Here is a 288,358-nt window from a genome sequence, read left to right on the forward strand (position 1 = left end):
CTTGAAGAGAGCCAGCCGGAACCCCAAGGGAGTGAGTCTGAATCAGGCTTAAAGAAGGGATCCAGTAGTATCCAGGAGGGAGTCAACCTCTAAACGAACCATGCTGCCCATGGAGATTAGCTCTTTGGGAATCTGGCGCTTGTGATCCAGAGCCGAGGAGAGGGGAGACAACTAGTGGCACTGCGGTGTGTCACTCCCTACCCAGATAGGAAGACTGACTGTACTCATTTTATTGGTACATTGGCTCCTCTTTAGCCCCTCAGAGCCTGGGTTCTGTCCACTAAGCATTAGTACCCCCCACCCCATCTTCCCCGACTGAGCAAGCACCAGTGCTCCCTTGTCCCCTCATCTCTCCCACTGAGCACCAGGACACCTCCTCCCCCCCCCTCCCCATGTCCAACTGAGTGCAAGGAACCCCCCCCCCCCCCCATTCCTCAAGTTATCTATAGTAAAATATTCAAAGGGAAACAAAAAACACACACAAATGACCCAAAGTGCACTCCTTGAAGAGATTGTATAAAATGCGTCTTTTATTTTTATGGAAAAAAGCGACAGTAAGATTTGTAAAAGATTTGTGATTTGTTTTATACATATTGCCCATATGAAACTCAAAACTTTAAAAAAAAAAAAAAATTGCAGAGAATTTCCTTAGCAGTGCAATTCTTTCACATTGCAATGAACTGGTCAAGTATGCAAAAAATAAAAAAAAAATTATATTCTCCACTATTAGCAAGAATTACAGTGCAAAGATGATTTAAGTTTATTTGAAGGGGACTTTGCAGTTTACTTGGAAATTCATCATCTGCTTGGACCCCCTATATACAGTAAGACATAATGCTAGCATAGCCAATTTAGGATGAACAGACAATACCTCCACCCTCGGCTATTCGCAGGGCTTCTCAATCACAAGTCCAACCAGATACAATGCTGCTCACAGTGCCACTTTATTTAAGCTGTGCTGCAATACCAGATTTTACCAGCAGGTGACATCTGCCATTATAGGTCCCACTAAAGTTTTGAGGCTGCATAAAGAGGCCTGGAATCCTTCCCTACTACTACACAGATGGGTCCCAAGTAGAAAGGAAGTTTCCAGTTGAAACGGAAAACCTCTTTATTCACGTTCCGTTTAAATTAAAGTTTGGTGCTCTTGCAGTTTTACCTTGACAATACTAAGCATACAAGAGAAGAGGGAAAAAAAAAAAAAAATCTAACAATGAGTTTACTTACAAAGTTAAATAAAGTCTATACAGTAAAAAAAACAAAAATTAAATAGTGAGCTAACAGACCAAAATCTGAACACAGATTTACAAAAAAGTAAACTTACATATATGCAGTATTGGTCAAGTTAAAAAGATAATAATTAGCCAGTCTAAGTCCTTTTAATTTTGTATTACAAATGTTGCTGTAACATGCAGTGTCTTAAGAACAGCATCAAATGTCTTGATGTACACAAACTTAATTTTATCTTCATCTTGGCTCTTTTGGAATTTTATCTTGGAGAAGTATTTAAAGGTCTAAAAATCAAAGCATATAGGGGGTTTAATGGTCTCTGAACAGAAAGCTGTGCCCGGTTTCTCATAATCTTGAAAAAAACAAAAACAAACCTAGAATTTACAGTACACTGGATTATACGAAATTATAGTTTCACAAGTTTACATTGCATATTTCTGAGTCCATTCTCTGGCTATTCTGTTGTACCTGTAAAAAAAAAAAAAAAAAAAAAAGTTTCAAGTAAAGATCATGATATTTAATAAAACTTGCAGGATACAAACACATACATTAACCACTTTCAGACCGGACCATTTTGCTGGTCAATGACCAGAGGTCTTTTTACAATTTGGCACTGCGCTGCTTTAACTGGTAATTGCGCGGTCATGCAATGTTGTACCCAAACAAAATTTGCGTCCTTTTTTTCCCACAAATAGAGCTCTCTTTTAAAAAGGTATTTGACTCTGCGATTTTTATTTTTTGCGATATAAACGTAAAAAGACCGCAAATTTTGAAAAATGATATTTTCTATTTTTTGTTATTAGAAAAATCCAATAAACTCAATTTTAGTCATACATTTAGGCCAAAATGTATTCAGCCACATGTCTTTGGTAAAAAAAAAAGAGTCAATAACTGTATATTTATTGGTTTGCGCAAAAGTTGTCACATCTACAAACTAAGGTACGTTTTCTGGAATTTACGCAGCTTTTAGTTTACGACTGCCTATCTCATTTCTTGAGGTGCTAAAATGGCAGGGCAGTACAAAACCCCCCCAAATGACCCCATTTTGGAAAGTAGACCCCCTAAGGAAATTGATAAGAGGCATGTTGAGCCCATTGAATATTTTATTTTTTTGCCTCAAGCGATTGAATAATGACAAAAAAAAATTTTTTTTTTTTTTTTTACACAAAGTTGTCACTAAATGATATATTGCTCACACATGCTATGGGCATATGTGAAATGACACCCCAAAATAAATTCTGCTGCTTCTCCTGAGTACGGGGATACCACATATGTGGGACTTTTTGTGAGCCTAGCCGCATACAGGGCCCCAAAAACCAAGCACCGCCTTCAGGCTTTCTAAGGGCGTAAATTTTTGATTTCACTTCTCACTACCTATTACAGTTTTGAAGGCCATAAAATGCCAAGATGGCACAAAACCCCCACAAATGACCCCATTTTAGAAAGTAGACACCCCAAGCTATTTGCTGAGAGGCATGTTGAGTCCATGGAATATTTTATATTTGGCCACAAGTTGCGGGGAAATTACAAACTTTTTTTTTTTCACAAAGTTGTCACTAAATGATATATTGCTCACGCATGCCATGGGCATATGTGAAATGACACCCCAAAATAAATTCTGCTGCTTCTCCTGAGTACGGGGATACCACATATGTGGGACTTTTTGGGAGCCTAGCCGCGTACGGGGCCCCGAAAACCAAGCACCGCCTTCAGGCTTTCTAAGGGCGTTACAGTTTTGAAGGCCATAAAATGCCAAGATGGCACAAACCCATCCCCCCCCCCCCCCCAATGACCCCATTTTGGAAAGTAGACACCCCTAAATTTAGGGGTACACTAGTGAGACTAGGTAATAAATGGCGGGTGCCGTGAAACTATAAAAAAATAACTAATCAACCAGCGTCACCTGTAACAGTTATATGGTGATCACTGGTGAAAGGGTTAACTAGGGGGCAATCAGGGGGCTTTATGCGGTAGTATATGGGGGTCCCTGGCGCTATAAAAAGCTGCGGCGAACCTAAATACCTACCTGCCTAACCAACTAGCGTCACCTGTGACACTAATACAGCGATCAGAAAAACGATCGCTTATTAGGCTGGGTTCACACTGGAGCGATGCGGGAACGCTACGAATCCGCGGCGGGTTCCCGCATCGCATGCCTCCCGGCGGCAGTTCACACTGCCCTATGCGAACTGCTGGGAGTGTCAGTGAAATGTTAATGACACCCCCAGATCAGTGCGCATATCGCAGTGCGATCTGCAAACTCAGATCGCATGGTGTGAACACCCATGCGATCCGATTCTGCTGCGGACCAAAAAAAAGGGTCCCGTGCGAATTTGCGGCGGGTGCGGCGCGAATTCAGCCATACTATCTGTATGGCTGAACTCGAATCGCACAGAGATCGGATGTGATTTGCACTGCAGTGCGGTGCGAATCACATCCGTTCTCATAAACCGCTGCAATGTGAACCCAGCCTTAGTGACACTGGCGACGGGGGGTGATCACGGGGTAAAACCTTTATTGGGGGGGTTAGGGGGGTACATTAGAACTAAAGGGGGCTAACCCTAACTGCCCTAACAGTTATTACAGTCACAAATGACGCCAATGCAAAAAAAAAATGCAATTGGTGTCACTGTGACTGTGGGGGGCAGGGGGGTGTGAGTGTGCCTGGCATGTTCTACTGTGTAGTGTCGTGTTGGTGCAACTCACCGATCCTCTCTCCTCGGTGCCGGAACGAAAAATACCGACACGGAGGAGAGATTACATCACTTCCTCTGCCTGTGTTTACATTACAGGAGAGGAAGTGATGTCACGGAGCATTTCCATTCGTCGGGAGCGATCGCGAGGGGGTGGCCATGAATGAATGGCCGCCCCCTCATCCCGGATCGCTCCCGAACGAATACCGAGGGAAGGCAGGGACGTATATATATACGCCCATATGCCTGCCCGTGCCATTCTGTCGACGTATATCGTCGTGCGGCGGTCGGCAAGTGGTTAAACAATGACAATATCACATATAGCATTAACAAAAGCATTATAAAGAGTAGGACTGCGTAGTACCCATCAACTGCGATCAGATTTCACCAGTAATATAACTATTATGAAAGTCAAATTTAGCATGGCTGTCCCTGGTAACAGCTCAAAGAAGCTCTGGATTATATAAATTAAAATTACATTGGTCTACACCAGTGTTTTTCAAACTTTTTTCAGTCAAGGCCCACTTTAGAATGGCGGGCAATCTGGACACACTGGTCTGGGGGCTCGTTCACATCAGTGGTGCATCTTAGCATACTACACGTTTTTTGCACATTCCCACAAACCACATTTTGTAAATGAGCTGCTCTATGCGAGTGCAACACGCGGAAGGGTGCCAGCATGATTTTAAAATATCGCCGCACCAAAACACATGGCACTACAAGTACCATGCATTTTAGCAGGTGCAAACTTGCATGCATTTGCTAGATGCATTGGGGTGTCAATTATTAGCTGCACCCACGTGCCTCTGCAAAAGGCAGCACATTTTTGCACCCATTACCACACTGCAGCTGGTCTCAAACCCCAAAAGGGTACTCGGAGAAGGAGCATTGAGTGGTCTGTAGGTTGTAAGTCCGCCCCCCCCCCCCCCCCCCCCCAGCACAAATGATGTCCCCTAAAGTAGTGACAGCAGCAATGAGGTGGAGAAAGCCAGGAGGGAGGAGATGCAAGTTGGGCTCCCCCACCCCCTTCCCTCCAGCTCCTCTCATTTCTGTACATTCAGATCTCAGCGAACCTCCATTACCGACTGTGTACATAGGAGGCAGAGAGCTCAGCCTGCATCTCCTTCCCAGCCCCCACACATTACTGAAGACTCTGGTTGCCTGGCTGCCTACATTTTCAGGCCTGTCTCAATGACCTGAGCCGGCGTGCAACATGTGAAGTCAGAACACTCAATTTGGGTGGAAATAATGTGACATATTCGCTTTGCCCATTAAAAAGGAAAGTGAGACTGTGACCAGATCTGGAAGCTGAACAGTATGTGTAAAAATAATGTCTGTGTGGATAGGTCCATTAACCCAGATGTTTCAACTCCAGTCCTCAAGTACCCCCAACAGGTCACGTTTTCAGGATTTCTCTCAGATGAAACGGCTGTGGCAATTACCAAGGCATGGAAACCGATCAAATCATCTGTGCAATATAATAGAATGCAATAAAACAACCTGTTGGGGGTACTTGAGGACTGGAGTTGTGAAAAATTGCAAACCTACAGACACTTAACTACTGCTTCCACTCCAGTGTTTGCTTCCCCAGCCACTAAACTATTCAATGCTTCCATGTCTGAGGAGCATGTAACCACCTCCAATGTGACAGTGCTCAGGTCTACCAGCCAATCGCTGGGTGCAAGCACGGTCACACATTGAAGTGACATTACCACCCTCTCTAAAGCACTGCATTTACAACAGAGGAAGAAGTGGTGATGAAAAGCTGGTATTGCAATTATTACTGGGTCAGGTGGGCTTTTTAAAAAGATACCATTACTGTGCCCTGAATGGAAGAAATTACAGTGTCTCTTTAAGCAAGAAAATTAACTTTCATTAATCTAGCTAAATGCTGAAAGCCAACACGTGGATGATGGATATTACTGACCACCATTGTAATTCACTGTAAACTGCAGACAAAACTGTATAATCCTGCATCTTCAATTTCTAATCATTTGCCTGAACTTGATTGCACCCTGTTCCATGGAACCAACCCCAAAGTAATGAAGCAAATGCCATGACATCAGGACCTGGATGAATTTCATAACGCATAGAGCTAAGAAATTACAAACCCTGTAAAGTTAAAAAGAAAGAAGGGAGGGCTATGGATTTTAGGCACAATTACAAAAACTGTTATTTAAAAATATAATTTTATTTACAAAAACAATACATTTATAAACATCTTAAAAATTCATAAGCAATCATAGGTTCATCAATAGAAAATATTACCGCTATTAATACCGTAGCCATAATATAAATAGTAGGAGTAAGACATTTTCTTCAATTGGCTGGATTACATTTTCTATTGCGATATATATTCTAACAAACCATTTTGGAATAATATTTTTTATATAAATTTGGTATTAATAGTGGTAGCATCTTCTGTTGATGACCCTATGATTGCTTCTGAATTTTTAAGAGGTTTATAAATAAAATGATATCTTTTTAAATAACAGTTTTTGTAATTGTGCCTAAAAAGTCCATAGCCCTCCCTTCCATCTTTTGACTTTAATTCAGGACGTGGCACGCTCATTTACCATTTGTGTATCCACCACACCACATGGTGTATTGATACATTTATCCCCCTTTTTTTCATAACCCCGTAAAGTTACATTTTGCAAAAAGCATACATTTATGACGAGTAGACATTTGTGATTTTCCCAATTTTTAGAAGGATAAGAAAAACAAAAACATACTTATCCTTGTCTGTCTTGTAGGTCTGTGCAATGTCTGGTACTAAAGGATCATCTGGGTTTGGATCACAGAGTAAGGAGCATATGGACAACAAAACTGCAAATAAATAAATCAATAAGTATACACAAATGATATCCAGTGCTTGTGAATGCAGAAACCTTTAGCACCCAGGAAACCAGCACCTGGCACACAGTCATTTAACACTATCATCCAGGAAACAAATTAGGCTGACTTAGGCCTCGTTCACTGCATGTGTAGATATGTTTTTCTGTCCCTGCAAAGGCACAAAAGAAAACAATTGTATGCCATGTGCAAAGTTCACATCACAATAATGGTATGACATGTATTTTTTTTTTGCACAGAAATATGCAACACATGCCATTTTCTGCACAGAAAAAAAATAACTCACTTGACAACCAAAATTGTGGTGTTAACAGGGCTTTGCAAAAACAATTTTTTTCTTCATGTCCTTGCAGAGACCCAAGTTATGTCTCCACAAATGGCGTGAACAAGCCTAACACATTATATAAACAAATCTGTGCATTTTTCCTACATAAAGTGTAAACAAGGCCTTACAGTACTGGGAGAACTTTATAGCATACATCATCTCTTGGTCGGCAATCTGTCTACAACAATAAGAGCCACGTATGCAAGTAACAATATATATTATGCCTTCTATAAAGTCAATTATTTTATGTGTGCTTGCATAGATTAAACCTTTTCTCTTCTCTTATTGACTCCTGACAGTTTATCTTTTGACTGATTAAAAGCATTTTATCCTCTGTACATCAGATTTACTAAGGCCCCTTTCACATGGACGGACCGCTCAATGGAGAGCAATGAATGGTCCGATCGAGTCAGCCATACAAACTGACATGCGGTCCCGATGGTTCCATTCATTGCTCTCTACAGATGGATGACAGAGAAATAGTTATGAGTAGATGGCAAAAGGTATATGGATTTTTTTTATAAATGGTGTTGACATTGGTGAGGTATGTTGCATATATTTCAAGAACGCTATATGAATTTTAGCAGCAATAGGTTTGACAGGTACTCGCCCTCACCTCCTCCCCCTGCCACCGGGTCATTCAGAAAGCGCATCGTGATGCGTAGTAGGGTTTTAAATATTAAGTCAGCAGCTACAGAATGCGTAGCGGCTGACTTAAAGTGGAACTCCACTTTAATATGATCTGTTGCCCCACCAGATAAAATCAGAAGAAAAAAAAAAAAATGCAAGGTGAAAACTAAAAATGTTATTGTATTTTACAACAGGGACTGTGCAGCATTAGGATTGAAACATTGGTCTCCATAAAAGCTACACCATTTCTCCCCAAGTTTAGTTAAAAGTTGTACTTGTATCCCTTAGTCCTTAATATTGGCTTGTTTCTGGAAACACAAGGTCTGGGGCAGTTCTTGAGTGTGCAGTCACTGGAAAGCTCATCTACACATGCTGCTTATAGTCAGTGAATTATAAAGTGGAGGAAGAGACAGTTCTGAAAATTTGTATTCAAGAAAAGTTTACCTTGGAGGAACAAAATTGAAAAACATATGAATGTACACCATTTTGATGATAATCTACCTTTTGAAACAGTCAAAGCTGGGGACCATTGTGATCGCAGAATGTCAAGACAAATACTTCCGTTGCTGTTTATGTTTGGATGGTATATTTTTGTTGTAAACGCAACCTACAAGAAAAAAAAAAAATTATATTAAAAATTATATTATATACACACACACACACACACACACACACACACACACACAAAGCAATAAAAATAAAATAAAAAAAACTTGTCAAGTTCTCTCACACAAAAAAGGTTATACCCAACGTTTCAGGCTGTGGCTGACGTTACGTTACGCCACCTAACAGGGTTTTTATACATTATTATATTTCTGGCACTCTAGTGGTAAGTTTACCATGTCCGAGTGTCCCGGCTAACAGACCTCTTGTGGCCATATCAAGAGGGTTCACTTCCATGCTGAATTCGAAATGGACAATCCAGCAAAAACCCAAACAAGGACGACACAAACAGAACCGAGAACGACTATGGCTAAGTGGTCTACCTGCTTTAGTTGCCAAGTGATTTTCGAAGCCAAAGGGTGACTAAAGCCAGACTAAATTGGGGGTCTCCAAACTTGTGAAACAAAAAAGGGCCATTTTACTGTTCTTCAAACTTTAGTCAGACTGTGGACAGCGGGAGTATAAAATGGCCTGGCATCAACTGGAGTAAAGAAAAAAAAATTACATTGCAGGTGCCAGTGGGAGGAGTAGTGCCTCGAGGGCCAGATAAAGGCAAAGGGCAATATTTGGCCCACGGGCTGCTGTTTGGCAACCCCTGATCTAAATAAAACAAGAGGGGGGAGGGGCACACCCTAAAAGATGCATTAAAGATGGAGCAGCCATAAGACCATACAACAGAACACAATATTACAGCGCACACATGCAAAAAATACATTTACCTTCTGCAAGGATATTTAAAACACTTAGACCTTTTCAAAAAACATTATCAAAAAATATGGGGATTTGGTCACACCATATGCCTCTGTGCCCACCCGTTTAATAAGTGGCGACCTTTAGTTCTCCCATACAGAGCAGTGTATTGCTCCCATGGTTCAGAGAAGCAGGATCTCCCATTCTAGGGATAGCATAGGACCCACTAACCGGACTTAAGCACCACATAGCAATATGGTGTGACCAAATCCCCAAGTTTTTTCAAAATGTCTAGGCATTTTAAATATCCTTGCAGGAGGTAAATGTCTTTTTTGCATGTGTGCGCTGTAATATTTTGTTCCCTGATCTAAATAATCACTTAACAGTGAAGCTAGCCTTTAATTTGATGCAGCAGAGCAGAAAGTGTTATGCCAGACAAACAGTCTGATGTATGCAAGCAGTGCAGCCAAGGTTTGCATTACATGCATTACCTATGTGCATAGAGAGTTACAAGGGTGAAACGCTTGCTTTTATGTTACTTAGAAAGGTCTTCCAACACATCCCCCAGTGGTACAGATGTGTACCATGAGGCATATACCATAGATCAGTGTTTCTCTTCTCCAGTCCTCAAGCCGCCCCAACAGGTCATGTTTTCAGGATTTCCCTCAGATGAAACAGCTGTGGTAATTACTAAGGAAGTGAAACTGATCAAATCACCTGTGCAAAATAATGGGAAGGCTGAAAACATGACCTGTTGGGGCGCCTTGAGGACTGGAGAAGAGAAACACTGCCATAGATTCCTTCCATGGCCCTGCAAAGAAATCCCTGACACTTTTGGTGCCTATCCATTCTCTGGGAATGTCATCTTTGCATCATTACAAAGACCAAATCTTAATCTCTGTTGTTCGACTTTAACATGACAAAACACATTGGTGCCCACAGAACTTCTTACCTTTGGAGGTTTGAATGGATAATCTGTTGGAAACTGGATTGTGAGAAAGAAGACTCCACCTTGATATGGACTGTCAGGCTGCAGAAAAAACAAAACAAAAAAAAACACCGCTTTACTGGGAGTCTGGAAATGAAACTCATGTTATATCTGCAATGGAATTTAACCTTAATTTCTCAGCATATTAACAAAACAATCTGTTCAATTCCCAGAGGAGCCTATAGGAGATAAAGAGGAATTGCAACAATAGAACACCAATAAATAAAATAGAGGTTCTAACCTTCACTAAAAACTGCTTTAATCCCTGTTGTGTGTAGCCATTTGTGATTCACAAATTGCAGGTTCCTTGTAGTTTTTCCCAGAGATCACAACAGGACAGTGATGATACTAAAGCTGGTATTAATACTCTGCAGTGTCATACCATGCATGCATTTGTGCACTGTGGTGTCATTCATACTGAATGGCACCCTGATGCACCATGGCAATGCACATGCCTTGCAGCAAACCACCATGTAAGGTGACAGCTTTTCACATGTTGCGTTAGAAAAAGGGGTCAGGAGAGGCTTTGGTCATGCTGGAGTGCTTTAGCAGCCCATTGAAAATTAATAGGCTGTCATCTTTATTCCTTTTAGCATTAATGTTTGGTCTTTGTCCTGATGTTCTGTTGCTGAAGACAAGATAATAATGAGCAGGCAGAGGAGACTGTATGTTCACTAATGAAGATGTGCACGGCTTAAGTATCTGTGGAGCTGCTACAATACAACCACACTGTTCTACAGCAAATCGTATTTTAAGACTAAATTTAAAATTACGCTTTAAAATTTAAAATTTACCCTTTAAGTTTGATTTGATGGTCATGTGACTGCAGTCTTATTTTTTAGGTTAGTCTTACTCCTAACAGGCGGCATGTCTTACGTGGGCGGGCTGTGTGTTAAATCACAGTGGTAAAGCACATTCCTAGTTAGTGTATGATATAGGACAATTTTGTAGCCACGAGCCCCATCACCCCCCCCCCCCCCACCGTTATCAATCATTGCCATTTCCTTTGAGAGCAACTGCTGGTAAAAGCAGATATCAATAATGATTGTAAAGTTGCCAAGGTTGTTTGCCTCAGCCAGAATGATGGGTGCAAGGTTAGTGTGCACTGAATGTGTCAGGCTGAAGAGTCAGTTTTTACAGGTACGCCGTGTGCAGCTACAGCATTCTGTAACTTCTAACAGCTTGGATCTGCTCCTGTGGTTGGCATGGTCAGTTTAGAACAAGAATACAGTGTAACTAGCAGGATCACTAGGTATTAAGCTGTAACATACACATTTGGAAGATTAAAGGGTACAATTAATAAGCAGTTAGTGAACAACGAACATTGCATTGATTTCATGTAAGAACTCTCAAAAAGTGACACAAGTACCCCCCCCCCCAGTACAGTGGGACTTTACAGGCGAACAAAATTCTTATTTGCTCATGACAACATAATTTCTTTGTCCAAAAATGTCCTCAAGATCATTTCTATTTCTTTTGCCAGAATATATTTATAATCTCCCAAATATGCCTCTGAAGAAGGGATTATATCCTGAAACATGTCAGGCTGGTGGAGGATTGTTTGTATTCATTTGTGAATCATTTTTATAAATGGACTGCATATAAAAGGAATTTTCCTGTATGGAATATATTTTCTATATATTTAATATGTCTTCAATAAATGACATTTTAAATAAATAAGAATGTTGTCGCCTATAAAGTCCCACTGTACTGGGTACTTGTGTCTCTCTTTTTGAGAGTCCTTACAAAAAAAAAAAAAAAAAAAAAACTATTATGGGATGTTGGCAACAGCTTTGGAGAATTTAAAATTTCTCTATCTGGTTCATTACTTCTGTACTTTGCATTGATTTCAATTCCCATCTTCTCTGCTCTGAAGAAAATGTTTGACTTTTTCCATTCTTAAAGAGTAGCGTTGCACAGATACCAGCATCGTTATTAAGCATTTGCACCAATACTCCCAAACTAAAACAGATACCTTCAGACTCTGTTCACTTATGTGCTGGTTGGTTTGCAATGCAATTTCAAATCCTAGTCCAGAGTGATTTCACAGCGAACTGTAGTGTATGCAATAAGAAATCGCAAATGAACTGGATTGAAATCACGCAGGATCACACCCACACATGCATAGTTTACATGCATGGTGTGAACAAGCCCCAAAAAAAATAAAAATATAAATAAAATGCATGACACTGAAAATAGATAATCGGTAATTGGTATTGGCGTGCTTGAGAAAAAGTATAAATATATCGTACTTAAAAAGACAGACTGCAGTTGCAGCGCCTGCATAGCTTTATCAGTGATTAACCCTTTAGGACAGTAGTTCTCAACTTCTGTTAGTGGGTCCTGAGGACAGGAGTTGAGAACGACTGCTTTAGGAGCATCTCACCAAAACTATTTTTTTTGTTGCAGAGGATGCCTAAAATCTGACTTGATGCTGAATTCAGGGAAAAAAAATAAAAATAAAAAAAATTATATATATATATATATATATATATATATATATATATATATATATATATATATATATATATATATATATATATATATATATATATATATATATATATACACATACATATACACATATACACACATATATATATATATACACACACATACATATATACACACACAATAAAATTTCTGGGGTTGTTCTGTACACCAACTGTGTACAGAAAGCCCCCAGGTTTCCACACATTGAATTGTACAGAAAATGACAGCGTTGCAAATTGAAAAAGGTCATTTTTAACCACTTCAGCCCCAGACCAATTTGCTGGTCAAAGACCAGACCACTTTTTGCGATTCGGCACTGCGTCGCTTTAACTGACAATTGTGCGGTCGTGCGACGTGGCTCCCAAACAAAATTGACGTCCTTTTTTCCCCACAAATAGAGCTTTCTTTTGGTGGCATTTGATCACCCCTGCGGTTTTTATTTTTAGCACTATAAACAAAAATAGAGTGACAATTTTGAAAAAAAAAAAAAGCATTACTTTTTAACCTTTTGTTATAATAAATATCCCCCAAAAATATATAAAGAAATACATTTTTTTCCCTCAGTTTAGGACGATACGTAGTATTCTACATATTTTTCGAAAAAAAAAAAAAAAAAAACACACGCAATAAGCGATTATTGATTGGTTTGCGCAAAAGTTATAGCGTTTACAAAATAGGGGATAGTTTTATAGCATTTTTATCAAAATTTCTTTACTAGTAATGGTAGCGATCAGCGATTTTTATTGTGACTGCGACTTTATGGCGGACACGGACATTTTTGGGACCATTGTCATTTATACAGCAATCACTGCTATATAAATGCAGTGATTCATGTGTAAATGACACTGGCAGTGAAAGGGTTAACCAGTGGGTGGCAGTGTAGGGGTTAAGTGTTCCTAGGGGTGTGTTACTAAGTGTTGGGGGCTGGGCTTTCTTTTACTGAACACTGATCTCTGCTCCAATCACATGGAGCAGAGATCAGCATCACTAGTTGCTAGGCAGAACGAGGAAATGCTGTTTACAAGGGCATTTCCTCGTTCAGCCGCCCCGTGAAACAATCGCGGGTATGCCCGCGACGATCGAGTCCACGGGACCCGCGACTGGACTCATGGGGAACCCAACCAGCACGCCGCCAGCATTAGAGATTGGATGTACCTGTACGCCAATATGCCTGCCGGTGCCATTCTGCCGACGTACATCGGCATGCACTGGTCGGGAACCGGTTAATAACATTCAATTACAATATGGCTTGAGTCACACGTGTGTATGCATATGTATGTAAAAATAAACAGTTCCAAGGGTAGCAACAACACTATGTTGAAAATGCCCAGGTCACCCAAAGAGATCCATATAAATCCAAAACTTGTTTAGAGGCACTCACGGTTCTTGCAGAGGAAGATTAAAAAAACAGCAGTATTTTAATAGTGTGAGACAAATCTTTGTCTGACAATCTTCTTCTTCCTCTGCAAGGCCTGCGAGTGCCTATAAACAAGTTTTGGATTTATAATTTGCCATTTTTTCCCCCCATGAAAGTAGGGTTAGTCTTTAAGTGGTTGCAAATCTACATTCACGCTGAAAGGAGCGGGCGTCAAAGTGTCGCTAGTTTTAGCAGCGCTTTTCGGCTGCTAGCAGGGCCCTTTTACCCCCCGCTAGCGTCCAAAGGGTTAAAAGCACCATGTTGGGGCGTTGCCGAAGTGCCTCAACGCTGCCCATTCATTTCAATGGGCAGGGCGTTTTGGGAGAAGGAGGATCGGGCTTTTCTGTGTAAAATCACTGGACAGAGCAGACAAGTATGACATGTTTGCTATTTAAAAACAAAAACAAGAAAACAAACCTTTAGGCTGCATTCACACCCAAGCGTTTCAAATTTGCTTGTTTTTACCGCATTTTGTTCAGGTCACCAATGTAAAAGGAAGGAAAAATAACACCTGTAATCTGCCCCAATAAAAGCTCATGTTCTTTTCTGAGCTTAGGGCGTTTTTCAGGCCTTTTGCTTCAGGTAACAAAATGCTCAGATGGGAATAGGTGCCATTGAAATTAATGGGATTTTGCTTGGGCGTTGTACTTGCTGAAAACGCTCAGGTATGAATGCCGCCTTAATGTCACTTTAGCTAAATATATGGATCTTAAACTTTTGGGCTAAGATTTAATCAAAATCTAGTAAAGTGAGAGGGGAGGAAATCCAAGAGGGGGGGGGGGGGGGGGGCAAATCTGACAGCTCTTTAGAGCAGGAAGAAGCAAGTTCCCCAGTAAGAAGTAAACAAGAATGTAGAGAGATGGAAGTTTTTTTTAAAAATGTAGGAAGGGTGAGATCATTCCTTCCAAATACTCCAAAAACAAAGAGCAACGTCTACATTCTCTACTAATCTATTTTCACAGCATATCAGCTCCTAGAGACTATAACTCAGGCTAAAGGTGGCCATGCACAATGGGACTTCTGAAAAAGAAGAGATAGAGAAATTGTCCATAACATCCAAGACACAGGCTGTCATTTTCCAACTTTCTACAAGCTCCAATTTCTTTCCTTATGTTCCTACATTAAAATGATTGCGTTCTGTCCTCAGGACTAAAGAATTATATACATAAAACCCCATACTTACAGGTCCCATTATTGTGGCCTGCCAGTGAAACACTGCGGAGAAATAAAGCACATATCATAAGTATGTTCTGAAACAGACAAACAAAATATGAAACAAAACAAACATAATATTAGGTAAACCTACTATCATCTCCTACTGGTCCTGCTGAGCATTGGGCTGGAGGATCACGCTGCAAGTCTGTCAACTCCTTAAAATAAAAAGAAGAAGGAGACTTAATCCAAGCATTCAGAAAAATATTAAGTTTGAAAAAAACAACAGGTTAGCAGCAAAGACATTCAAAAGGTAGGTAGAGAGAGAGAGAGAGAGAGAGAGAGATTATATTTACACACACACAATACTAACATTGAATGCCATTAAAAACAGCTCTGTAATTTTCTGTAAAATGCAATGACAACCTGTAGGCGTTCTTTACACAGCTGTTATACAGAACACCCACCAAAAAAAAAAAAAAAAAAATTATATTAAAAATTATTTTTTGCTTGTGTGATTGGTTTACTGATAGATATTGTCAGATATTAGGCATCCCCTGAAAAAATAAATTTTTGGAAAGATACTCCTAAAGAGAAAATCACATGTAAAGGGATGCAGACCCTGTCACTTTCTTCATTAGAACCCTGCAAGTACAGCATCAAATTAAATCATTTTAAAAGCACTCCCATACAGATTCAATTAGCACATGGACACAGACAAACCGCTATATCAGAACAACAACAAAAAAATAAAAAAAAATAAAAGAATTGGGGGGGGGATGTAGGAATCTGCAAGGTTTGCTAAATTCCTGCAATGTACATAGATTTCCAAGAGGAGAATTTTTTCTGAATAAAAGTGGATCTACTTTTTAAGCACTTCGTATACAAATCCTGAGAGAGGATGTGAGGGGCATGATAGAGCTCCAACTAGAAGAATATAGAGTGCGAGTTTGGGTGCTACCCACCTAGGGAGATAATGGTTTGCTGACCACTTAGGTATATGTGTGCTCTATGCAATGTCAAGCATCTTATTTCTTTCCAGGTTTACTTTAAAGAATTATATTTACTACTCTGTGTCCTCCTGACCCACGAGCTCCAATATAGTGTCCTTGTGTCCCCAGAGTAAAGACATGCCCCCCCATATCATTACATACAGCAAAAACAAACCAATTTCTTTCTCTAACTCGCACTACTAAAATATAAATTTAGATAGATTTTTTTATTCACATTTAAGAAACTCAGCTCTCTATGCTGTCAATATAAACCCAACACATTCTGCACAATACCTCACAACAAAGTGGGAAAATGGCTATTAACAGCTTCACACTATTCATCCGACACAAGAAAATAATTACATGCAGTGTAGCAAAGACTGCAATAACTCCCTTGCCAGCCCCCTCTAAAAAGATATACCTATACAAAAAAAAATAAAAAAAAACACCCCGCAGATGGCTTCCATGGGAACGATGATATGCTAAAAGACTTTTGACAACATTATTGTACATTCACAGATTACAAACAAGATAAGTTCTGTAGGTTTGTTCTTAAGTTGAATCCGTTTGTAAGATGGAACAGGTACTTTTTTTAGCTCTAACCAAAATAAAAATTAAAAATAGCATTGTGTTATCACCCCTGTAACACTTGTTTTGCTGTCTGTACACCTCTTCAGAATATTTCACCTCACTTTCTGTCCCAATGACAAATGGATTTTGAAAAGTTTGGTTTGTAGTAAAAAACAGGTACTCAGATAGCACTATAACCCCAGTGCTGGGATGAATGGTATGTAGTCTTACAAAACTCATCGCTGATACGCGTGCGGAAGGAGCCTGGGACCTCACTGCAGCCACTTTATCCACCTATGTCTGTTTTGTAAGACTACATACCATTCATCCCAGCCCTGGGGTTATAGTGCTGAGTACCTGCATTTTAGAAAGAAGAGAAAAATAAAATAAAAGTGATTTTAGCCACAAGGTGTGCATTATATATTTCTTATTGCTTTTCATGGTACTGTGGTTGGAAAGAGTGACAACGTGCGGTTGTTTAAAGCAGTGGGACATTGTATTCCATTCATCTGCCTACTCAAGCCTCCATTTATGACCACTTTTAGTGGTGAATACCTGTTTGCCCCATCTGTCAGTTCAGGGGTCCAGTGACTGAGGTGAGCGGTTTGGCTAGCTGGTGGAGGAATCACGGATTAACCCTTTCATGACTAAGCCCATTTCTGACATTTAGTGTTTACAAGTTAAAATCCCTATTTTTTGCTAGAAAATTACTTAGAAACCACAAACATATTATATATATTTTTAGCAGAGGATCTAGAGAATAAAATGTCGATTGCTATATCACACGGTATTTGTGCAGCAGTGTTTTAAAACACAATTTTTGGGGAAAAGGGACACTTTAATGAATAAAAACAAAACACTAAAGTTATCCCAATTTTTATGTATAATGTGTAAGATATAACTAGAGTAGATAATAGAGAGGATATATGGACTTGAGGTAGGGGAATATCTTTGGTGTTTTGGGTAGCACCTGTTTTTTTCACATATGTATTTAATCATTTTTCATGTGCATAAGTATTTGCTTGTGTTAAAGTTGGTATTGGAGCACTGAATTAGCACAATTAGCAGGTGGTACTTTTAAGGTCTGCATGTGATATATATTGAGAAATAATTTTGGAGCACAGTACATATAAAAAAAAAAAAAAAAAAAAAAAACACTTTATTTTTGATTGGGTAGGTGGCGCAATCTATAATTTGTTACACATTTTTTCTCACTTCTAAGAAGGGATTCATTTGACTGCAGCACACCAGATAAACAGATTTGAGCGCCGGTATTTTTTTCATTACATGAGGAATATGTGCCTTAGTAACACTATGTTGTCATCAAGGGACAAATACGGAAGCTGAAGTGTTATAGCTGATGACAACTCTGCAATATTAAATCTTTCAAGTCACACCCATTACACTTATCTCCCTGGTAAGTTTTGCAGCTTCCTGTCACCCATTTGCCTCCAGTCTGCCTATCACATTAGTACACGGATGTCAAAATGGCAAAACATGTTGAGGGGAGACTACACCAGGTGACCACATTCCCTAGACGCCACTCATGTGATCTGAACAGGAAATGGAAAGTTCTTCTCTAGTTCGGGCAATTTGTTTCCAGCAGCAGGAATCAAAACTTTGCTATGTGAATGTGTTTTATTATAGGTTTTTAATAAACACATTGTGCCAAAACCCTCTTGTATCCTTCCCTTTCTTATAATAGCGTATAAAGAGTAGCAACTGGAATCTGACTCTCTGGGAATTCAAGGAATACCGACCAATTACAACATAACGTGCGGTTTGACCATATTTTTCAATTAGGAGAAGGTGAGAAATTTAAACTGAAAACTGATTGAGGGTGTCTGAGAAATTAACCAATGAACTGCACTGAGGAGGGAGTCTTCCATATTTTACTGTGGAGGGGAATCGGTCATATGGAAAGCGTCTTTATTTCAAACTGTGAAGTGGATAGTTTCATACTTAGGAGTGTGGTGGATTTTGACATTGCTTTTTGTTTTAGACAACGTGGACTTTTTTTGCACTATTATGGTTTACAGATAGACTGTTTTACATAGGGAAAGGTGTATTTATTGCTCTTTGGAGATTTTATGTACTCAATTGCGCGGAAGTTCTGTTTTAGCGCTGTCTTTTTTGTACATATTGGATAATGAACTCAGCATTATCACTTCTGCCTACTGAGCAGGGAGATAATCCACAAAAATGTAAAGGTGAACCCTGAAGTGGTAAAGTAGATGTCCTGGCTGTGCAGTGAGGTAAAATAAATTAAAGAAGAAATACGTTTGGTGTCCTTTGTTACTGAGCATCTTACCAATAAAGCACATATAAATATTACAAACCAGTTAACAAGGAAGCTTGTACAGGGGTTGCCCTTCACAGGTTTTAGGAGGACCTTGCCCAGTCTGACCAAAGTTTGTCACAGCACACTCTGGCCAACGTTTATAAGAGTACCATGTGGTAATTGTTTTTGTACAGCTTTTAAATTAAAGGTTTGTCACATTCAGTAAAATGGTCTTGTTGACTTTTGAATATAGTTAACACAAAAAAAAAAAAAAAAAAAAAAAAAAAAACACCACCTTCATCGCATTTCTCAATTCAGTGTCCGCAAGAATACCTAGGATGCATCTGTCAAAGCTGCCTACATTCAGTATAGTGAATATCAGCAATACAATTCTGTGACTTTCAATTAAAAAGGGTCTTTTTTTGTTTCAACCCCATACCATATGCATGAGGCCTCCTTCAGTTGCTTGACATTTAGGCTGGGTTCACACTGCTGCAGGGGGAGATCCGGATGTGATTCGCACCGCAAATCACATCCGATCTCCGTAGCGATGCGAGTACAGCCATACAGATAGTATGGCTGAATTCGCATCGCACCCGCAGCAAACTCACACGGGACCCTTTTTTTGGTCCGCAACAGAATCGGATCGCATGGGGGTTCACACCATGCGATCCGATTCCTGTGCGAGTCGGCAGATCGCACTGCGATGTGCGGACGGATCTGGGGGTGTCATTAACATATCATTGACATTCCCAGCCGTCCGCATAGGGCAGTGTGAACTGCCGGCGGGAGGTGTGCGATGCGGGAAAACGCCGCGGATTCGCGGCGTTCCCGCATCGCAGCGGTGTGAACCCGGCCTTATGGCAAGAAGGATTGCCTTGTCTACCAGTATTAAAAAGTCTGAATGGAGTAAAATATAACTACAGATTCGTAGCAGCATTAGAGTTGGCAGAGTGTCTTCTAGGCCAGTCTCGCCTAGGCTAAATCTTTGGACCAACATTCATTGGTTCACTCAATTTGGGGAGTATTTTTTTGCACGGGCATGGAAACCAAAATAAAAATTTATATACACACACACACACACACACACACACACACACACACACACACACACACACACACACACACACTCTTTAAACCAATTTGGGGTGGTTTGGCTGGAGGAGTATCTCTTTAATAGACGATTAAAAAGCAAACACCTTGCAAAGTCCAACTGCGTGTTAGCTACATCCTGCATGTGTAGCCAACTAAAAAGAACAAGTATCAGAAAACAAATTATCTTAAGCATTTCCATTAATTTAAACATGCCTTGGGTGTATAGTTGGATGTAGATATTGCAAGCCTAGCTGTAGTAGGTCAGATAGATATGGGAATGAGGGAAGGAAAATAGCAACATAAAGGCAAGGAAACCAGCAGCATTAAATGTACACATGGACTGCAGTTATGTATAACCAGTAATCAACACAGAGACATTGTGGGACATTTAGTTCCTTAATGATGTAGCCAACAGGCTGTCCAAACAACTGCTTTACAATAAAAAATGAAATGCTTATTTTAAATCAAATGAAACAAATTCTGCTACATACTTGTACCCGTTTATATGTAGTTTTCTCTTCTCTACAGCCTCTTAACACATTTTTCACAGCAAATCTGAGCTCCAGAAGGAAGGGGGTGGGAATCTGACATGACACACTGCATAGCTCAGAGAGGAGAGCCCAGTGTAATCTGAGACCTGAGTGGAGGAGATACATATCCCCCTCCACACAGCGAAACATGCACAGTTGGGGTTAATCAAAAATATGCACTGGAGCTCCTTTCTCACATCCCATTCATCTCTTAGAGAAAAAATTTCAGCAGCAAGTCATGCAGATAGAGGGACTAGACAGCAGAGAAAATTTCATTCAATGCTTTGGATTGAGGCAAGTACACACTAAGGATATGCTTTGTTAATTTTTTTTTTTTTTTTTTTTACTTGAACAAAATGACTGTACAGTTATTCAAGCTGTAGCCATTTACATGTTACTTTGTTTTGTGCAGTAGCATAGGCTACATGAACTTTTGTTCAGATGCAGTTATTATACGGCAATAAGTAAAATTTTAAAAGAAAATAAATTTAAGAAGGTACAAAATGCCCTGCTTCTGTACTACCACTAATTGTGTCAGGGCAAACGAATAGTTACTGGGAACTGAACACTTTGCGACGGCCCTCTGGATGATCCTCACATTACAAAGGCTCAGATCCACTTTAAAATGCTTGAAGCAACACTACGTCCTAGACTCCTGGGTAATGTAACCAGAACAGCAGTCTCAATAGCAATTATGCTTGGTGTTACCGTCTAAGCCTCCAGAATAACAAAACTGACCTAAATTAAGGAGTACAAGATTGAACGATGTAACCGTGACTGTCAGTTATAATTTATGGGGGGTTAAATTCTCTTCAACACACATGCCTGTACCAGACAGGTTTAATTTTCACACACACGCATTAGATACATAAGTGTTGAAAGCTTCCACCATCCTCAAAATTAGAATTGGGGATCCCTGCTGGAAAAAAAGAGGTTCAACCCAACACAAGCCTTTTACATTGAATTTAAAAGGAGGAGCTCCGGTCCCCCCCCCCCCCCAAAAAAAGAAAGTCAGCAGCTACAAATACTGTGGCTGCTGACTAATAGAAGGACCCTTTCCTGTTCATAGATCCAGTGATATCCTCGCCCAAGCCAATACTTCAAATTGGGAGTTGGGTCCAAGTGCCGTCATCCTAAAGCTATCGTAAATGTTATTTTATTTTTTTAAATAAAAAAACAAAAAAAAAAAAAAAAAAAAAAAACATACCTATACTTAAATGCTCTGTGCAATGGTTTTAAACAGAGCAGCCCTGATCCTCTTCTGGAGTTCCCCCGTCGGCCAATTCCATTTATCGGGTACCCCCATGCAGGCTCACTCCAGTCCCGCTGTTGCATCTATTGACACCGACAGCGGGACGCAGCCCCGCCCCCACTCCTGTGTCCCAGCTTTTGATTAACAGCAGGGTAAGATTGCTGTGGCGATCTGGCCAAAAGTGGGAGCAGGTGAGGAGAAGTGCAAACAAGCGGAACTTTGCCTTTTGGGTAAAATTCTGCTTTAAGCACATAGTTTCAAGTGTTTAATGACTCAAAATTGCTGATCTGAAAGAGTGCAAAGACCAATAATGATGTACAAAGTCCAGGAATTCATAACAACCGGTGATCTTTCAGATTACTACAGCTAGTAAAAAGATCCTTTTCAAGAAGATAGGGCAAGGATTGCAAAGGGGCTTGTGCATATCCAACTGAACTATAACTGATGTGCAAGTCTATTGGATGGTTGTTTAACTGTGCAGATCTCCAAATGCATGCTCTCTGAACAGTACTGTTAAATGGAATTGCTTCAAGTGAGGTCTGAATCACCTTATCAGTATGCTGTTCTTTAACTAACCAATCACAGGCCAAGTAAGCCCTTGACCATGCTGCAATACTTCATCTGAAGGGGAGAAAGTAAGATCACGGACCAGGCTATATAATCTGAATTATAAATCTTCTGATCAGGTAAAACAGTTCACATGTGTATTTAGCTAGATTCCCATGCTCTTGCTTTAATTCAATCCTTAGTTTTATATATAAACTGAAGGAAAATTTTTTTTTGGATAGAGTGGGATTAGAACACCAGGCAGCTATTCACCCGTTAGAGAGCACAGACAATAGCTACAAACACTTTAGAAAAAAGTAATTTGAGCAGCTATACAGCCACTTTAAATCACTAGTAAAAAAAAGATCCGCCCTATTGCCGGGAGTACATCTATTGACGTCCTCCTGTCCCTGAATGGCATGCACGCCCCCTGTAGGGCGCACTCTGATCAGCGAGTCTACGAGACGCGCTGGATCACAGATCCGAGTAAGGCATCAATCCCGACCCCTTACCATGTGATCAGCTGATCATTTGATGTCAACAGAGTCGGTAATCAGCTATTTTTTTCTCCTCGTGCTGACAGCGTGAGGATGAAGAAAAAAAAATAAAAAATAAAGCTGGTCACCAGGGGCTGTGAGACGGACAACAGTTCCAATCATGGCGAGCTGCCACCAGCCTCTGTGCCCACCTGTGCCTCCTGACAGTGCCATCCACCAGTGCTTATCAATGAAGGAGAAAAATAACCTGTTTGCAAAATTTTCAACTATGAAACAATTTTTTATGCAAAATTTCCCTTATTTTATTGTTTAGCAAGAAATAAAAATCCCTGCTGTGATTAAATACCACCAAAAGAAAGCTCTAATTGTGGGGAAAAAATATATATAAAAATGTAATTTGGGTACATTGTTGTATGACCGAGCAATTGTCATTCAAATTTCATCAGTGCTGAAAGCTGAAAATTGGTCTAGGCAGGAGGGGGGTTTAAGTGCCCAGTAAGGCTGCTTTCACACTGGGGCGGGAGCGGAGTCGGCGGTAAAGTGCCGCTATTTTTAGCGGCGCTTTACCATCGTTTTAGCGGCGGTCTGCGGGCGCCAGCGGGGTGGTTTTAACCCCCGCTAGTGGCCGAAAAAGGGTTAAACCTGCCCGCAAAGCGCCGCTGCAGCGGCGCTTTGCCGGCGGTATTGTCGCAGTGTCCCATTGATTTCAATGGGTAGGAGCGGTGAATACACCGCTCCAAAGATGCGGCTAGCAGGACTTTTTTCACCGTCCTGCCAGCGCATCGCTCCAGTGTGAAAGCCCTCCGGCTTTCACACTGGAGTGAAAGGGGCCGGTTTTTTTCAGGCGCTACTTTTAGCGCTGTAACGCCTGAATACCGCCCCAGTGTGAAAGCAGCCTAAGCAAGTGATTAAAGAGCAACTGCTCTGTCCTGCAGCAGATCCTCCTCTTACCTATTGACTCACCGACAGTCCCATTCACTTTAATGGGACGGCTGGTGATTCAGCAGTGACAAACAAAAATGGGATGGCAGCACTCCCATATTAGATGCAAAAATAGAAAAGTTTGAGGAGATAAAATCAGGAGACAAAAAATAAATAAATAATAAAAAAAATAAAATAAAAAAAAACAAACAAACAAACAAACAATGGCAGGGGCATTGCCTATTTAGGCTAGGCAATAGAATACCTAGGAGTGAATCCAGCCATAGCAAAGCAATCCAAACTTGCCAATATGCTTACAAACTAGTGGCAAACGCATCTGGCCACATGTATTATGATGGGGAGGGGGTTAAGGCGACCCATAGGGGATTCTTTTTTTCTTCATTCAACCAGCAGGTTGGGGAAAAAAAAAAAAAAAAAAAAAAAAAAAAAAAAAAAACTACTTTGATGTGGATGGGAGAATCGTCCCTGTTAAGCTATTGTATTCTGACAACAGAGAAACTTTCTCCACATACAAACTACACTAATCAGCGTTGAAGGCTATACCAACAGCACTCATCGATTGGGAAGGGCGTTTATAGGTTTGACTTCTGTACAACCATAGTGCCCATACAAAGATCAAACATTAATCTGTTCTCTGCTGAATCAGTTGAATTTCGATTCATGTATTCATGAGTACCTAGATTTTTTCAACCTGAACACTATCCCTGCCCCCCCCCCCAACACATCCTCCGAAACTCAACTGAAGAGAGTGCTTTCTAGGAGGTGCTTAACACAGATGGATTTTACTGCACCTTGCTTGACTGAATTTACCCAGTTGCGAAAACATTTAGAAGTCCATTTGTACAGTTTAGCTCATTCAAAAGCTAGGTACACAGATATTTATTTTTTGCTAGTGGACTGAACTCAGATTCCTGTATTCACATCGCTTGTGTTCCCACTGCCTTATTATATATGGATACTAGCTAAAATTCCAGACTTGCATACCCAAGATTAACTACGAAGAGCTAAACAACTTTTCTTGCTTGAGGATATCAATAGTAGAATATTCTGTAGTAGTTCTCCATATTCTATTCTGTACAGTCATGATAAAACCAGTTTTTCATGTCCTAAAAATAGTTGCACCAATACTAGTATCAGTGCCAATACCGAGAATTTGCAGGAGTACTCGTACTCTAGCAAATGCTCCTGGTGCCAAGTCCAATACCTGGACACTCAGGGATGCGGGGCAAGTTATAATCACTGATCTCCCTGTGTGGCTTTCAATAAAGCAGCTGCTTCTCCTCCTCTCCCCTCGGCAGCTGTCAGCCACAGGGAGATCATTGATTATAAAAACTTTCCCTACCGGTCGCTCTTAAGCGTCCCCTGTATCCTCCTCTGCCCCCCCCCCCCCCTTTCATCCATCCTAGATCTTTCAGGATGGAGGGCAGAGGAAGGAGCCAGTAAAAATGCCATTTACCGGCTCCTTCCTTTCCTGAATGCACAGAGGCAGTGATCGCTGTCCATTCATAACTGAGCACTGGAATATGTGTTTACGAAGTGTCCATTTATAAAATGGAGATGAGCCGCTGTCTGTCCATTCATCTTCAGTGCAGCGGAGGCTACAGAGAAAGGGACTGAGGAATCTCTAGCCTCAGTCCTTTTCCCTGTCTCAAAAGGGGAGACGTCAAGGGTCTAGTTTAGACCCCTGACATCCCACCAAAACTCCCCCCCCCCCCCCCCAGAGGGTTGAGAGAAAAAAAACACCACACACACACTGACAGTTCATGCCTCAGTGCCACGTCCACGCCACAATAATCCTCATGAGAAAAAATAAAAAAAAATTGTTGTTTCAAACCACAATGGTGGATATGGTATAAAAGGTTCTGCAGATCTGACAGGTAAGATAGTGAAAAAAGTATACAAATGGGAGTGCGTTATAATATATATATATATATATATATATATATATATATATATATATATATATATATATATATATATATATATATATATATATATATATATATATATATATATATATATATATATATAAATAATTTTATTTATTACACATACATACCACATTGCAGGCAAGATTTTCTTTTATGCCAGACCATGCTATTTGACTTGAGCCCCTTTCACACGTGGAGGGTCCGTATTCTGCCATCCGCTTGCTCAGCAGGGATCACTCTGGTGATCCCCGCTGAGCCGGTGGATGACTAGTCCGTCTCTGCACACTGTGCAGAGAAAGACCGATCAGATCTCCGCTTTCCTCTATGGGAAGGGGAAATTGGATGAAAAACGAACTGAACCATCTGTCTCTTTTCATCCGATGACGGATGGAAAAATAAGGTTTTCTTCTGTCATCAGTTTTGGATCATAGCGGAGACTGATGTCTATGTTCATTCGCTCTCCCACAGGTATACATGCATGTCCGTTTTTCATCTGAAACCAGGTGGATGAAAAAAATGGAAATACGGTCCGCCTGTGTGAAATGACAATAATAAAATAAATAATAAATGCCATAATATATGGCAATATGGGCATGTATGGCTTCCAGGGGCACTGGGTCATTGGTGTTTATTGATGTGACAGAAGCTGCCAGATAAATTCTGTAGTGTTTAGCCACTTAAGCCCCGGACCAATTGTCAGCCTAAGGACCAGAGGTCTTTTTATAATTTCGCACGGCACTGCTTTAACTGGTAATTGCGCGGTCATGCAATGTTGTACCCAAACGAAACTTGCGTCCTTTTCTTCCCACAAGTTGAGCTCGTTTGATAGCATCTGCGATTTTTATTTTTTTACGATATAAAAAAGGAAAAAAAAAAAAAAAAAAAAAGATATTTTCTACTTTGTTATAAGAAAAATCGAACTAAATTTTAGTCATACATTTAGGCCAAAATGTATTCGGTCACATTTTTTTTTTTTTTTTTTTTTTTAACTAAAGAAAGTCAATATGCGTATATTTATTGGTTTGCGCAAAAGTTATAGCGTCTACAAACTAGAGTACATTTTCTGGAGTTTACACACCTTTTAATGACTGCCCATCTCATTTCTTGAGGTGCTAAAATGGCAGGGCAGTAAACCCCCCCCCCCCCCCATGACCCCATTTTGGAAAGTAGACACCCCAAGGAAACTGCTGAGGGGCATGTTGAGCACATTGAATATTTTTTTTTGTCCCAAGTGATTGAATAATGACAAAAAAAAAAAAAAAAAAGTTTACTAACAGTTATCACTAAATGATATATTGCTCACACATGCCATAGTTATATGTGGAATTTCACCCCAAAATATATTCTGCTGCTTCTTTTGAGTACGGGGATACCACATGTGGGACTTTTTGGGAGCCTAGCCGTGTATGGCACCCCGAAAACCAAGCACTGCCTTCAGGATTTCACTCCTCACTACCTATCACAGTTTCGAAGGCCATAAAATGCCAAAATAGCACAAACCCCCCCCCCCCCCATGACCCCATTTTGGAAAGTAGACACCCCAACTTTTATTTTTGCACAAAGTTGTCACCAAATGATATATTGCTCACACATGCTATGGGCATAAGTGAAATTACACCCCAAAATAAATTCTGCTGCTTCTCCCGAGTACAGGGATACCACATGTGGGGGACTTTTTGGGAGCCTAGCCACGTACGGAAGCCCGAAAATCATGCACCGCCTTCAGGATTTCAATATAAAACGCTACCAAAAAAAAAAAAAAAAAAATAACTTAGCGATCGCAGGGATCAGGCCTGACTCTGCGAATGCTGCAGTTATGCGTTTAGTGTTTTGTAAGTGACAGTGATCAATCGATACTGCACTTGGGTGGGCTGGGCAGAGGGGCAAAACGCAGGTGCTAGTAGGTACCTGGGCTGATCCCTTTAATGCGTTTTTTTTGGAACCCTAAACTGCTGGGGACGCTAGTATAGATCTGATCAGATCTTGATGTGTTCAGATACTATACCACTACGGGAGGTGTATGCTTTGCGCGTGGGTGTTAGCGGTACTGGCACTAACCTAGCGCTACCTGGGGAGACGCAGACCCTGACCCTAAAACCTAATTGATATCACCCGCCGGGTGATCAGGTGGGTTAAACCTTTATTGGGTAATAAACGGTGGGTGACCTGATGCTATAAAAAGCAAACTAACCAGAGTCACCTGTAACACTTATACGGTGATCACTGGTGAAAGGATGAACTAGGGGCAATCAGGGGGGTTAAAATCTTTATTATTAGGTAGTATATGGGGGTACCCAACGCTATAAAAACCTGGCGGTGAACCTAAAAAATAACTAGCTACCTAGCGGCACCAGTGACACTAATGCAACGATCAGAAAAACGATCGCTTAGTGACACTGGCAAAAGGGGGTGAAAGGGTTAACTCTAGGGGCAATCAGGGGGTTAGAACCTTTATGGGGGGGGGGGGGGCTACCCTGGACCTAACACTAACTGCCCTGACACTTTTTACTGTCACTACTGACACTAAATGCAGTGATCAGTAAATAAATGATCACTGCAATCAGTGACACTGACTGGGGGGGGGGGGGGGGGGGGCGCGATCAGGGGGCGATTTGTGTGCCTATGTGTACCTACGTGTCAGTGTAGCGATTGGTGCGCTTACTATGTCCTCTCCTCGCAGTCCAGTCAAGAAAAAAACGCCCTGAGGAGAGTGACATCACTTCCTCCCTGCCTATGTTTACACTACACAGGCAGGGGGAAGCTTCTCATTCGCCAGGATCGATCGAGAGGGGATGGCCAGAAACCAACAGCCATCCCCTCATCCCGGATCGCTCCTGAAGCGAAACGGACCGCCGCAGCCTCTGGAAGGTAAGCACGTACGGGTACGTGCTTGTGCCCGTACATGCCATTCTGCCGACGTATATCTACATGCGGTGGTCCTTAAGTGGTTAGATATATACTGCCAGTCCAGATTCAGCCAAATGCAGCAAAGTTGATTGGACGGAGCTTCACAGTACAGATGGACAATGACCCAAAACACACTGCAAAAGCAACCTAGGAGCTTTTGAAGGAAAAGAAAATGGAATATTCTGCAATGCTCGAGTCAATCAACTGATCTCTACCCAATTGAAAATGCATTTCACTTGCTGAAGGCAGTAATGGACAGTAAAAGGTTCTCAAAATATTAAAAATGAACAATTATATTAATTTGTCTGTATAAAATTGGTTGCAGTTCCTAAAATGTGTACTTGAAAACTATGTTCAACCCCTTGAATTAGGGCACTTTTCACACTGCTGGGGCGTTCATGTATATGTGAAAAATATATAGAAAAATTGTAAAGCGCATTCAAACGTGCAAATACCATGCGACAGAAAATTGAAACAACCGCCATTTTTCTTCTCTAGGGTCTAAAATATAAAATTTTTGGGGGGGTTCCAAGTCATTTTCTAGCAAAAAACTATTTTTTTTTTACATGTAGGAGAGAAATGCCAGAATTGGCCTGGGCTGGAAGTGATCAAAGACATAAAATGGTGGTTTAGCAAGGAGATGGGTTTAAAATGACCCAAATCTAACCTAGCGGAAAAATCAGATCACTTTATAGAAAATTCTTGGAAAAAAAAAATTTCTATAATCTGTACTGAAGCAATTATTGTATTGAGAACTTTTGATTTCACAATCAACTGCAGTGTAGAGTGGTAGGGTTGGTCACTGGTGACTTCTTGGGACTGAAAGTACAACTCACAGTGGATAGAAAGTGATTACATTCAAGCAAAGGTATGACACAAAATTAATGCAGCTCTATGTTTATTAATACAGCAAATGTGCAGTGTGATTTTTACCCTATAGACTTCATTGAAAATGCACAAAAATCGTATATGTATGCATTTTTGGTGTGCTTTTGCAGGTTGTTAAGGCTCCTTAAAGAGGAACTGCAGTCTGCTCACATAATTTGTAATAAAAAAACACTTTGCATATTATTTTATATATACTTCGAGTCTGTACTTGCCAAATATGCTGCAGAAACCTCCCGCCACCGAGTCTGGCTGCAATATATTTAACTGTGGGCAGCTGAAGCTGCTGTCTGTTCACTTCCTGGATTTACACTGGCACATCTGCAGCTCTCATTGGCCCTCATAACTCACCCCCTCCTTTCCTGGCAAACACTCACAAGAGACAGCCGAGCATGATGTCATAAGCCTAGACTTTTTCCCAGACAAGAAACAGGAATTGGGCCGTATAAAGGTATTTACTATCAGGGGGGAAGAAGAGAGAAAAAAATATAAAATAAATTTTACTATTCAAAGTTAAAAACTAGGGCAGAAGATTTAATAGATGGAAAGATGAAAAAAATTACAGAAGTTCCACTTTAACCAGCATCCGGTCTCCTTTCACTACCAAAAATGCAACCAAGTCACACTGAAAATCGTATTAAATAGCAGCTGTACTGGTGTGAACCAGGCCTTACTGTGCAGTCACAGGGTGGTGATGGGGAGGAGACCTGTTCATGTTAAATACAGTAGAGAATCAGATCTCCTTGACAGGCAAGTGCTGTCTGGCAGACAGTGTAAATCTCAGGACTGGATAGAGAGAAATAAAACCAATTTATTGAGTAAAACAGTTCTTATCAGTATTTAATCTTTAAATTTAGTGGTTTTCCAGAATGTCAGCTTTAAAATTGACTGAAGACTGCCAAGGATATTGGCCATGAAGCTGGTCTCTGGGGCTCTCATCAAGAGCAATTTGTAATCCAAAAATTCAAATTTTTCCCCCACTTTTTAAATGCTCATACCATAAAATCTGCAGCAGAAGTCCATCTCAATGTTGGGTGAAAATAGGATTTTTTTTTACTCACCGTAAAATTATTTTCTCTTCTCTGTAATTCACCGACCGACACAGCTTATAGCGCAAGAAAAAAAAAAAAATAATAAAAAAAAAAAAAAAAAAAAACACCCGCAGGGGTGATCAAATACCACCAAAAGAAAGCTCTATTTGCGGGGGGACCTTAATTTTGTTTGGGAGCCATGTTGCGCGAATGCGCAATTGTCAGTTAATGCAACGCAGTACCGAATCGCAAAAAGTGCTCTGATCAGGAAGGGGGTAAATCCTTCCGGGGCTGAAGTGGTTAGCATCTGCCCCATTTGGAGGGCAGAAGAAACATGGGGGGGGGGGGGGTCGAATATAAAGAGCACCTGTCACCTGCCCAAAGCTACCACATAGGGGGCTGGGGTTAGCCCTACCACCACACACACGTATGTAAACAGCCATTGCACCACACATGAAGTGTCATGAAGGCTTCTAAATTGTCACGTATGAAAACACTGTACCATAGTTGGTCACCATTTCACAGGCACATGCAGTGTATTTTTTCTGAACATTTGTAACAACGCTTTACAAAATGTCACGAGACAAACACATTGCAACAGCCATTTTATTTGCCAGAGCGTTCAGGAAATATAAAATGTTTGGATGTTCTAGGCAATTTCCTAGCAAGAATACCAATTTTAACAATTGTGTGAAAGATATAGATAGATATAGAGATATAGAGATATAGAGATATATATATATATATATATATATATACTGCCCTGGGCAGCAAGTGGTTAAAGAAGATGTCAATGACAGTCTATAATTTTCTCAATACAAAAAAAAAAAAATCACTAAAAAGTTTAACTGTAGCCAGTACAGTATAGCCAGGTTATTGATCTATTCTTGTTCACACCTAAGCAGGTGGAATGGTGCATGTGCATTTTTATGTACATCAAGTTTATGGGAGCACATATGTTTCAATGTGTAAAAATGGCACAAAGAAGCGCATAACCCCATTTGTTTTTGTTTTTTTAAATAATGCCGCACCAAAATGTTATGTGCTCTCAGATGCCATTGGGAATCAAGGGCAGTGTCTTGTGCCAGAATAAAGGTATGCACATTTCTTCGTGCATCACAGGAATGTGTGTGATTTTGCAATTATGACATTATGCAGCTAAAATCTCATAAGAAAAACGGATTCAACAGCAGGCATATGAAATAAAAATGTTAGCAATAATATAACAATGAAAAATAACTGTTAACGATCCTTAGAGGCAAACGAAAAATCTCCTGGATCAGCAAGTTATGGCGAGTCTCTTAAATATTAGTATAGGTTTCCGTTTTTAATTTTGCTTTTTTGTTTTTACAGTGCATTCATTTTTATTTTATTTTTCCTCATTTGCTATAACCAGTTCTTCCGGAATGCTATTTGAGCCAATGGCTCGAATACCTTTAAAGAGGTTGTAAAGGTAAATGTTTTTTCACCTTAATGCATTCTATGCATTAAGGTGAAAAAACATCTGACAGTGGCAGCGCCCCCAGCCCCCCCCCCCCCCGTTTTACTAACCTCACCCCTCGAAAGTCCCGCGCTCATCCCCCGACATCCTTTGCACCGTTCAGCCTGGCCGCTGATTGGCTGGAGTAAATGGATAGCAGCGGAGCCATTGGCTCGCACTGCTGTCAATCACATCCACTGACGCGGAGTGCCGGGCCGTGTGATACAGCGAGCGGCTATAGCCGCCGGCTGTATCACGGGAGCGCGCCCGCAGATGCTTCTCACCATGCGAGGGAGCTTGCATGAACGTGAGAAGCACCTGCGGGAGAAAGCCGAGACAGCCGCCGAGGGACCCCAGAAGAGCAGGTTCGGGGCCACTCTGTGCAAAATGAGCTGCACAGTGGAGGTAAGTATAACATGTTTGTTATTTAAAAAAAAAAAAAAATAATAAATTCACTTTACAATCCCTTTAAGCACAACTACACAATTCAGGAGTTGCGACTTTGAAGTGACTAGCTCATCTGCTTGTTATAGGTCAGTAACAAAGTATCAGTATGATAACCAGACAGCTAGTATCTTACTTTGAATTATAGTTTTAAATCCTACCAAAATCTTGTAATCCAGGTGCTTCCAGCAGAGTGTACAGCCAGATCCTTGACCTCCACTGCTGCAGCACAACCTGGTAAACAAAACGAACAAACACCCCTCCCTCACCCCCAGCCTACTAATCGAACACTGAAAGCACAGCAAGGAGGTAATCCTTGTATTCCGCTTTACCCTTGTCAACATATTTTCTGTACTGCCGCCTAGCACTGTGCCTTCCCCTTCCAGTCTGAGTGGTGCAGTAAATTGAAAAATGGTGATTTATCAAGCCACGCATTTTTGACCTGAAAACCTGAAGAGGAACTGCAGTCTGCTCACGCAATTTTGTAATGAAAAACATCTATACCATTCTGAAGCTTCCCTCCAACCACAGCATATATTTTATATACTGTGATTCTGTACTTGCCAAATATACTGCAGAAATACCCCTCAGATAAGTATGGCTGCAGCCATTTTAACTGTGGGCAGCTGAAGATGAAGCCCGTTTACTTTCTGGATTTACAGACACAGACCTGCTCATTTCTCCTCTGTGGATGAATACACATGGATTTCTACAGTCTCCCGCTAACTTCGCCCTGATTGTTATTTTGAGGGGATGGCAAATTTACACCGTTATACAAGCTTTACACTCACTTCTTTACATTGTAAAAAAGTGTAAATTTCTTCAGTGTTATCACATGAAAAGATATAATAAAATATTTACAAAAAATGCGAGGGATTTAATCACTTTTGTGAGATATATATTCAGTTTCAGTTCTTTTGTTTTTTCAAAAGATATTTTGTTTATGCACTTCAGTTACTAAACATTGATGCTTACGCAATCACAAGAATATGTTATTGTTTTAAATAAAATAATTTGGAGTAGCTCTCCAACTGTGCGATTAACCCATTAACCTAAAATCAGTTCTGATATCGCTGTTTTACTAACATGAGACCTTATTCTATATAGGAAACCTTCATTTTGTTTGGAAATATTAAATATTCTACCAGCAAGAATGAGTCATCACATTTAATGAGAACATGTTATTTCAGATCCACCATGGCAGTGCCCGTTAGCGGGCATCCACTCACCTGCTGCCGCCACCTTGTTGCATCACCAGCCATCCCATTAAAGTGGAGAGGACTGTCAGCGAGTCAACAGCGGTTCAGAGGAGGAGCCGCTGCGAGATAGAGATTATAGTTTCTCTCTAAAAATTATTAGTGGGACTGCTTTAGCACTATTGTTATTCGTTTTATTTATAAATTTTATTCCGTATGTTTTTTGGCTCTGCGTAACTTCTGCATACTTTCAGCTATTAAAGCCATTCAACTTTTAAAATGTTCAGCTCTTTTAGCTGACATGGACTTTTTTTCTACTATTTATACTTTTTAAAATATTAAGCTTTTTAACACTGAAGTCAATGAGAGCATGCTTAAAATCCTTGAAATCTTCTTCCGCTACCAAAAGTTTCAGCTCCCTAATACTTTCACCTACAGATGCCAAACAAACTTTAAAATGTTCACAAAACTTTCAGCTATCTGGCTATATCTTTTACAGTTTTTGTGGAAAAGTTTAAGTTTAGTGATCATTTAAAAAAAATGAATTAAAATTAAGGCCATCCAGGCTTGTTGTCCATTTTGTTTCCATGGTTACCAAAGCCTCTTATACACAGTGATGGGCAGTGGGGGTGGGGGGCACACAGACACACCATGTACTGATTCAGAATAGAGGAATATGATGGGGCAGTTTTGATGCTATTCAGCATTCCCACGCATTTTCTCCAGGAAATGCATTTTCTAGTTTAAATCAAATCCATACCAGGTACAAATCAGCCTGAAAAATAACTCTCGAAAATAGCTGGCAGTGCTAATGAGTGTAATCCGATAGCGGGGAGAGTCTCCCTGTTGTCAAAATACAAAGGGTCAGTGGGAGGGAAATCAAGTCCAAAAAATGCCTACTTTTATGGCCAGATTTAGTAGGATCATTTACTGTACCTCTGGTGAGTACTGGAGCATAGCGTAAGGCACAGCTCAAGTTTTGGCGTAAATTCACAGAGGTGCTCTCTGAAGATAAACAAATACATTGTAATAAAACCGTGTTAATTTTGTTGACTAAAATCAAAATACATTTTAGTCAAAAGACTAAAAACTAAACTGAAATTTGATGTCAAAAGTAACATTGGTCTGTAGTGCATGTTCATACCTCAATGCCATAAACATTAGATTTTTTTACTCCAGCACTATATATTGAGTTTGGAAATTGTAGAGAAATGCTTAAATAATGCATTACAATTTAACTACACCCATTAGATTTTAGATGACTAAAATTAGTTTGTCGACTAAAATGTGCTAGAGATTTTAGTCGACTAATGTCCTGGAGATTTAGTCGAATAAATACGACAAACAATTGCAGAAGACTAAAATGGGACTAAAACTAAAAATGCCATTAGTCCCGTGACCAAGACTAAAACGAAATGAAAATTTGCTTCCAAAATTAACACTGGTAATAAATGATTTGAAGAGACTTTCACTGAATAGAGTGCATGTTTTCTGGTAATATGACAAATTATTCAGACACAGGCACCGTTCAGACTTGTGCGAGCGCGTTTGTCACTTGTAGGGCAGCCTATTCATTCCAATAGGCTGCCATACCCATGAGAAACAGGGGGAAAGAAGTCCAAGACCAGGTTTTTGAAATTGCACAGTGCTGCAGCACCATGTGGTTTAGCATGCATGAAATTGCCTGCCCCCCCCCCCCCCCCGAGGTGAAGATGCGTGGGGGTGCCAATTCAGAATTAAAAGCAACCCGTGCATCTACTAAAGTTCAGCACATTTCTCTGCAGGTAAATATTAGAATTATGTTAATAACCTGCACATGCAGAGTCTGTGTGCTGCTGCACATTACGGTTAATAAAATGCGGATTTTACTGTCAACCATGCATGTGTGGGTATATTATTGACAGCTATTGCCTCCAACATTGCCGACAGGTAAATGTCTCTGGACAAGTCCTGGTGATAACTTTAATTTTTTTCCCCCTTCCCAAGCAGAATTTTTTTTTTGTTGAAGTTAAAACACTTACCTATACCAACCTGAAGCAATATTCTCGGTTATAATCTTGCCCATAGAAACACTATTTTAAACTGAAATTTTTATTTTGTATAATAACCATAGGATGACCACCATTATTGGTATGGGTTTTATATCTGCCTGAAGCATAGCTTTAACGCAGGTCTTCTGGTAAGGAGGAACAGCAATCAAGTATTCATATATTCACTCATTTCCTTGTAAGCTAAAAATTCCTAAAAGCAGGAGTTAGAACATTCCAAGGTAAAAGTTTAGAGTCTTCAGGCCCCCTCCCCCAATTCTGCATACATGGTTTATGGTTAATTGATAGCTGGGCCACAAGCATAAAACTAGAAGACAGACAAAACATGAGGAGATCCACAGATAACCAATATTCTATTCATCAACAGAAATGCAAAGGGATTCTGTGGGCAATGCCTGGACTCTCCCTTCCTGCAGATTATATACTTTTGACTACCTGATCAGTAACAGATCTCCCTTCCATATAAAGCAGCAGTATATATATATATATATAACTTCAGCCCATATTTACAGGAGCTCCAGAGCATACTTGTGGCACATAAGGGGTTACTGGTTTGCTGAGTATTTCACAAGCAGAATGCATCTCATAAGCCACTAGAGAATAATGCGACTGGTTCCTGGCAAGATGAGTTTCGAGTGATAGCACAAGTCAGCAATAAGGCATGAGGAAGCTGTGAGAGCCAAGGCCTAACACAACCTAAAGGGTGAGTAACTGACATGACAAAGAATGAAAGACTACATATAAATACATAAAGACTATTATATAGATCTCATTTATAGCAAGTTAAAGTTTAGTAGCCAAGAAGTTTAATACCCAACTTCAGTACATCAAATATTAATTGAAAAGCAGAGATTCACCGATAATTCATTTTTTTCCTTTTAAACCAGACAGACACTTACATATGGACAACGTTACACTCACTTTTGTGAAATATCTCCCCCGATGTCCGGTTTTGTTGGAAAAACTTAGCTTAAAAGTGTGTGGATGGGAGCTTTCAGATTGCTTATGGGCATGTGAAGTCCACAAGCATAAACTTGCTGGATGCAGTGAATTCTGAGCTACCAGTATTCACCGCTAATTTCCACGCATGCTCAGTTTGTACGGCGCGGAGCGCCGTAAACTTCCACGATGCCATCACAACGAGTGGCGGCGTCAGAAGTTCCCGTCCCATTGTGATGGCAACAGAGAACACAAAACAAACACAGACGAAGGCGGAGACCATCCGCACTGACTCCTGGGAACACTGACACTGAGCTCTCAGGAGACAGTGCACCGCCGTGGATGACGACGCTCATACCCGTGGGGGTCAGACATAGGATGTAACATACAAGAGAAGGCAAGACAGGTACCCAGTAAGGAAAAAAAAAAAAGGATTTAATTTGAACATCTGCGACACGCGAGGATGGGATTAAGGTGAATGTAAAAATTTGTGTGGACCTCTGCTTTAAGGCTCATTAACAAACTGCAGCCCTTACCGTCCTAAGATGCAATCAATGGTAAGTTGCTTTTCCAGGGGGCAGTTGGGAAACAGCTTTAGCACCCATTTTAACTCTAAAAGTCCACACAACCACATGTATTGCATACAGTGGCAACACTACCCCATTCACGCAACAGGGGCCATCTTTTTTTTTTAATGCGATCACGATACCAAGTATCCCAGCTGTAGCATGCTTACAACCTTGTCCGGCTGCCTTTGTAGCTTAATGGGGTGATAAAACAGCAGATCACCTTTTTATACCATCCCCCACCCTGACCGCAAGTGTAAAAGAGGTCCTAAAACAATTGTAAAGAATTCATTTCTTCCTCTTCTAGGATCCCACACAAGGGCTTTTGGCTCCTCTTCTGTGTGCTCACATAGCAAGCTGTGTGCGCTCCCGAGGCCTGCTTTTTGTGTCTACAGAAACACACAACATAGCACAACCCTGCCTCCAGCTTTCTTATCACAGGTTTTGATTGACAAATCCTTTGAGAAGAACAGAGACCAGCACCTCTACAGATGGGCACGGTTCTGGATTGAGACAGGACTCAGGTAAGCATCTATGAAAAAGGGGGGGGGGGGCGCCCTTACATCTACCGAAACATTTTTTTACCTTAATGCAGAGAATGCATTAAAGTGATAGCAAATTTTTTGTTTTAAAAAAATAAAATAAAAATTATAAATACACATCACACACATACATAGGGCAGTTGAAAAATGTTTCTGAATGCTGAAAATTAGACAGCTGGAAACCAACAGTTAAAAACATCCGTTGTGGCGCATTTACATGCAGCGTTTGCGTTTTATAGGCATTTTTTCAATGGAGTTACCATGTAAAAAAAAAAAATTTCTTCCAAACGAAAGGCGTCTAAAACACGTTAACTCGCTGTTACAAGCATCTGGCGGTTCAAATGCCAATAAACTTCCGCCCTGAATGCATTTTTTTTTTTTAAATGCCACTAAACAACTAAACTAGCCAGTGTTCATGTACTGATAAGATAACAGGAGAGTTCAGGGGCTGCTGAAAAAAAAAAAAAAAAAAAAAAAAACACACCAAACAAAACAACAACGCCCAACTGCTCCTAAACGTCCGTTTATAAGCAGCAGTATACATGGAGGACTTGCATACCACGTTTAACTTTAAAAGATGCTGCTAAACTTGCATAATCTCAGGAGACCCTTCCAAAATGTCCACAATGCATGAAAAACTGAATTATGAAAGCGGGGTTCGAGCGACCATTCCTATATTTTTTTTTGCAGTCATTGAGATAAAATGTAAAATCATAGATACACTTACTGTTTAGTTTTTTGTTTTTTTGCTATTGCTGTCTGTTTTCGTTTTAAATAAATATTTAGGAAAAAAAAAAAAAAAAAAAAAGTAGTAGCCATCCCCATCTTGCTTGTGGGCATGTGAAGCCCACAAGCATGGATTTCCTGGATATGGTGAATGCTGAGCTCCCAGCATTCACCGCTATTTCCCGTGCATGCTCAGTGTTTACAGTGAGCAGCGCTGTAAACTTGAGGGGTTGCCATCACAACGGCAGCGGTGTCGTCGAAATCCCGCGAAAACTCACGGCAGGCATCCGCAATGACTCCTGGGAATAATGACAGGAGCTCCCAGGAGACATTTCTCAAAAAGAGGAAATGACGTGATACCCGCAGAGAGCCAAGACAGGAAGCAGAGAAGGACTTCTGCAAAAAAACACAGGTATAAAAGAAAAAATAAAATAAAAATATCCTTTTATTACTGAATAGATTTATGGCATGCGATTAAGCAAGACATGTTAAATGGGATGGAGCTCTGCTTTAACTATTTCAGACATCCTGTGAGAGAAAAGAGCCGCGTGCTTGTAGATAGTGGTCTTACGTTTTGTGTTTTCACTATGGATCCCATCAGGAGCATGTGTGAGGAAATGCTCCTGATGTTTCAGAGGCTCTGAAGACATAGAAAATTGCATGAGAGGACAAGACTTCATTGCTACTGGACCTTATCCACTGATGCAGGCAACAGCATGTGGTGAAAGGTGTATTCTTTCAAAATTTTTAGAGATTCACAAATTAACAGGAATTGTTCCCCTTTAAAAAACGCTTATAAGTGCAGTTTACCGTGCTTGCAAGCATTTGGCGTTTGAAATGAATGTGTTAACTCCAGTCATGATGCAATTTTTTTTGCTGTCAAAAATATAAATAAATGCCTGTAACCTCTACTGCCCCTAAACTACTATAAAAACGATCCGAGTGTACATGTACACATAAGATAACAGGAGAGTTCAGGGGCTGCTAACAAAGACACCCAACTGCTCCTAAACTTCAGTTTAGCAGCTGTGGTGTACATGAGGCCTAAATGCAGATAATGGATTTTCAATGGCATAATTAAAACTGAGCATTTATCTTTGCAGATGGTTTTGCTGCATTCGGAGAAGATAGATGACTGTGCATCCAAAATCTGATTGAAATCTAAGAGAAGGTTCATACAGAACGTGATCCGGGAAAGGTGCATTCTGTGTACGTTTAACTGCACCACTTTTGTCATCTGCTGCGAGTGCCAAAGTATTGTTAAAAGAACCCCAAAGGCAGTACGTTTCCAGGGACAAAAATCACATTGTTCGGCAGCCGCAGTACCATGCAATTTGTTGTGGCATATTTTTGGACAAGTAGTATATATGTATGGCTTTTTCTGCAATTTACTGCTCAAACGAATAAACTGCAAAATCACAATACATGGGAACACACATGAATCCCAAAAAGAAACACAGACAGCACTTCTGTGCGATTCTGAAGTGAATCGGCCCTATATGCGGCTAAGAGTATGTAGAGGTTTGTGATTGTGCCCTATACCACTTTTAGAGACATTCACACGCTACCCTGTTTCCCCTAAAATAAGACCTAGCGTGATTGTCGGTGTTGGCTGCAATATAAGCCCTACCCCCCAAATAAGCCCTACTCTGAAAAGAAGACCTACAAGGACTTTAACTAGGGCTTATTTGGGGGGGGTAGGGCTTTTATTGCAGCTATCACCGACAATCACACTAGGTCTTATTTTAGGGGAAACAGGGTAGCTCAGTCTTCACACTGCTGTCGTTAGACCAATTAGATGAACTGCTGTAGTTTGTTCTGACTTGTAGTCATGGTTTAGTAGTAAACATAGCAAACTCATCTTTGCACCAGCAAATAAGCACATCCATCAATCATCTTTCTAGAAAACACTCATGAGCCAGCACTACTTAGAAACCGCAACTGATACAGAAAGGTTTTCTTCTATAAAGCTAAAACAAATGCATACATACTGTTTTTACTAGTTGCTGGGCGTTTACACAAAAATTTTTGCAAACAAAAAAGGAACAAATTTGATCTAGAACCACCTTAAGCTTCATGTACACCGGACGTTTTTACAACCTCTCATTGAACGAGATAACTTGGCAGATAGTAACCCAGGTTTAAAACATCCGTTTTGCCACGTTCCATACAGTGTTTTGTGTTTAGACGCATTAAAAAAATAAAAAAAAAAATTCTCTCTTTTTTCAAAATAGCAAAAAATGAAAAACACCTGTAACCGAAACGTGGGTAAACGCAAGCTACTGCGTTTGGTGCTTGAAATGCCTCTAAACGACGCTTCTTAACCCATTTTTTTGCATTCCAAAAAAGGCTCTAAACTCAACTGCCAAGAAACGACTGTAAGAAACCCTGTGTACATGTACTGGTAAGTTAACATGGAGGAGGGCTCAGGGGCAGTTGAAAGATGCCCAACTGCTCCTAAACTTCAGTTTAGGCTGGATTCACACCTATGCATTTTTTGTGCTTTTTGCATTTTGCAGATTCGCTCTACAGTCCATTTATTATGGTTGCCTATGGAACACGTTCTGTAGAGCAAATCTGAAAAATGCAAAAAGCACTATAAATGCATAGATGTGAATCCAGCCTTAGGCTTATTGTACACGGGGCGCTGAGGCAACCTCCTCTGAATGATTTGACAGTTTGAAACCGGCATTTAAAAAATGCCCGTTTAGCCGAGTTTGCATGCTGTGTTTAGCAGCACTCACATCTAGGAGCATTTAAGATATCATAAGACCCTCCCAAAGCTCCAAAAACACTATTAGTTAACTATTTCAGCCATTCTGTGTAACCAGAGTGATTAGCAGCAGTGTACTTGTAGCTACCTACATTTCGGTGCTTTTAATATGGATCCCATAATGAGCATATGTTAGGAAATGCTCCTGATGTTGCCGTCGATGAGGCTGGAAAGATGTCGGAAATTGCATACGAGGACCACAGTTCGTTGCTACTGGACTCCATTGATTGCGCACCTCTGTAGGATATATATTTTTTCCCCCCCAACATGTATGTACAGCTGCTTATATATACTCTTTGGCGGAGGTGGGTCAGCCATGCCTCTTTACCACTGACCTCTGGTGAACCATCAGATGACCTTTAACCTTTGGAGGGGGTCCCTATTTCAATTCCCAAGTCCTAACCTTGTTCTTCGGGGGAAACCCAAACCCTAACCTGAGACTCATGTTGTGGGTGGGCTGAGTAAAGATTGGTATGAAATACCTGCTGAAGTTGGAACATTGAAAATATCAGACTGGGTAAAGACACTGATTCGCTAGCAGTGTATTGGATTTTTTTTTTAAAACGCCGCGCTTAGCGTTTGAACTCATTTTTTTTGCCTTCAAAGAAAAGCCTATAAAACTACATTAAAACAAACCTGTGTATATGTACACATAAGATAACAGTGGACGAGTGTGCCTCTCAGATCCCACAACATCTCCCGCCAGAACAATAAAACATGTGAATTTAGAGAAAAGCGATAAGCCTAGAATATGTCACGCAGCTCCTTGCATTTTAAGTGGTTGTAAAGGCTCAAGGAAAAAAAAAAAAAAAAAAAAACAAACAACCTGTGTACAGTAGTACCGTCAGCCCATCCTAATACTTATCTGAGCCCGATCCTGCGTTACGCACAAAAGCCTCGGCTCTCCCTCCTCATTGGCTGAGATGGCAGTGGTAGCCATTGGCTCCCTCTATGGTTAATCACAGCTAATGAGGAGAGAGTCGGGGAGGAGCCAATCCCCGCGTGTGAATACACACGGAGCAGTGGCTCGGGAACGAGCCTGTTCAGGTGCCCCCATAGCAAGATGCTTACTATGGTGGCATCAACAGGAGAGAGGGGCCTGGAGTGCTAGCAGGGGACCCAAAAAGGAGAATACAGGCTGCTCTGTGCAAAACCACTGCACAAAACAGTTAACTATAAAAGAAAACAAGCCTATGTCACTAAGTCATAAGGGTTGATTTACTAAAACTGGTGTGCAAAATCTGGTACAGCTCTAAAATAGAAACCAATCAGCTTCCAGCTTAAACAAGATAATGTTAGAAGCCGATTGTGAAATTTGGTGCCGCTCGGCTTCTAACCTTAGCTTCCTCAATTAACTTTTGACAAAAAAAAAAAAAAAAAAAAAAACTGGGAACCCGATTGGTTTCTCTGCAGAGCTGCACAAGATTTTGCACTCTCCAGTTTTAGTAAATCCACTCCATAGCGTGGCTTCACTTTTTTACAAAGTGGACAAGTTCCTTCCTGGAATTCATCTTTAAAGATCCTGACCTAAAAAACAAATCAACTATTACACAGTTCTTTAGCAGAACAAGATATATGGGTGTTGACAAACGACTAGATGTGTAAAAATAGCCTAAATAAAGTCTACGCAGGCACTACACAACTTTGGAAAACACATTCTGCTGCTGTTTAGCGGATATACTCACACAGGTCTGCCACTGGGGGCTTAAAATCAATAACATAATAAAAATTGAGTCACCGTCTGCAATCTAAATGAGGTTATTCCATGCAATAAACATTTACTTTAAGTAGTTGTGTACGTTGACCCTTGAGTATGGTAACAGGCCAACCTAACAGTATAAATCGTATAGCTCTCTTTACAATTTTTTTGAAATGCCCATTACATAGCTTTTGTTTTTTGGTGCGTTGTCTCCACAAATTGGCCTTCTCAGTGTGGGGTGGGCGTGACAGTAAGTACACCACTGCTGTATGTGACGTTTCTGGTCCGTGACTCCAGTTCCCAAAGAAACAGAGTAAACAAAGCTGCTGGCACTAGCACATGTACAGTGAGGGGAAACCCGCCGGTGGGATAATGACTGGACACGTCACTGCCTCTTTCCAGCAGTGTCGGAGGCAATGAGGGGAATCCCGCTGGTGGGGAGGATGACCTCATAAGTAACTTTCTCTTCCCAGCAATGTCCTAAAATGGCAGTGAGATGAATCCTGCTATTGGAGATGAGATTGGCACTCCTTCCCAGCAGCGTTGTTGGAGGCAATGGGGAGAAATGATGTCACTCTCTTCCCAGCAGCGTTGTTGGAGGCAGGAAATTACTTCACAAATCACCCCCCCTTCCCAGCGAATGAGACGTGGCCCATACTGCTGAACACATTTCAACATACTGTATACGTCTGATTCTACCACATCATAATACAGCTCTCGTGATGTGGCCAACTTACATAGTAAAGAGAATAGCTCATATGGACCAGCTCAGCCCAGTTCAACTATTTTTAAGTGACAAGGAAACCTGGACTTAGACTTTCAATTAGAAAGATCTGAATGCAGGAAAAAAGTACTCTAGACATTCATAAAAGTGCATTATTCCTCCCAGATAACCGCTCCTGCCTTTAGATGTTCTAACCTAAAGTGTCAGTAAGCTTTAAGTGCTGGGGGCAGCCGTACGGGCCTACACAGGGAGAGGGGGCTCGCCTGTACAGGCCTACACCGGGGAGGCGCTCCACCATATGGGCCTACACGGGAAAGGTGGGGGGCGCTCCACGGTACGGGCCGACACGGGAAAGGTGGGGGGCGCTCCACGGTACGGGCCGACACGGGAAAGGTGGGGGGCGCTCCACGGTACGGGCCGACACGGGAAAGGTGGGGGGCGCTCCACGGTACGGGCCGACACGGGAAAGGTGGGGGGCGCTCCACGGTACGGGCCGACACGGGAAAGGTGGGGGGCGCTCCACGGTACGGGCCGACACGGGAAAGGTGGGGGTGCGCTCCACGGTACGGGCCGACACGGGAAAGGTGGGGGTGCGCTCCACGGTACGGGCCGACACGGGAAAGGTGGGGGTGCGCTCCACGGTACGGGCCGACACGGGAAAGGTGGGGGGGCGCTCCACGGTACGGGTCGACACGGGAAAGGTGGGGGTGCGCTCCACGGTACGGGTCGACACGGGAAAGGTGGGGGTGCGCTCCACGGTACGGGCCGACACGGGAAAGGTGGGGGTGCGCTCCACGGTACGGGCCGACACGGGAAAGGTGGGGGTGCGCTCCACGGTATGGGCCGACACGGGAAAGGTGGGGGTGCGCTCCACGGTACGGGCCGACACGGGAAAGGTGGGGGTGCGCTCCACGGTACGGGCCGACACGGGAAAGGGGGCACTCCCTGGTACGGGCCGACACGGGAAAGGGGGCACTCCCTGGTACGGGCCGACACGGGAAAGGGGGCACTCCCTGGTACGGGCCGACACGGGAAAGGGGGCACTCCCTGGTACGGGCCGACACGGGAAAGGGGGCACTCCCTGGTACGGGCCGACACGGGAAAGGGGGCACTCCCTGGTACGGGCCGACACGGGAAAGGGGGCACTCCCTGGTACGGGCCGACACGGGAAAGGGGGCACTCCCTGGTACGGGCCGACACAGGAAAGGGGGCACTCCCTGGTACGGGCCGACACGGGAAAGGGGGCACTCCCTGGTACGGGCCGACACGGGAAAGGGGGCACGCTCCACCGTACAGGCCTACGAGGGGGCGGGTGCATGCAATGACCATCCTGCTGTCAACGTGGTCACCCCAGGACAGGAAGTCAAGGGACTGGAAGGATCACGGGACAAGAAGAGGGGAGAAATGTCTGTGCTGGGACCAACAGAGAGGGAGGCCCTCAATGATTGTGTTTAGTCAGACTTCACTATGTCCAGAGAACAGGATTATAGAGGGATGTGTTGGGCACACAGGTAAGGGCATGTCCAGGGGAAGGGTGATGAAAGGCAAAGAACTGGTAGGTCATACAGGAAATGGGGTGTGAGAGAAGTGTGTCTTCCTGAAAACACAGACATTGAGTTCACACTGTGAGGTGACCCCAATCCTTGAGGTGGGGTGAGGAGAGCTCACCTGTGCCGGCCTGTAGGGGGCGCTGTTACAGAGCCTGCATTGGGGATGACAGGGCACCGACTGAGGCGGCCTCCATTGTTTCCCGGGATTGCCTCATATCACACTTACTTTCTGTATTCTTTTCAGCGCCATGGGGGTGGAAGCAGAATGGCGGACGGGGACGGAGGGCAGCGGCGGCGGCGGCTTTCGATGTCTCGGCTTCGGCGGGGTGGCTCCGGGGGAAGCAGAGAAGAGGCTCAGGCCTGTCACTGCGGCTCTTGTGTTGTGAAGAGGAAACGAGTCACTTGCGCTTACTGCCGGCCCGGGCCTGACTCACTGAGGGCGGGGCTGAGAGCTGCAGGGCGGGGCGTACATAGATCACTCGCTTTTCTCTCGGCTTTCATGGATGTCGTCATGACAAGGCTCCGGGAAGACAGGGGGCCGAGTTTTTTTATTTTAACCAATATTGCACAACTTTATTTAAACGGCCAACTATAGTGACAATGTCTTCATAGAACTCTGTGGTGAAAGCAACTGAGAGTGATAAAGCAAAAGGTATATCACACCACACCTCCAGAGAAAGATTTATAATCCCTCAATTCTATAGTATTTGTACACAGAAACTATTGTTACATGTATGTAGTGCTGACGTAGGCCACACGGCACTGTACACAGAATATTGACAGACATATTCTGCACCACAGGAGCTTACACTTTAATGTCCCCTTCACCGTCACACACAAACGTTATATATTATTGATATCCAACATATAGCATAGTGTTGTACAGAAAGCACCACAGAAGCTTACACTCTAATGTCTACACAGCAGTCACTCATTAGAATCATGTTTAACCACCTCAATACCAATCACTTTCACCCTCGCCCAGCCCAGGGTTATTTTCTGATTCCAGCGCTGTCACATTTGAGTGACAATTACTCAGTCATGCAACCCTGTACCCATAGGAATTTATCATTTTTTGAGACAGATAGAGCTTTCTTTTGGTGGTATTTAAAGCGGAGCTCCACTGAAGAGGGGAAGCACCGCTTGTTCGCACCCCTCAATTCCACATTTGGCACTTCTTGGGGTTTCAACATGTTCCCACGGCGATCTCCAAGTATTTCTGGCCCCATCTCCTTCCCCTTCTGGGACACACACGCAGGTCCCAGAAGATGGCGGGACCATTCAGAAAGAGCAGCGTGACTGGCGCATGCGCAACAGCAAACCAGCAGTAAAGCCTGAAGGCTTCACTGCTGGTTTCCTTTAGTGAACATGTCGGTCAGTGCCTGCACCCAAAGCCGATCGTCTCAGGGAGCCAACATTGCTGGATCCCTGTACAAGGGATTTATATTAAAGGATATGTAAAGGTTTGTTTACAAAAAAAACATGTCATCCTTACCTCTTCAGAAGAGTTTTGGTTGGTTTTGCACAGAGTGGCCCCGATCCTACTCTTCTGGGGTCCCTCAGCGACGCTCCAGGCTCCTCCTCTTCTCGAGTGCCCCGTTGAAGAGCCGCTCTCCCTTAGGCACTTGTGCGGATGCGCTCCTGTGTCCTGCTGTTGCGTCCATTATTGACAAAGACAGCAGGATTCCGACCCCCCCCCCAATGGCTGTGGTGCTATCAATCTATCCAATCGGGAGCCAAGACATCGGCTGGAGCTGGTGTGCTCATCCCCATCACTGTACAGACCGGGTGCAGGTAAGTAAAAGGGGGGCTGCTGCATCACAGAAGGTGTTTCACCTTAATGCATAGGTTTACAACCCCTTTAAAAGTCAGCAGAAAAAGTATTTGTAGCTTCTGACTTTTAATCAGTATTTGTAGCTGCTCCTACGGTTCCTGCCACACGAAAATATGTGGCCTCTCGGCGCCTGGTCTTTGGAACTGAGGGGTAGCATATTTGCGTGACTTGCTGTCCATACAGCAAGTGCGCGCTCCTAACGCAGTTACTGGCACCTAACCAAAAGCTCTCGATCACTGCTTGCGATTGAGAGTTTTCAGATCACTTGACAGCCAATCACAGTGGTAATGTGCTATTAAGCCCTGCCTCCTGGCATCATAAACCTCTTAAAGGGCCGGGAGGCACCAGCGTTAGGATTAATCACTATTGGGCTTTGTATTTTTTGCAATATAAATGAAAAAGTGCCAACAATTTAGAAAGGGGGAGACCTTACTTTCACCCCCTTCTGGTCCATGCCAATTTTCAGATTTCAGCACTGTCACATTTTGAATGCCAATTGCTCAGTCATGCAACACTGTACCCAAATTACTTTTGTATCATTTTTTTAGACAAATAGAGCTTTCTTTTGGTGGTATTTAATCACCACTGGGTAAATGAAAAAAATCTGAAATATGTGACATTTTTGTTGTAAAATTTTGCAAATAAATAATTTTTCTTTGTAAATTTTGCCCAAAATGTATTGTTACTTTTGGTAAAAAAACAAAACCCCAAATAAGTATATTTTATTTATTCTGTATATACTATATATGCACTGTCCTATATACTATATCCCCGTATATACCCAGCTATAGAGGTGTGTATGGGTGTAATATTCCTGTTGGGGGGGGGGGAGTATGGGTGTAATATTCTTGCTGGGGGGTATGGGTGTAATATTCCTGCTGGGGGGTATGGGTGTAATATTCCTGCTGGGGGGAATATCGGTGTAATATTCCTACTGAGGGGACGCCTGTGCAGGAAGTTCTGTGCGTACGATGGGCAATGCGAGGACTTAAGCTCTGTTCACACCTAAGTGTTCCTGGATTCCCGAATCACTGCAAAACATGGGACATATTGGGATCCCCTTACTTTCAATATCACCCCAATCAAGGCTTGATTTAGTCACAATTGTCGCCTGATAAATCGCGACAAAATTGCAGGACTACTTTTGGGAAACAGACATCCCACGATTTTGTTTGTGTGATTTGTCAGGTGACAATAATGTCCCGTGATTGGGGTGCCATTGAAACTAAGGGGATCACAAATGTGTCCTGTGTTTTGCAGCAAATCAAGAATTGCAGTAATTCCACCTGCCATCTGGAACGCCTAGGTGTGATCGCAGCCTAATGCCTCTACACACAATCAAACAATCCGGTGGAAAAATCCGGCGGACAATCCCCCCGCGTGTAGGCTCCGGCGGACTTTTTTTACCCAAAAGTCCGGCGGACTTAGAAAGTAGTTTTGCACTCCAATCTGTCCATCGGACTCGCATTTCGGCGGACAATACGGCCGTGTGTGTGCCAGTCCGCCGTACTTTTGAAATGAACAGACTTTTCCCGCCCGGAGAAAAGTGCTCTCATTTTGAGTGCATCTCCAGGTAGCCGGGGCCAGCGAAAGAGGCGTAGCTGGCCCCGTCACCTGGTATGGACTTAAAGGGGAACCCCTATGCCGAAAAATCGGCATGGGGGTCCCCCCTAGGTCCACATTAGACCCTTATCCGAGCACGCTACCCGGCTGGCCAGGAAAGGGGGTGGGGACGAGCGAGCGCCCCCCCCCCCCCCTCCTGAGCCGTACCAGGCCGCGTGCCCTCAACATGGGGGGTGCCTTGGGGAAGGGGGAGCTGCGCGGCCCCTCCACCCCAAAGCACCTTGTCCCCATGTTGAAGAGGACAAGGGCCTCTTCCCGACAACCCTGGCCATTGGTTGTCGGGGTCTGCGGGCGGAGGGCTTTAAGTCCATACCAGGTGGCGGGGCCAGCGACGTCTCCTTTGCGGGCCCCGCCTACCTGGAGATGCGCTGCGTGCGTGGGCGAGTCCGTTCAGTAGGGCGGATAGTACGGCGGACTTAGTACGCCGTATTAGTCCGCTGAAAAAGTACCGTGTGTGGGCAAGTAGCCCGTTCGGAAAGTACGGCGGACAGTCTGGCGGGAAGTCCGCCAGCAGTCTGGCGGGAAGTACGCCAGACTAAGTCCGTCGGATAGACAGCTACGTGTGTACGCGGCATTAGAGAGACGGCATAAGGGATTTCACTCTTGGATCGGAATAGGTATTATACTTAAAATTAACATTTTACCAAAGTTTCTATATCTATTCCAGGCATTACCTATTGCTATACCTAGGCAATATTTCAAACGGATAGATACACTCTTTACTGGATTTGTCTGGGCACAGAAACACCCAAGGATTAGAAGATCCCTGTTGACCCTCCCCAAGCAATACGGCGGGCTTGCCATACCTGACGTATATAAATACTATCAAGCAGCCATACTGAGTCGAATAATTGACTGGTGCCGGCATGGAGATCTAAAGATATGGCCGAATTTGGAACAAGCACAGTGTAGGGCTTTATTATATAGAGCACCTTGGTGCTACAGGGAACTCCTACTTATGATTAGGACACACCCATTGATAGGCCATACGATCAGAATGTGCTATGGATTGATCTCTAATGGGAAGTTATCATCATTTGAGTCCCCATTATTCCCCATTTTGGGGAATCCACAGTTTGCTCCAGGATTGCGGAAAGGGCCCTTTGGGGGATTAATATAGAGGGGGCTAGATCGGGCTTCTCATTTTCTAGAAGCAGGCTCGTGGTCCACTTTGCAAACATGATGTCTAGTTCTAATCCATACCAATTTGATTTCTGGAGTGTGGCGCAATTGAGACACTTCGTACAGACTTTACCTCTGCCAGGTAATTTTACGCGGAAACTAACAAGATTTAAAGAATATTGCAATAAGAAAGGTGTGCTCTCACGTGTTCTTTCAAAGATGTATGACCTGTTGGTTATACCTTCCGAGGATTTCCAGTTGCCATTTTTAGCTAAATGTGAATCAGAACAACGTACGGCTCAGGAGGGGGGGGGGGGGGGCGCTCGCTCGTCCCCACCCCCTTTCCTGGCCGGCCGGGTAGCGTGCTCGGATAAGGGTCTGTTATGGACCTGGGGGGGACCCCCACGCAGATTTTTCGGCGTAGGGGTTCCCCTTTAAGTCCATACCAGGTGATGGGGCCAGTAACGCCTCCTTCACTGGCCCCGGCTACCTGGAGATGCGCTCAAAATGAGCGGACTTTCCTCCACGTGTGTGGGCGAGTCCGTACATTTCAAAAGTACGGCGGATAGTCCGGCGGACTTAGTACGCCATATTAGTCCGCTGAAAAATAGCCGTGTGTGGGCAAGTAGCCCGTTCGGAAAGTCCGGCGGACAGTCCGGCGGGAAGTCCGCTGGATAGTCGGCTACGTGTGTACGCGGCATTAGCGTCGCCTATCAGTTGCTGAGATCACCTTCTATAGATTATGAGGGAACATTTTCTTCCTCACACATTTCACACATTGGCTTCATTCTTTATTCCACCACTAATATATACTCAGCATTGACCATGTATAGCTCTTTTCTCTTTGAGGACTCCCAGTATTGGAGATGGCGTTGGCCGGGAATCGAACCCGGGCCAGCTGCTTAGAAGGCAGCTATGCATGTCTGTGTAGGGTGGGAGGAAACTGGAGTACCGGGAGGAAACCCACACAAGCACAGGGAGAACATGCAAACTCCATGCAGATAATGTCCTGGTCAGAATCTGAAAAAAGGACCCCAGTGCTGCAAGGCTAACCCCTAAGCCTGTGTGCTGCCCATATGCGGCCTCTGTTCTCTAAGGCCCACTGAGAGGGGTATATCAGTTATGTCCAGATAAAATCCAAGCTTATCCTAAACTACAATATACATATATAGCAACACACCCAAAGAATAATGCAAACCTCCACAACAAATACAAACTTATCCTAATCTAAAATATATAACACTCCTATAATAAAACACGCCCAAATAACAATAAAGAGGGGTACAGTGGTCCCCAAATTAGCAACACAATAGAGATAAATATTCCATTTACACTTAGGTCCCATTCACAAGGAGGGATGAATCTGTACCACATGGGAGGGCCATGCTTACTGGAATGCGGATGCACAGGTGTTTCCAGCATCTTGTGTAGGCAGTCCCATTGCCGTCAACTGGGGTGCAGCAGCTGTACCCAATGTGACATCTGTGTGGGTGCCAGTGCATTGGTGTATCAAAGGGGTAGTCAACGGCGCACACCTGCTACTAATATGTGCAAATTGCAAATCAAGTGATGAAAATCACATAATAGAATATCTTAAAACTAAATACGTGATGACCCGTAGATTGGGTGAAAATTATTTCATACCTAATATAATATTGAAAAAATCCCTAGGAGTGCATATTGTTAATAAAAGGTGCTTGATGAAAAACGCATAGTGCTCTTGAAAATTATAAATACCCAAAAATACAAAAATACAAAAAACAAAGAACACAAAAAACAAAAAATATATATAAAAAATAAAAAATAAAATACCAAATCACAATCCTGTACTTTATGCGATTCCAAAAATCGCTAAGTGGAGATATATCGCAAATGTATATTGCAAGTCCAGCAGCAAGATGTTATAAGCAAAAAGAAAATCTCATTGAATTGCAATCGTGTACTTTATGCGATTCCGAAATCGCTAAGTGGAAGTATATCACAAGTGTATATTGCAAGTCCAACAGCAGGATGTTATAAGTAAAGAGAAAATTTCGTTAAACCAGTAAAAATCAGAAAAAACTATTCTTTTTGATTCCAAATATCTTTTCATATATAATATAAAATACCTTTATTCACTTTAATCACTTTTTTACTCCACCATATTTTATATTTTAATAGATTTAGGGTCCATAGCGCACCTTTACCCCCTTTTTGACTTTTTCCATGTGGGTGCCAGTGCATTGCCCCGAACGCACCCGCATTGATATCCTTTTTGTGGTTACCGCAGCCCCCACAAAGGGTACAGATTTATACAGCCGTGTGAGTGAGGCCTTGGACTAAAGGGTCTCACTGGCGGGAAGAGTTCTAATTTTTCCAGCAAAGAAAGTCTCAAGAAAGCCAGAAAGACTCCTCTCGACTATGAAGACAAAAAGAGTTCCAACCTCCCCTCATAGCTGGTCCACCACATGCCTCAAAAACATACAGGCCTTCAACCTCCCCTCATAGCCGGTCCAACACACGCCTCAAAAACATACCGACCTCAACCTCCTCTTATAGCCAGTCCAACACATGCCTATCAGCCTCCAAACTTTACAACATAATCAATTACTTAATGTAGATCGAAAATACATCAATCAAACATAATCACCTGTAAAAAAGTGCCTGACATGTTGGTGCGAAACAGACCGCTAGGCCTGGGGGGAACCGAACCAAGTCTTCATAAAACTGCCTCATATCCAAGAGTTGCCCAAATGTACACATTTGGCTTTAAGGTTAATCAAAAATATCACATTCTAAAGGGAAAGGTAGAACAGGGGGGGGGAGTATGGAAGAGGGAGAGATGGACGAAAGAAGTGGGGGAGGTTGGAGGAAAGAAGGGGCTGAGGGGAACCCCCCTGCACTCCTTCCTTTCCCCCAACCTCCCCTCCCCCCTCTCCTTTCCTCCCTATCTCCCTCTTCCATCCTCCCCTCCCCTTTGTTCTACTTTTCCCTTTAGAATGTGATATTTTTGATGACCCTTAAAGCTTCTGCTGAAGCTGCAGAAAGGGAAATAGAAGGCTCATGGGAAGACCCTCCGGTTACTGAAGTGGCAGCCGCCACCAGTGTAGGAACCTGTGTTGGTACAGCCGTACCTTGTCCCTGGGAACGTTTCTCAGACTTTTTGTTGCGTCTTCTTCTATGGTCAGCCAATTGTCTTGTTTGTCCAACTATTTTGATAGCCGGTGAATCAGAAGCTGCAGAAAGGGAAATAAAGGGCTGATGAGAAGACCCTCCGGTTACTTGAGTTGCAGCAGCCACCAGTGCAGGAACCTGTGTTGGTACAGCCGTACCTGTTTCCTGGGAGGCTTCCTCAGACTTTTTGTTGAGTCTTCTTCTAGGAACAGCCAATTGTCTTGCTTGTCCAAATGTAGATATTAACCTTTAAGGTTAATCAAAAATATAACATTCTAAAGGGAAAGGTAGAATGGGGGGGGGGGTATGGAAGAGGGAGAGAGGGAGGAAAGGAGGGGGGAAAGGGAGGTTGGAGGAAAGAAGGGGCTGAGAGTTGGGGGGAACCCCACACACCTTCCTTTCCCCCACCCCCCTCCTTTCCTCCCTCTCTCCCTCTTCCATACTCCCCCTCCCCTTTGTTATATTTTCCCTTTGGAATGTGATATTTTTGATTAATCTTAAAGCTTAACCTTAAAGCTTCTGCTGAAGCTGCAGAAAGGGAAATAGAAGGCTCATGGGAAGACCCTCCGGTTACTGAAGTGGCAGCCGCCACCAGTGTAGGAACCTGTGTTGGTACAGCCGTACCTTGTCCCTGGGAACGTTTCTCAGACTTTTTGTTGCGTCTTCTTCTATGGTCAGCCAATTGTCTTGTTTGTCCAACTATTTTGATAGCCGGTGAATCAGAAGCTGCAGAAAGGGAAATAAAGGGCTGATGAGAAGACCCTCCGGTTACTTGAGTTGCAGCAGCCACCAGTGCAGGAACCTGTGTTGGTACAGCCGTACCTGTTTCCTGGGAGGCTTCCTCAGACTTTTTGTTGAGTCTTCTTCTAGGAACAGCCAATTGTCTTGCTTGTCCAAATGTAGATATTAACCTTTAAGGTTAATCAAAAATATAACATTCTAAAGGGAAAGGTAGAATGGGGGGGGGGGTATGGAAGAGGGAGAGAGGGAGGAAAGGAGGGGGGAAAGGGAGGTTGGAGGAAAGAAGGGGCTGAGAGTTGGGGGGAACCCCACACACCTTCCTTTCCCCCACCCCCCTCCTTTCCTCCCTCTCTCCCTCTTCCATACTCCCCCTCCCCTTTGTTATATTTTCCCTTTGGAATGTGATATTTTTGATTAATCTTAAAGCTTAACCTTAAAGCTTCTGCTGAAGCTGCAGAAAGGGAAATAGAAGGCTCATGGGAAGACCCTCCGGTTACTGAAGTGGCAGCCGCCACCAGTGTAGGAACCTGTGTTGGTACAGCCGTACCTTGTCCCTGGGAACGTTTCTCAGACTTTTTGTTGCGTCTTCTTCTATGGTCAGCCAATTGTCTTGTTTGTCCAACTATTTTGATAGCCGGTGAATCAGAAGCTGCAGAAAGGGAAATAAAGGGCTGATGAGAAGACCCTCCGGTTACTTGAGTTGCAGCAGCCACCAGTGCAGGAACCTGTGTTGGTACAGCCGTACCTGTTTCCTGGGAGGCTTCCTCAGACTTTTTGTTGAGTCTTCTTCTAGGAACAGCCAATTGTCTTGCTTGTCCAAATGTAGATATTAACCTTTAAGGTTAATCAAAAATATAACATTCTAAAGGGAAAGGTAGAATGGGGGGGGGGGGGTATGGGAGAGAGGGAGGAAAGGAGGGGGGAAAGGGAGGTTGGAGGAAAGAAGGGGCTGAGAGTTGGGGGGAACCCCACACACCTTCCTTTCCCCCACCCCCCTCCTTTCCTCCCTCTCTCCCTCTTCCATACTCCCCCTCCCCTTTGTTATATTTTCCCTTTGGAATGTGATATTTTTGATTAATCTTAAAGCTTAACCTTAAAGCTTCTGCTGAAGCTGCAGAAAGGGAAATCGAAGGCTGATGGGAAGACCCTCCAGTTACTATTCTTCTATGAACAGACAATTGTCTTGTTTGTCCAACTATATTGATAGCTGGTTATTAAGAAACTGCAGTAAGGGAAATAAAGGGCTGATTGGAGGACCCTTCGGTTACTGGAGTGGCAGTCGCCACCAGTGTAGGAATCTGTGTTGGTACAGCCGTACCTGGTCCCTGGGAAGGCTCCTCAAACTTTTTGTTGAGCCTTCTTCTAGGAACAACCAATTGTCTTGCTTGTCCAGCTACATTGATAGTTTGTGATTCAGAAGTTGATGATGTTTCAAGAGATTGATGACGTAGTGGATTCCAGTGATGGCTTGAATTGAAGATTCTCTCCCTTATATTCACTAGCAAATCATCCTCTAATCCCTCCTCCTCATCACCTAGTTTAAATTTTCTTCCAACATTTTGCCCATCTTCAATCCCAAAAAAGCTGCACCCCTCCCATTTAAGTGCAATCCATCACTACTATAAAAATGGTAACTGCCTAAAAAGTCAGCCCAGTTTGCCATGAAGCCAAACCCCTCCCCCCTGCACCAGATCATCAGCCACTTGTTAAGTACCCTAAGCTTCTGTTGTCTTTCTGATGTGGCTCGAGGTACCGGCAGTATTTCTGAAAATATTGCCTTGGTGGAACTTGTCTTTAATATAGCCCCTTTGACGGATCCTATCCCACACTCCGCTTGATTGCTTCCGTCAGTATATCCCGCTTCCTCCAGTCTGACCATCAGAGAGATATATTATTATAGCTACACTGAATACAAGTCTAGCCGAAAATAGCAGCAACTTAAAAGACAATTACATAATTAACATGTTAATTAACACAGCACTTAAGGCGCTTAGATGACCAGACAGTCCGTCTCCAAAAGGTCAATGTGACCAGCTCTTTCAAGGATCATGTATTGTTCAGAATTAACAACCAATAATAGTCTTTTGGCATATACAGGGTTCCCAAAGACTGTGTGTCTTGGGGGACATGGACCTGAATCTAAAGTAACACCGCCTCCAGGGTACCAAGGCATACAGCTCACAAAGAGCACGGTTCCCCCAAATGCCAGGGCCCAAAATCGCAAAGCCAAGAGGCTAGCATTCAGTCCTCTCCAAAAGCCTCTGTCACATTTCTCCCCCATCAATGGTGGACTAATGCCCCGTACACACGAGCGGACTTTTCGACATCCAAACTCCGACGGACTGAGTCCGGCGGACTATCCGATCGTGTGTGGGCTGCAACGGACTTTAGCGAAGCTAAAGTCTGACGGACTTTAGAAATGAAGCATGCTTTAAATTTTCCCGACGGAACTCCGCCGGACCCGGTCCCCTTTGAAAAATCCGCTCGTGTGTGTGCTACTCCGACGGACTAAAACCGACGCTAGGGCAGCTATTGGCTACTGTCTAGGAACTTCCTACGTCGAATCCAGTCGTACGTCATCACGTTCGACTCCGTCGGAGTTTGGTGTGATGGTGTGTGGTCAAGTCCGTTCGGTCGAAAAGTCCGCCAGAACTCCGTCGGAACTCCGGCGGAACTCCGGCGGAACTCCTTTGGAGGTCTGTCAGACTTAATCCCTCTCGTGTGTACGGGGCATAACAAGGTTCCAGACTTCCAACTGGTCTGGACATGCGTTAGTCGGGCAAAGTGAACTCACATAGTCTGTCCGCATGATCTCCATTCTTGGCTGCCAGGAATAGTTGACACCAGTAGGTGTGGGGCAGAGGTCATTTACTCTCTGTCCAGCTGTCAGCGCTTCAGCTGGGTGATTTTTAACATTCTGGGGCTCATCTGCCCCGACTGCCCAGAATCCCTGGGGTATACAGGTGGAGACTGAAGTCCCATCCACCTTTACAGGAAATCCATCCTCTGTTAGTTGAGGGCAGAGGCCATCAGCACTCTGCCCTGTTGCCAGCCCTTCTGCTGGAAACCCCACACCATCTGCTCCAGCTAACTGTTGGGGAGGGAGGCCAACTACCCCGACTCCCTGGAACTCTGTAGTTGTTGTCTGCAATGGGCAGAGGTTGGTAGCACTCTGCCCTGTTGCCAGTACTTCTGCTGGGGACTCCACATCATCAGTTTCGACTAAATTTTGGGCCAGGAGGCTGGATTCCTTCACTCCCAAAATGTGTAGCTGCCATTGGGTAGGTGAGCTGGCTGCTTCCCTTTCTGTTCCCTCATCTGGCTGCTGGGACAACATGTCTGTGGTACTGTCTCCCAGGTGCACGGATCTTTTCTGGGGAGGAAAGACCGCTTTCTCCACCCTGGCTGACTGTTGAGGAGGGACAATGAACACCTCCTCTCCCTTCTCCCCTTGTATCTGCTGCTGGGAAGTGATCGCCACCTTCTCACCCTGAGCCTCCAGAACTGCCACAGGTGTGGGGCAGAGGTCTTGGACCCTCTGTCCGGTTGCCAGCACTTCTGCTGGGGGTTTGTTAGGTGGTTCCTCCTCTACAGAAACGTCTATTAAATCCCCAGTCTCTGGAATTGCTAAAAGTGTGGGACAGAGGTCTTGGACCCTCTGTCCAGTAACCAGCACTTCAGCTGGGGAAGTTTCTTGCAACTCCACAGATGCTGCTGGCAGAAAATCACATGTCCCTGTCAGTGTTGTGGGAGAAAGGCCGACTGCCTCTTCTCTCAAGAAGGCCAAAGCCACTGTTGGTGCTGAGCAGAAGTTAGCAGAGCTCTGCCCTGTTGTCAGCACTTCAGCTTTGGGGACGGCAATATCCGGAGTTTCCACTGCCGATTCTCTGGCATGCTGCTGAACGTGTTCTAGCAGTTTCCTGTACACCCTTTCTTAGCAAATGGTCCAGATCAGGTTTAAGCTCTGAGACCCCTGCAAGACCGAGCATAGCCTCTCTATATTCTTGCAGGTCCTTAAGGGTAGGTTCCCCTTCATCGCCAAACACAAAATGATCTGTAAGGCTCTCCCACAGCAATCCAGGGCCTCCAAAGTCATATCCCTCTGGAGAGCATTCTGTTGTCTCCCCTAAATATCCCTGCTCTCTGTGCCATTGTAGAGCCAGATAATGTTTGTTCGGCTCTATCTCCTGCTGGACCAGCCTGTCCAACTCATCACCCATTGCTCCTGGGGCCACTCTCCCAGGAATGCCATCCACAATGCCCGTTGGTCACTGGCCCATTGCTCTTGGGTTGGAAAGCACTTGCCCTGTTTTATACCAGCAAGCTGGAGGGCTCCAATCCAGAGCTCTACCCAAATTTGCTGCCTGAGCTCCAGGTATTCATCCTCAGACACACTACTAGTGTATGCTGAAAGGATGATCAGCAGCCCCAGGAACTGTGATGCAAGGTCCATATCTCTGCTGGGGTAACTGAAGTCTGCTATTCTGATCTTGGATCCAGGCGGAGGTTTGGATGTCCCAGACTGCAGGAAGCGTCCCACCGCTGCCACCAATGTGACAGATCCTATCCCACACACCGCTTGAGTGCTTCCGTCCAGTATATCCCACTTCCTCCAGTCTGACCATCAGAGAGATATATTATTATAGCTGCACTGAATACAAGTCTAGCCGAAAATAGCTTGTAGGATCTTGAATGCTTTATTGGACAGAATACAGCCTTTTTATACACTTTTAACACAAGGGGTTAAATAATGAGGTAGGGCTGCTCATGGATACTCCCTCCTCCCCTATAGCAGCAACTTAAAAGACAATTACATAATTAACATGTTAATTAACACAGCACTTAAGGAGCCTAGGTGACCAGACAGTCCGTCTCCAAAAGGTCAATGTGACCAGCTCTTTCAAGGATCATGTATTGTTCAGAATTAACAACCAATAATAGTCTTTGGGCATATACAGGGTTCCCAGAGCTAGCATTCAGTCCTCTCCAAAAGCCTCTGATCTCGGCTAGGTCTGTCACAGCCCCTAAGTCCCTGAAATCATTTTGTAGGGGCCCCATCTTTCTCTAACTTTGCCATTGGTACCGATATATACCATAACAGCTAGGTCCTCTCCAGCGCCATACAACAATCTGTCCATGCAGTCTGCAATGTTCCGAACCTGAGCGCCCGGTAAACAACATACTGTTTGGCGATAACGGTCTTTGTGACAGTTTGCCCTCTGTATCTTTCCAATAACTGAATCTCCTGCCACTAGTATGTGCCTATCCTTTTTTGTAACCTTGCCTCCATCTACGTCACATGCAGTCTCGGTGTGAACAGCACATGCTGGTGGAGTCTCAGTGTGAACATCACATGCTGGTGAATTCTTTAGGTGAACGTCACATTCTGGAGTAGTCTCATTGTGAACATCACATTCTGGAGTAGTCTCATTGTGAACATCACAATTCTGAAGTAGTCTCATTGTGAACGTCACATTCTGGAGAAGACTCATTGTAAATGTCACATTCGGGACGAGTCTCATTATGAACGTCACATTCTGACAGAGTCTCAGTGGTAATGCCATAATCTGCTAGAGTCTTAGTGGGAAAGTTACATTCTGCCCAAGTCTCAACAGAATCATTGCATGCTGGAGGAGTCTCGATGTGAATGACACGTGGGTTGATTTAAACTTTTTTCCAACTTTTTGGTTATTTTCTTTCCCAACAGATCTGCACCCTGCTCCTTTAAGTGCAATCCATCCCTGCTGTAGAGCAAGTAACCAATTGAAAAGTCAGTCCAGGTCTCCATGAAGCCAAACCCCTCCTTCCTGCACCAGTTATTCAGCCACTTGCTAAGCTCCCTTAGCTCCTGCTGCTTCCTTGGTGTGGCTCGAGGTGCAGATAGTATTTCTGAAAATGCTGCCTTGGAGGTCCGTTTCTTTAATATAGCCCCTAAGTCCCTGAAATCATTTTGTAGGGCACTCCATTTTCCTCTAATGTTGTTGTTGGTTCCAATATGTACCATGACAGCTGGGTCCTTCCCAGCCCCATCCAACAATCTGCATCCAAGCTGCAATGTCCTAAACTCATGCTACCAGGAAACAATATACTGTTCGTCGATCGCAGTCATTCTGCTGGATTGCCCTCTCTGTCCCTCTAATAACAGAATCTTCTACTATCAGGATCTTCCTATCCTTTTCTTTAAGCTTACCCTCTTCTACATGGGAGGAGATATTTAAATGGCTGCCCTCATATTTTGGTGGATTCTCAACATGAACGTCACATTGTGCTGGAGTCTCAACATGAATGTGAGATTCAGGTGGTGTCTAAATGTGAATGTCGCATGCTAGTGGAGTTTTCATGTGAACATCACATGTTGGTGGAATCTCCATGTGAACGTCACATGTTGGTGGAATCTCTGTGTGAACGATACATGCTGGTGGTGTCTCCGTGTGAACGTCACATGTTGGTGGTGTCTCCGTGTGAAGATCACATGCTGGTGAAATCTCCATGTGAGCATTACATGCTGATGGTATCTCTGTGTGAACGTCACATGCTGGTGGAGTCTCAATGTAGCTTTCATATTCTGTCTCGCTCACTGGGGTAGTCCTGCCTTGTGAGCTGTGTCTGCAGTAAATACCGCGTACATCTGCAATAAAAAAGAATTCAGATTTAGCACCTTCACCTACATTTTATATATATATATATATATATATATATATATATATATATATATATATATATATATATAGAACATTAAATTATGGAGAGAAAAGTTAAAAATTCCAGTGCAAGAGACAATAAATAATTCCAACATGACAGGGACACAGGAATGACTAATGTTGGCCTTCATTTAAAAAATTTTGGTTGCCTGGCAGTTATGCCGACCCACTAAAAGGAATTGAGTAGAAAAGGGGACTGATTCTTCCTTGAATTGTTGTGGTGTGATAGGGAAGAAGCGGGCCTGGGAACCGATGCATTGCAGATTACTGATCAATGGGAAAGAAGGATCCAATGAAAGGGTTTCAGTTATCTTGTATCTATCAATAGTTTTCAAATAATTTTAGAAGAGAAGGGGATTTTAATGGTGCCAAAACACACAAAAAACATTTGTTATAAAAATATCTTTATAGGAGTCCAAAGTTTTAAAAGAAACAGGGGACAATGAATTTTGTCCAAACTTCACAAAAACAATTCAGTGCACATGTACAATATACACATAAAGTAGCTACTATAACCAGCATGATGCTTGTTGCTCGACATGTTTCACTTTTCAGCTTCTTCAGGAACTATAAAGCAATATGTAGCTACAAAGAGACAAATACAATTAAAATAAAAAATAAATAATAATTCCAAATATTTTCATAAAAAATTATTAGCATGACCGTAAATAAACATTTCTGTTATCAAAGTAAATGTGTATCCAAAAGATATAACAACATAAATAATATGTTCATTGAATATACATGAGGGTCTGAGCACTATACAGAGGGGCACACAACATGAATTTAAAACTCACCATGTATATAGAATGTAATCAAGCTAATGCACACTACTAAAGGGTCCAAAACTGATGTAAGAAGAGGTGCCAACACCAGCGGTGACAATTGATGGCAGGGGGAGCACAATGAGGCCAGTGGAAAAACTAGAAATGTCAAAATAAAAGTGGATATATATGTGTGTGTAAAATATATATGCACTGAGGAAAGAAATATATCAAGGATACATAAAGACCTCAATCAATTAGATATACAGATTATCTCTGTGGAATACCTTTCCAACTCAGCCCTCTTACATTGTATGTAATAAACTTAACGTTAGATATTGTTTATTTTTTCTTCCCTTATTCTCCTTTCTTTGTTCAATAGGCAAATGAGGACAAACAGATCTTCCCCCTCTCCCTCCCTCCCCTCTCAGGTCTCCCCCCTCCCTGTTGTTGTTGGTTTCTTGACTCCATGGTCTAGAGCCCCCCTTAGGGACTTCCTTGTCCCTCCTGCTCCCTCAAGCCTAAGTTTGAGTTCTGTATGGCGCTATCAAACTCCCCTCCCTTACTTCCAGAGAGGTGCTATCAGAACACGCCTAGAGTCCAGATCTCTAAACCCCCATTATGTGTCTTTAGTCTTTTCCGTCACCCCCGATCCCTCCCCTTAAGGTCTCCCCCTCCCCTCCCCTGCCCTTATCCTGTTATGAAGAAGGAAAAAAAAAAGTCTTCAAAAAGTTAAAGTCCTCGGAAAGTTTTTTCTGCTTTTTGATTCTTGTGATCTACAATCAACAGCCGGGCTGGGTGACAGGCTGGATAATATAGATCCTGGTAGTCTCCCCAGCCTGGCCATCGAGAGTGAGCAGACCTTAGCTACACGCTGGGTCAGCCACAGCATGTCCCGTCTGATCTAGGGGCAGCCAGTGAGCTATATGTTCCGGGGCACACATATGACCCGGCTACTGCTGTCCGTGTCACGGTGTGCCGTGGACGACAGCCACCCCGTACTGCTTGGGTGAAGGGTCTTCCGTGGAATGCGTCCAGCAATCCCTGCAGGAGGGGTAAGCTTGGTTCCATCTGTCTCGGCGGGATGGAGCAGCTAGACATTCCCTGGGGGTCTCTCCCTCTTTCTTTCTTCTCTCCCTGTCACTTTCCCTCCTCCCCATGCTGTGGGCCACTGTGTGACTCTTTATCTTGGGTCTATTTTGTTTGATCCCTATTGGGTTCTCCCTATACTATGTAATATCGATACCCTTAAAAGTCCCATGAGGTTGGTTACCTCTTTCCCTATTCTACATTTATATGTTTCTCTACCTAACTTATTTTGATAAGTTTATTTGCAAGGAGTGGGGTAGCCCGCAGCAGGTCTTTTCAGTCCCGAGATGGATGGCGGTGCATTACCCCTTTGAGGAGAGTTTCCTGAAGAAATGGACATCTCTGGTTGTTGACCCCCCGGTATCCAGCTTAAATAAGGTAACCACAGTGGAGGGGACCCCTGCTTTCAAGGATCCTGCCAACAGAAGGGCTACGAGGCGGTTGTCCGGTCCATGTTTACGGTGGTGGGGTCAATATTGCGGCCGGTGTTAGCCACAGCCCTGGCGTCACAGACGTTTACTGAATGGGCTAAGTTGTTGCACCGTGAGTTGGAGAAGCAACAGGCTTCCCCGGTCTGCGTGGAACTGGTAGACCAGTTGGTGCAGGGCCTGATGTATGTCTGTGATGCTGTCTTAGATACGGCCCCCTTGCTATCTGGAGCCTTAGTATCAGATGTGGTGCTACATCGCCTGATTTGGCTAAAATGCTGGTCTGCGGACCAGGCATCTAAGAAAGCACTGGCGGATTTACCCTTTCCGGGGAGAGGCTATTTGGAGCCTCGCTGCATGACATTATTAAGAATGTTACTGGGGGGAAGAGTACTTTGCTCCCACAGTCCAGGAAGGGTAGGGAGTCACGCCGTAGGCAGGGGCCCTCCTTTTCCCCTCAGAAGCAGATTTTTTGTCCGCCCGGGTCGGCAGGTAAGCGTTTCCAGTCTGACAAGGTGCCCGCTGAGGCACAAAAGCATTCCTGGTTTCGCAAGCCAAACAAACTGGCAGGAAAATCTGTCACCGCCCAAAGGTTTGCCTTCGGGAGTTTGCAGCCCAGTGGACATCCCTCCTTTCCGAACAGTGGGTCCGCGAACTGGTTTCATCAGGCTACAAGATAGAGTTTTTTTCTTGTCCGGCAAACAGATTTTTTCCCTCCAACCTTTATCTTCTTCCAGCTGTGTGGGGTGATAGTACCTGTGCGATGCCGTAAAGGTTTCAGGGATTCTACTCCAATGTGGTGGGCTATTGCCCACTATATCCTGACAGCGCAGAGCTGCAATGCAGCCGGGACAGATCCCAACAATACTGTCAAGATGCATCTTGCCGCCTGATTGACAGCTGGCTGTGCCTCACTAGAGCCAGAGCCAGCTGTGCCCACCCCCTTCACAGATTTCCTCCTCCGTCTGTTCTTCCAGTCAGCGCTAGAGAATCAGAAGGAGGGATCCCTGTGGGGATGGCAAAACTATGCATGTGAAGTAAAACATCCACCAAATCTGCACAAACCACGAACAAAAAAGTCTAGTTGTATGTAAGATTTAATAACGAGGTATAAAGTCAGTGTGGCACAAACGTTTATTTTTGCATCACAAACGTGGCACAAACAATTGGCGCGTTTGTTTTTAAAATTCAGCAATATGGGGTGCAAAGTGGACGAGGTTGCAGCAACTATAATGCACAATATCTCCGCAACCAAATCAGCACAAACGTTTATTGTTGCAGCACAAACAAATGGCGTGTTTGTTTTTAAATTTCAGCAATATGGGGTGCAAAGTGGGCGGGGTTTCAGCAACTATAACGCACAATATCTCCACAACCAAATCAGCACAAACGTTTATTTTTGCAGCACATTCGTTGAATGGCGCGTTTGTTTTTAAAATTCAGCAATATGGGGTGCAAAGTGGGTGGGGTTGCAGAAACTATAACTATAATTTACAATATCTTCAAAACCAAAGCGGCACAAACGTTTATTTTTGCGGCACAAACTAGCACAAATGAGGCACAAACAAATGGCACGTTTGTTTTTAAAATTCAGCAACATGGGATGCAAAGTGGGCGGGGCTTTCATTACATTGAATGTTTAATATCTCAGTAACCGAACTGGCACAAATGCTCATTTTTGCAGCACAAATCAGCACAAACGAATGGTATATTTTTATTCAGGTTTTGCAAACATGGGGTGCCAACTTCACACAGCTCAATAGTATACCCTTGCTTAGAAATAGAGATTTCTCAGTGGTATATCATGCCAATTCTGTTGCTAAGGCAAAGGGTTATCTATACTTATTTCAAGAAAGATTCCCTGGGTATATATGGACTACTTAGTGCATACTGAGGGTCAATATCTATTTCTTAAAGGCAAGATCAGGGAGATGAAGGTAACGTTGGCATCCTTCTATACTCCAAATGTGACAAGATTGCTTTATTAGGAAAATATTAGACAAACTTGAAGAGTTTAAAGAGGGCCATTTGATCCTGGTAGGAGACCTGAATATGCCTTTGATACCTAGGGAAGATACTTCCTTAGGAACTTCATCGGTTCTGCGAGTCTAAGGAAACGGATGGCGCCGACACTTCAAGGAGCAAGATTGGTAGATGTTTGGTGCCTATTACATGTGGGTGAAAGAGATTACTCATTCTACTCTCCATCACATAAGTTATATTCACGTATTGATCTGTTCCTTATTCCTCATAATCAATTGCATTTGGTGATGGAAGCCACTATCGGGGCAATTACTTAGTCAGATCACGCACCAAATACAATATGAAATACAATATGTTGGGGAGTCGAGGCATTGGACCGGCGACATGGAGGCTTAATGAAAGCTTCTTACAAGATGCCATGGTGATGGAAAAGGTTCTGAAAGAGGTGACATGCCCGGGGCCGGGATTAAGCGAGAAAGGGAGGCAAAATGAACACTCTTAAAGAAAGATATATCAATTAGAATCATTACATAAGCATGCTCCCTCCTCGGTCGTTGAACGAGACCTCCAGATTGCTCATAGACAGGTTACGGAATTATTGATGTATAAAGCAAAAAGGGCAATACAAATTGGACGTAAACAGGTCTACGAGTCTGGTAACAAATGTGGCAAATTACTGGCTAGAATGCTGAAGGAACAACAGGCGATGTCCTACGTACCATGTGACGATGTCACCAGGGGAGGAAGGAGAAAAGTTTGTATTGACTAAACAAATTGCCCAAAGATTTGGAGAATACTATTCCTCCCTTTATAACCTACAATCGGACCCACCAACACAGTCAGGAATAGTTACTTGGCATCGTCCGGAATGCCCAGTTTAACGTTTGCAATACAACAGGAATAGAAGTACCAATTACATTAGAGGAGGTACAGGAAGCAGTGAATGGGACAAAGATGGGTAAGGCACCTGGGCCAGATGGCTTTACAGTTCAATATTATAGACCAGGGGTGCTCAACCTGTGGCTCTCCAGCTGTTGCAAAACTACAAGTCCCATCATGCCTCTGCCTCTGGGTGTCATGCTTGTGGCTGTCGGAGTCTTGCTATGCCTCATGGGACTTGTAGTTCCGCAACAGCTGGAAAACCACAGGTTGAGCACCCCTGTTATAGACACTTCCTGCCCATACTAGGACCATACCTTGTGAAGATGTATAATGGTATGGGTGACGGAGTCCATTCCTGCCGGAGTCCCTTAAGGCCCTTATTACGGTGATCCCTAAGGAGGGAAAAGATCCCACGTTATGTGGAAGTTATAGACCAATATCCCTCTTAAACGCAGATCTGAAATTTTTCGCAAAAATCCTAGCGACCAGGTTGCAGCGCCAACTGCCTTCTCTGATTCATCTGGACCAAGTGGGGTTTGTCCCCACACGGGAAGCACGGGACAACACCATCAGGGTTATGAATTTAATACATATAGCTAATTTTTCTAAGCTCCCGTGTGTATTCCTGGGGACAGATGCAGAGAAGGCATTTGACCGGGTTAACTGGTGGTTTATTTTTGTGGTCTTGTAATATATAGGGTTGGGAGAAAATATGCTCTGATGGATCTCAAGTATTTATACTCTGCCTAGTGCTCAGGTAAAAGGTAAACAGAGTATTATCTCCCTCTTTTGGGATCACCAATGGGACCAGGCAGGGTTGCCCATTGTCGCCCCTTCTTTTTGCAATATCGTTGGAACCCTTTCTTTGTTGGGTTCGCTTAAATCAGGACATCCAGGGACTGACAGTGGAGAAAACCCAATATAAAATTTCAGCATATGCTGATGATATGCTTTTTTCATTGACCAATCCAATGATATCCCTTCCTAATCTATACTCTGAAATAGAGAGATACGGTACTTTATCATATTTTAAGATCAATTCAATTAAGTCAGGGGCTATGGGAATTGCAATATCTAAAGATACGTTGAGATTACTGAAATCCAACTATAAATTTAAATGGATGGAACATGCCTTGAATTATCTGGGCACGCGTATCCCAGCAGACCTCTCACATACGTTCAAATTTAATTTTATACCACTTCCACAAAGAATTCGGGGTCTCTTATGCCGCGTACACACGATCAAACAAGCGGGTGGAAAAGTCCGGCAAACTCAAGTCCGCCGGACAATCCCCCCGTGTGTAGGCTCCGGCATACTTTTTTGACCCGAAAGTACGGCGGACTTAGAAAGTAGTTTTGCACTCCAATCTTCCCGCTGGACTCGTATTTCGGCGGACAATCCGGCCGTGTGTTTGCCAGTCCGCCGTACTTTTGAAATGAACGGACTTTTCCCGCCCGGAGAAAAGTCCGCTCATTTCGAGCGGGTCTCCAGGTAGGCGGGGCCCGCGAAGGAGACGCCGCTGGCCCCGCCACCTGGTATGGACTTAAAGGTGAACCCCAACGCCGAAAAAAATCGGCGTGGGGGTCCCCCCAAGTCCACAACAGACCCTACCCGGCCAGCCAGGAAAGGAGGGGCGAGCGAGCGCCCCCCCCCGAGCCGTACCAGGCCGCGTGCCCTCAACATGGGGGGTGCCTTGGGGAAGTGGGGGCCGCGCGGCCCCCCCACCCCAAAGCACCTTGTCCCCATGTTGATGAGGACAAGGGCCTCTTCCCAACAACCCTGGCCGTTGGTTGTCGGGGTCTGCGGGCGAGGGGCTTATCGGAATCCGGGAGCCCCCTTTAATAAGGGGGCCCCCAGATACCGGCCCCCCACCCTATGTGAATGAGTATGGGGTACAATGTACCCCTACCCATTCACCTGTAAAATAAAGTACAAAAAAAAACACAACACACAAGATAAAATAATTTATTGCACAGCTCCGGGAGTCTTCCGTCTTCGGGGGTCTTCTCGCCGGACTCCCCCGGCATTCTTCTTCGTCGCCGCGGCCTCTTCTTCCGACTTCGGGGGTCTTGTCCCCCTCTTCGGTTCTTCTGCCGGGCCACCGCGCCTTCTTATAGCTCTTTTACAGGCGGTGGCCCGGTCTTCTGTCGCCGCCGCCTTCCATTCTTCTTCTCCTTCTTCTCCTGGAGATGTTAACTCAAAGCTCTCTCCGGCCGCAATGCCAGGGATGCACTGCGTGGGGACTTATATAGGGACAAGGGGCGGGGTCATCGGTTGATGTCACATGGGTTGATGTCACATGGCGACAGTCCCAGCATCCCCCGGGACTGTGACATCGTAAGGGGGCGGGGGGTCACCATGTGACATCAACCCATGTGACATCAACCGATGACCCTGCCCCTTGTCCCTATATAAGTTCCCGCGCAGCGCGTCCCTGGCATTGCGGCCGGAGAGAGCTTTGAGTCAACATCTCCAGGAGAAGAAGAAGAAGAACGGAAGGCGGCGGTAGCCCGGCAGAAGAACCGAAGAGGGGGACAAGACCCCCGAAGTCGGAAGAAGAGGCCGCGGCGACGAGGAAGAATATCGGGCTCCTCCTCTAGCAAAAGAGCTACAAGCAGATAGCGGAGGAGTTTGGCGAGAAGACCCCCGAAGACAGAAGACCCCCGGAGCTGTGCAATAAACTATTTTATCTTGTGTGTTGTGTTTTTTTTTGTACTTTATTTTACAGGTGAATGGGTAGGGGTACATTGTACCCCATACTCATTCACATAGGGTGGGGGGCCGGTTATCCGGGGGCCCCCTTATTAAAGGGGGCTCCCAGATTCCGATAAGCCCCCCGCCCGCAGACCCCGACAACCAACGGCCAGGGTTGTCGGGAAGAGGCCCTTGTCCTCATCAACATGGGGACAAGGTGCTTTGGGGTGGGGGGGGCGTGCGGCCCCCCTTTCCCCAAGGCACCCCCCATGTTGAGGGCACGCGGCCTGGTAAGGCTCAGGAGGGGGGGCGCTCGCTCGCCCCTCCTTTCCTGGCCGGCCGGGTAGCGTGCTCGGACAAGGGTCTGTTGTGGACTTGGGGGGGACCCCACGCCGATTTTTTTCAGCGTTGGGGTTCCCCTTTAAGTCCATACCAGGTGGCGGGGCCAGCGACGTCTCCTTTGCGGGCCCCGCCTACCTGGAGACGCGCTCGAAATGAGCGGACTTTCCTCCGCGTGCGTGGGTGAGTCCGTTCAGTAGGGCGGATAGTACGGCGGACTTAGTACGCCGTATTAGTCCGCTAAAAAAGTGCCGTGTGTGGGCAAGTAGCCCGTTCAGAAAGTACGGCGGACAGTCTGGCGGGAAGTCTGCCAGCAGTCTGGCGGGAAGTACGCCAGACTAAGTCCGTCGGATAGACGGCTACATGTGTACGCGGCATTAGAGAGACGGCATAAGGGATTTCACTCTTGGATCAGAATAGGTATTATACTTAAAATTAACATTTTACCAAAGTTTCTATATCTATTCCAGGCATTACCTATTGCTATGCAGAGGAGGGTATTATGGCGCTCGCTGGGGATCCCAAAAAATATATTGTAATATGATCACAAAATGTTAATATAAAGATTGTATGTATTGGTCGTCTTTATATAGCCAAAGTATATCGATTTTTGTGTGAGTTTTGGGTATATCCACACACCAGTATCCTCGAAGAGAAGTTCAGGGTCTTTGTAGATCATCAAAGTGGTCCATAAGGAGGATCAGCAGTACAGGCTGTACCTTAAAGGGCTGCCAGTCTTAAAGCAAGAAGTAGCTCTAGGAAACAATGGAATAGAGAAAGAGACGGCGCCCTCTAAGTGCAGCAATAAAGTTGCTAAAATTTATTAAAAATGGTTAAAAAACACTCACATTAAATTAGTGGTGTACAGGCACATCAGGGATGTAATGTTTCATCCGTATGTCCATGGGGGCGACTCGCAGGGCTGTAAGGCAGGGTTTCAGGCATCTGACTTTATGACCGATGGTTGGTGTTTTGGTCTATTCCTTGTGTTCCTCGGAATGGTCAGAGCAGACAGGGTAGTGACCTAAAGCCTGATGAAGGAGCATGCATGCTCCGAAGCGCCGCTTTGCCCAGCCCGTCTCCTGAGGACACCGACTCCTTGAACATCGGACTAAAGGCACTACAGCTACCAGCACTACCCTGTCTGCTCTGACCATTCCGAGGAACACAAGGAATAGACCAAAACACCAACCATCGGTCATAAAGTCAGATGCCTGAAACCCTGCCTTACAGCCCTGCGAGTCGCCCCCATGGACATACGGATGAAACATTACATCCCTGATGTGCCTGTACACAACTAATTTAATGTGAGTGTTTTTTAACCATTTTTAATAAATTTTAGCAACTTTATTGCTGCACTTAGAGGGCGCCGTCTCTTTCTCTATTACCTATTGCTATACCTAGGCAATATTTCAAACGGATAGATACACTCTTTACTGGATTTGTCTGGGCACAGAAACACCCAAGGTTTAGAAGATCCCTGTTGACCCTCCCCAAGCAATACGGCGGGCTTGCCATACCTGACGTATATAAATACTATCAAGCAGCCATACTGAGTCGAATAATTGACTGGTGCCGGCATGGAGATCTAAAGATATGGCCGAATTTGGAACAAGCACAGTGTAGGGCTTTATTATATAGAGCACCTTGGTGCTACAGGGAACTCCTACTTATGATCAGGACACACCCATTGATAGGCCATACGATCAGAATGTGCTATGGATTGATCTCTAATGGGAAGTTATCATTTGAGTCCCCATTATTCCCCATTTTGGGGAATACACAGTTTGCTCCAGGATTGCGGAAAGGGCCCTTTGGGGGATTAATATAGAGGGGGCTATATCGGGCTTCTCATTTTCTAGAAGCAGGCTCGTGGTCCACTTTGCAAACATGATGTCTAGTTCTAATCCATACCAATTCGATTTCTGGAGTGTGGCGCAATTGAGACACTTTGTACAGACTTTACCTCCGCCGAGCAATTTTACACGGAAACTAACAAGATTTAAAGAATATTGCAATAAGAAAGGTGTGCTCTCGCATGTTCTTTCAAAGATGCATGACCTGTTGGTTATACCTTCCGAGGATTTCCAGTTGCCATTTTTAGCTAAATGTGAATCAGAACAACGTACTAGTATAATATATAATATATTCGAATCTTCAATGTGTACAAGGACGCAGGAAACAAACTATAAAATTGTCTCTCAGTACCGAACCCCAGAACTTCTTCACAGCTATTACCAAGACGTCTCTGACATATGTTGGAGATGCTGTGAGGAACCTTAGACGCTATTGCATATCTTTTGGTCCTGCCCTAGAATTGAAGGTTTCTGGAAAGAGGTGTGGAGAATTAGTCAATGGTTCTGGGAAGGAGAGATCCCTGAGGGCCCGGCTTTTTTTTATATTACAAGATTCCAAAATGCCAGTCAAGATTTATAAGGAATCTATAGTCTGACACCTTCTGAATGCAGCTAGAGCATGTATACCTTGTTCTTGGAAGCAAAGGCAACCTTCATCTGTTGGACTCTGGCTTAAGAGAGTAGAACAAATGAATCAAATGGAGGAACTAGTATGGACAGCTCGACAGAAAAGAGAGATTTACCAGAAAACATGGATGCATGGAATCTCTTTATTAATTCAAAAGAGGGGGAGACTCTCAGGTAATCAGTATAGAGGAATGGAGGAATGCTATACCTTGGATGATGGAGGTGGGAGGGAGAGAGATGTGGGGACGTGGAGTGGAGAAGGGGGTTCCCTCGACCCCTCCTTTTTTTTGTTCCGTTTTGTTTTGTGGTGTTTTTGTTTTGTTATGTGTGGGAGAGTTAGGATAAGTGAAGGGGAAGAACAGAGATATATACTGTAGTATGAAGATTTGGTTAGACTGGGCCACTAAACGCATGACCAAGGGGAGATAAATACTTGGAGCTTCCTCATTTCTTTAGTTTAGGAGTGACCTGAGTTATACTAATGTAACTATTTAAGTGATTATTTGACATATGTATAACAAATATTGATATTGTTGTCCTATTTTTATGTATTGAATTTTTGTGAAAAAACTTAATAAAGACTATTAAATAATTATAATTTGCCAGGTATAACTTCTCGACAGTAGATGTCAATTTTATTCCTAGGTATGGCAGTTCTCTTCCCACTCACGTGAATGCGGGTTCTTCTTTTTTTTCCAACTCCGATACTTAATATTTCTGTTTTTAAGAGATTGATTTTAAAATTTGAGAGTTTACCATATTTTTTTATTTCTCTAATTATGTTTGGCAATGTCACCCTTGGGTTGGTTACACACTTCAAGATGTCGTCCGCGTATGCCGTGATCTTATGTTCCTCTTCCCCCACTCTCGCCCCTCCTATGTCTCCATTGTTCCGCAAGGTCGCGAGAAATGGTTCCATCAACAATACGTATAGGAGTGCCAAGAGTGGGAACTCCTATCTTGTTCCGTTATAAATTTAAAATAAAGACAGCAACAGTTTCCTGTTAACTTTAACCATTGCCGTAGGCCGATTAAACTAATTTTTAATCCATCGCATAATTTTGGGTCCCAATCCTAGGTGTTGAAGCGTATCCATCATGAATCCCCAGTCTACCCTGCTGAATGCTTTTTCTGCATCAATTGACAGGAGTAGTACTGGGGATCTCCTATTTTCCCCTTTCACAACATTAACACCGTTTTTATGCTATTAACTCTACCCTCTCTACCAGGTGTAAACCCTGTTTGAGCTCGGTCCATCCACTCTGGCATCAGGTTTTTTAATCTCGAGGCCAGAATTTTTGCATAGATCTTCGTATCTGCGTTCAATAAGGCTATGGGCTTGTAGTTAGAGCAGATGGTTTTATCTTTTCCCACTTTCGGTATTATTGTAATATGGGCTAATAAAGACTCGTCTTATTTCTTTAGCTTCCCCTATCTTGTTCAGATAATTGCACAGTTTTGGAATCAGTTGATTTTGATTTTTTTTTGTAGTAGTATTTAATCGTGAACCCATCTGGTCCTGGGCTTTTCCCTATAGGAGTTTCTTTCAATACCATTTTTTTTTACTTTACTTTTTTTTTAAATACAACAATATTTATACAATATTTATACAATCATCAGCACATATACGCTTTTTTACAAAATACCTATTTTACCCCTCCCCCATCCCTCCCTTCCCTCCCCACGCCACTAATTTAAACAGCCACCAATTTCTTTTACTTTACATATCACTTACATCTTTCTTATATGTTCCCAAGGGAGAATTGTTATTTCTTATTTGTTTGTTTACTCTTTCACCTGCTCTTTCCCACACAGTATCCCATAGGGCCCATTTCCCTTATTGTACTTCTCTATACTTCCTTTATGGTGGGCAGCCCATCCTTCTCAACCATGGTTCCCACGTTTTTTTTAAATGTATTAAAATTCCCTCTTTTAATAAATAATGCTCTTTCTTTCCATACTGTCGTATTTATTACATTAACCCATTCTGCCAGTTTCGGAGCCTTCGGTGATTGCCACTTTTGTGCAATCAATTTTTTTAGCCTGGAACAAGCACCTCAATGCCGCTACCATGATATTTGTTTGCCCACATCTCTCTTCCATACATCCTAGTAGACATGTTTTTGCCTCCCATTCTATTCTAGTCCCAAAAGTTACAATAATAATGTCCAATACCTATGTAGCTTCGGGCATTTCCACATGATGTGTATAAGGTTGCCTGTATCCTGGCATCTGGGGCACTTATCATCTAGTTTCCTCCCATACATATATAGCCTCTTTGGAGTATAATAAACTCTGTGAACTAAAAATAAATGAGATATTCTCTGTGATGGGGAAAGTGACACCACTCCAGTACCTGTTCCAACTGTTCAGTTGTTATAGTTCCTATGTCTTTCTCCCATTTCCCTTTATTTTTCTCCACACTTTCTCTAGATCTGGATCTGCTACTAATCTGTATATAAAGCTCTGAAATAATACCTTTAGAGGTGCCTTCCTTGGTTAACCTATAAAGATGTGATATTTTTTTCCATATCACTAGTTGTGTTTTGAACTCCACACTTTCTCTAGATCTGGATCTGCTACTAATCTGTATATAAAGCTCTGAAATAATACCTTTAGAGGTGCCTTCCTTGGTTAACCTATAAAGATGTGATATTTTTTCCATATCACTGGTTGTGTTTTGAATTGTACTTGAAGAGTGTGTTTTATTTGAAGGTACCTATAGAATGAGGTGTGCGGTACTCCATGTTCTCTGCTAAGTTCTGAGAAAGATTTCAATATACCTTCCTCATAAATTTGTATCCCCTTAGTGACACCCAGATTTTCCCATTCTCTTATCTTCCCCATGGCCTGAATTTCCTGCAGATGTTTATTATCCCACAAAGGGGAGTATTCAGTTAGTCCCTCATACCCCAACACTATCTTACCTGCTCTTACCACACTCTCATAATCATTTTCAGCGTTGGATATTTAACCGGGAAGGAGTCTGCCTCCAAAGTTTCTATTATGGTATTATGTGGGGCACCTAATAAGATCATTTTCTTTTACAAAAGTTTTATTATACTTGTATACCAACACAACAGGCTTACATTTAGATAGCAGTACAGGTGTTTCATAATACAGTGCAAAGTTGGACAGGCTATTGTCAATGTAGTAAACACAAATCCTGAACCCGGGTAACTTCGGGTTCTTTACAGAACTGCAATACAGAAGTACCGTTCAACATATAGTAAGCCCATAGTTATCATCTTCAGAAAACAGGTAGGGGAAAAAGAAAGAGGGAAGAAGGAGGTGGATTGAAGCTTAAGGGGGGAGTAGGAAAGCTTTAGCCCTTGTACACGCGGTTGGACATTCCGATGGACAATGTCTGATAGGACCGTGTTGTCGGATAATCCGACAGTGTGTGGGCTCCATCGGACTGTTTCCGTTGGAGTATCCGACAGACCAAGTTTTCCAGCTGGGCTATAAAATTTTCTGACAACATGATCCGATCGGACTTTGTCCGATCATGTGTAGAGTAGAGCTGCCACGACGCGTCAACGTAATCGACTACGAAAATACGTCGACGTGCATGAATGCTGTCGACGCGTCACGCACGTGTCATCTCGCGGGTAATGGCGGCGGTGGCAGCTGCTGCTCCTCGTCCCCCTGCTCCTGGGAATGGGAAAAGTTCCGGTGCAGCACGAAAAGCCAGACCACGACTTTCAAAGGTATGGGAATTCTTTAAACAGAGGCCAGATAAAATGGTCTTTTGTTCCCTCTGCAAAACCGAAATGGCGTACCACGGCAGCACTACTGCGATGCGCGAGCACCTCAGAAGAAAACATCCTGGCGCACTAAGGCCTCAAACGGACGAGCCATCTTTGTAAGTACTACTTACTAGTATTTTGTTCGTTTTGGGAGACAATGGGAGTAATTTGTGGTCAATATTTATTAATATATTAATTTTATATGCTCATGCTGCTACTGCTATTAAGTAAGATACATCATTATTAGTGCATGCTCAGGGGGTACATATTTGTTGCTATGCTGCTTTGCTAATTTCTTTTTTTAGTGGCTATCTCATGTTTTTTTTTAATGTTTCGCATTCACAAGGCAGTTTTGCACTGCAGCCCTCTTGCTGATCTAGGGATCCCTCAGGGCATGGTTTGACAACTTCCTGCAATGTATGAGCTGAGAGAAGAGCTTTTCTTCCAATACACAGAGCAGCAACAATATAATATTTATTTAATCGCAGACAGACATTTACAACCCTACCCGTACCCTCTTTTAAATACGCAGTACAAGTACACTATTAGCATTGAGCATTCATGTTGGTTAAACTTGGTTCAGGTTCCTAAATGTTAATTATTATTGCGTCTTTTTTTGTTTTTTTTCTCAGGAAGAGGCAAAGCTGTGTACAGGAGTTCTTCTTCCAAAAAAAGGATGTCACTGTTTGCACACCCCAAATGGCCATTGCATATACCAATAGCATACTCAACATGATTGTAAAATATATGAGACCTCTTTTCATTGTAGACGGTCAAAGATTTCGTGAGATGATCAACACGTTTTACCCAGGATACACACTTCCCTCCAGGTCCCATTTCACTAAGCTGATGGAGAAGAAATATGAGGAGAATTTTGAAAGATTGAAAGCATCACTCAAAGACATGAAATCAAAAATAGCTCTCACCACAGATGCATGGACCAGCATTGCCACAGAGGCATACTTGGGTGTCACATGCCACTTCATCAATGAAGACTGGAATCTTACATCGTACAATCTGACCACTATGCCACTTGAAGATCGGCACACAGCTGAAAACATTGCTAACTGGGTGGAAAAAAGCAGCTGAAAAGTTTGAGATATCCATGGCCAATGTAAATGTAGTTGTCCATGATAACGCTGCAAATGTTGTCGCTGCTCTGCGTATTTTGGAAGTAAAGCATGGCATCTCTTCTCTCAGGTGTGCTGGTTATACATTGCAGTTAGTTGTCAACCATGCCCTGAGGGATCCCCAGATCAGCAAGACCCTGAGGACTGCAAAGTGTCTTGTGGAACATTTAAAAAAAAGTGAGCTGGCCACTACAAAGCTTAAAGCAAAGCAGCAACAAATGGGTACCCCTGAACCTACACTAATAAATGATGCATCCGTAAGATGGAACAGCACTTTACACATGATCAGCCGCCTGCTTGAACAGAGGTGGCCTGTGACTGCAACTCTTTCCGATCCTGATGTCACACCAAGAGGGAAGTGCTTCCTGGATTTAAAACATGATCAGTGGAGCTTACTTGAGGAAGTGGAACAAGTCCTGAAGCCATTTGAGTGTGCTACTGTTTTCTTGAGTGGAGAGTCCTATGTGACTGCTTCCGCTCTACCTCCTCTGGTAAAGGGCCTCCAGAAATCCATACAGAGCACAATTTGCGAGACAGCAGCAGTCAAAGCTTTCCAAAGTGTTGCTGCACAGGAGATGACATCAAGATGGGAGCGGGAAACTAAATTCAGAGATGATGGTGGAGAAAATATATGTCTTATTGCAGCAGCCCTGGACCCCAGATTCCGCAAACTAAAATTCCTGCCAGCAGAGGACAGTTTAAAAGTTCGCCTCAAGGTCCAAGCTCTTGCTCTTGAAGTGAAAAGAAGATATGAGGAAGAGCAAACGCAACATCGATGTGAGGAACAACAGTCAACCAGTGCAGAAATGAAATTTTCTAAGAGGCAAGTGTCTCTGTTAGACACTTTGCTCAGTTCTTCAGATTCAGATGACCACCACAGTAATGTCGAGGATGACACTGGTCACATCCAAGATCAAGAAACCCACAGTGAAGTTGTGCGGAATGAGATACACATGTATTTCAGTGAGCAGGCTATTCTAAAGGAAGAAAATCCGCTGAAATGGTGGAAGGAAAATGAAAAGAGGTTTCCCATCTTGGCCATGCTGGCAAAGAGTTACTTGTCTGTGCCTGCAACATCAACACCATCTGAAAGGCTTTTCCAAGTTGCTGGCAACATTGTGACTAAAAAAAGAGCAAGCCTAACATCAGAGCATGTTGATATGCTAACCTTCCTCCATTGCAATGCTAAAATATAGCATTAGCATTGCAATGGAGGAAGTAACACAGTCCCCCAACCTTTTTCACTCATGATTGTGTGTTGTGTTCTTGTTGGGCTGTATTAGTGTATTTATGTGAGATGGCTCATGGCTGTCTTCAGTGTTGTATTGGCCATATTTTTGCACAGCCACAGTGTTGAGCAGTGCTTTTGGTGGGCTTGGTTCCTACTTGCTTCCTTCCTTGAAAACTGTTACCTCCTCAGGTATGTTTTACATTACAATTACATACCACAAAAATACTGCTCAATCGACTCTACAATAACACTATGTAAGTAATAATAATTACAATTACATAGTGTTATTGTATGTTGACCAGCATTTTTGTGGTGTTAAACAACACTTTAGGTCAAGTGGCATAATGCCATATAAATTCTGCCTAACACTTTGCAAAAGATGCATTCTGAAGGCATTATGTGTGGTTGAGTAGTAAGGTTACCACACAGCACAATGCCTTCTGAATGCAGTTAGGCAAGTGTTAAGCAGAATTTATATGGCATTTTCATGCCTCATGCCCTAAAGCGTTACGTTTTCTTTTTGGGAACTTGTGTTTTTGCACACAAAGTGTTGAGCAGCAGTTCAGACTTCAGCCTCAGAGCAGCAATGCTTTTGTTGGATATGGCTCCTTCTTGAAAACTATGTTACCTCCTTAGGTATGTTTTACATTACAATTAAAGTAACACACCACAAAAATACTGCTCAATCAGCACTCTGACTCTACAATAACACTATGCATTCAATCAATGATTATACAATTACATAGTGTTATTGTATGTTGACCAGCATTTTTGTGGTGTTAAACAACAACTCTTTAGGTCAAGAGGCATAATGCCATATAAATTCTGCCTAACACTTTGCAAAAGATGCATTCTGAAGGCATTATGTGTGGTTGAGTAGTGAGGTAAGGTTACCAGTACCACACATTGTTGCACATGCACAATGCCTTCTGAATGCATCTTTTGCAAAGTGTTAGGCAGAATTTATATGGCATTTTCATGCCTCATGCCCTAAAGCGTTACCTTGTATTTTTTGGCACTTGTGTTTTTGCACACACAGTATTGAGCAGCAGTTCAGACTCAGAGCAGCAGTGCTTTTGTGGATATGGCTCCGCCTCCTTCTTGAAAACTATGTTACCTCCTCAGGTATGTTTTACATTACAATTAAAGTAACAAACTCACAAACCACATAAATACCGCTCAATCAGCACTCTCTACAATAACACTATGTATTCAATCAATGATAATTACAATTACATAGTGTTATTGTATGTTGACCAGCATTTTTGTGGTGTTAAACAACAACACTTTAGGTCAAGAGTAGGGATGAGCCGAACACCCCCCGGTTCGGTTCGCACCAGAACTTTCGAACGGACCCCAAATTCGAACGAACTTTAGAACCCCATTGAAGTCTATGGGACTCGAACGTTCGAAATGAAAAGTGCTAATTTTAACGGCTAATATGCAAGATACTGTCCTAAAAAGGGTTTGGGGACCTGGCTCCTGCCCCAGGGGACATGGGTCAATGCCTAAAATGTTTTTAAAAATGGCCGTTTTGGCGGGAGTACTGATTTTAATGACGATTAAAGTGAAAAAAAAGTGAAATATTCCTTTAAATATGGTGCCTGGGGGGTGTCTGTAGTATGCCTGTGAAGTGCCACGTGTTTCCCGTGTTTAGAACAGTCCCTGCACAAAATGACATTAAATGGAAATAACACCATTTAAAACTGCTTGCGGTTTTAATGTTATATCTGGTTCCTTCAATATGGTTGAAAATCATTGAGAAAAATGGCATGGGTAGCCCTCCCTGCCCATTACCAGCCCCTTTAGGTCTTGTACGCATATTAAGGGGAACCCCGTACCCATATTAAAAAAAGGAAATGCGTGTGGCCCCCAGGCCCTATATACTCAGAACAGCAGTATACAGGCGGTGCAAACAAGACAGGGACTGTGTAGGTTTGTTGTGTTAAGTTGAATATGTTTGTAATTTTCAACTGGTACATTTTTAAAGTGTAGCTCCAGTCAAAAAAACTATTTTTAAGCTTTTTGGAAAACATAGGGAAGGGTTATCACCCCTGTATAATTTGTTTTGTCGTCCATCTTTTTTCATCTCACTTGCTGTTGTCTCCTTCCGTTTGCAAGTAGGAGATGTTTGTAAATTGGATGTTTGAAAGTAGGGGCCTGCCCTATATGCTCTGCAGAAATGGCGGAACAAGGTGTTGGTTTTGCCACAACATTGTAAGCCCTCAAAGTGACTCTTGGTGGGCGCTGGAGCGCCCTGCTGTGAACGATTATATCAAGAATTGTAATTACATGCCATTGTTGAACAGTGGTAGAAAAATTGACCTTTGGTGGTTGTGGTGCTGGTGCCACAACACTATAAGTCCTCACCGTTACTCTGGGTGGGCACAGGAAGGGGCCCTCCTGTGAAATATTATATCAAGAATTGTAATTACATGTCCCTGTTAAACAGGGGCAGAAAAATTTGGCCTTAGGCACTGCTGCTGGTGCCACCACACTGCAACCTCTGCCATATACTCTAGTTTTATTGCAGGAATTAGCCCTGCTGCAAAGCATTGCATCAAAAATTGTAATTAAACGCCCCTGTTAAACAGGGGCAGAAAAATTGGGCCTTAGGCACTGGTGCTGGTGCCACCACACTGCAACCTCTGCCATATACTCTAGTTTTATTGCAGGAATTAGCCCTGCTGCAAAGCATTGCATCAAAAATTGTAATTAAACACCCCTGTTAAACAGGGGCAGAAAAATTGGGCCTTAGGCACTGGTGCTGGTGCCACCACACTGCAACCTCTGCCATATACTCTAGTTTTATTGCAGGAATTAGCCCTGCTGCAAAGCATTGCATCAAAAATTGTAATTTAAACGCCCCTGTTAAACAGGGGCAGAAAAATTGGGCCTTAGGCACTGGTGCTGGTGCCACCACACTGCAACCTCTGCCATATACTCTAGTTTTATTGCAGGCATTAGCCCTGCTGCAAAGCATTGCATCAAAAATTGTAATTAAACGCCCCTGTTAAACAGGGGCAGAAAAATTGGGCCTTAGGCACTGGTGCTGGTGCCACCACACTGCAACCTCTGCCATATACTCTAGTTTTATTGCAGGAATTAGCCCTGCTGCAAAGCATTGCATCAAAAATTGTAATTAAACGCCCCCGTTAAACAGGGGCAGAAAAATTGGGCCTTAGGCACTGGTGCTGGTGCCACCACACTGCAACCTCTGCCATATACTCTAGTTTTATTGCAGGAATTAGCCCTGCTGCAAAGCATTGCATTAAAAATTGTAATTAAACGCCCCCGTTAAACAGGGGCAGAAAAATTGGGCCTTAGGCACTGGTGCTGGTGCCACCAAACTGCAACCTCTGCCATATACTCTAGTTTTATTGCAGGAATTAGCCCTGCTGCAAAGCATTGCATCAAAAATTGTAATTAAACGCCCCTGTTAAACAGGGGCAGAAAAATTGGGCCTTAGGCACTGGTGCTGGTGCCACCACACTGCAACCTCTCCCATATACTCTTGTTTGATTGCAGGAATTAGCCCTGCTGCAAAGCATTGCATCAAAAATTGTACTTAAACGCCCCTGTTAAACATTGGGCTGATGGCATCAACCAGAACCAGAAATGTTCTTCAAACATATCAGCGGAGGAGGAAGAGGATAGATAATCAACATAACAGGACAGTCACTCAGCATCAGCATAGGCAGTCTTGAAGGGATGTGATATTTCAAAAAAAATTATTCTGTTACATCAGCTTCAGGTGCTTGGTAGCTGTGGGTGATCCAAGACTGATTCATCTTGATGAAGGGCAGTCGATCAACTGATTCGGTGGACAGGCGCACCCTGTGATCGGTAACAAAGCCACCAGCAGCACTGAAGGTGCGTTCCGAAAGAACACTGGATGCAGGACAGGCCAGTAGCTCAATTGCATACTGTGCAAGCTCTGGCCAGTGATCCATCCTCAAGACCCAGTAAGCCAGAGGATTTTCGGTGGGAAAGGTGTCCAAGTCTGACCTTGCCCCTAGGTATTCCTTCACCATGTAAATCAGACGCTGGCGATGGGTGCTGGAACTGATCATACCTTGGGGCTGCGGACTAAAAAATTGTCTGAAAGCATCAGTCAGACGGCCACCTTCTCCACCGCTCCTTCTGACCGATGCCTCAGCAACACGTTGTCCAGGACCAGGAGTTTGTAACCTCCCAGTCTCTGGGAACGCGTTGCACAGACCTTTCTGCAAGGCCTCCCGGAGATGTCTCATCCTCTGCTCCCTCTGCGATGGCAAGATAAGGTCGGCCACCTTACCCTTGTACCGTGGATCAAGGAGAGTGGCCAGCCAGTAATGGTCCCTCTCCTTGATCCGAAGAATACGAGGATCCTTCCGCAGGCTTTGCAGGATCAGGGAGGCCATGCAGCGTAGGTTAGCTGAGGCATTCGGTCCGGAGTCCTCTGGGTCACTAAGGACAACATGATCCGCAGCTACCTCCTCCCAGCCACGTACAAGTCCACGTGTTTCTTGGGACTGTAAATCATCCCTACAAGACTGCTGCTGAGTGCCAGCCTCCACCTCCATGCTGACACAATCATCCTCCTCCTCCTCTTCCTCCTCCTCATCCTCTTCCTGTGTGATGGGTGGCACAGCAGGAACACTGTCTGGATAAAGGGGGCCTTGAGAGGCAAGGAAGTCTTCCTCTTCCTGCCTCTGTTCTGCCTCAAGTGCCCTGTCCATTATTCCACGCAGCGTATGCTCCAAGAGGTGGACAAGAGGTACAGTGTCACTGATGCATGCACTGTCACTGCTCACCATCCTTGTGGCCTCCTCAAACGGTGACAGGACAGTGCATGCATCCCTGATCATGCCCCACTGGCGTAGTGAGAAAAAACCAAGCTCCCCTGACCCTGTCCTGGTGCCGTAGTCGCACAGGTACTCATTGATGGCCCTCTGCTGCGTGTGCAGCCGCTGCAGCATGGCCAATGTTGAGTTCCATCTGGTGGGCATGTCACATATAAGGCGGTTCTTGGGCAGGTTCAACTCCTTTTGGAGCTCAGCCAGCCGAGCACAGGCATTAAATGATCGGCGGAAATGCACACAGACTTTCCTGGCCTGCTTCAGGACATCCTGTAAGCCGGGGTACCTGCCCAAGAACCGCTGCACCACCAGGTTAAGGATGTGAGCTACACAGGGCACATGGGTCAGTTGTTCCTGTCGGAGGGCGGAGAGGAGGTTGGTGCCATTGTCACAAACCACCATTCCTGGCTTAAGCTGGCGTGGCGTCAACCACCTCTCGGCCTGCCCCTGCAGAGCTGACAAAACATCCGCCCCAGTGTGGCTCCTGTCCCCCAAACAAACCAGCGCAAGCACGGCATGGCATCGTTTTGCCTGCGTACTTGCGTAGCCCCTGGAACGCCTACGAAGCACCGCTGGTTCTGAGGACAGAGCACTGGAAGAGGCCATGGAGGAAGAAGAAGAGGAGGGGGTGGAGGAGAGAGGTGTGTCACAACCAATAGTAGCATTTTGGAGGCGTGGTGGCGGAACAACCTCCAACACTACTGCACCTTGTCCTGCATCCTTCCCAGCTGCCAGAAGAGTGACCCAATGGGCCGTGAAAGACAGGTAACGTCCCTGTCCATGCCTGCTGGACCATGAGTCAGCGGTAATATGCACCTGACCGCCCTGTCCAGCGAGGCAAGGACATTGCCTTCCACATGCCGGTAGAGAGCCGGAATCGCCTTCCGTGAGAAAAAGTGGCGTTTGGGGACCTGCCACTGAGGAACCGCACGTTGTACAAACTCACGGAAGGGGGCCGAGTCTACCAACTGAAAAGGCAGCAGTTGAAGTGCTAGCAATTTAGCCAAGCTAGCATTCAACCGCTGGGCATGTGGATGGCTGGGAGTGAACTTCTTTCGCCGGTCCAGCAGCTGGGGCAGGGACATTTGCCTGCTATAATCGGACGTGGGTGTACCGCTAGCAGAGTTCCCGGAAGCACTTGGCTGTGACACACCTAATTCTACACCTTCATTCCTCTCAGAGCAGGTTTCAGAGAGGACTGAAGGTCTAGTGGGGTTGGAGATGCCAGCTGATGAGGAGCAAGGAGAGGTCCGCTTTGTTCTTTGGTGTGGGTCTTTGAGGTACGCTTGCCAACGAGCTGCATGGCAGGTCAACATATGTCTGGTCAAGCATGTGGTGCCCAAGCGGCTGATGTTTTGGCCACGTGAGATACGCTTGAGACATATGTTGCAAATAGCAGCGGTGCGATCTGATGCACTCGTCTCAAAAAAGGCCCACACCAAAGAACTTTTAGAATAACGCGCAGAGGCAGCGCTCTGCACAGGCGGAGCTCTGCGGTGTGATTCAGTCGGTGTGCTGCCCCTAAGCTGGCCCCCGGAGGGCATCCTGCCTCGTTGGACATGTGCCTCCTCCTCCTCCTCCTCTCTCCTTCCAGGCACCCACGTGGAGTCAGTGCCCTCATCATCCCCTCCCTCTTCATCGCTGTAGCAAACCTGGCAGTATGCTGTAGCTTGTGGAACATGACTGCCAGATTGCTGTCCTTCTTGAGCATCCCCTCTCTCTGCGCTCACGCTACTGCCTTCCTCTAGCTGAGTGTCATCATCAGAGCCCACAAAACACTGGGCATCCTCCTGGAGCATGTACCCAACACTGTGCTCAAAGAGTTCAGGAGACTCCTCAGGAGGACGTGGTGGGTCTAGGGAAGGGGTCACTGATGATGACATTGAGAGGAGGGAAGACGATGCGTTGGCAGCTGCTTTGCTAGTACCCTGAGACTGGGTGAGAGAGGATGAGGAGGATGAAGAGGGCTTGGTCATCCACTCTACCAAGTCGTTGGCATGTTGCGGTTCAACATGTCCAGCTGCCGAAAAGAAGGACAAGCGTGTCCCATGGCCACGTGCTGATGACAATGCACCGCGTCCACGACCAGCACTGTTGTCTCTAGACACAGAGCCTGCTTGCCCTCTTTTATCGGCTCGCGCCTGTCTGCCTCTCCTTGCTGGCCTTCCAGACATGGTAATGGCCTGAAGGGAGTTGGGTAAAAAAGCAGTTGGGTAGTGTATATTGTGCTAGAGGCACACAACACCCACTAACTCCTGCAGATGCCTTTATTATAGAACACCAGAGATAAAGGGGTATATACAGATGTATACTGTGCTGTGCTGGAGGCACACACAACTTCCAATAACTCCTGCAGATGGCAAGTGGGCTCAAATAGAGAAGAGCTATGTAGGTGGATATAGCGGTATGTACTGGGTACAGAGCACGCAGACAGCACGCACTATCTCCTAACACTACTGACTGCAAGCTCTATTATAAAAGATAGATCACTAGCTATATAGGTGAGGTGAATATAGCGGTGTATACTGCGGTCAGGACACGCAGACAATAACCACTACACAACAGCAAGATCGAAAATCGTCCGAAAACGATCAGTGTGTACTGTGTTGAAGGTACACAGAACACCCACTGTTTCAGACGCCAACACACTACACAAGGCCGCCGCGCTGGCGGCCTTATATAGTGTGGGGCGTGCACTACACAGCCTGAGCTATGATTGGCCACAGGCATCCTGCCTGTGGCCAATCATGGCTCTCCTCGCTGCTGGCGCTGCGATTGGCCAAGCATGCGGGGTCACAGTGCATGCTTGGCCAATCATGAGCCAGCAATGCACTGCGCCATCGCAGTGCATTGTGGGCCGTGAGCGCCACACGAATTTGGCGCGAACGGACCAAAATGTTCGGACTTCGCCGAACGGACGAACAGCCAATGTTCGTGTCGAACGTATGTTCGACTCGAACACGAAGCTCATCCCTAGTCAAGAGGCATAATGCCATATAAATTCTGCCTAACACTTTGCAAAAGATGCATTCTGAAGGCATTATGTGTGGTTGAGTAGTACAGCCCCATGCACACGAGAGGACTTATGTCCGACAGACTTCCGAAGGAGTTCCGTCGGAGTTCTGCCGGAGTTCCGACGGAGTTCTGACGGACTTTTCGGCGGAGCGGACTTGGCCACACACAATCACACTAAACTCCGACGGATTCGAACGTGATGACGTACGACTGGATTCGAATACGGAAGTTCATAGCCAGTAGCCAATAGCTGCCCTAGCGTCGGTTTTAGTCCGTCGGAATAGCATACACACGAGCGGAGTTTTCGAAGGGACCGGGTCCGGCGGAGTTCCGTCGGGAAAATTTGAAGCATGTTCCATATTCTAAAGTCCTTCGGACTTTGGCGAGTCAAAAGTCCGTTGCAGCCCACACACGATCGAATAGTCTGACGGACTCAGTCCGTCGGACTTTGAATGTTGAAAAGTTCGCTCGTGTGTACGCGGCATAAGGATAACACACAATGCCTTCAGAATGCATCTTTTGCAAAGTGTTAGGCAGAATTTATATGGCATTTTCATGCCACATGCCCTAAAGCATTACCTGTTTATTTTTGGGCACTTTATTTTTGTATATGATGTCTTTCATGTGTTTTGTACACAGTGTTGAGCAGCAGTGCAGAGCAGCAGTGCTTTTGTAGCATTTTTATATGGCATTTTTTAATGCTTCTGGCTCTGAATTAATGGCAATGCCATTATTAGTGCCTGATGCTAAAGTGCTGTTTACATTTTATTTTTGGCACTTTTTTTATACTGTAAAAACTTTACCACATTGAAGTACTTTTTGGAAAAAATGTAATAAAAGTTGAAATATTATATTTAGAAGTTGTACGTATCATTTTTGTAAAGTTATCCAAAGGATTATTATCTAATCACAAAAGGAACACACTAGATTCATTAAAAAAAATAATAATAATAATCGGATAGTCGATGACTAATCGAAAAAATAATCGATAGATTAGTCGACAGACAAATTAATTGTTAGTTGCAGCTCTAGTGTAGAGCATTCCGATCGGACAAAGTGCCACGCATGCTCAGATTAAATTCCTAGACCAAAGCTATTGGCTACTAGCCTGAACGTAGTCCCGTCCTAACGAAATAACGTCATCACGTTAAGTACAATCGGATTTTCTGACAACTTTGTCCGACTGTGTGTATGCAACAGTTTCGGACAAAATCAGTCGGACAAAATCCGACGGATTTGGTTGTCGGAATGTCCGACCGTGTGTACAAGGGCTTAGAGAGGAAAATGGAGGGGGGGCAGTGTGACTCAAGAAAGGAGAGGGGAAAGCCATGGAAGAGAGGGGAAAGTAAAGGGGGAAAACAAGGGGTTCACAGGTAAGCCCAGCCAAGGTCCTATAGAGATAATAAGGTGACATCGAATCTAGGAGAGTGATGATATACAATCCAGGGTTGCCAAACCCTGAGAAATTTGTTATGGGTATCAGAAAGATATGTCATTAACCATAACATCATTCAGGCGATTTTTGACTGCCTCAAAGCTCAGGGCTGGAGTTTTCCATGCTCTCGCTATTGTCAATTTAGTCGCAGTAAAGAGATATTGTGCCAGTTGGCGTTCCGGGCGTAATAATTCAGTGATCGATTTGCCAAGGAGAGCCTCAAACGGGTCCCTTTTAAGATCGAATAACATAATTTTACCGCTGGCATTCTCTCCTCCTCTTTTGCTGTACCCACACAGTTTCTGTAATTGGGTCACTAAAAAATAGCTACGGCGCGAGGGACAGTATTCTATTCCCCCCCCCAAGAAATCATTCATTGCCTTTACTGCCCCTGTTGTTACTGCCCTCTTTGATTTATATAAATTGTCATAATAAGCCTCAAATGTATCTAGGATTGTGGAAGTCTGGAAAGAAATCCCTCCATCCATCATTCTAATTGTGGTAATATTAGGAGTTGAGTTAGTTTTAGTCAAAAGAGCGAGCATATGCCCTACACTCTCTCCCTCTGCAAAGGCATTCTGTCTCTGAAAGAGGAGCTTATTCTCCACTTTCTTTGTAATCAACATTTTGTATTCCTGCTGTTTCTCAAGCAATCTCCTGTGTTTCGTTAACGATGGATCCTCTACATAAGATTTTTCTGCTTCTAACACCTCTTTCCTGATCTTCTCTTCCCAATCCCTAGAACTTCTCTTAATCTTAGCCACTTGTTGGATCAATAATCCCATCAAGAAAGCCTTCAAGGCGTTCCGTATCACTCCCACTGGCGCTGTCCCTACGTTAAAGGATACAAACTCCTTCAACTTTAAATTTACCTCTGGCTTTTCCATCAGTTACAACCAGAATGGACTTATTTTCCAATTACTCAAGGAATGCTTTTTTCCTGTATTCATTGTAATCACCAGTGGAGAGTGATCTGACACCCCTCTTGGATGGTATACAATTTTCATAATTAATTTCAATATTTCCCTATTACCCAGAGCCATATCTATTCTAGATAATGTAGAGTGAGTACCCGAGGAGTATTGCCGCACATCTGGGTTCCCTATTTTCCACATATCGCACCACCCAACTTCTTCCAAAAATTGGGATAGACGTCCCTCCCTCATTCCCTCAGTCCCCATTTCTATAGGAAATCTATCTAATATTCTGTCAAGTACCACATTAAAATCTCCTACCACCATTACCGGAATATCCTCCTTATATAACACAAACTCCATTAATCCATATAAAACCTTCATTTTAAAGGGTGGAGGGATGTAGACGTTTGCCAATACAAATGGTACACTTTCTATGAGACAATACAAAAAGATATAACGGCTCAATTTATCTATGCTAATTTTTCTGCACACAAAAGATAACCACTAGTATTCTCACCCCCCTTGAATAGGAGGAGTGAACTGAGTGGTACTGATATTGATATTTCCTATTGGATAATTTTACCAATGTTTCCTTCGTTAAATAGGTCTCTTGAATGCAGATTAGATCCACTCCATATAAGTCAAGTGTGGAAAAAATTACAGCCCTTTTCATCGGGTCACCCATCCCATGGACATTCCAAGAGCCTATAGTAAATGTTTTATACCGCATAACTGGGTGAGAGAAAAAATGAATACAAGGAAGACACCATGAGAGGGAACAAGAGAAGAAAACAAAAGGAGCCCACAACAGACAAGAGAAGGAGAACTAGAGGAGAAATAGTACTGTATATATATGGAGCAAACAGAAAGAAAAACAATAGCAAAAAAATACAACCTAAAAAATAAAAAGAAACATTTTAACCCTGAACTATCAGTGTGTTGCCTTTTTTTAGGTGCATTCTTCAAACCGTGTGGGTGTCCCCCAAATATCTTAATGTTATTTTTTACTTCCCTTCTCCCTTGTGCTTGAAATGTGCGATTTGTGATTACATACCATATTCTTCCCTCCCATCTACTTTTAACCCCCCTCCCCTTCTTTGCCTATCTAGGCTACCCTTAGGGGCTATACTTGTGACCCGATCCTGCCTTACACACCACACACTGTACATATATTCCTATACCTTATGTACTTCTTCCCACTCTTATCCCACTGTCACCCCCCTCCAAAAAGAGCAAAAACAAAAATATGCTACAAAACATATTAATACTTTCCTTCCAAACATTGTGATTCGCACCCTTACCCAATGTGTTTAAAAAAAAAAAAAGGAAAAAAGCCCGAACATCTTTCCCACCCCTCCCTAAATATATGAATTTGTAAACATATCCTACAGCACTTACTCCCCCTGCTATCTACTCGCCCCCCCCCCCCAGCTTTCAATCCATTCAGTCTATAGTTCCATTTTATTATCTACCAACTATTTGGCTGCTTTTCCCGGTATCAAAAAATATAGGACCCTCCATTATCCGGAGGTGTGCTGGGTACAGTGATGCATACGTGATTTTGTTCTTTAACCAGTTCCCGACTGGCACACGCCGATGTACGTCGGCAGAATGGCACGGGCAGGCATATTGGCGTACAGGTATGTCCAATCTTCAATGCCGTCCTGCCATCGTGAGCATGCCGGTCAGGACCCCCGTGAGTCCGTTTGCGGGTCCTGCAGACTCGATCGCCGCGTAAACAGCATTTCCCCATGCAGCCTAGCAACTAGTGACGGTGATCTCTGCTCCATGTGATTGGAGCAGAGATCAGTGTTCACTAAATGAAAGCCCAGCCCCCACACAGTTAGTAACACACCCCTAGGAACACTTAACCCCTACACTGCCACCCACTGGTTAACCCCTTCACTGCCAGTGTCATTTACACAGGAATCACTGCATTTATATAGCAGTGATTGCTGTATAACTGACAATGGTCCCAAAAATGTGTCAAAAATGTCCGATGTGTCCGCCGCAATGTCGGGGTCACAATAAAAATCACTGATCGCCGCCATTACTAGTAAAAAAAAAAAAATAATAAAAAATTATTAATAAAAATGCCATAAAACTATCCCTATTTTGTAATCGCTATAACCTTTGCGCAAACCAATCCATAATCGCGTATTGCGATTTTTTTTACCAAAAATATGTAGACGAATATGTATCAGCCTAAACTGAGGGAAAAAAAAAGTTTTTTTATATATTTTTGGGGGATATTTATTATGATAAAAAGTAAAAAATTATGCGTTTTTTCAAAATTGTCGCTCTATTTTTGTTTATAGCGCAAAAAATAAAAACCGCAGGGGTGATCAAATACCACCAAAAGAAAGCTCTATTTATGGGGGAAAAAAGTACGTCAATTTTGTTTGGGAGCCACGTCGCATGACCGCGCAATTGTCAGTTAAAGCGACGCAGTGCCGAATCGCAATAAGTGGTCTGGTCTTTGACCAGCAAAATGGTCCGGTCTGTAAGTGGTTAAGAAGCTGCGTTTAACTGCTTTAAAATCTATTCTGCTTTTACTTAATTCTGGAGAGAAATCTGGATAGAATGAAATCCTTGCCCCATTGTAGAAGATATCCCCCATCTCTCTTACTTTTTGCAGTGCAGTTTCCTTATTATAATTAATCAGCTTCAAGAGCAGGGGCCTAGGGTACCTGTCTTTTAGCAGACCTCTAAGTGGGACTCTGTGAGCTTTTTCTATCAGGAAGAGCGGAGAAAAAAGCCTTTTCTCCAAATGTGTCTTTAAACCATTTCTCAAGAAAGCTTATGGGGTGAGAGCCCTCACTGCGTTCTGGCAAACCCACTATCCGTATGTTGTTTCTGCGTAATCTATTTTCTATTTAATCGAGTTTTGATGCCTGCCTCCCCATTTGTTCTTTCATTGCTTTTGTTTCTTGTTTTAATGGACTAACGTCATCCTCCACCGAACTTAACTTTTATTCAACTGCTACTGTCCTTGCCACAGTTCTCTGTAATTCCTGGCTTATTGAAACCAACTCTTCCTTAATTCCTGTTAGCTGATCACTTAGCCCGCTCACTGACCCTCTGCATGCTTTTACAGCAAGTAACACTTCTTTCAGCGTTGGTTCTTCCTCCCCTAGCAAAGCTGTTCCTGGAACCACCGCAGGTGTTGCAGCGGGGATCGTACTGGATACAGATGCTGATACCTCCCCCAAATTTTCCCCCACATGGCCCATTCTAGTTGTTAACTTTGGGGCTGGTAAGTCCCGGCCATGGCTTCTCCTATCTGCTGGTACTTCCATTGGGGTTTTTGCCTGCGCTTGTTGGTGTTAATTACCTTTGCCTGGTGAATTTGCTGAGGTTGCTGATGCGTGAGCAAACCATCCTAATTTAGCAGCTGTAGCTGAGCATGTTGTTTGCGAACCCCCACACTCCATGTTACAGTGTTCCTCTTTTTTTGAGGACATTTTTTTGCAACCAGTGAGCTGACCCACAAGCAGCAGGGAGTGGTGGATTCCGGGTTTAATTTAAATACCAAAAAAAAAAAAAAGTTTTTTCACACAGTAATAATTTCACGATCCACTGCACAGAAATGCTTAATGCAGGTTTAAACTCGGCCTTCACTGTAGGGAGAGGTACAGACCTAATACCCCCACTAATCTGCACACTGTGCTCTTACACAGGAAACCCACGGGGATAGTAAAGTCTGTGTTAAATTTAAATACCAAAAGGAAAAAGTTTTTTTTACACAGTAACAGCTTCATAGTCCACTTTTCAACAATACTTAATGCAGGTTTAAACTCAGCCTGACCTGCAAGCAGCAGGGGTGGTGGAGTCCATGTTAAGTTTTTCACACAGTAATAGTTTCACAAGCGCACTGTGCTCTTACACAGAGGACCCTCAGAGGTGGTAAAATCCGTATTGAATTTAAATACCAAAGGGAAAATGTTTTTTTACAAAGTGACAGCTTCACAGTCCACTTCTCAACAATATTTAATGCAGGTTTAAACTCAGTCTTCACTGGGGGAAAAAAAGCACTGGGCTAATTTCACCAACTGTTGGATTCAGTATAAACTCATTGGTGTCAGTCTCAATGATGCGATATCATGGAGAACAGGGCACCATCCCCCGGTTGGAATGCAACCAGTTAAAACCTCTATTGTGATCCATTCAGATTAGAGGCTCCCATCTCTATATGTGGGCTACTCTATATGACAATGATGGCTCCGATCCGTCTGTGAGGACAAAAGATGGGCCTAATGAGCGGGAAGGGCACCGGAGATCGAATCACAAGATGTGACCCCAGTCGGAGCAGTTGCAATTCATGGACAAACACTGCCCCCCAGAGGCCAATTATGGCAGGACGGTCAGAGATATTTAGCCTGGGGGAGGAGACGCCCCAGAGACACTGATTCGTCCACAGGCAAAGGGGGGTGGGCAATGGGATGTAGTGTGAGTGAGGTGCGTTTATCAAAAAGGGAATGATTGAAGAGAGCTTCCTCTCACTCCATCACGAGGTTCAGCCATGAAGACCTGCTTGTATTGCATTCTGATTGTATGCTATTTTCTAACAATACCTTATAGAAGCGTTCTTATTTCCTTGGGAAATAAATGAGATTTGATTGATCTTAGACTGTGTATTTGGTTTCATAGCTAACTTTGTGGTATTGTGATATTAACGATAGCATGTGCTCAGAGTATAGATAGACTAACTAATCTATAGGGACTAGACAAATTAATACATAACTGATAATAATAATAGGTTGTATTTATCAGTTACTTCACCAACTCTTACACACTGTGCATTTACACAGCCCCCACAGCCTTTCCACTCAATAGGCTTTATCTCAACACCCCTCTAGTTTATACAGTTCAGTTTGATTATACAATTCAGTCATTGTCCCTGGGCTCTTACTTGCTTACTTTACCGTGTTTCTTAGCTCCAGTTGATGCCGACAACCAAAAGGGAGGCCTCCGGATAATCTCAGGGACTTCCGACAGCATTCGGGCTCCTCTCTCCCCCTGTGGCTCTCGAAGCCGCCGTTCAAGATCTCGCAAGACTTCTGGCCAACTCACCAGGAGGGGGGGGGGGGGGAGATGCCAATCCTGCGCCGTATGTTGTCATTCCTCCTGCTGTGATATCCAGTGCCTCACAGCCCAGGTAGGATCCAACTAGGCGGACACATCAGCGGCAGAAGCGCGCATCATAACAGGGCAACAGCAAACATTGCGGTAAGGGCATCTTAATCCTCAAGTGCTTCACTCCCCATACTGCACACTATATCTCCGGAGGGGTAGTGGGAATGGAGCAGGAAGAAGCCACATGCAGTCTCTCACATCGCACTCCACACAGACATCTCTGCTTGGTCACGCCCCCTTTCAATACCATTTTAATTTCGTCTTGCGTGAATCGTTTTTACAACTCTCTCAATTATTTCACTTGTTTTTTTGGTAGTTTGGCCTTCGTTAATTAATCTTGTGCATTCCTTTTTTTTTTTCTTTTCTTCTTGTGTCTCTTCATTTCTTATTGCGTAGAGTGCACTGTAATACGATTGGAAGGCCATTGCAATATCTGTTGTCTTAATTTACCATTTCTCCTCTCTCATTTTTTATCTTTTCAATATAATTTAAGGTCTTCTTTTTTCTTACAATTTTTACCCCATTTGCATATCATCTCCTGTGTCACTCCATTAAACTCCTTCCTCGTTTCCTGTTCCATCAGGTTTTTTAATTGATCTCTTTTTATAAATATGGGTTTACACTTCCACTTGCTTTTTATGCCTTTGTTTCAGATAATATATTTCTTTTACAATGTTACCCATATTTTCTCTCTCCTTTTTTCTTGCCCCAATGAAAATCTATTTTCCCCTTATGACAGTTTTGTGTGCTTCCCATATAGTTGCTTTTATTAATTCTGGAATCTCAATCCTCAAGAAATATTGATCTCTATTATGAGCATTTTTCTTTTCATATCTTCTATTAGACCGTTGTTTAATCTCCATGGGCCTTTAGCCAGGGCTTCCCCACGTCATTTCATCTTCATTATTACAGGAGCATGGTCCGACATTGTTGTTATTCCTAGTGTTGTTTAGATTACTGCCTCCAAGGCTCTATGCTCAACCAAAATATAGTCCAGCCTGGAGTACTTATTGTGCACAGCCGAATGATATGCATAATCTTTTGTGCTTGGGTGTTGAATTCTCAAGATGTCAACTAATTGATGTTCATGTATTTTTTTTTTTTCTTGATCATTCTTAGTTGTCTATATTTGTCCAGTGCAGCAGACATACTGTCTAATTTATGGTCCATGGAGAAATTAAAGTCACCAGCTAATAATAGAGTGCCTTGTTTGAATTTCATCAAGACATTTAAAATTCGTACCATCTGGGTGGTATTCTTAAATTAATCCTTCTATCTCAATTTTCTTGGTCTTGTAATCTATACGCCTGTTCCTGTTTTTTTATTTTTTTTTACTTCTACTTTTAGCTCTTTTATTATGCTTGTGCGGGAGTCCATTTTTATTTCTACTTCCTCTACTCTTGTAAGCATGTGGCCCAGATCTTTATGGATTACTGCCATATCTGTTTTTAAAGAAAACGCTCCTACAGTAAAGAACCCTCTACTTAGTTTAAGGTTAAACCTCTTTTCTTCAAATTTTAATGAGTGGCCACAAGTCTTGTTAAACTCCCTTCTGTGAAACCGTTTTTATCCCTATTGTGGGGTCACCAGTATGGTATTTGTATATTGAAACCATATCCCCTCTCAAGTGTCTCTTCTCCAGAGAGAATAAGTTCAGTGCTTGCAACCTTTCCTCATAACTAATATCCTCCAGATACTTTATCAGCTTTCTTGCCCTTCTTTGTACTCGCTCCATTTCCAGTAAATCCCTCCCGAGGACTGGTACCCAGAACTGGACAACATATTCCAGGTGCGGCCGGACCAGAGTCTTGTAGAGCGGGAGAATTATCGTTTTATCTCTGTAGTTGATCCCTTTTTTTAATGCATGCCAATATTCTGTTTGATTTGTTAGCAGCAGCTTGGCATTGCATGACATTGCTGAGCCGATCTACTAGGACCCCCAGGTCCTTTTCCATCCTAGATTGCCCCAGAGGTTCTCCCCCAGTGTATAGATTGCATTCCTATTTTTGCCACCCAAATGCATTATTTTACATTTTTCTACATTGAACCTCATTTGCCATGTAATTGCCCACCCCATTAATTTGTTCAGATCTTTTTGCAAGGTTTCCACATCCTGCAGAGAAGTTATTGCCCTGCTTAGCTTAGTATTGTCCACAAATACAGAGATTGAACCGTTTACCCCATCCTCCTGGTTGTTTAGGAACAAACTAAATAGGATTGGTCCCAGCACAGAACACCGGGGGACTCCACTACCCACCCCTGACCATTCAGAGTACTCCCCATTAATCACCCTCTGAACTCGCCCTTTTAGCCAGTTTTAAATCCATGTACTCACCCTATGGTCCATGCCAAGAGACCTTATTTTGTACAGTAAAATTTTTATGGAGAACTGTGTCTGATGCTTTTGCAAAATCTAGATACACCACTACACTACAGGCCTTCCTTTATCTAGCTGGCAACTCACCTCCTCATAGAAGGTTAGTAGATTGGTTTGACAAGAACGATTCTTCATGAATCCATGCCGATTACTGCTAATTAGACCGTTCTTATTACTAAAATCTTGTATATAGTCCCTTATGCCCTCCAAGAGTTTACATACTATTGATGTTAGGTTAACTGGTCTAATTCCCAGGGATGCATTTTGGGCCCTTTTTAAATATTGGTGCTACATTGACTATTCTCCAATGAGCTGGTACCATTCCAGTCAGTAAAAATGAGGAACAATTTTCTGGCAATTACTTGACAGAGCTCCCCAAGTACCCTCGGGTGAAAGCCATCTGGTCCCAGTGATTTATGAATGTTAAGTTTCCCAAGTCGAATTTTAATTCTGTCCTCCGCTAACCATGGAGGTGCTTCCTGTGATGTGAGGATAAAACAATGCAGTTTTGGTTACTGAAGGGCCCCCCCCCCCCCCCGATTCCCTCGGGAAGACTGAGAAGAATAAATTCAATACCCTTACCATCTCCCCATCCTTTATAACCAGATGTCCTTCCTCATTCTTTATGGGGCCAATATGGTCTGTCCTCCCTTTTTTACTATTCACATACTTAAAGAATTTCTTGGGATTTTTTTTTTGCTCTCCTCTGCTATGTGTCTTTCATGTTCTCTTAGCCATCCTTACTGCACCCTTACATTTCTTGTTGCATTCTTTATAACGTCTAAATGCTGATGAGGATGATCCCTCAACCTTGTATTTTTTGAAGGCCTTTTCCTTTGCTTTTATATGCATTTTTACATTGGAGCCAAGCCATCCAGGACTTTTGTTCACTCTTTTAAATTTATTACCCAATGGGATGCATTGGCTAATGCCCTTATTTAATATGCTCTTACAGGCGAACCCATCTCTCCTCCACGTTCTTTGTTCCTACGATTATGGCAATGTTCTATTCAGAAGATACAAAATTGCTTAGAATGCTTTTTGGAAAAAGTTATTTAAGGTGAACTTGCACTTTATATATAGAGGCCAACACAAAAGAAAGACGTCGATACAGGTCTCCAAAAAAAAAAAAAAAAAAAAAAAAATTTCCAGTATGCGAGTTGGACCACAATACCATAATATCTGTATTTATTTGTAAGCCAACTTTTGAGATTTATTTAGTTTTTTTACTGAAAGTGTTTCTGATGACAATTTGCTTTCATACTATCGGCAGTCTCTGAAAAACATACTTCTAATGATTCATGCTGTGTGTTAGAGTACATTTATGCATAGATCCAAAAGAAGCAATTAAAATCATCAAGCCCGTTTTAGTTACAACCCCATCACAGGGCTTTTATTGCACATAATTTAGTCCAATATTTTACCCATATGGTTGCTGTGGATTGCCTCAGCAACCTTATAAAAATAGGTCTTTCACAGGAACTTATGCACAAAACCTAATGAAACTTAGGTTTGGGGGTATCTCTCTCTCTCTGCAATTTGGTGACTCATAGCTCTTTTACTGGTATTTAAGACAACATACAAAAATGGAACAATATTTGATATTATGTCCGGAATTTCTTCTTTTTACGGTTCTTCTTGCCTTCGGCACGGGCAGCCTTTTCTGCTATGATCTCCTGGTACTTCTTTTTATTATATCTAGAATGGACAAAAGTTCTTGTTTAAAAGGCTAAACAGTAGCAGTACAGTGTAAAAGTTACAGAGCAATTATGACAAAAACCTGGTGCTTTAGTTTTGCCTGGCTACTGGCTTATATCTATTTTCCACACTTCAGTTTAATTTTTTTCATGCAAAAGGAGGTCATCGATGGCTAGATGCCCAGGCCATAATTAGCAGAATCAGCATGTTAACAACAATACAACAATAACTGACTAGTTTGCACACCTAAATCTTTTTTTTTAATAAAAATATATAATTTTAAATACATATAAAGACTTTGTTTCGTACCCTGTTTAAATAAAACCATGTTTTTAATTTTAGTCTTAGAATGTTTTTTTACTTTTTTCCCCTTCTGTGTTTTAATTAAAACTGCAATACTATAATCTGATAATTACAACAGTAAATCTATAGAACTGCAAACAATGCAGCCTGAAGGTGGCAGTGTTCATCTGCAAGTTAAAGGCTTTCATTTCCTTAAAGTGGTAGTAAAGTTACAATGTTGATTTTTACCTATAGGTACAATAAGGAGATATTTACTTTATCAGCAGCCAGTGGTGTCACCGGCGCATGCGCACTTGACTCTGAATGGACTGTGTCATCTATTCAGAAGTCTGTGCTGTGGCCATGACATTATTGCCAGGGCTGTCTTTACTGCTATCGCTTGAGCCCACGCTGCCCGCAAATTGGGGTTCCATGATAACACCGCCAAGTGCAGATATAAATCACTGTGTTCCCAGCCAGCAGGGCGGGGGCGAGGCCAGGAACACCACTGCCAATCTGACCCCACCCCATGCAGCCTGTATGCTCGGAGCTGAGATTGCAGTAAGAGTTCTGAGAGCCCCGCCTCTGGAACTCTGCAAGTTCGGCCCCCAGACCTTGGCAAGCCCTGCCGTTGGACACCTGAAGGCCCCGCAACAATCAATGAGAGCACATGGTGAGCCTGACTGGCTAGGTAGGTCCTTCTCCCCATAGACTGCTTGTTGGCTGTCATCCTAGCCCTGACCTGTTTATGAACAGTATAGCTATACACTGCTGATAGGTAAAATTTTAAAACTGTTACTTAGTTGATCACCTTCTGTACTCTGGTCATCTTCTACATTAGATCCGCAGTCACTGGTCAGCTCCTGTACTAGATTTGCAGTCTCTGGTTATATTCTGTAGTACGTCTACCAGGGAGCAGTAATGGATGTGCAGTAACCTCTAGCAACGAATGAGGAAGCAGGCAACCAATTGCAACTGCTGCCTGATCTGCTGCAGTAAACCGATTTCTCTTATATTCACCGACCGACACAGCTCCATCCAAGAAAGCCCTAACGGATCTTCCCTTCCTTGGCGACCAGCTCTTTGGAGCCTCGTTAAAATGACATTATTAAAAATGCCACTGGTGGTAAGAGTACTCTACTCCCACAGGCCAGGAAGGCTAAAGAGCCACGCCGCAGGCAAGGGCCCTCTTTTTCCACTTACAATCGGCTTTTTCGTCCGCCCAGTGCTTTGACAAAACATCCCCAGCCCGACAGGACGTCCATGGGATGGTCAAAAACGTCCCTGTAACCACAAGCCTACGAACAAAAGTGCTACCGCATTAAGGTTTGCCCCCACCCATGTCTCAGGGGGGTACTCCCGGCTATCTGGGCAATGGGTCTGCAATCTGATTTACAAGATAGAGTTTCTCTCTTGGCCGCCAAACAGATTCTTCCCCTCCAGCATACCCGTGTCCCCGGTTTGCCGGGAGGCCCTGTTGGGGGCGGGAAGGGACTTGCTGAATCGAGGGGTGATTATACCAGTTCCGGAATCGGAACGCTTCCAGGGATTCTACTCAAATCTGTTGGTGGTTCCCAAGAAGGAAGGGGTACGTCCGATCGTGGACTTAAAAGCACTCAATCACTTTGTAAAAGTGCAGAGGTTCAGAATGGAATCAGTTCGCTCAGTAGTTACTGCACTCCATCAAGGTGACTCCCTGGAATCCTTGGACATCCAGGATGCGTACCTGCACATACCCATATTCCTTCGGCATCAAAAGTTTCTGCGTTTTTCAGTCTGGGAAGCCCATTACTAATTTGTGGCTCTTACCTCTGGTTTGGCATCAGCCCCCAGAATCTTTACCAAGGTACTGGCTCCAGTATTAGCGTTGCCGAGACAACATGGGATCGCGATCGTGGGCTACCTGGACGATCTCCTCCTGAGAGCATCTTCCGCCTCAGAATTAGAGGAGGATGTGGCGATCACCATGCAGACCCTACAAGAATTTGGGTGGCTGTTGAACCTAAAGAAGTCGTTAATTGTGCCAACCCAGCATCTGGAGTACCTAGCTTTACAGTTGGACTCCAGGGAAACAAGAGTTTTTCTCCCTTCAGACAAATTGCAGACTCTCAGGTCCGCGTTAAAATTGCTGATGCACAGCAAGTGCTCGTCACTCCTGTTTTGCATGAGAGTACTGGGACTCATGGTAGCCTCCTTCGAGGCAGTACCCTTCGCCCAGTTCCACACCAGAGTAGTGCAGAAGGAGATTTTTGAAATGGGACAAATCTCAGTAGTCCCTGGATCGATAGATCCAAGTGAGCCAACCAGTCAGGGACTCTCCGATCTGGTGGTTGAGGTCCCCGATTCAGTCCGGAAAATCGTTCCTTCCTCTAAAATGGACGGTGATCACTACAGACGCCAGTCTATCCGGCTGGGGTGGAGTGATAGGGATTCAGTCGGCTCAGGGCCTCTGGTCGGCAAAAGAATCCGAGTTGCCGATCAACCTGCTCGAATTGAGAGTGCCTCCACATATGGTCGATGTGTCTTCAAGGGAGTCCAATCAGGATACAGTCGGACAACGCCATGGCTGTGGCATACATAAATCAACAAGGAGGAACAAGAAGCTCAGCTGCTGCTTGGGAGGTTGCTCACATACTTCGGTGGGCAGAGCGACACGTACCAGCCCTGTCAGCCATTTACATCCCGGGGGTGGAAAATTGGCAGGCGGACTATGAGCCGCCAGATGCGGGACCCAGGAGAATGGGCATTGTATCCGGAGATATTCAGGCTGCTGTGCCAATCGGAAGGTGCCAAGATTTGTGTCCAGAACAAAAGATCCGTGGGCAGACGCGCTGGTGGCTCCGTGGGATCAGTACCAGCTGATCTACAACTTTCCTCCACTGAAACTGTTGCTACGTCTGCTTCGCACAGTGGAAGCCGAGGGGATTCCAGTAATCCTGGTTGCCCCCAGATTGGCCTCAGCGGCCCTGGTGCGTCTGGTGGCGGATGCTCCCTGGCGGCTGCCGTTGCGAGAGGACCTCCTATCTCAAGGTCCAATCTTTCATCCTGCTTTACCATTGCTGGCTTTAACGGCATGGCTATTGAGAGCCAGGTACTGAGGAACCGGGGTCTGTCGGACTCTGTGATGCCAACTATGTTGAGGGCACAGAATTTTTCTCGGAAGATATACCATCGTACCTGGAAGGCCTACATCTCCATCTGTGAGGAGAAAGGGTGGCATCCGCGTTCCTTTTCCATAGCAAGAATCCTGCTGTTTCTCCAGCAAGGAGCAGACCAGAGATCGGCATTGAGCACCATCAAGGGGCAAATCTCAGCCTTGGCTGTCTTTTTTTCTACAACCCCTGGCATCGCACTCCTTAGTGGGTACGACATGTTCCTCCCGTGAGCCCACCATTGCCCCCATGGGATTTGAATCTGGTGTTTTCGGCACTTCAAAAAACGCTGTTTGAAAACATCAGGGAGATTCCCGTTGACTCTTTCCCAGAAAGTGGTCTTTCTAGTGGCCATCACATCAGCCAGGAGGGTTTCGGAATTGGCAGCCTTGTCTTGCAAGTCGCCTTATCTGGTCATCCACAGGGATAAGGTGGTGTTGCGTCCACAACCATCTTTTCTACCGAAGGTGGTCTCGGCTTTTCATATCAATGAGGACATTGTATTACCTTCGTTGTGTCCTAAACGGAAGCAACCCACAGAGGTGGCCCTCCACATGGTTAGGGCTCTGAAAGTGTATTTGTCTGCCACGGCTCCATTTCGGAAGTCAGATTCACTGTTTGTTTCAGTGGCTGGTGCAAAGAAGGGTATGGCGGTCTCGTCGGCCACCATTTCCAGGTGGATCAGACAGATTGTAGTACAAGCCTACACCTTGAAGGGGCAGGTGCCCCCCTTTACAGTCACGGCCCACTGTACAAGGGCAAATCGGAGCGTCTTGGCCCTTCCAAAACCAAGCGTCGGTCGCTCAGGTGTGTAAGGCAGCGACTTGGTCATCTGTCCATACGTTTACCAAGTTCTACAAGATAGCCGTCAGTGCATCGGCTGATGCCTGTTTTGGCCACAAAGTTTTGCAGGTGGCCGTGTAGTTGCTATTCCATATGCAATCGATATTTTTTCTTGGTTTTTCGATAAAATACGCAGTACTGTTATGTTAATGCATTGTTGCATTACTTCCGCAACTGGTTGCGGTCTTGGCGATCACTCCTGTCGAGGATACCAGTTTATGTGGTGGTGTTTTTCCCCCACACGGTTGTTTTTTGTGGGTTTAGTTTCACTAGTTCCCACTTGCCATGGTGGATGAAGTTTTTATGCAGTTTTTTCCCCACCCCTCGTTTGGCACTGCTTGGGGACGTCCCATTTTGTTACAGAGAGGAGCTGTGGCAGTCGGTGAATATAAGAGAAAAATTTTATTTTTGTACTCGCCGTAAAATCCTTTTCTTTGTAATTCACCGACCGACAGCACCCGCCCCTCCTTTCTCTTTACGTTATACTGCTTGTTGACGTACTGAAAGACTGCATGTCAGGCTGCAGGGTTGTTCCCCGAGGGACCGCCTGGGCGGAACTGGAAAGTTTGAGTGTTACATAAAAAGTACTGCCTAGTATTCTCCTAGCGGTGGGCATAACAACCCAATTGCTAAGAGAGGAGCTGTGTCGGTCGGTGAATTGCAGAGAAAAGGACTTTACGGTGAGTACAAAAAATAAATAATATTTTTCCCACAACTAGAGCTTTCTTTTGGTGGTATTTGATCACCTCTGCGGTTTTTATTTTTTGCTCTATAAACAGAAAAAGCTCCTCTAGGCAGCTCTTTGAGCTGTAGGCAGTTGCTAGTTTTCTGTTTTCTTGGTCCTGTTAGCATTTTTTGCTGTTTCCCAGCTGGACTGCTTTAGGACACCCTGAGAGGTAAAGGCTTCCTGTGTCCCTCAATGGACTCCCAAGAAAATGATTTTTTTACAGAGTGCAAAAATCCAGGTTTTTTTGGGTCAGTGGAAGCATGACAAAAAAAAAAAAAAAAAAAATTTGATTTTCTCTGATATTCCCCGACCGACACAGCTCCTCTCTTAGCCATTGGGATGTCCCCAAGCAGTGCCAAACGATGGGTGGGAAAACCAGCATAAAACTAGTGAAAAGTTACCCACAAAAACAACAGTGCGTGGAGAGAAAAAAAAAAAAAAAAAAAAAAAATTAACTCCCGCTTCCCCGGTGTCCAGCAGCAAGCCTAGGTACTCCAGCTGCAGGGTCGGTACAATCACCGACTTCTTTAGGTTCAACAGCCACCCAAATTCTTGCAGGGTCTGCATGGTGATCGCCACATACTCCTCTAATTCTGAGGTGGAAGATGCCTTTAGGAGATCCCTTACTGCCCCCAAGGGGGCCTCCCGGCAAGCCGGGGATACGGGAATGCTGGAGGGGGAAGAATCTGTTTGGCGGCCAATAGAGAAACTATCTTGTAGCCTGAGGAAATCAGATCGCAGACCCATTGGTCGGATAGTTGAGAGGACCACCAGGCCACAAACTCCCAAAGGCGACCCCACACCCGAGATATGGGTGGGGGGGGGGGGCTAACCTTCATGCGGTAGCCCTTTCGTTCGCAGGCTTGTGGTTCCAGGGACATTTCTGTCCTTCCGTGGTCGTCCTGTTGGGCTGGGGATGTTTGGCCCGAAGCTCCGGGCAGACGAAAAAGCCGTTTGAGTGGAAAATGAGGGCCCTTGCCTATGGCGTGGCTCCTTAGCCTTCCTGGCCTGTGGGAGTAGGATACTCTTACCACTGGTGGCATTTTTAACCACTTCCCGACCGCCGCACGACGATGTACGTCGACAGAATGGCACGGGCAGGCATATGGGCGTACATGTACGTCCCTGCCTTCCCGCGGGTCGGGGGCCAGATCGGGCCCCCGCCCGGTGCCCGCGGCGGTCGGTATTCGTTCGGGAGCGATCCCGGACGAGGGGACGGCCATTCATTCATGGCCACCCCCTCGCGATCGCTCCCGACGAATAGAAAGTCTTCGTGACATCACTTCCTCTCCTGTAATGTAAACACAGGAGAGGAAGTGATGTAATCTCTCCTCCGTGTCGGTATTTTTCGTTCCGACACAGAGGAGAGAGGATCGGTGAGTTGCACCAACACGACACTACACAGTAGAACATGTCAGGCACACTCACACCCCCCCGATCACCCCCCCCCCCCCCCCCCCAATTACCCCTGCCCCCCAGTCACAGTGACACCAATGTCATTTTTTTTTTTGCATTGGTGTCATTTGTGACTGTAATAACTGTTAGGGCAGTTTATGAGAACGAATGTGATTCGCACCGCACTGCAGTGCAAATCACATCCGATCTCTGTGCGATTCGAGTTCAGCCATACAGATAGTATGGCTGAATTCGTGTCGCACCCGCCGCAAACTCGCACAGGACCCTTTTTTTGGTCCGCAGCAGAATCGGATCGCATGGGTGTTCACACCATGCGATCCGAGTTTGCAGATCGCACTGCGATATGCGAACTGATCTGGGGGTGTCATTAACATTTCACTGACACTCCCAGCAGTTCGCATAGGGCAGTGTGAACTGCCGCCGGGAGGCATGCGATGCGGGAACCTGCCGCGGATTCGTGGCGTTCCCGCATAACTCCAGTGTGAACCCAGCCTAATAAGCGATTGTTTTTATGATCGCTGTATTAGTGTCACAGGTGATGCTAGTTAGGCAGGTAGGTATTTAGGTTCGCCGCAGCTTTTTATAGCGCCAGGGACCCCCATATACTACCGCATAAAGCCCCCTGATCGCCCCCTAGTTAACCCTTTCACCAGTGATCACCATATAACTGTTACAGGCGACGCTGGTTGGTTAGTTATTTTTTTTTATAGTTTTAGGGCACCTGCCATTTATTACCTAGTCTCACTAGTGTACCCCTAAATTTAGGGGTGTCTACTTTCCAAAATGGGGTCATTTGGGGGGGGGGGGGGGGGGGGGTTTGTGCCATCTTGGCATTTTATGGCCTTCAAAACTGTAACGCCCTTAGAAAGCCTGAAGGCGGTGCTTGGTTTTCGGGGCCCCGTACGCGGCTAGGCTCCCAAAAAATCCCACATATGTGGTATCCCCGTACTCAGGAGAAGCAGCAGAATTTATTTTGGGGTGTCATTTCACATATGCCCATGGCATGCGTGAGCAATATATCATTTAGTGACAACTTTGTGTAAAAAAAAAAAAAAAAAAAAAAAAAAACATTTTTGTCATTATTCAATCGCTTGAGGCAAAAAAATAAAATATTCAATGGGCTCAACATGCCACTTATCAATTTCCTTAGGGGGTCTACTTTCCAAAATGGGGTCATTTGGGGGGGGTTTTGTACTGCCCTGCCATTTTAGCACCTCAAGAAATGAGATAGGCAGTCGTAAACTAAAAGCTGCGTAAATTCCAGAAAACGTACCTTAGTTTGTAGATGTGACAACTTTTGCGCAAACCAATAAATATACAATTATTGACTTTTTTTTTACCAAAGACATGTGGCTGAATACATTTTGGCCTAAATGTATGACTAAAATTGAGTGTATTGGATTTTTCTAATAACAAAGTAGAAAATATTTTTTTTTCAAAATTTGCGGTCTTTTTACGTTTATATCGCAAAAAATAAAAAAATAAAAAATCGCAAAGGCAATCAAATACCATCAAAAGAAAGCTCCATTTGTGGGAAGAAAAGGACGCAAATTTTGTTTGGGTACAACATTCCATGACTGCGCAATTACCAGTTAACGCAGCACAGTGCCAAATTGTAAAAAGACCTCTGGTCATTTACCAGCAAAATGGTCCGGTCTGAAAGTGGTTAATAAGGTCATCCAACGAGGCTCCGAAAAGCCGGTCGCCGAGGAAGGGAAGATCTGTCAGGGTTTTCTTAGGTGCCTGGTCAGCAAACCAGCATTTTAACCAAATCAAGAGCCTCAGCACCACTGCTGACGCTGAAGCCCTGGTTAACAGAGGAAGAGTATCCAGGGCCGCGTCACAAAAACATACTTGAGGCCTAGTTGGTCTGCTAGTTTCATGCAGACAGGAGAAGCCTGCTGCTCTCCCAATTTGCGGTGCAACAGTTACAGACACAAGTGCAGATGCCAGTACTGGTCGCACGACGAGCCCCACCACCATAAACAAGGAACGAGCCACTGCCTCGGCCTTCCTGTCTGTGGGATCCTTGAACGCAGTAGTCCCCTCAACTGGAATCGTAGTTACTTTATTTAACCTGGATACTGGGGGGTCCACGACCGGAGGAGCCGACCACTTCTTGAGAAGGCTCTCCTCAAAGGGGTAATGCACCGCCATGGATTTGGGGACCGAAGCGGTCCGTTGTGGATGACCCCATTCCTTGTAAAAATAAGTGAGATACAGGAACACCTTAGGTGAACGCGCTGGCTTACGAGACCCAAAAGGGGCCGCTACATCAGCAGAGGGATCTGCTGGCTCCTGAATCTCCAGGGTATCACGCACAGCTGTGATAAGTGCTGCAACAAGCGCTTTGTCGTGCACGGACCCGGACGGGGACTCATCCCCACTGTCCCAACAGTCCTGGTCAGCGTAGTCTGAAAAGACAGAACAGGGGTCACCAGCCTCAGTCGGGCCAGAGCCTGCATCAGAGCTCTCCCCAGAAGACGGGGGGGGTCACTTTTTTGCACCTTTTTGCCCACGCACCACCATCAGGGTGTCCAGGGGCACTGCGCAGTCCGCAGGCGAGACATTCCATTACAGACCCATTCACTGATCAGTACAGGGTGGCCGCTGGCCCGGCACACTGTGACACAGACATCAGTAGCCTGGTCATGTGTGCCCCGGAGCATAAAAGCTCGCCGACCACCTCTGGAGCCGAGATTTCATTGTGGCCGGCCTAGCGCAGAGCTGCGACCTGCACACGCTCGGTGGCCGGACTAGGAAGACTACAAGGATAAGGGTATCCAGCCTGCCACCCAGCCGGCTGTTGACAGCAGATCACAGGTTCTCTCATCTTGCGCAAAAAAAAAAAAAAACACAAGCTTCTGCAGAAAAAATAAAAAACACTTGAACAGATGGGCCCGTCAGGGTTCCTAGATCCTTCTTCACTAGGCAAAAAACACAACAATGACAGCATGGCAGGCTGGAGGGTTGTTAGCCAAGGGACTGCCCCCTGGGCGGAACTGGAAAGTTCTAAGTGTTACATAATAAGTAATGCCTAGTATTCTCCTAGTGGTGGGCATAACAACCCAATGGCTAAGAGAGGAGCTGTGTCGGTCGGTGAATATAAGAGGATAAAAAAAGGATATCAATTTTGTTTTGGTACAACATCGCACAATTGTCAGTTAAAGCAACACAGTGCCGTATCGCAAAAAAGGGCCCGTTCAGGAAGGGGGTAAATTCTCCTGGGGCTGAAGTGATTAAAACTTTTCTATTTTTTATTAAAATAACAGACTTGCTCGGTTTATGCAATGGTTATGAACAAAACAGCCCCGATCCTCCTCTCATATTCCCCACTGGCGCTCCCAGCTCCTCCTCCCCTCTGAGTGCCCCCCCCATAGGCACTCTCATCTGGTGGTCACTCATGCAGGTTGACTTCCAAGCTGGGCTGTTTGCCTCTATTTAGAAACACAGCCCAGCCTGACCCTATCCTACATTCTCTGCTCACAGGTTTTGACTGACAGCAGCAGGAGCCAATGTCTCCCGCTGCTCTCATTCAAGCCTGTGAGAGCCAGGAGGAGCTGCTGCAGACAGGCACAGCGCTAGACCCAGATCAGGCTGAGTTGAAATTTTTTTTGGGGGGGCTGCATGTAAACTTGTTTTTTTCACCTTAATGTAGGTGGAAAAACATTTTACATTTACAAGCACTTTAGTCTTGTCCAACTACCTTGGCCAAGAAGGAAGTCCTGGGCCTCAACACCACTTATTGCCTATGCAAAACCAGAAATGGTTTCTTGCAGAATGAAGCCACAGGTGTAAACTAAGCCACAGGGAGGAGTCTTAAGAAATGGGGCAAGCACTGGAGCAATGTTTGTGGTCATTGTGTCCAACAAGCTGTGTCAATTGCACACAAGATATTGCTCAGCAAGACATTTTTATTTAGACACAACAAAAACAACTCAGTATACTTAGGGCCAAACAGGGCCCCCCGTGCAATTCTAAAACATTAGTTGTGACTAAATAAAACCGTATCTTGCATTTGTGAGTGGTCTTATTACTGAATGAACACAACGAGTGATTTCTGTCATTAACTCTGATGCTCATCTACATTTGGGCGGCACAGTGGTGTAGTGGGTAGCACCTTCGCCTAGCAGTAAAAAGGGTCACTGGTTTGAATCCCAACCACTACCTGCCTGGAGTGCCTGCATAGGTTTACTCCGGGTACTCCGGTTTCCTCCCACACTCCAAAGACATGCTGGTAGGTTAATTGGATCCTGTCTAAATTGTCCCTAATATGTATGAATGTGAGTTAGGGACCTTAGGATTGTAAACGCCTTGAGGGTAGGGACTGATGTGAATGTACAATGTATATGTAAAGCGCTGCGTAAATTGATGGTGCTATACAAGTAACATAAATAAATAATAAATTTACCAACAACAATTTATGGAGTATTACCTTCTGAACTCAGAATCCACAAGAAGTTCCTCCACAATTGTTCTCTTTCGCTGGCTTTTAGGAATTCGAGAATGGTAATAGTCTAAGGGATTGTCCACCACAGTTGCAACCTAGAACAGAAACCAAAAATGATTACTCTACACAGCCTAAATAACATACAAACCCACATGCCGTCACAACCTGGCTCATATCACCAAGCACCATCTACATTTTTTTCCCTCTTTTAAATGCCGAATGAGACTGTCCTGTGTATTAAGTCTTGCATCAATACCTGGAAATATTTGGGGAAGCCTTCTCGGTCATCCTTTTTGTAGAAACGTTTGGGGTCCATGGCTGATCTCATTTTCAAAGCCTTTAGATCATTCTTCAATTCTTCTGTCATTTCTGGAGCCTTCATGTCAAACCAGCCCTTCCCAGTTGTTTTATCACGTTCCGCCTATAAAGCAAACGTGCATCAATTTAAGACCATAGTACTGTTGTCTCAATTAGGATACTGTAAAAATTATAGATAGGTTAACTAAATAAACCTTAGCTGTATATAACCCTTACTTTTCTCTGTTTTTTCAGCTTTTTCAAAGACTCTCTATAAGGTGGGACAGATTCTCTCTTCTCAAAGTCAGGAGTTATTACACTTTTCTTTAGGAGCTGAAATTGAGAAAAATTAGGTTTAAAGTAAAATAGCACATAGGGATCCTCGGTGCATCTAAAAATAGATAAATTGCTACATTAAACAGGTTTATAGAACTGTATGCAACTGTGAAATACAGCAGCCTTCCTGAACCAATTACATAGATGAAAGAAATGCAGGTTATTTGTTTCAGTTAATGGCAATATACAATGGATTTGTGGCACTTTCAACTACTTTTCATGTTTTCCTGGGTCGCTCTGACCCCTTCATTTGAGGGGAAAAATAAAAAATAAAAAAAAATAAAAGCGCAGCGTCTCATCTCCCTCCTTCCGATAGCTGTTAAACCAAAAGTTAGTGCTTGGAAATAGCTTGTGCTATGTTCTCCCACTTTACCAAACTCATAATGCTCTTCGAGGTCGATGTCACAAGAACACTGCTTATTAAATATTTGTTAAAAAAAATTAAATATCTAGAAGAATAAAAACGTAGTTAGACTTACCGTTGACGGTATTGCTAAGAGCCTTTCAGGACAACTCTGGAGAGAGTGTAGCTCCACCTTCTCAGGAAAAACATGCCCACTTTAAAAACACCTCCTCTTCCCCTATGGCTTCAGTTATTGTGGCCTTCCGACACTGGAAAACAAAGCACAGAAGAACCACACCACCATGATAGAAACTTAATGCAATTACTAAAGAGTAACCTAGGGAGGGAAGTAACGGTTGTCCTGAAAGGCTCTTAGAAATACCATCATCGGTAAGTCTAAGCTTTTCTCAAATCGCCTTTCAGGACAACCCCGGAGAGGATAACCGAGAAACTTACCCTAGGGTGGGACTACTGCCTGCAGTACCTTTCTGCCGAAGGCCTGATCTGCCGCAGACAGTAGATCTAGTCGGTAGTGCTGGAGAAATGTCGAAAAACCTGGACCAAGTGGCAGCCTTGCAAAACTGTTCTGGCGTCACACCGGCCCTTTCAGCCCAGAAAACTGCTGTGGATCTAGTAGAGTGAGCAGCAATACCTGAGGGAGGTATTTCTCCTTTCGCTTTATAGGCTTCTGCTATGGCCAGCTTAAGCCACCTACCCAGCATACTTTTTGAAGCTTTCTCTCCCTTGCGTGATCCCGAGAAGACCACGAAAAGGGCGTTTGATCTTCTAAACTTCTTGATCAATTTTAGAAATTGCAGCAAGCATCTTCTCACGTCCAATGTGTGAAAAGCCTCTTCCCCTGTATTAGCTGGAGTTGCAGAAAAGGTAGGCAACACCATTTCCTGCGTCCGATGAAAGGCTGAGGATACTTTAGGTAGAAATGCTGGGTCTGTTTGAAGAACCACTCTGTCTGGAAATACCTTTAGGAAAGGTTCCATAACCGCCAAGGCTTGCAGCTTGCTGATCCTCCTAGCCGAGGTGATGGCCACTAGAAAGATTGTTTTAAGAACCACCTTCTGTAATGAAGCTTCTCGTAAGGGTTCAAACGGAGCTCCCGAGAGACCCTGCAAAACCGTAGACAAATCCCAACTGGCAAAGTCTTTAAGGGCTACCGGTCTACTTCAAGCGAGAGCCCAAAAAAAATAAAATAAAAATAAAATAAAAAAAAATCTAGAAATTAAAGTTTCTTTTGACAAAGTCTTCTCAAAGAAAACTGATAAGGCCGCCACCTGGATCTTCAAGGTACTAGCTGCTGGCCCCTTCTCCATTTCTTAATGGAGAAACTCCAGAACGGATACCGTGCTCTTGACTTTGAGGTCTCTGGACCTCAACCAGGAGTTACATTTCTTCCAGACCTTCATGTAAATCGCCTGTGTGACCGCTTTCCTGCTGGATAGCAGAGTTTTTATCACCTTGTCTGACAATCCCTTTGCTTTCAAGAGGTCCTACTCAGAAACCAGGTCGTTAGCTGCAGAAGCTCCACCTCTGGATGGTTTACTGCCCCTTGGGATAACAGGTCTTTTCTGACCGGTAACTTCCATGGGAGGTTTCGCAGCTAGATTGTGAAGTACCGCGAACCAAGGTCTTTTTGGCCAAAATGGAGTGACTAGAATTAGATCCATCTTTTCTTCTCTGAATTTCCTCAGAACCAGTGGAATTAGAGAGAAGGGGGGGAAAAGCATAGCACAGCTGGTAGTGCCAAGGGTGGGCGAACGCATCCAGCCCTACCGATTTGTCCCCTCGGTGAAGAGAAAAGAATCAGCTCACTTTCGAATTTTGCTGGCAAAAAAGGTCCATCTGGGGAACCCCCCCCCTCCCCCCAAGCCTCAGAAATCAGCAGGAATACCTCCTGATTCAGACTCCACTCTGCCTCTATCAATTTCCCCCTGCTTAGGAGATCTGCCAGCAAGTTCTGAGAACCTTTCAGATGCATTGCCGACAGTGAAGCCGTATTCTGCTCTGCCCAGGCCAACAACAGATTGGCTAACTCCATCAAGCCTCTGCTCCTGGTCCCCCCCCCCCCCCCCACCGTTTCATTATATAGGTTACCGCGGTTTGTTGTCTGACAACACCTGGACGTGATGACCCCTCAACACCTGCTGAAAGGCCAACAAACCCAGAAAGATTGCTTTCAGCTCCCTCCAGTTGGAAGATCTTCGAGCTTCCCCCTTGGACCAGACCCCCTGAGATGTTGGACCATCCAGGTGAGCCCCCCAGGCGCTTGCGTCTGTCGTCAGCCGTTTGTCCATGGGAAAAGCCCACACCAGACCCCTTGAGAGGTTTGCTTGGTCTCTCCACCACCAGAGAGCCCTTTTAGTCTTTGTAGAGATCGTTATCTGTTTCTCCAGAGGATCCTGATGGGACCAGTTCAACAAAATGTTCCTCTGAAGGGGTCTGGAAAGTAACCTGGCCCACTGAACAGCCGGGATTTCTGCTGTAAGCAGACCCAGAACTGCCATGGCCGGCCTGACCGACACCGTCTGCTTGCTCTGTACCTGCTTTACTGCTAACTATCTTTTTTTATTTTTTTTTTTTTTTTTTATTTTTTTTATTTTTTTTAGAGGCAAGAACACTTTCTGGAGAACCGAATCTATAGAATGACCCAGAAACCATCTCCTGTGAGGGAACCAGATTTGACTTCTCCAGGTTCAGAATCCACCCCAAACTTTTGAGGTGGGACTAGGACTTTCTCCCTGGAGTCCCCAAAAAATAAAAGGTCGTCCAAATAAGGGACGACTGAAATCCCCTTTAGCTTCAGGGGCTCCAGAGCCTCTGCCATAATCTATGTAAAGACTCTGGCGGAGGACGAGAGTCCGAATGGCAGAGTCCTGAATTGGAGGTGCCATACCGAACTCCCTAGATCCACTGCCAGGCGCAAAAACTGCTGAGATGCCTGGTGAATGGGTACATGGGAGGTAGGCATCCCTTAAATCCAGGGATGCCATGAAACAATCCAGGGTCAACAACTTTGTGATTGTACTTCCCTGGGGGTTTCCTCACCAAAAAAATATGGGAGTAGAAACCCCTGCCTTGCTGGAACTTGGATCAAGACCCTTTGCTGTATCAGTTCCTGCAATAGGAACATGATTGCAGAGGTCTTCTCCTGTTCCCTCGGTAAGGCCGTGACATAGAACCTGCTCGGGGGGTGGTTCTGAAAACTCCAGCCTGTACCCATGAGCGGTAACGCTTTTCACAAACAGACTTGAAGACAATGCATCCCACTGTTCGTGAAAAGCTGACAGTCTCCCCCTCCACTGGGGCCTGATCTGGGGAGATCTAAAAAGAACTCCGCCCCTACCTCTCTGTGAACCCCACCGGCTCTTACAGTCCTGGACTTTCTTATGGAACTGTTGAAGAGCACGAAAATTTTTCTTAACAGTTTGCTTTTTATTAGCTGGGAAGGCCTTTTACTTGTCAGCCGTCCTGTCCAACACTGACTCTAGGTCAGGACCGAAGAGAAAATCACCTGAAAAGGGCAAGATACAAAGCTTGACCTTAGAGGATGTATCCCCCGCCCACGTTTTCAGCCAGATTGCCCTCCTGGCCGAATTTATGAGAGCCGAGGACCTGGCAGCTAACTTAACAGACTCTGCTGATGCGTCCGCCATATACTTGACTGCATTCAAGATTAGCGGAAAAGACTCCAAGAGATCCTTGCGGGACGTACCCGCTTCCACATGGCTTTTTAATTTCTCCACCCAGCATTCCAGGTTCCTGGCCACCACTGTAGCGGCCATGGCTGGCTTCAGACTGACGCTGCATCCCAGGCTTTTTTAAGGATGGAGTCCGCTTTTTTGTCAATCGTGCCTTTTAGGATTCCCATATCCTCGACAGCCAGGTCAGTTTGTCTGGATACTTGCGAAAAAGCTGCATCGACTCAAGGACTCTTGTTCTATACCTCCGAGTCTTTGTCCTCAAAAGGAAATCTTCTCTTGAGAGCTTTGGAGAAAAAAATAAAAAAAATAAAATAAAAAAATAGGAGGCTCTTTCTGGGTCTTTCCATTCTTTTTTAACTGAATCCTAGGAGGACCCTGTGGACTGGAAAAACTATGTTTTGTTTCGTCCATCCCCTGGTACATCTTGTTGTGAACCGACAGCTGTACTTTTTTCCTCCTGAATTTCCAGAGTCGTGTAGATTGCCCTTATATCATCTACCCCCTCTAGTGATAGCTTGTACTGAGAGGTCCTGCTATCTTCTTCCTCTTCAGAGTCCCTGAGGGAGACAAGAGTACTACCGCCTTCATCGCCAGAGTCCTTGGTCTCTACTGGTCTAGAAGAAGAACTAGGTGGCTGGTTCTCAGGCTCGGCCTGCCCGGATGAGTTTTGTATCAAGATGGACCTGACCGAACTCAATGAGTTTGTCAGCTCCTTAACCGAGGAAAATAACTCCTTATACTGCTGGGATGTTTCCTCTTCCACCAACTCCTTGATACAAACTCTGCACATCGCCTTCTGCCATGAGTCTCTAAGGGGGTTCTTGCAAGGAGGACATTTCCTCTGGCTTGGTTTAGACTTTCCTAGTGACTTTTCCTGAAATCACATACAGTTTTAACTCACTAAGTGATTAACTGAAACCACACTACCACCAAGCCAGTGCAGAGACCCACCACCAACAGGCCACCAGTGAGACCTTTGAACCATGCTGCAGGGTCCGAGAGACATCACCTCTGACCCTGCAGCGACAGGCCCCCCGACAAGGGGGAACAAACAAAACAACACAAGGACAGCCCATTAGGGTAGCAAGAAGGCGCCGCTGCAACTGACACCCACCTGGTGCTGGGGGCGCCTGCCTCCGCCATCGCAGTCTTGCCCTTGTCCATTTCGCCAAGTAGGACAGCTCTTTTCCATTCAATTCCGCCATTCATTTGAGTTTTCCCAGCCGCCGCGTCATCAGTGCCGGGCGGAAGCACCAGTCACCTGACCCGCCCCTTGGTCCCTGCGTTCCAGGCGCTTGAACCACGGCGCCACACCCTTTCAGAACGCCTTGCATCGACGGCCGGGACCTGAACCCGAAAACGGGGGACGTGCCGCTGACCTGCAGTGACCCCCGCCAGCAACAAAGCCCTCCCTGCGCTATCCAGCGGCCTCCAGGCTCACTATGCCAGCGCTCTGAGGGTCCTCGCTCCCCTGAGATGGCGAGACCAGGAGCCCCAGGACACCCCTCACCCCTGGAGAAGCTGCTGGGAGTCATGGAGAAACAATCCACACTGCTGGTAAGCCTACTCTCCCCTGGAGAGTGTGTAGCTTTCCCTGGTTCCAGGCACATGCTTCCCCCATGGAGGAAACACAATAACTGAAGCCATGGGGGAAGAGGAGGTGTTTTTAAAGTGGGCATGTGTTTCCTGAGAAGAAGGTGGAGCTACACTCTCTCCAGGGTTGTCCTGAAAAGCGATTTGAAAAAAATGTATATTACAAAATTTTAACAGACCCAAAACTGTTACAGTTCCCTTTAAACCACAACTCTGGAAAGAAAGCGGCAGAGAAGCCTTCCGGCTTCACAGTCAGCTTCCTTTTGCACATGCATGAGTCACACTGCGCTTTGTGAATAGTCCTGCAGTCTTCTGAAAGCTGTGTGTCCCAGAAGGCTGCAAGGGGAAAAAGGGGGGGGGGGGGGGTCGAAGTTCCTCATAGGTTGCGGGAGCGATCTGACCCGGAAATGGGGGCGGGTACCTGTCAAAACCAGGTACCCGCTTCCCACCAAAAAGTGCCAAATGTGGCAGTAGAGGGTGTAAACAAGTAGAGTTTCCCTTTTTGGGTGAAGCCCCACTTTAACTATAGGGTGACAGATACTGAAAAATGGAAAATATATTTTAAATTCATAATTTTTTTTTAATAGTGCTCTGTATGTGCATATTATATATCAATCACCTTACCTCATCTTTCTTTTTATTTTCTTTTTTCATTTTTTCTTGCAAGCTTGGACCAGGATTTGGCTTTTCCGCATCAAAGTTGATATATAGGCCACCCAGCTCCTTAATATTCAGTCCTGTGTCAATACTTGTTGACAAATCACTGGAAAAAGAACAAAAAAAAAAAAAAAAAAAAAAAAAAAAAAGCCATCTATGGTCAATGGTAATGAAAATTACATATCTAACATTTACAAGAAATTTTCTTTTCACAGCAAGGCATGGTAATTAGTCTAAAGGCAACAGACACACACGCCTTGATGCTTCTGCTGTCAACAAGGAGAGCAATGGTCTTTAACAAGAGTAAAGCTGGCCATAGATGGGTCAGTTATTTTGTTCAACCAAGGGGTTGAATGAAAAAAAATTTATATATATATATATATATATATATATATATATATATATATATATATATATATATATATATATATATATATATATATATATATATATATATATATATATATAATGTTTGCAGATTTCCCCATCCACTTATTTGAGGTGGATGGAGCAATCCTCCCCACTGTGTCAATATATTCTGACAGTGAGGAGACTTCCCTATCAGAATACATTGATCATCGCTGCAGTCTAGTCCATGTAAGGCCAGCTTAACTTTAAAGTGACTTTTTTTTACAATAGGGTCAATTTGTATACCACACACCTGGAAGTTTGTAGAATACCTGCCACTAAAACTTACATTACAAGCAAAAAGTTAACCTCATTGTTGAGGAATCCCGAAGGCTGCTGGCGCTGACCATTCTTTCTAAAAATGCTAGTTCTCCATCTGTCATGATGATGGTCTCAATGCCAGACACATCAAGGCAACAAGGAGATCAGGAATGGCAGGCCATGTACTCTTTCATGACAGGCTCACTTCAAGAGTTACTTTTTTTAATAACAATTCAAAGATGACAATACAAAATAATATGTATGGCATTTGTACAATGGGTAGCAAGCACAGTTAAAAAAAAAAAAAAAAAAAACAACACTTACAAGCCTCTTTTAGGTCGGTTTAATAACTCTTCTTCTTCATTAACACCATCATCCACCTCTTCATCCATAAAATCTTCCTCCTCTTCATCAGGCTCAGGCAGTTCTTCCTCAGACTCTTTTTCACTTTGCTCTTGCTCAGATTCTTTGTCATCTACATAATATTTTTTCCTTGAATCCAGCCCCGGGGCCGTATCAATAATAAAAAGTCCATCTTCTACTGCATCTTGTGTTTGCTCAGTTAAAGTCTTTTATGCTTTTTCATTTTCACAACGTCTTCATGGTCCTTTTCCAGTTCCTCCTGGATCTCTTCATTCTGCATTTCTAAATCAGCTTCTTCCTCACTGTGTTCTGATTCTTCACTTTCATCACTATCAAGCACCAAAGATATTGCCACACTCTTAGTGACACTGGATGGTCCACTTTGGGTCTCTGTGTTTAGATTTGAAAAATCTTTGTTTGTAATATCAGCTTCCTCACTGTCACTATCATCCCCAGCTTTGCCTTGCTCTTGGAGTTGTGGCTCGTTCATCTCTTCTGTAAGGTCTATCACTTCATCTGCCTCATCATTTATTGTTGACTGAGACGTTTCAGGTAATTTTTGATTCAAAACTGAACTCCTCTTCTACAGACAAGTTTAGACTTTCTATCTTTCAAAGATTCCTCAGCTTTTGTTTGGTCCACACGTGCATCATTGCTTGAGAACCCCTTATTCTGAGAGTCAGTGTCTGAAAGGAATAATAATATCATCGTATTCATTTACAATGCGATTTCTCAAACTCCTATGAGGAGTGGACAAGATGTTTTTCTCTTGCACAGAGACAAAGTCTCTATAACTTTTACTCCACGTAAACTATACCTTTGTTTTTTCGGCGATTCTTGTTCTTGACTGCTACTTTCACTGACACTCTTAGCACCACCAGCCTGTGGTTTACTCTGAATTCTCCTGCTAGAACGTCTGCCTGTGTTTGAGAAACAAAGTCAGAACTGCAAGACTCTGCTTCGGATATTTCTTCTTTCTGAGGTTCACTATTAATGGAGAGTGGATGGGTTACTTCAGATGTTCTTGTAGACCTGATGGCAGTATTTTGCAACAATGAAACAGAAGAGCAGTTTGATTCAGCCTCAGAATGATCAGAGACTGGTTCAGAAAGCAAAGCAGACTTCCTACTTCTTGCTCTAGTTGAGTGTGAAGCACTCGCTCGTGTCCTCCTGCTAGCCCTTGTAGAAACAGAGGAGCCATTTGATTCAGCTTCTGATAGCTCCTCATCTTCTTTAGACTCCAAGATAGGCTCAGTTATAATAGCAGATCGGTGGCCCTCAGTTTCCTAGCAGAGTCTGTTATGCTTCCAAGACTTTGTCTACTTCGTGTAACTCTTGTGAAGAATTGGACGTAGTAGATTCTGCCTCTGAGACATCTGCATCCGATTGACCACTCCTATGCCTACTGCGAGTGATCACCTGAGACAGATCCCTTCTAGAATCATTCTTGGAGGGACTGCCTATTACTGTAGATTCATCACTCTGATCTTGACTATTCCTACCACTTTCCTGTGCCGAAGAATCACTCCTAACTGTTCTTTGTGTCCGCTTTGGAGAAGACATTGTAACAGGTTCCACTGCAGTCTGAAAAACAAAATATTTATCTTTACAGGAAAAGACTTCTGGAAAAAATGTAACCGAATGATTTCTATATTCATTCGTAAAGTCAAAATGAAAACTAAATACAGTATTATTAAAATGTTTGGTGGGCATATTGCTGCCCTATATAGTTACATAGTTAGTATATAAAAAAAAAAAAGGGGGGGACACAGACCCATCTAGTTCAATCTACAGAGAAAAGAAAAAAACACACACACACACACACACACACAAACCTATACCCACAGTTGATCCAGAGGGAAGGCAAAATAAATAATAAAAAAAAAAAAAAAAAAAAAAGAACGAACGATCCAATGTGCTCCAGTGGGAAAAAAAATCCTTGCATTTTGGAATGTATCCATGCCTAACCACTTGCCGACCGGCTCACGCCAATATACATGGCAGAAGGGCATGTACCGGCAGATTAATGTACCTGTACGTTGCCCTTTAAGAAGCAGTTTGTGGGCGTGCGCCACAGACTCAATGTCCACGGGATACCCACGATCATCTCATGGAAAGGAAGAACAGGGAAATGCTAATGTAAACAAGCATTTCCCAGTTCTGCCTAGTGACACTGATCACAGCCCTCTGTAATAGGGAGCGTGATCAGTGACGTGTCACACATAGCCCCTCCCCCCTACAGCTAGAATGACTCCCTAGGACACACTTTACCCCTACAGTGCCACCTAGTAGTCAACCCCTTCACTGCCAGTCACATTTAAACAGTAATCAATGCATTTTTAATTGCACGGATCGTTGTATAAATGTGAATGGTCCCAAAATAACTATATATAGCCATAAAACTATCCCCCATTTTCTAGGCTCTATAATATTTGCGCAAACTAATCAAACGCTTATTGCATTTTTTTTTAACCAAAAATATGACGAATTACTTAATGGCCTAAACTGAAGGGAAAAAGTTTTTTTTATATATTTTTTTGGGGATAATTATTATAGCAAAAAGTAAAAAAATAATGCTTTTTTTCAAAATTGTCATTTTTTTGTTTATGCGCAAAAAATAAAAACCCACAGACGTGATCAAATACGACCAAAAGAAAGCTTTATTTGTGGGGGAAAAAGGACATCAATTTTTGTTTGGGAGCCACGTCGCACGACCACGCAATTGTCAGTTAAAGCGACGCAGTGCCAAATCACAAAAAGTGCTCTGGTCTTTGGGCAGCCAAATGGTCCGGGACTTAAGTGGTTAAACTATCTACTAAGCTGGCCAGAACCATCTCTTGAAGGAGTCTATACCACATATCTTACTGTAAAAAAAGCATTTGAAGGTCAAATCAAATCTTTTTCTTCCAGAGGTAAAAGGTGCCAAAATATTGTTATTGATATACACAATATATAATAAATTTCTGTTTTCTTTTATTACATTTTTTTTAAAGAAACTAATAATAAATATTGCGTTATCCCCAGGACAGGAATAGAGGGACTATCCATTTGTTCCTATGACAGCTGTCTAGAGGCAGCAATTCTCAAAACAGGGTTCCATGGAACCCTAGGGTTACTCCAGAGGTTGCTAGGGGTTCCTTCAGTAGAGGACAGAGGGATTCGGTTCCAGGGGGAAGGCAGCGGAGGGATTCTGTTTCAAAGTAAAGACAGTGGAAGAAGACAGAGGGATTCAGTCAATTTCTGCCTCGCAGATAAGTTCCCACTGATACCATTGATCTTTTTAGCTATCTGAAAGGAGGAAATTCTCCAAAATGACCATTCTTCCCACTGACCATTACGTTACTGTATCATGAGTTGTAGATTTCTAATTTTTAGCAGGGTTCCCCCGAGACCAGAGAACTACTTCAAGGGTTCCTCTATGTTGAAAAGGTTGAGAAGGCTGGTCTAAAGGGATCAAACACACAGAGTGCCAGAGGCAGTAGAAGCAGACAGTGAAATCAGTTTTACTGCCCCTAAAGAAAGGCATGCAACCACTTAGCTGTACATATGAAACGGTTTAGATGCTTTACAGCAAACGTTTAAATAGCATGTCGCATTGAGCAAGTGGTACAAATGCCAAATGAAACCCATTTAAGCATACAAGGCCGGGCAGCAACAGCCCTAAAACCATGTCCAATGCAGCAATGGCTCAGCCAAGAGGCGAGGACGCAACATATAGCCTTCACACCGACTGACGTATGACCCCTGAAAAGCAATCCACCGCAGATCACTTTTCAGAGGGATGGCAAGGGCTGCAGCACATTGGATCAAGCCTTCGTTCAAATTAACACAGCTTTGAAATCACACAATTTCAAAGCCACATTTCAGAGCAACTTTGGGTGCGACTTGAAAGACATCAGTGTGGCTTCATGCACATTTGTCTAATTGAAGTCGCAACCGAAATCCACAAAAATTTGTGCAGGAACTACTTTTTGAAATCGGTGCTGCGCTGCAAAGTCGGCGTCACACCAACTGGAACGGTACCATTACTGGGAATAGGCTGCGACTTGTCAATTCACTCCAATGTGAATGAGGGGGAAGATATCTTCTCTCTTCCTGTTGCAGAAACAAGACAGGAAGTGAAATCTCCCCAAGCAGGCACAGATGTCCAAAACTGACAGCAGCTTTAACCCTTCCCTACAATAAAGTGAAGTGTTGGCTTTACATCTATTTGGAGAAGATGCGAAGGTGCCATTAGCAGAACAGCCACCTCGGTATCATGATGACTGATCCTGTGTGGAGATTGTGATTGGGTCCAGAATCATCACTCTCCTACACCGGCCCATAGAAAACCATTGCTGGCTGCACATTTCATTACAAGTCATATTATCATTATCCAGACACTACAGAGTACAAGTGAGTTTGCCAGAGAGACCAAACACATCTCCCGTCCTCTACCTGATCCCCTCCGTCGCCCTCCATCTCCTCCTGCGGCTCTACCCTCGTGCCTCTCCTGGTCGCCACCATCTTCCCGGCTAGAGTACACTTCACGCATGCGCAGCACTCTTGCTCTACCAGGCGCACCAAAGAAACCGCTCCCTCCGGAAACACGACGTTTTACAAACGTTTCCGTTCTTGTGCCACAGTTCCGCAACTGTCACCCTATAATGTATTATTGAATTTAGAAAGACGAGATTGTTACGGTCAAGTGCACAAGACAAGCAGTAGGGCGATAACAAGAAAACACGTAACTAGGCAGAACACTAGAGGAAGTGACGTAGACAACAAGCCCGGCGTGCCTTGCGGATGAGCGGGACTGGAAGATCGTGCAGCAGACATGGTGTCCCTGCTGTCTAGAGGTGTCGGGGTGATTGCCAAGTCGTTGGTCGGGCTCAGCTGTTCACAGGCTGCAAGGTGTTACATGTGGGGGGAGGGGAAGGCTGTGGGTGATAAGTACTTCTCCCTAGCTCCTGGCTGTGGAACTTGAAGACCCAGCATTCCCTGCGGGAACCCGGCTGGCACACACAATGTGTTTTCCAGCCATGCTGGGGCTCAGCCCACTACTAGTACTATGTGCATGGCTTGGCCAAATCATTATTACTTCCACCCTCTGCAGGAAATACATAGAGCCCTGCTCTCCCTCTCCAATCAAATCCCTCTGTCTCCCCCCCCCCGGAACCGAATCCCTCTGTCTCCCCCCCCCCCCGGAACCGAATCCCTCTGTCTTCCCCCCCCCCAGAACCGAATCCCTCTGTCTCCCCCCCGGAACCGAATCCCTCTGTCTTCCCCCCCCCCGGAACCGAATCCCTCTGTCTTCTCCCCCCCCCCCCGGAACCGAATCCCTCTGTCTTCCCCCCCCCGGAACCGAATCCCTCTGTCTTCCCCCCCCCGGAACCGAATCCCTCTGTCTTCCCCCCCCCCCGGAACCGGAATCCCTCTGTCTTCCCCCCCCCCGGACCGAATCCCTCTGTCTTCCCCCCCCCGGAACCGAATCCCTCTGTCTTCCCCCCCCCCGGAACCGAATCCCTCTGTCTTCCCCCCCCGGAACCGAATCCCTCTGTCTTCCCCCCGGAACCGAATCCCTCTGTCTTCCCCCCGGAACCGAATCCCTCTGTCTTCCCCCCGGAACCGAATCCCTCTGTCTTCCCCCCCGGAACCGAATCCCTCTGTCTTCCCCCCCGGAACCGAATCCCTCTGCCCCCCTCCCCGGAACCGAATCCCTCTGTCTCCCCCCCCCCCGGAACCGAATCCCTCTGTCTCCCCCCCCCCCAGAACCGAATCCCTCTGTCTCCCCCCCCCAGAACCGAATCCCTCTGTCTCCCCCCCCCCCCCCGGAACCGAATCCCTCTGTCTCCCCCCCCCAGAACCGAATCCCTCTGTCTCCCCCCCCCGGAACCGAATCCCTCTGTCTCCCCCCCCGGAACCGAATCCCTCTGTCTCCCCCCCCCCCCGGAACCGAATCCCTCTGTCTCCCCCCCGGAACCGAATCCCTCTGTCCCCCCCCCCCCCCCCCGGAACCGAATCCCTCTGTCTCCCCCCCCCCGGAACCGAATCCCTCTGTCTCCCCCCCCCCCCGGAACCGAATCCCTCTGTCTCCCCCCCCGGAACCGAATCCCTCTGTCTTCCCCCCCCCCCCCCGGAACCGAATCCCTCTGTCTCCCCCCCCCCCCCCCCCCGAACCGAATCCCTCTGTCTTCCCCCCCCCCGGAACCGAATCCCTCTGTCTTCCCCCCCCGGAACCGAATCCCTCTGTCTTCCCCCCCGGAACCGAATCCCTCTGCCTCCCCCCCCCCCGAACCGAATCCGTCTGTCTCCCCCCCCCGACCGAATCCGTCTGTCTCCCCCCCCCCGGAACCGAATCCCTCTGTCTCCCCCCCAGAACCGAATCCCTCTGTCTCCCCCCCCCCCCCCCGGAACCGAATCCCTCTGTCTCCCCCCCCGGAACCGAATCCCTCTGTCTCCCCCCCCCCGGAACCGAATCCTCTGTCTTCCCCCCCCCCCCGGAACCGAATCCCTCTGTCTTCCCCCCGGAACCGAATCCCTCTGTCTTCCCCCCCGGAACCGAATCCCTCTGTCTTCCCCCCGGAACCGAATCCCTCTGTCTTCCCCCCCGGAACCGAATCCCTCTGTCTTCCCCCCCGGAACCGAATCCCTCTGTCTTCCCCCCCGGAACCGAATCCCTCTGTCTTCCCCCCCCGGAACCGAATCCCTCTGTCTTCCCCCCCCCGGAACCGAATCCCTCTGTCTTCCCCCCCCCCGGAACCGAATCCCTCTGTCTTCCCCCCCCGGAACCGAATCCCTCTGTCTTCCCCCCCCCCGGAACCGAATCCCTCTGTCTTCCCCCCCCCCCCCCCCGGAACCGAATCCCTCTGTCTTCCCCCCCCGGAACCGAATCCCTCTGTCTTCCCCCCCCGGAACCGAATCCCTCTGTCTTCCCCCCCCCCGGAACCGAATCCCTCTGTCTTCCCCCCCCCGGAACCGAATCCCTCTGTCTTCCCCCCCCCCCCGGAACCGAATCCCTCTGTCTTCCCCCCCCCCCCCCCCGGAACCGAATCCCTCTGTCTTCCCCCCCCGGAACCGAATCCCTCTGTCTCCCCCCGGAACCGAATCCCTCTGTCTCCCCCCCCCGGAACCGAATCCCTCTGTCTCCCCCCCCGGAACCGAATCCCTCTGTCTCCCCCCCCCCCCGGAACCGAATCCCTCTGTCTCCCCCCCCCCCCCTCGGAACCGAATCCCTCTGTCTCCCCCCCCGGAACCGAATCCCTCTGTCCCCCCCCCCCCCCGGAACCGAATCCCTCTGTCTCCCCCCCCCCCGGAACCGAATCCCTCTGTCTCCCCCCCCCCCCCGGAACCGAATCCCTCTGTCTCCCCCCCCCGGAAACCGAATCCCTCTGTCTCCCCCCCCCCCCGGAACCGAATCCCTCTGTCTCCCCCCCCGGAACCGAATCCCTCTGTCTTCCCCCCCCCCCCCCCCGGAACCGAATCCCTCTGTCTCCCCCCCCCCCCCCCCCCCCGAACCGAATCCCTCTGTCTTCCCCCCCCCGGAACCGAATCCCTCTGTCCCCCCCCCCCCCGGAACCGAATCCCTCTGTCTCCCCCCCCCCGGAACCGAATCCCTCTGTCTCCCCCCCCCCCCGGAACCGAATCCCTCTGTCTCCCCCCCGGAACCGAATCCCTCTGTCTTCCCCCCCCCGGAACCGATTCCCTCTGTCTCCCCCCCCGAACCGAATCCCTCTGTCTTCCCCCCCCCCGGAACCGAATCCCTCTGTCTTCCCCCCCCGGAACCGAATCCCTCTGTCTTCCCCCCCGGAACCGAATCCCTCTGCCTCCCCCCCCCCCCCGAACCGAATCCGTCTGTCTCCCCCCCCCGAACCGAATCCGTCTGTCTCCCCCCCCCCCGGAACCGAATCCCTCTGTCTCCCCCCCAGAACCGAATCCCTCTGTCTCCCCCCCCCCCCCCCGAACCGAATCCCTCTGTCTCCCCCCCCGGAACCGAATCCCTCTGTCCCCCCCCCCCCGGAACCGAATCCTCTGTCTTCCCCCCCCCCCGGAACCGAATCCCTCTGTCTTCCCCCCCCCCGGAACCGAATCCCTCTGTCTTCCCCCCGGAACCGAATCCCTCTGTCTTCCCCCCCGGAACCGAATCCCTCTGTCTTCCCCCCCGGAACCGAATCCCTCTGTCTTCCCCCCCGGAACCGAATCCCTCTGTCTTCCCCCCCCGGAACCGAATCCCTCTGTCTTCCCCCCCCGGAACCGAATCCCTCTGTCTTCCCCCCCGGAACCGAATCCCTCTGTCTTCCCCCCCCCCGGAACCGAATCCCTCTGTCTTCCCCCCCGGAACCGAATCCCTCTGTCTTCCCCCCGGAACCGAATCCCTCTGTCTTCCCCCCGGAACCGAATCCCTCTGTCTTCCCCCCGGAACCGAATCCCTCTGTCTTCCCCCCCGGAACCGAATCCCTCTGTCTTCCCCCCGGAACCGAATCCCTCTGCCCCCCCTCCCCGGAACCGAATCCCTCTGTCTCCCCCCCCCCCGGAACCGAATCCCTCTGTCTCCCCCCCCCCCCAGAACCGAATCCCTCTGTCTCCCCCCCCCAAGAACCGAATCCCTCTGTCTCCCCCCCCCCCCCGGAACCGAATCCCTCTGTCTCCCCCCCCAGAACCGAATCCCTCTGTCTCCCCCCCCCCGGAACCGAATCCCTCTGTCTCCCCCCCCGGAACCGAATCCCTCTGTCTCCCCCCCCCCCCCGGAACCGAATCCCTCTGTCTCCCCCCCCGGAACCGAATCCCTCTGTCCCCCCCCCCCCCCCGGAACCGAATCCCTCTGTCTCCCCCCCCCGGAACCGAATCCCTCTGTCTCCCCCCCCCCCGGAACCGAATCCCTCTGTCTCCCCCCCCGGAACCGAATCCCTCTGTCTTCCCCCCCCCCCCCGGAACCGAATCCCTCTGTCTCCCCCCCCCCCCCCCCCCCCCGGAACCGAATCCCTCTGTCTCCCCCCCCCCCCCCCCCCCCGAACCGAATCCCTCTGTCTTCCCCCCCCCCCCGGAACCGAATCCCTCTGTCTTCCCCCCCCGGAACCGAATCCCTCTGTCTTCCCCCCCGGAACCGAATCCCTCTGCCTCCCCCCCCCCCCGAACCGAATCCGTCTGTCTCCCCCCCCCGAACCGAATCCGTCTGTCTCCCCCCCCCCCGGAACCGAATCCCTCTGTCTCCCCCCCCAGAACCGAATCCCTCTGTCTCCCCCCCCCCCCCCCCCCGGAACCGAATCCCTCTGTCTCCCCCCCCGGAACCGAATCCCTCTGTCTCCCCCCCCCCCCGGAACCGAATCCTCTGTCTTCCCCCCCCCCCGGAACCGAATCCCTCTGTCTTCCCCCCGGAACCGAATCCCTCTGTCTTCCCCCCCGGAACCGAATCCCTCTGTCTTCCCCCCCGGAACCGAATCCCTCTGTCTTCCCCCCCGGAACCGAATCCCTCTGTCTTCCCCCCCCGGAACCGAATCCCTCTGTCTTCCCCCCCCGGAACCGAATCCCTCTGTCTTCCCCCCCCCGGAACCGAATCCCTCTGTCTTCCCCCCCCCCGGAACCGAATCCCTCTGTCTTCCCCCCCCCGGAACCGAATCCCTCTGTCTTCCCCCCCCCTGGAACCGAATCCCTCTGTCTTCCCCCCCCCCCCGGAACCGAATCCCTCTGTCTTCCCCCCCCGGAACCGAATCCCTCTGTCTTCCCCCCCCGGAACCGAATCCCTCTGTCTTCCCCCCCCCCCGGAACCGAATCCCTCTGTCTTCCCCCCCCCGGAACCGAATCCCTCTGTCTTCCCCCCCCCCGGAACCGAATCCCTCTGTCTTCCCCCCCCCCCCCCCCCGGAACCGAATCCCTCTGTCTTCCCCCCCCGGAACCGAATCCCTCTGTCTCCCCCCCGGAACCGAATCCCTCTGTCTCCCCCCCCCCGGAACCGAATCCCTCTGTCTCCCCCCCCGGAACCGAATCCCTCTGTCTCCCCCCCCCCCCCGGAACCGAATCCCTCTGTCTCCCCCCCCCCCCTCGGAACCGAATCCCTCTGTCTCCCCCCCCGGAACCGAATCCCTCTGTCCCCCCCCCCCCCCGGAACCGAATCCCTCTGTCTCCCCCCCCCCCCGGAACCGAATCCCTCTGTCTCCCCCCCCCCGGAACCGAATCCCTCTGTCTCCCCCCCCCCGGAACCGAATCCCTCTGTCTCCCCCCCCCCCCGGAACCGAATCCCTCTGTCTCCCCCCCCGGAACCGAATCCCTCTGTCTTCCCCCCCCCCCCCCCGGAACCGAATCCCTCTGTCTCCCCCCCCCCCCCGAACCGAATCCCTCTGTCTTCCCCCCCCCGGAACCGAATCCCTCTGTCCCCCCCCCCCCGGAACCGAATCCCTCTGTCTCCCCCCCCCCGGAACCGAATCCCTCTGTCTCCCCCCCCCCCCGGAACCGAATCCCTCTGTCTCCCCCCCCGGAACCGAATCCCTCTGTCTTCCCCCCCCCCGGAACCGAATCCCTCTGTCTCCCCCCCCCCCCGAACCGAATCCCTCTGTCTTCCCCCCCCCGGAACCGAATCCCTCTGTCTTCCCCCCCCGGAACCGAATCCCTCTGTCTTCCCCCCCGGAACCGAATCCCTCTGCCTCCCCCCCCCCCCCCCGAACCGAATCCGTCTGTCTCCCCCCCCCGAACCGAATCCGTCTGTCTCCCCCCCCCCCGGAACCGAATCCCTCTGTCTCCCCCCCCAGAACCGAATCCCTCTGTCTCCCCCCCCCCCCCCGGAACCGAATCCCTCTGTCTCCCCCCCCGGAACCGAATCCCTCTGTCCCCCCCCCCCCGGAACCGAATCCTCTGTCTTCCCCCCCCCCCGGAACCGAATCCCTCTGTCTTCCCCCCCCCCGGAACCGAATCCCTCTGTCTTCCCCCCGGAACCGAATCCCTCTGTCTTCCCCCCCGGAACCGAATCCCTCTGTCTTCCCCCCCGGAACCGAATCCCTCTGTCTTCCCCCCCGGAACCGAATCCCTCTGTCTTCCCCCCCCGGAACCGAATCCCTCTGTCTTCCCCCCCCGGAACCGAATCCCTCTGTCTTCCCCCCCCGGAACCGAATCCCTCTGTCTTCCCCCCCCGGAACCGAATCCCTCTGTCTTCCCCCCCCGGAACCGAATCCCTCTGTCTTCCCCCCCCGGAACCGAATCCCTCTGTCTTCCCCCCCCGGAACCGAATCCCTCTGTCTTCCCCCCCCGGAACCGAATCCCTCTGTCTCCCCCCCCCCCCCCCCCCCCCGGAACCGAATCCCTCTGTCTTCCCCCCCCGGAACCGAATCCCTCTGTCTTCCCCCCCCCGGAACCGAATCCCTCTGTCTTCCCCCCCCCCGGAACCGAATCCCTCTGTCTTCCCCCCCCCGGAACCGAATCCCTCTGTCTTCCCCCCCCCCCCGGAACCGAATCCCTCTGTCTTCCCCCCCCCCCCCCCCCCGGAACCGAATCCCTCTGTCTTCCCCCCCCGGAACCGAATCCCTCTGTCTTCCCCCCCCGGAACCGAATCCCTCTGTCTCCCCCCCCCGGAACCGAATCCCTCTGTCTCCCCCCCCCCGGAACCGAATCCCTCTGTCCTCCCCCCCGGAACCGAATCCCTCTGTCCTCCCCCCCGGAACCGAATCCCTCTGTCCTCCCCCCCCGGAACCGAATCCCTCTGTCCTCCCCCCCGGAACCGAATCCCTCTGTCCTCCCCCCCCCCCCCCCGGAACCGAATCCCTCTGTCCCCCCCCCCCCCCCCCCCCAGAACCGAATCCCTCTGTCCTCCCCTGGAGCCATATCCCTCTGTCCTCCCCTTGGAACCAAATCATCCATCCTCCACTGTCCTCCCCCTAAAACAGAATCCCTCCACCCTCTGCTGCCCTCCCCCTGGAACCACATCCCTCTGTCCTCCCCCGGAGCCGAATCCCTCTCTTCTCCGCTGTCCTGGAACTGAATCTTTCTGTCCTACGCTATCCTCCCTTTGGAACTGAATCCCTCTGTCCTCTGTTGTCCTTCCCCTGGAACTGAATCCTTCTGTCCTCTGTTGTCCTTCCCCTGGAACCAAATCCCTCTGTCCTCTTCTGCTGCCCCCCCCCCCCCCCAAAACCAAATTCCTCTGCTGCCCTCCCCCTGGAACCAAATCCCTCTGCCCTCCCCCTGAACTGAATTCCTCTGTCTTCTGCTGCCCTCCCCACGGAACTGAATCCCTCTGTCCTCTGCTGCCCTCCCCCGGAACCAAATCCATCTGTCCTCTGCTACCCTCCCCCTGGAATCGAATCCCTCTGTCCTCTGCTACCCTCCCCCTGGAACCGAATCCCTCTGTCCTCTGCTACCCTCCCCCTGGAACCGAATCCCTCTGTCCTCTGCTACCCTCCCCCTGGAACCGAATCCCTCTGTCCTCTGCTACCCTCCCCCTGGAACCGAATCCCTCTGTCCTCTGCTACCCTCCCCCTGGAACCGAATCCCTCTGTCCTCTGCTACCCTCCCCCTGGAACCGAATCCCTCTGTCCTCTGCTACCCTCCCCCTGGAACCGAATCCCTCTGTCCTCTGCTACCCTCCCCCTGGAACCGAATCCCTCTGTCCTCTGCTACCCTCCCCCTGGAACCGAATCCCTCTGTCCTCTGCTACCCTCCCCCTGGAACCGAATCCCTCTGTCCTCTGCTGTCCTCCCCCTGGAACTAAATCCCTCTGTCCTCCACTGACCTCCCTCTGGAACTAAATCCCTCTGTCTGTCCTCCGCTGACCTCCCTCAGAAACTGAATCCCTCTGTCCTCCGCTGACCTCCACCTGGAACTGAATCCCTCTGTGCTCTTCTGCTCTACTCCCCCTGGAACGAAATCCCTCTGTCCACTTCCACTGTCCTCCCCCTGGAACTGAATCTCTCTGTCGTCCTCCACTATCCCCCCCGGAACTGAATCCCTCTGTCCTCCTCCACTATTCCCCCCCCCCGGAACTGAATCCCTCTGTCCTCCTCCACTATTCCCCCCCCGGAACTGAATCTCTCTGTCCTCCTCCACTATCCCCCCCCCCGGAACTGAATCCCTCTGTCCTCCGCTGACTTCCCCCCTGGAACTGAATCCCTCTGTCCACCTCTTCTGACCTCCCCCTGGAACTGAATCCCTCTGCTGACCTCCCGCTGGAACTGAATCCCTCTGTCCTCTTCCACTGTAAAGCGCCGCTAATCTTAGCGGTGCTTTATTGTAGTTTTAGCAGCAATGTTTCGGCCACTAGCGGCCGCTTTTAACCCCCGCTAGAGGCTGAAAAAGGGTTAAAAGCGCTAAATGCAGTGCTCCCGCAACGCCCCAAAGATGCTGCTGGGAGGACTTTTTTTCCTGTCCTACAAGCACACCGTTCCAGTGTAAAAGCATCAGGGTTGCAGAAGAGGCAGTTTACATGCGCTCTTAAGGCGCTATTTTTTTTTTACTTTAGGGAAAAAGTGCCTGTAAAACGCCTCAGTGTGAACGTGGCCTTAGGCTGGATTCACACCTATGCATTTTTAGTGCTTTTTGCATTTTGCACTACAGTCCATTTAACATGGTTTCCTATGGAGCACGTTCTGTAGTGCAAATCTGCAAAATGCAAAAAGCACTAAAAATGCATAGGTGTGAATCTAGCCTTAGAGTAATGGTCAGAAATTCCTCCACGATGTTGTGCAGGTCTGATCCAAAGCTACCAAAAGTACTTGTTTGAAGTCATTGCTGCTAAAGGAGGTTCAACAGCTATTAAATCCAAGGGTTCACTTACCTTTTTCACGTTGTGCCACTTTAAGAACTCATGAGATACCCTTTTGCAAAATGTTTCTGAGCAAGTTTTTCTCTTTGTAAGCCAAAAGAGTTGATTTTAAAGGCTAAGGCTCGGTTCACACAGGGGCGACTGCGATCCGACTTCAGGTCGCCCCTAGTCGCCTCAGGTCGGACAACATTTAAAAATCAATGTATGTGAATGAGAGCCGTCTTAATGCACGCTACTGACAGTCACTCCGACTTCAAAAGAAGTTCCTGTACTACTTGAATCCGACTTGTAGGCGACTTGTACCCATTGATTTCAATGGAGGTCGCCTCCAAGTCGCGGATCTCTGTCTATACGGAGGCAACTTTAACAGAATTATTAGCTCTCAAGAGGGAACTGCATGCCAAATTTCTGAAAAAAATTTGGCGTGGGTTCCCCCTCCGAGAGCATACCAGGCCCTTAGGTCTGGTATGGATTCCAAGGGGAACCCCCTACGCCGAAAAAAAACGGCGTGGGGGTCCCCCCAGATCCACACCAGACCCTTATCCGAGCACGCTACCCGGCCGGCCAGGAAAGGGGGTGGGGACGAGCGGGCGCCCCCCCCCCTCCTGAGCCGTACCAGGCCGCGTGCCCTCAACATGGGGGGGTGCCTTGGGGGAGGGGGGGCGTGCGGCCCCCCCACCCCAAAGCACCTTGTCCCCATGTTGATGAGGACAAGGGCCTCTTCCCGACAACCCTGGCCATTGGTTGTCAGGGTCTGCGGGCGGGGGACTTATCTGAATCCGGGAGCCCCCTTTAATAAGGGGGCCCCCGGATACCGGCCCCCCCACCCTATGTGAATGAGTATGGGGTACAATGTACCCCTACCCATTCACCTGTAAAATAAAGTACAAAAAAAACACAACACACAAGATAAAATAGTTTATTGCACAGCTCCGGGGGTCTTCCGTCTTCGGGGGGTCTTCTCGCCGGACTCCTCCGCTATCTTCTTGTAGCTCTTTTACTAGCGGAGGAGCCCGGCTTTCTTCCTCGCCGCCGCCCTCTTCTTCCGACTTCGGGGGTCTTGTCCCCCTCTTCGGTTCTTCTGCCGGGCCACCGCGCCTGCTTATCCCGGTCTTCTGTTGCCGCCGCCGCCTTCCGTTCTTCTTCTTCTCCTGGAGATGTTGACTCGACGCTCTCTCCGGCCGCAATGCCAGGGGCGTGCTGCGCAACGACTTATATAGGGACAAGGGGCGGGGTCATCGGTTGATGTCACATGGGGTTGATGTCACATGGTGACCCCTCCCCCTTACTATGTCACAGTCCCGGAGGATGCTAGGACTGTCGCCATGTGACATCAACCGATGACCCCGCCCCTTGTCCTTATATAAGTCGCCGCGTAGCGCGTCCCTGGCATTGCGGCCGGAGAGAGCGTCGAGTCAACATCTCCAGGAGAAGAAGAAGAACGGAAGGCGATGGCGATAGAAGACCGGGCCACCACCTGTAAAAGAGCTATAAGAAGGCGCGGTGGCCCGGCAGAAGAACTGAAGAGGGGGACAAGACCCCCGAAGTCGGAAGAAGAGGACGGCGGCGAGGAAGAAACCCCATACTCATTCACATAGGGTGGGGGGCCGGTATCCGGGTTCCCCCTTATTAAAGGGGGCTCCCGGATTCCGATAAGCCCCCCGCCCGCAGACCCCGACAACCAACGGCCAGGGTTGTCGGGAAGAGGCCCTTGTCCTCATCAACATGGGGACAAGGTGCTTTAGGGTGGGGGGCCGTACGCCCCCCCCCCCTCCCCAAGGCACCCCCCCATGTTGAGGGCACGCGGCCTGGTACGGCTCAGGAGGGGGAGCGCCCGCTCGTCCCCACCCCCTTTCCTGGCCGGCCGGGTAGCGTGCTCGGATAAGGGTCTGGTGTGGATCTGAGGGGACCCCCACGCCGTTTTTTTCGGCGTAGGGGGTTCCCCTTGGAATCCATACCAGACCTAAGGGCCTGGCATGCTCTCGGAGGGGGAACCCACGCCAAATTTTTTTCAGAAATTTGGCGTGCAGTTCCCCATTCAAGGCTCATTGGCCACGGCAAAAGTCGCCTGGCCTGGGGCGACTTGTAAGTCGCCCCAGGTCGTGTCTAAAAGTCGTGTTCAAGTCGTCTCCAAGTTGCCTCACAAAGTCATCCTGAAGTCGTGTCGCCCCTGTGTGAACCGAGCCTAAGTTCACTTAAAAAAAATATATATATAATATATGCATGCTCATCAGTTTTCAGGTAATAAAATGTTTAATTCTTTTTTTTTTTTTTTTTTTTTTTACTTGGAGCTTGAAAAGCATTGCACCCATCACGGTTGCCATGCAGGACTCCTGCAGACTTGTCAGTGTATCTGTCTGCTCATACGGGCAAGTAGATACACACTGACAAAGACACAATGGAAGGCAGACCTACATGATGAGAATTCCATAGTTCCAGTTTGATGTGGCGTACTGTTGCCCACGGATAACATTCTGTTATTGTAACATTTTTGGACACCATTGTTTGAGCAGATTGGACTGGATACAATTTGAATCATGGTGGATTTGATTTAAATCAAGTCGATTAAAAACACAATTTAAATCCATGATTTAAATCACTAGTAAAAAGGCTTGATTTAACCACTTCAGCCCTGGAAGGATTTGCCTCCTAAAGAGGAAGTAAACCCTGATTGGTTTTACTTCCTTTTTATTCTCTGGCAAAGTAAAAGAATATTGGGCTAGTATGCATCGAAGCCCACAATGTCCCCGCTGGTGGCCGCATCCATCTTCACTCCTCTTTCTTCCGGGGCTGTGGACTCTGGCTCTGTGACTGGCCAGAGTCGTGTGAAGTCCCTTTTGTGCGGAAGCTGACGGTCATGGCAAGGGCTCTAAAGAACAGCATGATCATGCCATTTCTTTAGTGTCCATGCGCTGATGATGGCCAAAGCGTATATGGTAAATATCTCCTAAACCGTGCAGGTTTAGGAGATATTTCTAGTACCTACAGGTATGCCTTTTCTTTTCATACATAAGGGGACACAGAGCCATAATGGTTACTATGTAGGTTAATAGGCCACAAATAGGTGATGGACATTGGCATGCCCTAAGACCAGAAGTGCACTCCCCATATAACCCCTCCCATTACCGGGAGTACCTCAGGTTTTTTGCCAGTGTCTAAGGTGTTGGTCATGAGTAAAGATGTGCTGAGCTCCACTGGAAGCAAACCTTGCTGGGGCTAGCCATGCTGGCTGGATCCGTTCAGAGTGCCCTTTAATGGTCCTAAGGAATGGTAGCTGGGCCTTGTGTCCGAAGAAATTAGGTTTTGCTTGCGAATGCTTCTCTTTTTAGAGAGCTGGACCCTGGGATCCAGTACTTTTTGGTGGTAAGGCCATAAAGTTTTTACTGGCAGGGTGCTGTTGCAGGTCCAGGATTGTGGGTAGCCTCTAGGTTCCCCTGTTCCTGAAGGTTTTGGAGCCCACCGTGAAGGGTGAAGATTGGCTTTATCTCAGAAAACCTTGCGGCGGGAAGGTAAGTGGACACTTCTAAGAAATATCTTTGGATTTTCTTACGAGATTCTCCTTTTAAGTTTAAGTTTAGAATGTTGTCATGCCTATATGTCACCACTGGGGACTGTATTGAGCACTCACTGCCTTATGCTGGAAACAGTGCTGTGTCAGGAGCCATCATTTCCTCCTCCTCCTGTGGCCAAAAGCAGTCAGACCCTCCGGTAAGAAAGGGGGGACTGGTCTCTCCACCTGCACCCCCATGTTGAAATTAACCCCTTCGGGGGAATTGTAAGTAGAAAGCATTCTTTTCTAAAAAAAAAAAAAAAATCTTGCGCGGCCGCTCAGCGGTGGTTTTAACCCCCGCCGCCATGTCACCTGTTTGCTGGGTGCCTGAAGTCTGCCTCTGGTGCGGGAAAACACTTTCTTTTGAAAACGGGGGGGGGGGGGGCATAATCAGGGCGGGGCTAACCTTTACCAGGCTAGGTATTAATAGCAGCTTATAGCGCTGGACTATAACCTAGCAGTGTACATTCTTTTTGGTAGTGCATCTGCTTTTGTGCTTCAGGCTATGAGTGGAAGAGGGACCAGGAACTCTTCTAAGGGTTCTAAAGGGTCAATGGTTTCACAACAAGTGAAATCCATTTCCAAAGGAATGTCATCCTCCTCTGAGAGTGATGCGGCCGGTCAGATTGAGCCGTCAGGGGGAGACTGTTGCAGCTGCGCTGGACACTTCAGTCCCTATATATGTCACACAGGAGGTTTTCTCTTCTAAATGATAGTGTTTTATTCCTGCGCTACCACTGGTGATCTATCAAATGTCAGGGGCTGCTGCTACTACCGGAATGGATCACTTTATCCACTTAATATGAAACTACAGATATGTTGGTATTGCGCTGCCCCTATATTAAATAACCCTCCGAGGGTGATAAGTATAATGCCTAGTTACATAAATCAATAGTGTAATATAAAAATATATATATAAATGTCTACTGAATAATATCAAAAAGTGCAAAGTGCTACATTAACTAAAATAAACACACCACAGAGGTGATAGAATCCAAATAAATGAAAATCAAGTGAACAAAGGTAAGTAACTAAAAACAGTCTCTTAAAAAATTACTATTTTGATAAAGTGCAGAGAAAATGCAAAAAAAAAGTAAACGCACTACAGAGTCAATTGAAAACCTCCACGGAAACGCAACTGCTTCAATTGAGTGCAAAGCCAAAAAACTGTGAATTGATCATAAAGTGCCAAGTGCGTCTTATAAATGTGCAAATAAGTAAACACTCTCCAGAGGTGATATAAGTGAACCACCCTAATAATAAACAAATGATATACAAGAAAATAAGAAAGAGTATACCTAGACCAAAAAGAGGGTACCCTCTCCTGATCACATGGAAATAAAATTTAGAATTAAACAAAAAATATATAGTAGTAAACGCACTACAGAGCCGGCTGTAACATACGTTATATCAGAATGAATCCGGCCTCTATAGATTAAATATACATATTGAAATCCATCAAAAAGAAAAAAAGAAAAATATATAAATATTCAAGTCCATAAATCAACAACAGTCTCCTTTAAGTGCAAGTGCTTTGTGCAAACTTGTGCAAATTCAACTGAGGTGTGGATCTCCCAGTGCTTAATCCCGCTGTGATCACACTTTAGTGGGCAGTGGCCCCTTACCTATAGCAAGGAGGGATTTGCATAGAGGTATATAGATTTCTTTATATGTCTTCTCTCCTGGTAAATTCGGTCACCTTCTCCTTTAAATTTTATTCTTATTGCTCCATAGGACCCAATAGGTTAATAGAGAGGGAATACCATAGTGTAGTATTTCACAAATAGCATTTATTAAAAATTTTCATACACAGGGTACTCACACATTAATAGATAGAAAAAGCCTTTTTCTAGTAATCAGCAGAAAGTGCATCCACAGTCACCTTCCTTCCCGTCCCTACGCGTGACATCACGTGACTTCATCAGGGGTTGATCCCCTGATGAAGTCATGTGATGTCACGCGTAGGGACGGGAAGGAAGCTGAATAGATCATTCGACCTCTGAGTCAACAGGTGCTGGACCCAGGAGAGTGGGCATTGCATCTGGAGGTGTTTGGGCTGCAGTGCCTGAGGTGGAGCACACCAATGTGGATCTACTGGCCTCCCATCTCAATCGGAAGGTATCGAGATTCGTGTCCAGGACAAGAGATCAGTGGGCAGACGCGTCAGATGCGCTGTTGGCTCCGGGGGATCAGTACCAACTGATCTACGCCTTTCCTCCGCTAAAACTGTTGCCACGTCTGCTGCGCAGAGTGGAAGCCGAGGGGATTCCGGTAATCCTGATTGCCGCAGATTGGCCTCAGCGGGCCTGGTACGCAGACCTGGTGCCAGACGCTCCCTGGCGACTGCCATTGCGGGAGGACCTCCTATCCCAAGGTCCAATCTTTCCCCCTGCTTTACCATCTCTGGCTTTAACGGCCTGGCTGTTGAAAGCCAGGTATTGAGGAACCGGGGTCTGTCGGACTCGGTGATTCCAACTATGCTGAGGGCGCGGAAATCTTCCAGGAACATATACCATCGTACTTGGAAGGCCTATATCTCCATGTGTGAGGACAAAGGGTGGCATCCGTGCTCCTTCTCTATTTCCAGGATCCTGCTGTTTCTTCAGCAAGGTGTTGAACACCATCAAGGGGCAAATTTCAGCTTTGGCTGTCTTTTTTCAGCGACCCCCTAGCGTCTCACTCATTAGTGAGTACTTTTGTTCAGGGGGTGCGCTATTGTAGACCCTTGAACCTGGTGTTGTCGGTGCTTCAGAAGCCGCCGTTTGAGAATATCAGGGAGATTCCTCTGTTGACCCTTTCACAGAAGGTGGTCTTTCTAGTGGCCATCAAATCGGCCAGGACGGTTTCGGAACTGGCGGCCTTGTCCTGCAAGTCGCCTTATCTGGTCATCCACAGGGATAAGGTGGTGTTGCGTCCGCAACCGTCCTTTCTACCTAAGGTGGTCTCGGCCTTTCATATCAATGAGGACATTGTATTGCCATTATTGTGTCCTAAGCCGAAGAACCCCAAGGGGGTGGCCCTTCACGCTCTCAATGTGGTTAGGGCTGTGAAGGTGTACTTGTCTGTCACAGCTTCCTTTCGGAAGTCAGACTCACTGTTTGTTTCGGTGACTGTTTCTAAGAAGGGCATGGCGGTCTCGTCAGCCACCATTTCCAGGTGGATCAGACAGATTGTAGTCCAAGCCTATGCATTGAAGGGACAGGTGCCTCCCTTTCCAGTCACGGCCTACTCTACAAGAGCAATCGGAACGTCTTGGGCCTTCCGACACCAAGCGTCTGTCGCTCAGGTATGTAAGGTGGCGACCTGGTCATCTGTCCATACGTTTTACAAGGTAGACGTCAGTACATCGGCTGATGCTGGTTTTGACCGCAAAGTTTTGCAGGCGGCCGTGTAGTTGCTATTGTTTTTTTTTTCCTGTTTTTTAAAAATAAAAACACAGTACTGTTTCGTTAATGCACTGTTGCATTACTTCCGCAATGTTACGATCTGGGGGATCACTCCTGTTGAGGATGCCCGGTTTTATGGTGGAGTTTCCACACACTGCTGTTTTTTTGCGAGCTTAGTTTCACTAGTTCCCACTTGCCATGGTGGATGAAAAGTTTTTAATGCTGTTTTTTTCCCACCCCTCGTTTGGCACTGCTTGCGGATGTCCCATTTAGTTACAGAGAGGTGCTGTGTCGGTCGGTGAATATAGAAAAAATAAGATTTTTGTACTCACCGTAAAATCCCTTTCTCTGTAATTCACCGACTGACACAGCACCCACCCTTCCTTTTTTCTACGTTGTACTGCTTGTTGACGTACTGAAGCTGCTAGCAGCAGGAGGAGGGTTGATAGCCCGGGGCGGGATTAAAGTTCAGTGTATTGTGTAACAATTTTGCCTAGTTTCTCCTAATGGCAGGCTATACAACCCATTTAGTTACAGAGAGGAGCTGTGTCGGTTGGTGAATTACAGAGAAAAGGATTTTACGGTGAGTGCAAAAATCCTATTATTTCCAAATGGATTCGTCAAGTGATTGTTCAAGCTTACGGCTTAAAGAAGAAAATTCCTCCTTTTTATGTTAAAGCACACTCAACCAGGGCGATCAGTGAATCTTGGGCGGTGCATCAACAGGCCTCTATGGCTCAGATGTGTACGGCCACAACTTGGTCTTCAGTTCATACATTTACCATATTTTATCAAATTGATGTTCATGAGGATATTGCCTTTGGGCGCAGTGTATTGCAGGCTGCAGTATGAGTCCTCTAGCCTCTTTTTTGCCATACTTTTTTGTTGTGTCTCCCTCCCTTCAGCTGCCATTGCTATGGGACATCTATGGCTCTGCGTCCCCTGATGTATGAAAAGAAAACAGGATTTTTAATACGGCTTACCTGTCAAATCTTTTTCTTTGATGTACATCAGGGAACACAGAGGTCCCTCCCTAATGGTATGAACTTGTATTCCTTGGCTACAATACTGAGGTACTCCCAGTAATGGGAGGGTTTATATAGGGACTGCACTTCTAGTCTTAGGGTGTGCCAGTGTCCATCACCTATTGGTGGCCTATTAACCCCCATGGTAACTACTATGGCTCTGTGTCCCCTGATGTACATCAAAGAAAATGATTTTACAGGTAACCTGTTTTTAAGCCCCTGAAGGATTTACCCCCCTTCCTGACCAAGACACTTTTTGCAATTCAGCACTGCATTGCTTTAACTGACAATTGAGCGGTCATGCAATGTTGTACTCAAACAAAATTGATGTCCTTTTTTTTCCCCCCCACAAATAGAGCTTTCTTTTGGTGGTATTTGATCGCCTCTGCAGTCTTTATTTTTTGTGCAATAAACAAGAAAAAGAGCGAGGATTTTGAAAAAAAAACGCATTAAAAAAACAGTATTTTTAACTTTTTGCTATAATAAATCTCCCCCAAAAATATATAAAAGAACTATTTTTTTTTCCTCAGTTTAGGCTGATATGTATTATTCTACATATTTTTGGTGAAAAAAAAATTTGCAATCACCGTATATTGATTGGTTTGCGCAAAATTTACAGTGTCTACAAAATAGGGGATAGTTTTATAGCTTTTTTTTTTTTTTTTTTTTTTTTTTTTTATTGGTAAAAAAACTTCTTCCAATTTTAGGTTGCTATATGCGTTGCCAGCACCTGAGCTTCTAAACTGGAGGAGAGGTGTTTTTTTTTTTTTTTTTACCTGTCTGACCTACCTGGAGCGGTGATATCCCTTTCCCGATCTTCAATTTTCATTGGGACTGCAACATTATGGCAGACAGATCGGAAACTTTTGACACTATTTTGGGACCATTGTCATTTATACAGTGATCGGTGCTATAAAAATGCATTGATTACTGTGTAAATGACACTGCCAGTGAAGGGGTTAAACTCTAGAGGGCGGTGAAGGGCGCTCACATGGCACCGCTTCTTAAAGGGAACGTACCTGTATGCCCTTTTGCCCACCAGTGCCATTCTGCCATGCTTTTTATCCACCTAGCTTTGAATACATCTGTGGATTTGATGTATTGTTTCACTTTGCATTTATTAATTTTATTCATGCCTATGTTTTGTTTATGAACATTTCACATAACACAACCGTGTCATTTCAAGCAATACACATTTGTAGTTTGGATTGGATACACTTTGAACACTTGTGGACTTGATACATTTTCACTTTGGACTCTATTCATTTTATTTACACGTTTTTGATTGTTCATGAATTTCTCACATAGCGCAATTGTGTTGTAGACAATGAACTACCAGACTTCTCAACAACGCCATGGTAGTTCATTGAGAACTACAAGCCGACACCAGCAAAGGTTATTGGTACCTGTAGTTTCTCATCCACAGAAGTCTGTGAATAAATGATGTGGCAGGGTAGGCATTCTTTTCTTTTTTTTTTTTAATAATAAAAAAAAAAAAGAGAGAGAGAAGATCCCCATCCACTTGCTGTCACTAGAGGTAGTGGCTGCAGGAGTGAGAACATGTAACCTGTTTCTAAAGGTGAATTCATCCTTTAAATAGCTCCACGTTCAGTAAATATGATCTTAAGGTATGTTGTATTGAATTTGGCACATTCATGGCACCACAATAAAAAAGTGACACTTTGTAGAACTACCTAAATTTGGTGCAAGTGTCACTGTCGGAACCAAAAGTGTTGCAAATACTTAATGAGGGATTAAATCCAGAAAAGTTACACAGCAGCTTTACTTAATGGCTCTATTGTGTTTGTCTATTGTGACTTATATGAGGGTTTAATCACATATTATGACTCCTTACTGCGGAAAGCCCATTAATTGCAGGTTTACATACTTTTTCTTGCCACTGTATTTTGTTATGCTGTAAAATGATTAGAATTCCATTATTCGCAGTTTTGTGGATTCATTGGAAGTGAATATACCATATAGATTTGTGTTGCCTACTGAAAACTGAAAATATAATTTCTTTGGAAAGTCTGTCATTATAGATACTCACTCACCTTTTTCCAGGGTCTGGTTAATATGTAACTAGTTTCACTTGTTCAATCTTTCGCATAACCAGTATGCCATTGTTCTATATGGTCGTTTTTTTCTAGAGGAGAGAAAATATGCTTACCCGATCCTTGATCCTCCCAGCACAAGACTGGCCTGTTACCCCCCCCCCCCCCCCCCCCCCTGCTCCAGTGGTCTTGAATAATGGACTGTTCCGGACATCATCACGCCTAGAGCAGGCTCTTTAGACCAGGAACAGTCCACCACTGGACTGTGGGGGAGCACCATTTTCTAAAAGATTGGATGAGTATGTGCTTTTTGCTCACCCCTAGAAAACATGACCAGTTGAGCCCTGGAGTCAAAGGTACATTTGTAACTTAGTCCTCACTTCCTTCCAGGTGCAACAGTCTTCCCAGTGCTTTATCAGCTGTGCAGTGTACGACAGCAAGGTGGTTCTCGAAAAATCCAGTGTTATATGACTTACCAACAGCTGATCCACCAAAGGAACCCCCAAAACGTCCTATGTCATCTTATTTTCGCTTTGCCAGTCAGCAACGACCACGAATATTTAGGCAGTACCCTGGTAAGTTCTTGGCTATGGTTTTAATAGAAATGTCCTATTTCTGTAGTTCGCACAATGCACTTTTGACACATACAAGTTTGTATCAGAATTAAGCTTCCATAAGTTTAATTGCATTAAAATGACATTTTGGTTGCACTTTACCTGTTAAAATGTTTGCCCCCCTCCGTCTCTTCCTCTTTATGGGCACGTTAAAGTGGTTGTAAAGGCTGAAGGTTTTTTACCTTCATGCATGAAGGTAAAAAACCTTCAGTGTTCTGCTCCCCCTCAGCCCCTAATACATACCTGAGCCTGATCTCGATCCAGCAATTGTGCATGAGAGCAGTGGGTCTCCGGGGTCTCTTTCTCCTCATTGCCTGGGGTGCAGGAGCCATGGGCTTCCTCTGCTGTTAATCATATCCTGTGAGAAGGGCATAGGGGGTGGGTATGAGTCGCCCTCTCTGTGTCTTATGGACACAGCGAGCGACACTCAGGAGTGAGCATGCACTCGGCAGGGGCGTGGGGCCCATAGCGCTAGTGTGGGACGTGAGAAGAGGAGGATCTGAGCTGCTCTGTGCAAATTCCCTGCACGGAGCAGGTAAGTATGACAAGGTTATTTGAAAAGAAAAAAATTGCCGTTACAAACAATTTAAAGAGGGTTTCCACCTACAAAAAAAATATTAAAAGCCAGCAGCTATAAATACTACAGCTGCTGACTTTTAATAAACGGTCACTCACCTGTCCCGCGTTCCAGCGATGCCGAGGCCGATCGATCGCTCGGCTCTCGGCTGCTGCCGCCACCATTCTAGGTGAGGGAATCAGGAAGTGATGCGAATCGGCTTCACTTCCCGGTTCCCTACTGCGCATGCGCGAGTCGCGCAGCCCAGTAGGAATTGTCCGCGCTGTCTCTGAGACCCGTGTGTCCCCCAGCAGACAGCACGGCAGGACAGGAAATGGCGTAGACTCCCACGGGAGTCTATGCCCGGAAGTGGGTGTAAATGCCTGTCTTTGACAGGTATCTCCACCCCCCCTCCCCCCTGAAAGGTGCCAATTGTGACACCGGAGGGGGGGAGGGTTCCGATCAGCGGAAGTTCCACTTTAGGGTGGAACCCCGCTTTAAGGTCTGGACTCACTCCCTTTGTCAGTGCCTGGAGAAGGCCAGTGTTATGTGAGGTAACCTGCCCTTTTTTGAATGAATGAATGAATGAAATATTTGTATAGCGCACAACGCGAACTAAATCGCCTCAAGGCGCTGCTGTGACGAGGTTTGGTCATCAGCTAGAAGAGGAAGGTCTTGAGTCTTTTCCTAAAAGCCAGGTGGTTTTCTTCCAGGCGGATGTTGATTGGTAGAGCATTCCATAGCCGTGGTCCTTGGACAGCGAATCTCCGATCCCCCTTAGATTTGTACCGGGCTTTTGGCACGAGGAGGAGGAGGTTTTTGTTGGCTGATCGAAGACTGCGGTGTGGTGTGTAATGATGTATTTTCTCAGCTAGGTATTGCGGAGCTTCTCTATGCACGCATTTGTGGGTGAGGCAGAGGGTTTTGAATGTGATCCGATTTTTTTTTTTTTTTTTTTACGGTTAGCCCATGTAGGCTCCCCAGGGAAGGAGAGATTGGTTCCCATGGTTTTTTTCCTGTTATCAGCCTTGCCGCCGTGTTTTGGATCAGCTTTAAACACGCAAGTTGATATTGTGGTAATCCTATGTAAAGAGAGTTTGCATAGTCCAGTCGGGAATTAATGATTGTTCCCACTACCACTGCTTTATCATTCTTTGGGATAAAAGGGATGAGTCTGCGAAGCAGGTGGTGAGATCCACCGACTACTGCTCCTATTTGTGCATCCATTGACAATTGTGAGTCTAAAATAATCCCAAGGCTCTTGGCCTTGGTCTTGGTCTTTTGGGGAGATGGTCTGCCCAAAGATGGTTGGTGGAGTCCAGGAGAAATTTTTCTGTACCCTTCCCCCAGATCTGTGCTTCGATACAATCCTATCTCGGATGTCTACAGACAATTCCTTGGACTTCATGGCTTGGTTTGTGCTCCGACATGGTAATATAAATAAAAAATGCACATGAATCCACTCGCTAGTCTATCAGAAAGATCAAAGAATGAATACGTCATTGTGACGGGCTCCTTCCCATGAAACAGAATCAATATGCTTAGACAGAAAAAAGGGAATGAGACCATAGCGGGCTCACGACTGCTCACAGCGGGAAAAGAGAGCAACAAAATAATATATTTTGGTCATCAAAAAGTAAACTTTATTGAAAAAAATGCACAGACATCTAAAAAAGGAAATCCCTCAGGTGTATCACATCCCTCCACCTGTGAGATCCTTTTCTTCACAATACCACATAGTCAATTAGAATCAAAACATGAAAGCTGTAGACAAAAATAAGACAAACAAAACAACGTTGTGTACTAAGAACAATTTCAATACGCTGTTGTCAACACACACACACACACACACACACACACACACACACACACACACACACACACACACACACACACACTTCCTTCTAGCCCCGATATTGCACTCTTATGAAAATTTCCTAAACCGGGTATAAGACCTAGCACTTTCTCATGGTCTCCTTATTAACCGCACCAAACCATAATGTGGAATATGTTGTTAGGCCATAGAGATCCAGCAGGAGGGAAAATATATGTTCACTTCCCAAATGATCGCTTATCAAATATTTGCATTGTGCAAGTCTATAGCTGGTATAGCAGGTATGGAACAAAAAGGCAGTCTAATAAATGGAGAGTGTATAGTCTGCTGATATGAAAATAGAGAGGCAGTTACCCCACGCTTCCACAGAATATATCAATATGTCACCCCTCCAGCAGTGTAAAGAATGGGGGATCTATATTGCATAGTGTAATTCCATAGGTCTTGTCCTGACGGAAGACACACACATCAGCCGCCAACAGTCTATAGCGTCGTATAGATATAGACTCTGGGTATGCCAGTAACATGCCACTCATATCACTCAGCTGTCCGTCAGATCACCGCGGTCAAGCCATCAGGAAGTATCTGGGAGGAATTAATCCACAGTGTAAAGGATAACCTCCATTATGCAAACGGTCAAGCTACAGGTGGAGCGGTTACCTCATAGATGGCAGATAGTCGCTAAACAGCATTAGTTGGCGTGAGGGAGCAGACAGTCTGGAAACAGCAGAAGCTCCACTCTCCTCTCCTTCTAAGCCAGCTCGGACCCTCAAGAAAGAGAAAGGGGGGTCTGATCACTTCCTGGGCCCCCAGATTGGTGTTTTTTTCTGATTTATTCCTCCAGCTGTTTTTGTAAAAAAAAAAAAGAATGTTTTTGGCAGGCCGCAGGTGCTCGCTGAAGCCGAGGATTTACCCCCACCCGCCATGATGCAGGACGCTCGCGCGGGAGACTTATCTATATTTATTTATTTTTTAATGAGGAAGGTGGGGGCGCCGTATTCCCCACGCGGGTGGGGTGGGGGGGGGCAGTGTATGGCTAAAGGTCTCAGATGCCAGCCACACGTGCAGGAAGTATTTTAAAGCCCTGTGGCAGAAGCTGCTGCCTGCCGATGGAGGGACAGAGCAGAGTGGTTGCTGGTCAGGTTTGGTGACACAGGCATTTTCTTTTTTGACAACACTGTACTGCACAGCTAGGATTAATAGCAGTTTGTACTGTATTATAGCCTAGCAAGTGTTAGATTCTTTTGCTGGTAGTGCCTATGCTTTGTACTGTAAGCTATGAGTGACAAAGGGACCAGGAACTCCTCTAAGGGGTTTATGGTATACAACAAACTAAAAAAATCCTTCCAAAAGAATGTCGTCCTCCACTGAGAGGTATATGGCCAGTCAAGGGTAGAACAATTCTGTCCCTGTGTATTTCATACAAACGTGTTTTTTCTTCTACCATTTAAAAGATTATTGCTATGATGTCTCTCCATAGTAGGACTAAACATAGCAGATTCCCATCTAGTCCTCAGGGCCCTTTTGTTGAGGTGCAGGAGGCTGTGGAATCAGGTAGATCTTCCCAAATATTGGAAGATACTTATTTTTCCTCTTCTGAGGATCCTAACAGGGAGGGAGTAGCGGCACAAGTCAGGTGTTTGTCTACTCCCTTACTTAACCACTTCAATACAGGGCATTTATACAGCTTCCTTACCAGACCAATTTTTAGCTTTCAGCGCTCTCACACTTTCAATGCCAGTTACTCAGTCATGCAACACTGTACCCAAACAAAATTTTTATAATTTTTTTCATACAAATAGAGCTTTCTTTTGGTGGTATTTAATCGCCACTGGGTTTTTTATTTTTTGCGACATAAGCGAAAAAAAGAGCAAAAATTTTGAAAAAAAAAACACTTTTTTGTTTTCGTTTCTATGATAAAAATTTGCAAATACGTAATTTTTGTTCATAAATTTGGGCCAAAATGTATACGGCTATATCTCATTGGTAAAAATAAATCCAAATTGGTGGATATTATTTAGTCTCTGAACGTTAGAGTCTACAAGCTATGGTGCAAATCATTGAAAATTGATCACATCTGATCACACCTGATGTACTGACGGCCTATCTCCTTTCTTGAATCTCTGAAATGTCCAGAAAGTACAAATACCCCCCAAATGAACCCTTTTTGAAAAGTAGACAGTCCAAGGTATTTAGTAAGAGGCATGGTGAGTTTTTTGAAGTTGTCATTTTTTCCCACAATTCTTGGGAAAAGAAGAATGTTTTTTGTTTTTTCCAAAATTATCATAATAACAAGTTATTTCTCATACACAGCATATGCTTACTTCCAATTACACCCCAAAATACATTCTGCAACTCTTCCCGAGTATGGCGATACCACATGTGTGGGACTTTTACACAGGCTGGCCACACAGAGAGGTCCAACATGCAGGGAGCACCGTAAGGGGTTCTAGGAGCATAAATGACACCTCTAATTTCCTAACGACCTATTACATTTGTGAAGGCCCACCAGGACAGTAGAATTGCCAACAAAATGACCCCATTTTGGAAAGCAGACACCCCAACGTATATTCTGAGGCATAATGAGTCTTTTGAACAGTTTAATTTTTTCCACAAGTCTTCGGAAAACGTGGAAAGAAAAATAAAACATATATTTTTTTTTTTTTTTTTTTTAACACAGTGTTCAGTTTATAAGATATTTCTAACTCAAAGCATGTACATAGCAAAAATTACACCCCAAAATACATTCTGCTACTCATCCTGAGTATGGCGATACCACATGTGTGGGACTTTTACACAGGCTGGCCACACAGAGAGGTCCAACATGCAGGGAGTGCCGTCAGGTGTTCTAGGAGCATAAATGACACCTCTAATTTCCTAACGACCTATTACATTTGTGAAGGCCCTGGAGCACCAGGACAATGGAATTACCCAAAAAATGACCCCATTTTGGAAAACAAACACCCCAAAGTATATTCTATGGAGCATTATGATTCTTTTGAACAGTTAATTTTTTTACACAAGTCCTCAGAAAACGTGGAAAGAAAATTAAAATCTTTTTTTTTTTTTTTTTTTTTACACAAAGTTGCCCATTTATAAGATATTTCTAACACATAGCATGTATATAGCAAAAATTACACCCCAAAACACAATCTGCTACTCCTCCTGAGTATTGCGATACCACATGTGTGAGACTTTTACACAGCCTGGCCATATACAGAGGTCCAACATGGAAGTGGTACCTTCAGGCGTTCTAGGAGCATAAATGACACATCTCATTTCATTCCTACCTATCACACATTTGAAGGTCCTGGAGCACCAGGACAGTGCAATTACCCACAAAATGACCCCATTTTTGGAAAGCAAACACCCCAATGTGTACTGTATGAGGCATGGGCTGCAAATAGGTACTCAGGTACTCCGACGGGCTGGTGACAGGTACTCCGACGGGCTGGTGACAGGTACTCTGTTACTCAGATGGACTGGTGACAGGTACTCTGTTACTCAGATGGGCTGGTGACAGGTACTCGGGTACTCAGATGGGCTGGTGACAGGTACTCGGGTACTCAGATGGGCTGACAGGTACGCGGGTACTCGGATGGGCTGGGACAGGTACACGGGTACTCGGATGGGCTGGGACAGGTACACGGGTACTCGGATGGGCTGGGACAGGTACACGGGTACTCGGATGGGCTGGGACAGGTACACGGGTACTCGGATGGGCTGGGACAGGTACACGGGTACTCGGATGGGCTGGGACAGGTACTCGGGTACTCAGATGGGCTGGGACAGGTACTCGGGTACTCAGATGGGCTGGGACAGTTACTCGGGTACTCAGATGGGCTGACAGGTACTCGGGTACTCAGATGGGCTGACAGGTACGCGGGTACTCAGATGGGTTGACAGGTACGCGGGTACTCAGATGGGTTGGGACAGTTACTCGGGTACACAGATGGGCTGGGACAGTTACTCGGGTACTCAGATGGGCTGGGACAGTTACTCGGGTACTCAGATGGGCTGGGACAGTTACTCGGGTACCTCAGATGGGCTGGGACAGTTACTCGGGTACTCAGATGGGCTGGGACAGTTACTCGGGTACTCAGATGGGCTGGGACAGTTACTCGGGTACTCAGATGGGCTGGGACAGTTACTCGGGTACTCAGATGGGCTGGGACAGTTACTCGGGTACTCAGATGGGCTGGGACAGTTACTCGGGTACTCAGATGGGCTGGGACAGTTACTCGGGGACTCAGATGGGCTGCTGGCAGGTACGCGCGTACTCAGATGGGCTGCTGGCAGGTACGCGCGTACTCGGATGGGCTGCTGGCAGGTACGCGCGTACTCGGATGGGCTGCTGGCAGGTACGCGCGTACTCGGATGGGCTGCTGGCAGGTACGCGCGTACTCAGATGGGCCCACAGGAGCGGCGAAATACCAAGGCCGTCATATGATGTCCACCCAGGATGGGAGATCCCATGGGAGATGGCCCGGTATTGAAGTGGTTAAAGAGGAAGTAAACCCTGATGGGTTTACTTCCTCTTTGATTCCCTGCAAAGGTAAAGCATAATGGACTACTATGCATCGCATAGTAGTCCATTATGTGTCACTTACCTGACACAGGAGCCAGCGAAGTCACAGCTGTCTACTGTTTGTTCCGAGCGTCCATCTTCTTGGTGGGTCTCGCTGCTTCGGCGCTGTGATTCGCCGGAGCAGCGATGACGTCACTCCCGCGCATGCGCACGAGAGCCGACACGGCATATCGCCGCCATCTGCGGTCTGCCCAGTGCAACTGCGCGCCACTATCTACGGCGCATGCGCCGTAGAAAGTGGGGGCTGTCTTTGAGTAAATATCTCCTAAACCGTATAGGTTTAGGTGATATTTCTTGGACGTACAGGTAAGCCTTAATCTAGGCTTACCTGTAGGTCAAAGTGGTTTATAAGGGTTTACAACCACTTTAACCCTTTTGTTGCCTGCAGCACAGGCTCTTGAGGTATCTACCTCCTAATAAGGTTAATTTGAACCTCCTCCACCTGGGTATGTTTTTTCCTATTCATACATAGCTTATGTATTCTGAATGGGAACATTTCTATGAAGAAATGGGAGGTTCCAGCTATTAATGCTGCAATCGCCTCAGTGAGCAGAGTCTCGCATTTCCAGTGGATAATGCACGGATGTTAAAGGATCCAGCAAGTTAAAGTTGGATTTTCCTTTTAAAGACAGGATGTCTTTTGCCGTTCTTGCTGCAATTGGAGTTTCTCAGTCCATTAACTCTTTAACGTCTGCTCCACTATTTTGGTGGAGCACATTTTGAGTCACGCTAATGCATTGGAAAATGTGGACTCCAAAGGGTTAAGGAACAGGTGTGAGATAGCTGAAAATTCTGCCTGATCAGCAGGCCCGGCAATGGGCTGGTTTATTTGACGCACTGTCTCACACAGATGCTATGAAGGACTCAATTGTTTAAGCCTTATGGCTTATACTTGGACTAGTGCATTCTTGCAGAGGTCCATGGCTGAAATATTGATCAGCCCAAGCACCATGTGAAAACCCTTAGCCAGTTTGTGTCCCTTCCTGGGGTATGGCTATTTAGCGTGGATAAGTACCTCCAAAAGGGGTAAAGCTCTCTTTACCAGTAAAAGGAGGTTAAACGTGTCTCCTTTAATCATGCAGCCTCTCCTATACCTGGGGCATCTGCCTTTAGGCAGTCGCGACGCGACGGTCTCATTTGTCAGGTTCAGGAGAAAGTTCCCAAGGGCAGCACCAGGATCTTGGGGTCAGAGAGCCCATAAAGCAGAATGCTAAGGCCTTCTCATGAAGGAGCACCCCCACTCGTTTGGGTGAGGTGAAAGGTCCTGCAATTCTCAGTCTGGAAGGAACAATGTTAAGAGCAGAGGGATCTTTCCAGGGTTTTTTTTTTTTCTCTCTAGGTTACATCTAGAGTTCCAACAGCCTGGATGGCTCAGTTGACTTTCGATCTGAGGGTCTGGGGTTCGGGTCCCTGTTTGGATGCTGCCTGTGGGGTCTTTGGGGCTGCTGATGCAACAGTTTTTATGCAAGAGTGTCCATCTCCTAAGAGACTGCTCCTAAGGTTCCAAAGAAAAAAAAGATGTCTCTCTTTCTGGCCTCTGCATCAGCTGTTATCCCAGTCGGTGATATCAGAGATCCCCTTAGAGGAACAGGGTTTTTTGGCTCAAACCTTTTAGGGTTCCAGAGCCAAACAGACAGGTAAGACCCATTCTAGATCTCGGAGATCTGAATAGGCACTTGAAAATCCGATCCTTTCATAATTCGATCTGCTGTGTCCATCCTGCAAGGAGGGGAGTTGCAAATCTCTATGTGCCAAAGTTTCCCGCTTACCAGAAATTTCTGCGGTTTGAAATATAATATTATTTTTTTTCAGTTGTGGCACTGCCATTTGGCTTAGCCTTAGCACCACGAGTGTTCTGAAAAATTCTGGCACCTCCTTTAGCCAGGTTAAGGGCTCAAAGCGTACCGGTCCTAGCCTATTAGAAGATCTACTTTTAATAGATCATTCAGGCTCAGGTCTAAAACCAGAGTCTGATCTCAACTGTAGATATCTGAAATCTCTAGGTTGGATTCTCAGCCTAGGAAGATTCTCCTTAAAACCATCAAGGAGGTTACTTGGGGGCTGGTTATAGATACCATACAGAAGAAGTTATTCTTACCCCAGACAAGAATCAGTTCCATTGTAGGACTAATTCAACTTCTCGGGATAAAGGAAATATCCTTTATTTGGCTGCAGGAGATTTTTAGGGGGAATGGTGGCCTCCTTCAGTGCAGTCCCTTACGCGCAGTTTTATTCAAAGACTGCTTCAAGACACTATCCTGTCGGTCTGGAATAAAGAGGATTCAGACCTTGTTTTTTTCCAATACGCTTGGCTCCCAACATAGGTCAGAGCCTAAATTGGTGGTTGTTATCCAGCAGGAGGGAAAATCTTTATCCTGCAAGGTGTTAACAGATGCCTGCCTTCTAAGCTGGGGAGCAGCCCTGGAAGAAGATTCTGTCCAGAGGAGATGGTCCAGGTTAGAGGACCTTGCCTATCAACTTTGTTGGAAGTTTCAGGCAGTACATCTGGCCATAGAATCTTGGCAGTCAGATTACGTTACTGTCCTGACAGGATTCAGTCTGACAGAGCCACGGCGGTGGCTTACATTGATCACCAGGGGAGGCACGAGAAGTTGTGCAGCCCAAAAAAGAGGAGAATAATGTTCTAGCTTTGGCAGAACACAACACTCCTTGCCTATCGGCAATTTTAACATTTGAGGCGTACTACTTGAGTTGCCAACAATTATTTCCAGGAGAATGATCTCTTCACTCTGACATCTTCCTAGCAATATGTCAGATGGGGTACTCCGGACATGGACCTACTTCCGCGCCTTCGCAGGATTAGATGAAGGAGATGATTCTGGTGGCCCCAGCCGGGTCCCAGAAGATCTTACTTTATCGAGATCATAAAGAGGGCAGTAGAAGTCCTTTGGACTCTGCCATTATAGCCAGATCTTCTTGCACAAGGTCCGGTATTCCACCCTACTTTACAGACAAGAAGTTTAACAGGTTTGACTGTTGAATCCCACTCTATAAAAGATTGTGGATGATCTCCTCCAGTAGTGTCTACTTTGGCTAATGCCAGGAAGCCGGCTTCCAGAATCACTTACTATAGAATCTGGAAGGCATAGGTTTCTTGGTATGAATCCAGGGGTTAGCACCCCAGGAGGTATGTCAATAGGCAGGATTCCTGCTTATGGGATCTGAAATGAAGCTGGCCTTTAAATCCTTAGGATTTAAAATTGGTCTTTTCAGTGTTTGAACCTTAAGAGTAATTCTCTTGGTTCTTTGACAAGAAAGATAATCTTTTTTGCTTGCCATTTCTTCTGCTAGAAGAGTATCGGAACTAACGGCTCTGTCTTGTAAGAGCCATATTTCATCATGCATAAGGATGAGGTGGTTACAGGTTTTCATTTAAACCAAGATATTATTTTTCCTTCTTTCTCCCCAGAAGCCTTAATCTGGGAAGAGAAAGCACTATCGTCTCTTGATGTAGTAAGAGCGATCAGAATCTATTTAAAGGCGACCGATCAGGTTCGCAAAACACAGGTTTTGTTTGTACTGCCAGAGGGTCCAAGATATGGACAGGCAGTGCCAGGATCCGCTATTTTCCAAATGGGTTTGTCAAGTCATTGATCAAGCTTCAGCTTAAAGAAAATTCTTCCTTCTCATATTAAGAGCACACTCATCCAGGGCGATTAGTGCCTCTTGGGTGGTGCATCATTAGGCCTCTGGCTCGGATCTGTAAGACCGCAATGTGGTCTTCGGTGCAGACTTTTATCCGGTTTTAGCAAAACGACATTAAAGGTCATGAGGATATTGCCTTTGGGCACAGCATACACTGCAGGCTGCAGTATGAGTCCTCTGGCCTCCTGTTTCCTTGATTCTGGCCCGCCCCCCCCCCCCTCCTTCCATTGCCATTGCTCTGGGACATCCCACATAGTTATTACTATGGCTCTGTGTCCCCTGATGTAAGAAAAGAAAATAGGATTTTTAAAACAGCTTACCTGTAAAATCCTTTTCTTTGATGTACATCAGGGGACACAGTCCCTCCCTTCTTCTTCTTATACACTTATATTGCTTGGCTACAAAACAGAGGACTCCCAGTAGTGGGAGGAGTTATATGGGGAAAGATCACGCCTTAAGGGGCGTGCCAGTGTCCAGCACCTGATACGCTGATATAACCCATATAGTTATTACTATGGCTCTGCATCCCCTGAAGAAAAGGATTTTACAGGTAAGTTGTTTTAATAATCTTTTTTTTTTTTTTTCATTTTTACCTACAGGTAAGTCTATAATAAGGCTTGCCTGTAGGTAAAATTAATATCTCCTAAACCTGTACGGTTTAGGAGATCTTCACTTTGCATGCAGCTACTGAAGTCAGCGGGACATACGCTTTGAAGGTCCGGTGGACACTGCTGGACCTTGCAGGAAACACGTCTCCCGCGCACAGTGACGTCATTGTGGCTCCGGTCACTCGCAGTGCAGGAGCCACGAACCCAAAAGACACGCCGAGGGGGGAAATATCAGCTCCCTCGGCGATGACCAGGATCAGATGCCAACGCCTCGCTCTAAGATACTAGCTTATTATGCTTTTGCCTTCCAGGTTAATAAAAAAAATTGTGTGGGTATATAACCGCTTTAAGAAAAGGGGGCTGCTGTACACAAAAGGCTTTTTAATACTTACTGAAGCCCCATCTCTGTTCAACAATGTCCACGAGTATCTCGGCCGTCTGGGACTCTCTCTCCTGATTGGCTGAGACACAGCAGTGGTGCCATTAAGTCTGGCTGACTTTGGCAGCAGCAGATCAGGAGAGAGAGGGGTATAGCTTAATGGCAGCACCGTGTCTGAATGGGCACACAAAGCTGCAGCTCGACTTGGGTGCCCCCATAGAAAGCTGATGTCTTGCAGTGGTGCTGTGCCTGTACTGCAAGGGTGTAATTGCTAATTAGGTCTAGGGGATCAATCTTTTAATAATACTTTAATAATGATCAGTTTTCTAGAATGACTTATTTTTAAAGTCAGCAGTGATGAGTTTCTTGTTCCTGATGGGGGAGGTATCTATCGCTCACGTGCGGTCTTGGAAGACTATTGGAAATATTTACCAGTTAACTATAACTGGTATTCCATTTCAATAAATTGGGCACAGGGTCCCTTACTTCAGTGCAGTTAACACTTTGAGAACCTGTCTTTGAATTACTTTGTTTAATGTAAGGTTAAGGTATGACAGGGCAAATATCTCCTAGCAGTATTTTGACCATGTAAGGTGCTTCCTTCCCTCATTCACAAAATGAATACTTATTGCTGCTGGGTGCCAGCATCTTTTGGGTGATATCGGCATCCTTAGCTGCCACTTGTCTACCTCCTATGGAAAGCTGTTATGGAGTCTCGGCCTTATTCTGTCCTGTACTGGTATTCCTCTTAAAGCTGATCTCTGTGTTTTAATGAAGTTTAGTTTTTATTTTAACCAAGCTGGTTTAAACAAACTACTTCGTTCACTAAGGGCTTGTTCACACTTGACTAAATTTCTAAAGCCACGTACACACGGGCGGACTGTCTGGCCTACTTAGTCCGCCGAAACACATTTCAGCGGACAGTCCGCTCGTGTGTGGGCTTCAGCGGACTTTTTCAGCGTGCAGTCTGGCGGACTAAGTATTTCGGAATTTCCGTAATACTGTCCGTCGGACTCGCATTTCGGCGGACAATCCGCCCGTGTGTATGCCAGCCCGCCGTACTTTTGAAATGAGCGGACTTTTCCCGCCCGGAGAAAAGTCCGCTCATTTCGAGCGGGTATCCAGGTAGGCGGGGCCCGCGAAGGAGACGTCGCTGGCCCCGCCGCCTGGTTTGGGCTTAAAGGGGAACCCCAACGCCGAAAAAAATCGGCGTGGGGGTCCCCCCCAAGTCCACAACAGACCCTTGTCCGAGCACGCTACCTGGCCGGCCAGGAAAGGGGGGCGAGCGAGCGCCCCCCCTCCTGAGCCGTACCAGGCCGCGTGCCCTCAACATGGGGGGTGCCTTGGGTAAGGGGGGGGCCGCGCGCCCCCCCCACCCCAAAGCACCTTGTCCCCATGTTGATGAGGACAAGGGCCTTTTCCCGACAACCCTGGCCGTTGGTTGTCGGGGTCTGCGGGCGGGGGGCTTATCGGAATCCGGGAGCCCCCTTTAATAAGGGGCCCCCCGGATACCGGCCCCCCACCCTATGTGAATGAGTATGGGGTACAATGTACCCCTACCCATTCACCTGTAAAATAAAAGTACCAAAAAAAACACAACACACGAGATAAAATACTTTATTGCACAGCTCCGGGGGTCTTCCGTCTTCGGGGGTCTTCTCGCCGGACTCCTCCGCTATCTTCTTGTAGCTCTTTTGCTAGCGGAGGAGTCCGGCTTTCTTCCTCGCCGCCGGCCTCTTCTCCCGACTTCGGGGGTCTTGTCCCCCTCTTCGGTTCTTCTGCCGGGCCACCGCGCCTTCTTATAGCTCTTTTACAGGCGGTGGCCCGGTCTTCTGTCGCCGCCGCCGCCCCTTCCGTTCTTCTTCTTCTCCAGGAGATGTTGCCTCGACGATCTCTCCGGCCGGAATGCCAGGGACGCACTGCGCGGCCACTTATATAGGGACAATGGGGCGGTGTCACATGGCTTTATGTCACATGGGTTGGTCACATGGGTTGATGTCACATGGGGACTATGACATCGTAAGGGGGCGGGGTCACCATGTGACACCAACCCATGTGACATAAAGCCATGTGACACCGCCCCATTGTCCCTATATAAGTGGCCGCGCAGTGCATCCCTGGCATTCCGGCCGGAGAGATCGTCGAGGCAACATCTCCTGGAGAAGAAGAACAACGGAAGGCGACGGCGGCGACAGAAGACCGGGCCACCGCCTGTAAAAGAGCTATAAGAAGGCGCGGTGGCCCGGCAGAAGAACCGAAGAGGGGGACAAGACCCCCGAAGTCGGGAGAAGAGGCCGGCGGCGAGGAAGAAAGCCGGACTCCTCCGCTAGCAAAAGAGCTACAAGAAGATAGCGGAGGAGTCCGGCGAGAAGACCCCCGAAGACGGAAGACCCCCGGAGCTGTGCAATAAAGTATTTTATCTCGTGTGTTTTTTTTTGTACTTTTATTTTACAGGTGAATGGGTAGGGGTACATTGTACCCCATACTCATTCACATAGGGTGGGGGGCCGGTATCCGGGGGCCCCCTTATTAAAGGGGGCTCCCGGATTCCGATAAGCCCCCCGCCCGCAGACCCCGACAACCAACGGCCAGGGTTGTCGGGAAGAGGCCCTTGTCCTCATCAACATGGGGACAAGGTGCTTTGGGGTGGGGGGGGCCGCGCGGCCCCCCCTTCCCCAAGGCACCCCCCATGTTGAGGGCACGCGGCCTGGTACGGCTCAGGAGGGGGGGCGCTCGCTCGCCCCCCTTTCCTGGCCGGCCGGGTAGCGTGCTCGGACAAGGGTCTGTTGTGGACTTGGGGGGGACCCCCACGCCGATTTTTTTCGGCGTTGGGGTTCCCCTTTAAGTCCATACCAGGCGGCGGTGCCAGCGACGTCTCCTTCGCGGGCCCCGCCTACCTGGAGACGCGCTCGAAATGAGCGGACTTTCCTCCGCGTGGTGGGCTAGTTCGTTCATTTCAAAAGTAGGGCGGATAGTATGGCGGACTTAGTACGCCGTATTAGTCCGCTCAAAAAGTGGTGTGTGTGGTCAAGTCCGTTCATTCGAAAGTATGATGGACTGTCCGTCGGATTGTCTGACGGACTAAGTTGGCCAGACAGTCCGCCCCGTGTGTACGCGGCTTAACCCTTAATTGCTCGTTAGTATTGGCGGTAGATTGGCATCAGTGAGCTTTAGTATGGGCATTTTACAAGCATTGACGAGTTAAAAATTCTCCCGAAAACGTCCTATGTGCAGTTTTGAAGCGTTTAAAATGGGTCCACAAATGCCTGTTTTTAAATGGGAAGTGACAGTACAGGAAATTGAACTAATTTTAATGTCCCACAACCGCGCCGCAAACGCCTGCCAGAGCTTTTACGAAGTGTTACCATAGACTTGAATGGGAGGCATTGGGAGGCTTCAAACCCCTCATGACTTGACATGAGGCTTCAGTTTTGAAGCGATGCTAATGCTTTATGTTTTGATAATGTGAATAGCACTGTGTGCTGTTCATTTTTATCATTTGGATAAGCGTTTGAGGGGTGATTTTATCGCCTTTCAAACGCCTGCTTTTATTTCCACTGTGAACTTTGCCTAATAGCTGCAGAGGCTGTGTGCACTGTATAAACTGTAGGTAGCCTCAGCTACACACATTATACAGCAATGTGCTCTGGCAGTGGCATGGGAACTTCTCATGCTGCTCCCCAGAGTAAAATCAAGTTGAGCTGAGCATTGCTCAGCCATTCTCAGGAAGCTTTGTATTCTATGAATGAATACAAAGCTTTTGTTGATTGGCTGAAGCAGATGTCAATTCATATAATTCATAGCATACAGAGCTCCATGTGAATTACTTAGCAGCAACTCAATTTTTTACTGGGAATGGGATGGGAAGTTCTCATCACGCTGCCGAAACACAACGCTCCATATTGTACTTAGCTGAGGCTACAATACAGTTCATATTGCTCTGACAACCGCGGCATCTGTTAGGTAAAGTGGTTGTAAACCCTTCCCAACCACTTTTTACTACAGAAAAGCCTATAATAAGGCTTACCTGTAGCTACTGTGGATAGCCCCTGTATCGGCATATACCGATGTTATCAGCACATGCACACTGAAGCAACGGCTCGTTCGTGCCATTGCTTCAGCTGACGGGCTGTTACCAGCAGCTCCTACATGCATACAAGGGAGTGACGTCATTGTGGCTCCGGCCAATCACATCGACAGAGCCTGCGATACCCAGAAGTAACTCTGGGCGCTTTGATCTAAGGTAAGTATATCATACGTATATCATACTATGCATACTAGCTCATTATGCCTTTTTGGGTTGCAGGGTTTTTTTTCTCCCCCTGCCCCCCACCACCCCTTGCTCCCCTTGGGTTTACAACTGTTTGAAGTAAATGGTTTGTTTGGATCCCTAAAACACGGGGATCAGTTTTAAGTTAACAGGCAAAATTGCTGTTTAAAAGATTATGAAGCAAAATGGAACAAATAAACTTCAGAAAGCATATATGCAAAGAAGAGAGGAACGGTGATGTCATGTTCTCTTAGAGTTAAAACCAAAAGCAAACATTATTATTTTGCAGCTTGTCATTTCTTAAATGTGGTGGCTGTGTTAGTTTTCTTTTTTTAGGCTTTTTGCGGACGATACTAAGCTAAGTAGGGCAATAACTTCTCCGCAGGATGTGGAAACCTTGCAAAAAGATCTGAACAAATTAATGGGGTGTGCAACTACATGGCAAATGAGGTTCAATGTAGAAAAATGTAAAATAATGCATTTGGGTATCAAAAATAGGAATGCAATCTATACACTGGGGGGAATCTAGGATGGAAAAGGACCATGGGGCTCCTAGTAGTAGATAGGCTCAGCAATGCCAAGCTGCTGCTAACAAAGCAAACAGAATATTGGCATGCATTAAAAAAGGGATCAACTCCAGAGGAAAAGAACGATAATTCTCCCGCTCTACAAGACTTTCGTCTGGCCGCACCTAAAGTATACTGTCCAGATCTGGGCACCAGTCCTCAGGAAGGATGTACTGGAAATGGAGCGAGTACAAAGAAGGGCGACAAAGGGTCTGGAGGATATTAGTTATGAGGAAAGGTTGCGAGCACTGAACTTATTCTCTCTGGAGAAAAGAGGGCTTGAGAGGGGATTTCAATATACAAATACCATACTGGTGACCCCACAATAGGGTTAAAACTTTTTCACATAAGGGAGTTTAACAAGACTCATGGCCACTCATTAAAATTACAAGAAAAGAGGTTTAATCTTAAACTACATAGAGGGTTCTTTACTGTAAGGGCGGCAAGAATGTGGAATTCCCTTCCACAGGCGGTGGTCTTAGTGGGGGGCATTGATAGTTTCAATAAACTATTAGATAAGCACCTCAACGACCACAACATACAGGGATATACAATGTAATACTAACATATAATCACACACATGGCTTGGACTTGTCTTTTTTCAACCTTACCAACTATGTAACTAAGGCTTTCCTTTCCTATACTTTCACTTGGTGATCCAGCCAGTAAGCCTGTTTTTCAACACAACAAGCCCTCTTGCAGATGTAGCAGTTACAAGGTTGAGACAAACCATTTACAGAGACAGTGGTTCCTATAGTGATCAGCATTTATTTATTTGTAAAGGTATGTAAAAAAAACTTGCTGTAGCTGCTTATAAAGTGTGAGCTAGAGCTTGGCTTAATTTTTTTAATGTATCTAAATCTCCTAGATCATCTAACACTCCCCTCCCCTTTAAATGTACAATGCTGCTGTCAAAAGGTGCCCTGTGCCCCTTCATCCCAGATTGGGGGCACACTAATATAGGAGGTGTGTTACTGTCCAGATCACCAGGTGAAAATGCAGAAAAAAAGACAGACAAAAAAATAAATAAAAACAAATTCAGACATCACATCTAATAACTGGTAAGCTGCAATGTATCAAATTTTTTTTTTTTTTGGTTTAATATCACTTTAAGTTCATTAGTCTATTATCTTTTTTTACTGCACAGAGAAATAGTTACATTGGTATATATAATATATATAATTTGGGCAGTTTTTACATTGAGAATGCTCAATTTTTTATATTGTGCTGCATATATTTGTCAAAGGATAACTCCACTTTCATGAAAAAAACAAACAAAAAAATAATAATATAGTATATACAATTGCTTGACAAGCCTTTACTTTTCAATCTGCAGTCGCTGTAATTTTTTGAAAAATTCAATGCAGTAATATAACCTGAATACACTCCGCACACTATTGCTGTATGGAATGCCACGAGAAATGTAATTTCCTAGTTGTGTGATCGGCTCACTAAATTTCCAAGGAGTTTGCAGTGCTGCACTAAGATGCAATTCAAATGTTCCTCAAATGCATCCTCTGCAATAGAATTTCAGTTTAAGGGCCTGTTCACACCACACGTGCATGAAAACTGATCGAAAAACTGCAGATTTCACTTGCAGAGACACAAGTTAACATCAGTTTCACATCAATTATCATGTGTGTTTCAGTGAGTTTTTATGCCTGTTGACATCAATTTTCATGCACGTGCCCTTGCAGAACACTGACCTCTCTGCACCATGGTGTTAGAAAGGCCTTAATAAGATATACTCCCCAAGGTTTAAATACTTCTAAAGAGATGCAGATACTGCAGCTTTCTTTATTAAAACACTGAGAGGGCACCATGTAAATAAAATGAACCATCCTATGCAATCGTGAAATCTTGTGATACTTCGATAATCGTCATTCTCTAACCAACAGGCCTTATAATTTGTGACAGATATCCCAGGAGGTTGCAGGTGACTGAAGGAGCATGACTTTTGCTTTAGTGAAAAAGGTGGAAGTGGAATGTGAAATATTGGGTATTTACTAAACTAATGCCCCATACATACTATCAGTTTTTCTGCTGAGTTTTTCCTTCAGGTTTACAAAAAACATGTAGTACAAGGGCCTGCCTGATTGCATACAAATTGAACCTCCTAAGGTTTGACCTCATATATGGTTTTGGTAAATCTGAAGAAAAAACTCAGCAGAAAAACTGATAGTGTGTATGGGGCTTAAGAGAAAGTGTTTGGGTAAAGATGAAAAGTCCACTCTAATGTTGTATTAGGGAGTTGTATATTTATTTTTGTTCATGTGTGGTAATTTTAAGCTTGTTCAATGTATTTGTATTTTTATTATTTATAGAGGCATCAGTCGTTGAAGTTGCCAAGATTACTGGGAGTGAATGGAGAGCACTTTCAGAAGCTGAAAGACAAGTAAGGTTTTATGCTGAACTTTAAATATGTTTAAGATAAATCTGTAATTTTTAAAATTTGATCCATGGCATTGGCTGAGGGGGCTCATGATGTCACAAACCCCACCTCAGCCAATCGGAGGAAGCTGTGCATTCATTCATAGAGTCGACTTTGTTCAGGCATTGAGACGGGAAGTTCTCTCCTGCTGCTAAAACACACTACTTTATACTGTAAGGAGCTGGGGCTACAATAAAGTTTCTAGAGTGCTTCTAGCTGCTGCAACTCTTAGGTCTTTTTCAGTTTTTGCGAACGTGTTCTGCAAGGGTTTAAAAAAAAAAAACATTGTTTTATATGCACAAGAAAACTGATCTGAAACTCTCTGCAAATGAAATCTGCACAGTTTTTCAATCAGTTTTTATGCACGTATGGAGTGAACAAAGCCTAAAGTTAAAGGAAATATGGAGATCAGCTTTCAATGTAAATGAGAGACAGATTTTTGCTTTCACTCTGGCATGCGCTGCAATATAACCTTCTTTACTTACATGTGTGCACTTTTATTTTTTTTATTTTTTTTATTTTGTTTAACGTTTTAATTTTTTTTTTCTTTTACTTCATTGCTGTCACAAGGGGATTTAAAGCCCCCTGTGTCATAGCATTGAGCAGGTGACAGGTTCTCTTTGTGGAGACATTGGGGCTCTATTAGACCCCTAATGTGTCCCCTGCCCTTTACTCCATCCAAGCAGACTTGTGCTTGTTCAGCTGTTTACCTGGGTTTCTAGCCAGGATTTGAATAGCTCTGAATTGGAAGCGCTCAATGCTGAGCATTTTTGGTTCACACTTTTTCCCTGATATGCTCATGCTTGCCGCCGTGGCAAGCTTGATCACTTTTACATAAAAACTGCAAGCCAGCTGTATTAAGAAAAAAAAGGCACAAAGTAGCAGCTGCTGCTGTGGCGATTAGCTTGTTTTAACTACAGGAAGTTCCTGGTTTACAAACAAGATAGGGTCTGTAGGTTTGTTCTTAAAGCGGAGTTCCACCCAAAAATGGAACTTCTGTTTTAAGTACTGGTGACCCCCTGACATGCCATATTTGGGGGGGGGGGGTTGTGTGTATTGGGTACCCAGTTTTGACAGGCACCCAGCTCCCACTTCTTCTCTTGGTGCCGTGGCACCAGAAGGAAGTTCCCCTCCACCCCCTCCCTTACTGCAATCTTCTGGGACACGTCACAGGTTCCAGAATATTGCCCGGCCATTCACAATGCGCGGCTCGCGCATGGGCAGTGCGTGCCTGGTTGCGAAGGGAAAAGGATCGAGGCTTTGTGCGCCTACATCACTAGACCGTAGGACAGGTGAGTGTCTATTAAAAGTCAGCAGCTATATTTTTTGTAGCTGCTGACTTTTAAATGGGTGGAACTCCGCTTTAAGTTGAATTTGTTTGTAAGTTGGAACAGGGTTTTTTTTTTTTTTTTTTTTTAAAGTGTAGCTTCAGCCAAAAAAATCCTTTTTAATGCTTTTTTTTTTTTTATATAAATAGTAGTCCTAAAAGCGCATATTATCCCACGCCGACAATTGCCTAGTCATATTAGACTCTTATCTGGTGAGCTGGTCATCTCCAAAAATACACATGTAATTCATATTACAAAAATGTTTAGGTAATCAAGCAAATAATCATCAAGAACTTTAAAACAACTGGAAAAAAAATGACATACAAATTTTAGTTTTTATAAAAACTTTTAAAAGCTAAGGAGGAAAAGCCATCCTAATGATTAAAACAATATATATGAAGCACATATAGCTAATCCATGAATCACAGAGTACTAGCTTAAAAGGGTGTGTCATAAAACATTTTTCTTATCGAACATCACAGGACACACAGCCATAGTAGTTACTATGTGGGTTATAGGCTACCTTCAGGTGATGGACACTGGCACATCCTAAATTAAAAAGTGCACTCCCTATATAACTCCTCCCATTGGTGGGAGTACCTCAGTTTTTTCGCCAGTGTCTAAGGTGTTGGTCTTGAGTAAAGGTGTGCTGTGCTGAGCTCCGCTGGGGCTAGCCATGCAGCCAGATCGGTTCAAAGTTTCTTTTTGGCCAGATTGAATGGTACCGTGCCACGTATCCGAAGAAACAAGGTCTTGCCTGTAATGCTTCTCTTTTTAGTGAGCTGGACCTCGGGATCCAGTACTTTTTGTTAATTAAGGCCATAAAGTTTTACTGGCGGAGGTGCTATTACAGGTCCAGGATTGTGGGTTTCCTGGAGGATCCCCAGCTCCTGAAGGTTTAACGGAACCCACCGTGAAGGTTGAAGATTGGGTCTGTTGGTTTACCACAGAAAACCCTGCAGCGGGAAAGGTAAGTGGAGTTTTTCTAAGAAATTTTCAAAATTTTCATATGAATGTCTCCTTTAATTAGTACTTGTTGTCATGCCTATGTGTCACCACTGGGGGCTGTATAGAGCACTTGCGTCTCATGCTTCTCTGAGAACCCACAATGTGTCCAGGAAACTGCAGTTTTCTCTTCCTCTGGCCAGCAGCAGACCAGCAATAAATCTGGGGGGATTTTGCCTCCCCACCAGACGCCCCCTGTGCTGTTTTTTTTTCTTCAGGGAAAGAGCTCTAAAAAAAAAAAAAAGCGTAAACTGCACACCGCTCGGCGACTTCCAGGCTCCCTCCAACATTTATCTTTGTTGATCCCATAGGATCGGAGCCCGCTCTCGCGTGGGAAAAGTGATGCTGGGCTTAGCACGGCATTGACGTCCTCCAACACCCAGCGTGGGGAATGTGTGTTTTAAAGGCACCATTTATGTCGTTTCAAGCTGCGGAGGGACACAGGAGCAAAGGTATATATGGTTTGGTGACACAGGCATTCCTTTGACACATTTTGCTACTGCATTAGGCTGAGCATTAATAGCAGCAGCAGAGCTGGACTATTGCTCAAGCAATGCATGCATTTCCTTCTGGTAGTACCTCTGCTCTGTGCATTAGGCTATGATCAGAAGGGAGGTTAAAATCGCCTCAAAAAGGGGCTCTGAAAAGACTATAGTCACTAGGGAGCCTAGACCCATCTCAAAAAAGAGGGCATCTTCCCCTGAGAGAAATATGGCTTGTTAGAATGAGCCATTAGGAGGGGCAAGGGTTACAGCTGCTTTTAGCATTACAGGCCCTGTATATATGACTAAGGAGGTATTTTTTTTTTTTCTCCAACCAAATTCTAAATTTGGAGCAAATAATTTGATGCTTTAATTATATAATTAGAGGGTACTAGTGCGCTTCACCTTACTAATCTATATATAACAAACCAAAAAAATTTTTAAATCATATTAAAGTGTGGAAGCAGCCTGCAAAAATAGTGATCTCCACACTACTAGTGATACAATAAATAATAAATAAATTGCGGCGCTCACCATAAAAGAATAACTAATCAATAGTACACTAAAAAATATAAATAGAAAGTGCAATAAGTGTGAATCACCTCACAAAGTGCAAATAGTGCAATTAAATAAATGCAATTCAAGTAATTGCTGCGATAATATATGTGCTCATATAATAAATATATGTCCAAAATGCAAAATCCGAGAACATAAAAAATGTGCAAAAAACAATTTTAAAAGACACAGTAAATATATAAATCATAAATGTTCATAAATTCCCATTCATGCAGATGCTTTGTGAGCTATAAACAAAGTCCATGCATAAAAGTGCCTTCCACGGTGTGTACTGATCCAGTGAATCAATTCAGTGCCAAGCCAGTGCACCACCTGTTTCCCCCAGCCTCTCACCTCCAATACTTGATAAAGAAGCACAATTTAAAAGCCAGAGCTATTTCCTCCACAATCATCCAGTGGCTAGTATCCAGCTGACTTTTTCTTTCCCAGGTTCTCCACCTCTCACATAAGTAAAGAACAGAAGGACAAGGGGGCTCTCATGTGTAGTATCCAGATGAAACGACTTTAATAACAAACAATAGTAACTTACAGTTCAGTAAAAGACAGCGAATAGATGTAGTAACAATCCGAACTTCCGGTCTCGGCCGCGACCGGAAGTAACAAGTCCAATACCACAGCTCCTTCCCTGACGCGTTGCGTCACGATCACATGACTTTTTCAAAGGGTAATGGGAGTGTGGTAAGTACGGAGCTATTTATTCGATCAGCGCCGTCGCCATGGTAATCACGGCGGCGCCGTCGCAGGTCAATGACGAATGACCATCTTAATACTAATAGATAATAATAATATCTTATTCTAAACAACATTCGACATTGCAACAAATTAAATTTAATCATATTCTAGACATTTCAGATTACTAAATAACACATTTAAAAAAAAATGACATCTAGTGTTAAAATACATGTATATAAAAAGGATACTAAAAAATCTATAATAATTCTCCTTTAATATATAAAAATATAAAAAATATATATATAAAATATAATTAAAAAATATTGTCAAAGACGGGTTATCAAAAAGAAAAATCATCAAAAAAGAAGAAGAAATAATTCGGAAGCACCACCCCATTTTTTTCCTTTCTATTACCATCATCGCTTACATGGGTGTCTCCTTATAAATGTTTACCGAAAAAAATATATATATAAAAAAATATATATACGCAGACTTAAAATATGAATGAAGCCATACAGTATCATCTACAAATACTAAAAATATATAAAATATTAAGTATATAGTACAAAAACTAAAACCGAAAACAGAAATAGTTATTAAAAATTAGAAATAAAACAATTGAGATCAAACTCAACATTATGGCCTAACGGAGTCAACGTGCGGAGCTCGTGTATCCAGCGGGATTCAGCCTGACTGATTTTGATGACTTTATTGTCGCCCCTCCAATGTGGTTTATACTTCTGAATGCCACATATAATTAGTGATGAGGGGTCTTTTTGGTGGAACTTAGCATAGTGTCTAGACAAGCTATGTTTGTCGAAACCTTTTTTGATGTTCTGGACGTGTTCTCTGAGTCTTTTCCATAGCTGTCTCTTTGTCCTTCCCACATATTGAATGTGACATGGACATTCCAAAACATAAATTACCCCTTCACTATAACAGGTGATTAAGTCATCTATCTTATATTCTTTTTGTGTTACTGTAGAGATGAATGATTTCTTTTTTTGTTTTTCATTTACATGCCTACATGCGTAGCACCTTTTACATGGATAAAAACCTTTACCTTCAAAAAAAGAGAAAGGTTTTTTGGGGGGATCAAGGACATTTTTTGCCAAATTGTCCCTCAATGTAGGAGATCTTCTATATACAAACTTGGGCATTTCAGGTAAGATATTTCGGAGATGTCTATCTGTTCTGATAATCTCCCAATGTTTTCTTATGATTTTTTCTATTTGTTTATACTGGATATTGTAATCCATGACTATGGGTATTAGATCTTGTTTTTCTGATTTGGTGACATTATCTTGTATTAATTTTTCTCTATCAAGTAGTGCCACACTTTTTATTTGGTCCTCGATGAAGTCAGTGTGATACCCCTTCTGGATAAATCTGTCCCCAATTAATTTTGCCTGTGTAAGGAACATTGATTCATTGGTACAGTTCCGTCTTAGCCTAATCATCTGTCCCCTAGGTATATTATCAAGCCATCTCCGATGATGGCAACTGTCCATGGGTAAATAGCTATTTCTGTCCACTATTTTAAAATGGGTACAAGTATTTATTTTATTGTCTTCTTTCTCAATCACCAAATCTAAAAAATTAACTTTCTTTTCACTGACCTCCCATGTTAGTCTAATATTTTTCTCATTCGTATTTAAATTAAAACAAAAATCATTAAGGATCTCTCTCTCCCCTGACCAAATTAGAATGATATCATCTATATATCTTTTATATAGTACAACTTGTTTAGGCAGATTTCTATATAGCGTTTCCTCTTCCCACTGGGCCATAAATAAATTGGCTACGCTCGGTGCGTATTTAGCTCCCATAGCGATACCGCATATTTGTTTAAAATAACAATTGTTAAACCAGAAGTAGTTTGACTCCAATCCAAAACGCAAGCAATCAATAATAAATTTTCTTTGTTTGCATTTAAGATTACTAAAATTTCTAAGACCCCATTTAGTGGCTTCTATTGCCTGCTCGTGGTTAATAATAGTATATAAAGAATTTACATCAGCGGTAACTAAATAAATAGGGCCATTATCTAATCTGATTTCATTTAGTAATTGAATAAGATGTTTCGTATCTCTCAGAAACGCTTTGGTCTCCTTTACAATGGGCTGTAGAAAGAAATCAATATATTCTCCTAGTCTGGAACAGACCGAATTGATGCCATTCACTATGGGCCTACCAGGTGGCTTTGTATCGTTTTTGTGAATCTTCGGAATGGTGTAAATGACCGGCACCCTACAAGTGTTGGGCACTAAGTATTTCGCTTCTTTCTTATTCAATAGACATTTATCAAGGCCTTTCTGTATAATTTTGGACAGATCCTTTTTATATCGTAGGGTGGGGTTACTAAGCAACTTTAGGTATGTAGTCTCATCTCCTAACTGTCTATACAGTTCTTCATTATAGTCATCTTTGGACTGTATCACAATAGCCCCACCCTTGTCCGCTTGTCTTATAACAATGTCCTTTCTGGATTCAAGTTGTTTAATACCTTTCCGAATGTCCACAGGATCATATACTTTCTTGATTTTCAATTCTTGTATATCGTTTAGAACCATTCTCTTGAATACTTCAATATGCCCATCATTTACCACTGATGGATTAAAAAGGGATTTGTTTCGTAGATACGAATATTGTGTGCCGTTCTGCTCTGGAAGTTTCGTACCTCTTCCAAGTGCTGAGTCAGTCAGCATGTATTTCTTTATATTCATGCTCCTGATAAATTTATTAATATCTACATAGGTATTAAACCTGTTCCAATTTCTTTTTGGAGCAAATTTTAACCCCTTATCCAACACTTTAATCTCTTCTTTTGTCAAAACGGCTCCACTAAGGTTAATAATACCCTCTCCTATCGTTCTCTTTTTCTTTTGTTTTTTGACTCCGGATCTACAACCTCTTCTCGTTTTTCGTTTTTGCCGTTTCTTCTGTCCTGTTTCTCTGGAGATCTCTTGGGAGTTTTGTTTACTTGTGGGGCCTCTTTTTCCTGATTTTTCTGATATTCTTGTTTCCTGGGGCTCCTGTTTTCCCTGGATATCGGAGGGTAACGATCTGGTCTCCATGGAGTCACATCTTGATCGTGATATCGAGGGGGATCCCACCGACGTTGATCTAAAAAATGATGAGGTTCACAATAGATACGAACAATTGAGCAAATACAATGATGAAAGACGTTATGAAGATAATAGAACCCCCACACGTCAATATCATCAGTCTCAAAGATACAATTATGAAAAGACCCCATATCATCATTTTTTAGATCAACGTCGGTGGGATCCCCCTCGATATCACGATCAAGATGTGACTCCATGGAGACCAGATCGTTACCCTCCGATATCCAGGGAAAACAGGAGCCCCAGGAAACAAGAATATCAGAAAAATCAGGAAAAAGAGGCCCCACAAGTAAACAAAACTCCCAAGAGATCTCCAGAGAAACAGGACAGAAGAAACGGCAAAAACGAAAAACGAGAAGAGGTTGTAGATCCGGAGTCAAAAAACAAAAGAAAAAGAGAACGATAGGAGAGGGTATTATTAACCTTAGTGGAGCCGTTTTGACAAAAGAAGAGATTAAAGTGTTGGATAAGGGGTTAAAATTTGCTCCAAAAAGAAATTGGAACAGGTTTAATACCTATGTAGATATTAATAAATTTATCAGGAGCATGAATATAAAGAAATACATGCTGACTGACTCAGCACTTGGAAGAGGTACGAAACTTCCAGAGCAGAACGGCACACAATATTCGTATCTACGAAACAAATCCCTTTTTAATCCATCAGTGGTAAATGATGGGCATATTGAAGTATTCAAGAGAATGGTTCTAAACGATATACAAGAATTGAAAATCAAGAAAGTATATGATCCTGTGGACATTCGGAAAGGTATTAAACAACTTGAATCCAGAAAGGACATTGTTATAAGACAAGCGGACAAGGGTGGGGCTATTGTGATACAGTCCAAAGATGACTATAATGAAGAACTGTATAGACAGTTAGGAGATGAGACTACATACCTAAAGTTGCTTAGTAACCCCACCCTACGATATAAAAAGGATCTGTCCAAAATTATACAGAAAGGCCTTGATAAATGTCTATTGAATAAGAAAGAAGCGAAATACTTAGTGCCCAACACTTGTAGGGTGCCGGTCATTTACACCATTCCGAAGATTCACAAAAACGATACAAAGCCACCTGGTAGGCCCATAGTGAATGGCATCAATTCGGTCTGTTCCAGACTAGGAGAATATATTGATTTCTTTCTACAGCCCATTGTAAAGGAGACCAAAGCGTTTCTGAGAGATACGAAACATCTTATTCAATTACTAAATGAAATCAGATTAGATAATGGCCCTATTTATTTAGTTACCGCTGATGTAAATTCTTTATATACTATTATTAACCACGAGCAGGCAATAGAAGCCACTAAATGGGGTCTTAGAAATTTTAGTAATCTTAAATGCAAACAAAGAAAATTTATTATTGATTGCTTGCGTTTTGGATTGGAGTCAAACTACTTCTGGTTTAACAATTGTTATTTTAAACAAATATGCGGTATCGCTATGGGAGCTAAATACGCACCGAGCGTAGCCAATTTATTTATGGCCCAGTGGGAAGAGGAAACGCTATATAGAAATCTGCCTAAACAAGTTGTACTATATAAAAGATATATAGATGATATCATTCTAATTTGGTCAGGGGAGAGAGAGATCCTTAATGATTTTTGTTTTAATTTAAATACGAATGAGAAAAATATTAGACTAACATGGGAGGTCAGTGAAAAGAAAGTTAATTTTTTAGATTTGGTGATTGAGAAAGAAGACAATAAAATAAATACTTGTACCCATTTTAAAATAGTGGACAGAAATAGCTATTTACCCATGGACAGTTGCCATCATCGGAGATGGCTTGATAATATACCTAGGGGACAGATGATTAGGCTAAGACGGAACTGTACCAATGAATCAATGTTCCTTACACAGGCAAAATTAATTGGGGACAGATTTATCCAGAAGGGGTATCACACTGACTTCATCGAGGACCAAATAAAAAGTGTGGCACTACTTGATAGAGAAAAATTAATACAAGATAATGTCACCAAATCAGAAAAACAAGATCTAATACCCATAGTCATGGATTACAATATCCAGTATAAACAAATAGAAAAAATCATAAGAAAACATTGGGAGATTATCAGAACAGATAGACATCTCCGAAATATCTTACCTGAAATGCCCAAGTTTGTATATAGAAGATCTCCTACATTGAGGGACAATTTGGCAAAAAATGTCCTTGATCCCCCCAAAAAACCTTTCTCTTTTTTTGAAGGTAAAGGTTTTTATCCATGTAAAAGGTGCTACGCATGTAGGCATGTAAATGAAAAACAAAAAAAGAAATCATTCATCTCTACAGTAACACAAAAAGAATATAAGATAGATGACTTAATCACCTGTTATAGTGAAGGGGTAATTTATGTTTTGGAATGTCCATGTCACATTCAATATGTGGGAAGGACAAAGAGACAGCTATGGAAAAGACTCAGAGAACACGTCCAGAACATCAAAAAAGGTTTCGACAAACATAGCTTGTCTAGACACTATGCTAAGTTCCACCAAAAAGACCCCTCATCACTAATTATATGTGGCATTCAGAAGTATAAACCACATTGGAGGGGCGACAATAAAGTCATCAAAATCAGTCAGGCTGAATCCCGCTGGATACACGAGCTCCGCACGTTGACTCCGTTAGGCCATAATGTTGAGTTTGATCTCAATTGTTTTATTTCTAATTTTTAATAACTATTTCTGTTTTCGGTTTTAGTTTTTGTACTATATACTTAATATTTTATATATTTTTAGTATTTGTAGATGATACTGTATGGCTTCATTCATATTTTAAGTCTGCGTATATATATTTTTTTATATATATATTTTTTTCGGTAAACATTTATAAGGAGACACCCATGTAAGCGATGATGGTAATAGAAAGGAAAAAAATGGGGTGGTGCTTCCGAATTATTTCTTCTTCTTTTTTGATGATTTTTCTTTTTGATAACCCGTCTTTGACAATATTTTTTAATTATATTTTATATATATATTTTTTATATTTTTATATATTAAAGGAGAATTATTATAGATTTTTTAGTATCCTTTTTATATACATGTATTTTAGCAAATTTTATTTAAATGTCTATATGGATTGGAATTTTTTCCATGTAGAATTATATAAAAAGTGAAATTCGGAATTTAACCACAAGATGTCACTCTCCATTTAATAGTATATGGGAGATAATATGATCTATAATTTTAACACTAGATGTCATTTTTTTTAAATGTGTTATTTAGTAATCTGAAATGTCTAGAATATGATTAAATTTAATTTGTTGCAATGTCGAATGTTGTTTAGAATAAGATATTATTATTATCTATTAGTATTAAGATGGTCATTCGTCATTGACCTGCGACGGCGCCGCCGTGATTACCATGGCGACGGCGCTGATCGAATAAATAGCTCCGTACTTACCACACTCCCATTACCCTTTGAAAAAGTCATGTGATCGTGACGCAACGCGTCAGGGAAGGAGCTGTGGTATTGGACTTGTTACTTCCGGTCGCGGCCGAGACCGGAAGTTCGGATTGTTACTACATCTATTCGCTGTCTTTTACTGAACTGTAAGTTACTATTGTTTGTTATTAAAGTCGTTTCATCTGGATACTACACATGAGAGCCCCCTTGTCCTTCTGTTCTTTACTTATGTGAGAGGTGGAGAACCTGGGAAAGAAAAAGTCAGCTGGATACTAGCCACTGGATGATTGTGGAGGAAATAGCTCTGGCTTTTAAATTGTGCTTCTTTATCAAGTATTGGAGGTGAGAGGCTGGGGGAAACAGGTGGTGCACTGGCTTGGCACTGAATTGATTCACTGGATCAGTACACACCGTGGAAGGCACTTTTATGCATGGACTTTGTTTATAGCTCACAAAGCATCTGCATGAATGGGAATTTATGAACATTTATGATTTATATATTTACTGTGTCTTTTAAAATTGTTTTTTGCACATTTTTTATGTTCTCGGATTTTGCATTTTGGACATATATTTATTATATGAGCACATATATTATCGCAGCAATTACTTGAATTGCATTTATTTAATTGCACTATTTGCACTTTGTGAGGTGATTCACACTTATTGCACTTTCTATTTATATTTTTTAGTGTACTATTGATTAGTTATTCTTTTATGGTGAGCGCCGCAATTTATTTATTATTTATTGATGCTTTAATTGCTTCCAGAGTGGGACTAAGCAGAACAGGTCCCCGTCCATTGCACAGGACCCTCATGCTGAGGAACAAGGGGCGAAAGATGACGAATTTCTCTCAAGGGACCAGGAAGAGACTGATGTCCGAAGTACCTTACAATAAAGGATCAGGTTCGCAGGAAAGGTTGTTGGTACAGTCTCTCACTGAATTGGTACACTCCACATTTCGACTGCCAATAAGCGCAGTCAATCGATGAGCCCACTTCTGGTTTGGGTTCACTAAAGCCTCCTCAATCTGTTCATGCTTTTTTTATCCATTTATGGCTAAAAAAGCTTATGTATTCTGTTGGGAATAGCCAGATAAACAGTTTTTTCCTCCAAAAAAGTTTTCAATACTTTTTCCTATGGAGGAAAAGTTCTATAAGAAATGGGATTTCCAGCAGTTGACGCTGCTATATCCTCTGTATCTGACTTGTCCAGTAGGCAATGCTCATATGCTAAAGGTTCCAACAAATAAGAAGTTGGAATTCCTTTTTAAAAGCTATATTTTGCTCGCAGGTTCAGCCTGCGCTGGCAGCGATCAGAGTATTTCAGTCCTTAAAGGACCAGTTTATGGAGGTACCGTATATACTCGAGTATAAGCCGAGATTTTCAGCCTCTTTTTTGAGGCTGAAAGTGCCCCCCTCGGCTTATACTCGAGTCATCGCTGTCTGCCCGCTCGATCAGCGTGTCGAGCAGACAGACAGCGGCCATTCTATAATTCAAAAGCCGCGCCTCCGGCTCCGCCTTCGCCTGTGATAGGCGGAACACTGAATTTCCCAGCAGCCTGTGTTCCGCCTATCACGGACATCGTATCATCCTCGTACTACGGACGAGGATGATACGATGTACGTGATAGGCGGAACACAGGCTGCTGGGAAATTCAGTGTTCCGCCTATCACAGGCGAAGGCGGCGGCGCAGCTTTTGAATTTTACAATGGCCGCCGAGGCGCCGACGAAGAGGGCACGGGACGGAGGCAAGGCAAGGCACGGCACGGGACGGGACGGGACGGAGGCAAGGCACGGCGGCGAGGCACGGAGGCAAGGAGGCAAGGCACGGGACGGAGGCTCGGGACAAAGGCTCGGGACACAGGTAGGCTGGACACACACACACACACACACACACACACACACACACACACGGATGGATACACACACACACAGGGATGGATGGATGGATGGAGACACACACACACAGGGATGGATGGATGGATGGATGGAGACACACACACACAGGGATGGATGGATGGATGGACACACACACACACAGGGATGGATGGACGGACACACAGGGATGGACGGACACACAGGGATGGACGGACACACAGGGATGGACGGACACACACACAGGGATGGACAGGCATGTCTTACCCTCGGCTTATACACGAGTCAATAAGTTTGCCAGTTTTTTTGGGGGTAAATTGGGGGCCTCGGCTTATATTCGGGTCGGCCTATACTCGAGTATATACGGTACTCAGGATTATTCCTGATCAGCAGGCCCAGGGTTTGGCCGGGATATCAGAAGCGCTGTGTTTTACAGTAGACGCTATGAAAGATTCTATTCTCCAGGCCTCACGGCTCATGCTAGGGCTGGTACATGTGCATATAATCCTATGGTTGAAAAATTGAACAGCCAAAGCACCATGCAAAAGCTCTTGGCCAGTTTCCAATTTCATGGTGAACGGTTATTTGGGGACAACCTGGATAGGTATATCCAAAGAACTTTTCTAATGGGAAAAGTTCCCTTTTACTGGTTACAAAAAATTTAAGCATTTTTTTTTCTTTTAAAACGTGCTTCTTCGGTGCCAGGGGCATCAGCCTCCAGGCAGTCATGATGGCCTCCACCGTCAACTTCAAGAGGTAAACCTCAGGGTTAGTTGCAGTGCCAAAAGAGGACCTGGGGGAGGAAACTCGCAAAACAAAATACTAAAGCCTCTTTATGAAGGGGCACCCCTGCTCGCTTGAGTGGGGGGAAGGCTTCTACAATTTTCAGGGGTCTGGCAGGAACACTACCTCGGAACTCTACAAACTAGAGTTCAGAGGGTTCCCATCTCATTTTCTCAGATCAAACGTTCCCAGAGATCCAGTGAAAAAGAAGTCTCTCCTAGCTTTGGATTATCCCTTGTCTTAAACAGCGCTAGTGGTGGTCTCCTTGGAAGAGCAAGGATTAGGGCTTTTATTCAAAACTTTTCACGGTTCCAAAACCGGGGATGTCAGACCCATTTTAGATCTCAAACATCTAAACCGGTTTTAGAATACCGTTCTTTTCGCATGGAGTCAATCCGATCAATAGTCTCCATCCTACAAGGGGGAGAACTTCTGGCGTCAATCGACATCAAGGATGCTTTTCTCCATGTGCCGATTTTCCCCACTCACCAGAAATTTCTACGCTTCAAGGTAGAAAATCTTAATTTCCGGTTTGTAGCTCTGCCTTCGGTCTAGCTACTGCACCTCAAATGCTTACAAAGGTCCTGGCTCCTCCTTTAACCAGGTTAGGGACTCAAGGTATAACGCTGCTAGCCTACTTAGACTATCTAAATCAATCAGTAGCCCGCTTAAAACCAAAGTTTGTTCACCACAGTCGGCTACCTGAAATACCTAGATTGGATTCTCAACCTAGAAAAATCCTCCTTAAAACCATCAAGGAGATTGCAGTACTTGGTGCTGATCATAGATACAGCTCAGAAGAGGATGTTTTTGCCCCAGGAAAGGATAAGTTCCATAAGGGAACTGATTCAGTTGATCAAACAAAAAAGAATCCTTCTATTCGACTTGCATGAAATTCGAATTGCATGAAATTGTTGGGAAATATGGTGGCTTCTTTCAAAGCCGTTTATGTTTCATTAAAGACTGCTGAAAAACAGTATCCTGTCAACTTGGAACAAGAAGGTCCAAGCTCTGGACTTCCCAATGTGTTTATCCCCCAAACTGCGTCAGAGCCTCAATTGGTTCGGAATTGTCCTGTCAGGATCCAATCTGACAATGCCACAGCTGTGGCCTATATCAATCACAAAGGGGGCACGAAAAGTCATGCAGCCCAAAGAGAGGGGAATCGTATGCTGTCTTGGGAAAACAAAATTTCTCTTACCTTCACCGACTGACACAGCTCCTTTCTTAGACCATCGGGTTGTTACGCCACCTTCAGGAGAGGACTAGGCAGTGAAGTACCTAGTGAAGGAGAAGGACCTCGGAACCCTGCTGGCCCATCGGTCCGTGGATTTTTTCTGCAGAAGTTTGCCTTTTGTGCAAGATTAAGATCCTGTGATCTGCTATCAACAGCCGACTGGGTGACAAGCTAGATACCCTTATGCTTGTAGTCTCCCCAGCCTGGCCAGTGAGCGTGTGCAGACCAGAACTCCGCTCTGGGTTGACCAAGACATGCCCCCCAGCTCCAATGGTGGCTGGTGGACGTAATGCCCCAGGGAACACATATGACTGGGCTACTGTCTGCATCGCAGTGTGCCAGGCCAGCAGCCACCCCGTACTGATCGGAGAGTGGGTCTGTGATGGAATGTTCCCCAGCTCGTCAGGACTGGTAAGTACAGCTCTCCCGGCTTCGATGGGGCTGAGCAGCTGGGCATTCCCTGGGAGGTCAATCCGGGGGTCCCTCACCTCCCTCTCTTCTCTTCCTGTCCCTATCTTCCCTCCCCCCTTCCCTGTGGGGGATGCTGCATGGGCTGCTGAGCGGTGTGTGTGCCATAGACAGGGGCTCTCACCTGGGGTGGAGATTGCGCTGAGTAGCTGTGCCCTTGATGTCTGTAGGTCTCTCCCCTGGGTGTCTAGAGGCTATTTCTGCTGATCGCTGTAGTGATTTTTCTCTGCCTGTTTTCACTGTCCCTCATTGCATACAGTGTTCAGCGGCCATTTTTGGTGTGACCAGGGAGCAGCATGCTCTGACCTCATTTTACTGTAGTCCGGCGGCCATTTTCCCTGTGATTATGTGCTTTATACTGGACGCTTGGCGGCCATTTTGTTAAAGCCTGAACATGTTTTCATGTTCAGCGCTGTACAGTGGGGCTCAGCACAGCGGTCTTTTCTCTCATAAGCATCTGGGAGCTGACACAGGACACAGGAACACCTAGCTGGACAGCGCAGAACTCCGTCAGGGTGGGGAGCCCTGCGGTGGGGGCCCCTCGGCTTGCAGCAGTTAGAAGGGTGGGACCATCACATGGCTTCAGAAACTGGTGTTTCTTCCCCCGAAATCCAGGCAATTGCAACCGGTTCGCCTGCATACAGTGCAGTGCCTCTGGACGCTTTGTCGGTGGTCCTTTAATACGTTTGTTGCTAAGATGGAGGCGGTGTGTGGGCGCAGAGGTGGTAAAAAAAAAAGTAACCACGATCCCGGTTGAAGGGACTCCTGCATTCAAGGATCCCATGGACAAGAAGGCCAAGGCAGTGCCTCGTTCCTTGTTTACGGTTGTGGGGTCAGCCGTGCGACCAGTACTGGCATCCCCACTTGTGTAGCAGATACTGAGTGGGCAAAACTTTTGCACCCCGAATTGGGAGAGCAACAGGCTTCTCCTGTCTGCGCAGAACTAGCAGACCAACTAGTGCAAGGCCTTAAGTACGTCTGTGACGTGGCCTTGGATACTCTCCCTCTGTTATCCAGGGCTTCAGTGTCAGCTGTGGTGCTGAGGCGCCTAATTTGGCTAAAATGCTGGTCTGCTGACCAGGCATCCAAAAAAGCCCTGACGGATCTTCCCTGCCTTGGCGACCGGCTCTTTGGTGCCTCTTTGGATGACATTTTTAAAAATGCCACCGGTGGTAAGAGTTTCCTTACTCCCACAGGCCAGGAAGGCTAAGGAGCCACGCCATAGGCAAGGGCCCTCTTTTTCCGCCCATAAACTGCTTTTTCATTCGCCCGGAGCTTCGGCAAAACCCCTCCGGCCTGATAGGATGACCACAGACGGACAAAAAAACGTCCCTGGAACTGCAAACCTACCAAGCCTGTGAATGAAAATGCTACCACATGAAGGTTTGCCCCCACCCATGTCTCGGGTGGGGGGTCGCCTTCGGGAGTTTGCAGCCCAGTGGTCCTCTGTTATCCGACCTCAGGCTACAAGAGTTTCTCTCTTGCCCGCCAAACAGATACTTCCCCTCCAGTATACCCATATCCCCGGCTCGCCGGGAAGCCCTCTTGGGTGCAGTAAGGGACCTGCTGAGTTGCAGGGTGGTTGTACCAGTTCCAGAATAAATGGAACGTTTCCAGGGATTCTACTCAAATCTGTTTGGACGTACCCCTTCCTTCTTGGGAACTACAATCTTGACTTAAAAGCCCTCAATTACTTTGTAAAAGTGCAGAGGTTCAGAATGGAATCAGTTCGCTCAGTAGTCGCTGCACTCCATCAAGGGGACTCTCTGACGTCCCTGGACATCCAGGATGCGTACCTGCACATACCCATTTTCTTTCGGCATCAAAAGTTTCTGCGGTTTGCAGACAGGGAAGCCTACTACCAGTTTGTGGCTCTTTCTTTTGGTCTGGCATCAGCCCCCTGAGTCTTTACCAAGGTATTGGCTCTAGTTTTGGCGTTGCTGCGGCAACATGACATCGCAATCGTGGGATACCTAGACAATCTCCTCCTGAGGGCATCTTCCGCCTCAGAGTTAGAGGAGGATGTGGCGATCACCATGTATACCCTGCAAGAATTTGGGTGGCTGTTGAACCTAAAGAAGTCAGTGATTGTACCGACCCAGCTTCTGGAGTACCTAGGCTTGCTGCTGGACTCCATGGAAGCAAGAGTTTTTCTCCCTTCAGATAAACTGCAGACTCTCAGATCCGTGGTGAAACTGGTTATGAACCGCAAGTGGTCGTCGCTCCACTTTTGCATGCGAGTCCTGGGTCTCGTGGTAGCCTCCTTCGAGGCAGTACCTTATGCCCAGTTCCACACCAGAGTCCTGCAGAAGGAGATTTTGACAAAATGGGACAAATCTCAGTTGTCCCTGGATCGATAGATCCAGGTGAGCCAGTCAGTCAGAGACTCACTGATCTGGTGATTGAGGTCCCCGGTGATTCAGTCCGGAAAGTCGTTCCTGCCTCTGAAGTGGACAGTGATCACAACGGACACCATCCTATCTGGCTGGGGTGGAGTGATGGGGGTTCAGTCGGCTCAGGGCCTCTGGTCGATGGAAGAATCCAAGTCGCCGCTCAATCTGCTCGAATTGAGAGCGTTCAGGCTGTGCCTCTCCACATGGTCGATGAGAATTCAGGGGCGTCCGATCAGGATCCAGTCAGACAATGCCACGGCTGTTGCATACGTCAATCACCAAGGGGGAACAAGAAGCTCAGCTGCTGCACGGGAGGTTGCTTAATACTTCGGTGGGCAGAGCAACACGTACTGGCCCTGTCGGCCATTTACATCCCGGGAGTGGAGAACTGGCAGGCGGACTATCTGAGTCGCCAGATGCTGGACCCAGGAGAATTGACGTTGCATCCGGAGATATTCAGGTTACTGTGCCTGCGGTGGGACACACCAGAAGTGGATCTTCTGACCTCCCGTCTCAATCAAAAAGTGCCAAGATTTGTGTCCCGGACAAGAGATCCGTGGTCAGACGCGCTGGTGGCTCCGTGAGATCAGTACCAGCTGATCTACACCTTTCCTCCACTGAAACTGTTACCACGCCTGCTTCGTAGGGTGGAAGCTGAGGGGGAGTAATACTGGTTGCTCCAGATTGGCCTCAGTGTCCTTGGTACGCAGACCCGGTGCGTCTGGTGACTGCCGTTGTGAGAAGACCTGTCTCAAGGGCCGATTCTCCATACTGCTTTACCATCGCTGGCTTTAACGGCATGGCTATTGAGAGCCAGGTGTTGAGGAACCGGGGTCTGTTGGACTCGGTGATCCCAACTATGTTGAGAGCACAAAAACCTGGAAGGCTTACATCTCCATGTGTGAGTTAAAAGGATGGCATTCGCACTCCTTTTCTATATCCAGGATCCTGCAGTTTATTAGCAAGGAGTAGACCAGAAATGGTCTACCGCTCAGATGTTTAAAGCAGGAGTCCACCGGGACTCCGCGTTTTTTTTTTTTTTTTTTTAAAAGCCAGCAGCTACAAATACTGCAGCTGCTGACTTTTAAAATAGTGACACTTACCTGTCCAGCGCGCCCGCGATGTCGGCACCCGAAGCCGATCGCTAGGTCGTCTGTCGGGTCCTGCCGCCGCCATCTTGGGTATGGGAATCAGGAAATGGAGCCTTTCGGCTTCATTTCCCAGTTCCCTACTGCGCATGCGCGAGCCGCGCGGCGCAATCCGGACGGTCCCCGCTGCCTCTGGGAACTGTGTGTTTCCCAGCAGGCAGCGGGGCACTTGCGCAAAGGGGCGGGCAGTTGCGGAAAGGGGCGTAATCTACGCCCCTTTCCGCAGACAGCTATCCCGGAAGTGGGTGCAGTTACCTGGATTATCCAGGTAACTGCACCCCCCTGAAAGGTGCCAATTGTGGCGCCGGAGGGGGGGGGGGGGGATTCCGATGAGCGGAGGTCCATTTTAGGGTGGACCTCCGCTTTAAGGCGGCGACATGGTCGTCTGTCCACGCGTTTACCAAGTTCTACAAGGTAGACGTGTTTTGGCTGCAAAGTTTTGCATGCGGCTGTATAGTTGCAATAGAATATGCAATATATTCCCGTTTTTCGTTAAAAACACACTACTGTTAAGTTAATGTGTTGTTGCATTACATTCAGCAGTTTTTTTTGTGCGGTTGTGGGTAGTCACTCCTGTTGAGGGTACCCTGGTTTGGTGGTGGATTTTCACGCACTGTTGTGTTTTTTTGTGGGTAGTTTCACTAGTTCCCGCTTGCCATGGTGGATGAAGTTTTCTATACTGTTTTCCCACCCCTCATTTGGCACTGCTTGGGGACGTCCCAATGGCTAAGAGAGGAGCTGTGTCGGTCAATCTAAGAGAAAATAGGATTTTTTTGTAATCACCGTAAAATCCTTTTCTCTGTAATTCACTGACAGACACAGCACCCGCCCCTCCTTTTTATCTTTACGTTATACTGCTTGTTGATGTACTGATGACTGCATGGCAGGGTGGGAGGGTTGTTGCCAAAGGGACTTAAAGTGTTGTATTACAACTAATGCCTAGAATCTCCTAGTAATAGGGCATAACAACCCAATGGCTAAGAGAGGAGCTGTGTCGATCTGTGAATTACACAGAAAAGGATTTTACGGTGAGTACAAAAAATCCTATTTTTTGTACTCACCGTAAAATCCTTTTCTCTAGTTCACTCACTGACAAAGCACCCTCCCCTCCTATTTTTTCAGTTGTACTGCTTGTTGTCTAGGGGGTTGTTACCTAAGGGACCGCCCCTTGGGCGGAACTATAAAGTTCTGGTTTTGTTATAGCGTGTTAACATGTTCTGCCTAGTCCTCTCCTGAAGGTGGTGTGACAACCCAATGGTCTAAGAAAGGAGATGTGTCAGTCGGTGAACTACAGAGAAAAGGATTTTAAGGTGAGTACAAAAAATCCTATTTCCTTTTCCTATTTTCATTCCAGGGATAGGGCATTGTTAACTACTTGAGTCACCAACAATTGTTCCCGGGAGAATGGTCCCTTCACCTCAACATGTTTCTTTCACTATGCCAAAAATGGGGAGTTCCGGATGTTGATCTGTTTGCGTCCAGGTTCAACAACAAGATCGACAACTTTGTGTCAAGGACAAGGGATCAGATGACATACGAAACAGATGCCTTCGTTTTTACGTGTGGTCGGTTTTTCACTGATCTATGTGTTCCCTCCTGTTCTGCTGCTTCCGCGCCTTCTCGCAGGATCAAGCAAGAAGGGAAGGAGGTGATTCTTGTGGCTCAGGAGATCTTTATTTGCAGAGATCGTAAAAATGGCGTTAGGTTTCATAGTTAGGTTGAATAAAGACACCAGTCCAAAAAACTGAGGTAGTCCCACCAGTGGGAGGGGTTATATAGGGAGTGCAATTTTTAATTCAGGGCGTGTCTGTGTCCATCACCTGAAGGTGGCCTATAACGCACATATTAAGTACTATGTCTCTCTGTCCCGTGATGTACTTCAAAGAAAAGGATTTTACAGGTAAGCTGTTATAAAAATCCTATTATACCAGAAGTACAATATATAATGAAATAAAGCATAATGTCAAAGAACACGATCTTAAACCAATATTCCCTTCATCAACACGTTTCTCGAGTGAAACATGCTTCTTTTGGACAAAGGAACCTGAGTTGATAAAATTCAGCACTGGTCTTTTTGGTATAGTTGTACAAAGAATAGATAGGTGGAAAGACTCCTATGTGGGTTCTTCGTCTGGAGGTCCTTTTCCCTCAGCAAGTCGGGTGCCTTTTTGTGCTGGAATGGAAAATTGAGAGATGCACGGATACCATTCACAAATGAGATTTAGCAATGTGACATTTTCTGATGTTTGGGGTGTTTTTGTCTATCTACTCTTTTTACAACTATACCACGAGGACCTTTGTTGATTTTTATCAACTAGGTACTCTTGTTCCTTTGTCCTGAAGACACAGGTTTCACCTGAGAAATGTGTTGGAGGAATACTGGTTCATGATCATGTTTTATTTGACATTATGGCATTTATTCTCTAAAGCTGGTGAGTGCAAAATCGGTCTCGCTTTTGCATAGAAAACAATCAGCTTCTAACTATAGCTTGTTCAATTTAAGCTTTGGCAATAAAACCTGCAAGCTGATTGGTTTCTATGCAGAAGTGAGACTGATGTTGCACTCTCTCCAGCTTTAGTAAATAAACCCCTATGCATTATTTCATTCATTATATATTGCACCCCTGGTGTGAATATTTTTGACACACCCTTAAAAGCTAGTACTCCTATGGAGTAGCTTCATATTTAATCTTGTAATTAATCTACCTCAATATTTTGCTAATATAAATTACATGTGTATTTTTGGAGGTGATCATCTCACCAGATAAGGGTCTGATGTGACTCCCCAATTGTCGATGTGGGATATGTGCTTTTAGGACTACTGGTTCGTAAGAGCCGTGAAAGAGGCCATCTAGGTCAAACAGAAACAGCCATCCCCGAACAGGGGGTAGAGTCTTTTGATACCATCTGTCTTCCATATATATTGCAGTTTAAACATCTCTACCCCAGTGATTTGAAAACAATTGACACCTTCAGCCATGTAACTTAAGGAAATGACACCTATGACGACTTCCTTACATTGAGGATAGAATTAAGTATTTTAATAAGTGTGGCTCCAAAACTCTTAAACCTCCAACTCTGTTTTTGGACAGTTAATGCTGGTTTATCTTCCTTACACGCATTTGAACTAAAGAAGTGGCTTGGAAACGTTACAGAAAATCAACATACAGAAAAAGCCCAGCTGAATGTAACCAACTACTACTAGCTAAAGAAATGTGGTAATATTTTTAGTAAATAACACCACTTAAGTGTAGATTTAGTGAATTAGTAACTTTTACATATTGCTTTCACGTACCTCAGTGACCCCGGAAGAAAGAAGGATCAGTCTCCTATCTCCCTCTCAACTATTGCTTTGTCTACTTTCTGAATTCTGCAGAACACATGTTTTACAAGCCTGCCTTGAATTCTTTACTTATTTCAGCAGAAATTCCTGATTTCAAAATTCTATCCTTGTGTTTATTATTTACCTTAAGACACCAGCATATGGGAGTTTCGTTTATAGCAGACCCTTCCGACAGCTATACTATAACAAGTAGTAGGTCTCTCTGACAAAGCCAAAAATTACCACTGGCTAATACCAAGTTAATCCAAGTTCCATAGTCTACTCCTGCTGCATAGTTGCCTAACAGTACTTATTTTCAAACTGATTTATGATTTTTTTGTTTTCACACGGTGACATCGATTGGTCCAGACTGAATATTCATGCTGGTTTGTCTGAGATGATTTTTGGAGCATTATGAGCTCTGTGCTCTGCCTAACCTCAGATGGACCTATTTAAATAATTGCTTAACTTTACTATCATCCATACACATCTGGCACTCAGTCACCTGTACTCTCTCGTGGTGTCGGTACATAAACATTGTTCCTTTTGGCAATAAAAAAAAGTTTGTTTAGGTGTAAGCTGGTGGGCATTATATGCCTGGGCTGCTTGTTAATCCATGGCTGGCGCTGGATGTTGGTGCGCCCAGAATGGCAGCAGACAACTGGCAGGGTATATCTCTTGGCCTCTGCAAGGACTTGCATCACACTTAATGCGATACAGTACAAAGCTCTTGCTTTGTTCTGTATGACATGCAAAGCTCATTAGATATCTATATGCAGACAATTGATAATTGCTCCTTTTTTCTTATTACCAGGTATATATAGATGCTGCAAGGGTTGATATTTTGAAATACAGAGAAATTTATAAACAATACAAAGAGAGTCTTGATCCTCTAGACCAGGAATTACTAAAAGAGGATCGGAAGAAGACGAAGCAAAGAAGAAAAAAGAACAGAGCGAAAAAGGTAAGGGATAAATGTTACACAAGATCAATAACAAGTACAAGCTGATCATACCTTAAAGTGTTTCTACATTCTGAGATGTAAAATGGGCAGCAGCTCGAGCACATAAAGTCTACACACCCCTGTTAAAATGTCAGGTTTCTATTAGAGGTCGACCGATATGGGTTTTTCTCTGGCCGATGCCGATATTTAGAAATCATGGCGGCCGATATATGATGCCGATTTTTTTGGGCCGATATGTTAGGCCGTTTATTTATTTATTTATTTTTTTTATCCCCCTTCATCTCATAAAATCTAACACACCTTTCCCACTGGGGTGTTTTTCAGGCGCTTTTGGGCTAAAAATAGCGACTGTAAAGTGCCTGCAAAATGGCTCCCCTGCAGTCTGTGTGAAAGACAGAGTGCTTTCACACGGAGGCGATGAGCTGGCGAGATCTTAAAAAAAAAAGTCCTGCAAGTAGCACGTTTGGAGTGGTGTATACCGCTCCTCCACCACTCCTGCCCATTGATATGAATGGGCACCACTGTCGAAGCGCATGCAATGCGATTTGGCAGCGGTGCTTCACGGGCGCTTTTAACCTCTTCCTCGGCCGCTAGCTGGGTTTTATGTGCACCACTAGCAGCCAAATAGCACCGCTAAAATGATGGTAAAGAGCCGCTAAAACTTGCAGCGTTTTACCATCAACACCTGCCCGCTCCAGTGTGAAAGCAGCCTTCATACGTGATACAGAAAATTTCTCACATTTAAACATTTATTAAATAAAACAAACCTCCAATCAGTTGTATGTACAGTGCCTTGCGAAAGTATTCGGCCCCCTTGAACTTTTCAACCTTTTGCCACATTTCAGGCTTCAAACATAAAGATATAAAATTTTAATTTTAGTGAAGAATCACCAACAAGTGGGACACAATTGTGAAGTGGAACGAAATCTATTGGATAATTTAAACTTTTTAAGCAAATAAAAAACTGAAAAGTGGTGCGTGCAAAATTATTCGGCCCCTTTACTTTCAGTGCAGCAAACTCACTCCAGAAATTCAGCGAGGATCTCTGAATGATCCAATGTTGTCCTAAATGACTGATGGTGATAAATAGAACCCACCTGTGTGTAATCAAGTCTCTGTATAAATGCACCTGCTCTGTGATAGTCTCAGGGTTCTGTTGAAAGCGCAGAGAGCATCATGAAGACCAAGGAACACACCAGGCAGGTCCGTAATACTGTTGTGGAGAAATTTAAAGCCGGATTTGGATACAAAAAGATTTCCCAAGCTTTAAACATCCCAAGGAGCACTGTGCAAGCGATCATTTTGAAATGGAAGGAGTATCGGACCACTGCAAATCTACCAAGACCTGGCCGTCCCTCTAAACTTTCAGCTCCGACAAGGAGAAGACTGATCAGAGATTCAGCCAAGAGGCCCATGATCACTCTGGATGAACTGCTGAGAACAACAGCTGAGGTGGGAGAGTCTGTCCATGGGACAACAATCAGTCGTGCACTGCACAAATCTGGCCTTTATGGAAGAGTGGCAAGAAAAAAGCCATTTCTCAAAGATATCCATAAAAAGTCTCATCTAAAGTTTGCCACAAGCCACCTGAGAGACACACCAAACATGTGGAAGAAGGTGCTGTGGTCAGATGAAACCAAAATCAAACTTTTTGCCCACAATGCAAAACGATATGTTTGGCGTAAAAGCAACACAGCTCATCACCCTCAACACACCATCCCCACTGTCAAACATGGTGGTGGCAGCATCATGGTTTGGTCCTGCTTTTCTTCAGCAGGGACAGGGAAGATGGTTAAAATTGAGGGGAAGATGGATGCAGCCAAATACAGGACCATTCTGGATGAAAACCTGTTGGAGTCTGCAAAAGACCTGAAACTGGGACGGAGATTTATCTTCCAACAAGACAATGATCCCAAACATACAGCAAAATCTACAAAGGAATGGTTCACAAATAAACGTATCCAGGTGTTAGAATGGCCAAGTCAAAGTCCAGACCTGAATCCAATCGAGAATCTGGAAAGAGCTGAAAACTGCTGTTCACAAACGCTCTCCATCCAACCTCACTGAGCTCGAGCTGTTTTGCAAGGAAGAATGGGCAAGAATTTCAGTCTCTCGATGTGCAAAACTGATAGAGACATACCCCAAGCGACTTGCAGCTGTAATCGCAGCAAAAGGTGGCTCTACAAAGTATTAACGCAAGGGGGCCGAATAATTTTGCACGCCCCACTTATTTTTTTATTAGTTAAAAAAAAGTTTCAAAAATCTTGTTGGTGATTCTTCACAAAAAATAACATTTTTTTATCTTTGTTTGAAGCCTGAAATGTGGCAAAAGGTTGAAAAGTTCAAGGGGGCCGAATACTTTCGCAAGGCATTGTATGATTTAGATTAAAAAAAAAAAAAAAAACTATATATTAAATAAAAACAGGTAGTCAAAACTTTTGGACGAAAAAAAAAATGGGCTAACTTTACTGTTTTTAATTATTTTTTTTTTTTAAATAGTGTATTTTTTTCCCAAAAAATGCATTTGAAAGACCTCTGTGCAAATGCCGTGTGACATAAAATTGCAACAACCCCTGTTTTATTCCCTAGGATCTCTGCTAAAAAAATATATATAATTTTTGGGGGGTCTAAGTGATTTTCTGGCAGAAAATACAGGATTTTTACTTGTAAGCAACAAGTGTCAGAAAAGATTTAGTCTTTAAATGGTTAAACTGAGAACTTTACACACAGAGATGAGTTCATTCATTCAAGTGTAAACATTGTATCTTTTTGCTCTTTTCTTGGCAGACTGTCCAGAGAGGAGGAAAGTCGTTTCTATGACGACTCAGGCAACTTACACTGACTTCTATTACAGAAGTAATTTCCAAGTCACACTGTAGTTCTAAATCTGCCTTTTTATCAGCACAATCGGCCGATGCCGATTAATAAAAAAACTGCAAATATCGGCCGATACATGTGGAAAAACAGAACTGTACAGTACCGCCCAGGGGGCGGTCCCTCTGGTAATAACCCCTCAGCCTGCTTTCTGCAGCTCAGTTTTTTCCTGCTTAGTGAAGAAGGACCTAGGCTCCCTGCGGGATCATCGGTCCTGGATTTTTTTTCTGGATGTTTGCCTTTTGCGCAAGATTTTAAGATCCTGTGATCTACTATCAACGGTGACAGGCTGGATAATATGATCCTTGTAGTCTCCCCAGCCAGAGCAGCTGGGCATTCGCTGGGAGGTTGACTAGGGGTTCCCTCTTCTCCCTTTCTTCTCTTCCTGTCCCTGTTTCCCCCCCCCCCCCCTTCTGTGGGGGATGCTAGATGACTGGGCTGTAGTGCGGGACTCTGACCCTTGATTGGGGGCTGTGCTGGCTGTCTGTGTCCCGGGTTCTGTCTTCTGTCTCTCTGCTGGTGTCTGTGGACTCTGCATGTGCTGCCGCCGTAGCGCTGAATGCCGCCATTGTCTGTGTATTCTTTGTATACAGCAGGGATATGCAATTAGCGGACCTCCAGCTGTTGCTGAACTACAAGTCCCACCATACCTCTGCCACTGGGTGTCATGCTTGTGGCTCTGTCTTGCTATGCCTCATGGGAATTGGAGTTCTGCAGCAGCTGAAGGTCCGCTAATTGCATATCCCTGGTATACAGCATTATTGTCGGCCATTTTCTGTTAGCCTCTGTGAAAAGCATGGTCAGCGGCCATTTTCCCTGTGATTTTATTTATTTTTTTCCCATACAAGGGCACGCGGCTGCCATTTTCTTGTAGCCTCAGCGCAGTTTTTCTCCACAGCGCTGGTTCCTGTGCCTCAGAACAGCTCAGTTTTTGTTCCTGGACATTTGTGAACTGACACAGGACACAGCTATCAGCGACAGCACGGCGCAGTACTCGGTCAGGGTGGTGAGTCCTGCGGTACGGACCCCTCAGTCTGTAGCAGCTAGGAGGGTGGGATGAGCACCTTGTCCTAAGTCCCCAAGGGTGGCAGATGGGGTGGGTCAGCATGGCATCAGAAGCTGGCGTTTTTTCCCCAGACCTCCCTGTAATTGCAACCAGCTCGCCTGCAAGCAGTGCAGTGCCTTTGGACGCTTTGTCGGTGGTCCTTGAAACGTTCGTTGCCAGGTTGGAGGCGGTGTGCGGGCACAAGGGGGTAAGGAACGGCCCCCCTGCCCGTCCTCAGGGCAGAGCTCTGATTCAGCCTCAGGCCCCAGAGTGACTGGCGGCCCATGTTCTGATGTGTCAGAGGGCACTGACCAGGACCGATCGGACAGTGAGGATGATTCCGGGTCCGCGCAGGAAAAAGCGCTAGTTGGAGCACTTATCACAGCTGTGCGTGATGCCCTGAAAATATAGGATGCAGCAGGATCCTCTGCTGAAGTGGCAGCCCCTTTTGGGTCTCGTAAGCCAGCCTGTAAACCTAAGGTGTTTCCATATCTGACTTATTTTGATAAGTTCATATACAAGGAATGGGGAAGCCCGCAACGGACCTTTTCAGTTCCAAAAAGAATGGCGGTGCGGTACCCCTTTGAGGAGAGCCTACTTCAAAAATGGTCGGCTCCCCCCGGTTGTGGACCCCCCAGTATCTAGGTTAAACAAAGTAACCACAATCCCAGTAGAAGGGGCTCCTGCATTTAAGGACCCTACTGACAAGATGGCTAAGGCAGTTGCCTGGTTCATGTTTACAGTAGTGTGGTCAGCACTACGACCAGTACTGGCCAGGGCATTAGTGTCACAGACCCTTACTGAGTGGGCGAAATTGTTGCACCGTGAATTGGAGAAGCAGCCGTCTCCTCCACGGCCTTAAGTATGTCTGTGATGCGGCCCTGGATACACTTCCTCTGCTCTGCATCAGTATCAGCAGTGGTGCTGCGGCACCTGATCGGGCGGAAATGCGCAGACCAGGCATCTAAAAAAGCCTTGACGGATTTGCCCTTCCTTGGTGAGCAGCTATTTGGAACCTCGCTGGATGACATTATTAAGAATGTCACATGTGGGAAGAGCACTTCCGTGGAAGCGAGAGTGTTCTCCCTTCAGACAAGCTGCAGAGTCTCCGCGGCAAAGCTGTTGAGGAACCACAGGTGTTCGTCGCTGCATTTCTGCATGCGAGTCCTGGGCCTCATGGTAGCCTTCTTTGAGGCGGTACCGTACGCCCAATTTCACACCAGAGTCTTGCAGAAGAAGCCATTATCCAAATGGGACAAATGTCCGTTATCCCTGGATCAGCAGATTTGGATGAGCCAGTTGGTCAGGGATTCTCTTCTCTGGTGGCTGAGATCCCCAGCCTTTCGGTCCGGGAAATCGTTCCTGCCTTTTCATTGGACGGTGATCACAATGGATGCCAGCCTGTCCAGCTGGGGTGGAGTACTGGGAGTACAGTCGACCCAGGGCCTCTGGTCGAGGGAGGAATCCCAGTTACCGATCAATGTACTCGAGCTTCGAGCGATCAGGCTAGGCCTCTCCACATGGTCGAGACTAAAAGGCCGTCCGATCAGGATCCAGTCGGACAACGCTACAGCGGTGGCATATGTCAACGATCAAGGAGGAACAAGGAGCTCAGCTGCAGCACAAGAGGTCGCTCACAGCCTTTGGTGAGCAGAGTGACACGTACCGGCCCTGTCGGCCATATACATCCCAAGAGTAGAAAACTGGCAGGTGGACTATCTAAGTCGCCAGATGCTGGACCCAGGAGAGTGGTCATTGCATTTGGAGGTATTCAGTTTTCTTTGCCTCTGGTGGGGCATGCCAGATGTGTATCTTCTGGCCTCTCGGCTCAATCGAAAGGTGTGGAGGTTCGTGTCCAGGACAAGAGATCCTTGGGCGGACACGTCAGATGCGTTGGTGACTCCATGGGAGCAGTACCGGCTGATTTACGCCTTCCCTCTGCTCAAACTGTTACCACGCCTGCTCCGCAGAGTGGAGGCAGAGGGGATTCAAGTACTACTGATTGCCCCAGATTGGCCTCTGCGTCCTTGGTATGCCGACTTGGTATGCCTGGTGGCAGATGCTCCTTGGTGGTTGCCGATGCGAGAGGACTTTCTATCACAAGGTCTGTTACTCCATCCTGCTTTACTGTTGCTGCTTTTAATGGCATGGCTGTTGAACGCCAGGTGCTAAGGAACCAAGGTCTGTCGGACTCGGTGATTTCCACTATGCTGAGAGCACAAAAGTCTTCTTCTCGGAAGATATACCATCGTACGTGGAAGGCTTATATCTCCATGTGTGAGGAGATGGGGTGGTGTCCACGCACCTATTCAGTTACCAGGATCCTGCTGTTCTTACAGCGAGGAGTGGACCAGAAGCTGGCCTTGAGCACCATCAAGGGACAGATATCAACCGTGGCTGTTTTTTTCCAACGACCCCTGGCGTCTCACTCATTAGTAAGCACCTTTGTGTAAGGAGTTTGGCATGTAGTCCCTCTGGTGCGGCCACCCTTGCCTCCGGGGGATCTGAACCTGGTGCTATTGGCGCTTCAGAAGCCGCCGTTTGAGAAAATCAGGGAAATTCCCTTGTTGACTTTCTCAGAAAGTGGTCTTTCTGGTTGCTATTACATCTGCCAGGAGGCTTTCTGAGCTGGCGGCCTTGTCTTGCAAGTCGCCCTATCTGGTTATCCATAAGGATAAGGTGGTGTTGCATCCGCAACCTTCTTTTCTGCCGAAGGTGGTTTTGGCCTTCCATCTCAATGAAGACATTGTGTTACCATCTCTGTTTACTAAACCGACACACCCTAAGGAGGTGGCCCTCCATTCCCTGGACGCGGTCCGGGCTCTGAGGGTATATCTGTCTGCTACAGCTCCCTTCCGGAATTCAGACAGTTTTTTTTTTTTTTTTTGGTGACTGGTCCAAAAATTTGTTGACTGCCATTTCCCGGTGTATCAGACAGATCGTGGTCCAGGCCTACGCCCTGAAGGGGCAGGTGCCCCCTTTCCTTTCACGGCTCATTCCACCAGGGCATTTGGGCCCTCCCTGGGCTTTCTGACATCAAGCGTCTGTCTCCCAGGTGTGTAAGGCGGTGACTTGGTCGTCCACACTTTCACAAAATTCTACACAGTTGATGTAAGCGCATCTTCGGATGCTTGCTTTGGCCGTAGAGTTTTGCAGGCGGCTGTGTAAAATTGCAATTTACACATTTTTCCTTTTTAAAGAAAGTTACAATTTGTTGTAAACGCATTTTTGATGCATATGTTGGCCGCAAGTTCTGGTGCGGCAGTTTCAGATGGCAGCTCCTCTGTTGAGGCGTTTCTCTGTTTGTGGGTGAAATTATGTTTTGTGTTTTCCACCCCTCGTTTTGACACTGCTTGGGGACGTCCCTACGGTCAAGATTTGAAGGAGCTGTGTCCGTCAATGAACGAAAGAGTAAATAGGACTTTTTGTACTCACTGTAAAATCCTTTTCTCTGAATTTCATTGACACAGCACCCACCCCTCCTATTTTACGTTGTACTGCTTGTTGACGTACTGAGCTGCAGGAAGCAGGGTGAGGGGTTATAGCCAGGGGGACCGCTCCCTGGGCGGAGCTATGCAGTCTTGCTGTTTTTACATGTTCTGCCTAGTCCTCTCCTGAAGGTGGCGTGATAACCCTATGGTCAAGATTTAAAGGAGCTGTGTCCATCAATGAACTTCAGAGAAAAGGATTTTACGGTACAAAAAATCATTTTTTTTCCCCACAAAAGCTTTCTTTTGGTGGTATTTGATCACCTCTGCAGTTTTTATTTTTTGCGCTATAAACAAATAAAGACCAAATTTTTTTTTAAAAAAGACATACATTTTTTGTTTGGGTACAGCGTTGCATGAACGCAATTGTCATTTAAAGCGACAGTGCCATATCGTAAAAAAGGCCTGGTCATTAAGGGGGCAAATCATTCAGGGGCTGAAGAGATTAAAGGAGCTGCAGGGATATCTGGCAAGTACTGGGTGTGTGGTACATGTGACAACAATCTCTTGTATTCTTCGTATGTCTGGGCTGTGGGCTAGAGTGGCAAGACAGAATCCTTTTCTTACGAAGAAAAACATTCAAGCCTGCCTACATTTTGCAAAAAAAACAAATCTGAAGTCTCTCAACAGCATTTAGGAAAATGTGTTATGGTCTGATTAAACCAAGGTTGAACTTTTTGGAGATAATGCCAAAAGATATGGTGCAAAAACACTGCACATCCCCAAAAGAGCACCTTACCCACAGTGAAGCATGGTGGTGGCAGAATCATGCTTTGGAGCTGGTTTTTTTTTCAGCAGGAACAGGGGCTTTATGCCCTGTACGCACGGTTGGACATTCCGACAAAATTCATCTTATTTTTTTGCTACAGATTTTGGCCCAAATTTGTCTTGCATACACACGGTCGCACAAAGTTGTCGAAAATCTGATTGTTCAGAACGAGGTGGCGTACAACACATATGGCGGGACTATAATGAGGCTGGTAGCCAATAGCTTTCGTCTTGTAATTTTATTCTGAGCATGCGTGGCACTTTGTGCGTCGGAATTGTCTACACACGATCGGAATTTAAACGATCGAATTTTGTTGTTGGAATTTTTTTTTAGAACAAGAGCTCAAACTTTTTGTGTGTCGGAAATTCCAACGGAAAATGTCCGATAGAGCCCACACATGATCGGAATTTCCAACAACACAGTCCGATCACACATTTTCCAATGGAAAGTCCGACCGCATGTACAGGGCATTAGTCTAGGTAGAGTGAATTATGAACAGTTCCAAATACCAGTCAATATTGGCACAAAACCTTAAGGCTTCTGCTAGAAAACTGAACATGAAAAGGAACTTCATCTTTCAGCATGACAACGACCCAAAGCCTGCATCCAAATCAACAAAGGAATGGCTTCACCGTAAGAAGGTTACAGTTTTGGAATGGTCCGGCGGGTTCCTAGACCCGAATCCCATTGAAAATCTGTGGGGTGATCTGAAGAGAGCTATACACCGGAGAGGCCCTCTCGATCTGACAGATTGTTTTTGCAAAGAGTGGGAAAATATTGCTAAGTCAAAATATGCCATGCTGATAGATTCATAGCCAAAAAGACTGAGTACTGTAATAAATCCAAAACGGGTGTGTAGACTTTTTATATCCACTGCATATGTAAGGGTTTACAATCTCTAGTGTACCTGCGATTGGCAGAGCAGAGCGACAGGCTCAGTTTAAGTGGTTGTAACCCTTAACTTTTATTTTTTATTTTAAGGCATGATCTATATCTCAGGGTGCTTGTGCTGTGTTGCAATATATCTGGCTGATCCTGCCTGTTCCTGTCTGTGCTGACCACTGTAATCATGGCTGCTGAGCCATGATACCGTGGTTGGTTTTCGGGCCTCAGTCATCACACTTTCTCTTCTCTGGGTCTCTTTCCCCGCTGATATTCTGCTGCAATATGCAGCAAATATACTTGCATCCCCTCTGGTTTGTACAGTTATTAACTACAGTGTGTTTTTTGTATTTTTAAATGACAAGGCTAAATACATTTTCCTACACTGCTGCTGTGCGGTCACGTTTGTTTCCCTCTGCTGACGTCTGAGGGGAATCTCAGCCCCTTCTGTTGCTTTCCTTAAATTGGAGAAGGAGAGCAGTGTTCATGTGACCACACAGCAGGGGTGTGAGAAAAGGTATTTAGCCTTGTCAATAACCAGAGGGGATATCAGCAAACCCACAATGTGTTTTTACAAACACTTTACATTTCACCCTTCCGAACTACGCACAAGTTGCTTTTATTTGCTTTGTTGTCTGCTAAAGATTACACAGGGCTGAGGACTCATTTACTGTACTTATGTGAGTACCCGAGTAGCCAGGTATCACTGCTGAAATATGGGAGATAAGAATGTAAGTCATATGCTCTCCATACATGGAGGTATCGAATAGTCATTTTCACTCCCTGTTGTCAAATTAAATTGTTTGAAAGTGAAGGCAGGAAAGTTTGTGCAGCTGGAGAGGGAGGGGTAAGTATGAGCAAAACAGGTTTACTTTGGGGTCCATTCATCCTAACGTGAGTTAAAATTGCCTTTTCTTATGTACTTTAAGGTGGGCTTAATTGTCCTTGCTTTGCAGCACTTTTATATATACTCTAATTTGGGGTTTGCATTTCAGTGCATGAAAAATGCACAAATCATCGAAAATCTATTAATAAAAAAGGCATTTCTTTATCATACGTCATGGGACACAGAACACCATAGTAATCACTATGTGGGTATGTAGGCACCTTCAGGTGATGGACACTGGTATACCCAATACAGGAAGTTCACGCTCTGTATAAGCCAGTGTCTAAGGTGTTGGTTACGAGTGAAGATGTCCTCTGAGGTGCTCCAGGAGGGATCCATGCAGGATTTCAATAGCCTCCACAGACCAGATCCATCCAAAGTGCCACTGAGGTGAAAGTGGATTGTACCCGGGCCTTGTATACCAAGCACAAGGTTTTGCCTGTAACGCCTCTTTGCAGGGCTGTACCCTGGGACCCAGGGCTTTTTGGGTCATGCTTACATTACGTAAAGCTTTTCCTGACAGGGTGCTAATACAGGTCCAGGGGAGTGGAACACCAACAAAAAGGGACCCGGTCCCTGAAGGTGTGCTATAAACGCAGTCTGCTGTGATGGGTGAAGTTTAGCTCTGTTTGTTAGAGCAGTATCCTGCAGCAAGGAAAAGGTAAGGGAAGAAGCCTAGGAACTGTAAAAAGTCCACCTACGTTTTTTCTTTTGTTTTGTTTTTCTTCCATGAGTAAAAATGTTGTCATGCCTTAAAGTCTCCACTAGGAGTAAATGCACATACCTTAGTATGTTGCTTCTCAGTCAGCTCAGTGTCCCAGCTAAACAGCATGTGTGTGTGGTCTCAGCAAGCTGGGGGGATTCCTCATCCAGCAAAGAACAACATAGTTTTTCCCCCCTGGTGGAAGGGAGATACAACGCTAGTTTTCAGATTTGGAAACAATCATTGGAACCAATTGGTGGTGCAGCTGTTTCTCACATCTAAGCCCCTGTATACATGACTGAAAATGCAGTCTCCTCCGCCCTGCAGGGCCTAGAAGGAATATTAGCGGCTTTAATAGCATCCTCCATCCAAAAGGATAGGAAGCGTGTTAGAGCCCCCTCCCGCACCTCAGACGCATTACCAAGGGAACAGTGGGTAGAAGATGAAGTGTTACCCTCAGGAGGAAAGGCAAACCAATTACTCCTCGCAGAGGAGACAACAGTGGATGTAACTTTTTCAGCCTCGCAATCTGAGATATTGCTGGTACAATCTCTTATGGAGGTGGTTTGTTCCACTTTCAAGCTACCCCTAACGGAGTCAGCTGAAAGTTCTATTTCTTCTTTAGGTTCCTTAATACCTTCACAGCCTTTGCATGCATTTCCTGTCCATGCATTACTAGAACAGCTTATTTATGCCGAATTTCATGCGGATAAGCATTTTCTCCCTCCAAAGAGATTCACAGCACTCTATCCCATGGAGGAAAAATTCACCAAAAAATGGAATGTACCAGCAGTTGACAATTTCCAGTGTGAATAAGTCTAGTTGCTTAAGGATCCAACAGATAAAAGGTTGGAATTCCTGTTAAAATCCTTTTTCTTGGCAGGTGCCATTACTCAGTGCAATAGGCATCTGTCAGTCCCTAAAGGACCAGTTTAGACAGGTCCTTTAAGGAGGTTCCTGCACAACAAGCCCAGGATTTGGCTGAACTGCCAAGGGCATTATGTTTTGCCAAAGACGCCATGAAAGATTCTATTCACCAGGCATCCCGCCTTGCGCTTGTGCTATTACACATGCGTAGGATCCTGTGGTTGAAAAATTGGTCAGCTGAAGCACCATGCAAAAAGCTTCTGACTGGTTTTCCTTTTCATGGGGATCGGCTATTTTTGGGATGATTTGGACAAATGCATCCAAATGATTTCTAGTGGCAAAAGTACTCTTTTGCCAGTCAAAAGAAAGTATAAACACCCTTCATTTAAGTGGACTTCGTCTCCTGCGCCAGGGGCATCCGCCTCTAGGCAATGGCCTCTGCCGTCAGACTCTAGAGGAAACCCTCGGGGTCAGGCCTAGGCACAAAAGAAGCCCTGGGGGCGGAAACCTGCAAAGCAGAATTCCAAAGCATCCCCATGAAGGGGTGACCCCCCTCGCCAGAGTGGGGCGAAGACTTCTGCAATACTCAGAAGTCTGGCAAGAGGAAATTCAGGACAGATGGGTCATCTCTGCGGTGTCCCTAGGGTACAAACTATAATTTCAGGAGTTTCCACTCTCTTGTTTTCTGAGGTCAAACGTTCCCAAAGATCCAGGGAAAAGGTGATCTCTGTTTTGGGCACTAGACTGATTACTGGCTCAGGGGGTGATCATACAAATCCCCATAGAAGAGCAAGTTTGGGGTTTTATGCAAACCTCTTTATGGTACCAAAACTAAATGGAGATGTCAGACCTATTCTAGATCTAAAGAGTCTAAATCGGTTCCTGAAGATCTCCTTTCACATGGAGTCGATCAGGTCAGTGATGTCTATCCTACTAGGAGAACTTCTGGCGTCTATCGACATCAGGGATGCATATCTGCATGCCCCTATGTTTCCCGCTCACCAAAGGTTTTTGCAGTTCGAGGTAGAACAGCAGCATTTCCAGTTTGTAACCTTGTCCTTCCGGCTAGCTACAGCACCCCGGGTGTTTACAAACGTCCTGGCCCCACCTCTAGCAAGGTTAAGGGCACAGGGCATAGCAGTCTTGGCATAACTAGACAATCTATTGCTAATAGACCAGTTGTGGCTCGTTTGGAGCAAAGCATGCGCATTACAACCAGTTACCTGGAATGTCTGGGTTGGATTCTCAACCTAGAGAAGTCTTCCTTAAAACCGCTGAAAAGGCTGGAGTACTTGGGTCTGATCATAGACAGCCCAGAAAAAGGTGTTCTTACCTCAGGCAAGGATCAACTCCATAAAAGAGCTGGTGCGAATGGTTAGGTCAAAAGGAGATCCCTCCATTCACCTTTGCATGAGGTTGTTAGGAAAGGTGGCTTCATTTGAAGCGGTTCCCTATGCCCAGTTCCATTTGAGACTGTTGCAAACCCGTATCCTGTCTGCGTGGAACAAAACGATTCAAGCTTTAGACTTGCTAAAGCAGCTGTCCCCAAAGGTGGCCCAAAGCTTTAGTTGGTGGTTACTAACCCAGAATCTGCTGAAAGAAAGATCCTTCAGGCCAGTTATCTAGAAAGTGGTAACGACAGATGCCAGCCCTTCAGGCTGGGGAGCAGTACTAGAGAAGATAACTGTCCAAGGACAGTGGAAAAGAACCAAAAGAGCCATGCCCATCAACATCCTAGATTTTCAGGCAGTTCGTCTGGCTCTGAGAGTGGAAGCCGAGGGGATTCCAGTAATCCTGGTTGCCCCAGTTTGGCCTCAGCGGGCCTGGTATGCAGACCTGGTGTGCCTGGTGGTAGACGCTCCCTGGTGACTGCCGTTGAGAGAGGACCTCCTATCTCAAGGTCCAATCCTTCACCCTGCTTTACCATCGCTGGCTTTAACGGCCTGACTATTGAAAGCCAGGTATTGAGGAACAGGGGTCTGTCGGACTCAGTGATTCCTACTATGCTGAGGGCACGGAAATCTTCTTCCAGGAAGATATACCATCGTACTTGGAAGGTCTACATCTCCATGTGTGAGGAGAAAGGGTGGCATCTGCGCTCCTTCTCTATATCAAGGATCCTGCTGTTTCTTCAGCAAGGTGTAGACCAGAGGTTGGCGTTGAGCACCATCAAGGGGCAGATTTCAGCTCTGGCTGTCCTTTTTCAAAGACCCCTGGCGTCTCACTCATTAGTGAGTACCTTTGTGCAGGGGGAGCGACATATAGTCCCTCCGGTGCGTCCTCTGTTACCTCCGTGGGATTTGAACCTGGTGTTGTCGGGCACTTCAGAAGCCGCCGTTTGAAAATATCAGGAAGCTTCCTCTGCTGACCCTTTCACAGGAGGTGGTGTTTCTGGTGGCTATCACATCGGCCAGGAGGGTTTCGGAACTGGCAGCCTTGTCCTGCAAGTCGCCTTATCTGGTCATCCACAGGGATAAGGTGGTGTTGCGGTGTTGTTGCGTCCGCAACCGTCCTTTCTACCTAAGGCCTTTCATATCAATGAGGACGTTGTATTGCCATCATTGTGACCTAAGCCGAAGCACCTCAAGGAGGTGGCCCTTCATGCTTTGGATGTGGTTAGGGCTCTGAAGGTGTAATTGTCTGCCACAGCTTCCTTTCGGAAGTCAGACTCACTGTTTGTTTCGGGGGCTGGTCCTAAGAAGGGCATGGCGGTCTCGTCGGCCACCATTTCCAGGTGGATCAGACAGATTGTAGTCCAAGCCTACGCATTGAAGGGGCAGGTGCCTTCTTTTCCAGTCACGTAACAACAAGGCCTGGGGAATTGCCCAGGAAAAATCCAAGCTTACTTTCCACCAGCTCGCAGACAACCAAATTGACCTGTCTAACAGTACGTTAAAAACAGGGGTTTAGTCCGCACGCATTTGCAAATGATGCGTAAGCCACAGAGCCTCTTCAAGGCACCCTTGTATCTGTGGTCCTAACACTAAAGTATGAGTGTCCCCACAGTGGAGGCATATGCATTCTAATGGATAGATGAGGTCAGGTGGACTGAAGGGGAGCCCATCCCTTCTTATAGGTACATGCAGCACACCAAACACCCAGCATGTAGCACAATGGCTGCAAAGGTGTTGGTGTATTGCTGCACCAATACTAATACGATATATTTTTTTTTTTTTCCCTTTCCAGTCACGGCCCACTCTACAAGAGCAATCGGAACGTCTTGGGCCTTCCGACACCAAGCGTCTGTCGCTCAGGTGTGTAAGGCGGCGACCTGGTCGTCTGTCCATACCTTTACCAAGTTTTACCAGGTAGACGTCAGTGCATCGGCTGATGCCTGTTTTGGCCGCAAAGTTTTGCAGGCGGCCATGTAGTTGCAATTGAATTCTTTTCCTGGTTTTTCGATAAAAACGCAGTACTGTTTTGGTTAATGCACTATTGCATTACTTCCGTAATGTTGCAGTCTTGGGGATCACTCCTGTTGAGGATACCCGGTTATATAGTGTTTTTTCCACACACTGCTGTTTTTTTGTGCGTTTCACTAGTTCCCAATTGCCATGGTGGATGAAGTTTTTATGCTGTTTTTTCCCACTCCTCGTTTGGCACTGCTTGGAGACGTCCCATTTAGTTGCAGAGAGGAGCTGTGCCAGTCAGTGAATATAAGAGAAAATAGGATTTTTTGTACTCCACCGTAAAATCCTTTTCTCTATAATTCACCGACCGACACAGCACCCACCCCTCCTTGTTTTCTACATTGTACCGCTTGTTGATGTACTGAAGCTGCTGGGAGCAGGAGGAGGGTTGATAGCAGGGGGCCTGCCCCCCTGGGGCAGGATTAAAGTTCTGTGTATTGTGTAACAATTTTGCCTAGTTTCTCCTAATGGCAGGCTATACAGCCCATTTAGTTACAGAGAGAAACTGTGTCGGTCGGTGAATTATAGAGAAATGGATTTTACGGTGAGTACACAAAATCCAATTTTTTTTGCCAAAATTGGTCTCTTCCGTTTCAACCTGAACCAAGATATTGTCCTGCCATTGTTTTTTACAAAACCATGTTCCAGTGAAGAGAAGCCACTGCATTGTCTTGATGAGGTGAGAGCGGTCAAAGTCTATTTAAAGAAGGCTGATGTCTTATTTGTTCTGACAGAAGGCCCTAAGAAAGGACAGGCAGCGTTGAAATCCGCTGTCACTAAGTGGATTCGGCAGTTTATAATTCAGACTTATGATTTAAGGGGTAAAATTCCACCTTTTCAAGTCAAAGTGCAGTCTACCAGGTCAGTTAGTGCTTCTTGGGCAGTGTGTCACCAGGCCTCCATGGCTCAGATCTGTAAGGCCGCAACCTGATCTTCAGTACATATATTCAACAAGTTTTATCAGGTGCATGTAAGAAGGGATGAGGATATCGCCTTTGGGCGCAGTGTGCTGTAGGCAGCAGTATAGGTCCTTAAGTTTGGGGGTACCCTACAGGTTGTATCTCCCTCAAATAGCATTGCTAAGGGACATCCCACATAGTGATTACTATGGTGCTCTGTGTCCCATGATGTACGATAAAGGAAATAGGATTTTTTTAATGGCTTATCTGTAAAAGCTTTTTCTTGGAGCACATCATGGGACAAAGAGGTCCCTCCCATCTTTTTGGGTTTAGGTATATTGCTTTGCTACAAAAACGGAGGTACTCCTGGTAGGGGGAGGGGTTATATAGGGAGTGAACTTCCTGTAATTGGGTACCAGTGTCCATCACTTGAAGGTGCCTATATACCCACATAGTGATTACTATGGTGCTCTGTCCCATGATGTACTCCAAGAAAATGATTTTACAGGTAAGCCTAAAAGTAATCCTACTTTTTTTTTTTATTCAAAGCAGTATGAACAGACCATAACATGCAAATAGTTTTGAATCCAACTGTTGACCAGGGGAAAAATAACTTCAGTTATGTAGGAATGGCACATGGTGCTTTCTTTATGCATTATGCACTGTTTGTATAGACCTTTGCCTTCAGTTAAAAAAAAATAAAAAATAAAATCAATTGGCATGTCTCTGTAATAGAAGAGGGATTATGCGCACATCTCCAGCTGCCTGTTTCGCCTATTTACCTAGTTTCAGCACTGCAGCTTTCCTCAGGCTTGTCAGCATTCACATTTCTGTAAGTATTGGATGCCGCCTTCACTGCACATTGTGGTTCTATCCTCTAATTCCCTACATCATTACTGTGCTGTAGTAGTGTAGGGGTCAAGGGAAAGAACCAAAGCAGACAGAAAAGGATACATAGGCATCCAACACTTCCAGAAATGTTGAATGCTAAAGGATCTGATTGAGGCTGCAGCACTGAAATGGAGTTAAGCTAGGAGACACCGGTCCCCTCAGAGATTAATATGTTTTCTCTTCAATTGCAGGGAACTAGTATATTGTTTTGGAATTTTTTTTTTATTATTTTTTTTTTTAACTGATCGAGTCTTCTTAAGATCCTTTTTGTTGAACAGCAAGGTACCATTTAAGAAGACAATGTGACTAGGGTTTGTTACATTCATAAGCAATTATTATTGTCTACATTTACCAGGTACACATCTATTAAATAAGTAAAGCTGTGTTATGAACTGTTTTAACTGTATCCTTTAGTTTACTGAATTCAGTTTGTTATATTTTATTATCTAGGAATCAAAATTACTTGGGAAACCCAAAAGAAATGTTAATGCCTTCGCAATCTTCCTGGCAGAAAATTACAATGAGACTGAAGGCAATACTTTTTCAGTAAGTGTATGCAAAACATAGTGCTTGTTTCTGAGGGTATTACAGGAAAGTCTTTATGAATACATTTATATGCTGAATATTTACACATATAAATTGCGTATCCTTGCGAATTATAAAAATCTTGACAAGAAACCCAGTATATTAAAAGCAACATGGTCCAATATCTAACCAAGTCAGAATATGCCAAATATCAGTACCAGGGTGCTCACTATTGTGTCCATTTTATGAAACTGAGATGAGCTATGATTCTGATGATTGCAGCTCATCTTAGATCATTATTGGTTTATTATACTGAGATGATGAGCGGAGAACATGCTCTCCGCTGACCATGTCAGCACACAGAGAATTTGTAATTTATAGAAACAGAAATTGTCAGTTATTGAAGGGATGATCTCGGCACTTCACTGGGGATCTCTGTCAGAGCTCTCCCTCCCAGATTCTCCAGGTCAAAGGTGGGGTGTCAGAGAAGGGGGAGTGTCAGAGAAGGGGGAGTGTCAGAGAAAATCCTTGGAGAACTCCCAAGCTCCTCACATGGATCTGTGATCCACGATCCAGTTTGAATCTTGGTCCTCTCCCCCAGGACAGTTTAAACCCACCTGTGACAGACAGTCTTCGCTCTCTGCCTGGGAAACACAGACAACACTGGTCTGTGAGAGCAAAAGGTTAGTATAAAGCTGTATCTGTGGAAACTGACAAGCTGTAGGCTTGCTCAACCTGATAGTTGGGGCCTATATATATATTGTATAGTTAGTGCCAAGGCACGGCTAGGTATTTGACTATTTTTGTTATGTTTGCTTTCTTAACCTCTTCGCGCCCGCCCTATAGCCGAATGTCGGCTGTAGAGCAGGCGCTTTCGTCCGGGTGGCCGTCCGTGGACGTCCTGTTGTTTACTTCCGCAATGCGCGCCGCCGCGCATCGGGGAAGTTCTGTGTTTGCCGTGTCCCCCGGGGACAGGCAAACACAGATCGCTGTATACGGCCAATCACAGCGGCCATTTGAAGCGCGATCGGCGTGTCCAATGGGAGATGATCTCATATGTAAACATATGAGATCATCTCTCAGCGCCGCTCTCCCTCCTCACACAGACAAAGTGTGAGAAGGGAGAGATGCAGCGGCCTTCAGTGTAAAAAAAAAAAATCAAAAAAAGTGCCATCCACCCCAGTGCTACCTGCCCCCAGTGCCATTTGTCCCCAGTGCCATCTGTCATCAGTGCCACATAGTGCCATCTGTCATCAGTGCCACGTATTAGTGCCATCTGTCATCAGTGCCACGTATCAGTGTCATTTGTCATCAGTGCCACCTGTCAGTGTCACGTGCCATCTGTTGTCAGTGTCACGTGTCATCAGTGGCACTCATCAGTGCCATCTGTCATCAGTGTCACGCGTCATTGGTGCCACGTATTAGTGCCATCTGTCATCGGTGCCACGTATTAGTGCCACGTGTCTTCAGTGCCACGTATAAATTTCCACGTGTCATCAGTGCCACATATTAGTGCCATCTATCATCAGTGCCACTTATAAGTGTCATCATTGCTACGTATCAGTGCCATCTGTCATCAGTGTCATTGTCCTGGTGCTCCAGGGCCTTCAAAAGTGTAATAAGTAGTCAACAAGTTAGATGTGTAATTTATGCTCCTAGAACACGTGATGGCGCTCCCTGCATGTTGGGCCTCTCTATGTGGGCAGGCTGTGAAAAAGTCCCACACACGTGGTATTGTAATACTCAGGAGGATTAGCAGAATTTTTTTGGGGGTGTCATTTGTGGTATACACATGCCATGTGAGAGAAATAACCTATTACAATGACAATTTTGTGGAGAAAAATAAAAAAATGAAAAATCTTAATTTTGCAAAGAATTGTGGGAAAAAAATAACATCAAAAAGCTCACCATGCCTCTTACTAAATACCTTGGAATGTCTACTTTCCAAAAAGGGGTCATTTGGGGGGTATTTGTACTTTTCTGACTTGTTCGGGTCACAAGAAGCGAGATAGGCCACCAGTACATCAGATGTGATCAATTTTGTGCGATTCGCACCACAGCTTGTAGACTCTCTAACTTTCATAAAGACCAAATAATATCCACTAATTTGGGTTATTTTTACCAAAGATATGTAGCAGTATAAATTGTGGCCAAAATTTATGAAGAAAAAGTAATAATTTGCATAATTCTGTCACAATTTTTTTTCATTTATAGCGCAAAAAATAAAAACCCCAGAGGTGATCAAATACCACCAAAAGAAAGCTCTATTTGTGGGAAAAAAAGGACAAAAAATTCATTTGGGTACAGTGTTGCATGACTGAGTAATTGTCATTCAAAGTGTGAGAGCAACGAAAGCTGAAAATTGGTCTGGGCAGGAAGGGTGTTTAAGTGCCCAGTAAGCAAGTGGTTAAACACTGTACAGCAACTGTATATAGATTTGTATACATCGCCAATAAACACCACACTTTTTGTTACTACCTCAATGGATTTGGTATCTGTGCCTGAAAGACTGCTTATCCCAGGGAGCTTTGTACCACCTACCTGTCCCCCAGGTTACATATGGTGGAGGCTGTGACCAGCTGTTGTGAGTTACTACTTAAAAGGACAGTACCTACTGTAACTAAACATGGAGGAAATCCTCTAACAATTGGTGTTATCCAACGCTGCACAACAGCAAGCCATCGCTATCGCACAGGAGCAAACCAAGGCACTGCGCCAACAGGAGCAATTGCAGAGGCTGCTTGAACAGCTAGCCACTGCTGCAAAAGCGGATAGGAAAACCCTGACTGCGGTTGTGGAGACGTTAGCACAGGTGTCATCTGCTAAAATTGATGATGTTGGAGACAAGCCCTCAGCCATCCATGTGGGTCGCTTTGTTTCTAAGATGACTGCAGATGATGCAGAGGCCTTTCTGCTAAGGTTTGAATGGACCGCTGAGAGGGAAGATTGGCGTGAAACCCAGTGGGCGGGACTGGTCACCCCCTTACTTTCTGGAGAACCGCAGGTGGCCTACTATGATCTGGAGTCGGCAAAAGCGGGAGACTATGAGAAAGTCAAGCAGGAAATCCTGACGTGACTTGGTGTCACCTTGGCCATTCGAGCATAACGGGTCCACAGCTGGTTCTTCCAACTTGAGAGGCCCCCAAGATCGCAGATGTTTGATCTAATCCACCTGGTGCGGAAATCTCTACAGTTGGAGCCCCTGTCTGCACCATAAATAGTGGAGCGTTCCTGGCCACAGTTTTGCAGCTCAGTTTCAGTGTCTTGGCAATCTTCTTATAGCCTAGGCCAGTGATGGCGAACCTTGGCACCCCAGATGTTTTGGAACTACATTTCCCATGATGCTCCACTACAATGCAGAGTGCCTGAGCATCATGGGAAATGTAGTTCCACAACATCTGGGGTGCCAAGGTTCGCCATCACTGGCCTAGGCCATCTTTATGTAGAGCAACAATTCTTTTTTTTCAGATCCTCGGAGAGTTCTTTGCCATGAGGTGTCATGTTGAACTTTCAGTGACCAGTATGAGAGAGTGAGAGCTATAATACCAAATTTAACACACCTGCTCCCCATTCATACCTGAGACCTTGTAACACTAACAAGTCACATTACATCGAGGAGGGAAAATGGCTACTTGGGCCCAATTTGGACATTTTCACTTAGGGGTCTACTCACTTTTGTTGCCAGCAATTTAGACATTAATGGCAAATGCAAATAAAAATCCAACAAATAAAAGGTTGAAGTTCCTTTTTAAAATCCTATTTTTCCTTGGTGGGGCTGTTACTCAGACTGCAGTCGCTGCAATAGGCATCTGTCAGTCCCTAAAGGACCAGTTTAGACAGGCCCAACTACCAAGGGCGCTATGTTTTGTCATAGACGCCATGGAAGATTCTATTCACCAGGCGTCATGCGCTTGTGCTAGTACACATGCATAGGACCCTGTGGTTAAAAGATTGGTCAGCCGAAGCACTTTGAAAAAGGCTTCTGACTAGTTTGCCTTTTCAATGGGATCGACTACTTGGGGATGATTTGGACAAATCCAAACGATTTCTAGTGAGAAGAGTACTCTTTTGCCAGTCAAAATAAAATAAAAATGTCCTTCATTTAAACTGACTCTCTTTCCCCTGTTCCAGGGGCATCTGCCTCTAGGCAGTGGGGAAGGCCTCCACTGTCGGACTCTAGAGGAAAGCCTCAGGGTCAGGACCAGGCATAGAAGACCTGGGGCCGGATATCTGCAGAATTCTAAAGCCTCGCTATCAAGAGGCGCCCTTCCCCCTTGCCAGAGTGGGGGGGGGGGGGAGACTTCTGCAATACTCAGAAGTCTGACAGTCTACAGTCCAGAAGAAGGCGTTCTTGCTTCAGGCAAGATCAATGCCATAAGAGAGTTGGTGCAGATGGTCAGGTTGAAAAGAGATTCCTCCATTCACCTTTGCATGAGGTTCTTAGGAAATATGGTGGCCTCATTCGAAGAGGTTCCCTATTCCCAGTTCCATTCAGGACTGTTTCAAAACAGTATCCTGCCTGATTAGAACAAAACAGTTCAAGCTTTAGATTTGCCAATGCGGCTGTCCCCAAAGGTGCCAGAGCCTCAGTTGGTGCTCGGTGTCCGGGAATCTGCAGAAGGAAAAAACCTTCATACCAGTTACTGGAAACTGGTAATGACAGATGCTAGCTTGAGTGAAGAGGGATGTCCTTTGCCTATCAGCAGTCACCAGCAGTTATTCCTGGGGGAGTGGCTCCTTCACCCTGGAATCTTTCTGGTTAAATGCCAAGGATGGGGGATCCCGGACTTAGATCTTTTGGCGTCCAGGTTCAACATGTAATTAGTCAACTTTATGTCAAGAACAAGGGATTCACTCGCATGCAAGACAGATGTGTACCCCATGGGGTTGGTTTCACTAAATTACATTTTTATCTTAGTTGCTGTCACAGCTTCTTTGCAAGATCAAGCTGGAAAGAAAGCCGGTAATTCTGGTAGCCCCAGCATGGCCCAGAAGGTCATGATATGCAGAAATCGTAAAGATGGCAGTGGAGGATCCATGGTCCCTTACATTACGCCCAGACCTACTCTCACAGGGGCCGATATTCCAACCTACTTTACGAACACTAAATTGAATGGCTTGGTTATTAAAAGCCACATTCTGAAGAAACGTGGGCTTTCCGGGTCAGTTATCTCTTTGATTAATGCACAGAAGTCAGCTTCCAGAACTATATATTATAGAGTCTGGAGGGCTTATGTTTCCTGGTGTGAATCCAAGGGTTGGCACCCTCGGAGATATAGGCAGAATTCTTGCCTTTTTACAATTAGGGTTAGAGATGAAGTTGGCCTTGAGTACTATTAAAGGCCAAGTCTCAGCTTTATCTGTCTTATTTCAAAGACCGCTTGCTACACATTCTTTAGTCTGGGGTTTTATACAGGTGGTGATGCGGATTAATCCATCAGTTAAATGACCTTTGAGCCCTTGGGACTTGAATTTAGTTTTGTCAGTGTTAGAAAAAAGGCCATTTGAACCGATACAGCATATTCCCTTAGTCCTGACAAGGAAGCTGGGGTTTCAGAATTGGCTGCTCTTTCTTGTAAAGAGCCATACTTGATGAGAGAGGTTTTTTGCCAAAAGTAATCTCCTGAACAAAGCTATTGTGCTGCCATAGTTTTTTCCAAAACCATGTTCCAGGGAAGAGTAGTCACTACATTGTCTTGATGTAGTGAGGGCAGTCAAAGTCTATTTATTTAAAAACGACTGCTCAGATTGGGAAGACTGATGTCTTATTTTTTTTTCTGTCCGACGGTTCTAAGAAAGGACAGGCAGCATCAAAATCCACTGCCGCTAAGTGGATTCGGCCGGTTATAATTCAGACTTATGATTTAAGGGGTAAGATTCCACCTTTTCAAGTCAAAGAGCACTCTACCAGGGCGGTTAGTGCTTCTTGGGCAGTGCATCACCAGGCCTCCATGGCTCAGATCTGTAAGGCCACACCCTGGTCTTCAGTACATACATTCACCAAGTTTTCAGGAGAATGTGAGGAGGCATGAGGATATCGTCTTTGGGCACAGTGTACTTGCAGGCAGCAGTAGAAGTCCTCAAGTCTAGGGGTTCCCTACGTGTTTTCTCTCCCTCCCCTCAAATAACATTGCTATGGGACATCCCACATAGTGATTACTATAGTGCTCGGTGTCCCATAATTTACGATAAAGAAAATAGAATTTTTATAACAGCTTACCTGTAAAATCCTTTTCTTGGAGTACATCATGGGACACAGATGTCCCTCCCCTCTTTTTGGGGTTTAGGTATATTGCTTTGCTACAAAAACTGAGGTACTCCTGGAAGGAGGAGGGGTTATATAGGGAGTGAACCTCCTGTATTGGGTATACCAGTGTCCATCACCTGAAGGTGCCTATATACCCACATAGTGATTACTATGGTGCTCTGTGTCCCATGATGTACTCCAAGAAAAGGATTTTACAGGTAAGCTGTTATAAAAGTCCTATTTTTATTCAATATATTAACCACTTTCAGACCGGACCATTTTGCTGGTTTAAGACCAGACCGCTTTTTGCGTTTTGCCACTGTGTCGCTTTAACTGAGAATTGTCATGTGACGTGGCTCCCAAACAAAATTGATGTCCTTTTTTTTCCCACAAATAGAGCTTTCTTTTGGTGCTATTTGATCACCCCTGCGGTTTCTATTTTTTGCGCGATAAAAAAAAAATGCGTCAATTTTGAAAAAACACATTATTTTTTACATTTTGCTATAATATCCCAAAAAAGTATAAAAAATTTTTTTTCTTTTCCTCAGTTTCGGCTGATACGTATTATTCTACATATGCAATTGATTGGTTTGCGCAAAAGTTATAGCGTTTACAAAATAGGGGATAATTTTATGGCATTTTTATTAATCATTTTTGTTTTACTAGTAATGGCAGCGATCAGCGATTTTTATTGTGACTGCGACATTATGGCGGACACATCCGACATTTTTGACACGTTTTTGGGACCATTGTCATTTATACAGCAATCAGCGCTATAAAAATGCACTGAATCCTGTGTAAATGACACTGGCAGTGAATGGGGTTAACCACTAGGCAGTGTAGGGGTTAAGTGTGTCCTAGGGGTGTGTTGCTAACTGTGTGGCTGTGTTGTACACATTACTGATCTCTGCTCCAATTACAGGGAGCAGAGATCCGTGTCACTGTTGCTAGGCAGAATGGGGAGATGCTTGTTTACTTTAGTATCTCCACGTGAGACGATCGCGGGTATCCCAGCGGCGATAGAGTCCGTGGGATCCACGATCGGACTCATGGAGGTCCCGACCGGCGCGGGTGCACACCACCGGCTGCGCGCACGCAATGTCACAGCAGCAAATTTAAAGGGACGTACCTGTACGCCCATTTGCCTGTCTGTGCCATTCTGCCGATGTAAATGTGTGTGCGGCGGTCGGGAAGTGGTTAATGAATACAAGAACAATTTCCAAAATGTTCACAAAACTGAGTCTTATAGAACATTTGTTTAGCTCAATACATGAAAGCAAGGTAATATTATAACTTCGATTTACAAAATCTTCAGGTTTTCTCAAATTAGTTGATGCAAAAATGAATACACCCCACAACAAAAACTACTACTTCATTTTTGTAATTTTGTAAGGACAGCGCTAAAGCCCCGTACACACGAGAGGACTTATGTCCGACAGACCTCCGAAGGAGTTCTGTCGGAGTTCCAACAGAGTTCTGACGGACTTTTCGACTGAGCGGACTTGGCCACACACAATCACACTAAACTCCGACGGATTCGAACGTGATGACGTACGACTGGACTCGAATAAGGAAGTTCATAGCCAGTAGCCAATAGCTGCCCTAGCGTCGGTTTTAGTCAGTCGGAATAGCATACACACGAGCGAATTTTTCGGAGGGACCGGGTCCGGCGGAGTTCCGTCGGAAAAATTTGAAGCATGTTCCATATTCTAAAGTCCGTCAGACTTTGGCGAATCAAAAGTCCGTTGCAGCCTACACACGATCGAATAGTCTGACTGAATCATTCCGTCGGACTTTGGATGTTCAAAAGTCCGCTCGTGTGTACGCGGCATTAGTCTTCTAGGCATGGAATGAACATTTTTCCATTCTTGAAGAACTACCTCTTTTAAAGCCGGATGCTGGATGGAGAGTGATGCTCAACTTGTCTCTTCAGAATTCCCCATAGATATTCGATTGGGTTCAGATCAGGAGACATACTTGGCCACTGAATCACTTTCACCCTATTCTTTTTCAGAAATGCAACAGTGGCCTTAATGTGTGTTTTGGATCATTATCATGTTGGAAAAGTGCATAACAACCAAGGGCACGGGGTGATGGTAGCATCTTCTCCTTCAATATAGAGCAGTACCTCTGTGAATTCATGATACCATCAATGAAATGCAGCTCCCCGACACCAGCAGCACTCATGCAGCCCCACAGAAAGCAACTGCCACCACCATAATTCACTGTAGGCACCATGCATTTTTCTTTGTACTCCTCTCCTTTGCGACGCCATACAGTTTTGAAGCCATCCGTTCCAAAAAACATTTATCTTGGTCTCATCACTCCAGAGTACAGAGTCCCAGTAGTCTGCTTCTTTTTCAGCATGGGCCCTGGCAAATTCTAGGCAGGCTTTTTTGTGACTGGGCTTTAGAAAAGGCTTCCTTCATGGATGACACCCATGCATGGCATTCCTCTGCAATAAATAAATAAGTAAAGTCGCGCTATGGAAAAACCAAAAAAACAAAGCAAGATCTCCAATGTGATAAAAATATAAAAGAAGTGAAGGAGGAAAAGAAAATATGCTGGGTTAGAGCTGCCTATGCCTGAAGCCCTCACCTCCTTAGTAGGGAGGAGAGGGAAATGAAGAGTATAAAATAAAAAGGTTATGGCGCTAAACCCTATCAGTGGTGTGTTAAATTGACCTATCACCACAAACTGGTGTTATTTAAAAAGAAATGCTATTAACAATATCGTGCAAAAACAATTTTGTATATATCCTAAAAGTATATATGCTAAAAGTATATCCTTGAAAAAAACCTAAAAAATATATGTGTGATCAATATTGAATCAACATGTGTGTTCCATCATAATTAAATCCAAAATAGATATTAAATTATCTTATACGTGTCAGCATACTATGAGTGAATACCAAAACATTCATTTAGATATACAAAATGGTGAAAATGTTGTTAGTATCCAACAGTGTGCTAGTTCAGAAAAAACTGTGCAAATACGTGCAAACAAAGTGCAAAAAAAGCGACTAGGGATCAGAACAACCAGGGATCAGAAATATGTTCAACCAATTTGAACGGATAGAGACGAACGGCTGAGTTTTTTCCACATGCATATGCTTTTAATGTCAAATGTGAGTAGTTCTTTATACAAATAAACGAACGATCTGGTTAAGAATGTATTACACTATGGATATGTCTTTTCTCATATATAATTAACGTTGGAGACCACACGGACGGAATAGTGAAACTTCACCCAGTGCACCAGCAGCAGCCAGAGAGCAACACAGTGGCTTACATTGTGAAGGTCCATCCAGCCCCATAAGGGGCATTAATTCTGGTGAGAGCATTTACACACTATAGCACTGAGTGGCGCACCGGGGATGAAGTTTTCTAATTGAAGACCCGCACTGTTTGCACGAGTGAATGAAATATTCCCTATTGACTTTACGCATCAATTACAGCAATAGTCTGAGGAGGCAGTATTATTAAGCCAAACATTAACTTTGGACTTATATTGGACATAGATGCGTCTTCATGCGATTATTGGTTGAACATATTTCTGATCCCTGGTTGTTCTGATCCCTAGTCGCTTTTTTTGCACTTTCTTTGCACGTATTTGCACGGTTTTTTCTGAACTAGCACACTGTTGGATACTAACAACATTTTCACCATTTTGTATATCTAAATGAATGTTTATTATATTTTTGGTATTCACTCATAGTATGCTGACACGTATAAGATAATTTAATATCTATTTTGGATTCAATTATGATGGAACACACATGTTGATTCAATATTGATGACACATATATTTTTTAGGTTTTTTTTCAAGGATATACTTTTAGCATATATACTTTTAGGATATATACAAAATTGTTTTAGGAAATTTTTGCACGCTATTGTTAATAGCATTTCTTTTTAAATAACACCAGTTTGTGGTGATAGGTCAATTTAACACACCACTGATAGGGTTTAGCGCCATAACCTTTTTATTTTATATTCCTCTGCAATGTTCGCCACATTGTGTCACAGGAAACAATCGCTTCAGTCTGGCTTTTTACTTCTTTAGCTAACTGCAGTGAACTTGGATGGCGATTTTCTTCAATGCTTCTCATCGGAAGATGCTCCTATCGAGGTGTTAACTTCTGTGAACGGCCTGGACATCTCTGTGAGATGGTTGCAGTTCCATCTTTGTTAAATTTTTGTATCACTTTTGCTACAGTATTCTGACTGATAAGTAAAGCTTTGCTGATCTTCTTGTAGCCTTCGCCTTTCTTGTGTAAATACATTTTTCTTTCTCAGGCCTTGTGACATTTCTCTTTCATGTGGTGCCATCGAATGGGAAAGTGTTTTCTTTAAGTATATAATCAACTGTCTGCTGGACACCTGTTTAATAATTAGATTGCCTGTAGTTGAATTATTGTTAGGATTTTGTTGTCCACAATTTAGCTTTGCTCCTGCTTCATTGGGGGTATTCCTTTTTTCAACATGGTCTTGAATGAATTTGTTAGGAAAATTTTTATTTTATTTTTTATTGGTGTGTGTGTGTGTGTGTGTGTGTGTGTGTGTGTGTGTGCGCGCGCGCACGCAAATTAACAAGTCTTGGTTGAAATCAATTGCCCGCATTTGTGGGAGTATTTTGTAGTATAGTGTCCAATAGAAAATGTTGATTCTGAAAGGAAAGTAAAAGTTTTTTTGACAAATCTGTTGGGGTACACCCATTTATGCTGAGATATATAATATACACACGCATATTTACCAGCCACTTTTAGGTATCCCTTGCTAATACTAAGTTGGATTCCCTTTTGCTTTCAGAACTACCTTAATTCTTCGTGGCTTAGATTCAACACGGTATTGCAAACATTCCTCAGAGATTTTGGTCCATATTGACATAGCATCACGCATTTGCTGCAGTTTTTGTGGCTACACATCCATGATGTGAATCTCCCATTCCACCACATCGCAAAGTTGTTCTAATGGATAGCGATATGGTTACTGTGGAGGCCATTGGAGTACAGTGAACTAATTTTATTTTACAATCACTTTTATGTGATGCTCAATAAGTACTAAGGAGCCCAAAAGTTTACCAAGAAAATATCCCCTACACCAGGGGTCTCAAACTGGTGGCCCTCCAGATGTTGCAAAACTACAAGTCCCATCATGCCATTGCCTTTGGGAGTCTTGCTCTTAACTGTCAGCCTTGCAATGCCTCATGGGACTTGTAGTTTTTCAACAGCTGGAGGGCCACCAGTTTGAGACCTCTGCCCTACACCATTACACCACCAGCCTGAACCTTAGCAGGATGGATCCATGCTTTCAGGGTATTTATGCCAAATTCTGACTCTAACATCTTTATGTTGCAGTTGAAATTGAGACTCATCGGACCAGTCATTGTTTTTCCAATCTTCTATTGTCCAATTATGCTGAGCCTGTGACAATTGTAACCTCCGTTTCTTGTTCTTAGCTGACAAGAGTGGCACCTGGTGTGGTCTTCTGCTGTTGTAACCCATCTGCTTCAAGGTTTCATGTGTTGTGAATTCAGAGATGGTATTCTGCATACCTTGTAATGAGTGGTTATTTGAATTAATGTTGCCTGCTATCATTTCAAACCAGTCTGCCCTTTCTCCTCTAACATCAACAAAGCATTTTTGTCCACAACTGGATATTTTCTCTTTGTCGTAGATAGTAGCAGTTTTTAATAGTAGTTTTTGAAACACTCAGACCAGTGTGTGTGTGTGTGTGTGTGTGTGTGTGTGTGTGTGTGTGTGTGTGTGTGTGTGTGTGTGTGTGTGTGTGTGTGTGTGTTTTTATAAAAAAAATAGATATATAATATATACACACAGCTATCACAATTCAACAAGAAGTATATTGTATTCAATAATATGCAGACTTTAGAATTTATTATTATATTTTTTTAAGCAAAGTATGGTTGGGAATAAAACTTGTGCTGTTCTTGCAGTTATGGAGGTCTTAGAGTGTTTAAGCCCTTCTTCCATATATAGTATTATCTGCTTAAAAGCCAAAAAATAAATAAAACAGCAGAGAGCAAGACAGAGGAAGAAACTATTAATGCTATTATTGTCTTGCAGGCAAAGATGAACCACATAGTGCATCAGTGGGAAAATTTGCCTAGCTCAAAAAAACAGGTAAGAGTTATTAGAATGTGGCCTTTTTGATTACCAACATCATGATATCTTTTGATGAGATTACATTGTTGTTTTGATGGTGTAGCTTTTGAATATATTATTGTTTTTAATAGAGGAAGTTCCATCAAAACGCTAAGGCACTAAACAATGTTTGAAGAAACCTTTCCATCACTGCTGTTTGCTGTGAAAGCTAAGATGTTCATATTGGTTGTATGTGGCCTTTACTTTTACTTGAAACTGCACAAAGAAAATAATTTCAGAGCTAAATACAGCATTAAATTGTGATGCAAATTACATTTTAATGCTTTCAGCCATGGGAAGTTTTTCTGGTCCTGTTAACTCCAAATTAGGTCACATAGATCTATGGATTCCAATCCATTTTACTAGCTCCCTATCCAAGCTCACCCGCTCCCCTTTTCCCCATGGATAGGCTAAACCCGGCCATAGTCGGTTTGAATCTTAGCCAGTTTAGCAGGAACTGGCCGAGTGTATGGGCAGGCTAAATGTGCCAAGTTGATCAACTTGGGTACAACCAGCCTAACTGTTTTTACATGCGATTGTCGCTAGAATGGCTGCTATAGCTGCTAGTAATAATCACTGTCTTCTCCCAGCGGGGACTGCTTCCCCCACCTGACTCCATTCACTCCTGAGCGAATTTAATGTCTCAGCGGGAGGAATTTCCCAGTCAGCGTGGTCCAGTGTTAATTTTAGCAGCAAATTTCAATTTAGTTTTAAGACTAAAATGGCACTTCTCTTATGTTCACCGACTGACACAAATCCTCTCTTAGCCATTGAGTTGTTACGCCACCTTTAGGAGAAGACTAGGCATAACATGTTATGAAAAAAGCAGAACTTTTAGTTCCGCCCAAGGGGCGGTACCTTAGGTAACAACCCCCCAGCCTGCCATGCAGCATCAGTTTTATTTTGCCTAGTGAAGGAGAAGGACCTAGGAACCCTGCGGGCCCATCAGTCCATGTTTTCTTTTCTTACATCAGGGGACACAGAGCCATAGCAATAACTATGTGGGTTATATCGGCATATCAGGTGCTGGACACTGGCACGCCCCTTAAGGCATAAACTTCCCCCATATAACCCCTCCCATTACTGGAAATCCTCAGTTTTTTCGCCAGTGTCTAAGGTGTTGGGCACGTGTAAGGATGTGTGTACTGAGCTCCACGGGCAGTAATCCTTTGATGCGAGCCAGCCATCCTTACCGGATCCGTTCTGATGTCTCTGTAATGGACTAAATGAATGGTACACGGGCCTCGTTGTCCAAAGGCACGAGGTTTTGCTTGCAAATGCTTTTAAGCTGGGCCCTGGGATCCAGTACTTTTTGGTAGTAAGGCAGGGTCTTCTCACAGGTCCAGGATTGCGGGATTACCTGAGTGTACCCCTGTTCCTGAAGGTTTCCTTTCAAGGTCTCTGAGCCTACCGTGAAGGGCAAAGATTGGGCTTTTTATCTCTGATAAAGCCCTGCGGCGGAAAGGTAGGGGAGATTTTCTGCAAGGAATCTCTCCTTCCATGTATTTATGTTGTCATGTAATGTCTGTGTCACCACTGGAGGCTGTATTGAGAACTCACCACTCTGACGCGGGAAACAGCAGAAGCTTTCACTCTCCTCTCCGTTCAAGCCAGCTCAGGCCCTCAGGTATGAAGGGGGGTCTGATCTAATTCCCTAGTTGAAAAGGGGGGGCATTTTTGCATGGGGGCGTGGCTAAACGGAGTCAGACGCCGGCCACACTTGGAGGAAGTGTTTTAAGCTACACAAGCAGAGCTGCAGTATGGCGGTGGAGGAACAGAGCAGAGTGGTTGCTGACAGGTTTGACACAGGCATTGTATTGTACAATAGCCTAGCAAGGGAAACATTATTTTTCTGGTACTGCCTCTGCTTTGTCATGTAAGCTATGAGGGTTCTAAGGGGTTAATGGTATACAACAAACTAAAAACCCTTCCAAAAGAATGTCTGTCTAAAAAGAAAAATACGGCCATTCAGATGAAGCCGTCAAGGGTAGAACACTTCTGTCCCTGTATTTCATACAAACAGGTTTTTCTTCTACCATTTAAAAGATTATTGCTATGTCTCTCCAGAGTAGGACTAAACATAGCAGTTTCCCATCTAGTCCTCTGGGCACTTTTGTTGAGGTGCAGGAGGCTGGGGATCAGGTAGATCCTCCCAAATATTGGAAGATACTTATTTTTTCCTCTTCAGAGGATCCCAACAGGTAGGGAGTAGCCGCACAAGTCAGGTGTTAGTCTAATCCTTTACTTAACCCTTTTGTTGCCTGCCGCAGGCTCTTGAGGTATCTACCACTAATAGAGTTCATTTGAACCTCCCCCAGCTGGGAGTCCATTTAACATGGTGTCCTATGGACAAGTTCTATAGTGCAAGTTTGCAAGATGCAAAAAGCACTAAAAATGCATAGCTATGTATTCTGAATTGGAACATTTTTATGAAAGAAATGGGGGGGTTCCAGCTATTAATGCTGCAATCACCTCAGTGAGCAGAGTCTCACATGTCCAGTGGATAATGCACTGATGTTAAAGTTGGATTTTCCTTTTAAAGACAAGATGTCTTTTGCAGTTCTGGCTGCAATTGGAGTAGCTCAGTCCATTAACCCCTTAACATCTGCTCCACTATTGTGGTGGAGCACATTTTAGGTCAAGCCAATGCATTGGAATGTGGACTCCAAGGGGTTAAGGAACAGGTGTGAGATGCCTGAAAGTTCTGCCTGATCAGCACATGTCTCACAGATGCTTAGAAGGACCTGATCATTGAAGCTTTATGGCTTATACTTGGACTAGTGCATTTTTGCAGAGGTCAGTTGCTGAGATATTGGTCAGCCGAAGTACCAGGTGAAAACCCTTAGCCAGTCTGTGTCCCTTCCTGGGGTATGACTATTTAGAGTGGATAAGTACATCCAAAAGGGGTAAAGCTCTCTTTACCAGTAAAATGAGGTTCAAACAGTTCTCCTTTAATCATGCAGCCTCTCCTATGCCTGGGCTATCTGCCTTTAGGCAGTCTCAATGGTCTCAATCGTCAGGTTCAGGAGAAAGTTCCCAGGGACAGCACCAGGATCTTGGGGGCAGAAAGCCCATGAAGCAGAATGCTAAGGCCTTCTCATGAAGGAGCACCCCCACTTGTTTGAGTGAGGGGGAAGGTCCTGCGATTCTCAAAGTCTGGCAGGAACAATGTTAAGAGCAGAGTGATTTCTGAGATTTTTTTTTCTCTAGGTTACATCTAGAGTTTCTAGAGCCCGGATGGCCCAGTCTGCTTTCGATCCGAGGGTTCGGGTCCTGTTTGGGTGCTGCCTGTGGGGTCCTTGGGGCTGCTGATGTGCCAGTCTTATGCAAGAGTGTCCGTCTCCTCAAAGAATGCTCCTAAGGTTCCAGAGGAAAAAAAAGGAGAAAGAAAGTGTCTCTTTCTGGTCTCTGGATCAGCTGTTATCCCAGTCGGCGATATCAGAGATTCCCTTAGTGGAACAGGGGTTTTTGGCTCAAACCTTTTAAGGTTCCAGAGCCAAGTAGAGAGGTAAGACCCACTCTAGATCTCGGAGATCTGAATCGGCACTTAAACAGCTGATCCTTTCATAATTCGATCGGCTGCAAGGAGGGGAGTTGCATATCTCCATGTTACAACGTTTGCCACTTACCAAAAATCTCTGAGGTTTGAAATATAAAATTATTTTTATCAATCGTGGCACTGCCATTCGGCTTAGCCACAGCACTATGAGTGAACAGAAGGAGGTGATTCTGGTGGCCTCAGCGGGTCCCAGAAGATCTGAATTTATCGAGATCATAAGGAGGGCAGTTGAAGTCCTTGGACTCTGCCATTATAGTCAGACCTTCTTGCACAGGGTCTGGTATTTCATCCTACTTTACAGACAAGGAGTTTAACAGGTTTGACTGTTGAATCCCACTCTATAAAAGATTGTGGGTGATCTCCTTCAGTAGTGTCTACTTTGACTAATGCCAGGAAGCCGGCTTCCAGAGTCACTTAATATAGAATCTGGAAGGTATAGGTTTCTTGGTATGGATCCAGGGGTTGGCACCCCAGGATGTATGTCAATAGGCAGGATTCCTGCTTATGGGATCTGAAATGAAGCTGGCCTCGACTTTTATCAAGAGCCAGATCCAGGCTGATGTCGATGTCCTTTCCTACGGCCTCTTGCTTCCCACTCTTGGTGCGTAGCTCATTCAGATGGTAACAGTTTATTCCCCTTATCAAGTCACCTCTAAATCCTTAGGATTTAAGATTGGTCTTGTCGGCTTTGTTAAATCAGCCGTTTGAACCTCACGAGAAATTCTCTTGGTTCTTTGACAAGAAAGATAATCTTTTGCTTGCCATTTCTTCTGCTAGAAGAGTATTGGAACTAACGGCTCTGTCTTGTAAGAGCCATATTTCGTCATGTATAAGGACGAGGTGATTTGATGTCCTCATCCTGAATTCTTACCAAAAGTGGTAACAGGTTTTCATTTAAACCAAGATATTTCTTCCTTCTTTCTCCCTAGAAGCCTTAATCTGGGGAAGAGAAAGCTCTTGATGTAGTAAGAGCGTTCAGAATCTATTTAAGGGCGACCACTCAGGTTCGCAAAACACAGGTTTTGTTTGTACTGCCAGAGGGTCCAAGATATGGACAGGCAGCGTCAAGATCCACTATTTTCCAGATGGGTTTGTCAAGTGATTGATCAAGCTTCAGCTTAAAGAAGAAAATTCTTCCCTCTCATATTAAGAGCACACTCATCCAGGGCAATTAGTGCCTCTTGAGTGATGCATCATCAGGACTCTATGGCTCAGATCTGTAAGACCGCAACATTGGTCTTTGGTTCAGACGTTTATCCGATTTTTTAATTGATATTAAAGCTCATGATGATATTGTCTTAGGGCACAGCATACACTGCAGGCTGCAGTATGAGTCTTCTGGCCTCCTGTTTCCTTGATTCTGACCCCCCCCCCCCCCCCTTCAGTTGCCATTGCTCTGGGACATCCCACATAGTTATTACTATGGCTCTGTGTCCCCTGATGTAAGAAAAGAAAATAGGATTTTTTAAAACAGTCCTTTTCTTTGATGTACATCAGGGGACACAGAGTTCTCTCCCTTCTTCTTATACACTTTGATTGCTTGGCTACAAAACTGAGGACTCCCATTAATGGAAGGGGTTATATGGGGAAGTTCACGCCTTAAGGGGCGTGCCAGTGTCCAGCACCTGATATGCCGATATAACCCACATAGTTATTACTATGGCGCTGTGTCCCCTGATGTACATCAAAGAAAAGGATTTTACAGGTAAGCTGTTTTAAAAATCCTATTTTTTCTGCAGAAGCTTTGCCTTTTGCGCAAGACTAAAGGTCCTGTGATCTGCTATCAACAGCCGGCTGGGTGACAGGCTGGATACCCTTATCCTTGTAGTCTCTCCAGCCTGGCCAGCGAGCGTGTGCAGATCAGAGCTGTGCGCTGGGTCGGCTACGATGTACCTCAGCTCCAGAGGTGGTCGGTGAGCATTAATACTCTGGGGCACACATATGACCGGGCTACTGATGTCTGCGTCACAGTGTGCCGAGCCAACAGCCACCCTGTACTGATCAGAGAGTGGGTCTGTGATGGAATGTTTCCCAGCTCTGCAGGACTGTTAAATACAGCTCTCCCTGCCTCAGTGGGGCTGGGCACTTGATTCAGGGGTTCCTCACCTCCCTCTCTTCACTACCTGTCTCTATCTTCCCCCGCCCACCCCGTGGGGGATGCTGCAGGTGGCTGCTGAGCGGTGTTTGTGTCATGGCTGGGGCTCTCACCTGGGGGGACTACGCTGGTTGGCTGTGCCCTGATGTGTGTTCTCTCCCTGGGGGGTGCCTGGTGTCTGTGTCTATCGATCGCTGCGGCGCTGTGCACCGCCATTTCTCTGTCACTGTCCCTCGTGGTATTCAGTGTTCGGCGGCCATCTTAGGTGAGGGCAAGAAGCAGCATGCTTTCCTATAGCTCGGCGGCCATTTTACCTGTGTTTATGTCCTTTATACTGGACGCTCAGCGGCCATTTTCTTGGAGCCTGAACACGTGGAACGGTTTCAGCACCATAAGCAGCAGCTTTGGATGACACAGTGTGATCTCCTATGCACCTGGGAGCTGACAAGGGACACAGGCACTACTAGCTGGACAGCCCAGAACCAGTCAGGGTGGTGAGTCCTGTGGGAAAGAGCCCCTCAGCCAGCAGCAGTTAGGAGGGTGGAACCATGGCTGTCCTAAGTCCCCATCAGGTGGCACACAGGGTAGGGTCAGCATGGCTTCAGAAACTGGTGTTTCTTCCCCCGAAATCCAGGCAATTGCAACCGGTTTGCCTGCAGATTTTGCAGTGCCTCTGGACGCTTTGTCGGCAGTCGTCAATTCGTTAGTTTCCAAGATGGACGTGGGCGCAAAGGTGTTAAAAAGCGGTCGTTCCCCCCCTCCTCTGGGGAGAGCTCTGGCACAGACTCTGGCCCTACTGAGGCTGGTGACCCCTGTTCTGTCGTTTCAGATTATGCTGACCAGGACCGATGGGACAGTGAGGATGAGTCCCCGTCTGGGTCCGTGCGCTTGTTGGAGCATTTATCACAGTTGTGCGTGATAACCTGAATATTCAGGAGCCAGCGGATCCTTTTGCTGATCTAGCGGTTTCTTTTGGGTCCCGTAAGCCAGCCCGTTCACCTAAGGTGTTTCCATATCTGACTTATTTTGATAAGTTAATTTACAAGGAATGGGGTCGACCTCAACGGACCTTTTCGGTCCCCAAATATATGGCAGTGCGCTACCCCTTTGAGGAGAGCCTTCTCAAGAAATGGTCGGCTCCTCCGGTCATGGACCCCCCAGTATCCAGGTTAAACAAAGTAACCACGATCCTGGTAGAGGGGACTCCTGCATTTAAGGACCCCATGGACAGGAAGGCCAAGGCAGTGGCTCGTTCCTTGTTTACGGTTGTGGGGTCACCCATGCGACCAGTACTGGCATCCGCACTTGTGTCGCAAACACTGAGTGGGCAAAACTGTTGCACAGCAAATTGGAAGAACAGGCTTCTCCTGTCTGCGTGGAACTAACTAGCAGACCAACTAGTGCAAGGCCTGAAGTACGTTTGTGACGCGGCCCTGGTTACTCTCCCTCTGTTATCCAGGGCTTCAGTGTCAGCAGTGGTGCCGAGGCTCCTGATTTACTTAAAATGCTGGTCTGCTGACCAGGCATCCAAAAAAGCCCTGACGGATCTTCCCTTCCTTGGCGACCGGCTCTTTGGAGCCTCTTTGCATGACATTATTAAAAATGCCACAGGTGGTAAGAGTACTCTACTCCCACAGGCCAGGAAGGCTAAGGAGCCACGCCGTAGGTGAGGGCCCTAATTTTCGTCTCACAAACCGCTTTTTCGTCCGACCAAGCATCCCCAGCCCGACAGGATGACCACTGAAGGAACAAAGCGTCCCTGGAACCATAAGCCTGTGAGCAAAAGTGCTACTGCATGAAGGTTTACCCGCAACTCGGATGGGGGTTCGCCTTCGGGAGTTTGCAGCCCGTTGGACCTCTCGGCTGTCCGACCTATGGGTCTGCGATCTGATTTCCTCTGGCTACAAGATAGATTTCCTCTCTTGGCCGCAAAACAGATTCTTCCCCTCCAGCATACCCATACTCCCGGCTCGCCGGGAGGCCCTTTTGGGGGCGGTAAGGGACCTGCTGAGTCGTGGGGTGATGTTACCTGTTCCGGACTCTGAACATCTCCAGTGGTTCTACTCAAACCTGTTTGTAGTCCCCAAGAAGGAAGGGGTACATCCAATCTTGGATCTAAAAGCCCTCAATTACTTTGTGAAAATACAGAGGTTCAGAATGGAATCAGTTCGCTCAGTAGTCGCTGCACTCTATCAAGGGGACTCCCTGGCGTCCTTAGACATCCAGGATGCGTACCTGCACATACCCATATGCCATAAGCCCACTACCAGTTTGTGGCTCTCCCTTTTGGTTTGACATCAGCCCCCCCCAAGTCTTTACCAAGGTATTGGTTCCTGTTTTGGCGTTGCTACGGCAACGCGGGATCACGATCGCAGGATACCTAGACGATCTCCTCCTAAGAGCATCTTCTGCCTCAGCGTTAGAGGAGGATGTGGCGATCACCATGCAGACCCTGCAGGAATTTGGGTGACTGTTGAACCTGAAGAAGTCGGTGATCATACCAACTCATTGTTTGGAGTACCTAGGCTTACTGCTGGAATCCATAGAAGCCAGAGTTTTCCTCCCTTCAGAGAAGGGGCAGACTCTCAGAGCCGTGGTGAAACTGCTAATGAACCGCGAGTGGTCTACACTATGCTTCTGCATGCGAGTCCTGGGACTCGTGGTGGCCTCCTTCGAGGCAGTACCGTATGCCCAGTTCCACACCAGAGTCCTGCAGAAGGAGATTTTGACAAAATGGGACAAATCTCCGTTGTCCCTGGATCGGCAGATTCAGGTGAGCCAGTTAGTCAGAGATTCCCTGCTCTGATGGCTGAGGTCCCCGGCACTTGTGTCCGGGAAGTCGTTCCTACATCTGAAATGGACAGTGATCGCAACAGATGCCAGCCTATCAGGCTGAGGTGAAGTAATGGTAGTTCAGTTGACCCAGAGCCTCTGGTCGGTGGAGGAATCCAAGTTGTCGATCAATCTGCTCGAACTGAGAGCGGTCAGGCTATGCCTCTCCAGACAGACATCTCAACGGCTGTGGCATACGTCAATCGCCAAGGAGGAACAAGAAGCTAGGCTGCCACACGGGAGTTTGCTTACATACTTCGGTGGGCAGAGCGACATTTACCAGCCCTGTCGGCCATTTACATCCCGGGAGTGGAGAACTGGCAGGTGGACTATGGGAGTCACCAGATGCTGGACCCAGGAGAATGAGCATTGCATCTGGAGGTGTTCAGGCTACTGTGCCCGCGGTGGGGCACACCAGACGTGGATCTTCTGGCCTCCTGTCTCAATCGGAAGGTGCTCAGATTTGTGTCCAGGACAAGAGATCCGTGGGCAGACGCGTCAGACGCGCTGGTGGTTCCATGGGGTCAGTACCAGCTGATCTATGCCTTTCCTCTGCTGAAACTGTAACCACGTCTGCTTCGCAGAGTGGAGGCTGATGGGATCCCAGTAATACTGATTGCCCCAGATTGGCCTCAGCGTCCCTGGTACGCAGACCTAGTGTGCCTAGTGGCAGACGCTCCTTGGCGACTGCCGTTAAGAGAAGACCTTCTGTCTCAAGGTCTGAGTCTCCATCCTGCTTTACCATCGCTGGTTTTAACGGCATGGCTTTTGAGAGCCAGGTGTTGAGGAACCGGGTTCTTTCGGGCTCGGTGATCCCAACTATGCTGAGGGCACGCAAATCTTCTCAAGATATATCATCGTACCTGGAAGGCCTACATCTTCATGTGTGAGGAGAAAGGATGGCATCCGCGCTCCTTTTCTATATCCAGGGTCCTGCTGTTTCTTCAGCAAGGAGTAGACCAGAAGTTGGCTTTGAGCACCATCAAAGGATACATTTCAGCTTTGGCTGTCTTTTTTTAGCGAACCCTGGCATCTCACTTTCTAGTGAGCACTTTTGTTCAAGGGGTGTGGCATGTCGTTCCTCTGGTGTGTCTATCGTTACCCCAGTGGGCTCTGAACCTGGTATTATCGGCGCTGCAAAAACCGCCATTTGATAATATCAGAGAGATCCCTCTGTTGACTCTCTCCCAGAAAGTGTTCTTTCTAGTGACCATTACATCGGCCAGGAGGGTTTCAGAACCTGGCGGCCTTGTCCTGCAAGTCGCCCTACCTGGTTATCCACAAGGATAAGGTGGTGTTGCGTCCTCATCCTTCCTTTTTGCCAAAGGTGGTTTCGGCGTTTCACATCAATGAAGACATTGTGTTACCTTCTCTGTGTCCTAAGCCAACACAGCCTAAGGAGGTGGCCCTCCATTCCCTGGACGTGGTTGGGGCTCTGAGGATGTATTTGTCTGCCACGGCTCCCTTCCGGAAGTCAGACTCCCTGTTTGTTTCGGTGGCTGGTCCGAAGAAAGACATGGCGGTCTCGTCGGCCACCATTTCCAGGTTGATCAGACAGATTGTAGTACAAGCCTACGCCTTGAAGGGGCAGGTGCCCCCCTTTCTGGTCACGGCCCACTCCACAAAGGCAATCGGAACGCTCAAGTGTGTAAAGCAGCGATTTGGTCGTCTGTTCACACTTTTACAAAGTTCTACAAGGTAGATGTCCATGCATCGGCTGATGCCTGTTTTGCAGGTGGCTGTATAATTGCAGTTGCACATAAAAAATGTTCCTGTTTTTTTGGGTAAAAACGCAGTATCTTTAAGTTAATGCTCTGTTGCATTTGTTACCAAAGTTTTGGTGCAGTTTGAGGGTAGAGTCTCTGTTGAGGAGCACCCTGGTGGTTATACCACACACTGTCTTTTTTTGTGGGTAAAGTTTATACTAGTTCCCACATGCCATGCTGGATGAATTTGTTATGCTGTTTTCCCACCCCTCATTTTGGCACTGCTTGGGGACGTACCAATGGCTAAGAGAGGAGCTGTGTCAGTTGATGAATATAAGAGAAAATAGGATTTTTTTGTACTCACCGTAGAATCCTTTTCTCTGTATTGCATTGAAGCCTTTGCATTGAGTGTGCACAAGTAGCGCTGTGCTTTCAGAATGGTCCCGCCGTCTTCTGGGACCTGTGTATGTCCCAAAAGGCACCATGGTGAAGGAGGAGCTGGGTACAATTTTCTTATTTTAGCCAGCAGGCTAAAAAAAAAAAACACACCAGAATCCTGCATCCACACAAGCAAGGTAGATTTAGGAATTGCCCCCACCATTGGAATACACTGATCAGCACTTCTGCCATTGATCAAATGGAAATTTTCCAGCAGGTATGTTCAACAGACACTGGTGTAACAATCCACCTCTGTCAAACAAGGAGGGCTACACAGAACAAAAATTTGTCCAGTCTCTGCTATTGCATTTATTGTGGCATGGCTGGAAGTGGTTAAGGGACTGACCAAGAAAGTTTGCAGCAGTGGCTGTTTAGCCCACCAAGACCTGCACAACATGTCGCTGTCCAGAGAGTAGACAGGACAGTAAACAATTTTAGAGGGGCAGGAGCATAAATTTAAAGGATGATGTTATAAAAGTTATCCTTTTAAGGTGAATGCTACAATAATTAAAATATATAAATACTGAAAATGCACTGTATCACCACTGGATTACTTAAGACAAGAGGTTATTGTTTAATCATCCTGTTTGCTTTTGTGTTTTGCAGATCCTATAATTGCATTACAGTCGTTTTTATTTTATCATTCTTTTCTCTTCTGACAGGTATATTTTCAGTTATCTGAAGATGACAAAGTCAGATACCAAAACGAGTTAAAGGCTTGGGAAGAACAGATGATCGAAATTGGTCGTGAAGATCTTGTTCGAACTCGGATAAGAAAACGTCTTGTGAAAGAAACATTTGTGTCAGCAGAGAGGGAATCTGGAAAAAAGAAGTCGTCTTCTAAACCTGCTGAAGGAAGGACAAGAGGTCCTAAAAAGCATGAAGAGTAAAGTCATGAGGATTTACAGTACTTAAATACCCCACAGACTGTGCAATGTGGTTCCTTAAGGAGGACAATAGCAAGTGGCATACTGTCACTTCGCAACACATGCAGCAGCTTGCCTATACAAAGGATTTTTCTGTATGTTCATGTGACATTTTATCCTACAAGGGAAAAAAACTTTACATGTGTCCAGCTTTTTCATATCATTCTGAGTCCAGTAAGAGCATTTTGTTCTGCCAACAAATTATTTAACTTCTTTAATTTCAGCTATTTGTGTGTGTTGATTAAATAATTTCACATTTACTGTGTTGCATTTGTTTTGTTTGTAGTAGACTAGCATTAAAAAAAACAGGAGTGTACTTTTCATTTTTTTTACTTTGTTGAAACAAATGTGAAAACCGTTAAATGGTCCAAAATATGGTTACTGGTTGCATTTAGACTTCCCCTAGATGTCAGATCTCCCAAACTTCCCCTAGATGTCAGATCTCCCAAACTTCCCCTAGATGTCAGATCTCCCAAACTTCCCCTAGATGTCAGATCTCCCAAACTTCCCCTAGATGTCAGATCTCCCAAACTTCCCCTTGATGTCAGATCTCCCAAACTTCCCCTAGATGTCAGATCTCCCAAACTTCCCCTAGATGTCAGATCTTTCAATGAGAAGAGAATGGTGAAAGATTTTCTGACAGGGAAAACTATCTCCACCTTTTGAAACATTTTACTCAAAGCTGCTTGTCTTCTCCCACCTTGCTTGATATTTGTAACCTACAGTGCAGCACCAGCTGCCACTGCTGGTCCTGCATTGTGCATGATGAGGTTGAGGGTCCCTCCACATTCTTGTGCAGGTGCAAAGAAGGTTGGCGTTCTGGCTGGTCTAGGACCTAGAAAAAAGGTAAGTACTCGTCCTTATTGCAAGGCCCACCTTCTCCCTTATCAGACCGGGTGAAATAAGAAGCATATCCAGAATATAGAGACAGGTCCAACAAATTGTTTAGTGCTTCGCCATGCTCAAACATGGACTGCCACACCGCAGCACCTGACAGGTCAGGCCGCAAAATCACATGGTACATTCGTGGATTAAAGGCTTCAGCGCGAATGTGAATGAGGCCTTTATGTTAAAAATTAGAATGCATGAACAATTAACAGCTGCTTTAAAAATAAGAGGAACAATGAAATAAAATCTGGTTTCTCTTTTGTTCATTGACAGACACAGCTCCGGTAATCTTGACTGTAGGTTATTACGCCACCTTCAGGAGAGGACTAAGCAGAACATGTAATACATGTGAAAAACAACAGAACTTTACAGTTCCCCCCAGGGGCGGTCCCTCTGGTAATGACACCTCAGCCTGCTTCCTGCAGCTCAGTTTTTTTTCTGCCTAGCTACGCGCTGGGTCGGCCACGACATAACCCCTCAGGCTCCAGGGGCGGCCGGTGTGCGCAACGCTCCGGGGCACAAATATAACAGGACTACCGATGTCCTTGTCATAGTGTGCCTTGGCCAGCAGCCACCCTGTACTGCTCGGGAGTGGGTCTGTGATGGCATGTCCCCAGTAAGTACAGGTCTTCCTGCCTTAGCGAGATTGAGCAGCTAGGCATTCCCTGGGAGGTTGATTAGGGGGTCCCCCCCGTGGGGGATGCTGCATGGCTGGGCTGCTGAGCGGTGTGTGTACCTGAGCCAGGGGTCCTCCGGGGGTTCTGACCTTAGATTGGGGGCTGCGCTGGGTATCTGTGTCCCTGGGTGTCTGGAAGCTCTGCATGTGCTGTCGCCATGGCGCTGTTCTGCCGCCATTATCTCTGTTCATTCACTGTGTATAGTTGCTTGTCGGCCCTTTTCTGTGTGTCTCAGTGGAAAGCATGGTCGGGGCCATTTTCCCTGTGATTGTCCCTTATACAGGGTGGCCGGCGGCCATTTTGTTGTAGCTCAGCATGGTTTTTATTCTCAGCGCTGGTCCCTGTTCAGAACAGCTCGTTTTTTTTGCTCTGGACACCTGGGAGCTGATAATGGACACAGGCACCTGTAACAGAACGGCGCAGCACTCGGTTGGGGTGGTGAGTCCTGCGGTGGGGGTCCCTCAGTCTGCAGAAGCTTGGAGGGTGGGATTGTGCACCTGTCCTAAGTCCCCAAGGGTTGCAGATATGGTGAGTCAGCATGGCCTCAGAAACTGGTGTTTCTTCCCCAGAACTCGCTGCAATTGCAACAGGATCGTCTGCGCGCAGTGCCTTTGGACGCTTTGTCGGCGGTCTTTGAAATGTTCGTTGCCAGGGTGGAGGCGGTGTGCGGGCGCAAAGCTGGCAAAAAGCAGCCCCTGCCCCCCCCCTTCTTCCGGGGAGAGCTCTGACGCAGACTCGGCCCCACAGCTACTGTGGCGGCCCCTGCTCTGAGGTGTCAGATGACACTGACCAGGACAATGAGGATGATTCCCGTCCGGGTCCGCGCAAGACAAAGCGCTAGTTGGAGCACTTACCATAGCTGTGCGTGATACCCTGAAAATTCATGATACAGCAGGATCCTCTGCTGAAGTAGTGGGCCCTTTTGGGTCCCGTAAGCCAACCTGTACACCTAAGGTGTTTCCATACCTGACTTATTTCGAGTTCATATACAAGGAATGGGGAAGCCTGCAGCGGACCTTCTCGGTTCCCAAAACAATGGTGGTGCGATACCCCTTTGAGGAGAGCCTTCTTAAAAAATGGTCGGCTCCTCCGTTCGTGGACCTCCCAGGTTAAATAAAGTAACCACGATCCCGGTAGAGAGACTCCTGCATTTAAGGACCCTACCGACTGGAAGGCCGAGGCAGTGGCCCGTTTCTTGTTTATGGATGTGGGGTCAGCAATACGACCAGTACTGGCCACAGCACTAGTGTCGCAGACACTTACTGAATGGGCAAAACTTTTGCAGTGTGAATTGGAGAAGCAGCAGGCTACTCCTGTCTGCATGGAATTAGCAGACCAGTTAGTGCACGGCCTTAAGTACGTTTGTGACGCGGCCCTGGATATGCTTTCTTTGCTCTCCAGGGCTTCAGTGTCAGCAGTGGTGCTGCGGCGCCTGATATGGCTAAAATGCTTGTCTGTGGACCAGGCATCTAAAAAAGCCTTGACTGATCTACCCTTCCTTGGTGAGCGGCTGTTTGGAGCCTCATTGGATGACATTATTAACCACTTCAGGACCGCCGTATTGCCAATGTACGTCAACACAATGGCACAGGCAGGCACAATCACGTAGATGTACGTGCCTGCCTTCCAGCGGGTGGGGGGTCCGATCGGACCCCCTCCCGCTGGTTACGGCGGTCCGGTTCGCTCCAGGAGCGCTCCGTGATGAGGGGATGGCCGTTGGTTTTCGGCCACCCCCTCTGGATCGCTCCTGGCCAATGAGAAGCTTCCTCCCACTGTGTATTGTTTACACAGGAAGGAGGAAGTGATGTCATTCTCCTCGGGGCGGTCTTTTTGACCGGACTACGAGGAGAAGACTAATAGTAAGTGTGCACCAACACTACACTGACATGTAGGTACACACAGGCACACAAACCCCCCCCCCCCGATCCCTTTCACCCCCTTTTGCCAGTGTCGCTAAGCGATCATTTTTCTGATCGCTGCATTAGTGTCGCTACAGTCGCTAGGTAGCTAGTTATTTTTTTAGGTTCACCGCCAGGTTTTTATAGCGCTAGGTACCCCGATATACTACCCAATAATGGTTTTAACCCCCTGATTGCCGCTAGTTAACCCTTTCACCCCCTTTTGCCAGTGTCACTAAGCGATCATTTTTCTGATCGCTGCATGTGTCGCTAGGTAGCTAGTTATTTTTTTAGGTTCACCGCCAGGTTTTTATATCGCTAGGTACCCCGATATACTACCCAATAATGGTTTTAACCCCCTGATTGCCGCTAGTTAACCCTTTCACCCCCTTTTGCCAGTGTCACTAAGCGATCGTTTTTCTGATCGCTGCATTAGTGTCGCTACAGTCGCTAGGTAGCTAGTTATTTTTTTAGGTTCACCGCCAGGTTTTTATAGCGCTAGGTACCCCGATATACTACCCAATAATGGTTTTAACCCCCTGATTTCCGCTAGTTAACCCTTTCACCCCCTTTTGCCAGTGTCGCTAAGCGATAATTTTTCTGAACGCTGCATCAGTGTCGCTAGGTAGCTAGTTATTTTTTTAGGTTCACCGCCAGGTTTTTATAGCGCTAGGTACCCCGATATACTACCCAATAATGGTTTTAACCCCCTGATTGCTGCTAGTTAACCCTTTCACCCCCTTTCACCAGCGATCACAGTATAAGTGTCACTGGTGACGCTGGTTAGCCAGTTAGTTATTTAGGTTCCCCGTCAGGTTTTTATATAGCGCCAGGGACCCCCATATACTACCTAATAAAAATTTGAACCCCCTGATTGCCCCTAGTTAACCCTTTTACCACTGATCACCGTATAAGTGTTACGGGTGACTCTGGTTAGTTTGTTTTTTATAGCATCAGGGCACCCACCATTTATTACCCAATAAAACAAGTACTAGTATCACTGGAATGTGCACACAAAATATTGAAAGTGACAGCCAATGATCCCAGCGCCCTATGCAGTAAGTCAAAACTCACCCTAACAAGCTGCTATCATACAGAAGGACAAAATCACAAAAATATATAGTATACCGTATCCGTACCCTAATTACCCCGCATATACTATATTGACAGCGCTAAAACAAAAAAGGGGAAATAATCAAAAAATAAAATATAATAAATATATAGAGGATAAAATATAATAAATACATGGAGGATAATAACTCAGTGTCTAAAAAAAGTCACTAGCAAGTGTCCATAATATCTCCAAACATATATGACTCAATATTCAATTGAGCTATCACACTTTGGAAAAAAGTTCAGATAAGCAGATCCATCTCCGAAGAAGAAAACACCAGTGTGCGAAGGGTCTGACGGCCGGTGACACCCCTTATGGTAATTCACTCACCAGAACCCAAAGGGTTAACAGGCACTTCACTACGGCTGCAGAAGTAGTCCCACTAGTGTCCCTCCGGAAAATCGTCTTATCATAACACCATAGGTTCCTCTCTCTCGGGCTCCCTGCTCTCTCACCGATAAGAGTTCACTTAATTCTCATTCACAGCTCCAGATCCACATATAGAAAACAATAAAATATAGATTCCATAGTGCAACACAGCTTTATTCATTAAAAACACTCATGCGCTTAAAATCATACGTACACAATGTGCACAGCAAAATGTCACATTTAAAATGTCACTTGCAGCGATAACGAGGTGGTCTCACCGCAGTCCTGAGCGCGTTTGGTCGAATACTGCCTCAGCTTCCACGGCGGGTCCCGGGTAACCACTCCGAATAGCCTGCTCTGGTGACGTATAGCTGCCTGGTCACGCCCATACGCGTTTCGTCATCACGTCTTCGTCCGTGGGCGTGGCCAGGCAACGCAGCTAGTCAATTTAAATACCTTGCGGGGCGGGAAGCCAGATCAAAATAACGCCCACGTCCGGCCCCCTCTCCTCGCATTCGATGTGACAATGTAATGACATCGCCGTATAAGCGATCGTCATAACAACGGCCTGCTAAAAATCACTATCTAGCTTAAGGGGAAGGAAATGAAGAAAACCTTCTGCTTTGTTTATTGTTACATGATTAGGTCCCGCCGTGCAAGCCATCAGCATACCGGCCAGGATACTAATAACAAAACCTTATCCTTATTGCCTATCTAAAATACCTGTATGCCTACCCCATCACCTATATTAGTTTAAACAGGGCATATCATTACTATGATATAACAAATCCGGGGCATACTGCTGTAGATATTATGAGTCTACACTAAACCATATTACAATATGCCAAAGTCACCTATGTGCAAACTATAAGTGATCAAAATTATCATTCACTGATCGACCAATAAGCACAAAATCCCAATTATCCAGTCTAGATGACAAAGGTGAGAAAAAATGAAAATGAAAATAAAATAATATGATAAAAGAAAATATAAGACAAATAAATAAAATAAAAAATAAAAATAAATAAATAAAAATAAAATTAAAAATGAAAAATGAAAATAAATATAAAAATAAAAATAAATATGAAAATAAAATAAAAATAAAAATAAAAATAAATAAAAATAAAAATAAATATAAAAATAAAAATAAAAATAAAAATAAAAATAAAATACACTCAAACTCAAATCCCAACTGTTCTATAATAGATAAAATCAGTAATCACTAATAAAGCAGTTAATATCTAACTCTATATTCAAACCAAAAGGACTCAAAGTATTTGTACGGAAAATCCATTCCGTTTCTCGCTTGGATATCTCCCGGACTAGGTTGCTGCCCTTCCAATCAGGAAAGATCCTATCCACTCCCCAAAACTTGAGTCCAGTTGGGTCCCTACCATGTTCACGTCTAAAATGTAGGGAAACACTATGCTCTTTATAACCGATGGAGATGTTATAAATATGTTCTGCTATCCTGGTGCATAGCTTTCTCTTAGTACGTCCTACATACATAAGCCCGCATGGGCACTGGAGGACATATACTACATGCGTGGTAACACATGTAATGAATTGATCGATTTTGAAATTTTGTCCATTACCAGTGGAGGTGAACTGGACCAACCCTCTTAGATGATTACAAACTGATTTGCAAGCCCGGCAGTTGCGACAGGCATAAAAGCCAGCTCTATCCCAAAACATAAGCGGTTTAGAGGGAGGATCCAGTACCTTTTTAACTAATTTATCCCCAAAGGAGGAGTTCCGCCTATATATAAACCTAGGTCTATCCGGAATGACGTCCCTGAGAGTCTTATCCAATTTAAGAATATTCCAATATTTTTGGATAATACCCTCCACCTCTTTATATTGAGTATGTAGAGTACTAATAAAACTCCATTCCTGTGTGTTTCCAGTTTTATTTTCTTTGGGTCGTAAACATTGTTCCTGAGGAACCCGAAGAACCCGTTGTAACTCTTGGTCCAAAATCTCAGCTGGGTAACCCTTTTCAACAAATTTGTCTCTAACTAGGGACACTTGTGTCAGGTAATCAGCATCAGAAGTACAGTTTCTCCTCACACGGAGAAACTGTCCCTTTGGAATCCCCCTTAACCAAAGGGGGTGATGACCACTATGAATGGGGATAAAACTGTTTCTGTCCGTGGGTTTGAAAAACACCTTTGTGGATAGGTTAGTCCTCTCTCTCATTACTGTTACATCGAGAAAATTAATAGTTTGTTTACTCCAACTGAACTCTAATTTAATATTGTTGTTATTATTATTTAAACTATCGGAGAAGCTCATCAAGGAATCCTCAGTGCCCTGCCAAATGAAAAACAAATCATCAATATACCTTTGATAAAATAATAGTTCACTTCTTCGGTTTGCAAAAATGCGAAAATCCTCCCATTGGCTCATAAATAAATTAGCCAAACTCGGTGCGAACTTTGAACCCATCGCAACCCCTTTCTTTTGGTTATAGAATTTGTCATTATACCAAAAGTAGTTGTGAGAGAGGCAAAACTCAAGAGACATACTCAAAAATTTCTTCTGGATAAAAGGCAAATCATCTCTCTGGGAGAAAGCCCAGTTGAGAGCCAACAGAGCGTCCTCATGTTGTATGATAGTGTAGAGCGAGGCTACATCCGCCGTTACCAGATAAATCTCAGCTTCTGCAGGGAACTCAACCTCCCGTAGCAATTTTAGAAAACTAGTGGTATCTTTCAAATAGGAACGTGTAGTGACTACACTCATCTGCAAGAAGTGGTCTAGATATTGTCCAATCCTTGCAGTCACTGAGTTAATCCCATTAACAATTGGTCTGGCCGGGGGGTCACTCTGATCTTTATGAATTTTGGGTAGTGTATAGATGTTAGGAATTCTGTTATAACTCGGTACCAGAAACAATTGTTCTTTCTTCGTTAAAACACGCATACAATACCCATAATTCACCAGATTCGTCAAATCCTTACGATAAGACTTTGTGGGATCTTTAACTAATGGTGTATACGTTGTTTGGTCTGACAGCATATTAATCAGCTGAGTATGATAAAACTGCTTGTCAAGAAGTACCACACCTCCCCCTTTGTCAGCTGGTCGGACTATTATATCCTTCCTCTCCTCTAGGGCTTTAATCCCTTCTTTAATGTGTTTGGGACAGAGATTTTTCTTCAAAGGAAGGATATTCAAGTCTCTGAGCACTGATTGCTTAAAAACCTCCACCTGATGATTAGAAGGTAATGAAGGATTAAACAATGACTTGTTCCTGAGTCCACTATTAATGCCTATTGTCTCACTGTTCCTATTATTCATTATCATGCTATTGTTTGAAAGCATGTATTTCTTAATATTAATCTTACGTACATATTTATGTACGTCAATATAGACATTAAATTTGTTCATAGTCTGCCGAACAGAGCATTTTAAACCAGCGTTCAAAATGTTCTTCTCCTTCTGGGATAAAATTGCTTGGGTCAGATTGTAAATCCCTGTCATTCCGTCTCCCTGCGTCTTTTTTTGCTTGAGGCGCTTACCGGCTCTGCAGCCTCTTTTGTGATGGTTTTTAATTGCCTGATTGGGCTGTATGGTATTCCCCAATCTTGGGGTTGCCTCCATTCCTGAGTGTTCTGAGTGGTTGGAGGGTACGGCGGTCGGCCCCTCCATGGACGTCCCCCTCTTGATCTCCCTCTCCATTGCCCTCTCCCTCCTCTCCCTAAAAAAGGGGGCCTCTGAGTATTATGAGGTGAGGATGATCTCATTAATGGTGTAAATCGGTTGTATGTGTCAACCTGATAAGGCCCTTGTTGATTATATACCGGGCGAGGGTCCCTATATCCCTTATTTGGTTGGTGGTATCCCTGATTTTTCTGGGATTTTTTACTTACTAAGTTTAATTTTTTTGGCAGGACTTCATCAGACATTCTAGGGATATTCCCAGAATTTTTTGATGTTCCTGATGATGATTGAATCACTACTCTACCCTCATTAGTCACTTCTTGTGTTGGTGGCCTATTACCTTCTTGCCAGCTATAAATAGTATGGTTTCTGAAGTCATTGTAATCTCTCCTAAATTTTTTTATTTTCTTTTTCTGTGTTTCTCTATCGACCTTTTCTAACTTCTTCTGAATATCATTATTAAAAGAAACCCATTGTGGACTGCCCCTTATTGGTTCGAGTGATGCTTGTAAATCTGCAATCCTTTTTTCCAGGATCACCATTTTTTTCTTTTTACGCGTTAAGACTAGTTGTTGCAATTTGTAGCCAACACCATTAAAAAAATCAAGCCACTCTGACATAGAGCAAATATCATCAAGGCCGTCTTGAGGTGCCACATCCCACCTCAGACTTCTCATTATTAATTTGTCCTTGAGATATTGTTCAAACGTACAGATATCCCACCATGTACGGACTTGTTTCTCCAGGGTGTTGGCCAGAGCTGTCAAAGTTTCGGTGTAATCATTATCCTCAAGTTCTCCCCCTTCATAGGAAAAAACTGTTTCTAAATCGATCTGTCGATCCCTCAAAAAATTGACTGCCTCCATGTTCGCTCAGGGTAAATAAAACAATGTAACAAGTACTAGTATCACTGGAATGTGCACACAAAATATTGAAAGTGACAGCCAATGATCCCAGCGCCCTATGCAGTAAGTCAAAACTCACCCTAACAAGCTGCTATCATACAGAAGGACAAAATCACAAAAATATATAGTATACCGTATCCGTACCCTAATTACCCCGCATATACTATATTGACAGCGCTAAAACAAAAAAGGGGAAATAATCAAAAAATAAAATATAATAAATATATAGAGGATAAAATATAATAAATACATGGAGGATAATAACTCAGTGTCTAAAAAAAGTCACTAGCAAGTGTCCATAATATCTCCAAACATATATGACTCAATATTCAATTGAGCTATCACACTTTGGAAAAAAGTTCAGATAAGCAGATCCATCTCCGAAGAAGAAAACACCAGTGTGCGAAGGGTCTGACGGCCGGTGACACCCCTTATGGTAATTCACTCACCAGAACCCAAAGGGTTAACAGGCACTTCACTACGGCTGCAGAAGTAGTCCCACTAGTGTCCCTCCGGAAAATCGTCTTATCATAACACCATAGGTTCCTCTCTCTCGGGCTCCCTGCTCTCTCACCGATAAGAGTTCACTTAATTCTCATTCACAGCTCCAGATCCACATATAGAAAACAATAAAATATAGATTCCATAGTGCAACACAGCTTTATTCATTAAAAACACTCATGCGCTTAAAATCATACGTACACAATGTGCACAGCAAAATGTCACATTTAAAATGTCACTTGCAGCGATAACGAGGTGGTCTCACCGCAGTCCTGAGCGCGTTTGGTCGAATACTGCCTCAGCTTCCACGGCGGGTCCCGGGTAACCACTCCGAATAGCCTGCTCTGGTGACGTATAGCTGCCTGGTCACGCCCATACGCGTTTCGTCATCACGTCTTCGTCCGTGGGCGTGGCCAGGCAACGCAGCTAGTCAATTTAAATACCTTGCGGGGCGGGAAGCCAGATCAAAATAACGCCCACGTCCGGCCCCCTCTCCTCGCATTCGATGTGACAATGTAATGACATCGCCGTATAAGCGATCGTCATAACAACGGCCTGCTAAAAATCACTATCTAGCTTAAGGGGAAGGAAATGAAGAAAACCTTCTGCTTTGTTTATTGTTACATGATTAGGTCCCGCCGTGCAAGCCATCAGCATACCGGCCAGGATACTAATAACAAAACCTTATCCTTATTGCCTATCTAAAATACCTGTATGCCTACCCCATCACCTATATTAGTTTAAACAGGGCATATCATTACTATGATATAACAAATCCGGGGCATACTGCTGTAGATATTATGAGTCTACACTAAACCATATTACAATATGCCAAAGTCACCTATGTGCAAACTATAAGTGATCAAAATTATCATTCACTGATCGACCAATAAGCACAAAATCCCAATTATCCAGTCTAGATGACAAAGGTGAGAAAAAATGAAAATGAAAATAAAATAATATGTCTTATATTTTCTTTTATCATATTATTTTATTTTCATTTTCATTTTTTCTCACCTTTGTCATCTAGACTGGATAATTGGGATTTTGTGCTTATTGGTCGATCAGTGAATGATAATTTTGATCACTTATAGTTTGCACATAGGTGACTTTGGCATATTGTAATATGGTTTAGTGTAGACTCATAATATCTACAGCAGTATGCCCCGGATTTGTTATATCATAGTAATGATATGCCCTGTTTAAACTAATATAGGTGATGGGGTAGGCATACAGGTATTTTAGATAGGCAATAAGGATAAGGTTTTGTTATTAGTATCCTGGCCGGTATGCTGATGGCTTGCACGGCGGGACCTAATCATGTAACAATAAACAAAGCAGAAGGTTTTCTTCATTTCCTTCCCCTTAAGCTAGATAGTGATTTTTAGCAGGCCGTTGTTATGACGATCGCTTATACGGCGATGTCATTACATTGTCACATCGAATGCGAGGAGAGGGGGCCGGACGTGGGCGTTATTTTGATCTGGCTTCCCGCCCCGCAAGGTATTTAAATTGACTAGCTGCGTTGCCTGGCCACGCCCACGGACGAAGACGTGATGACGAAACGCGTATGGGCGTGACCAGGCAGCTATACGTCACCAGAGCAGGCTATTCGGAGTGGTTACCCGGGACCCGCCGTGGAAGCTGAGGCAGTATTCGACCAAACGCGCTCAGGACTGCGGTGAGACCACCTCGTTATCGCTGCAAGTGACATTTTAAATGTGACATTTTGCTGTGCACATTGTGTACGTATGATTTTAAGCGCATGAGTGTTTTTAATGAATAAAGCTGTGTTGCACTATGGAATCTATATTTTATTGTTTTCTATATGTGGATCTGGAGCTGTGAATGAGAATTAAGTGAACTCTTATCGGTGAGAGAGCAGGGAGCCCGAGAGAGAGGAACCTATGGTGTTATGATAAGACGATTTTCCGGAGGGACACTAGTGGGACTACTTCTGCAGCCGTAGTGAAGTGCCTGTTAACCCTTTGGGTTCTGGTGAGTGAATTACCATAAGGGGTGTCACCGGCCGTCAGACCCTTCGCACACTGGTGTTTTCTTCTTCGGAGATGGATCTGCTTATCTGAACTTTTTTCCAAAGTGTGATAGCTCAATTGAATATTGAGTCATATATGTTTGGAGATATTATGGACACTTGCTAGTGACTTTTTTTAGACACTGAGTTATTATCCTCCATGTATTTATTATATTTTATCCTCTATATATTTATTATATTTTATTTTTTGATTATTTCCCCTTTTTTGTTTTAGCGCTGTCAATATAGTATATGCGGGGTAATTAGGGTACGGATACGGTATACTATATATTTTTGTGATTTTGTCCTTCTGTATGATAGCAGCTTGTTAGGGTGAGTTTTGACTTACTGCATAGGGCGCTGGGATCATTGGCTGTCACTTTCAATATTTTGTGTGCACATTCCAGTGATACTAGTACTTGTTACATTGTTTTATTTACCCTGAGCGAACATGGAGGCAGTCAATTTTTTGAGGGATCGACAGATCGATTTAGAAACAGTTTTTTCCTATGAAGGGGGAGAACTTGAGGATAATGATTACACCGAAACTTTGACAGCTCTGGCCAACACCCTGGAGAAACAAGTCCGTACATGGTGGGATATCTGTACGTTTGAACAATATCTCAAGGACAAATTAATAATGAGAAGTCTGAGGTGGGATGTGGCACCTCAAGACGGCCTTGATGATATTTGCTCTATGTCAGAGTGGCTTGATTTTTTTAATGGTGTTGGCTACAAATTGCAACAACTAGTCTTAACGCGTAAAAAGAAAAAAATGGTGATCCTGGAAAAAAGGATTGCAGATTTACAAGCATCACTCGAACCAATAAGGGGCAGTCCACAATGGGTTTCTTTTAATAATGATATTCAGAAGAAGTTAGAAAAGGTCGATAGAGAAACACAGAAAAAGAAAATAAAAAAATTTAGGAGAGATTACAATGACTTCAGAAACCATACTATTTATAGCTGGCAAGAAGGTAATAGGCCACCAACACAAGAAGTGACTAATGAGGGTAGAGTAGTGATTCAATCATCATCAGGAACATCAAAAAATTCTGGGAATATCCCTAGAATGTCTGATGAAGTCCTGCCAAAAAAATTAAACTTAGTAAGTAAAAAATCCCAGAAAAATCAGGGATACCACCAACCAAATAAGGGATATAGGGACCCTCGCCCGGTATATAATCAACAAGGGCCTTATCAGGTTGACACATACAACCGATTTACACCATTAATGAGATCATCCTCACCTCATAATACTCAGAGGCCCCCTTTTTTAGGGAGAGGAGGGAGAGGGCAATGGAGAGGGAGATCAAGAGGGGGACGTCCATGGAGGGGCCGACCGCCGTACCCTCCAACCACTCAGAACACTCAGGAATGGAGGCAACCCCAAGATTGGGGAATACCATACAGCCCAATCAGGCAATTAAAAACCATCACAAAAGAGGCTGCAGAGCCGGTAAGCGCCTCAAGCAAAAAAAGACGCAGGGAGACGGAATGACAGGGATTTACAATCTGACCCAAGCAATTTTATCCCAGAAGGAGAAGAACATTTTGAACGCTGGTTTAAAATGCTCTGTTCGGCAGACTATGAACAAATTTAATGTCTATATTGACGTACATAAATATGTACGTAAGATTAATATTAAGAAATACATGCTTTCAAACAATAGCATGATAATGAATAATAGGAACAGTGAGACAATAGGCATTAATAGTGGACTCAGGAACAAGTCATTGTTTAATCCTTCATTACCTTCTAATCATCAGGTGGAGGTTTTTAAGCAATCAGTGCTCAGAGACTTGAATATCCTTCCTTTGAAGAAAAATCTCTGTCCCAAACACATTAAAGAAGGGATTAAAGCCCTAGAGGAGAGGAAGGATATAATAGTCCGACCAGCTGACAAAGGGGGAGGTGTGGTACTTCTTGACAAGCAGTTTTATCATACTCAGCTGATTAATATGCTGTCAGACCAAACAACGTATACACCATTAGTTAAAGATCCCACAAAGTCTTATCGTAAGGATTTGACGAATCTGGTGAATTATGGGTATTGTATGCGTGTTTTAACGAAGAAAGAACAATTGTTTCTGGTACCGAGTTATAACAGAATTCCTAACATCTATACACTACCCAAAATTCATAAAGATCAGAGTGACCCCCCGGCCAGACCAATTGTTAATGGGATTAACTCAGTGACTGCAAGGATTGGACAATATCTAGACCACTTCTTGCAGATGAGTGTAGTCACTACACGTTCCTATTTGAAAGATACCACTAGTTTTCTAAAATTGCTACGGGAGGTTGAGTTCCCTGCAGAAGCTGAGATTTATCTGGTAACGGCGGATGTAGCCTCGCTCTACACTATCATACAACATGAGGACGCTCTGTTGGCTCTCAACTGGGCTTTCTCCCAGAGAGATGATTTGCCTTTTATCCAGAAGAAATTTTTGAGTATGTCTCTTGAGTTTTGCCTCTCTCACAACTACTTTTGGTATAATGACAAATTCTATAACCAAAAGAAAGGGGTTGCGATGGGTTCAAAGTTCGCACCGAGTTTGGCTAATTTATTTATGAGCCAATGGGAGGATTTTCGCATTTTTGCAAACCGAAGAAGTGAACTATTATTTTATCAAAGGTATATTGATGATTTGTTTTTCATTTGGCAGGGCACTGAGGATTCCTTGATGAGCTTCTCCGATAGTTTAAATAATAATAACAACAATATTAAATTAGAGTTCAGTTGGAGTAAACAAACTATTAATTTTCTCGATGTAACAGTAATGAGAGAGAGGACTAACCTATCCACAAAGGTGTTTTTCAAACCCACGGACAGAAACAGTTTTATCCCCATTCATAGTGGTCATCACCCCCTTTGGTTAAGGGGGATTCCAAAGGGACAGTTTCTCCGTGTGAGGAGAAACTGTACTTCTGATGCTGATTACCTGACACAAGTGTCCCTAGTTAGAGACAAATTTGTTGAAAAGGGTTACCCAGCTGAGATTTTGGACCAAGAGTTACAACGGGTTCTTCGGGTTCCTCAGGAACAATGTTTACGACCCAAAGAAAATAAAACTGGAAACACACAGGAATGGAGTTTTATTAGTACTCTACATACTCAATATAAAGAGGTGGAGGGTATTATCCAAAAATATTGGAATATTCTTAAATTGGATAAGACTCTCAGGGACGTCATTCCGGATAGACCTAGGTTTATATATAGGCGGAACTCCTCCTTTGGGGATAAATTAGTTAAAAAGGTACTGGATCCTCCCTCTAAACCGCTTATGTTTTGGGATAGAGCTGGCTTTTATGCCTGTCGCAACTGCCGGGCTTGCAAATCAGTTTGTAATCATCTAAGAGGGTTGGTCCAGTTCACCTCCACTGGTAATGGACAAAATTTCAAAATCGATCAATTCATTACATGTGTTACCACGCATGTAGTATATGTCCTCCAGTGCCCATGCGGGCTTATGTATGTAGGACGTACTAAGAGAAAGCTATGCACCAGGATAGCAGAACATATTTATAACATCTCCATCGGTTATAAAGAGCATAGTGTTTCCCTACATTTTAGACGTGAACATGGTAGGGACCCAACTGGACTCAAGTTTTGGGGAGTGGATAGGATCTTTCCTGATTGGAAGGGCAGCAACCTAGTCCGGGAGATATCCAAGCGAGAAACGGAATGGATTTTCCGTACAAATACTTTGAGTCCTTTTGGTTTGAATATAGAGTTAGATATTAACTGCTTTATTAGTGATTACTGATTTTATCTATTATAGAACAGTTGGGATTTGAGTTTGAGTGTATTTTATTTTTATTTTTATTTTTATTTTTATTTTTATATTTATTTTTATTTTTATTTATTTTTATTTTTATTTTTATTTTATTTTCATATTTATTTTTATTTTTATATTTATTTTCATTTTTCATTTTTAATTTTATTTTTATTTATTTATTTTTATTTTTTATTTTATTTATTTGTCTTATATTTTCTTTTATCATATTATTTTATTTTCATTTTCATTTTTTCTCACCTTTGTCATCTAGACTGGATAATTGGGATTTTGTGCTTATTGGTCGATCAGTGAATGATAATTTTGATCACTTATAGTTTGCACATAGGTGACTTTGGCATATTGTAATATGGTTTAGTGTAGACTCATAATATCTACAGCAGTATGCCCCGGATTTGTTATATCATAGTAATGATATGCCCTGTTTAAACTAATATAGGTGATGGGGTAGGCATACAGGTATTTTAGATAGGCAATAAGGATAAGGTTTTGTTATTAGTATCCTGGCCGGTATGCTGATGGCTTGCACGGCGGGACCTAATCATGTAACAATAAACAAAGCAGAAGGTTTTCTTCATTTCCTTCCCCTTAAGCTAGATAGTGATTTTTAGCAGGCCGTTGTTATGACGATCGCTTATACGGCGTTGTCATTACATTGTCACATCGAATGCGAGGAGAGGGGGCCGGACGTGGGCGTTATTTTGATCTGGCTTCCCGCCCCGCAAGGTATTTAAATTGACTAGCTGCGTTGCCTGGCCACGCCCACGGACGAAGACGTGATGACGAAACGCGTATGGGCGTGACCAGGCAGCTATACGTCACCAGAGCAGGCTATTCGGAGTGGTTACCCGGGACCCGCCGTGGAAGCTGAGGCAGTATTCGACCAAACGCGCTCAGGACTGCGGTGAGACCACCTCGTTATCGCTGCAAGTGACATTTTAAATGTGACATTTTGCTGTGCACATTGTGTACGTATGATTTTAAGCGCATGAGTGTTTTTAATGAATAAAGCTGTGTTGCACTATGGAATCTATATTTTATTGTTTTCTATATGTGGATCTGGAGCTGTGAATGAGAATTAAGTGAACTCTTATCGGTGAGAGAGCAGGGAGCCCGAGAGAGAGGAACCTATGGTGTTATGATAAGACGATTTTCCGGAGGGACACTAGTGGGACTACTTCTGCAGCCGTAGTGAAGTGCCTGTTAACCCTTTGGGTTCTGGTGAGTGAATTACCATAAGGGGTGTCACCGGCCGTCAGACCCTTCGCACACTGGTGTTTTCTTCTTCGGAGATGGATCTGCTTATCTGAACTTTTTTCCAAAGTGTGATAGCTCAATTGAATATTGAGTCATATATGTTTGGAGATATTATGGACACTTGCTAGTGACTTTTTTTAGACACTGAGTTATTATCCTCCATGTATTTATTATATTTTATCCTCTATATATTTATTATATTTTATTTTTTGATTATTTCCCCTTTTTTGTTTTAGCGCTGTCAATATAGTATATGCGGGGTAATTAGGGTACGGATACGGTATACTATATATTTTTGTGATATTACCCAATAAAGGTTTAACCCCCTGATCACCCGGCGGGTGATATCAATTAGGTTTTAGGGTCAGGGTCTGCGTCGCCCCAGGCAGCGCTAGGTTAGTGCCAGTACCGCTAACACCCACACGCAAAGCATACACCTCCCGTAGTGGTATAGAATCTGAACAGATCAATATCTGATCTAATCAGATCTATACTAGCGTCCCCAGCAGTTTAGGGTTCCAAAAAAACGCATTGTTAGCGGGATCAGCCCAAATACCTGCTAGCACCTGCGTTTTGCCCCTCTGCCCAGCCCACCCAAGTGCAGTATCGATCGATCACTGTCACTTACAAAACACTAAACACATAACTGCAGCGATCGCAGAGTCAGGCCTGATCCCTGCCATCGCTAACAGGTTTTTTGGTAGCATTTTATATTCAAATCCGGAAGGCAGTGCTTGGTTTTCGGGGTCCCGTACGTGGCTAGGCTCCCAAAATGTCCCCCACATGTGGTATCCCCGTACTCGGGAGAAGCAGCAGAATTTATTTTGGGGTGTAATTTGACTTCTGCCCATAGCATGTGTGCAACTTTTGGCAAAATATAAAATATTCCATGGACTCAACATGTATCTCAGTAAATAGCTTGGGGTGTCTACTTTCCAAAATGGGGTCATTTGGGGGGGTTTTGTGCTATTTTGGCATTTTATGGCCTTCGAAACTGTGATAGGTAGTGAGGAGTTAAATCAAAAATTTGCACTCTTAGAAATCCTGAAGGTGGTGATTGGTTTTCGGGGTGCCGTGCGCGACTAGACTCCCAAAAAGTCCCACACATGTGGTATCCCCGTACTCAGGAGAAGCAGCAGAATGTATTTTGGGGTGTCATTTCACATATGCCCATAGCATGTGTGAGCAATATATCATTTAGTGACAACTTGGTGCAAAAAAAAAAAAGTTTGTAATATTCCCGCAACTTGTGGCAAAATATAAAATATTCCATGGCCTCAACATGCCTCTCAGTAAATAGCTTGGGGTGTCTACTTTCCAAAATGGGGTCATTTTGGGGGGTTTTGTGCTATTTTGCCATTTTATGGCCTTCGAAACTGTGATAGGTAGTGAGGAGTTAAATCAAAAATTTGCACCCTTAGAAATCCTGAAGGTGGTGATTGGTTTTCGGGGTGCCGTGCGCGACTAGACTCCCAAAATATCACACATGTGGTATACCCATACTCGGGAGAAGTAGCGGAATATATTTTGGGGTGCAATTCCACATATAATCATGGCATGTGTGAGCAATATATCATTTAGTGACAACTTTTTGTAAAAATTTTTTTTTTTTTTTTTTTTTGTCATTATTCAATCCCTTAGGACAAAAAAAATAAATATTCAATGGGCTCAACATACCCATCAGCAATTTCCTTGGGGTGTCTACTTTCCAAAATGGGGTCATTTGGGGGGGATTTGTACTGCCCTGCCATTTTAGCACCTCAAGAAATGAGATCGGCAGTCATAAATTAAAAGCTGTGTAAATTCCAGAAAATGTACTCTAGTTTGTAGATGCTATAACTTTTGCGCAAACCAAAAAATATACTCTTATTGACATTTTTTTTACTAAAGACATGTGGCTGAATAAATTTTGCCCTCAATGTATGACTAAAATTTAGTTTATTCGATTTTTCTTATAACAAAAAGAAGAAAATATCTTTTTTTTTCAAAATTTTCGCTCTTTTTCCATTTATATCGCAAAAAAAAAAAATCGCAGAGGCAATCAAATACCATCAAAAGAAAGCTCTATTTGTGGGAAGAAAAGGACGCAAATTTCGTTTGGGTGCAATATTGCATGACCGCGCAATTACCAGTTAAAGCAGCGCAGTGCGAAATTGCAAAAAGACCTCTGGTCCTTAAGGTGTTTATTGGTCCGGAGCTGAAGTGGTTAAGAATGTCACAGGTGGGAAGAGCACCTTGCTCCCACAGGCCAGGAAGAGTAAGGAGCCACGCCGCAGGCTAGGGCCTTAATTTTCCGGTCAAAACACTTTTTTGTCCGCCCAGGACTTTGGCTCAATGCTCCCAGTCCAACAGGACTGAGGGATAGAAGTGTCCCTGGACTTGCAAGCCTGCAAACAAAAGTGCTACTGCATGAAGGTTGCCCCCGCCTGTCACTCGGGTGGGGGGTTGCCTTCGGGAGTTTGCAGCTCAGTGAGCCTCTTGGCTGTCCAACCAATAGGCCTGCGAACTGATTTCATCGGGCTACAAGATAGAGTTCCTCTCTTGGCGGCCACCAAACAGATTTTTCCCCTCCAGCATACCCTCACTCCTGGCATGCCGGAAGGCCCTGTTTGGGGCAGTAAGGACCCTGCTAAGCCGCGGGGTTTATAGTGCCTGTTCCAAAAACAGAAAGGTTTCAGGGCTTCTATTCCAATCTGTAGTCCCCAAAAAGGAAGGGATACGTCCAATCTTGAACCTGAAAGCCCTCAATTGCTTTGTAAAAGTACAGAGGTTGAGAATGAAATCAGTTCGCCCAGTTGTCGCTGCACTCCAGCAGGGGGACTCCCTGGCATCCTTGGACATCCAGGATGCGTACCTGCACATACCCATATGCCTCTGGCATCAGATGTTTCTGTGATTTGCAGTAGGGGAAGCCCACTACCAGTTTGTGGCGCTCCCCTTTGGCTTGGCTTCAGCACCCCGAGTCTTTACCAAGGTATTGGCTCCAATTTTGGCGTTGTTGCGACAACGCGGGATCATGATCATGGGTTACCTAGACGATCTCCTGAGAGCAGCTTCCGCCTCAGAATTAAAGGAGGATGTGGTGATCACCATGCAAACCTTGCAGGAATTTGGGTGGTTGTGCTGACTCAGCGCCTGGAGTACCTAGGGTTACTGCTGGACTCTGTGGAAGCGAGAGTGTTTCTCCCTTCAGACAAACTGCAGACTGTCAGAGCCACCATAAAGCTGTTGATGAATCGCAGGTGGTCATCGCTGAGCTTTTGCATGCGAGTCCCGGGCCTCATGGTGGCCTCCTTCGAGGCGGTACCGTACACCCAGTTTCACACCAGAGTCTTGCAGAAGAAGCTATTGACAAAATTGCACAAATCTCCGTTATGCCTGGATTGGCAGATTCAGGTGAGCCAGTCAGTCAGGGACTCATTGCTCTGGTGGCTGAGATCCCCAGAACTTCAGTCCGGGAAGTCGTTCCTGCCTCTGCATTGGACAGTGATCACAACGGACACCAGCCTGACTGGCTGGGGTGGAGTACTGGGAGCACAGTCAACCCAGGGCCTCTGGTCGGGGGAGGAATCCAAGTTGCCGATCTATGTGCTCAAGCTCCAAATGATCAGGCTATGCCTCTCCACATGGTCGAAGAGACTAAGAGGGCTCCGATCAGGATCGAGTCAGACAACACCATGGCGGTGGCATATGTCAACCATCAAGGAGGAACAAGAAGCTCGGCTGCAGCATGGGAGGTCTCATATCCTTCGGTGGGCAGAGCGACGTGTACCGGCCCTGTCGGCCATTTACATCCCGGGAGTAGAAAACTGGCAGGCGGACTATCCAAGTTGCCAGATGCTGGACCCAGGAGAATGGTCGTGGCATCCGGAGGTGTTCAGGCTTCTGTGCCTGCGGTGGGGCACACCAGACATGGATCTACTGGCCTCTCGACTCAAGCGGAAGGTACTTTTCAAATGTCTACATAGCAAACAACCAAAACAAGAGGTTATTCCATCTAATCTTACAGCAGCTGATTTTAGGGCCCTACGTGACCTTAATCAGCTGCTGCAGGAAAATGAATTAGTGCTGGAAGATTGGGAAGAGGAAACTGGTAGTGAAGATAGTCCAGACGAAGATCTTGGGCAGAGTTCCCCACCTGTGATAAAAAAAGCATACAAGAAAAAATCCAACAAATTTCCCCCATTGAGTTCCAATCCAGCCCTAGCATTGTTTGTCAGGTTGACAACTAAAGAAATCAAAAAAATGAAAAAGGATAAGGGTAAGCCAAAAAAATCTTAATTTGGAGCAGAACATGCGCTAAAATCACTCCAGGACAATGTAGAAATTACAATAAAACAATCAGACAAGGGGGGTAACATCGTTTTAATGGATAACTCCATGTATGAAGCCATGTGCCTTAAAATCCTTAACGATCGGAAATGCTACTGTAGAATTTCGGCGCACTGTGTAGACAAATAAAATCAAAAATTCTATGACCGGGTTGATGGGATCTATAGAGATGGTGCCATTACTGTAGAGATGTGGGATTTTATACGTACTAAATATCCAAGAATACCTACCATGTATGCACTACCAAAAATACATAAAAATATTCAGAATCCCCCGGGAAGACCGATCATCTCTGGTAATGGCTGTATCTCGGAGGCTGCAAGCCAGGTCATAGATGATCATCTGAGACCACACGTTTTGGAATTAGCATGATACAATAAAGATACTATCCATTTATTGCAAATCTTAGAGGATTTGATAATCCCGGATACAGCAATATTGGTACGTCGAATCTCTCTATAATAGCATTCCCCACGATTTAGGAATAAAGGCAATACAACGAGTTTTACAACAAAGGTCGACGATGGAATGGAAATTTAACGAGTTTATTTTATCCATGCTTGACTTCATACTCAGACATAATGTTTTTTTATTTAAAGGATCCCACTACCTCCAGGTACAAGGGGTGGCCATGGGCACATGTTGCGCACCCTCCTATGCCAACTTGTACCTGGGGGAGTGGGAAAAAACCTTTTTGTCTGATGAGGCATGGGCCACATACACTAAGAACATCGTACTGTGGCAATGTTATATAGACAATGTATTTATGGTTTGGAATGGCCCGGAGGAAATATTAACAACTTGTCTTGAAGTGATGAATCAAAATAATCTGAATCTTTTTTTCACAATGTCCTATAATCGGACCCAAATTGATTTCTTAGACATTACCATCATGAAAGATGCAGTAGGGCAACTCACCACTAAACTATTCAGGAAGGAAACTTCCGGCAATACGCTTTTGCATGCCGGAAGTTTCCATCCTGAATCTTTGAAAAAATCCATTCCATATAGTCAAATTTTGCGAATCAAACGCAACTGTACAACTAATGAAGCCTTCCAAATAGAGGCGGATGAATTAAGCAAAAGATTATTGCTACGTGGGTATACAAAAACTTGCCTGAAAAAGGCTTTCAACCGTGTGAAAAATCAAGACAGACAAACTTTGCTATTTGGAAAAAGTAAACCTAAGAAGAATGAGAATACAACTAGATTAATACTACGTTTTTCAAACGAGCATGACAAAATAAAAAGTGTTCTTACAAAATATTGGTCAATATTAACAGAGGATCCAATATTATCGACGGTTGTTACCCCAAAACCTCAAATCACTTTTCGTAAGGCCGGCTCTCTTGGGGATTCATTGGTACAAAGTGAATATAAGGGTAACCAACGCCTAGATCCATGCAAAACTTGGGGAACATACCCATGTGGGTCCTGTTCCTGTTGTGATTATATAAAACAACGGACAACTTTCAAGTTACCCAATGGTGAGAGTTTCAGACTAAAACACTTCGCTAACTGTAAAACTAAAGGCGTTGTTTACCTGTTTCAATGTGAGTGCGGGGCTTTCTACATTGGAAAAACCAAACAAGAATTAGTTCAGCGTATTAGCAAACATTTGTCTGCCATGAGGATCTGCAATTTCTATCTCCCTTTGGGGAGACATATTGCAGAGGCTCATGCATATAGGATGTCGCTTGTAAACTTTACTGTGATCGACCGGGTACATATACCTATTAGAGGGGGGGATTGGAACAAGATACTCTTGCAACGTGAAATGCGCTGGATTAAATTCTTGGAAGCTACAATTTATCCAGGGCTCAATGAAACAGAGAGCTTTAGGCCATTCTTAGAGGGCTATGTTTCAGGTAAAACTGAATAATTAGCTGGTTGGTGGACAATTGGGCTCCTCATCCAGATGTGATTCTGTTCCCTTTTTTTTCTCATCAATAAACAAAAATAAAAACCAATATATTTGTATCTTTATACACAACTTTTCCTATGTGAACAATACTTGATGTCTTTAAACATGTTTTTAAGTGATTCATAATAGGTTTAGTGGGATCTGTGGTCACCGCGTTCCCGGCACAGGTAAGCCCATTGGGGTGGTTTTGTTGGGAGGGCGCTTTGGTAGGGGTTATTCTTACCCCTTTCTTTGCTCCCCTTTTCTTTGCCACCAATTTGGGCATTGGTTTTCTTTCCCGATGTCCACTGTGTGTGGCATCTGGATGTTTATCCAGTTTATTCCTGTGTCGGTGGTTTTAGTTTTAGCCTTAGTGACACATTGCAGGGAACAAATTTAATTGGTGTTTATCTGTAAAGTTACGGTCACTTTTGTGGATTAATTTCCACATGCCCATTAACTTGAGTCTATTGGGATGAGCCCTGTTTAATGGATTGCAATAGATTTAGCGATTCATTTTGAAGTGTTTATTTCCTCCCATGTATTCTTATAATTACTTGCAGTTATTGCTTACAGTTATTGCCCAGTAAGATGTTATCTCCAGGAAGTACAAAAGAGTGTCACTTCCGGTTCCGGAATATGACGTCATCTCCGGTTCCGGGTGGAGGTGACGTCACTTCCGGTTCCGGCGGAAGTGGTCATACCGGAAGTGATGTAAATGGCGGCAAAAACGCCGCTATTTTGACCAATAAGAATATATATACCTGGAGCAATCACCTGGGTGATCACCAATGAAAAAAGTTACTGCTGAAAAGAGGAGGAGCTCTTCGGAGAACCTCCAATTAGAATAAAGCGTCCAGATAGATGGGAGGAGCCTCTGTGTTGATTGGAGGAAGCTTTTGGCGCCAATCCACTCAATAAGGGCTATTTAAGGCAGACGCCAGAAGCTCTAAGTAGGTGGGAATCTCTCCTATGTCCTTTGGATGCTCCAGATTCGGTGATATTCGTATAAAATTAGGAAACGTTGAACCTCGTTATGGCGGTAAGCTACATTTTGGGAATCCCTGTCTTATGATGGATGTAAGGCTAGGGAGTAGACTAAAATGTTTCTTGGTTCTTTTTGTTGTAGGTCCTATAGACAAGATTGAGGTTTATACAACATAATATCTTCCTATTTGATGGGCCATTGGGCATTTGTGCAAAGGAATTGTTTATTCCCATCCTTTGTTGAGCTCATTTTTGACTCCAGGGCTTTGAATGCGGTGACTTTGCAACAGATCCACACTATCCTTACCATCTCCACGTTTGTGGTTCAATCCCCTCCTCTCTTGGCTTGTCTTTCCGTTTTTGGAACGGTTGCCTAAAGAGGAGATAGTGCCTACTTTTGGTACAAAAATAGCATGTAAGTATTCAAGTATTGGGCTTTAATGTATCATGTCAGTTGTATATATGTAATTTTTGTAATATTCATTGCTTGTTGTGTGCTTACAGACAGTATCTTCCCTGAAGAAGAAATTATTAATACACATTTTTCGAAACGCGTAGGAAAAGAGCTGCCTGTTTTGCTGGATAGAGTCTACGCATGTAGTAATATTCTATGCCATACACATATGTTAGCACAACACTGTTATTTTATGGATCATTGTGGTTTTGTAATATCTTTTGATAGTTGTAATAAAAATTTATATATTTTTTCATATACATTTTAGTATATATTTTCTTTTTTCTATATTGCCTTAAAAATCCCAACAAATTTGAGGTGTTATTTAATTATATGTATCATTTTCGAGATGATGGCAATAACAAGCCATAGCTCATGAGTCCAATCATTTTTACTGGCGTCCGCGCACCTTTTCCGTTTCCAGGATCCTGCTGTTCCTACAGCGAGGAGTAGACCAGAAGCTGGCTTTAAGCACCATTAAGGGACCGATATCAGCCTTGGCTGTCTTCTACAATGACCCCTGGCGTCTCAGTCTCTAGTGAGCACCTTTTGTACAAGGGGTCCGGCATGTAGTCCCTCCGGTGCATCCACCCTTGCCTCCCTATGATCTGAACCTGGTGCTATCTGCGCTTCAGAAAACGCCATTTGAGAATATCAGGGAAATTCCCTTGTTGGCTCTTTCTCAGAAAGTGGTCTTCCTAGTGTCCATTACATCGGCCAGGAGGGTTTCAGAACTGGTGGCCTTGTCTTGCAAGTCACCCTATCTTGTTATCCACAAGGATAAGGTAGTGTTGCGTCTGCAACCTTCTTTTCTACCGAAGGTGGTTTTGGCTTTTCACATCAATGAAGACATTGTGTTACCATCTCTGTGTCCTAAACCGACATCGCGGTCTCGTTGGCCACCATTTCCAGGTAGATCAGACAGATTGTGGTCCAGGCTTACGCCTTGAAGGGGCAGGTGCCCCCCTTTCCTGTCACTGCCCATTCCACCAGGGCAATTGGGACTTGGTCGTCCGTTCACACCTTTACAAAGTTGTACAAAGTGGATGTAAGCGCATCGTCTGATGCCTGCTTTGGCTGCAAAGTTTTGCAAGCGGCCGTATAATGTTGCAATTTTACACTCTTCTTTTAAGAAAAAGTTACTTTTGAATATTGATGCACTTGCTGCATTTGTTGACCACAAGTTCTGATGCCGGTTGTGGGTGAAGTTATGTTGCTGTTCCCACCCCTCGTTATGACACTGCTTGGGGACGTCCCTACGGTCAAGAATACTGGAGCTGTGTCCGTCAATGAACGAAAGAGAAAATAGGATTTTTGTACTCCTAGTAAAATCCTTTTCTCTGAAGTTCATTGATGGACACAGCACCCTCCCCTCCTATTGGTTTACGTTAATGCTTGTTGACGTACTGAGCTGCAGGAAGCAGGGTGAGGGGTTATTACCAAAGGGACCGCCCCATGGGCAGAACTGTAAAGTTCTGTTGTTTTTTGTGTTGTGCTAAGCTCCACTGGAGCAATCCTTGCTGGGGCTAGCCATGCTGACCAGATCCATGCAGAGTGTCTTATTTTTGGCCAGATTGAATTGTACCCGGGCCTCGTATCCGAAGAAACAAAGTTTTGCCTGTGCATGCTTCCATTTTTAGAGAGCTGGACCCTGGGATCCAGTACTTTTTGGTAGTGAGGCCATACATTTTTCACAAAAAAAAAAAAAAAAGCCAAGAGGACCCTCTGGGTGTGGAGATAACATACACTTTAATTATAAAAATGTATTTAATAAAGGCAACTCCCATTTTGGATGGGATGTATGAGCATTCAGTCACTTTAAAAGCTAAGCATGGTGCCAGGATTGGCACAGAGGCCGGCCGTGGAGCGCAGTTCAAAGCAGAATGAAGTCTTGAGCGCAGGCGGAGAGAGATGATGTCGTGAGGTAGGCATACAAGCTGAGATCGTTTGACAGCTGCGTGCCGTGGGACAAATACAAAGACTGATATATATATATATATATATATATATATATATATATATATATATATATATATATATATATATATATATATATATATATATATAGGCTATGCACAGGAGGGGGAGGAGGCACTTAAAATACAGGTGCACAGGATTACAAATCTTTAAAAAAAAGTCAGCAAAAATGGGAAATAAGATATAAATTAATTGGAAATGGAAGATGAATAAGAAAAATAATAAAAAAAATAAAATAAAGATGATGAATGTAAAAATAAAATGGAAAATCAAATAGATATAACAATGATAATGCAAACATTCAAGACTCATGGGTAAAAACAGAGACATTTATAGATAGATGATAGGCACACTATATCATAAATGAATTAAAGTTAAACCGACATGATATGGAGAAAAGGGAGGGAGAAAAGAGGAACAATATAAAAATAACTGGCATGAGGAATAAAAACTAGTTGTATAAAAATCATGATATGTTAAGAAGTTACTACTGATGCAAAACTATAAATATGTATACAAGTTAAAAAAAAATTTGAGATATATACATATATGGAAACTATAAAGTATGTATGAGGCACATGGCTACACCGAGATGGATGCATCTAAAGCTCTGTGCACATATATATATATATATATATATATATATATATATATATATATATATATATAAAAACATGTGCGTGCGAGCACACACGTGTACCTTGAGGTAATGGTGCAATGTTTTAGTTACTATTTTACATCTTTGGGAAAAGGAATGCACATTAAACACATGCGCGCACATATACATGCACCACAGGACAACAATGCACAACGTTTTGATAGCTATTTATAAGAGGAGAAATGCATATTGTACTACACATATATTGATTACACACATGCGCACGTATATACATGCACGCGCGCATAGTCAAAGGTTACTGCAAGGTCTAAAAGAGGGGGGGGGGGGGAAGAGGTGGGGCACTTTAGATAACAGTAGAAATTTCAATATTGTCATTGATGCCACCAGGGGAAAGTACATCTAGAATATATATCCACTACGTTTCGTGTGCACAGAGCTTTTTAAATCTCTCTGCTGCAGGAAGGGTGCTGGAGATTTGCTCAATCACCCAAACTTGAAGTCTGCAGTGGAATTTTGGTGAACTCTAGCAAAGTGTCGGGGAACACTATAGCCCCGTACACACTATCAGATTGTCTGCTGAGTTTTTCCTTCAGATTTACCAAAACCATGTAGTACAAGGACCTGCCTGATTGCATACACATTGAAACTCCTAAGGTTTGACCTCATATTATATGGTTTTGGTAAATCTGAAGGAAAAACTCAGCAGACAATCTGATAGTGTGTACGGGGCTTATGAGGGTCTGTGCCACCCTCTATAAACCTGTGTTCACCGAATCTTGTTCTCAGTACCCAGATCGTCCAGCCTACATAAAGCAGACCACAAGGGCAGGTAAGGGCATAAACGACATTTATGAACAATTAAAAAAAGTCCTTTTGTTGATAGGATTTCCCTTTTGTCGTGAATGATTTTTGGCCATGACAGACAAAATGGCACGCTTTGCATAATGTTTTTTTGCATTGATACATGCCTGTAATAGGTATTAGGACAGGTACATTTGGTGAGACAGTATTGGTCTTTAATTTGCTGGGTGCAATTTTGTTTTTAAGTTGGGAGCTCCCCGGGGGGGGGGGGGGGGCGTGTCCGGATGTGAGTAGCAGCAGACGTGTTTGAGAGGAGCTCCGGGAATCCTGTACTCCATCCTTTGCCATCTCAGCATCTACTAGCCTAAAAACACCTCAACAACTCTGCCATCTGCTCCTCGCTGTCCCCTCCAGAGCCCTGGGGTGAAACTGTGAGGAGATTCGGCCGTGGGAGGCCACGCACCGCTCGGGCCTGCAATCGCCGCCATCTTGCGGATCGGCTGGAACGAACTTCTCCCGGCCTGGGGTAAGAGACTGCCATCCTTCCAGGAGATAGTGCCCCATCCTCCCTCCTGCCTGCCCCTCCGCCTGCCTGACGTGAATTGCTGACCTCCTGGGCCGCTGGGAACGCTCGCGGCGGCCGCGGCCTACTGCGGCCTAGTGAAGCCTGCCGGACACCGCTGTTTCCTGCGCGGCTGCCACGCGGAAGTGCGTCGCGGCCCGGCCCTAAATCGAGCTCGGGGATCTCTCGGCCTATACCTGCCTTTTCATCCACCCTTCCCCCTGTAGTGACTGAGTGTGCTGAGCGGTGGGGGCTGGTTTGGGTGCACGGTGGCCTGGTGTCTCCCCCACCATTCTTCCTGATCCCCCCCGCCTGAGGCCTTCCCTGGTCACTCTCCCAGCTGTCCATCCTTCTGAATCTGCCTCTGCTTGGGTAATTGCTGTGGGGGGGCTGCAAGTGACTGCTATCTGTGCCCTCCCTCCCTGACTGGGTAGCCAGTGCTCCCCTGGGCTGAACATAGTGGTCCCTTTTGCTCCTCCGTAGGGGTCCCCCCTTTTTGTGTCCCATCAGATGTCACCCCCTTCCAGGAAGGGGAAGAAGCACTCCAGGGCTGTTGAGACTGACTCCCCACCCCGACAGCCTCAACTCTCTTCAGATCCCAGCCAACCGGACCACATACTAGTGGGGAGACTCCGGGCCTTGCTGTCTGAGCTGGAGATGGGCCCCGGGGAGGCTCCGGCGGCTGAGGGGCCGGCCCAATGTCGCAAGATAGCACGGCCACGATCCTCGCTGCGATTGAGCAGAGTAGAACCTCACTGCTTGTGCGCATTGACCACCTTGCAGACGAGTGCAACTTTATCAGGAATGACCTTGACAAAATAAGAGGGAGAATGACTGAAACTGAGACCAGAGTATCCGCCACCGAGGATCTTACCGCTACGCATGCCTCCTCCATCGCTGAGCTGCCGCGCACGGTACAGTCCCTTGTCGCAAAATCAGATGACGCCGAAAACCGGCTCAGACGCAATAATGTTAGAGTCCTGGGGCTTCCTGATAAAGAAGAAGGGGACCACCCGGCTGTCTTTGCGGAGGAGTTCTTTAAAAATCTTTTGGGTCTTACCGCTGTCCCTTCTACCTACGTGGTTGAAAGGGCCCATCGGGTGCCCTCCGGACGCGCCATCCCCGGAAATCACCCCAGGCCTTTCCTGGTCTGCCTCCTTAATTATCGGGACTGAGACCAAATTCTATCTGAAGCCCGCAAACATCCCACTCTCAACTATGGTAACGCCTCCATTCATCATTTCCCCGACTTCTCGGCTGATTTGCAGCGGAAGAGAAAAACCTTCAATGATGTTCGTAGACGGCTCAGGGACAGGAACATAAAATATAGCATGCTTTACCCTAGCCGCCTGCGTGTCCAACATGCTGGAGCAATCCGGTTCTTTGACAACCCAGCGGATGCGGACGACTGGCTGACCACCTTGCTTGGCCTATCCTCGTAAAGATCTCGGATGCGCGGATTACCCCTGACCTTACCTGTTTCATCGGTGAAAACCTCCTGTCAATACCGGAGCCACCTCACAAGTACCTGGACAAGTGATCCACATTGAACCCCCACGCTTGGGTTCATCCACAAGAAGTTAGGAACCAACTGCTCTCCATCTAATTAGAGAAAATATCACTGGACCCTCTTGCCGTGGGAGGATACAAGTCCCCCCCAACCCACCTTAGGGGAACTCGGTATATCAAGGGGGGTTGTTCTGGCCCTTCAGAGAATTTCCATAGTTCTCATGCACACCAGTGAACTGTTACCGAGTAAACAACTCTAAGGTTGAGTCCGCAGTTCTGCGGAGGACTGTAGTGTGGCCTAGTTTTTGGGTTATCACTCCAAAATGTTACAGTTAGTTTTGGGTATAGACTGGTTCCTGGTCCACCCCCAGTGTTTTTGGGGGGCACCGGGTAGGCAAAGCACCCAGTGCTTGGGAAGTTGTAATGTTTTTTTATGGTTGGTGTATGTTATGTGCTGTTTGGCTCTTGCTCCAAAACTACTTATCGGGCGGGACTCAGGTGGGACTCAATCATCCGAACGTTATAATTTCTCCCCTGGAATCATGGCATTACGTGATCAGGGAACTATGTCGGTGATATCCTGGAATGTCAGAGGCCTCAACTCCAAGTTCAAAAGGGCACTTATGTTCCAGTATATCAAGACGCACAACCCACAAATACTGATCCTACAGGAGACCCACCTGATGGGGAGCAAACTGATGGCTTTGAAAAAGCATTGGGTTCAGAAAACTTTTCATGCCACGTATTCCTCATATGCCAGGGGGGTCTCAATCCTGATAAACAAATCCTTTCTGTGTACGGTTGAGGCTGTCCACACGGACCCCCATGGCAGATTTGTAATTGTGGTATTCACGGCCTGGCAACAACGGTATATTTTAGTAGGAGTGTATATCCCGCCACCTTTTAAGCCGGAAGTGTTGTATACTATTTTGGAGAGGATTACCCCGTACTGTCCAGCTAAATTGCTAATCCTGGGGGACTTTAACAACACCCTCTCCCCTGATCTTGATAGGCCCACTCCATCACAATCCTCTAGGGGGGACCTGCTGGGGTGGACACACTCGGCGGGGGTTACGGAGGTGTGGAGATGGCTGCACACACACACTAAGGCTTACTCATGCTTCTCTACGTGATATAAAACCTCCTCTAGAATTGATTATGCGTTTGCAAATCAACTTATGTTAACTGACGTAGTGGAGGCGACATACCTGCCTAGTGGGCTGTCTGATCATTCCCCCCTCAAGATTACTATGCGGACAAAAGAAAGGCGCAGCGGCTCCCTGTGGCGCCTCGGGGTCCACTGGATCTCCCATGAAGAGATAGCGGGGCGAATCCCACAAACATTGCGAGAATATTGGGAACATAACGCGGGGTCATCCTCTCCTTCCACAGTTTGGGACGCCTTTAAGGCATTCACCAGAGGGCACTATATGTCAGAAATTAAGGCAGTAAAGGTAAATCAACAGGCCAATACAACACGGTTGGAGGGGGAGATCGAGGAGGCATCCGCTGTCTATGGGTCTGACCCCTCGGTTTCCAATTTTGAGTGGCTACAGTCCACCAAAAGGAATCTTCAACTCCACCTCACTGAGGTCACACGTTTGGAGGTATTTCACACTAAAGAAAGGTTTTTTGAGCAGGGTGATAGAAATGGTAGGCTACTGGCAATGATGTCTCATCACGACCCTCCTATGACCCTGATCCCCGAATTGGTTTCTCCTACTGGGGAATCTATTACATCCCGGGAGGGTATCCTAAGAGAGTTTCGGACCTTCTATCAGACACTATACAGTACCACGCTCCCTCCTGATGTAAATCCTGACGAGATGGCGCCTCTCCTGGACCCCCTGGTCTTGGGGTGGCTCTCAGATGAGGAGAGATCCCATCTGGTCAGACCTATTACTGCAGAGGAAGTACATGCTATTATTAACTCGGCAACTGGGAGGGCCCCAGGCCCGGACGGTCTGCCTGTTGAGTTCTACCGGTCCCATGCGGATCTTCTGGCCCCTCTGCTGGCAGACCTGTATACCCAGTGTCTGGAGGGGGGAGCACTCCCACCCTCCATGGCAGATGCCCATATTATTCTAATTCTTAAGCCCAATAAAGATCCCAAACAGTGCGCCTCATACAGACCCATTGCTCTTCTCAACACTGACTTCAAAATGTTATCTAAATTAATTACCGTTAGACTCAACCCACTTCTACCCTCCATTATAGACCCTGACCAGACTGGGTTCATGGCCCAGAAATCGACGGATATCAACCTCCGCAGACTATTCACCAATCTGCATGCCATACATGACAATGTGGGCACTAGAACGGTTGCCTCCTTTGATATCGAAAAGGCATTCGATTCAATCGAGTGGCCATATCTTTGGGAAATTCTGCGGAGGATGGGATTTCCGTTGGTTTTTATTGGGTGGCTACAAACCTTATACAAATCCCCAAAGACTGGCGGGAGATGTCTCTGCTCCCTTCCCACTGTCCAGGGGTACCAGGCAGGGCTGCCCTCTCTCTCCGGCACTATTCGCCATTGCTATGGAACCGGTGGCGGAGGCACTGCGGGTCTCGCCCCACATAAAAGGACTAAAAATAGCGTGGCTGGAGGAGAGGGTAGCACTATACGCAGACGACCTCCTACTCTTTCTGAATGACGCGGACCCCTCCCTTAGAGGAGCGCTGCAAGTACTGACTGACTTCTCCAAAATAACAGGATTGCGGGTGAACTGGACGAAATCCCAGTTACTTGCCATTGACCCTGAGGCAAAACGACTAGCCCCGTACCTGGGGGTGAGGGTCTCGAGAGATGCATCCAGCTTTATCCCCCTTAACCTAGATCCGGTGGTCCAAGGAGTCAAGGCCAAGTTGAAAGCCTGGGAAAACCTTCCTCTATCCTTATTAGGCCACATTAATCTAATTAAGATGAAAATCATACCTAAATTTACCTACCTATTCCGTAATTCCCCACAATGGATACCTTCCACATTTTTTACGAAATTGAACCGCATGTTCTCCTCCTTCCTCTGGGGCCCCCATAGATTTAAACTGTCCACGCTGATGCATCTGGTGCTGCGGGGGGTTTCCAGACTGCCAGAAATACTTTCTGGCAGCTCAGTTAGTCACGGTAGTTTGGTGGCTGGTACCAGACGCGTCCAACCCTGCAGCGGTTCTAGAGGCTGCAGTAGTCCGTTCTGTGGAGGCCTTAACACATTTACCCCTGCGGGTCCCAAAGCCCCCTACGACTTGACACCCTCCATGCACACGACTCTAAGGGCCTGGAGGGCGGGACTGGGACTTGAAGGGTTTCCACGGAATGCAATCTCCCCACACACCCCCCTATGGAACAATCCTACCTTACCCCATCTCTACTCACTACCAGACCCCAAAATATGGGCCAAATGTGGTATTAAACTCATATCTGACCTCACAACCGGCACAACTATACACCCCTTCAATCACCTGGTATCTCACAATAATGTACCCCCCTCGCATGTATTCCAATATATGCAGCTATCCCATGCATTTAAAGCCCAAGTATTACCCAATGACACGCAAATAGTGCAGTCCGCTCTGGAAAAGGTTGCAAGGTTTGAATGCGCCAGGAAGCCGACTTCGGTCCTCTATGCGCACCTCATTAGGGTCTCCTCTCCAGATCTGTCAAAGCTCCGTCAGAGATGGACTTAGGACATCCCGGATCTGGATTCCGAGGACTGGGAGGACATGTGGGACTTCCCCTTCAAAATCCTGGTCTCACTTCGAGACCGTCTCATACAATACAAAATACTACACCGGGCATATATATCCCCGTATAGATTACATAAAATGAGAACCTCCCTGTCCTCGGAATGTTGGAGATGTACTGGGGATCCGGGTGACTTCATACACATCTTCTGGTCCTGCCCGGCAATTCAAAATGACTGGTCACAGGTTCTATCTGTAATTCAAGAAGTGGTGGGAATAGATGTAGCCCAAACCCCGCAAATATGCCTTCTAGGCTTAATAGAGGGGTTAGCCCCCAGGATAGCGGACAGAACTCTGATAGGATTCCTACTTTTTTTATGCCAGGAAAATGATCACTCTATGCTGGAAAAAGCAGGCCCCGCCGTCAATACTGTTGTGGAAAACTCTTGGGACTCTTGGGGTCCCTTGGGGCCCGACTGAAGAATTTGGTCCTTAGTTATCTCAATTGAGTGGGAGCCAACCTAGCACTAAGTTAGTTGTTGTTTGTTCTTGTGGACGTGCTACAGCTGTAGGTTAATAATGTTGGAAGCAACTCACTGGCCCCTGCGTGGGTCTAGTCCTAATGCTGTGGCATGTTTACTGTTACCTGTTGACTGTCTGTTTGTCTGTCTTAAACTCCACAAAAATATATAAAAAAAAAAAGTTCTCAGGGCTCTGGCAGGAGGAATTTCGGGACAAATGGGTAGTCTCCACAATAACTCTAGGTTACAAACTAGAATTCCGAGAATTCCCTTCTCCTCGTTTCCTCAGATCAAATGTACCCAGAGACCCATAGAAAAAGAAGTCTCTCCTTCTAGCGTTGGAGCGACTATTTTCGCAAAAATTTATCATGGTAGTTCCCATGCAAGAGCAGGGAATGGGGTTTTATTCAAACCTTTTCACGGTACCGAAGCCAAACGGAGATGTCAGACCCATTCTAGATCTCAAAGATCTAAACCAATTTCTAGAGATACGGTCCTTTCACATGGAATCGATCCGATTGGTAGTCTCCATCCTACGAGGAGGAGAACTTCTGGCGTCAATAGACATCAAGGATGCGTACCTGCATGTACCTATTTTCCCTGTCATCAAAAGTTCCTGCGTTTCGAAGTAGAAAAATGTCACTTTCAGTTTGTAGCTCTGCCTTTCGGGCTAGCTACTGCACCTCGGGTGTTTACAAAGATCTTGGCCCCTCCTCTGGCCAGATTAAGGGCCCAAGGTATAACGATAATAGCATACCTAGACGACTTGCTCTTGATAGACCGGTCGGTAGCCCGCCTGGACCAAAATTTGGTCACCACAATCAACTACCTGGAACGCCTAGGTTGGGTCCTCAACTTAGAGAAGTCTTCTTTAAAACCAGTAAGAAGACTAGAGTATTTGGGTCTGGTCATAGATACAGCCCAGTGCTATAAGAGAACTGATTCAGGTAGTCAGGGCAAAGAAGGGTCCTTCTATTCGTCTTTGTATGAGGTTGTTGGGGAAGATGGTGGCTTCATTCAAAGCAGTTCCCTATGCTCAGTCTCATTCAAGGCTACTTCAAAACAGTATCCTATCGGCCTGGAACAAGAAGGTTCAGGCGTTAGATTTTCCGATGCATCTGTCGCCTACAATGCTTCGAAGCCTCAGCTGGGGGTTGATACCCGAAAAACTGCGGAAAGGAAAATCCTTTTTACCAGTTACCTGGACAGTGGTAACAACAGATGCCAGTCTTTCGGGTTGGGGGCAGTCCTGGAACAGTCGACTGTCCAAGGGAAATAGTCCAGGGCCGAGAGGGCCTTACCCATCAACATTCTGGAGATCCGTGCGGCGTATATAGCCCTAAAAGCCTTGACACTCAGGTTGCAGGGTTGCCCTGTCAAGATCCAGTCCGAAAATACCACAGCAGTGGCTTATATCAATCACCAAGGGGGCACCAAGAGTTGTGCAGCTCAGCAAGAAGTAAACCAGATCTTAATCTGGGCAGAAAGACATGTGCCATGCATATCGGCAGTCTTCATTCCGGGGCCTATGACATACTTGAGCTGCCAGCACATACTTGAGGCGGACTACTTGAGCTGCCAGCAGTTAGTGCCAGGGGAATGGTCTCTCCACCCCGATGTCTTTTTGGCCATATGCCAGAGATGGGGGGTTTCGGATGTAAATCTCTTTGCGTTCAGGTTCAACAACAAGGTCGACAACTTGTGTCAAGAATGAGGGATCCTCTTGCATGTGGGACAGATGCGTTGGTTAGTCCATGGCATCCGTTCTCTCCGATTTATGCGTTCCCTCCTATTCTGCTACTGCCAAGACTGCTTTGCAGGATCAGGCAGGAAAAGAAGTCGGTGCTTCTGGTGGCCCCAGCATGGCCCAGAAGAGCTTGGTATGTAGAAATAGTGAAGATGGCGGTAGGCTCTCCTTGGACCCTACCGTCCCGTCCAGACCTGCTATCCCAGGGACCGGTATTCCTTCCTACCTTACAAACGCTAAATTTAACGGTTTGGCTATTGAAACCCACATTCTGAAGAATCGTGGGCTTTCGGGCCCTGTGATATCTACCTTGATTAATGCAAGAAAGCCAGCTTCCAGAATGATTTATCATAGAGTCTGGAAAGCATATGTCTCCTGGTGTGAATACAGGGGTTGGCACCCCAGAAAATATGTCATAGGCAGAATCCTCGAATTTCTGCAAAATGGGTTAGAGATGAAACTGGTCTTGAGTAACATCAAGGGCCAAATCTCGGCCTTATCGGTTGTTTCAACGTCCACTTGCTTCACATTCTTTGGTCCGAAGCTTTATACAAGGGGTAACACGCCTTAATCCTCCAGTTAGGGCGCCTCTGAACCCCTGGGATTTGAATTTGGTTCTGTCAGCTTTACAGAAGCAGCCTTTTGAACCGATACATCAGATTCCCTTAGTTCTGTTGACAAGGAAATACATTTTTCTGGTGGCCATTTCTTCTGCCAGAAGAGTATCAGAATTAGCGGCCCTCTCTTGTAAAGAACCGTATCTGATAATTTACAAGGATAGAGTGGTGTTACACCCTCATCCTAGTTTTCTACCGAAGGTGGTCTCAGGTTTTCATCTAAACTAACATATTGTTCTGCCTTCCTTTTTTCCAAATCCCTGTTCTACGGGTTGTAGAGAAGAGAGAAGAGAAGTCACTACATTCTTTGGATGTAGTGAGAGCAGTCAAAGCCTATCTGGAAGCGACGGCTCAGGTTCGCAAAACTGATGTTTTGTGCATGTTGCCAGAGGGTCCTAAGAGAGAACAGGCAGCATCAAAATCTACCATTGCTAAATGGATTCGACAAGTAATTGTTCAAGCTTATGGTTTGAAGCAAAAGATTCCGCCTTTTCAGATCAAGGCACACTCCACTAGGGCTATTAGTGCTTCGTGGGCAGTGCATCACCAGGCCTCCATGGCTCAAGGCCGCAACCTGGTCATCAATCCATACATTCACCAAATTTTATCAGGTGGATGTGAGAAGGCATGAAGACTTCACCTTTGGGCATAGTGTGCTGCAGGCAGCGGTACAGGGTCCTCAGGTCTGAGTACACCCTATGTTGTGTGGTTCCCCTCCCCTCAGATAGCATTGCTCTGGGACATCCCACCAGTAATTACTGAGTCTCTGTGTCCCGTGATATACGAGAAAGAAAATAGGATTTTTATAACAGCTTACCTGTAAAATCCTGTTCTTTTGAGGTACATCACGGGACACAGAGGTCCCTCCCCTCTTCTAATACACTTATATTGCTTTGCTACAAAACTGAGGTACCTCCAGTAGGAGGAGGGGTTATATGGGGATTGAACTTCCTGTCTAGGGTGTGCCAGTGTCCAATCACCTAGTGATACCCTATAACCCACCAGTAATTACTGAGTCTCTGTGTCCCGTGATGTACCTCAAAAGAAAAGGATTTTACAGGTAAGCTGTTATAAAAATCCTATTTTCCATCCCTATAAAAGTCAAGAAAGGGGGGAAAAAGAAAGGGGGTAGGACTTTAAATGAAACATTAAATATTGCATGGGTAGAACAATACATCTTGGTTATAGCTTGAATACACAAACAATGGCAAAACAATCATTTTCCAAAGTGCACCAAAAACACATTTTTGATAAAGCCATAATATATAATGATGCCTGCAAAGTCTCGGGCCTTTTGGATCCTTATATGGGGTATTAGAGGTTAGCTAGCAAAGCTATATGAGTATTGATGAATATCAAACTATATGGCAGCTCTATGCTTTTTGTGGCTAGAAGGCCAGCACTTGATGTACCTAAAAGTAGAAATATTGATGTGAGCTTAAATGATAAAATAAATGCACCTATGGGCAGGGGTAAAACTAGACACCCCCATACCAAATGCCGTGGTGGTGTGGCTAGTGTTGCCTGGCACCACACCACCACCGCATGAACTCAAGTAAGTCAACTTGCACTCATATAGCTTTGCTAGCTAACCTCTAATACCCCATATAAGGATCCAAGAGGCCAGAGACTTTGCAGGCATCATTATATATTATGGCTTTATCAAAAATGTATTTTTGGTGCACTTTGAAAAATGAATTATTGATTATTTTGACATTGTTTGTGTATTCAAGCTATAACCAAGATGTATTGTTCTACCCATGCAATATTTTAATGTATTTTTACATCTTATACCCTGTTTTGTATTTCTTGGCTATCAATAAAATCCTATAATGATCACCAAACTACTCTATTGAAACCACATGCTTCATTTAAAGTCCCACCCCCTTGCTTTTTCCCCCCTTTCTTGACTCATCTTCATCTAGACAATCAGTTTATATGTCCGAAAGTTCAGACATAGATACCAACGAAGCAGAAGGGGTATCGCCTGAAGATTTAATGGAGGCATCAACAGAAACTACGTTCTGTTCTTTATCATGTTTGATGTGGTAATGTCTTTTCAAGGTGAGGTTACGTCTGAACTTTCAGACATAGAAACTGATTGTCTAGATGAAGATGAGATGCTCAGAACATTGACTCAACATCTAGCCACTTTTCCCCCTATAGTTCATTCATCCCTCAAGCCAAAATCAGTTTTCTTTCCCACACATTCAAAAGGGCCCTACTTGGAAACGTTCTATAGAGTAGTTTATACCGGTCTATATGTGTAACTCCACCGCCACATCCAAACATAATAACCTTGCACCCTCTGAAATCACAGCACTTTAAACCCTTATACATGCTGATGACTTCTTGATAAAATCCGCAGATAAAGGATGAGGCATCGTAATTTTAGACAGGACTGACTACATGAAGGAGCGACTCCTCTCTGACAAAGCTACCTAAAGAAAACCTAGAAAGGACCCCACCCCAGATTTTTCCAAAGAAGCAGACATTTTGATTGACCATGCACTCCGAGATGGTATTATCTCAAAAACTGTAACATTGGAACACATTTTTGCTCCTAGACCCATTAATCAATCCACGTCAGGCAGACTTCATTGTACAAGCTACAGATTTCTGCCTTACACACAATTATTTTACATTTTGATGATGATTTCTATCAGTAACTGCAAGGTACTGCGATGGGGGCCAACTTTGCACCTTCATATGCAAACCTTGCAATGGGTTTTTGGGAAAATAATCATATTTATAAAGATAACCATTTTGCAGCCAATATAGTTTTCTTTGGGAGGTATATTGATGATCTCATTGTCATCTGGGATTTTTCTCCAGACTTGATTCCTCAGTTCATCCAACATTGTAACAACAATACCTATGGATTGTCCTTTACGTTTGTAACCCACCCTTCTACCATGGCTTTTCTAGACCTAGAGTTAAGTTACGATGGTGAACAGATTTGTGCCCAAAATTATACCAAACCTACAGTGGAAAATTCTTATCTGCACTTTAGAAGTTGCCACCATCTGAACTGGATATATAATATCCCAAAAGGTCAGTTTTGCCAGCTTAGGCAAAACTGTACCAAAGAGTCTGACTATATTGAATTGAGTACCCATCTCAAAAATAAACATTGGAATATCCTTCAGCAGGATCCCCATTTAAAAACTATTTTACCAGCCCACCCTACTGGAGAGCTCCCAACTTAAAAAAACTAAATTGCACCCAGCAAATTAAAGACCCATACTGTCTCACCAAATGTACCTGTCCTAATACCTATTACAGGCATGTATCAATGCAAAAAAACATTATGCAAAACATGCCATTTTGTCTGTCATGGCCAACAATCATTCACGACATAAGGAAAATCCTATCAACTAAAGGATTTTTTTAATTGTTCATCAGACTATGTCGTTTATGCCCTTACCTGCCCTTGTGGCCTGCTTAATGTAGGCCGGACAATCTGGGCACTGAGAACAAGATTTGGGGAACACAGAAGGTTTATAGAGGGTGGCATAGACCCTCATAGTGTTCCGACACTTTGCTAGAGTTCACCAAAAATCCACTGCAGGCCTTCAAGTTTGGGTGATTGAGCAAATCTCCAGCTCCTTTCCTGCAGAAGAGAGATTTAAAAAGCTCTGTGCACACGAAACATACTGGATAAATACTCTAGACGTACTTTCCCCTAGTGGTATCAATGAGAGAATTGAAATTTCTACTGTTATCTAATGTGCCCCCACCTCTTGGAGAGTTTCTTTTATTCCCACCTCTTCCCTCCCAGTTCTATTCTGCCACCCCACCCCCTTTTATACCTTGCAGTAACCTTTGACTATGCACTCGTGTATGTATATACGTGCGCATGTGTGTAACCAATATATGTGTAGTACAATATGCATTTCTCCTCTTATAAATAGCTATCAAAATGTTGTGCATTGTTGTCCTGTGGTGCACGCGCGTGCGTGCATGTATATGCATGGGTATGTGAGCACATAGATGCGCGCGCCTGTGTATATGTGCGCACATGTGTTTAATGTGTGTTCCTTTTCCCAAAGATGTAAAATAGTAACTAAAACATTGGCGTGCACCATTACCTGAAGGTGTACGCACACACGTTTTTATATATATATATATATATATATATATATATATATATATATATATATATATATATATATGCACAGAGCTTTAGATGCATCCATCTCTGTGTAGCCATGCACCTTGTACATACTTTATAGTTTCCATATGTTCATGTTTATATGTATACATTTTGTACATATACATATTTATAATTTTGCATAGTAGTAACTTCTTAATATAGCATGATTTTTATACAACTAGTTTTTATTCCTCAGGCCAGTTATTTTTATATTGTTCCTTTTTTCTCCATTTCATGTTGGTTTAACTTTAATTTATTTATGAAATAGTGTGCATATCATTTATCTATTGCGGTTTCTGTATTTACCCATGAGTCTTGAATGTTTGCATTATCATTGTTATATATATTTGATTTTCCATTTTATTTTTACATTCTTCATCTTTATTTTACTTTTTTTTTTTCTTATTTTTCTTATTCATCTTCCATTTCCAATTCATTTATATCTTATTTCCCGTTTTTGCTGACACTTTTATTTTTTTTTGCAACTAAGATTTGTAATCCTCTGCACCTGTATTTTAGGTGCCTCCTCCCCTTCCTCCTGTGCATGGCCTATACTGTATATACTAGTCATATCAGTATGATATGATATGTACACTGCTACAAAAGTATACAATCTGTTGTCTATTTCCAATACTAGAACCACAAACCTACCCATAGTGTCCGTCTTGACCGTCTTGGTATGACACGGTAACGACTTGGAGACCAAGACCGACACCCCCCTGGCATAGTTGGAGTACGTAGAGTGGAATGCTCTGTCCACGAATATCGTGTGAAGGGCCAATGTTTTAGATCCTGTCAAGTGTGTTTCTTGGAGAAAGATTATACTTGGGTTATGTTTTAGGATATATTTGAACACTAAGGCACGTTTAATCCTGGAATTGAGGCCTCTCACATTCCACGATATCAAGTTAAGAGATTGCATGGCGATTAAGTACTATAATCAACGAGAAAGAATCATAGTGGCAACTATGAAGGGTGCACCTGGCAGCCCCCCGAAGTGGACAGAGCACCCCGCCCCACCCCCCTGTTCCATACATTACATTGCAGGTCAGTAGTATCGTCACCCCCAAGAGTGGTGAAGGAAAAATCATACACAACAATATGAACATGTTATAAAAAATGATGTAAAAGTCAAATGAACCATCTATAATAAACTGTGATCCATAACCGAGGATCAAAACTTCCCCTCCCCACACCCTGCCCGTAGCCCCAAACGTCCCACGAGCTTGTACCCCAAACTGTAAACCAATAGACATGTTCACCCCTGACGGGGAATACTCCCAATCCAGCTGGACTGGGCGATCAAGGGTGGGTATGTGTTTCCAAAAGAGCGAAGTGTAGACTGCGATGCTTGTAGAATGATTCCCAGCCTGCCAGTCTGAGGATATATTTCAATTGCGTTAATACTTCAAGTGTCATGACATGGTGGGCTTTCTTGTATGCTTGTTTCCAGGGAAACGCTTACGTGACAGCACGTGCCAGTCTCTGAATCATCAGTATGTATACCGGGGGTCATCAAGCTGGGCCCAAGGACTCAATCCAGTTGTTGGATTCCCTGGGGGATGTAAAAAATTGTGTTTTGTCCCCCTGAACCACGCGTAATCTAGCTGGGTATAGCATGCTATATGGAAGGCTGCATTCTCTCAGCCTCAGTTTCACTCTTTGGAAGACTGCCCTCTGTTTCTGTTTTGCAGCCCAAAAATCTGGGAAGATATTTATACAGTTGTTGTACAGGACTTCAGGAATATTGCGGGCCTCGCGTAAAATGGTTTCTTTATCTCTGAAGTAGAGAAATCGAGCCAGAATGGGTCTAGGATATCTGCCCAGTTGTGGTGCTCTTAATGTGACTCTATGAGCCCTTTCAATGGCAAAAAGGTGAGAGTAGCATTCTGTACCAAAGGTTTGCTCAAGCCAGAATAATAGGAACTCTTCTGCCTGCTTACCCTCGGATCCTTCTGGGAACCCCAGGAAGCGGAGGTTATTCCTAATAATATATATTATAATAGGGGACCTGCAGATGGTGCTGTTGGCACAAAAAAGCCTTACTCTTTTTTTTAATGCTCTTGTGTCTGTGACTCATGAGTTATCACACATTTTTTATGTTGATATCCTATAAAACCATCTACAAAATGAATGAATATATCGTAAGATAAATCTATCCACCAATAGACAAAACAGCGCGTATTACTCCGTTTGCAATAAAAAATGTTGTTATAGTGCAGTCTTCTATTTTAGATTTAACATATATGTATACGATAGTCACAAATAAATCATTAGTGTGCAATTCATTCATAAGAACTGTCCTTGCATCCGATTTGTGGTTTCGCTACAATGTTCATCAGCTCTCTCTCAATGGTTAAGCCACACAAGTGCAAAAGTTCTCTGCCACAGTTCATTAGATGTAAATCATTAGTGTGCAATTCATTCATAAGAACTGTCCTTGCATCCGATTTGTGGTTTCGCTACAATGTTCATCAGCTCTCTCTCAATGGTTAAGCCACACAAGTGCAAAAGTTCTCTGCCACAGTTCATTAGATGTGTACTATGTAGCCCTTTCTATCGAGAATACACCTCCACACGTGCGATAATGTGCCCACAAATCACACTGGGGGATATGTGCAAAACAGAAAACCCCCTTTGGTATTATTCTTACCAGATAAAACTGGTTTCACAGGCCTTTAGAGATCACTCTTGTCGGTTCCTAAAGCCAGGTCCCATCCACATCATAGACTCCAGGTGTTCAAAATAGGTTAAATTAGATGAGTTCAGTATGTGGTGAAAATCCCCAGTCCTGGAGTCTCATAAATGTCTTCCCTTTGCAGCCTGGGGCACTGGTGTGATCTTACAGGGATCCAGAGAATGCTGGGAACCAGGAGGCAGGAAAAAGGGGGTTTTCTGTTTTGCACATATCCCCCAGTGTGATTTGTGGGCACATTATTGCACGTGTGGAGGTGTATTCTCGATAGAAAGGGCTACATAGTACACATCTAATGAACTGTGGCAGAGAACTTTTGCACTTGTGTGGCTTAACCATTGAGAGAGAGCTGATGAACATTGTAGCGAAACCACAAATCGGATGCAAGGACAGTTCTTATGAATGAATTGCACACTAATGATTTATTTGTGACTATCGTATACATATATGTTAAATCTAAAATAGAAGACTGCACTATAACAACATTTTTTTATTGCAAACGGAGTAATACGCGTTGTTTTGTCTATTGTTGGATAGATTTATCTTACGATATATTCATTCATTTTGTAGATGGTTTTATATCTGTGGGGGTTTTAAGTTTAAAACCTTTTTTAATACAGCTGCTATTTAGAAACACATCATTAAAACATTTCACAGCCCCCAGATAAAAAGCACGCTATTTAGTGCAAGCGCCTGGTATTGTTCAGCTAACGGGCGGGTGTTATCTGTAACAAAAGCTGTGATTAACTTATGTTGATATCCTGTTGATGATCTAAACATGCCAGAATCTCGCTCAGTCTCCCAAAACACTTAAAAATATTTTTTTAGAATACCTTTGTCAAATTATTTTGTTTTGGCATAATTACAAGGCCTGCTTAACCACTTGCCAACCACCTCATGACGATATATGTCGGCAGAATGGCACGGGCAGGCAAAGTTACATAAAGGTACGTTACTTGCCTCCCGCAGGCGGTATCGCTGCGGCAATGATCCATGCTGAGGGGGAGGCTGCTCGTTTGTGACCACCCCCTCGTGATTGCTTCCGACAAATGAAATGCTTCCCCTGCTGCTGTAATGTAAACAGCAGTAGAGGAAGTGATGTCATCTCTCCTCATGGAGTTTTTTCGTTCCGGTGTCCTATCACATAATGTCGCCCATCGGATAGTGTCCGCTGTGTACTGGGCATGCCACACGGGACAACCACATTCCGAAAATAGCCGAAGATGAATGGCGCCTGTGCCATGAGTCCAGGTTCTACCCCCACCATCCAAGTGGACATAGAGCCAGAATAAAAAGAGCCGAGCGCAGCGAGGCTGTGCCCGAATCGTGGCAAGTGCAGCCCTATGTCCACTTGGATGGTGGGGCTTGCACCTCGACTCACGGCGCAGGCGCGGTTCATCTGCATTTCAATGAAAATGAACTGTCGTCCTCGTGGAGACCCTGGATACGATCGGCTCTACAAAATTCAGCCCCTCGTAAACCACTTCAACCAACATTATGCAGACTTGTTTACTCCCCATCAAGTTGTCTGCGTTGATGAGTCCCTGATTAAGTTTTCTGGCCACTTGTCATTCAAACAATACCTTCCCAGCAAGCGTGCCAGATACAGGGTCAAGATGTATAAGCTCTGTGACAGGGCCACAGGCTATACATGCAGTTTTATGGTTTACGAGGGCAAAGCTAGTCACGTAGAGCCGATAAACTGCCCTGACTACATAGGAAGCGCTGGCAAGATTGTGTGGGACTTGGTGTCACCCTTATTCGGAAAGGGGTACCACTTGTACGTGGACAATTATTACACGAGCGTGCCCCTGTTTAGTCATTTGTTTGATCAGCAGATTGGAGTATGTGGCACTGTGTGACCTAATCGCCGGGGCTTTCCCCAGCGGCTTGTAGACTCTTAGGCTGGGGTAGAGAGGCTGTTTGCAGTGTAATAACTTGCCCGCTATGAAGTGGAAGGATAATAAGAATGTTTTTGTTCTTACCTCCCTTCATGCAGACATGATGGCCCAAATTACTACGGCGACTGGTGTTGTGGAGAAACCCCTCTGTGTCCACGAATATAACCAAAATATGGGAGGGGTGGACCTCAACAATCAGCTGTTGGTGCCGTACCTAGTTGCCCGTAAGGCCAGATGCTGGTACAAAAAAGTGTCTGTTTATTTATTTCAATTGGCTTTTTAAAAAGAGGGAGTACACTGGAAAAAAGTTATTAAAAGCCAGCAGCTATAAATACTACAGCTGCAGACTTTTAATAAATGGACACTCACCTGTCCCAGGGTCCAGCGATGTCAGCAGCCGAGGCCGATCGATCGGCTCTCGGTTTCTGCCACCGCCTTTCTCAGTGAGGGAATCAGGAAGTGAAGAGTTGCGGCTTCACTTCCCGGTTCCCTACTGCGCATGCGCGAGTCACGCAGCGCAATGGGAATGGTCTGCGCTGTCTCTGGGAGCCGTGTGTGTCCCAGCAGACAGCGAGGCGGGACAGGAAAAGGCATAAACTCCCCTGGGAGTCTATGCCCGGAAGTGAGTGCAAATACCTGTCTAAGAGAGGTATCTGCACCCCCCTCCCCCCTGAAAGGTGCCAACTGTGACACCGGAGGGGGGGAGGGTTCTGATGAGCAGAAGTTCCACTTTAGCTCATCAGAAGCTAAAGTGGAACTTCAGCTTTAAAGCCCAACCTGAAACCTCAGACATCTAGGGTATGGTGTTCTCTTTGCTACTGACATGTGGTGTCATCATGCCAAGATCAACAGAGCTTTCTAAGACTTATGCATACTTCTGAGTCTGGAAAAGACTTAAAAAGAAAATCGCTTTGAAATAAATAAATTCCACTGTACCGAAAATAATTTACAAGTGGCATAGATGTCAATCAACTTGTCCAGGACTGGCCAGCCCAGCAAATTCAACTTAAGAGCTAAACAAGTTTCCAAAACTTCATTGCAGGGTGTTTAGGTAACTTATGCAACAGTTTGAGTCAAAATGCATGTATCTAAAAATCAGAAAAATTTTGCATCAATTCAACCTGGTGTAAAAGCCTTTTCAGTTTAAAAAAAATAAAAATAAAAAATTACAGTTTACCATTAAACATATAGGCAAAGACAAGGCCTTCTGGATCAATGTGCTGAAGAGTTTTTTTGGTGACAGTCACAGTAGATATGTTATCCACAAACCAAAGACAGTTTTTCATTAGAAGAACCTCGTAGCAACTGTCAAGCATGGTGGTGGAAATGTTATGATTTGGGGTTGCTTTTCAGCTTCAGATTCAGATGCAGCTTGCAGTCATCAAATCAACTTTACATTCTGCATAATATCAAAATGTGTTTGATGAAAATGTAAGGTCATCTGTCAAAATTGTTTCAGTTGAGCCAGAAATGAGCAAATCTATCAAGGAATGGCTCAAAAAGAAGACATGGAAGGGTTATGGATTGTCAGGTCACCTTGAGGCGAGGTGACAGATGCACACCGTAGGGATCAGGAGGGCACTGCAAGGTAGTGGACCCTACGGCTGACTGCTGCGATTGGGAGACAGGTCCCACCGGGGTTAGAGCGTAAGATTCCCTGGGGCGCGGAGTCTAAGAGCCAGCAGGTGTTCACCAGAGCCTCGAGTGGTGAGGATGGACTTGGCTGCAACTGGCTCCAGGTCGCGACCCCCAGGGTCCCCCAGCTCTCACCCACAGTAGGCAACAGAAGGATAGGGATGGTGAGGGACAAAGCCAAGGTCGGGGCCACAAGCAGACAGGAATAGTCAGGAACACGCCAAAAGGTCAGGATCACAGGCAAACAGGGATAGTCAAAGACACGCCAAAGTCAGTAACGGAACAACAGAAGAGCACACGGCAGGTAACAGGAAGCTAAACACACAAAAGTAATACACAATGGTTGATCAGCACTGTTGGCTTGCAGTACACAGGTTAATATAAGGTTCCCTGATAGGGCCTGGGGTGGAGCCACGCTTAGAGGAGAGGATATAAAAACCAACAGGAGGAAGTGGCTGGCCTCTTAGTCTGAACACATGAGGGAAGGTAAGCAAACAGGAAGATCACTGCATAACCATGACATGGAGTTCCACTGTCAAAGCCCAGATTTGATTCCTATACATAGAAATGTCATAGGAGGCTTTTGAAACAGGCAGTTTATGCAAGGATGCCCACAAGCACCTTGCAACTGAAGGAATTTTGCATTGATAAGTGGTCAAAAACATCACTGGGGTCGATTTACTAGAATTGGAGAGTGCAAAATCTGGAGCAGCAGTGCATGGTAGCGTCACCTTCTAACTTTTTTGTTTAAACTTTTTTATTGAAAAGAATACATAAACATCAACAGGTAATCTCAGTGTGACAGTTGACAAAGTACTTAACATTTCTTTGTACAGCAAGATATTAAAAAATAGACGACGGGAACGAGCGCCCATCCTACACGGGGCTGCTGTACAGACCATCAGGCGACTCCCCGCGGGGCTGTTTGGAGACCGGGAAGGCTTTAGAACTGCGGAAGCCGCGAGGCATAGGGACGGCCGGGCGCCATCTTGCGGCCTACGTGCAGGCCGCATCGCGCCACACGCCACCACCGAATACCGGAGCCTCCGCATTGCATCCCCGCGGATCCGTGACCCACCAACTGAAGGGGATTCTGCACAAGCGTAAACCGCAGCCGACAGCCCCCTCTCTACACCCGGGGAGACGGAGTAGGCCGCAGCAGACTCCCACAGGCGCCATCTTGGGGCCTATGAAACGGCCGTTCCGACCGGACCTCCACCGCTGGACACCTTGAGCTGCAGGCATCCCACACCAGCAGACCCTGAACACTCGGTGACCGCTGTTGAGGAGCCCCAGGACACAACCAGGACCCGTTGAAAAGCCAGCCACGACTTGGGCCTTCAGCCTGGGCACACAGTAAGTGATACAGAGCCCATCTCACCCCCCTCACCCTTACAGACAAAGTTGCCCAGCACCCGGTTCCCCCTGTCATCCCTCCCTACAAGCCCTGGGTCATTTGGGAAACAAGAGCCACCAGTGGGACAACAAGAACCAGCAGGCCTATTGAAAGAACACCAGCAGCCATATTGCTACACCCTGCTTACTCACCACACTCCTAAACCCACCTGCAATAGACTGACCTGGCTCACCGGGATACAAAAGTACACCTGTAAGGACTGTACATAAGATACACCCCCCTCCATTGCTATCCTGCCACATATTTTCAGATCTGGCAACAGGGGCAGAGGCCTGGTGTATAGCCTATATGCTATTGATGTAAAACAACCCTGGTGACCTGGGGACCTGAGAAGTGAAAACGGATCATCTTGACTATGTCAACACACTCACGGAGAAGTACACATACCCATACCCTGCGCTCTCTGGGGACCCCACAGGGCAAACTATCATCCGCAAACCTGAGCAAATTTAAATACTCGGGTAGCGGTAAACATTCCAAACAGACGCCCCCGCAGGACAACGGTATCATAGAAGACATGGAGGACGATGAGGTCTCTCTACCTGCCTCTGAAGACTCTACTGTTGGGGCCAATAAGACTGACCACCTGCTCACCTATGCGGCCATGACTGACATTGCGGCCGACATTAAAAGCTCCTTCACTGCTGCCATAACGGACATTAAAACCGAAATTCTACGCCTAACGGAACAACTGGCGATAACTGACCGGGCAGGGAAGAGAAGAGACAGAGCCCTGATAAGATTGGATGACATCGCAGCCACACATTCCCAACACCTGATTGACATGAATCGACAAATTGAAGATTTAGACAATCGAGGACGTAGAAATAACATCAGAATCAGAGGAGTACCTGAGACTGTCTCCCAAGAACAAATTAAGCCGACTCTCACAGCCATATTCAATACCCTCATGGAAAGGCTGGAACAATCCCCTATTGATTTTGACAGGGCGCATAGGGCCCTCAGACCTAGGGCACAAGATGGAAACCCCCCGAGGGACATCATTTGCTGTCTACCCAACTACTGCCTGAAGGAAGACATTCTTCAAAAGGCCAGGACCAGAGAGCGGATTGTACATGAAGACGCGGTGATTCAACTCTTCCAAGATCTGTCGCCAATTACACTCAAAAACAGGAGAGCCCTGAAGCCACTCCTGGAAGTACTACGGCACAAAGGAATTAGTTATAGATGGAAGTTCCCGTTCGCGCTTCAAGCAAACTTCCTGGGGAAACAACACTTACTCAAAGTGCCAGGGGATCTCAACAAATTTTGTGATGAGCTTCAGATCGACACCGTAGAGCTCCCAGAGTGGTATGCCGAGTTCCGCCCACCTCCAGAAGTGAACAATCCACAATTCTCGCCGGGACCGTCACATACGCAGTCGCCCTACCAACCTGGTAGACACCGCAGGAACCCGGACAGAAACAGTTTCGAACCTCCATACCCCTCCAGAAATGACAGAAGCCCAAGAGGGAGAGACGCAAGGGACTATTGACCTGATGGGGCTGCCCATAAGTTCGGTCCCTACAACCCGTGTTCTGTTGCCACCCATTGAACATTGTGACCACCCGATTGCCTACGAACGATGTGCACAATCTTAATGTGAACACTGCACTCATGTGTAAATTACACGCAGTATACCACTAGTCAGAGTGACCTAAGACCGCACCTGGTCTTCTGCTTCCAATTGAACTGTAAGTACCAAATGCCACGCCAGATGCTGTCTCCCCGGTGCAGCCTGGCAGGGTGTGTACCTGACACGGTCAACCGGATTCCTCTTACAGCTTCCTGTTCTTTAAACAGGCCACTCTGACCCTGCCTTAGTGGAGACTTAAGATGTATACTCGAGACTGCAGCTGCACCGTATTGAGTGTATATCTCGGGCCTACACTCCTGGTCAATTGGTTCAATGGGTTAGTTGGTTTGTTGAAGGGTTAAACTACTTACTGTTTATTGTTACATTCCGGGTTGCAGACTGTTATGATACCATTCTAGGCTGATAGATGTGCATGTCTCAACCACCTTTGACCTGAATTACTCCTGCCTGAGCTTGTTATAATAATTTTTCTCTTAGGTCCATTACCTTAGGCGATTTTATACGTTCTTCATGGTTATGTTCTGTTGATAAAGGTTTTTTCTTTACATTAACGGCTAATTTGGGCAATGTCCATGTGCAATGTCACTACCCCAAGCGATGCCACCTGCAGATAATACTTTTTACTAAATTAGCCTTACGTCTGATCCCAGACACCCTAATCTCACTGGGGGAAACCCCCCCCCAGCCTGAACTCTTTGGTCCTCAGGTCCCATCGGACCTTTCTATAGGGTTAACTACCTCTAAGATCACACTGCGCTGCTACACAGCGCAACTTATACCACTACCTGCTAATACACCTCCCGCTACCCCGACAGGGGAAGTACCACCGTACTTTGGAGCGAGCCAGACGCTGGTCTGACCCGTTCCATAAAGTGGGCAGATAAATCTGCCCCACCAAACCACCCTACCTGTTCTATTCCCCTCCCCTACCTACCCTTACCCCCTATTTACATTCTCACCCCCTTACTTCTACAATACCCCTACCCGTTTACACCTCACGATAACAGTGGGTCCAGATTATATTGGCTGACTACTGTGTCCCCTCAAAACATATCACGCTAGCAGTCACACCTTCACCATGGCGTACGCTTTCCTGGGAAAAGCTCCTACCATTATCTCCCATAATGTGAACGGTCTAAATGTACCCGAAAAGAGGTCTAAACTATTGAGGGAACTTAAAAAAGCCCGGCCTTCAGTTGTCTTCCTACAAGAAACCCATTTTAAAAGCAGTAATATTCCTAGGCTCACTGATAACACATTTACCACAGTATATCACGCCACCAACTCCCTGGCCAAAACTAAAGGAGTATCCACCCTCTTCCACAAAGACGCTCCCTTTGTGCTGAAGCAACAATTGGCCGATCCCGAGGGGCGTTTCCTATTCCTCAAAGGCTCATGGGAAGGGTCCCCTATAACCTTCGCTAATGTTTACTTCCCTAACACCTCCCACATATCTTTCTGCGATAAAATTGTAGGGGATCTCAAATGGTTTGCTGAAGGATGTATCCTCCTTGGAGGAGATTTTAATGTCCCTCTTGCACCCCTGAAAGACACCTCCACAGGACACACGCAAGTGCCATATAGAACACTCAAAAGAATAAAAGCCCTCCTGCAATCACTAACACTAGTAGATTCTTGGAGATCCATGCACCCCACAGGCAGGGATTATTCCTTTTTCTCCGCACCACACAAAAAATATTCGAGAATAGATATGATATTCATCTCGCAAAGGGACCTTGGTAACCTACTCTCAGCGGAAATAGGCATTATGGCCCTCTCCGACCATGCACCTACAGCAGTCACACTGCAGCTAAAAGCGCCATGCAAGTCTGTATTTAACTGGAGACTGAACTCCAACCTACTCACTGATCCAATTATAAAAGAAGACATACTACACGCCATCAACACCTATTTTGTTCACAACATTGACACTGACACAACCCCTCTGAATAATTGGGAAGCACACAAATCTGTAATTAGAGGCGAACTTATTAAATGGGGTGCCAGGAAAAAGAGGGAAAGGGAAAATGAAATTAACAAACTCTCCCAGCAAATAGCAAATCTTGAATTGCAACACAAACAATCCCAATCACTCAAAGTGGAAAATCAATTAACTCAACACAGGACCGCCCTAAGACTCCTGTTAGACATGAAACTTAAACGCTCCCTGTTTTTTAAGAAAAGTATTTTTTACGAACACGGAGACAAGAGTGGCAAACAACTAGCCAAAGCTCTAAAAGACGCCACGCTGGCGAACCATATCCACGCGTTAAAAGATAGGAAAGGCATTTTGAAACACAACCCGGAAGAAATAGCACGTATATTCCATAACTATTATTCTGAACTGTATAATCTCCCAGCCCAACACAGACCGCCTCACCTTACACATACGAAACGGGACAATATACATGATTTTCTACGGAATAGCGGACTCCCATCACTGACAGTGGAGGATACAAACGCACTTGAGGACCCCATAACTGCCACTGAAATCTCAAACGCGATTGCAGACCTGAAAACAGGGAAGAGCCCCGGTCCTGACGGCTTCACATCACAATATTATAAAACCTACACTGCTGCCCTAATAAAGCCCCTCCGTTCAGCCTTTAATTTCTTGGCAAAAAACAAACATGACTCCCAATCCTTCCTCATGGCACACATAGCTGTGATTCCTAAGCCAAACAAAGAACACACGGACTGCGCAAACTTTCGACCCATCTCACTCCTCAACATAGACCTAAAACTCCTTGCCAAAATACTGGCCAATAGACTAAAACCCCTTTTAGCAAACATGATCGGCCCTGAACAAGTGGGGTTCATGCCGGGGAGGGAGGCCCGTGACAACACCATTAAGGCCCTGAACTTGATACATTTTGCAGGCAAATCTGGAACCAAGGGCATGCTGCTCTCTACCGATGCCGAGAAGGCCTTTGATAGGGTCTCCTGGGAATACATGTTGGCTACATGCTCGCACATTGGCCTTGGAGGAAACATGTTGTCATGGATCTCAGCTCTTTATCGGAACCCCCAGGCCAAAATCAAAATTAACAATATTTTCTCTGAACCCATATCCATTCATAACGGTACACGCCAAGGCTGCCCCCTGTCACCACTCCTCTTTATTCTGACCCTGGAACCCTTAATTAGAACTATTAACCTAAACAAGGACATACAGGGATTTACACTAAAAGATAGAGAATATAAAATTGCTGCTTATGCCGATGATCTCCTATTCTTTCTCACCAACCCTCACATCTCGATACCCAACCTACACAAAGTATTTCAAACCTTTGGTTACATATCCAACTTTAAAATAAACCAGTCTAAATCGGAAGCCCTAAACCTCACCCTACCACAGAACCTCCTTGAAAATTTACAAAGCAATTACCCCTATAAATGGGAACGGGGCGCCCTTAAATATCTGGGTATAAATTTATCCAGTGACATTGAAAAATTATATGATGCAAACTATAAACCCCTACTTGCCACGATCAAAAGAGACCTCCTTAAGTGGAATGCAAAAATGTTTTCCTGGTTTGGGAGGGCCGCCATTTTAAAGATGACGGTACTCCCTAAACTTTTGTATGTATTTAACGCCCTGCCAATTAAAATACCGGAACTCTTCTTTAAAACATTACACCAAATTCAGAGGCGATTTTTGTGGGCCGATAAGAAACCTAGAATCCAATTCAGACATTTAACACTGGCTAAAGGAGATGGGGGTATAGGTTTGCCCGACTTCAAAAAGTACCACCAGGCCACCCATGTCACAAGAGTTATAGACTGGCATTGCCATGGCCTGAATAAGGATTGGGTCCAAATAGAAAACAACTTGGCGGCTCGCGGCATCCTCTACCTCCCATGGTCGTTTCATGCCAGACAGCCCAAACTTATAGATCACCCACTAATTGAAACAACAATTAAGATCTGGCAAACACTGGTAAAGTCACAAAAGATCGCAACATATCCAGGTCCCCTGACGCCACTCGCGAATAACCCCGACTTCATTCCAGGCCTGCACCATAATCTACCACAAAACTTCCTAGTGCATACATGTATATCAGGTACACAAGTTAAGTCATTCGAAACTTTGACCGAGGAGGTGGGGGAGCTGTTTCCTGGAAGTTGGTTCTACATCCAATTGCAGGATTTCCTGGTAAATAACAAATACAAAAAGCAATTCCGCCTTCCATTGACTCAGATCGAGAATATATGTTTACAGAGATCACCGATAATGAACACCACATCTCTTGCATACTCATTGCTAATTCAAGCATCACAAGCTGACAAAAACAAATTCAAAACAAAGTGGGAACGTGATCTCCAGACTAGCATATCTGAGGAGCAATGGAATAAGGCATGCGTGTTGGCACACAAGTGCTCCTTAAGCTCCAAATACCAGGAAATATCCTACAAAATTTTAACTCAATGGTATATTACGCCACAGCGAACCAGGAGATGGTCTCCCTCCACCTCAGACTTGTGCTGGAGATGTAAGACTCACAAAGGTACCTTTCTGCACATATGGTGGGAATGCCCGCTAATACAAGCCTACTGGGATGCGATCAAATCCTGGATAAAACACATAACAGAAACTCGCCTAGAATTGAACGCGGCTATGTGCCTGATCAATCTGGTCCCCACCAATCTAAGCCGCTACAAAAAATCATTGTCCAGACACTTACTCACGGCCGCTAAAACACTGATACCAATACATTGGAAAACAACCAAAACACCGAGCATTGCTGACTGGTTAGACAGAGTGCAATACATCTACAAGATGGAGGAGATTGTGGCTACCAAACATGAAAACAGCACGAACTTTATTAAAACATGGCAGCCATGGCTGATCTTCACACTCTCCCCTGAATTCCACACGCTTAGAGATTAAACTTTTTAGCATATGTTGATCCTTATCACGGTGGGTGCAAAGCTTAAACAGTCATAGAACCTTTCTAATTAATGGAGCTATGAATGATAGTGATGAGATGATCACACCCCACACCCTCCTCTCCTTCCCCCTACCTCCCCCCCTCCCCACACCCTTCATATCGTTCTCAACTGTCCCCAAACTTCATACACTACTTTACCTCTCCAATTGTGTCCTTACCCCAACCTAGCCGCTAACAGAATCTGAACACAGTGGAGATGTACTTATATGTTATGTTTTGTTGTTTACAGTTTGATTGCAATGATATATGTATTCAGACATTGACTGTAAACCTGATCTTATTTTCAATAAAATCTTTGATTGAGAAAAAAAAAAAAAAAAAAAACATTTGCTATGTGTGATGGTACAGGAGATAATTGTTTTATCAATAAGAGTACAAACTTTGGGTTCATTACAACCTTCTAACTTTTCAATTAAATGTTGACAAAAAAAAGAAGCTGATTGGTTTCTATGCAGAGCTGCACCAGATTTTGTACTCCAGCTTTGGTAAATCAACCCGCCTGTGTCCATGTAAGGCTTCATGCACACGAGACGCAGATGCAAACTCTGCTGGACACATGTTTTTAAAAGCTGAAACCGGCGTTTAGAAACGCGCGTTTTGCCGCAATTTTTACCGCGATTTAGCGGCGTTTTACCGCGTTTGCGTCTAGAAGCGTTTAGTTAAGCTAACATCATAGACCCTCCCCAGCTCAAAAAACAGTATTAACAATTTCAGCAATTTTGTGAGACCAGAGTGAGTAGCAGCAGCTGTGAGAGCTGCAGTGTACTTGTATTTAGCGTGTCACTTGCCACAGCACCTGCCACAAGTTGTGGATTGTCCAACTGCCACAAGTTGTGGATTGTCCACTTGCCACATCACTTGCCATGTCACTTGCCACAAGTTGGGGATTGTCCACTTGCCACATCACCTGCCACGAGATGTGGATTGTCCACTTTCCACGTCACTTGCCATGCCACCTGCCACGTCACTTGCCACTTCACCTGCCACAAGTTGTGGATTGTCCACTTGCCACGTCACCTGCCACAAGTTGGGGATTGTCCACTTGCCACGTCAACTGCCACGTCACTTGCCACGTCACCTGCCAAAAGTTTTGGATTGTCCACTTGCCACGTCACCTGCCACAAGTTGGGGATTGTCCACTTGCCACATCCCCTGCCACGTCACTTGCCACATCACCTGCCACAAGTTGTGGATTGTCCACTTGCCACATCACCTGCCACGTCAGTTGCCACAAGATGTGGATTGTCCACTTTCCATGTCACCTGCCATGCCACCTGCCACAAGTTGTGGATTGTCCACTTGCTACGTCACCAGCCACATCACCTGCCACAAGTTGTGGATTTCCACTTGCCACGTGACTTGCCACATCACTTGCTACAAGTTGTGGATTGTCCACTTGCCACGTCACCTGCCACAAGTTTTGGATTTTCCACTTACCACGTCAGCTGCCACGTCACTTGCCACAAGATGTGGATTGTCCACTTGTCACATCACCTGCCACGTCACTTGCCACATCACCTGCCACGTCACCTGCCACAAGTTGTGGATTGTCCACTTGCCACGTCACTTGCCACATCACTTGCCACAAGATGTGGATTGTCCACTTTCCATGTCACCTGCCATGCCACAAGTTGTGGATTGTCCACTTGCCACGTCACCAGCCACATCACCTGCCACAAGTTGTGGATTGTCCACTTGCCACACCACTTTCCACATCACCTGCCACAAGTTATGGATTGTCCACTTGCCACGTCACATGCCAGTCACCTGCCACAAGTTGTGGATTTTCCACTTGCCACGTCACCTGCCAGGTCACTTGCCGCGTCACTTGCCACGTCACCTGCCACAAGTTGTGGATTGTCCACTTGCAATTGCAATTGTTTAAAATATTTTTCTAATGGTTTTTCATCATTTGCAATCATTTTTGAGATTTTTAATGTAAAAAAAAAAGGTCACCTTTAAAAACGCTTATAAACGATTTTGCCGCGTTTTGCGTCTGAAACGTGGAAACTTTTGCGTCTGAACCCATTTTTTTGCTTCTGGAAAAACGAGGTTAAACGCAACTGCATAAAAACGGCAAAAAACAAGACTGTGTGCATGGATACATAGGATAACATTGAATGAGTTCAGGAGCAGTTGAAAAAAAGTGTCCAACTGCCTCTGAACACGCGTATAACTGCGTCTCGTGTGCATGAGGCCTTAGAGACTAGTTGGCAGTTAAACAAAATGTCTAAAGAAATCATTTCTGCTAAAGGGAGCAATACCAGGTTTTGATTGCAATGGTGTAGTTTTTTTCCACAGTGCACACAATATCTATTTATATTTTTATTGAATAAATGATTGAAAAGGCAAATATTTATTTTATTATTAAATATATCACCTTTATTTGTAGGTACCATTTGAATAAAGATATAATGCTTGCATGTTCAAAATATGTTGGAAAAATTCGAAAATTTTATATGGTGTACTTAATTTTTACATTTCTGTATGTGGTCATAAATGATACAACTAATGTGATAAACAACCAATACTGAAAAAAACAATAAAATTTTACATTATCATTCACAGATATTTCCATGCTGAAATATTTCTGAATATATATAGTACAAAGTAACAGATTCACTTAACTTCCACCCTCCCCCAACTGCTTATACTTACCTTCCATTCAAAACCAAATGGCACTTTATACCTATAGAACTCCATGCTTCTTTGGTTGGAGTTCACAAAGGATTATGGACTCTCACCCCTTGACTATGTAACATCGCTGGGCCTGGTGATCTGATGCTCTAAAGCCGCGTACACACGTAGCCGTCTGTCCGACGTACTTAGTCTGGCGGACTTCCTGCCAGACTGTCCGTCGGACTTTCTGAACGGGCTACTTGCCCACACACGGCACTTTTTCAGCGGACTAATACGGCATACCAAGTCCGCCGTACTATCCGCCCTACTTTTGAAATGAACGGACTCGCCCACACACGCAGAGGAAAGTCCGCTCATTTCGAGCGTGTCTCCAGGTAGGCGGGGCCCGCGAAGGAGACGTCGCTGGCCCCGCCGCCTGGTATGGACTTAAAGGGGAACCCCAACGCCGAAAAAAATCAGCGTGGGGGTCCCCCCAAAGTCCACAACAGACCCTTGTCCGAACACGCTACCCGGCCGGCCAGGAAAGGAGGAGCGAGCGCCCCCCCCTCCTGAGCCGTACCAGGCCGCCTGCCCTCAACATGGGGGGTGCCTTGGGGAAGGGGGGGCCGCGCGCCCCCCCCACCCCAAAGCACCTTGTCCCCATGTTGATGAGGACAAGGGCCTCTTCCCGACAACCCTGGCCGTTGGTTGTCGGGGTCTGCGGGCGGGGGGGCTTATCGGAATCCGGGAGCCCCCTTTAATAAGGGGGCCCCCGAAAAACCGGCCCCCCACCCTATGTGAATGAGTATGGGGTACAATGTACCCCTACCCATTCACCTGTAAAATAAAGTACAAAAAAAAAAACACAACACACAAGATAAAATAATTTATTGCACAGCTCCGGGGGTCTTCTCGCCGGACTCCTCCGCTATCTTCTTGTAGCTCTTTTACTAGCGGAGGAGCCCGGCATTCTTCTTCGTCGCAGCGGCCTCTTCTTTCCGACTGCGGGGGTCTTGTCCCCCTCTTCGGTTCTTCTGCCAGGCCACCGCGCTTTCTTATAGCTCTTTTACAGGCGGTGGCCCGGTCTTCTGTCACCGCCGCCTTCTCCTGGAGATGTTGACTCGACGTACTCTGGTTTTCTTAAGCCGCGTACACACGTAGCGGTATGTCCGACGTACTTAGTCTGGCGGACTTCCCGCCAGACTGTCTGTCGGACTTTCCGAACGGGCTACTTGCCCACACACGGCACTTTTTGAGACCCCAGAAGTCGGAAGAAGAGGCCATGGCGACGAAGAAGAATGCCGGGCTCCTCCGCTAGTAAAAGAGCTACAAGAAGATAGCGGAGGAGTCCGGCGAGAAGACCCCCGAAGACGGAAGACCCCCGGAGCTGTGCAATAAATTATTTTATCTTGTGTGTTGTGTTTTTTTTTTGTACTTTATTTTACAGGTGAATGGGTAGGGGTACATTGTACCCCATACTCACATAGGGTGGGGGGCCGGTATCCGGGGGCCCCCTTATTAAAGGGGGCTCCCGGATTCCGATAAGCCCCCCGCCCGCAGACCCCGACAACCAACGGCCAGGGTTGTCGGGAAGAGGCCCTTGTCCTCATCAACATGGGGACCAGGTGCTTTGGGGTGGGGGGGCCGCGCGGCCCCCCCTTCCCCAAGGCACCCCCCATGTTGAGGGCATGCAGCCTGGTACGGCTCAGTGGGGGGGGGGGGCGCTCGCTCCTCCTTTCCTGGCCGGCCGGGTAGCGTGCTCAGACAAGGGTCTGTTGTGGACTTTGGGGGGACCCCCACGCCGATTTTTTTCGGCGTTGGGGTTCCCCTTTAAGTCCATACCAGGAGGCCTACCTGGAGACCCGCTCGAAATGAGCGGACTTTTCTCCGGGCGGGAAAAGTCAGTTCATTTCAAAAGTACGGTGGATTGGCATACACACGGCCGGATTGTCCGCCGAAATGCGAGTCCGGCGGGAAGATTGGAGTGTAAAACTACATTCTAAGTCCGCCGTACTTTCGGGTCAAAAAAAGTATGCCGGAGGCTACACGGGGGGATTGTCCGGCAGACTTGAGTTTGCCGGACTTTTCCACCCGCTTGTTTGATCGTGTGTACGCGGCAAAAGAGTTACATACTCTCAGTTTTCAAGAGTAACAGGCATCTCTTTTCACTCCAGACAGTTGAACAAAGCAATGAGAGAGGAGAACATTAAGTGAGCCTGTATGGGCAGTTCCTTTTAACTATACTTGAGTTTTCTAGTTGAATGCACACAACAAAAACATGCTGATTATGATTTTGATACTACATAAAATATGCATAAATATTTTTTCATACTTTGGTCAGGTTAGTATGAGACATTTCATAGTATTACAGTATATTTTATATTTACTATTTTCAACCAGTAGATTTAGCTCTAGGCTTTTTTTGTTTTGTTTTTTACATTTGTTAGGCTGACCTTGCAGCCTCTGTTTGGAAGCTGAGTTTCACTTTATAGGACATCTTGAAGACTGTTATTGCTGGCCTTGTTCTAAAAGTGCTAGGTATTTGTGTCTCTGGCTTTATCATTTCTATTGTTAGACTTACAACAAGCATGTAGAACGAGTTTCTGAAAGAGTTGGGATACCTAATTTCTTTACCTGTTCTGGGTCATTTAGCATTTTTAAAGGTCAGAATGGAAGCCTACATGTTTTTCGTGACTTGGGTATACTTTGACAAAATCTCAAATTCTTGGAATTTTTTAATTTGTTGCATTTAAATTAAACAGCCACATGGAGATGTAAATTGTTCCCTATTAGTATTTGTAATATTAAATGTACAATTTCCAAGCACAGTAATGTCTCTTCTGCACTTTTCTTAAAGCTGATCTCCAGGTATGCTCTTTATTGCATACTTACATTGGTCAAAGCTGGGCCAATGTAATTAAGTATAATTCATACATGTGAGGTCACTGGGAAAGCTGACAGTGACTGTAGAAGTCAATGCTACTACAGTGATAGCCACAATGTTCTGGGTCCTGTGCAAGCAGCTGCCTCTCTGCACATTGACCACAAGGTGTCACTGGCTCTGCATTATTGGCATTCTTAAATCTCCTTGTATTTTTTTAGTGAATACATTCTCTGACTGGGGGAGGTAGAGAAGAGGGTCAGTGATTTTGCAATCTCCACCTGTAATGGATGTGATCATGAATGTTATAAGTGAAATGCCTATTTCCGGTACTCTTATAGATGTAAGTGCTTATCTTTCATTATCAGTTATCAACCTTAATCATACACATTTAATCACAATTAAGATGTCTGCCAGCTTCTCCCTTCATGTGAAACGAAACTGCATGGGTTAAAAAAAAAGAGCAACGTCAAAAAGGAGATTGCGCCTGTTCTCGGCACCGTGAGACTACACCCAAGAGGAAGAAGGGGCTGGGAACAAGGCTCTACTTTAGCCACCGAAGCTAGCTTTTCCCTTTTTTAGACATAACCCAGCTAAAAAGCTTATACTCCGTCACAATAATGAATATGTATAATTTGTGGTTTGTACACGCTGTCTTTCATCTAATTTTTGATTTGATAGTATGATATCCGGCTATAGTATATCAGTCGGAGTTCAGGAAATAAAAAGCAGAAATATCTGAATACTGAACTACATGTGTGTCAGTGTTTGACTTCAAGTGTGCACACTTATATTAAGGATTAATTTGGCCACGGGGACAGAAACAGGATACCGGGCTTTTCTAGTTCAGGTCCAAAACACACCTTTTCCAATCAGAGAACACCTTGTATTCAATGGAAAATAAGTAAAACCCTTCACTGATCATAGTGAAATTGCATTTCACCCTGTAGAATGAAAACAATATGGATAGTCTATGTGTGTATTTATAATTTTGAAAGGGTTTCTGTTATAGGGTGTTAAAGTGGAGATTTAAGTCAATTGATAATTAAGCAAATGGGTTCCCAGTATATAATCTAATCTTGTCACTGCTTAAAGCTGAGCTATAGACAACATTTTTTTTGCAGTTTGGATAGAGCAAGGGAAGGCATAACGCCGGTCAGATTTTTTTTTTTTTTTTTTTGCCATCTCTGCTCCATTGCAGAGAATTCCCTTCACTTCCTGTCCCATAGTCAAACAGGAAGTGAGGAAATCCCTGAAAATTAAGGGAATTCCTTGGGGACCCCAGGTCACCAGAACTAGTGTCCCCATTAGAAAATGTTGCCTCTTTTACTGGGAACAACTAAATATTGGGATTTTCTTTTACCTTCACTTTCAATGATAATCGTAAACAGGACAGATAGAGAGGGTGAATCTTCTTAATGGGAACACAGACAGAAATAAAAACTGACAGTCATTCTAATACCTCTCCCCTCTGTCCATAACTAAAAAACAAAACAGAAAATTGTTTCATACTTACTGTAATTTTCTTTTCCTGGTGACTATCAATGGCAGCATACCCATGACAAGCTCCACCTTGGCTTCTCACTCAAGATTAGTGAAGAAAATTACGGTAAGTATGAAACAATTTTCTGTTTTCCTGGTGCCTTCATGGCAGCATACCCATGACAAATAACAAGCTAGATGGGTGGGTCCATGCTTAGAAAAAAATGTATTTAGAAGAGATTATCGTTTGGTTTTAGATAATGCCGACTTGATGGCTTGCCTGCCGAATTCAACAGATGAGAGAACCCCTGGATCTACTCTGCAGTGTTTCATAAATGTGTGCTGAGATGACCATATTGCTGCCCTGCAGCTGGTTTCAAACGACACGTTCGCCCTTGCTGCCCACGAGGCGAAAACTGACCTGGTAGAATGAGCTTTAATTGAAGTAGGTGGTTACAGACCTGTCGCCCTGTATGCTTTCTGGATCAATCATGTTATCCATGATGCGATTGTCCTAGCCGTTGCCTCTTTCCCCTTATTTTTTTCCCCAAAGGATAATTAATAATTTGGGTGAGCTTCTGAAGGTGGCCGTGACCCAGAGGTAGTGTTTCAAAATGGCTGCTATGTCAAGTTTGTGACAAGGCTCAGCATCTTGGTTAGAAAAGGCTGGTAGGACCCAGGGTTCTGATTTTTTTTTCCCCCAAAGGATAATTAATAATTTGGGTGAGCTTCTGAAGGTGGCCGTGACCCAGAGGTAGTGTTTCAAAATGGCTGCTTTGTCAAGTTTGTGACAAGGCTCAGCATCTTGGTTAGAAAAGGCTTGTAGGACCCAGGATTCCAATAGCCTAATGGAGAAAGATGCTTTAGGGAGAAATCCGCAAAATGTTCTGAGTTCTACCCTGTCTAGGTACAAGATGATATGGTTGTCATCTGCTCCTAAAGGCTTGGAGCTCTGATATCTTTCTGCCAGATGTTACTGCGAGGGAAAGGACTGTCTGATAGGCAGACATATCTTCCTGACTGCTTTAAAAAATTGCACCACTAATGGGTCTTCTGCCCATCTGCTGCCGGTTGCTGCAGAAATGGCTGCCACTTTCACTTTTAAGGTACTTAGCCCTAATCCTAAATCTAGACTTGTTTGGAGGAAATCCAGAATTTGGGAAGAGGAGGGCGTATTGGGGTTGAAGCTTTTGCCGGTGGCAAAGAACCTGAATTTGTTCCAAACTCTGTTGTACATGGTTTATGAAGGCTTGCACGCCTTGAGCAGAGTTGAGATGACAGTTGTGGAAAACCTAGAGATTGGAACCTCTTCCGCTCAATATCCAGACGTGGAGATTCAGTCTCTGGGGGTTCGAATGAGTGTGATGCCCTTGTGATAAGAGAAATGATATTGAAGGTATCCTCACTGGATGCTCAAACACATTGCCATTGAGAACCATGGCCAATATGGTAAAAAAATGTATTCTATAAAAGGGGACAATGGCACTGTTCAAATATAAGATGGGTGCACTATACAAGCACCAGTGAGTGTGTATGTGATCTAACACCACTAAAAAATGAGTAAGTGAATAGTGTATGTAAATAGTAAACACATCACTAAATATAAAGTGCAATGTGCATAGAAATAAAGATGTATAGAAGTGGGTGTATCAAAACAAGAATAATAAAAAAATAAATAAAAAAAACATATATAAAGTGGTCAATGACAAGATAAAAAAGGTGATCACAAAAAAGATTATCTCAAAAATACACAAAATTCATGCCCAGAAGAACTGATGCATAAATATGTAGCAACAAGAAAAAAAAAAAACGCAACATAAAAAAAGGTTGATTCTTTACGAAAAAAATGATAATAATAAATATCCAAAATATGGTGATAAAAAATAAATACATTTATAAATGACCAAAAATATATTACAGTGTCCAAAACAACGTATTTAAAAAACTAACAAAAAATTCCAGAAATACTAAGTATTGCTGGACCTAGCGCTCTATAATGGAAAAATGAATTTTTTTATAACAAAGGTTTTATACACCCCCAGCTGCTATCATAACGTGATCAATCAATATATAACAATATGCTCAAACATGTAAACTTAGCAAGCATTGACAGCGCTAAATATGAACATACTCCTGATCAAACAAGTTAAATGTCACATAAGGTGCATGAGAATAAGGCAAAAGAGAATATATCGGAATTAAGTGCTAAAAAACTTCATAAATAAATGCACAACTAAATCCACTCTTATATTCCAAATTATAAGTCAGTGTTCATAGCAGAAAGTGATGTTAAATGACCATCCACCAAAAGGAAAGTTCCTTAGGAGAGACAATCACATCCGCTAAATAGTTCTGAAGTTAATAGTCATAGAAGCAATATTCCAACTGCTGCAGCTATTTGTTCCTCCACCAATGCACCAGGTGATTCCCCTTTTGTATGTACGCTTAACAGAAGTGTAAATCCATTGAGCCTGTCTCAATTTCCACCACTAGAGGCTGCTGTATCCCCTAGTAAAATCTCTGAATCCGCTTGGATGGATCAATGTATTAGAATGATAGGATCATGCAAAATACAAGGGAGAGATCTCCATAGTGTAATACTGTTTATTAAACCAACGATTCCCTCCCTGTACAAAATGTGCTGACAAGATCAAGTAAAAACAATCAGCATGTCAACAGTTAGACCTTTGCTCACCGTCAGGGTTCTGCTCCATACAAAGCCCCTCCGCCGTGAGTCCCAGGAAGAGGCAGACACTGAGAGTATGCCTAGTCGCGTGGTCACGCCCCTGTTTAAAAAAATTGTATATAAATATGTGACAGCAAAATCACCTAAGTGATCATGTCCAAAAAATGAATTGGTAATAAATAGAATAAAAAAAATCAATAAATAAATAAATGTCCAAAATATTGCAGTGTCCAGGGAAACGTATCTGTAAGTGATACGTTGCAGTGTCCAGGGAAAAAAATCTGTAAGTGAAAATCCGTGCAACTAAGAGAAAGGTAAAAAAGGTGATTCTTCAGTGCTCCCCTCCTTCGTTCACTTCCCTCTCTTATGTATGCACTCACCAGAGTGCCTCACCCCTGCAGGGGTAACAGGCATAATAATCCTTATCTGGAAGGTGGTGTCCCTCTTACCAGGAAATCCCTTGGATCCGAATGGCTGTCAGCCAGCAGCAGCCCATCAACGGCGGGAATTCCACATGTATTTACAAAGGATAAGCCTCATAGCGTGAACCCATCAAAATAAATGTATTAAAAATATATAGTAAGTAGGGGCTACAACACCCCAGCTTCTATGTAAAAGTACAACAAGGCTCCCGCAGTTCCGGCATATACGGCGTGCGTTCCACAGCTGAACTGTCCACAAACTGGAAGCACTCAGCCTCGGTCTCGGCCAATACGGTAGGACTGCTATGACCGTTTTCTTCCCTGTCGCTAATTTGGAGAGGAATCTCTAGATAAGAGG

General features: G+C 44.9%; 3 protein-coding genes across 3 annotated transcripts; 1 reads left to right on the forward strand and 2 right to left on the reverse strand.

Annotated features, from left to right (window-relative positions):
* Positions 1-508: 508 nt before the first annotated feature.
* On the reverse strand, positions 509-45,687 carry UBE2D1 (ubiquitin conjugating enzyme E2 D1). The gene is made up of 7 exons (XM_077454163.1): positions 45,510-45,687; positions 15,292-15,355; positions 15,169-15,200; positions 10,040-10,117; positions 8,236-8,341; positions 6,659-6,752; positions 509-1,698 (listed from the first exon to the last, which is right to left on the reverse strand). Exons 1-7 carry the CDS (start codon positions 45,531-45,533, stop codon positions 1,653-1,655), a joined length of 444 nt encoding a protein of 147 aa, XP_077310289.1. The 5' UTR covers positions 45,534-45,687; the 3' UTR covers positions 509-1,652.
* Positions 45,688-96,316: 50,629 nt separating this feature from the next.
* On the reverse strand, positions 96,317-120,153 carry DNTTIP2 (deoxynucleotidyltransferase terminal interacting protein 2). Its single transcript, XM_077454164.1, is given in 14 exon segments — positions 96,317-96,649; positions 107,505-107,614; positions 107,776-107,940; positions 108,054-108,149; positions 114,429-114,567; positions 115,455-115,701; positions 115,704-116,076; positions 116,079-116,186; positions 116,188-116,273; positions 116,276-116,413; positions 116,416-116,769; positions 116,772-116,834; positions 116,837-117,077; positions 119,931-120,153. Coding segments are annotated over 14 exon segments (2,283 nt in total). The 5' UTR covers positions 120,000-120,153; the 3' UTR covers positions 96,317-96,555.
* A 14-nt stretch (positions 120,154-120,167) lies between these two features.
* TFAM (transcription factor A, mitochondrial) lies at positions 120,168-222,996 on the forward strand. Its single transcript, XM_077454165.1, has 7 exons — positions 120,168-120,386; positions 139,622-139,806; positions 158,637-158,707; positions 181,382-181,531; positions 198,696-198,791; positions 211,103-211,159; positions 222,473-222,996. Exons 1-7 carry the CDS (start codon positions 120,310-120,312, stop codon positions 222,698-222,700), a joined length of 864 nt encoding a protein of 287 aa, XP_077310291.1. The 5' UTR covers positions 120,168-120,309; the 3' UTR covers positions 222,701-222,996.
* Positions 222,997-288,358: the final 65,362 nt, after the last annotated feature.

The sequence above is a fragment of the Lithobates pipiens genome, unplaced genomic scaffold (assembly GCF_037356315.1).
Source record: "Lithobates pipiens isolate NorthernLeopardFrog02 unplaced genomic scaffold, aLitPip1_a1.2 Scaffold_25, whole genome shotgun sequence".
Lineage (NCBI taxonomy): Eukaryota > Metazoa > Chordata > Amphibia > Anura > Ranidae > Lithobates > Lithobates pipiens.

What these genes read in the sequence shown, in the direction of transcription:
- UBE2D1 (XM_077454163.1), bottom strand. Translation starts at nt 45,533, where the DNA reads ATGGCGCTGAAAAGAATACAGAAA. An exon ending in CGCTGAAAAGAATACAGAAA is followed by an intron (nt 15,356 to 45,509) that starts GTAAGTGTGATA and finishes TTTTATTTTAAG; the next exon opens with GAGTTGACAGACTTGCAGCG. An exon ending in TACAAGACAGACAAGGATAA is followed by an intron (nt 1,699 to 6,658) that starts GTATGTTTTTGT and finishes TTTTTTTTACAG; the next exon opens with GTACAACAGAATAGCCAGAG.
- TFAM (XM_077454165.1), top strand. Translation starts at nt 120,310, where the DNA reads ATGGTGTCCCTGCTGTCTAGAGGTGTCGGGGTGATTGCCAAGTCGTTG. An exon ending in AATATTTAGGCAGTACCCTG is followed by an intron (nt 139,807 to 158,636) that starts GTAAGTTCTTGG and finishes TATTATTTATAG; the next exon opens with AGGCATCAGTCGTTGAAGTT. An exon ending in CTGAAGGCAATACTTTTTCA is followed by an intron (nt 198,792 to 211,102) that starts GTAAGTGTATGC and finishes ATTGTCTTGCAG; the next exon opens with GCAAAGATGAACCACATAGT.